At 44.7% G+C, this 246,419-nt stretch overlaps 9 protein-coding genes across 10 annotated transcripts; all 9 read left to right on the top strand.

The window, feature by feature from the left end:
- Positions 1-3,797: 3,797 nt before the first annotated feature.
- cavin1a (caveolae associated protein 1a) lies at positions 3,798-19,342 on the top strand. Its single transcript, XM_070847893.1, has 3 exons — positions 3,798-3,879; positions 4,036-4,563; positions 17,698-19,342. Exons 2-3 carry the CDS (start codon positions 4,069-4,071, stop codon positions 18,451-18,453), a joined length of 1,251 nt encoding a protein of 416 aa, XP_070703994.1. The 5' UTR covers positions 3,798-3,879; positions 4,036-4,068; the 3' UTR covers positions 18,454-19,342.
- A 6,118-nt stretch (positions 19,343-25,460) lies between these two features.
- Positions 25,461-37,411, top strand: stat3 (signal transducer and activator of transcription 3 (acute-phase response factor)). Of its 2 annotated transcripts, XM_070847330.1 has the most exons (23): positions 25,461-25,596; positions 26,332-26,575; positions 27,227-27,319; positions 27,448-27,529; positions 27,682-27,782; positions 28,546-28,697; positions 29,262-29,420; positions 29,916-30,008; positions 30,148-30,207; positions 30,329-30,358; positions 30,444-30,537; positions 30,626-30,673; positions 30,839-30,922; positions 32,276-32,374; positions 32,512-32,647; positions 32,734-32,786; positions 32,878-32,972; positions 33,135-33,274; positions 33,364-33,582; positions 33,692-33,734; positions 35,242-35,301; positions 36,130-36,227; positions 36,332-37,411. In XM_070847330.1, exons 1-23 carry the CDS (start codon positions 25,469-25,471, stop codon positions 36,370-36,372), a joined length of 2,352 nt encoding a protein of 783 aa, XP_070703431.1. In that variant the 5' UTR covers positions 25,461-25,468; the 3' UTR covers positions 36,373-37,411. The 2 variants fall into 2 exon arrangements, with proteins under 2 accessions (XP_070703431.1, XP_070703432.1); XM_070847331.1 differs by lacking the exon at positions 35,242-35,301.
- A 4,085-nt stretch (positions 37,412-41,496) lies between these two features.
- LOC139216244 (signal transducer and activator of transcription 5B-like) lies at positions 41,497-85,013 on the top strand. Its single transcript, XM_070847329.1, has 20 exons — positions 41,497-41,547; positions 67,421-67,484; positions 69,512-69,649; positions 69,897-70,053; positions 71,262-71,351; positions 72,319-72,493; positions 73,309-73,439; positions 73,544-73,695; positions 74,030-74,185; positions 76,522-76,701; positions 77,477-77,564; positions 78,139-78,261; positions 78,604-78,696; positions 79,474-79,680; positions 80,353-80,447; positions 80,743-80,885; positions 81,658-81,813; positions 81,924-81,975; positions 82,418-82,528; positions 82,668-85,013. Exons 3-20 carry the CDS (start codon positions 69,522-69,524, stop codon positions 82,789-82,791), a joined length of 2,361 nt encoding a protein of 786 aa, XP_070703430.1. The 5' UTR covers positions 41,497-41,547; positions 67,421-67,484; positions 69,512-69,521; the 3' UTR covers positions 82,792-85,013.
- A 6,070-nt stretch (positions 85,014-91,083) lies between these two features.
- LOC139216242 (inactive phospholipase C-like protein 2) lies at positions 91,084-148,237 on the top strand. Its single transcript, XM_070847328.1, has 6 exons — positions 91,084-91,374; positions 124,485-126,971; positions 132,114-132,317; positions 136,043-136,118; positions 143,483-143,592; positions 147,292-148,237. Exons 1-6 carry the CDS (start codon positions 91,084-91,086, stop codon positions 147,727-147,729), a joined length of 3,606 nt encoding a protein of 1,201 aa, XP_070703429.1. The 3' UTR covers positions 147,730-148,237.
- Positions 148,238-150,187: 1,950 nt separating this feature from the next.
- hcrt (hypocretin (orexin) neuropeptide precursor) lies at positions 150,188-151,654 on the top strand. The gene is made up of 2 exons (XM_070848234.1): positions 150,188-150,310; positions 151,227-151,654. The coding sequence occupies exons 1-2, from the start codon at positions 150,188-150,190 to the stop codon at positions 151,593-151,595; spliced, it is 492 nt and encodes a 163-aa protein (XP_070704335.1). The 3' UTR covers positions 151,596-151,654.
- A 3,095-nt stretch (positions 151,655-154,749) lies between these two features.
- kcnh4a (potassium voltage-gated channel, subfamily H (eag-related), member 4a) lies at positions 154,750-169,859 on the top strand. The gene is made up of 16 exons (XM_070848233.1): positions 154,750-154,825; positions 160,480-160,713; positions 161,038-161,169; positions 161,313-161,446; positions 162,099-162,348; positions 163,278-163,435; positions 163,938-164,145; positions 164,516-164,710; positions 164,796-164,995; positions 166,251-166,500; positions 166,585-166,799; positions 166,917-166,955; positions 167,886-168,253; positions 168,340-168,419; positions 168,588-168,664; positions 168,867-169,859. Exons 1-16 carry the CDS (start codon positions 154,750-154,752, stop codon positions 169,857-169,859), a joined length of 3,609 nt encoding a protein of 1,202 aa, XP_070704334.1.
- Positions 169,860-171,360: 1,501 nt separating this feature from the next.
- rab5c (RAB5C, member RAS oncogene family) lies at positions 171,361-182,268 on the top strand. The gene is made up of 6 exons (XM_070847543.1): positions 171,361-171,491; positions 176,506-176,816; positions 179,808-179,959; positions 180,139-180,261; positions 180,346-180,439; positions 180,854-182,268. The coding sequence occupies exons 2-6, from the start codon at positions 176,651-176,653 to the stop codon at positions 180,979-180,981; spliced, it is 663 nt and encodes a 220-aa protein (XP_070703644.1). The 5' UTR covers positions 171,361-171,491; positions 176,506-176,650; the 3' UTR covers positions 180,982-182,268.
- Positions 182,269-183,233: 965 nt separating this feature from the next.
- On the top strand, positions 183,234-190,707 carry kat2a (K(lysine) acetyltransferase 2A). The gene is made up of 18 exons (XM_070847541.1): positions 183,234-183,469; positions 183,786-183,909; positions 184,048-184,193; positions 184,286-184,375; positions 184,487-184,668; positions 184,750-184,941; positions 185,136-185,242; positions 186,026-186,130; positions 186,214-186,350; positions 186,433-186,641; positions 186,959-187,085; positions 187,672-187,782; positions 187,867-188,010; positions 188,088-188,202; positions 188,290-188,326; positions 189,036-189,099; positions 189,176-189,260; positions 189,348-190,707. The coding sequence occupies exons 1-18, from the start codon at positions 183,245-183,247 to the stop codon at positions 189,539-189,541; spliced, it is 2,394 nt and encodes a 797-aa protein (XP_070703642.1). The 5' UTR covers positions 183,234-183,244; the 3' UTR covers positions 189,542-190,707.
- A 3,620-nt stretch (positions 190,708-194,327) lies between these two features.
- Positions 194,328-198,701, top strand: dhx58 (DEXH (Asp-Glu-X-His) box polypeptide 58). The gene is made up of 12 exons (XM_070847542.1): positions 194,328-194,380; positions 194,533-194,715; positions 194,801-195,005; positions 195,085-195,275; positions 195,368-195,481; positions 195,637-195,769; positions 195,941-196,126; positions 196,214-196,464; positions 197,073-197,384; positions 197,467-197,657; positions 197,748-197,847; positions 197,940-198,701. Exons 2-12 carry the CDS (start codon positions 194,539-194,541, stop codon positions 198,123-198,125), a joined length of 2,046 nt encoding a protein of 681 aa, XP_070703643.1. The 5' UTR covers positions 194,328-194,380; positions 194,533-194,538; the 3' UTR covers positions 198,126-198,701.
- Positions 198,702-246,419: the final 47,718 nt, after the last annotated feature.

Below are 246,419 nucleotides of genomic sequence, written 5' to 3'. Positions count from 1 at the left end.
AGAGTTGATTTATGTATCATTAAAAACAGATTAAAGAGATGTTTATTGTCACTCTAGCTGTTACAGAAAGGTGTCATAAAAGATATAAAATAAAATATAGAAAATAAGAAAATATATATAATTCAATAATGATATATATAAGGCCTATAAATATAGAAATATTTCCTGACATCAGATATAAAAACACAATGAAAGTAATAAGAGGTGTTTATAAAGCAGGTGGTCAGATCTTACACAGCTGTTTAAATTAAGAATAAAAAAACTAAATTAAACTAATATATACATTTACATATTTACAGATAAGAATAATAATGTGGTTGACTGGCTTCTATTTGTCTTGTTTTCTGTAATTGTCTCTCTTCTGTATCTTTTCTGTATGATGTTAACAAAATATTATGTTAATACAATATTATGTTAATAAAAAATGATGTTAATAAAATATGATGTTAATAAAAAATGATGTTAACAAAATATGATGTTAATAAAATATTATGTTAATAAAATATGATGTTAATAAATAAATTGCTCCACTGTCTGTTTTTCACTGACCTGCAGGATGTTTTCCCTTAATGATGAGGGTCATTTTAAGGGTTCTGAGTCCTTCTTTTATTTCCAGGGACACCTGAAGGATGAAAGTGATTCTCTTGATGTTTGAAAGGGTGAAAAAGGTCCAAATATTCTCTGATTAAATCAGTTTCAGCCTTCAGAGATCCCTGACCCAAACATAACTCTTCAAACAGACTAATAAACATAACTCTCCATCAGACACCCTCACATCTCTGTGAATATCATCCCCTGTCCACACACACACACACACACACACTCTCGGAGGCCGAGTCTGCACCACATCGACTACTGTTTGATTGCAGCGACCCCCCCGTGTCCTTCATCACATTAACAAACACGTGGTGTATCAGAACAGAGAGGAAAGTGTTTGTGCTCCATCTTCTAAGACGTTTATTTGAGACCTCTGACTCTTTTAAACCGCCCACAGACTCCCGAGTGTCATTTGATCTCCCCACAACATGTCAGACACTTTTTCAACATCACAGACTTTCTCACTGTTATCTGTTGACTCCATCTTTTCTTATCTCATCCTCCAGACACCGTTCATCCTCATCCTCAGCGTCTCTTCCTCCTCTAAACCTCCTTTGGTACAAATCACCTCTTTTCTCCTGAGCTTCTCTTTTTCCAATCATATATCGAAAATTATGTTCTTTCCTCTAGTTTAAAAGCTTCATGTCTTTTTCTTACTGCTGCTTCAGGTTTACTTTATATTATTGTATCTGTTCTTACTTTATTAATAAATGTTGTTGATGTTCTGGCTCCTCGAGCTTTTTCCTTTTAGACTGGACTAAAATTACTGCACACACACTGAGCTCATCTCACACTTCATGTTCAAGTGGTGCTGATTTAACAATAATCTGGATCCTTTGAGTTTTAGATTTAATCTCATAATCTAATCAAGACCTTAAGGTGCTTTCCAGGAGCCACACTTTCTCACTACTATCTATCTATCTATCTATCTATCTATCTATCTATCTATCTATCTATCTATCTATCTATCTATCTATCTATCTATCTCTATATACACACATATATATATATATACTAAACATACAGCACCAAGCAAAATACAGAAATATACAATGAATTAGATAAATTACAATAAATTAAAGAAAATGGAAAAAGAAAAGATAAAAAGAAAACGTGTATACACTGTCCTCTAGTGGCCACATTGTGTAACTACAGATTTCTGTGTGACTTTTATTTTGAAACGTGTAACCGGAAATGCTTCTATACCATTACATCTGCCTTGACGGCCCAGTTTAGCTGTAATGACCGACTGTGACCACTAGAGGGCAACACCTCAACATCAGCGCTTGACTCTTTACTATGAGCTGAAATGTTGCTAATTAGCTTTTTAAGCTAGCGAGCTACTTAGCTTGTTATTGTTTCATGTTAAACGCTCGACTAGTGTCACTTATACTGTCGTAAAGTTATCGATCCGTGTCGTTGTCAAACTAGCTAGTCAGTTAGCTCCAGAGCGCCTCCTTGCTTCGGCCTCTACAACTTCCGTATCTCCCCATAGCGCCACTGAGGAAGAGGGAAGACACTGCCGTCTGGTGGCCACTGTGTGTAACTACAGTTTATTCTTATACCTTTTTATTTTGAAATTAGTAACCGGAAATGCCTCTATACTATTACATCTGGCTTGACGGCCCAGTTTAGCTGTAATGACCGACTGTGACCACTAGAGGGCAACACCTCAACATCAGAGCTTGATTGTAGCTGATTAGCTTTTTAAGCTAGCTCGCTAATTAGCTTGTTTTTTTTCATTTTAAACGACTTCTACGACATTTTCATCCCCACATGGAGCGACACAGATACCATCACCGCCCGGAAGTGTTTGGAGACGGACAGGACAGTTTTACAAAGGTACTAAACTGCTTTGAATGCATCACATGGCGGAGCGCTTCATACTGTTTGATACCAGTACGTTAAAAATGACTATCGTATTTAAAAAAATACCAATAATGGTTGTATTAATTAGTTAAAAAGTCATTGTTGTTTAGGCCGAAGATAATGTCGTAACCTTTTAGTTTCGGCGTAAGTTTGGTCGCTTTATTTTGAAGGAATTAGCCGGATGTTGCTATATGCTTCCCGCTCTTGATTGACGGCGCTTGACACATTTGTATTTATATATATATATGGCAGTTCCCCTTTTCGGCCACCGGAGGGCAGCAAACACTGATTATTATCACGGCGCTAACATTTATTATAATCAGAGTTCAGATATTAAACAGTTTATATTAAAATAAACATTTGTTCACCAACAGTTCTGAAGAATTAAATGTGTCGTGTGCTGCAGTTCCTCTTCGTGACCGCCAGAGGGCAGGTCAACTAATATCTATAACTAATATCTAACAGCTAATATCGACATTTACAGCTTTTTATTAATATGATTATTACCAATAACACTAATAACATAACTACCGAACTGTATTTAGAAAGAGTTTTAATAAAAGATTTCTAGTGAAGACACATTCAGATCACTAGCAAACTACTGTTTCCGGTGAGTATTTTCAAAATAAACTGACCAAACTTAATGATCCATGTTTATTGATCTCTTGTGGTCACTGTTACAAGACTGAAACTTCTTCCTCTTCAGTGGGAATAACACAGATATTGATACTAGTAGTTTTCCCACACTGATGATTTTTGTGTTGATGATCTGCGCAGCTCTTGATTCTTGTTCAAACACACCTGGAAATATAGAAATGTGTAGCTAGGAGATGGATTTGATCATAATTTTGTCACAGTCATTTTAATTTTATGCCATCAGTATTATTTTTGTTGTCATTGTTTGGTTTTTAATGCTTTCGTTGTCGTTTGATCAGTATGATGGGTTACGAGTCGTCGCTTTAGTCTAATTTAATGTCTAGTGAGTGAACAGTTAAACTCACAAACACATGTAAGACTGCTTCCTAATGCAGCCTCCTCCTCCTCCTGTAATTTGTGGCGTAACCAGACGGTGACAGTGAGGGTTAATCTGGGCTCAGCAGGTCTTTTCTGCTCTTGTTTCATCTTTAGTTGTAACTCTTCACTGGTCTGAACTGATGTTTTCTCCTCAGGACTGTGTCATGTCACCATGAGAGGTGGAGCCCGGAGCTATGCTGCCCTGTGGGGACAGCATGGGGTGGAGCCAGGGGCGGGGGCCGGGGCGTAGGAAGGGAGAAGTCTGAGTGGGTGGTTTCACAGGGAGCAGAGGCATTTGAGTCAGGGCACACATGCCTCAGCTGTGAGAGGCCCTTCTCCCCTTGGCTGGCTGGCATCCCAGAGCAGAGGCAGAGAGAGACGAAGTGCGTGAGCCTGAGGGTGAGGAGAAAGTAGAAGAGCAAAGTAGACGAGGGCGAGACGAAGAAGTGGTGGAGAAAGTTGTGTGGAAGAGAAGAGAGAGGGTCAGGCACTGAGCTGTGAGCAGCGTGTCTCCTGCAGGTTGTTTTTCACCGGTGTATTTTTATCTGTAGTCAGGGTGCAGGCGGTTTGTATTTGGAGCTGACAGCCATGGCGGATACAGGTGTCAAGAAGGAGCACGCAGCCTTAGCAGAGGTGCCGTACGACGATGAGGAGGTCGCTCTGGTGGGTGCCGCCACCGAGCCGGCCGTGGATGACGACGACCCCGCCGAGGAGGTGGACCTGCTGCTGGCCGCCGGGGGAAAGAGCGAGGCGCAGATGAACGGGGTCATGGTTCTGTCTCTGCTAGATAAGATCATCGGGGTGGTGGACCAGATCCAGCAGACCCAGAATGGGCTGGAGGCCCGGCAGGAGGCCATGGAGAAGTCAGTGTCGACCATCCAAGGGGAGCTGGCCAAGCTGTCCAAGAACCACGTCGGCACGGCCAACACCGTCAACAAAATGCTGGAAAAAGTTCGCAAGGTCAGCGTCAACGTCAAGACGGTCCGCAGCAACCTGGAGAAGCAGGCGGGTCAGATCAAGAAGCTGGAGAGCAACGAGAACGAGCTGCTCAAGAGGCGCAACTTCAAAGTCCTCATCTACCAGGTACGAGGGGGGGGCAGAGGGGCGCAGTCTGTGTCAGGGCTTGTAGCTTGTAGTGATTTACAGGTGGCTATTAACATGAATTTGCTAGATTTACACTCATAGTACATGTTCGTGCTGAAAAGGGGGGTGTGTTGCATTCCCCACATCACAAAGGAAAGTTGGGAGTGAGTGTGAAATGTACCTGATCAGCTATGAAACCATCACAGCCACCTTCTGACAGAGTGGAAACGCAAAGGGGCGTCGTGGTTCCTCAGGGTGGAGGATGCCGGCCGAGCCTCGGGCTCGCTGCTTAAATGTCTGAATCACTTTTTCCTGAAACTTAAAAGAGGCTGCAGTGTTGACGAAGAGTCAGAAGCTGCAGCTCATGATGTACAGTTGTGTTTACGCTCAGCGAGAGCGGCTGCCGTGGAAAACCGAGGGCAGATAGTGGACTTGATGATTACCCAGTGAAACTATATAAAGACGAGTGGGTGTAAATAAAAATATAAGGCCCATAAACACAGGCATGGGGGGGCCACTTGAGACAGAACCAACGCCCACCTCGGAGTGCTCACAGGACAGATGGCTGGCAGGCTGCTGCCGTCTGAGATGAAGATGTATTTTAATTATGGAGAACCCTCAGGAGCAGGACACACTGACGTTCGTGCAGTGACAACCACACAGTCGAATACCTGAGAAGACAAATGTGAGCGTTGGCGTTGGGTCACATTTATTTTAGGGAGCGCAGTAACGTCTCCTCAGAGAAACAGACAAAGCTCTTAGAGAGAGACGGAAAGTCTCAAATCTGGAGTGTGTCTTTCTTCCCGGTGCGAGCTGGAACAGGGAGAACATTTGATCTAAAAGCGTTGGTAACAGTGAGCGAGCAGAGCTTACTTCAGGATCTACATTGGCCGAGAAATGTTTTCACACCCCCCTGCTGAGATGTCCACTGTGGGAGCAGGTTACACTGCTGGCATCTACCATAGATACTGGGCCTTAATAAATTACTGTGTAAAGCAGGTGCCTCCCGCCGGCCGTGACACTGCCGGGTCGTCCAGCTGCACGTCTGGGTGCGACCGTGCAGGACGAGGTTTGCAGCTGACTGTTTCACTCTCACTCTGAAGTTTGACGGAGACGCAGAAGAAATGGCTTCCTGTCCTCGCTGTCTAAACCCGGTCACCGTCACGTTTGCAGAGCGGTTGTAGGAGCTGTAGCCTCCATGTTGCAGTAGCTGTTTCGGGCTCCCACCATCTATTTATTTCCAGAGGATGGCTGCACCGTGTCCAGTTTAATTGACCGGGCTGGTCGGGGATTGGCAGCAATGCAGATCAACACTGGCTCTCAGTCAGGTTTCTCCCCCTCCCCCCCCCGCTGCCCGTGTGTGTGCTAATGTGTTAGAGTGGGATGAGGATGAGATCAGGGTTAGAGGTAGGCATGCAGAGGTTATGGTTAACGTTACAGTCACCGTCTGTGGAATAAGGTGGGCTGGTGCAGCGTCCTCACAAGTACAGTAACACTGTGTGTGTGTGTGTGTGTGTGTGTGTGTGTGTGTGTGTGTGTGTGTGTGGTCATGCCTCAACAATATTGCCTTTCACCCACAGTGTGAATGTCAAGCTGAGCTAAAATTTGAGGACGAGGAGTTGAAACATCTTCACGGAGTTACCTTTGCCGTGCGCGCTGCTCGGTCCAGCTGGTGGCAGCTCTGACAGTGTTTCTCTCTGAGAATAGACGTACTGCAGAACTTCTAGCACGGAAAGACTTTGACAGTGATGCTTTATAATTAAACCTGCAGCGATGGTGCACGCAAGACCCCCCGGTAACAGCAGGGCGGGACGACGGAGACGTGTTTGCTAAATGTACATCACATATCAGCAGTGGCGGAGGAAGAAGTAAAAATAGCTCTGTTACAAGTAAAAGTCCTGCATCAGTAAAAGTACAGAAGTATCAGCACTCATTATGCAGAAGAGCCAGTTTTGAATCGATGTGTTTTGGATTATTGGACTATAATTATTGATGCATCCATTCGTAAGCATCACTAATGTTGCAGCTGGTAAAGGTGGCGCTAACATAACTTCTTCATACACTGCTTCATTAATAATAATAAATCAGAATTCATGAGTTAATTTAGATTTTGTATCAATAATCTGAATCTGCAAAGCAACAAGAAACTTATCAGGAAGTATCAAGCGTGGTGCAGTAAAAAGGATTCGCTCCTAAAATGAAGCGGTGTAGAAGTAAAAAATGAAAATATAAAAGTAAAGAAAAGTTGTATTCCACCATCACAGGAGTTTAACAGACTCAGTCTGTGCACAACGTCACTCTGAACCAAAGGAAGTCCTGAAAACACTTAAAAGCATAAGTTACTGCACTCATGTGTGAGGGACACTGCTGCAGATCTCCTCCTTCATCAGGTGGTTGAATAACAAACAGGTGACCTTTCAGTCGTCTTCCTGCTGCTCACAGGCAGCCTGTCAGCAGAGCAGTGAGTGTCCAGTGATCCAGGGGGGGGCCCTGCTCTCACTGCCCCCCCTGCATTTCTCTGCTCTGACTGTACTGCGTCTAATATTGCTGTCTTTCGTGGAGCGATTGTCCCTCCAGGAGAAACGTTATCACTCTAAATGAGTCCGAGTTTATTTCTGTATTTCCTGTTGGTCTCATATTGTGGGAGGTTTTAATATTTCCTTCCAGCGTTACAAGTCTGATTTCCTGTTTAGTGTTTTTTATAGCTGTTAGTTTTAAAGAGGTGTTTGAAAGAGTTATTTTGGATCCAGACTAACGTGTTAAAACACCAAAGTCACAGCAGCTAAACAAGTAACTCCTGTGTTCTGTCAGTGGAGTCTGGTGGTTTGTGGTTAAACTGAAGAACCGTACAGGTCTGTGAACACTTTTAGTGGACGTACTTTACGCTACAAGACATTGTTATCGGCTGCCGTGGCCCGACAGGTGAGCCTCCTACTCCTCCCCACAGCCGTCCAGACACATCTAGGCTCATTTCCAGCTTCCTCAGCCAGCTTAAGATGTCGCAGGCTAAAAACGTCAGTGTTCGGACTCTGTCGTAGCTCAGCTCAGCTCTCCACATGCTCCTTCGTCTGTGCAGGCAACAGTTGTAGACTGGTGTGGAAGAAGTGCCAGCACTCTCTACAAACACTACGACCAACAGCAGACACACACCCTCCAGCTCGCAGGCAGACGGACCACGCTGCATGCTGACTCTTATCATGCAAAGACAAGCTGTAGTCAGTTCTGTTAGCGTGAAACATGAACCTCCTGTTTGGTAAACGGGCCAGACTTTGTCTAACAAGTCCCGGCAGCACATCAGCGTTTATCAGTCACTGTTTGTGTTTTTCAAAACTCCATAAAACAATCAAATTAAATTAAAAAGCAGCGTTACAGACGTTACAGACAGCGTGGAATCTGTGCAGCTCCATCAGTTTGGTTGGAGATTCTGGTTTGTCGGGACGAGGAGCTCCAGAGGAGCTCCAGAGGTCTGTAGACCTGTAAGCAGGTTTTGATCCTGTATTGTGATTCCCCTTTAGATCATCACTCTGTGGGTTTGTATACTTTGGTTTCCATGCGATACAAGCACTGGTGTAAGTGCTTATTTTAGTCTACTAAGGGGAAATATGTGCTTTAAATAGATACTTTATTCATCCAATCAGAACTGGGTGTACGTGTGTGTCTCATAATGTGGATTATGTTTTTAATTGTGTGGATTAATTCAGTTTATGCAACGTGATAGTGTGTTCCCATCAGAGTGAGGACGTACTGCTGTGTGTCTGCGATCAGGGAGTGTCCGGCTGCGGTTCAAGGACAGCGATAGCCGTGTGGTCGACTCTATCAGGGAGATGTAAGACTTCTCAGTTACAGTCTACTTATTCCACACCAGCCTCACAGCCAACAAGCCTCGCCACCGGCCCCAGCCCTCTTTTCCAATAGCTTCTAACCTGCCCAGGCTATGTAATAACTCCCCTCGCTCCAGACACAGTGATCCAGGCTGTCGGCCTCTTCGTCTCACTGAACCTTTGTTCTCCAGCTTCATTACACAGAAGAAGCACTTAGTGAACTCCTTGCAGGCGACAACTGGACCAAAAAGCAGTGGACAGGCAGCACTAAGTTAGTGTTGTGATTCATCCCACTGGCATCCCTCTGCTTCTCCTGCCAACGTGCCCACTCGTTCTCCTCCCTTCTTCTCAGTTTCTCTCCTTTATCGCTCCCACCGTCGACCGAGCCAGCTCTACTCCTGCTCAGCCGTCGAAGCTCATTCAGTATTCTTTACAACACTGCGTTGTCCTCTTCCAGTCTCTCCTCCATGTCCTCTCCTGCTGCTGCTGCTGCGCTCCTCTTTCCCGGGCTGGTGGAAAGATATCTGGCAGGCTCCACATTTCACTGTTGCATGTCAGCTTCCATGTCGAGCCAGCTCTGAGTTCCAGTCCGCGGTGGCGTGTGAGCGTCTGGGTGTTTGTTGGCTGCTTAATAGCAAGATTGAGACGTACATGACAAAGAAGAACTCAGATGTAGAGTGTGTGCTATTAGAAGGAGAAGAAAAGGTGTTTTGGAAGTAAAGATAACCCATGATGAAGTGTTACTGCATGGAGACACTCACCCCACATCCTGAGAGAGCCTACTACATTTTGTTCAACAAGTAGTTTAATGTTGGAAATATACACATATACACGTATCCTCTTAACTCAGCTCAGTGTCTGCAGTGTGTTTTAAATGGTTGATAACATAAGTTCAGTCCAGAGCATCGTTTAGACCTCAGACTGGTGTATTAATAGAAGGGAACTCTCATGTACTCAGATAGTAAAACATGCATTTATACAGTAGTTTCACAATAAAACATTTATGCAAAGGAAACAACATCCAGGTGTTCTTTCTTAGAGAGTTAGACGAGATGACTCTCTCATGTCTGTACGCTGAATATGAAGCTACAGCCTGTTAGCTCATTAGCACAAAGACTGGAAACAGGGAAACCATAGACTGTATAAAATATATATATATATATATATATACAGTCTATGTGGGGAGCTGCTAGCCTGGCTCTGTCCAACAGTAACAAAGTCTTCCCGCCAGTACTTCTAAATTAACCTAATAAATTTTGTTATCCGCTGTTTAATCTGCACAAAAACATAGTTGACTCTTTGCTGGACTGCTGGATGATTTTCCACCCAGTCAAGAAATGGCAGGGCCGTGCTATTTGCCAGGCTGGCACATAGACACCCGTAAAATGGACAATTGTTGTTTCTGCACGGCTTGATTTAGAGGTGCTGCTCGTCTGATTGGTTGTTTGGACTGAGCCAAATTAGCTGTTTCTCCCTTTTTCCAGTCTCTGCGTTAATCTAAGCTCGCAGTGGCTTCATATTTTCCGAAATAACACGAGAGAGATTTTGATCTTCTCATCTAACTCAGCAAGAAAGCAGATAAGAGGAAGTGTGTAACTCTGCCCTTTAAAGTTCTACTTCGCCTGCTTGTGTCTTCCTCTCGTCGGCGTCTTGGAGCCAGAGATGTGTTTCTCTTGGCTTGTTTGGTCGTGTTGTGCGTCTCTCTCCCACTTTCTCTCTCTTTCTGACACACACTCGGTCACACACACACATTTTGTCCGCCACAAAGAACAAATGAATTCGACCCTGAACAAAACCAATCCTTATCATCTGTAATTCTTGTGTGTTTTGGAAACATCAAACACATTTCCCTTTAAAAACCCTTCTGTCTCTGTGCACCCGCCAGCATCCTCTGCTATTGTTCACTTTGTTTTTCTGTTTTCTTTGCTCCTGTAAAGCTAAGACTCATTGTCCAAGCTGATGTGCTCACATAAGGAATGTAAAAATCTACCATTTCAGCACCTAAAAGTCACTCTACTACTAACAGTTGGTGTGTCGTAATCGGACGTATGTACTCAAATACAGTTCATGTTTTCTGTGTGTGTGTCTGAGATACAGGAGGGGGATTTTCTGATAGTGTTACAGTAGCCTTTCCTGTGCTCCTGTCATTAGGATATCCAGTTTTACAGAGAGCTGCTGCTATTCCAACACATGGAAACACTGCACACGTCTGTATCTTATTATCATAATCACCTATAATTAGTGCTGGCTGTCCAATATGTTATTGTCTCTTGGTGGTTTAATGAGAGCACGACTGTATGTCAGCTATGTGCTGTGCGTTTAGGACACTTTGATATATGATGTGTTGTTGCCAGCATGTGCACGTGTGCATACATCTGCATGTGTGCAGCCCCTCACAGTATAACACAGTCCAGTTGTGTTGCCCCATAAGAGGACACCCCAAGTTGCTCCTGTTAAAATAACCATAATTTATGTGTCCTGATGCATGATCTCGGGCCCCAGCTGCCTTCTTGTCTCACCGAACATCCCCATCCCACAGCAGTAGACAGGATTTACCAGCTGGGAGACCGATCAGGTCACCCCTCGGTTTGAGTGGTTGTAGTTGTCATCCAGCATGTTGGCCGTCACACAGAAATGTGTCCTCATACCACATCACAACTCAGTGGAAGCTGCCGCTGCCCTTCGTGCTGTTTATTCCAAGATTTGTAGGCACACCCTTCATCTACGTGGCCACAGCCTAAATAAAAAGTTGGCAGAATTATCCGAGTATATTAAAGGATACCGCTATGTTGCTTTTGATTATAAATACACTCGCAGCAATGTAACGCAATGGAACGGTGCAGTGTCCTGTTTCATTGAGTGGGCCTGAATTTAGCAGCCTGCAGCACCGATTGATTGATTAATTGCATTTGTGTGTTTTTGTGGGCTTATTTCCAGAATGTGTGTGCGTGTTCCACATTGTAGGGCTGCCTGCTCTTAAATGCATGGATGTGCTGGTGGTGGAAATCTCAAAACATTCAAAGCACATAAAACTGAAACTACCTGTGAATCCATAAGAGATGTCCTGGGAAAGCATTTTTATGTATTTTAGTTACACAAAACATCGCTGTTTCAGCAGTATCCATATACGTTCACTATTAATATAAATGACTGTTATTACTGTAACTGAGCAGGTTGCGTGTGAAAGTAAAGTCTGGCATGTGCAAACTGTCAGTCAGGTTACCCCAGCAGTATATCTCCCACTGCTGCTGCTGCAGCTCGCTGTCACTGTACCGGGACACTCTGCGGGACTTGAGATTAGATATTGCATGCAAATGTGTGTTTTAGATCTATAAATAATGTCAATCATATCTGAATTATGTTATCAGCAAAAGAGGTAAACTTTAAGGGTGAAATGTGGTTTTGATTTTTCTTAGTTTCTCACACAAATGCACATTTTTATTGGGTATACACACACATTTTCTCAGGGAAGGAAACTATTCTTCAGATGTTTTATAATAGTTTATATTGTCATTTATTCAGTCAAATACAAATAAATACACACTTCCACAGTCCATTAAAAGAATAAGGAGTTTCCTTAGTGGCCCATGATAGGGTAGGAAAAGGTGAACACCTGAAAAAATAAAAGCACCACAGTCAGTTTTTCCATCTGTAACCTCCCAGTCACATTATTCACACCAACAATAGCTCAATTCAGAACAAAGGAAAGCAGTGTGGGTGATTGGCCTGCTGCCTTCCTTTTCGTACCCACAGATCTTATTTGGCAGCAGTTTTTAGACATTAATCATCATATTGGCCTAGTTTAATTCAGTAGTTATGGTTTCCTAAAGTTGGGCCCAGGACTCTAATATTCTTGTTGGCAGCGTGTTCATGACCTCACTTGATCCACACATCACATCACCCTGTAAAGTGGTCATTTGTGTTTCACCTAAAATATTTAAATAATAAAAGGTCTTCATGCTCATTGTAGCAGTTTGGTAAATCCATGTCTCAAACTGAGAGCTGCTTATTTAATTGGCTCTAATAAGCCTGTACTGTACTTACTGTACTGTAACCCTTCAGCACCAGTATGGATGGCACTATTAGAGAGAAGGGGGTAGTTATATAATCTATTCCAGCACTGTAGCTGCCAGGTCACACAGAGACGTAAATGGAAAAGTAAATTTTCTATCTTTGCATGGGACTAACTTTGGGATTCCAGTGGTTTCAGAGTTATGGATGTGGGAAGTCTGAGCTGTGGAAAAGGGCTTCCCCCCCTCAGGTTCCTGTGTGTGAAATCACAAATCACTGTGACAGAAAAACCGAGGAACTCCCTTCCTGTGGTGTGCACCGTAACATGACATTGCCTTGTTGGCTGCGTGGTGCACAGAGCCCCTCTCTTTGAATGAATCTGTGTGTAGACGTGGTGGGATACGATGTTGATGTTTCCATTACGAACAGGACACTTGAACGTGGGTTAGGGTTAGGGTTAGGCCCTGAGTCATTAGAGTCATCCCAAAATGCCCGAGGCGGTGGGCGGCTGGACGGCTTGTCTGTGAATTGTTTGAGCCTTATTTAGAGGAGTGTAGGAGGCATCAGTATTAATAACCAGAGCACAGTAGTGTCCTTAGTTTAGCCTGTGAGCGCTCTTTACAGATCAAAGAATCACAATTCAGGCCTCTGCAGGGCTTTTACACGCAAACCTCCACCTCTGCTTCATGTCAGTCTCCCATTTGGCCTTCTACCTCCCTGGAAGGGGGCACACGGGTCGGTGATATCACTCATTGTGAAAGCTAAGTGCACAGCTGCAAAGACTGGACAGGATCAGACAGCTGCTCCTGTGACTCACTGGAGAGGCCTTTCATCACACTGCCGTTAAAGGAATGGTGTGTGTGTGTGTGTGTGTGTGTGTGTGTGTGATGATCTACGTACACGCAAGCAAGTGGCTCAATGTTTGCATGCATGTAGGTGGATCAGGTGGAACAAAAGTCAACCCTGCTGCTATTCCTGAGCATATCTTTGTTTTATGTAGCATGCATTTTGATTCTAAGAGTATACAGGTAGCAGATCCTTATTTCAGTCCAGTTTTTAGAGGCAACTGCAAATCATACAAACTGAATTCCACCTTACAATTAATAGCACAAAGCAGTCAGTTTTTAACTGTGTAAAACTTTCACATGTGAACCAGACATTTGATTGTTTTACCAAAGCTGCTAATTACATTGTTGCTGGCACCATATTAAAATAACTAAGCAACAGTATCGTACCGTTGAAAGTCTCATAACGGCAGATAGAGAGGCTGAGGAGAGGAAGGGAAGACGCCAGTGGCATTAGTCAAAGCTGCTGTGGTCTCTGTATAGTGCTGATGGAGAAAACTGTTTGCCCTGTTGTCCATGGTAACAGTCAGAGATTAAATTAGCCCAGAGACCTTGTATGAGTCACACAGAAAACATTTTCCCTCTGATAATATTTAGACGACAAAGCATTGCTGTTATAAGAACACCTTGAGTGCAGTCTGAGCTGTTTACCGTAATCTTTCCCCTCATTCTGCTGGGACTTTTTAATTACATCTCCTGTGTTGTGCCTCCTTCTGAGAGACGGCTCAGACAGTTGTTGGCTTGTCCGAGCAAATCAAACACAAACTCACAGAGGGAAAGAGTTCCCACTTTTGCTAGCCAACTTTTCCATGAAGCATGATTCACGCCACTCTTTTGGGGGGGGGGACATTAGCAACAGACCTCCCTCTCACTGAGGGGAGCACACTCAGTCACCAATCCTCTGGCATCTGTCAGTAAACACACACACACACATAGTGCCGACATTTCCATTGCTGGTAAGTGGGAGGAGAAAGGAAGGTACACGGGAACGCTGATGGATTTACCATCTCCCTCCTCAAGCTCCCGGTCTCCTGCTTCATAATCAGGCAGGGGAACCCAAACAGGCTTTGCTGATTTTATCACGATTTCCACAGATACAGTTGGTTGAGCCAAATTTTAAGAATGTCAACAACAAATTGTTCCAGCAGGCAATGTCTCTGTTTTTCCATGCACGTTCCCATGAGCCTTGGAAATGTAATAAAAGTTTGAAACAGTTACAAAAATGTGACTAAACGACACCTAAATCCATCAATTTGTCTGTGCAATAGAGCTAGACTAATAAATCTAGACTGACTTATTTGCCAACAAGTTCATCAGATTTTTTTAACACTGCGTCTTCATCAAAAATCCAGTATGAGTCCGTCATCATCATCATATTACATCACAAGATGAAACGGCTGCTTTTGAAATAAATGATCGCTGGACAAGTTCATGAGTGAAAAGCCTGAAATAATGTTAAAATCTGACCAACATCATGTAGGACCGTAAAGCCAAACAGTCTTTGGAGGAAGCGCTGTATGGAGTTCCTTCACTACATGGAGTGTTTTAAAGGTTAAGTCAGAAGAGTTTGGCTTTTCCCAGTAAAAACATTAGTACGTGTGGTACAGTGTATTCCCCTGTTTTCTATGACCTCAGCTGTTTTTCCATTGGCTGCAGAAGCTTCTGTTCAGGAGTCTAATGAAAAGTCCTCACAGTTTGGCTTCATGGAAAAAAACTGTCTGCATTTCTGTATGGGAGCGTGGGCGTGCACATGTCGGTATGAATACTCATACTCATGCATGGTTATCCATTCGTATGTTTATATTATACACAAAGTTTGTCTTTCGTAAGTGCTGTTTTCTCTGGGAACACAAGAGATGCATTTATATATCTATATATTTTCCTGTATGTTCAGTTTAGTCCATCATTATTACATAATTCTGACAGATTCTATGGAAAACGGTCTCTGGTGGACGTTACTGCTGCAGCCTCACTTTTTCTCTGTGTGCATGTTTGCAAAGCAGGTGCAGTTTTTATTTTAGTTTAATTGTAATACGCTGAGAGACTCCTGCCGCTATATTGTTGTAGAAATGTCAGCTGTTTATCCGGCTAAAACTTCACCACCCACCAGAGACAACATGAGCAGGTGGTTGCCATGGTGACGGAGCGCTCTGTTTATCTGTTGCTGTGCGGGAGGAAAGGGTGGTGTGTGGTGGTGGTGGTGGTGGTGGTGGGGGGGGGTGTCGTTGGTGGGACTGAGCGCTGCGATGGCTGGTAGCCAGAGAACGGTAGATGGAATCCAGAGAGAGGGAAAGGCCAGCCCAAAATAAACCCATACAGAGTGGTCGGCCAGGCCCACACCATACACGGCACCAGGAGGCAATGTCCATTTTATGAAAGGATCGTATGGCAATGTTTAAACTGCCCTGGGAGACTTGGCAACCACATGATCTGATCTGATCTTGTCTGTCAGAAGTTTGATGTCAGTATTGAAAATCCAATTTTACTACAAAAGTTTCCAATGATGCAACAGTAGAAAACTGTTTGACAAACTGAGATATGTCTTGATCCTTGTTAAAGAAACTCTTATGCCAGGTAAAGGTTTTTATCGCCTACATCTTCCTTCTATAAGTCTTGTCATCGCTCACATGCACCTCCTCATGTGTCTGCTCTCTTTTTTTTCCTTATGCTCTCTTCCGTGAGTAACGTCTATCTAATCGACCTCCGATGTCCTAAATGTCAAGTTGCTGAAACATTTCTTTCTGAGGAGAGTAGCCACATTTTTTACCGAGCAGGTTTTCCATTAAAATGCGACACGTGTAGGCTAAAGGAGACGAGGTCCTTGTTGCTTGTGTCACATGAGATGGGAGATGAGGAGGAGCTGCAAAAAGCAGAGTCAGACCGGCAATGATTTAATCTGGAGTGACAGCTGGGGGGGGGGGGGGAAGAATCATTCCACTTTAAATGAGATTGAATGAAGATGCTCACTTTACAGTGGTGATTAATTTGACAAGTTAATGCTGTCTCATTAAATTGTTTGTTTCTGCACAAGGCCCAGTGAATAGGTGCTAAACCTTGTGCCAGAGGAAACAGGCAGGTGTCTGCTATCGGTCAGCAGAGTGTGATTATCTGCTCCAACCATCTCTGCATGGTTCAACACGCTGACAATAACTACATGTCTTGACCTCATCCCTCCGCGGTGTGAAACCACAAACAGTGATGATGATGATGATGATGATGATGATGGTGCAAGGATTAAATGTGAAGAGAAGCAGTGAGGTGTGGCACTGAGGTGGAGCAGGGTGGGATGTCTCATCCCTCTAGGGGCCACAGACATGCTGTTAGGGGGATAGCATTCTCAGCATAGTACTGTTTCTCCCTGCGAGGATATTTGGTATCATACTGACGGTGTCCCTCCACCCAGTAAGGAAATGTGGTTGCTGTGGTGCTGACTGATTGGCAGCTGTCAGCGTTACACCAGTTTAGTTTGTTGTTTGTACAAGTGATCTTACAACATAAAGACATGCTCATTCTTCATGGAGTCATTTGAAAACTCTGCATTTTGGAGTTGTAGATCTTTTATCCTAAATAGTAACGTAGCATACTGTAGCGTACTGTTTGTAGAACAGAAAGTAGTGCCCTACGTCTGGGTTCACACGTGTAGATATTTTTTAACCAGAGGTGCTGCACTGCTTGCATGATATGGTTAAATTGGAACTGTACCAACCAAAGACTTTCCAGTGAAATGAAAGCAGACTTATAGATAAAAGAGCATCCAGAATTTATAGATAATCTATGATTTTTATCTGTAAAATCACCTCAAGGTCTTTCTTGTTTAGTGCTTAGTTCTTGTTATGTGTCACTGAAAATTAAGACTTTAAGTCACAACAAAGAAAGTGTGTGAGTTGAGTGAGTTTTTATGGAGAAATGATATCGAAATGGCAGGAAATACACCTGTGGTTAGATCTAACAGCCTGTTGGCTTTAGTTTCACTGTGACTGTGAAGCTGCAGATGAAGTAGGTTTTCTTTTTCATGGTTTTATTACTATATGATTCAGTATACAATGTGACCGCAACAGCCTTTGTTCTTATATTTTTAAGAGGATAAAATATCTGGGTGTGACTGTGTTGGCACGTCATTGTTGCTATGTAACCAACACCACTAGATGGCACTCTGCACCAGCTACAGGGAGTGAATGTGTAGATGACAAATGCACCTGTGAAATATCATGCTCATGTTTTCGATTTCATTTCCTACCCAAAGGTCATTAACTCTACTTTTTCAGGCTGTTAATTTTCCCCATGACATATTAAATGAAATAACACCATTTACATTAATCATAGAGTACAATCAGTATAACACTGCTATATTGTGCTAAATGTCAAATTGAAAATGTTATTCAATTCACACGTAATATAATGCTCTTGTGGCTTAATATTCTTCTGCTTTTCTTATCTTTCCTATTTCGCCCCATCAGGACCAAGTGAAGCCACCGAAGGCGTCCAAAGCCAAGACAGGAGAGACCGTCGCTGTGGAGGGCCTTGAGCAGATACCTGAGGAAGAACAAGAGGGACTCCCCGAAAATCTCAACTCGGATGAAGAGGTGGAGATTGAGGAGATCATCGAGGAGTCTCGTACCAAGCGCCTTCAACGCACCACCAAGCAGCAAGTGGACAACATAAAGAAAGCCTTCTCCAAAGAGAAAATGGAGAAGACCAAGCTAAAGACCAAGGAGAACCTGGAGAAGACCAAGCAGAGAACCCGCGAGAACCTGGAGAAGACGAGACAGAGAACCCGTGACAACCTGGAGAAAACCAAACACAGCCTGGAGAAGAAGATTGGAAAGCTCGGGACCCGCATGACCCCCAACCAGGAGCGCAGGGTGAAGATGAAGAGCTCCAAAGACAAGGTGAAGAAGTCCCTCACTCCTGACCACACAGTTTACGCTCGCTCCAAGACCACTGTGTACCGCGTGCCCCCCTTCACCTTCCATGTCAAGAAGATCCGAGAAGGGGAGGAGGAAGTGGTGCAGAACACCGAGATGGTGGAGGTAACCACGGCTGAGGACCAGCCAGGGGGAGAGGAGAACGGGCTGGGTGTGCATGTGGAGGTGGAGGAAGGAGAGCTGGTGAGTGTAGACAGCCCAGAGATGGAGGCTCTGTTGGAGGTGACTGAGGACTCTCAGCTTGTCATGGTGGAGCCAGACCACCTAAAGAAGGCCCAAAGAGAATAGAGCATCAAAGCTCTGCAGAGCTATGAAGTAAATGGAGAAAGAGTCTTGATGAATGGGTCTAATCACAAGGACACAACATTAGTCGTCGGGACTTTCTAGACATGATCACAATCTATGACATCTCATTTCTTTTCTGTTCTCTTTTTATTGTACCCAACAGGGATGACTTTCATATTAGCTTCTCTTTAGCACACAAATAAAAAAAACAAAACAAAAACAAAGCTAACTTTTGAAACGTGCTGCAGGCTGACTGCTTATCCTAGATTTGTATGTTTAGGGTACTTGCTGTTTGTTGTTGGTTTGATAAATTTGAATGGCTATAAGAAAAAAAGAGCTATTAATAGTCTTTACTATTGAGATGTAATTATAATATTTGCCATGTATGATATGCACATTAAAAGGTATGGTAACAGAAAGTTGTTGGCAGGATTTATGCTTTGATGGATGGTTTTAGTGATGTAATGTGCAGGTGCGAAACAAAAGAATGATCAAGTGGGCGAGGTTTAGGCCTGCAGAAGAAGGAGACGAGTGGGAATGGAGTTTAAAGAATTCTTCACCTCGACTAAAGGGTTTACAAAATTAGCCAAGCGTGCAAAAAGCATTAGGGCAGAAAGCTTATTTAATGCCAGCCATTGTGCCAAAGGCCATAGTCTCTCAGTGTAAATTACAGCTGTAGAAAAATGAAAATGGAAGCGTAAATGTCTGATGAATATATTGGGAACATTTAAACAGTGACAAATTCTGAATAAACATTTGTGAACCAGCCACAATAATTTTAAGACGTAGTGGTTTAACTTTTTGAAAAGTCAACAGTCTGTTTGTACATTTTTGTGCTTTGAGAAAACAAAGAAAGGAACATAAGTTAATATACATTATATATAAGTTATACTATAATTATACTATAATCTTTGGGGAACTATCTGTCTTCTCTATTCTGGTCACTCGTTCAATATTTCAGTTATGATATAATTAAATGTGACTTTACAATGCATGTGTTTAAAACACAGTTTCATCATCATTTACTGTAATGTTTGAAAATGCAGTCACCATGCTATATTTATTGCATCAAGACATGTTGTACTCACCAGCTTCCACATAGCACATATTGAAGAACTATCTAAGAAACTTTCCAAGGGTAATTGCTGGCAGGAAAGTGTTATTCTAAAGAGCAAAATCACAGATAACTGAATACGTGACGTGGAGATGCAAATATCATCCTAAATGAGTGGAGGTGTGACAGGACACTGTCAATTTTTAGGAATGGCATGGCACTTTAATAAATGTCAGACCACCGGAAACAGCTTGATCCGCTTTTATAGAGACCAGATGCAATCTTGTGCAATTCCTCTGAGTTAGAAAAGTATTTTGCACACTGGTGTCTGAGCATAATTCATAAAATGAGCTTATCTTTGTAATTTAGAGGAGACCATAATGAAGGATTAGAGGAAGCTCTGATATCTTGGACTGTAATTATTTTGAGCTCTATGTAAACTGTTCAGTCCTTGACACTTTTGATCATGAAATGCGAGTGCACGTGGCTCCGGACAAGAGGAAAGTGAATGTACGGCTTCCATTTTCCTCCCTGGAGACTGTGTGTGTGATCTTGATGTGGTGCAGACATGCAGAAGCCCCTGTGTAGCATGGAGCACCATTAAGATAATCAATGGGCTGGGGAATGCAATTAAGGAGAGTGCTCCCCTTGAGCACTGAACAGGGTAGAGAGCAGTGACGAGGATCGAGAAAAGGCGTGTGTGTGTGTGTGTGTGTGTGTGTGTGTGTGTGTGTGAAGAGTAAGTATGTGTGTATATTCTCACATTGACATTTTAGTGAAACTCCACGTTTATGTCAGCATGAAGTGGAAAGTTCACAAAACAAAAACGAAATTGATTACAGGCCCGTGAAATCACATTGGCGTATACTTTATTTTTGATTTAACACATCAAACATTGAAACACTTGTAAGATATTGGTCCCTTTTTTCTTTTTTTTTTTTGTTTTTTAAAGATGTGTGTTTGTGCTACATGTATATTACACCTTGTTTTGAGTTACTGGTTATTAAAAGACTGAGGCAGCCTGCTGGTGTGGTAGGTCATGCACAACTCATATGGAGACACGATATGTCATTTTGAAATCAGTCACAATGCCGCCACACTGTGTAATGCATAATTGCTCTTGGTGTTATTGATTCATAATCAAATAATAAAGCTTGTCTTTTCTGTTGTGTTTATATTCGCCTTATAAATAAAAGCTTACTGAATAATTTACACAACCTATAAATTTATTTCACCTAATTTATGACCCTGTTATATGCCCACCGCGCTATACATGTGCCAGTTTATGAGTTTGATTGTATTTGCTCCCTCACTGTGAGACAATGCTGGGCTAAAGCCAGAATTGAGATGAGAGCAGGTCAATAATGAACTGCACTGGTGTTATTACACTCTTGATGACGTCGGCACTGCCAGTAACTCAGATGACTTCCAGCCTGGCTGTTCCGTCGAAGTGCTCCGCCTCCCTCCGCGGTAAGTAAGCGCCCAGGCCCACTCTGTAGGCCCCGCGCAGGGAGGGTGTTACGAAGGGAACAGCGCAGTTGCCACAGGAGTAAACACGACGTTCTCAACCAAACCACCGTGAAGTCCCGCCTTTCTTGTTTAGAAGCTGCATTCTGATTGGCTACAGTCGAGATGCGGACTACTATTGGTTGTTAGAGCTGTCAATAAAGGGTTTCTCCGGGTTTGTGTGGCTGGAAAGACTGCAGTATGGGGTATATGTTCGGTGAAAAGGTCCGTGCTTACCTCGAAGAACTGTTTCCCGTGTGGTCTAAGAAAGGTACACAGTCACGGCCTTTTTCTGCGTCTTCTCTCTCGCTTTTGTGTGCTCAGTTTTTTTTTTAACTTAAAGTTTTTCCTGGCAGTGACAGTTAGTTATTGCCAGTGTTTCTTTTAGGAGAAAGTTTACAGAGGAACTTTCCAAAGGAGTCACAACGAGCGAGGTAAGTCAATATCACCACTTCTGCTTTTGGCATTTATGGAGTATTTGTATTTGTCAGGACCCTAAATAAAGTGGGGTTTGTTTAAATTGCAGCTGATCTCTTTTGATGCATTAATAACGACACCATCCATAAAGCTGAGTTGCAGCATCGTGACTTATAAGTTATTCATGCTTGAGACGCCATTCTGCGTTTCCCTGTTACATAAGTTAGCAAAGTTACCACCTTTAATCCAAAGCTAAGCCTGATGATATCACAACCAAGAGTCTCTTTTATGTTTTCTGTGGTCGTCTAGTTTATCAGCTGTGTCTGTTAAACAGGGCTGGACAGTGAAGTTAGCTGTGGGATGCATGCTTGGACCCTCTGAAACCAGCTCATTGTTCTGTGTTTTCCCTCTGCTGTCACGCCCATCTCTGTCCTATCTCTGTCCCATCTGTCCTATCTCTGTCCCATCTCTGTCCTATCTCTGTCCCACATCTGTCCCATCTCTGTCCCACCTCTGTCCCATCTCTGTCCCATCTCTGTCCTATCTCTGTCCCACCTCTGTCCCATCTCTGTCCCACATCTGTCCCATCTCTGTCCCATCTCTGTCCTATCTCTGTCCTATCTCTGTCCCACCTCTGTCCCATCTCTGTCCCACCTCTGTCCCATCTCTGTCCCATCTCTGTCCTATCTCTGTCCCACCTCTGTCCCATCTCTGTCCCACCTCTGTCCCATCTCTGTCCCATCTCTGTCCTATCTCTGTCCCACCTCTGTCCCATCTCTGTCCCACCTCTGTCTCATCTCTGTCCCATCTCTGTCCCATCTGTCCCATCTCTGTCTCATCTCTGTCCCATCTGTCCCATCTGTCCCATCTCTGTCCCACCTCTGTCTCATCTCTGTCCCATCTGTCCCACCTCTGTCCCACCTCTGTCCCACCTCTGTCCCACCTCTGTCCCACCTCTGTCCCATCTCTGTCCCATCTGTCCCATCTGTCCCATCTGTCCCACATCTGTCCCACATCTGTCCCACATCTGTCCCACCTCTGTCCCACCTCTGTCCCATCTGTCCCACATCTGTCCCACATCTGTCCCACCTCTGTCCCACCTCTGTCCCACCTCTGTCCCATCTGTCCCACCTCTGTCCCACCTCTGTCTCATCTCTGTCCCACCTCTGTCCCACCTCTGTCTCATCTCTGTCCCACCTCTGTCCCACCTCTGTCTCATCTCTGTCTCATCTCTGTCCCACCTCTGTCTCATCTCTGTCCCACCTCTGTCCCACCTCTGTCCCACCTCTGTCCCACCTCTGTCCCACCTCTGTCCCATCTCTGTCCCATCTGTCCCACCTCTGTCCCACCTCTGTCCCACCTCTGTCCCATCTCTGTCCCATCATGTCTGACACTTTGCACTGTGATTCAGTCCCTTTTCTGTCCAGACCCTCACAGGGTCTCGGTCTGATCTTTCAAAATAACCTCTTCAGAGCAGAGTGATAGTGATAGTCATAGTGATACAGCACACTAATGACTGTAATCACTGTTTTCAGATTAATAAGCATGACTGTCCTTGAAATGCATAAATTATGCTGAATGACTTGCACAATAGCAGGATATTTGTAGTATCTGTGTTTACAGAAACCATAAAATTCATAGTTGGCATGGTTCCTGCTTTGTTTATCTATTCAAGGAAATACTTCCTGGAATATCAGCAACATGATTTAAGGAATCACATTGTATGTTACTGTTGGTACCACCTGACTGCAGAGCGTCGGAAACAGGACAAACAGCTTGCATCTGGCTGTCCACATTTCTGGCACAATTGAGTTTCAAAGCTCAGACAAAGGCAAATATGACGAAATGTGTTGGTTTGGACACAAGCTTACCTTGGCAGGTGGATCAGTATTTGGCTATAAACAGACAGACAGACAGACAGACAGTAGCTCACAGGACCTCGCAGTCAATTGATAAACAATAAAATGGACAGAAAATAAAAACAAAAGTCATACAAGTCAGTGAGACAGTTAAAGTCAGTGAGTGAAACCAGTAAAAATTGGCACAATTGCACATCTTTAAATGAAAAAGCTGAAGGAAAATATAAATAAACAACAGCCAATATGTTCAGGTTTGTGGACCTATAATCTTTGCCTCTTATCTTTGAATATAATCCTGCAGAGGTATCACAGAGGGGCTAAACTGTGTCAGAGTAGTCCAGCCACTTGATTTTAGGTGGTGAGTTTAAGTTAATGATGAAAAAATTAAATCCTCTCATCATTGTGTAATGACTCAACTGCTCTTTGAGGTGATCCTCTCACATTCCCTGAAAAAAACCACCATGCAGATGCACCTTCTTTCACGTTTCATGAGAAAGAGGAACGTGGGTCACATGAAAACTCATATCTTAAATCACCCCTCACCCATATGATGTCAGTGAACACCTTTGTTTTAACTGAATTCTTGTGGCTTCTTTGGGGAACTGACTTCACTCGTGTGAAACCAAACATACATGTCCCCTACAGTTTGCCAGATTGTCTTCTTGAGACTTTCTTTATTTGATCCCCCATAGGGGGAAATTTTCTTGTTACAGCAGCAACAATATAAACAGGGAGAGTGGAAAAAAAAAAACAAAGCAATAGAAAAGGCAAAAATAGCAAATATAAATATAAATATATGGTTGTGATGAAATGAAATAAATATTTACACCATAGGATATTTACACATTTTCTGAGGTGGAAGAAGACAGAAAAATGTCACTTTGCAGTAAATTGTATTTTTTGTGATGCTTATAATGCTCAGTCTGTGTTGGTACAGTGTGAGATGAAATTTGAATAATTATATAATAACTAATACTCTCAAGACACTTCTTCATAACACTTGTTATGAATTGGCACCATATAAATAAAGATTGATTGATTGGTTTCTGATGCTCCGTCCCCTGATGTATAAACAGACAAAACACCAGACTAATTATTGAAGCAGTTTATCTAGTACAGTGTTGGTGATGAAAATAAACAAACAGTTGTTGTGTCGTTGTTTGAACATTTTTCAAATCTTGACGGCGCTATCTGTGCTTTCTATCTGCAAGAGCAATATCTTAGGTCTTGGAAACAGAAACCAGCTTTCTTGTTAAGAACATGTCTGAGTCATTAGTTTCAAAGGACCAGAGCTATGCCAAACTTCAGGCTTGTGTCTATATTCTGCCTCGCACACTGCACCGTACTGTACCGTACTGTACTGTGCTACACAGTATTGTGCAGTGTCGCTGAAGAACTAACCACTGACCCTGATCATGCAACAGTATCTAAAAGTTATGCAAGAGGCTTAAACAAAGACTTCAGTTGGTCATTTAATATGGATGCTAGAGGAAACAGCTCTGCGCTGGCTCTATTGAGTGTCTGGTTATTGTTAGAGAACAGTCTCCCTCCCAGGAACACTGTTTCTCCAGGGAACAGTGTAGCCTGCTGTTGGTAAGAGGAGAATGCTCGCTCAACCTACCATGTGGATGGGGAATAGTTGGCTCTGCAAGCAGCTGAGGATTAATAAGAGCATATTGATCAGATTGCATTGTTCTCCTCAGAAATGTAATATGATGGAACCTATAAAAAGTTCTGACGAATAAAACCTACCTACAATAGCTTTATTCAACGGCAAAGATAATGAAGTGTGATTTTTCTATTGTTCCTTGTGAATGCAAGTGGGACAAAACCTCAGCCAAAGATCATTAATTCCTATCTATTTAGGGAGCTGACAGCTGTTCGTGTCGCCCTGTATTTCTCAGTGGAGGCGTCGTGTTTAGTTGAACAGGAAGTAACTGTGCTGAACAGGCGGCCTCTCGTGAGCCTGTCACCATTTTCAGAGAAAATCTGACATTTAGCTATTTCTCTGTGAGAGTTACTGCTTCAAGCCATGTGGCACAGTTTTTTTTGGTTTTTATTAAACAATTATTTTATTATTAACTATCAGTGTGTGTCTTACCGGAGACGTTTATGGGGCTTACTGCTTGACTTATGTTATCAACCCTGTCTCTGTCTGTGTAGGTTTTAGGTGTATGTCAGGATGGCTCAGTGGAACCAGTTACAGCAGCTGGAGACCAGGTATCTGGAGCAGCTCTACCACTTGTACAGTGACAGCTTCCCCATGGAGCTGCGGCAGTTCCTTGCCCCCTGGATTGAAAGTCAAGACTGGTGAGAAATAATGTCTGATCTCTTTTATGAAAACGCATTTTGTTCCTCCTGTTTGTGCCATTACATCCCTTTTATCCTCCACTCCCTCCACTCTGGCATTTGGCCACTCACCATGACTTGCTGATATTTTGTCACATGGACAGCTGTTGTATTTTACCAATCACTGCAACCTGCTTCCTTATCATACCTTTTTCTTCCCTTATGACACTTCTACAGGGATCTCAGGCCTACTATGTTTCACACTGCACCTGAACAATTCTGTTTAGAGTAACACGTTTTTCTCTCTTTTGAGAGCCAAATTAAAATAGCAGTTATACTTTTATACTTTCAGTCATATTTTTCTGTGGGATTGTTTAATGGCATATCTTAAAACCTGCTCTAAAGGTTTCGATTACAATTTTCGGAGGGTTAGGCCAAAGGCCAAGGAACAAGTGATTAGTTTTAGTGCAGATAGCCACACCATCTGGCATCCAGCATTTAGGCATTGTCCACAGAACGTGGCAACCATCAACCGATCAGCATGATTTTTTATTAATGTATTTTGATGTAGACCCAGATTCAGGTGCAGAATGGTCATAAGGAAGAAAAATTAAGATTTCCTTCATGTTGGATACAGGATGTTTTGATGAAATCCAAAAACCAGTTGTGAAGGCGGCATGAACAGTGGATATAGGGATGAGTTTGAATAACTTGAAACTGAAATAATTATATCCTGATAATCTTCTGCTTTATAAGGGCTTACGCTGCCAACAAGGAGTCACACGCCACACTGGTGTTTCACAACCTCTTGGGAGAAATAGACCAGCAGTACAGCCGTTTCCTGCAGGAGAATAATGTGCTCTACCAGCATAACCTGCGCAGGATTAAACAGCATCTGCAGAGCAAATACTTGGAGAAGCCAATGGATATTGCCCGCATTGTTGCCCGCTGCCTGTGGGAGGAGCAGCGGCTGCTGCAGACTGCCACCTCTGCTACACAGGTAGAGAAGATCTACACTAACCAAGCTGTAGCATTCATATTACATTAAAGAGCTCACTTCATGAATTTTTGGTGGTACAATAGTGAGGGGTCAATCAGTAAGAGATGCGTCTCTACAGGCACAGCTGCTTCAGAAATGCCATGGCAAAGCGCATCAAGCAACAGATAACTAGTTAGCTATCATATACTATCGTATCAGCATGGTAAACAGCATTATACTCACCAGTGAGAATCACTTGGTTGCTCACATAACTCTCTGCCTGCGTTGGTTGTTAAGTATTTGAATAATGAGATGAACCTGAATTGTATAGTTCATTCTAATTAAATCATGTTACTCACCCACATCTACTGGCTTCACAACAGGCTGTAATGTAAAGCCCGCCTCATACTTGATTTGATTGGCTGCCTGGACCAAGTGTGACATTAACAAGCGACTCTGTACCCTCTGCTGACAAGTTGACAACATTTTATGCACATCTAAAAAAAAAAAAACACTAGAAAATCGTGACACCTAATGCAAGAGAGAAGCAAACGCAAGGCGTGCAGCAACCTTTTTTCTTTTAAACCAAATCACACAGACATTTTAACCAGAAAGCAAGTAATTAGTGAGTCCAGGCAATGGTTCTACATAGTTTGTTTTGTTCTTTTGAAGGATGGACAGGCAGCTCATCCCACTGGGACAGTAGTGACAGAGAAGCAGCAGATCCTGGAGCACAACCTTCAAGACATCAGGAAGCGTGTGCAGGTTAGTTTCATTAAGAGAATCACTGATGAAGTATTTGAATATGCAGTACAAAGAACCCTGAACAGCACCAAACTTTGACAGCAGTTGTCTTGTCACAACTATATAATTCACAATATGTTTTTCTTTAGGATATGGAGCAGAAGATGAAAATGCTGGAGAACTTGCAGGATGACTTTGACTTCAATTACAAGACATTGAAAAGCCAAGGAGGTATATTCTAATGAATAATTTCTCAACTTCAGCAGTGGCATTGATTTGTTGGAAGCATTTTAACTCAGTCTACGATGAACATTTATTGTTTGATATAGATCAAATGAATCAGATGTGTTTTCTGACCCATCACATGTCCACCCCCTGTTCAGAGTTGTCCCAGGACCTAAATGGGAACACCCAAGCAGCTGCTACCAGACAGAAGATGGCTCAGCTGGAGCAGATGCTGAGCGCCCTGGACCAGCTCAGGAGGGTGGGTGTCTACTATTACTGTGTTGTGAGTTAAGCCAGAATGTGTGAGAAAGAAATGTGACAGTTAAGATTGTCTCGAGTGCCTGAAGTGAAACCAAGAAGGTACTTGTTAATAATATGTGAAAAAAGCATCATTATTAAGAGTAGTCTGCACACCTGTACATTTGAGATGTGCAAAAGTCTTTTGAGTGTCAAATATAAATTGGCTTTATTTAGTTACAACCGAATAGATCATCACCTCTAGTTTCATGGAGCTGTGCTACAGGGCCTCACCCAGCTTGGGGTTGTTGATTCGCACAAACAGCAAAAGACACTCCACCATTGTAGTTGTCTGCCAGTACCGCTGTGAAACCAGATGCTGTCCTCCATACTGCTTTTTTACATGCTGGGCTGTCAGTTTTGACTTTATGTGAAATTTTCTGGATTGATTAACGGCACAAAACTAGAGGAGGAATCTTTGTTTTTTGTTTTTTTTAAAAAAGAGTTGCATTGTCTTTGCAAAAGGAGAAAAGGAGAAGTGTGTTGTTTGAGAAAAAATGATGTACGTTAATAATAGCTGTACCAATTAATTTGACAATTATTAATAGATAGTAGAACAGTGTAGGACGTGTAACACCTTTTTAAAGTTACAGATTGTTCTGAATACTTGGGTCTTCCACCTGAATGTTAGCACAGCCATCGTTTGAATCCCGAACACGAGCTTTAGCCCTCAGAAAGGTGATCATTGACTATGTTTAACGCATGCTGTCCTTGTTATCTTTTAGCAAATTGTGACAGAGATGGGAGGCTTGCTGACCGCCATGGATTACGTCCAGAAGAACCTGACAGATGAAGAACTTGCAGATTGGAAGAGAAGACAGCAAATTGCCTGTATTGGAGGTCCACCTAACATCTGCCTGGATCGCCTCGAAACATGGTAACAAGGAATGCAAAAGTCAAGCAATATCTTAAATCAGTTGTCTACCACATTAATGACCAATGATTGATTAATATTAAATAACAAAAAGTGTTTTTTTTGTTGATACACTGGTGGTTTTTGTAGGTGCATCAGTTATTAGATTCATGCTCCCATTCTGCTTTAACCACATGAGAAAATCTTTTCCTTTCCTGCTGCATAGGTCTTTCTTTTTCCTGCATAAATAATTTTTCTTTTAATGTTTATTTTGATGAAAGCAGGCCTATAGGATAGGATATAATGAAACATAATCAAATGAAAAATATCTTGTGACCACCAATGGTCAAGATGCGGCTACAACCTGTAGCGCCGTAATGTTTCTTAATCCCTAAATCATCAAGAATCATGAGAAGAAGCATGATTATGATCACTGTATAAAGCGAGTATTCATAAGTTGACTCACTGGCTGACTTTGGTGTCGACATTGCTCTACTTATCATTTATCTATGCAAACATCAAGCTGTAACATGCTGACAACCAGGGAAATGATTCATCAAGCAGTTTAACCTCAACTTTTGCAACCAGGATAACATCATTGGCTGAGTCCCAGCTCCAGATTCGTCAGCAGATCAAGAAGCTGGAGGAGCTTCAGCAGAAGGTGTCCTACAAAGGAGACCCCATCATCCAGCACCGGCCTGCCCTGGAGGAGAAGATCGTGGACTTGTTCAGAAACCTAATGAAGAGGTACTGCATGTGACAGATCTTCACTGTGCAACTGAGCTCCTTTGTACCAAAGGTCTCATTTAGTTGTTTCGCTTCGATTGAAGCTCTGTTCAGATTATCTTCTTCCCCTTTTGTACAAAGGAGTTCAGTTGATCAATACCACAAATTTGCTTAAATGTGGTTGCCAATGATGTGCAGAATCTTAAATCTTCTTTGCTTTAAATGTTATAGCTTCTTATGTTCTTAAATGTTTCTGAATCCTCAAACTTTATCGTTATTTACAGTTTTTTTTTGTGAAAATATTAGAGATTCTCATGACTTTTGGACCCCACTGTGTGTTTGTAGTGTGTGTGTGATGACACCTGAGCCATCCCTGTTCTCTAATGGAAGACCGTGAGATGCGCTTAATAGCTGCAAACCATTAGTAACAAGACCTTTGATCTAATATTCTCTTCACCAGATGTTGATTGATTTACTAGAATTTCCTCTGAAACTCGATACACTCTTGTCTTCCAGTGCTTTTGTGGTTGAAAGACAGCCTTGTATGCCCATGCATCCAGACAGGCCTCTGGTCATAAAAACTGGAGTGCAGTTCACAAATAAAGTCAGGTAAGACGCTGGCTGTAACGCTGTATCAGAAACAACATATGCAGTTTTTTCATTCAACATTGTATGTCCCATATGAGAGAGAGAGACATCTTTTTATATGAACTTTGTGGACAACGTTTCGTTTTTCTTTGTGTTGCAGGTTACTGGTGAAGTTTCCTGAACTCAATTACCAGTTGAAAATAAAAGTTTGCATTGACAAGTGAGTTCTTGTTAATCTGAGCTTTAACATTTCTATGAAGTTTTGATCAGTAAGACACTGATTTGATTGAAGACATTAGCAGAGGTTACTACTTTACTGATTATTACTGTGTGTTTTTCAGGGAATCTGGAGATGTGGCTGCAATTCGAGGGTAAGACTTTAAGAACAGGAGAGTTCTCTAAAACAACGTACAATAAACTCAGTCTCACTTTCTGCTGCTCCTTTATTTATTTTAGGTCACGAAAGTTTAACATCCTCGGCACCAACACAAAAGTTATGAACATGGAGGAATCCAACAATGGCAGCCTGTCAGCAGAGTTTAAACACTTGGTGAGTTATAGAGGTAAAACTCTTACTGGTTGATGAAGTTCTCTGATAAAAGCCTTCAGTTCAGCACTTAACTTCCTGTTTGTTGCAGACCCTAAGAGAACAGAGATGTGGAAATGGTGGCCGGACCAACAGTGATGTGAGTACTGTTTCCAACACTTTGTGGGATAGTGCAATTTAATGCTCAAATTATAATTAAGATGCCTATATTCTGTGTGTAGGGATGATAAGTTCTGGTTTAACCTCCTTTGATACACATGGACAGTCCGTGCAGTTTATTTTTTGAATGATCTGCCTCCTCTAGGCCTCTTTGATTGTCACGGAGGAGCTCCATCTCATCACTTTTGAGACGGAAGTCTATCACCAAGGCCTGAAGATTGATCTGGAGGTCAGTATCGTGCATCTGTGTCACATGGTTGTTCGACACCCGATTACAGAGCGTGTCACCGGGCAAATGAATCATCTCCGACACCACAGCCGTGAAATGATAAAGACTAACATCCTCTATCTACACACTTACAGCCCACACCCAAGTTAAGGCAGCGCAACTGACACTGAATATTTCTGCTGAAGCAAAGTTTTAGTTTCATTGTAAAACAAAAGTCTCCCTCATCTATCTCGGATAATATTTGTTTGCATTATTAGTAGAGCTGCAACGATCAATTGATTAACCGATTAGTTGTCATGTCTTAATCTATAACTGTTTTAATAATCAACGGATGGTTTTGAGTCATTTTCCCAAGAAATAATCGCCTGACGTCAACTTTTCAAATGTCATAATTTTCTCTTTCAAAATAAGTCATTTGACGACACAAAACATTGGTCAACAATGATCAGCATTTTCTGAAATTTAGCGACTAAGCAACTAATCAATCAGTTAAATGATAATGAAAACAATTGTTAGTTTCAGCCCTGATTATTAGTCAGAAGATGCTGCTACTGCTTATTACTTGACATTTCCTAGTTCAGTGGTACCTTCAGCCGCACTATAGATTCATCCTCTGTGGCCTTCACACAACACATTTAATAGATTTAATAGATTTCCATTTGAATTTCATGTTTTTCATTATTGTACCATTTTTTCACACTCTCAGATCAAACCCTCATCACTGGGTTTGTATGAGTTGCTGGACAAAGGACAACCCTTTTTACACTAGAACATCCCAGAGGTGTGGACTCGAGTCACATGACTTGGACTCGAGTCAGACTCGAGTCATGAATTTGATGACTTTAGACTCGACTTGACAAAATGTAAAGAGACCTGCAACTCGACTTGGACTTTAACATCAGTAACTCGTGACTTCACTTGGACTTGACCCTTTTGACTTGAAAAGACTTGCTACTTTCCCCAAACCCAAAGATAAAAAAGGTTTGAATAAATACAGATGTTGTAGCATACATGATCTGTGTAAATATTATTTCTCTGTTGTTAAAAGGACTCGAAAGGACTTGAAACTCAAATGGTAGGACTTGGGTCTTGACTTGAGACTTGTCAGTCTTGACTTGGGACTCGAGGGCAAAGACTTGAGACTTACTTGTGACTTGCAAAACAATGACTTGGTCCCACCTCTGGAACATCCTGCACTAACATCAGCAGCATGCCCTCTAGGTGTCAGAGCAGTAATGATGATTAGACCTCTTTCGGAGACGGAGACATTTTCACATGATTGTACAAGAGTAAATGTCAGCAAGGAATAAAAAAGAGAAGATACTGACACACATTTTTCTTCCTCTTGTGCAGACTCATTCCCTGCCCGTGGTAGTGATTTCAAACATCTGCCAGATGCCCAATGCCTGGGCTTCCATCCTGTGGTACAACATGCTCACCAACCACCCAAAGGTAAGACAGCACCCTCTGGTGGAAAGGGGCTGAAAGCTTCCGGGGTGAGAGTGTTTACACAGTTTACAGTCGTGCATGTGTTTGTGGTGAATCAAATCATGTTTTTAATCTATCTGGGCCTATCTGTGTCTGTACAGAATGTGAACTTCTTCACCAAGCCTCCCGTGGGGACATGGGACCAGGTAGCTGAGGTTCTGAGCTGGCAGTTTTCCTCCACCACCAAGAGAGGCCTGACCATCGAGCAGCTCACCACACTGGCTGAGAAATTACTAGGTGAGCTGTCATGTCGAACGTCTCCAAAAACTATGTGGTAAATGTTGAACATATACTCATCTGTGATATTATTCTTCTTCATCCAGGGCCTTGTGTCAACTACTCCGGCTGTCAGATTACTTGGGCCAAGTTTTGTAAGGTACTTCACCTACCAGCCACATATGGCCATATGGTTCACTCCGTCATCTTGCCATTGTATTGTGAGTTATTTTTCTCCTTCCTCTTCGCAGGAAAACATGGCTGGTAAAGGTTTCTCCTTCTGGGTGTGGCTGGACAACATCATTGACCTGGTGAAGAAATATATCCTGGCACTGTGGAATGAAGGGTGAGAGGTCGTCCTTTGTTTACAGGTCCCCGAGCAGTCGCTGGAAGTACCTGTTAGCTGGGTTACATATCACAGAAATTGTTCTGACACGCAATAGTCAACAGTTTTAAAATAGACTTCAAAATAGACCTAGCCATATGACTTCCTGTTGTTTTTGCACAGGTATATCATGGGATTTATCAGTAAGGAGAGGGAGAGGGCCATTCTTAGTCCAAAACCTCCGGGCACCTTCCTGCTGCGCTTCAGTGAGAGCAGCAAGGAGGGGGGCATTACATTTACATGGGTAGAGAAAGACATCAGTGGTGAGTGGGGGTTTTGACTTTTTGTTACACATTTCCAGGATTTATTGTATTTTCTGTTGTGACACTTGATTGTTCTTGAATGTTTGTAGGAAAAACCCAGATCCAGTCGGTGGAGCCCTACACCAAGCAGCAGCTCAACAGCATGTCTTTCGCCGACATCATCATGGGCTACAAGATTATGGATGCCACCAACATCCTGGTTTCACCTCTGGTCTACCTCTACCCTGAAATCCCCAAAGAGGAAGCTTTTGGGAAGTACTGCAGGCCAGAAGCAGCTCCTGAACCAGAGATGGGAGACTCTACGAGCAGTACGTCGCAGCCTTCTTCTACACACTGTCAATGCAGTTTAACAGGAACAACACCTATTGTTACGTGTGCGTGTTATTTTATTCATTTAACATTTTGTTTTCTCAACAGCTACTCAGCCATATCTGAAGACAAAGTTCATCTGCGTTACCCCGTAAGTATCTGTCACTCCTCCCTCATCTTTAGTCTTTATTATCTACGGGCAGATCTCATGCCACCCTGTCACCTCCCCTTATTCTGGCCCTTATCACTAGCTGTTGGTGTCTGTTTTTATACATATGAGATGTATCTCAGAATAATCCTGCTGATGTCTGCATTTCCTTTTCTTAAACGTTTGGGTGGCAAGTGTTGCCAAATCTTCAAAGAAAAGAGAACAAGCTGTTTTTACTCTGAGTGTGAGTCATTCCTGTTAGTGGAGGGACCATCACCCTGTTCAAGTGTTGGGAACCAAGATATGTGCAGATCATGTGTAGATTCACTTCAGACAGATTGTAGTTCACATCTTGCATCAGGCGGTGTCTTCCCCTGGCGTTTCTGATGGGAATTCATTTCAATGCTCATTATGAAATAAACCATGTGAAACACTTTGTGTTAAGGTTTGCATTCAAAATCAAAACAGTAAAGACCATCGTCCATTCTGAGCTCTGAGCAAGCAAACTAACCCACTCAAGATGATATCTCTGGTCATTTTTAAACCTGAGCCCCTTACATATTTTGGCCAGTAGATCACCTCCATCAGAAGCTGAGAATGGGCAGCGAATGAGCGACAATGGTTGTAATGTAATCCTTTGGGGAAGATCACAGTAGGTCCACTAAAAGTGCTTGTTTGATCCACTGACAGGCTCAGAGTGTTATTCTAAGTGTGTGACAGCATTATGGAAAGGATCCCTACAGAGAGAGACCTGGAAGATCATTATTGTTTAACCACAAACAGCCGTTACATTACTTAGTTTAAAGCTGCCAGACTCCCTTAACAAAAACACTAATTTTACATGAGAGTTGTTGGTATACCGCTGTCTAAATAAGTTAGTTTGTTTGTGTTATTTTGTGACTTTGGTGTCTTAATGGCTTAGTTGGATCCAGTACAGTACTCTTGTGACACATATTAACACAGACAAACTAACCAATTGAGACCGCAGTAGATCAGTCACTCCTGTGTTATGCAAGGTAAAAATTATGATTTTGTCAATGGAATCTGGTGGCCTTGAATAGAACGCTATAACGGCTGTTTGTGGTTAAACCAAAAGGATCTTCCAGGTCTCTCTCTGTAGGGATCCTTTCCATGATGCTGTCACACACTTAGAATAACACTCTGAGCCTGTCAGTGGATCAAACAAGCTCTTTTAGTGGACCTACTGTTTGTTGCCCCTCCTCGACAATCCACTGGACCAATTTCAAAAGTTCTAGTCATTTAAAAGCCAAAATATGTAAAAATTGCCCCCAGGATTAAAAATACCAGTGTTATCATTTAAAACACTGTACTTGTAGTGGAGATAAACCATAAAATAAAAGAGAATGGGAGAGGAGCTGAAGGTGAGTGTGATAGTGAGGCAGACTGAGCCCACAGTGTGACAGGCCAGTCGGCCATTTGTGCTTTGGTTGCTAGTGGGTTTGATGGCTTTGTGAGGTGTGCTCAGTGAGATCCCGACCTGTCTCCGTAGGTGTCCCTCCGTGTTCATGGACTTGCCGGACAGTGAGCTGCTTGGGAACGGATTCCCAGGGTAGGCGCTCGGCGGGGGGGGGGGGGGGGAGGTGGCATGTAGGGCTGTGTGTGCATTTTGTCATCTTGTTTGTATGTTTGATGGGTGGGTTGCAGGGTCATCAGTGCAGTATCCCCACCTACACGATTCCTGTTTGTGTGTCCACCTCACTGCCTGTTCAGTACTAATACAAGAGCACCTCCCTGACAATCATCATGTTTTCACTCAGGAGAGGTCACACTCTGCCTCCTCAAACAAATCCATTTGTATGGATTAAACAGTCCAAAGTATTGTTGCTATGATTGTTTGAGCCAAATTGAAAAGAGATTTCAAATAACAGTCGTGTTATTGATGAAAATAATTCCAAATCACTGCGTAATTCTGCAAGAAAACAGACAAGATTTCAACAAAGAACCAAAAGAAAAGGAAATGGCCTGTTCGATCCACACTAACTAACAGCTGTTGTGATATTTATCATAGAGAAGGTGTCATTGACGTCAATTCAATGTAAAACACATTAACAAAAAACAGAGCATTTTTTTGTTAATGTGCTTTCCACTGTCGAAATAAATGCAGGAAACGTCATGCAACAGCCTCAACTCCTGCCCAGTCCTTTCCAGTGTAATTAATTCATCAGTGTTTTACCACAGATCCATCTACACTCTTTTAATGGGGTGACTTTTTCACTCGCTATCAACTCATGTGCATCAGCATCACAGCCCTTTTTACTAACGACGAAGTCTGACACACACAGCAATCCATGTTTAAGTGTGTTAGTGTGTGTTCATCAGTAGACACTTCATTTGTAATGTACAAGTATGCCGTCTTTTTTGTTTGCTTTGTTCACAGGACAAACTCTGGAAACACCAGCGACCTGTTCCCCATGTCACCTCGCACCCTCGACTCCCTGATGCACAACGAAGCTGAAGCTAACCCGGGACATTTGGGTCAGTTATACAAACACACGCGACAAATAAAGACATGTAGATACACGTAGAAGAAGACGCATGTACAGTCATATTAAAAGGTCTTCTTTGTATTTCCTCCTCAGATTCACTCACGTTGGACATGGACGTGGCATCGCCGATATGAAGAGATTCTTCTTCAGTCTTTTTTCTTTGTTGGGATGTGATTTTATGTTGTGATAGAGGATTTGATGATTCTTTCCCCCTCTGCACTCACAGCCTGGCTGTACAGTTTCTTGTTCATGTGTAAAAATGACTCACTTTCACACCATAGCGAATCAAATGACTTTGACGGGTGTTCATTTATAAAAATCGTTGCCATTTATTTAGACTTTGACTGTCCACCTGCAGCTCTGTGTGTGAAACCTGACTTGTATTTTAAGCAGCATCTTGCTCTCATTCAGCACTTCTTCCTTTCTTCGTAGATATCTCAGTTATCATGAATTATATTGTATTTTTGCGTTATTGACTTCTTAAAATGGCTATGAACGTGTTCTTCTCACTGACTGGGGAAATATGACAAGAATAATTGTTGTATAAGCTATGCCATTTTAAGAATTCTGCTTTGACTTGTTTTTATGCATTTAACGGTCTTTTTCACTATGTTTCGACGTGCTATTAACCCCTGCCAAATGTAATATCACAAGTGTTCCACAACAGCTTGGTTTTCATTTTAAATGGTTTCATTATGGTTTTTGAACACCTCATTTATTTCTGAGATCCATTTGAAGCATTAAAAACTATAGTGAGAGCTTTTTTCCCCCTTATAGTGTTGTGAGAAACGAAAAAACACGTAACCTGTAAAAGTGGTGCTTTGAAAACAGATTTTTGTCACTGCCACTCAAATGCTGTAATTTGTGATCATGTGAATTGCACTTGGGTTTTTGAAATTAGCGGTTTGAATATTTTTGTTGTGCCTGCGTTCACCTGATGTGATCAGATGTGTAATATAAATCATTTTATGAAAAATGTATTTTAGGACTAACTCACAAAATAACCATGGATGTTGGAAAGATATTTCACTCTAACAGAGTGTACACAGTAAGATGTGTAGCGGTTTACTTTTAACCTTTCATACAGTTGAGTCAGTTAGCAAGAAGGTTTCTGTAAAATATGCTGTAACTATTCATTTGACAGAAGGCAATAAAAACTAGTTAGCACTAAAAGTAGTGTTTGTTTCATTGGTGTGACTGCTTGAACTTAATTACACAAACATGTTAAATGTGCTCAAGAATCACAAACTCACAAATTGTTTAACAGCATCTGTCCAATATGCATCAGAGCAGGTTTGGTGCTTGAGGTGGAAAAGCTCCATCCACATGATAAACAACGATACATCACCATGTCACTGCTTTAACAGGACTCACACGAGCTGATGCTACAGCAGTCAGCCAACATCTGTAAAACATCTGTACAACAGCATGAACATGTTTATGCTAATAATGTTTGTTTGGTTTATTATTGTAATCAGGTTTTCAACATTTTGAGTAAAAACATATTTGCAGATTTATGTGGAAAAGAGCAAACCTGTGGTCCTGTGTTTGTTTACTGAGTGCATCTCAAGATTCACTCCAGGAGCAAACCACCACCTTTTTAACTTAAACTCCCACAGCAGGACAAGCACAGGTGTAAATAATGAATTTAATGATGCCTGAATCCCATTTAGCTGCTTCATTTTCGGGGCCCTAATATAGTGCATGCTGGCTCGCTGTCACACTATATAGAGTCATTGTTACTGTCATGAACACCTTTGCTTTTTCCAATGCAACCAAAATGTCTGCTGTGGATTTAAGGGACAGTCGGTCCCTTTAATAAGCAAACATTTCTGAATACTATGGCGCTGCACATTCAACATGCTGCCGACATATTACACCTGTGATTTTATTTGTGTATCATTTAGTGACCAACTGGTGCTATTAAAATATCCTGTTTATCATATTTGAATACACCAAACGGTGCTTCATGAGGAAGTCACTGCCTCTGGTTCAGTGTTTGGACCCCCCCCCCCCCCCCACACACACACACACACACACACACACACACACTCACACACACACACACACAGATGAACAGACAGACATTAGAGCACTTTTCTGACACAGGGAGTCTAAAACAGGTTTTATTGGAGTGGACTTCATTCTGAAGCTGTATAACATTCGGGGAACTGGCTGAGGACCAGCATCAGCAGAAAAAACATATGATTGGAAATGTGCTGATATCTACCAGTGCAGCTGGGAAATTCAGGCCATTAGCAGAGATTTACGACAAGCAATCTGTGATGATTAATATGCAAGCAGTAAACATTTTATCTCTATGAGGAGCTGTTGGTCCGGGAGGAAAATACCTGAGGTGTCTCAGAACAGAACAGAAAATAGTTTGTTGGTGTCTTTGGTTCATGTGTGTGTACAGAAGTCCTGCTATAAAAAGAGGAAAACATCATATTACTTCTGAACAGGACACTTTCTTATAAGAAGGAAACAGGTAGCAGCACCAGGTCTTCGATGGTGAACGAGCTTTGAAAGGCAGACATTCTTACTGATTAACATATTTCATAGCAACAGGGACAAATGTTTTTCTTTGCACAGGGGAGTCTGAACTGAAGAGCTGGAAGAGGATGGCTGTGGCCATCTTACATTTTGCTGCTTAAACGCTGAACTGCTTTGTCGTGATGAAATAACAGCCTGGTCTGTTCGCAGGCTGTAACTGTGCCGCCCAGTTTAACTACTTTGGAAATCTTGAACCAGGACACAGTATCAAACATCAATATGCTTTCAGTTGGGGATGAATACTTGTTTTAAAATGAAGCCCAAATGAACACTGTATTTGACGTACCCACTCTATTTGGTCTGTTTATGTGCAAAAAGGGAACATAATGAATCGGAACGCTCCCACTTCTAACATTTGTGGGTACAAATAAGAACTTAACTGCACAGGAAATCAATCCTGTGTTCTTTTTAACTGCCATTCTAACACAATAAAAATACATTTCCAGAGTTACGAGGAGTAAAAGTGTGACAAATATGGTGATACAGATTGGAAAAATGCAGTAAGTTAGGCCAACAAAACGGATATTCAGAATTGCATTCTTACTGGTAACAACATATCTGTGGATGTCTGCAGCTGCATTGTTTAGATATCTGAGATTTCCCTTTCTTTAGTCATAATGCCAACTGTGGGTCACAATGTGTTTAGGATACTAGAAATTGCATAATGGAGATCTGAAATTAAAACCATGACAAGTAATCTGAAGAAATCTGAAAGGTTCTTTTTTACTTGGATGTCTGTTATATATTTTCAGTCTAGCTCTGAGATGTGAAAACAGCGTGTGCAGCTCCACTACATCTTTGCCTACAACGCACGGCTGACGTGATGAGCCCGAGTGTGTGTCCTCTGGAGAGTGTGTGACAGCTGAGAAGGAGCAGCTAGACAAACAGGGACATTAAGGAAGCAGGCTGTGCATCGCTGGGCCTCTGTCTGGCCCTTCACTGCTCGCTGTGTCTGTGTGTCTTGTTTTTCTCTGTGATAGGAAGTGAACACAGGCTGGTTTGAGGAGATGGGGGGGTGTGGAAACACACAGCTATTACCGTCAGCAGCTGCTGACTCAGCTGTCTGAGGAAGCAACTGTCACCCTTCAGTCCTGGCCTGCAGCCAGTCAATCTGAAGAATTGATGAAGCTTCAGCGTGGTGACTGGATGAGTGTGTGTTTGGGGGAGAGAGCGCTAATAGAAATGATGACTTTCGAGTCATTTATTTCTGCAGCATCACAGCCGTTCTCTCACCGGTTACAGTCAGCAGCAGCATTCAGAACAAACTCTGGACTTTTTGTTTCTTGTGTGGTGCTGTACTACGGTACGAGTCTGAGTATACTTATACTTCATTTGAGGATTCCTTTTTGACTTGATCATCTTTTTTTTGCACGATAAGCTCATGTGACACTATGTTACGGTTAAAGCTGCCCAGATCATAAAATCAGCAACACCTGGATCAGTAATATATTAAAATAAATGTTATTTTGGTTTGATTTATCATTTATTTCACCCTCTGTGGATTAGAAGAGTCCATAGAAAGGATCAAACCTCCCAGTGGATACTTTTACTTTTCCTATTTCTTTAAATAAGATATTAATTGAAGTCTTTCTATGGGATCCCAAACAGCAGCATTCAACAAATACTCACATGGTGGCTGGTTCCATTTTGTGTGTGTTATGTGACTCCATGTGACTCTGCCCCAGGCCTATTGTCCTCTAATTAATTTTGGCAGGTTTATCTTTAGTCCCCCAGCAGCTCATCTGTCTGTGTGTGCATGCTGTGTGAAAGACGTGGATGTGCAGCCACAAATGGTGCCTGAGACTGTTCCGTTTTTGGGGCCTGATTGTGTGATTTTCAGACACTTGAATGCAACTAATCAAACTGTGAAGATGCCTCCTGTTTGGACCAGACGGCGTCGCTATTCTCCAGATTGAGGGCGACAGATTTGGGAGCGATTCACCGAGTTGGATGGAAGATTTACTGTACAGTAGATTAGACTTAATCTAATCAAGCGGTCTGCTTGTGACTGTGTGCAGCAGAGAACAGCTTTGATCACAGCGAGTCACAGAAAAGTGAGTCCGACCTTAATGACCTGCAGCAACGAGGGAGCAATTTAATCTCTCTCATTTCATTTATTCACTAATTAATTCATGCACCAATCATATTATTATTACTAGTAGTGGTAATATTACTGTAACTGTTATTCTGTTGTTGTTGATTCTTTAGTTTTATATATTTTTAGTCATTTTTAACGTGTGCACTGCTGCACAAACAAACATATGAGAAATAATGAATCCAACTTTCAGCAGATAGACACATGATGGTAAACCTGCTCTGCACGTGTCTCCTACTGCTCATTGACTATTTCCCTTCCTGTTTATTCTGTATAACTCTTCCACACATGTCCACTTCACTGTGCATTACACTGCTCTTAGCAGTTAGATGGTGAACTGCATGGCGTTTCCTTCCAGCATTATAGTCCAAATTCAATCAATACCAGCACCGATATAAACAGTGTGTGTTCACCCTCAGACACCCAAGACACGCCGGAAGTGGGCGGTTTGTCAGAGAGAGAGAGAGAGAGAGAAAGGGAGAGGGGGAGGGAGGGAGCAGTGAGGGAGGAGGGAGCAGTGAACTGTGCAGCGAACTGTTGGAAACTAGACAGACTAACTGAGAGCTCCGTGCCGTGGCTCTGTCCCTCTCTCTCTCTCTCTCTCTCTCCAGCCGCTGCAGCCTCTCCCCGCCTTGTATGAGAACAGCGCCGCTCCGCAGAGGTAAGTCCCGCACTTCACCGCCTCTCCGCTCCGTGCGGGGCTGGGGCCGAGCCCGAGCCTCGTCCCGCGGACGCTCCCCGTCGTGAGGAGCTCAGTGACAGCTCTTAGTAAACAAACTGCAGCGCTGCTGGCTGCGGCCGCTGCGCTCTCCTGCGCTCTCCTGCGCGTCCGAGCGCATGCAGGCGCGTTGGCGCAGGGTTTCACTTAGTTCCCCCTCTTCTTGGTGGGTTTACTGCTTCTGCTGAATCAACAGGCAGGTACCGAAGGAATCCTTCAAATATTCCCGTAATAATCTCCACGGATTGACAGTGTGTCTGTGCTGCCACCGACTTTACCGTCGCCGGGTCGCATGTGACTTGCATCTGACTTAGTGCATCGTCACGGCTGCTGTCCTCCTCTGGAGGACTGGCTCTGCCACGGAGGGGTCTCTAAAATGTTTACGTTGTCCTGCCACGCTTGCATGACTCCAGTGTAACCTACATGAGGCATTCAGTGTCAGCCGGAGTGAAATAGGACCATAAAGATAACCTCACACACACACACACACACACACACACACACACACAGCTTTACAGGCTATAATAAGAGTTCTACAGACCTCAGGGGTGTAATCATGTGTAATGGGTGCTTCAGAGGTTTGACAGGTAAAAGCATGACTGACAGTGTTTATGTCCTGAGCAGTTTTCAGCTGCTTTAATTCCATTTTGTGCAAATGCTTCACATGTCACTGAGAAATCTTGTACTTTGTACTCCGTTACATCCGTCTGTGACTGCTGTGCATGGAAAAACTTAGCATGCAGACGCACAAGTGCATTAAACTGATGCTTTGTGCTGTAGTTTAAACCCAACAGCTTATTAGTTCATCAGATGTCACAGAAAATACCGTACAGATACAAGTAGACATTGTTTAGAGTGGGTGCTCTCACTTTGTTTTAGTTTTACTCTCCTGAGAGCCACTTTTTGACACCACTGATGTGTACGTTACAGCTGGAGTCTCGAGGGGAATGTCACTATAATCTCAGGACTAGAGCTCCCCACAGACGCACAGTGAGGTGGATGGATGGATGGATGGTTTGAGAAGTGGAGGAAGTGTCTGTCTCTGGAGAAAGTTTGGTTTGTGGGCTGCTATAATTGCCAGCTGTGTCCATGCGCCCGTTGTCATGCTCTCACTAGTAAGTCTGGTTGTTCTGTCTGTGTCTTTCGGTTTTATCCGCCCTAGCTGTTCATTAGAGGTTTCTTTGTTTCTTTACGTTGACCTGTTGATGTGTGGTTTGAAAAGGCACAAAGGGATGATGATTCACGAGGCTGACTGATTAATCAATGCTGGATCAAAACCCTGGTGTTTGTGCTTACTAACAACTGAAATGTCACTGACGCTTTGATGCGTCTGTCATTTCCCAGAATACCGCGTGCTGTAGGTGTATGTATGTGTCCTTGTGTATTTGTATGCAAATGAGCCGGTGTTATCGCCGTCACGATATACATCCCTGGTCATTTGGCTGCTCGCTGAATGCCAAGATGCTCCAATAAGAATTTGTCTGTTTTTCTTTGGACAAACCTGCGAAATGTTATCTAGAGTCCAGCCGGTATTGACTTTGTCCCCTTTGGCTTCTAGTAATTGAGAATTACACGTTGTGGTAATTGGTTGCTCTGACACTTTCCTGTCAGACTTTGGGATGTTTTTGTTTTTTTTACTGGAGCTGAAATTAGTCAGTTCATGACAGTTGATTCATCGTTTTGTCTTTGTGTTTCTCTGTTTTGGTTTTGGATGAAGCAACAATCAAGACATCATTTTGATTTCTGGGATGTCGCAACAGAATGTTTTGTCCTTTTTTTTGACATTTTATAGCTTTTTTTTAGCTTCTTAGCGTGCAACTCTTCTTCCACGTCCGTTCTCTGTCTATCTTGTCTGCAGCTCGTCTGCTCTCTCAATCCATGAAACATTTCAGTCAAGCTGTAATCTACAGGAAATAATGGTCAGTGCCCTTTAGCATTTAAACCCTGTTGGCAAGCACCATGTCACCCTGCGTGCTCCCTCTGTCACTGCAGTGCATGGTGCAGGGGAAGGGAGGGTTTTCCCAGCTTTCTGTGAAAGCGAGGGTGTTTTGGGTTTGCGCAGGGACATGGCATGCTGGCCAGGCATGAATTGGCTGGCACACTGTGTCCCTGATAGAAAGACCCAGATGCAGGAGGAGTAGTGGCAGGGGAGACCACTGTTTTATCCCACAAGCCCACTGTGCCATGTGCTCACAGCATGGCATGTCCTTAAGCTCGCCTGTGCTTCTCACTTTTTCTCTCCCCAGTGCCAGACGAGTGTAGGGTTCAGTAAGTCTGCAAAGGCCGATGGGAAGATTTGAGTGCTTCAAGTAGGGGGGTCTTTCAGGGAAGGACAGCGCAGGAGATATGTTCTCAGCATTGACATCATGAGTAGCTGGAAGTGAGCCGATTACAGCAGTGGTTTTGATCTGACTGAGCCATTAGTCAAATGTGTCAGAATCACTTACGCACTAATGACTGTGCTCAGCACAGGGCTTCTGGTCGGTCTGCACACAGGAGGAGAGGATGGACTGATGAAAGATAAAGGGAAGGAGACCGAGAATTTTCTTCTGCTTGTGATCATAATTCTTGGGTGAAAATGATTGAAGTCAGTGGATAATGAAAGCTAAACTGTCACAGACGAACAGTGGGATGAGGAGTGAGAGAGAAAGGGAAACACGTTCAAAGGGAAGTGATAAGGAAGCATGTGGTGACATGCACCCTAACCTCCTCCCCCTTTCAGTTGGGTTAACGCTAATCCACTGGTCACGTGACAATGAGCTTTTAGCCTGGTGTAGGCCAGGAGTGCTCTGATCCATCTGTCGAATAGTGTTTCTGATTGTTGGCATCCACAGCGAGTACTCCTGTCCCATGATCACTGCCTACTCCACACAAGGCCCACATATGATTACCATCAGCTAGTTACTTCTGCAGGGTTTGAACAGCAGTTTCAGTCTCTCTCTCTGTTGTGATCTTTCCCTTTATCCTTTATTCTGCTTCTATCTCTCTCTTTGTCTAACTCCCCCTCTTCTCATGAGAGCAGTGGGTAAGTGGGAGGAGGATGACCGTCAACCCTTCCAGACACTGAGAACCATGATAAGGCCTTGGGTTATTATCTCAGTGACACAACATGAGTAGCAAGAACGCCTGAAGGCGAGTTTACAGCAGGTTTTATATGAAGGAAGTAACAAATCAGGAGAGGAAAGTATACGCTCGAGTGCCCATCAGCGTCCTTCAGGGTGCTTCCTTGATTGTTACTGTGATTTTAAATTGTGTAAAGAGACATCGGACAGAGTTCAGCCCAGAATAGACTTAGAGTGGATATACATGGTCTTGAGTAATAATTTTCTCATGTTTACACAATACCCCCCCCCCCTGCAAGCCTAAACACACAGGAGCAAAATGCTGTTGCAACTTGCTGCTGTGGGCCTGCAGGGCCCGGCCTGGACGGAGCTCTGCGTTAATCAGAAGCATATATGATTATGACCAAGGTTCAGTGATGTGAGTAATCGCCATATCACTATCTAAATGATAGTGCAGTCAGATGCTCAGTATGTAATTGAGGTAATGGCAAATTATGTTGCAAGTCATGGACAAAATCACACAGCCAGCTGAGGGTCAGCAGCTCGAAGGCTAGCAAACGCCAGCTTGCAACTAACTGTCGAGTTTCCTTTTTCTCTGGATTCCCCGGAGCAGTTTGGGAATCTGAGTGAGAAAAGGGAAGTGGTTCCTTCCCTCTCCAAAGCGAGCATCAGTGTGCTCTTTCAACATGAAACCCAAATCCTGAATTACTCTCAAGTCTCTCAGTAACCAGCAGCACACAACTGTGGCTGAGCCTCGAAGTTCTACAATATGAACATCATTAAAATGCAAAATCTCCTCAGGCTGTTGCTGGACATGTGCCTGAGTTAAATTTGTTTCACTAAATAGGAGTATAATAAAAAGAGGGTTTACTGTCGAGTCTTGGATTTGTCATCTGGTGAGTTATTGATCTCTGTATTTTTTCATAGTGGTGTTGGAAAGTTAAACTACACAACCTCTCCTGTGTTTTATTAATGCCTTGGGCCCTGAGTCATGCCTGATCTTTCATGCATGAATTATGTGAACAAATGGCTTCATCTATGCCCTGAAGGAAATTCTATCATGTGAAATTCAGAATCTTGAAAAGAGGGAGAGCTACTTCATCTACTAATCACAGGACATGTGCAGGACATGTTGTCGGTGATAAATACTGCATTGATCAAATTAGTTTATGAAATGTACCAATAACATGTTGTATCATGATAGCTGAAGTCGTTCTGCAGTGTTTTTTGGCAATAAGGCATCAAGATCCCTGAAGGCAAAACTGTTATAATAAAATAAGCATACTGATTGGAGAGAACACGTAGTGTAAAAAATGGGCCTGTAGACTCAGGATTCTTTTCATATTTCTAATTCAGATGTTGTGATGCCTCTTTGTGGCACCAAAGTGTTTACTAAATCTGTTTGCAGTGTGTTTTTCTTTTTATACTCCTACTATTTGAGCTGCTGTGGGTTATATGACCTTATATAGCCTGATCTGATGGCCTACTTCTGCAGGGAATGTAGTTTATCACTCGTGGACTGGCCAGAAAAACTGTATTAAACACGCTGCCATCTGACAGTATGTGTAACAGTGACAGAGGGGGAAAAAAAACACAATGAAGTTGTCCTTAAACGCTCCCTCTGACCCAGTAATCTCTTGAAATGAATTAAGGAGTGTGGTACCGTTACTGCCAACCCAACTTGGCCACTGCCAACTCCTTTACGATGCAAAATATAAAGCCGTCCACATAGACGTTAATGTCTATTATGAAGTTACATACATAATGTGTACAGTGCAAACTATAGTTTTGGTCATATGTTGCTATGATTTGACTGGAGCTTGCTAATAAGTGAATTACCTTACAGCTCTGTAGGTGATCAGTGTTTTCAATGGTTTGCAAACTTGTGCTCCAGATTTCCTGCTGTCATTTAAACTCGGTAAAAATATAGATTTCTTCAGCCACGTCCTGCCCCCCTCGGCCCTGACGTACGATGGAGGCAGAGGTAACTGCATTCGGTACCACAGGTGTGCAGGAAGCAGCCAGACAAGAAACCCAGGATGAAAAAATCCCCCTCTGAACATGTTGTTGAGTGTGAATCAATTATAAAAAGGCCAGTCGGGATGTAATTACTGTGTGTCTCTCAGATATCTATGGAAAAAGACTGGTTTTAGTGGGCGCGGGGGTTTACCCTGTATGAATTGGCTGTTACATTGTGTGTTGATGACTCAGATACAGAAGAATTAATCAGACAAGGGACCAAATGGTTTATTCTGTTTAATCTATGCTATGCTCATCATTTCAGGTTAGTTGTTCTCACTAAGTCTATTTTAAAGCTGCAGTGTGAAACTTTTCCCCTGGGCCTAGTTCATGTCTGTCTGATCACAAGTGGACAGCTCTCAGTACGTCACTTCTCACCTGCCATTAGAACGTCTCCCTGCACCACTCTGTGCAAATAAATACAAACATTGTTTGCACAAACAGTTTTAAAACAGTGTGAACACATTCTTTATAATGTTTATAGGTAAAAAAAAATAATCAGTGTCTCCTCTATTCAAACAACAGCAACCTTTTAAAAAAAAAAAAAACAGTATCAGCATCATGTTCCCTTTAATATTATTATCTGCTCCAAATCAGATCTACAATGTTAACTTCTCCCAAGAAATGCAGAGCAAAGCTTTGGTGTCAGATAGGTGGAAAACAGATCATTAAGGATTTGAAATTCACTAGTTCCTCGTGCTCCTCTGCTCCTCTGCAAACATCTCTAAATGCACAACAGCGCGCAGATTCTCCTGATTATCTTCTAACATATAGTTCTGATAGTAAGTTAGTTAAAACTGCCTCAGTATCCACTCAGGCAGAGGGCGTCAGGTGAGTAGGCGGTCCATCGTGTGGCCCAGGACACATACGGCGACACACTGCTAAAAGAAGGTGGTGATACGTGATCCAGACGAGCTTTGAAAAGACGTATGGTAACGCAGCAGTGTAGCCTGGTCCTCACCATCAGTCAGCCATCTTCACACCCCAACACTCGTCACTTTAATTAGGTGTTGACTGAGGTAACTGCTCCGTCACCACGGATATAGAAGCAGACAGGAAACCACAAAAATGCCACTTTGCATCTTTGAGCATGATTTTTCAATTCCTTCTGAACTTTATGTCTCACTTTTTTTTTTCTACCATCTTTCTTGCTTTGAACACCGCCAACTGGGAGCTACAGTTTCTATAGTAGCTTGCGAAAGGAAACGGACCCAAAATGATAGACTTGTACAACTCAGCAGGTAGGATCAAAGCAGTTCACTAGGTCAGTATTGAGACTTGGAATCAGCAACAGACAGGTAGAATTTATCAGATCAGGAGAGCAGGTAGCTGGCAGCCAACTGGGATGTCTCGAATGCCCTGGCAGCGTGAATAACACAAACAACCAGACGACTGAACTTGTCAGTCGTCTCTGGCTGACGGCGCTGATACTGTTGAAACATATCTTTGGCATTTCAGCATTTCAGCATTTCTTGCTGTTTATTGGCCGGCATATACACCAAGACAGACATATAGTGATAAGCTAAAATTGGCCAGTACATTTGGCTGTGCTGATGTATCGGTCAAGGTCTAATTTCCTTAAATCCATCCTCATTTTGCCTGAATTTGTCTGCAGCATTTGTCTGCAGAGGCTCAGGAGGAAGGAGGAGGTGATGCGTGCGACAGGGTCACATAAGGTCACAATCTATTCATGATTACTGTAATATCATTAATATAATGACTGTTATTTGAATCTAAGAGAGACATGCTGAAGCTTTAACATTCTGAATGTAGAAACAAGTGTAGTGATTTTTTTGTTATAGTAACACCAGTTCTGTTAGAGACACTGGTGTTTAAACCGAGCAGGAAGTAGCTGCTGCTGCCGCCACTGCTATGTTCAAGCCTATTACAGGCTTACAGCAAATGAGACTGATTGGAAAACCAATGGATAGGTCAGAGACAAATAAATACCTATTTGCAGGGTGAGAAAGTGGATAAAAACAGGCTGAGATTCTGCTGCTTCTACTCTGGAAACACACAAGTAGCTCATGGATGCACATGGGAGGAGCAGCATAAACAATTTAACTCCGTTGTTTGTTCTGCTATTATTCATGACCCTTGTTGGAATTAATGTGTGTGTGTGTGTTTGTGTGTTTGTGTGTGTGTGTGTTTGTGTGTGTGTATTTTGTTCAGCTAGATTTAGGTCATGGATGCTCCCTTGTGTCTGGGGAAAGAGCTAACATCTGTGTAAGATTACTGTAAGGAGCATTTGATTAAAAAATGATTAGGATGACATACAAAAGAAAAAAGATTTCTTGGTTATCTGTGCTTATGTCTCATTTATATTTGGTTGTACGTTGGATTAAAATATGCTGGATTGTAGTAGAAATGGGGCTAAATGATCACACAAATGCTGCCTTAAACAAACAATATATCGGTCTGTGTCGTTTGTTCAGACTCTTCTTGTGTTCACGTCCACGTCTTGGTCTTTTATAAACCTACACTTCAGAGCAGTGGATGCTCTCTATCCACTGGCACAATGTAATGCAAAGTCAGTGTTTGGATTTGTGGGGCTGTTATCCCGTATTGATCCTGTGAGCTCATCTGTGCCCACGGCAGCATCTGCCTAACAAGGCTCTCAGATGAGCTCTGCACGACATCTCCAGTGCCCCCGCCGCTCCACAGCAAAACAATAAAACTCTTTTTACCTGATTTCTGTTTAATGAAACAAGCACTTTTATTTCACCATTTTATTTAAACAGCCCACTTTTAGTGTGTCGTAGATGGTGTGAGGTCTCAATGAGGCCACTTGTTAATTTGACAAAGATGAGTATTCACTTCCCCTCTTTTGTGTTTTTGTGCACTTAAGCATGCAGTTTATGTATGTCTATGTGCAAATGTGTGCATTTGGTGTCTAGTTTCAGTCTCATTCCAGTTAACAAATAGGTCAAACAGACATCTACGATGAAGTCAAAGTGAAACCATTCATAAGATGTCTCAGTCATAACATTAGTGGAAGCTTGTTGCTCTGTATAAAGTCTTCACCCATACATTTAAATAAAATTCAGAGATTCCAATCTGCCTGACATCTTTGACTATTAGATCCTGTCTGTCCCCTGTTTCCCCTTTGAGGCATTTGGCCATGTGAGTCAATCACATGCACTGTTAAATATACACTGAGGGGGGGTTAGGACAAGACCTTGTGTGCATCCATCCATCCACCCAGTATCTGTACCGCTTATCCTTACAGGGTCATGTAAATACATTGTTTAGCATCAACATGACTTATGGTGTGTGGCATTACCATCAAACCTCATTAAACACATTTTCCTCTCTCACATGATCCACTATCCCTGGACACACAGTGAGCCAGCAGCCAGCAGGGCAGGCGTATAGAAGAATTGTGAATTATAAATAGCCTTGCACACGAGGGTTTGTATTGTTCTCTTCTATATTCCCCTTTAGTGTAAATTCCTGAAAAGGCTGGCTGCCTTGCTGTGGGACATGTATCATTAATAGAAGTCATATTTGTTTGGATGGAAACTAAAATGCCTGTGAAAGTCTTCTTACAAATTCGAAATGTTGGTATTATGATAGATAGCAAACCTGCTCCATGCACATTACCTGCAGAGTTAGTTTCAGGCTCATTATTGGTGACCATGCATGCTCACAGGGACGATGCAGTGAGGAGGAAGGCAAGTTTAGGAGCGTTTTCATTAGAGTTACCCCACTTATAACCTCAGTAACAATTTCACATAAATACCCTGTGAATTAGGAAATCATCTAATGCAGGGAAAGCGGGAATGAGGGTGAGGAGGGTGGCACTCTGTGTTACTTCAGAGTCCATGCTCAGCTTATCCAGATTATCTCTGTGCCACTACCATAATCACCCAGACGCTCCCATGCATACAGCACCATAAGGTTGATGCCTTTGTTTTCCTTGTTTAATGTGGCAGAGATGAGAGCTCTGTCCTATTTTTCTGTTTCCGAAGGATAGTCCTCCTGTCACAAGCATCTCCGCCAAGCACGAGCGATGCTACATAGCAACAGTATTGGATTATTGGTTGATCACTTCTCCATTTGTGGGGCCGCTGTGTGTGGGCAGTGCAATGTGTATTATATTTGTTTATGTATCTCGTCTGTGCGACCTGTCTTGTTCATGTTGTCTGACATATTTGACAAACTTAGAGGGCTGTGCATGTGCCCATGGAAAGAGCACCTCAGATCAGATTCAGCACTTCCTGGTCCCCATATTACATCTAAAAATCTGCTGTTAATCATCACCGAGGCGGCTGTCCCAAATTTTCCAGTCCATTAGTCCCAAAGCATTGCATGATGTGCAACTGCCTGGGATCTCTAGGGCTGCTCGATTGTGGCAAAATTCATAATCACAGTTATTGTGGTCGATACTGAGATCATAAATACAAAGTAATTATTACTCCTTAACTTTGGAAAACATGCGTTTATTCAACTATGAACTAAAAAAGATGAGAAACACCGAGAAAGGGAGGGGTGAAAGTGCACTGGATTTATAGCAGAACAAAACAACAGCATCTTTGTGATTGGAAAGCTGCACATTAATGGTTTTCTCTGTATAAGTTTTCATAATTGTTGGAGCAAAATTGTAATTGACAGTCCAGTTGATTGCCCAGCCCTAGGGATCCTGCACTTTCACTTGAGGAATGAGGCCCCTTAAACTGGAGGAGTGACTAAGCCGATGGCTGGTTCATGCCTGAGGATGCGCCTCAAAGGATGACTGATGGGTGCTTATGACTATCACCGAGGCAGCGGTGTTGAAATGTTTTTACACCAAGAGGCGATTTCAGGTCGGGCTGTGAACATTTTTCTTTGTGGCGCACAGGCCCACTACACAACCTCAAACCAAGCTCAGCCGAGGGTACGACTGCCGAGGGGCCTGGAGACGGCATGCATCCCTGACATGGTTCCCTTCGAGGTCCACATTGTGTTGGACTACTGTTCTCAAACAAGTGTTGCAGCCTCAAGCTCAATCCTCATACAGAACCATGTCAAACAGCTGTTAGTTTGCAAACACTGGTTTACAGCCCCGACATCCAGAAGCCTCTGTATTTCCAAAGATGTGAATGAAAATTCAATCATGTGGTAATAACCAGCTGCCTTGAGTGCAGTGTTTGGATCAAAGCAGAAGTCGCTGCTTCACTGAGGTGTGTGGGAGCTCATCACTCAGCTAAAAAAGGCCTTTTTGACTGATAAAGGAGTAGCAGGCGGCTCTTCAGGCCATTTTAGAATTACTTTTGCACTGAAGCAGCTGTTAATGATTCTGGTCATGATATATGTTTTAGCTAGTTGTCTGTCTCAAGGCTGAGAATTCAGTATGGGGATTGTCTGACGTGCCTGTGAGGGAGAAGGGAGCAATTTTCTTGTGGGACACCAGCTACTTGGGTGGTCTCATTTCAGCTGTTTAAGCCACCAGAATGTAGAAAATAATCAGATGAATGTAATATATCACTATAATCTGTTACAGGAAAAGAGGCTGATTTTATATTCCTAACTTTATGATGAGTTCCTTAAGTTTAAGTTAGTAATCCCCCTAATCTAACCAAATGAATTGGGCCCTGTTAATGCTTGAACTCACTCTGCCATGAAGCGGTGCTGGTGCTGTCGTCGCTATGCGGTAAAGGTGGGGTTGACCTTTACTGAAAGCACTGAGCTTGGCATGAAGGAAGGGGAGACGTGGTAAGGGGAGCAACACGGGGGGGAAGGGTTGAGCTCTGGTGACTGGGTTAGATACTGTGTGTGAGAAACTGCAGCTATCTGACCTCTGACACATGACACGCTGGGAAGATCAAAGGGCAGAGCTTTCAAAAGCTGCCTGCGTTGGTGTTTACAGGAGCGCTGATGGAGAACAGAGGAGAGGAGAGGGGATAACAGAGGCCAGCCGGTAAAACTTTATCGGTAGTGCATCTTTTTAACACAGGTTACAACGTGCTTTACATCAAATTAGCACATAAAATAATAACTGAGCTTATTTCGGAAACACAAATGCAACACTCACATGAGCACAAAAGTCATCCAGCAACCAGTCACCATCCAGAATGCATCCTGTTAAATTAAAGGAAAGCCAGCCTATCAAAGTGGGGTTTAAAATCAGATCAGCCGATCTAATGTGAGGGGAAGAGTTCTTTTTTCACGCGTTATAGTCAACTGTTTTTGGTTCAGTGAGCTAAGTGACCACTCGGTAGTGTCATTGGAAACGTAGACAGGAGCTAATCCAGGTAGTGCCTTAACATGATTGGAAGATCTTAAAATCAATAGTGAATTTAACTGGCAGCTAAAACAGGAGTGATGTGACATCTGCCAGAGGGGAAACAAAAAGAGTGAGGTATTATTAAGTGAAAAGTGCAGAACAAAACTTGACAGTTAAATTCTTTGCATTTTTTTAACAGTAAAACTCAATCCTGCCTGTCACTGATGCTGCTGGACCAGTTTGAAGATGTTGAAATAATACCTAACCCTTATTTGCCTTACCACACACACACACACACACACACACACAGATATACTTTAATTCTCACAGCATGATGTGCCTCTGAGCTAACATAGAGGTCACAAAGATTGAGTCTGCATGACTGAAAGAGGAAATGGACAAGAGCATGAGACCTTAAGATAAGGGCAAATAGAGTTAGGACATTCAAACACAAATGAATTAGGTGTAACTTTGACTAGAATTTCTCAAGGTAATTTAGTTAAAGTAAGGCTAACTTGCTTAATCACGTGTAAATGTCAAGTGATTTGCCTGGTAAACTAATTCAGCAGCACACCCTTTATTTCAGCTGATGAAAGGCATTGATTTGCCTGAATCTCCCTTATGGATGTGAGCTCACACAGTGCGTGGTCGTCTCCTCCCAACCCAGCAGGACGGCCGAGTCTGCACAAGCACGATCATCTTACTATACGTCTGCAGGGCAGCGACTGTCAGCTGCACACAGTCAGTCAGGCCGGGCTGAGAGTTCGAAAGGTTAAGACAGTCAGTCAGCTGACCCTCTGATAGGTGATGTGACAGTGGATATATACTATAGAGGAATCAGCAACACAACAGGGTAAACAAATGAGTCACAGCCCCCCCCCCCCCTCTCAGATGCACAGAAGTTAATCACAGAAGAAGACATGCTCGTCATTAGGTGTGGTTTCCATCGCACACCATTCAGCCACCCAAGTGATAGAAGCAGTGACATTTAGGGCAGCTGTGACAGCAAGGAGCCGACTCTGTGCTGCTGCTTTAAAGCCTCAGGAGCATCTTGTTTTGATGAGCAGACCGGGCTCAGCTTTTTAAGAATCATTTCCAAATCAGAAATGTTCATCTACTGCACATGCACGCTGTATGTAACCGTTTATGCTGGAAATCCCAAGTCCCACGGCTGTCTGCTCGCTTTCAAGCCTGGTCTAGAAATAATAAGATTCGGTTTTCTGAGATTTACCTCAAAGTTTCATTTCCTCCTGTGTTTATGATCAGACAGCAGCTTCTGAAAATCCAGTCTCAAACCCATGGGGGTTTACGCGTAGAGCCTCCTCATTTGCCCCACCACCGGAATATGTAAACAACACCCTCATCTGGGGCCTCATCACAACTCCTCATTGAACCCCCCCACCTCCATCCCCTCCTGTAGGTCCCGTCTGGGGCATCCCCAGCTCAGCGGACTCGGCCAGACGTGAAGGGCGCCTGTGATGTTTGTTCATTTTATCAGATGCAATTTAACTCGCTGTTTGGGAAGACGACAAGAGTGGTGTAAGAGGAAGGGTGAATATAAGAAATTGAATTAATCAATAGTCTGTTACTTTAAGCCGGCATTGGGGCCATAATTTATCATCTTATCATTTCAAACAGTACGTACGTGTTTACTTCAATCAAACTTTATTTATACAGCACCAATTCACAACAGCGTTATCTAAAGAGCAGGTCTAGACCAAACTCTTTAATTAAGTAGGATAGAATAAATCTCCGTACACTGAATCAGGAACATCATAGTCCTTTAATGTACATCTTGGTTCACACTAAATGTCAAGACAATGATTTTCTTTTGTTTCACTGTAAATATATTGTATTCTTAAATCAACAAGGGTCAACGTGGTCCAGAATCATGGTTACTTTAAAAAACATTATTTTAAAATGAAGTCAAAGCTGTAACAGCTGTAATTTTATAAAACTATTAATTTTCTACATTTTCTATTTTGGAAATCTGATTTTAGATTGTGTGCTGACTGACAGAACGTGCTGTAATGGATATGTAATGTATATAAAGGACTGTAGAAATGATCTGGATCTATATATTATACATACTGTTCATCTTGGTAAATTCAAGCTCAGGATAAACACAGACACAAAACCCATAGTCATCAGGTTGATTGACAGAATCGTAACTTAAACTCTAAACTTAAACTTTGGCTGCACTTTCTCCTCCATTCCTGTGCAGCCAGCTCGCTAACTAGACGGTCATGTGTGCAGGTGGGCGGACAGGCAGGTTGAACGAAATGATTGGATTATTACAGGCCAGTGACCGACACACAAAATGCATTGTTTTCTTTTTTTTTGTCAAACCATTTGATTGATTGATCGCCGTCAGCCTGTTATGAGAATTTCAACAAATACTTTAACGTTACCTACCGTGCATTTAAGGGAAAGTTGTGAAGGATTTTGAAGAGAGAGTTCAAGAGGGCATCAGTCAGGCAGAGAAGGCGCTCACATGTGACTATCTAGAGGAAGTAAAAGCTGTAACAAGGCGTCCGTGAAGGATGAACCTACAAATACACACTATGACTGTTATTGTAGTACGTTATTATCACATGCACTTTGATTTTACTTAAACAAGATAGTCACACAAACTATAAAAGCAATGAAGTGTGTCCCAGAAAATGATTCATACAAAGCCGCTATAATTTGTCAGTGAGACTATTTTCTTTTCTTTTTATATAGCAATATTCATATTTCTTCTTGAGCATCATCTCAGCCCTTTGAGGATACACGCTGTGAGCTGTAGGAGTGTGTGTGTGTGTGTGTGTGTGTGTGTGTGTGTGTGTGCCAGGTACTAATTTGGTCTAGTTGGTCTCCTCCACAGGGGCCCCTTTTAAAAAACGAGTGGCAGGGGCCCCAGTGGCGGGTCCTGCCTCTGAACAATAGCTTCAGTGCTAATGCTTCGCTCTGCTCCACTAGCTCCGGAAAATCATTTGTGTCTAATGAGAAACACACAACTAAGAATTTCTATTTTGTTCTTTGTGTTAATTGTGCATAAATTCAGCGACTGCCAAGCCAAAAATAACAAGTGCTTCCCACATTCTAAATTAATTTGCAGACTCAACCATTACACCGAGAGTTAAATACTGTCTCGTTGATCCGATGAATAAAAGGGTAATATCGGGCAAAGTGTCGGCACATTTCTAGATTGTCTAACGGCTGTTTTTACATGAGTTTGAGATAGAACTCAGCAGGAAACCTCCTGTCGTGCTGCATGCATGTGGAAATGACGCAGCAGTCCTGATGTTGCCAAAGGTCTGTGTTAGCAGATCAGAGTTCCCACCGCATGTGTTTGGTTAAGTAGAGAAGGGCATGGGACGTTATCACAATTACCCCAAATGCCCTCAGCTCACACATGAGCCAGTGAACGTATTTGTCTGGATCTGTTGCATGTTCTTTATTTCCAATTCATGCTGTATGTAGGTTAAGCTTCTTGTTGGCTGATTATTTTAGAGAGGGTTTTTCTTTCTTACCAGCCTAAAGCCTTCTGCTACGTGCATGTTGTCATTCCAGAGTTTGTTATTCAGATGGAAGAGCCCAACAGCAGGAGGCCAGATGAATCAGTGACACAGTATACTGGAAATGTTTGGACACGCTGATGTGATTGGTTTCTTCACAAGCACATTTTGAAATTGAATTTACGATGAGGAGTTTGGCATAACAGCTTGTTTGTTTGTCCCGTTTTCAGCGTTAGAAGAAAAGATCTATCTGTCTGTCTGTCTGTCTGTCTGTCTGTCTGTCTGTCTGTCTGTCTGTCTGTCTGTCTGTCTGTCTGTCCATCCATCTATCTGGAATGGACCGTTTGTTCACATGAAAAGTGACTGAAATAGTCATGAATGAACTAAGTGATGGGAGAGAAAAGTTAAAGCTCCTTTCTCACCTCTGCATGAGTGTGTAAGTGTGAGTTTCAGAGAAAAGTTACAGAAGTTATCAGACCACACACACACATAGACATAGTTGTGGAGGGAGGGGGGTTTCTGAAGGTATTCAGCCATGCGACCAGCACTTCTGATAATTCATACTGGCCGCTTAAAAGGTTGCAGGTCGGGCTTAGAACTAATGTGTGTTTTTACAAGTGGACTAACACGATCCTGTGCTAATGTCTCAGTAAAGCAGACTGCTGGACAGTGACAACTGGCTCGCTGCTCGTCCCTGGTGTCCGCCTCTGCTCAGTGGTTTGCTGAGTGCAGGGTTGTGCTCCAGAAGTGGCTCCTCTCCAACGTGCTGGCATTCCTGCGGCCACGGACTTGAGCTTCGGGCCATGTCCACATTTAACACTCCTTCTCGGCCTCACGTTATATAATGCCACCCCCTGGCTCTCTGTAGTTGACACCAACACACATGGATGCACACATATGTGTAAACACACAGGCCTCTGTGCTGTGCAAAATGACGAAATGTGACCTAGGCCAAATCCAGCAGAGAGAAGCGAGGTGGGTTGTCACAGTTGCAGACAAGGCCGGGACAGATAAGACAAATACAGAAGTAACTGCTTTATATGTTGAACATGATAAGTCAGTCTGCAGTGTGTATTATTCTGGTCTTGCAGTTTCTTGTTCTGAAATGCTTAGTGGACAACAGGATTCAAAGGTGTGCAAAGTGACTTTTCAGAGCGAACCCTCGGTTGGTAGCTGACGTTTCTTCATTCACGCCAATGCAAAACAAACATCAACATGCTGGAGATGATGTTGTTAATATTTACACATTTCAATCAGCTTTTTTACCTCATTAAAAAGTCTTAATTTTGTCATTTGTAATCAGGGGTTGTTCTTTTTTAAACGAAGTAATTATTTCAGACCAGCCCGATGACTCAACTTGTTGTTCTTCATATGATATCAGCTTCACCGGACTACGGTGGAGAGTCAAGACATGCTTGACATGGTCAGCAGTAATTCTAAGTAAATGCTCTTTATAGTTATTTGGGTAAAACATGGAATAAAACCACTGAGCGCCTTCATGCATGGAGGTGCATGACTCAGCTGCCATGTGTTGGTTGTAGCTCGGATGGTGACACATCAGCTGCTAGCTTCTGTCACCTGTTTGCAAGAAATCTGCAACTGTTGCTTCATGGTAAACAAATGCACACAAACAAACAGCGACTGGTTGCTCAGTGTTTATATCTCTACCTTTGCAGATCTCTATCTGCAGCGTACACACCATGCAAACGCACACACTAACGCACTTTATCAGTTTTAATGCCAGTTTTAATTCTGATCTTTAGATTTTCGATATTCTTTTTTCTTTATGGCAGATCACTTTGGTACAGTACAACTGCTCTCCTTTGCACCTACTGTACAGTATGTAAGTTGTGCTGCACTTGAACAAACAAGAGATTCAGTCTCACACTTGAAAGTATTTCAAAACTTCCTTTTTGCATATAGGCTGCAGCAGCTTCACCTCAAATAACCTGACTTGCACTTCTGTCCAGATGGTTGGAGAGTGTGAGCCGGGGGAACAAAGCAGATCATTGGCTGCTCGAGCTCTGGCTGGAAGAGGTTCAGGGCGGGGGGGTTCAAAGGCTAACAGGCCAGCTGAGCACAATGAGGTCACGCTGCTGGGGACTCATTGAGTACATATAATACAGAAATAGAGATCGACACCACATTGCGTGTGTGTGTGTGTGTGTCTAGCTGTGTGTTCATTTGTGAGTTTCAGTCTAAAGCACAATTCATTGAAAAGTACTCATACCGAGTATCGTGATTGTTTTATCCAGAGTGCAGCAGTGGTTAACATAGTGTACAACATTTCCTGAACGATTATAGTTCTGCATTATGTCAGTAGAAAAATAATAATCATTTGAGTTTCACTGTACTTTAAACTACCTGATTATCACAGTAGAACCAAAAGACATTGCAGCCTCTCTCTACCAGGCCAATGCCTTTAAATAGTCTGCAGCTCTCGTAAGGTTGCAAAAGGCCACCATTGTCATATGTCATCACTTGTGAAGCAAGGCGTCTCTGTTACCAAAACAAGGCGCGGCAAATGTGCTTGCGTGAAGTTGCACGAATAGACAGCCACATGCTAAAATACTTGACTTGCTATATGCAGTGGAGTCATATCCCGGGCAGGCGTGTGCTCATTGGTGTAAGGCAGACCAATGATATGCATTGTTATTTTCCGGGCTGGAGAGTGGAGTCTGACAGGGTGCTGTCACCTGCAGTATATTACGACTCCCCGATTGATCCCACTTCATTCTGACTGCTGCCCCATCACTCAGCCTGCAGGCTGCTTTGCTCAGTCACAGCTCGAGCTGGTGACACAAAAATAACAGATTGCCAAGGTCTGCCGTTTCATCAGGGAAGCAGAGGAGGTGGGAGTCGGTCCACTGTGACTGAGACAGCTGCTGAGTTCTGTATGTTTTCTTAATCTAACCTGAGTGTATTTACTTAAACTTTTGACTTTCCTGCCTCATCGCCTTATATGTTGAGTTTACATATTCTCCCCGTGGCTAAATTGTTCATACATAAATGTAATTCTGAGCCCAGGTAAAGACACAAACAAAGATACTAAGGAAACAAAGTGCAAAGGCCATAAATTGCAGCAAAAGACACAATGATAACTGATCAAGACTGTCATCACACATAAAGCAGCATTCAAATACAGGACTACTGGAAAGCATTTTCAAATCAGTGTTGTGCTAAACACTGAAAAAGATGATCCAGGAGTAATAAAAACATGCTGTAGTACCATGATATTTTCTTTTAATTATCATTTATTTGGTTACACTCAAGAGTCTTGGCTCTACATATTTATTTAATATGATTACCTGCATGATATGTACCTACATTACCGTTAGAATAATTACTTTATTCCTGCCATTGTCTTCTTCACAGTGGCATGCAGATGTGTATTTGTTTTTCCGTATGGTTTTCATTTATTACAGCATACAAGAAAACATATTGAACCAGGATTCCCTCACAGTTCACTGGTTTTCTCTTTGGCTTGTCTGATCTGCCCCCTCTGAGAGTTTTAGCAATTACACTATAATAATGTATGAGTCCTACAACCCGAGGGGAGCTACTGTTAGCTTGTGAATAATAATTCCATTTTCTCTTAGGAATAACCCCCCAGCTTTGTGGAGATTACTTTGGCAGTACTACAGTCAGTGAGAATCTGCTTACATGTGTGTCCACGTCTCAGAGTAACAAGGATGTCATTGTCTGCGATGTCCATTGAACATAAACTTAAATCCATAATAAATAATATATAATAAATCCACTTAAATGTCAAAGAACCAAGATGCTTCTCATAAATTACCTGATAAGTTTTTGTAATGATCGAAGTAATTCAGAGAAAGTACATGCATGGGTACACTGGAAACTGTTAACATCATTAAAGATGGGGGTCAGGGGGTGTTGGAGGGTGGCGGGGGGCGGGGGGCGGTGTCTGACTCTGAGGCTTTGGGGAGATGTTTGCTGATGTTCACCTCTGTCTTGAAACACTACTTGAGTGTGTTGAGACTCACAGATGTTCAGCTGATATCTGCCACAGTGTTGACAATATCTATGCAACCCCCCCACAGGTCATTGATCACCTGTGTGAAAGCGGCTGTATGATGCCTGTCAGAGGCCATCTTCTCCTTTTATTCGTAGTGGCTCATCATGGCAGCCTGCAGACAAAGACCATCGTCAGGCCTCCGTTTTAGCACTGTGGGTAACTGGCTACCCGGGGGCGTGTGTAGGCTTCTCTCTCCTCTTTACACAATTACATTTGGTCTGTCAGCCTGAGGTGTATCTGTGTGTGTTTGTGTGTCTAATCACACGATACAAAAGGCAGAAATTCAGCTCTCTAGTACAGAAGAGCTTGTATTTGAACATGAGAACAGCAGGGCGTTCTGCCGCCTGTCTTGTCAAACAGACTGATGTTCAGTTCTGTCCAGTCCGATCCGTGAATCTGTCGGTGATTATTTTTCTCTTAGTTCTTTAAAAAAAGACGTGTCTTTTCATTTAATTTGTTTTTGCAGACATTGAATACTATAGTTATAATATTTCATTGTGAGGCAAGTGACTAATTTCAGGCTGACAATGGTCGTAGCATGAAATGCTGTGGCTGAACCTTCCTTGGAGAATAATTTTTTCCTGCATCATATCGACCTTCACCACTCTGTCCATTTACTGCCTCAACCTTCTGACCCTGTGCCATGAATTTTTAATATACCTCTGTGCTGGAGAAAATATGTTCTAACAAATTATACTGTGGCTGCAGGCAGATGTTCTGTAGCTTTGAATTTGCCTTTTTTGTGATTAGCCACGCCGGAGGCAGTGGTCCAATTTGGCCTTCATGTCAGTGACAGCTCAAAAAGTGGCTCATCTTACTAATGTGAGAATGTGATGGTGACAACCATATTCCGCTCTGGTCCCTGTTTAGCCTGTTGCACGGAGATATAACAACAGGCGCTGACACTGTGGCTGATAGAAAAGGCCTGCAGGGCAGAGGTGTTCGGCTCCCAATGTGATTTACTCATCAAATGTGTTTCTTTTCTAGTGTTAATTTAGTCTTGTGAGACATATTCAATTAAAGTTATGCCACATTCAAATCTGAGACAGTACACAAGCCATTTGTCACCACCTGCACACTGACTGTATGTGCGTGCACACACACACACACACACTTACATGTTACAGAGCTAATGAGTGATCTTCCTCATGTTGACAGCGTGATGGGATGTGGGTTGGAGCATAGCAACAGGACCTCAGGCCAGGTTGGACAGCACAAAGACCCTCTTTTAGCCGTCTGTCCCTCCCTCTGAGCTCCTGGCACATTTGCTTGTCATGCGCTCCTCTGTGACAAAAAGTCTCCCACGTCTTCCTCTTCTATCATTCTTTGATTTCGTGTGTTCAACGTGAATCGACTGTCACATTTGTTTGACCCTCAGACAGTTATTGTTGACAGTTTTCCTTTTTTTTTTCTAAATAGCAAGGCAAAAACGGAGCGACAAAAGATGCACAGAACAAACATAACGGACAGACACACGCACATCACTGAACAGCTATGATGTATGCAATGATATGACAGGAGTCAGGGAGCAAAGATCAGATCACACTAAAGGTATTTATGTCCAATTCGCTTCGCCCTGTCGTCTGCACCTGCATGTTTTCCTTGTCCACAGATTAGGCTGAGGTGCAGATCAATACAGGCTCCAACCTTCACGTGCAGTCAGACACTTCAGATGCTCTCATTCTGAAGTGTGATTAGATTTCATTCAACTGGTGGAGCTGCTAATTTCAAATTAAAGTAGAATCTGCAGCTTGAACACGAGCCCTGAAATCTTAAAGCTTCTTTGTGGAAGTTGTAAATGTAGAAATTCAAATGGTCACATAATTCAGTCTGGATTTGCTTCACGACAATGGTTGTGTTTGCGCCGTCTGTCTGCTGAAAAAGTTGATGAGTTGACAAGATGTACTTTGGCCAGCCTGTCGTGTTTGCATGTAGGAGAGCAGCAGCCAGATCTGTCCTGGTGATGTAATGAGGATGTTTGTCCTGGCTGGGATAATGTGTTGTGTCCCGTGTGCTCTGCACTCAAGTGCATTTCAAGGTTTGGTTGTTTTCAGAGCCCATGTTTCTGCCCTGCCCACTGACCCGACCACCCTCCTCCATCAGTCCTCCTATTTGTTGTCCTTTTCACATTCTCACTGCTATTAAGGTGTGTGTGTGTTTTGTACCTGCAGATGACATGTTTATCCCTGAATGGGCCACAGTTGCTGTGGAAATAGATGCAACTGCGTGCACTGGAAATAACACAGGAAGTAAGTTATGGGTTTAATTTTATGCTGTGCATTTACTCTGAGTTGTTATTTATAAATGCTGGCTCAGTGTGGGTGTGATAATGCATAGCCTCTGTCATGGAGCAGCTGGACTGTGGGAGAGATGGAGGGAGGTGAGTAGGGGAGCATGAGCTATTGCATGGAGGCAGAGCAGAGGGCCGACAGCAGAGTCAGTTCTCCTTTATTTACCTCGACAAATAAAGGCTGTGTTTATGTGTTTGTTTTACGCTGCTGCTGTTCTCTGGTTCTCTTCAGACTGCAGCATCAAGACTGAAATATGTGTTCCTTTTGGTCTGTGTCTATGTTCCAGTCTGGGCCAGTTGCTGTTGACAGTCAGATAAAATTATAGTGCGTGATGTTTCATAATTTATCCACTGGTTCAGGAGCCTCGTCCAAAGACGGCATTCAGACGAAACAATATCATAATCGTACATCATGATCCAGCTTTCTCAGCTAAAGTTCACTCATCTACAGCTATTTTATTTTGCCTCTTCCATAAATTGCCTAATAGATGATCAGTAGGATTTAAGTTTATCATGGCTTAAACTGAGACAGCTGAAATTGGTTAGTGCAATCTTTTCTTGGAAGTACAAGAACAACTGCTTCAGTCCCAAAGGTTGTGGTGTGCTCTGGCAAACGGGCCTCAGTAATGTTAAGTATTCATGATTTTTGATAAAACACCCAAAAAAAAAAAAAAACACCAGTCTGGTCCTTTAAAAACACAACGAAACTAGCTCCAACATCACATGGCATGTTGTTTGTGTGTGTCCTTTGGTGTAAAGCAGAGCGGTAAGATTGCTTCGAATGGTGGGTGGCACTTCAGTTTCCTAACAGGAAGTGCTTATGTTGATGAATGGCAGTTTTTCCTCAGAGGAAAGAGTGGGTGACACAAGTACGTGTTTAATTTTGCTTTGTTCATGTCGGAGCCAGCGAATTGAACATGCCGGCATGTTCTGAGACCCAGTGGAATTTAAAAAAACCTCTCAGCTGGGCTTTCAAACCCATTCATCCCAGGCTGCTGATACCATGCTTTGATTGTTGGAAGCTAATTGAGGACAACTAAGATGTTAATGATGATTCAGGGCCAGTATGAGAGGGATTGTAGTGTTTTTCGTGCTGCCTGGATGGATTAACTTGTAATATATGATGCACACTTGCTCACAAGTGAAGATCATCGGAACATATCAGTCAGCAGAGGAGGATGTCTGCTGCTTAGAGTGTTTGGTCTCACCCAGAACCTCTCCCTGTACTGAGTACTCTGTGTCTTTGGCAGAACAAACCACTGAAGGCTTGGCTAAAAAAATACATTTCTTTTTGTTGCCTTCTCCTGATGTGGACGAACAGCTGAGAGCTGATTGACTCACAGATTTGTTGTTTGTACTCCATTTGCTGCAGGGTTGACATGAACACATGATCTATGTGCTGTTTTGACACATTCTGGAAATATGTTTCAGGCTACATAACAACTGGCACAACATGTGTTCATCATCATACTTTGCAGGATGGCTTGCCTTTGAGGCAACAAGTGTTGAAAGATGATTTTAAGACCTCTCCAGTTCTCAATGATTGTGAAACACACGTTTTTAAGAACAACAGCAGCAGCAGCAGCAAGTTGAGTTTCTTATTGTGGCTCCACATCCTAAGACAGACATCACATCAACCCCACCTGCACAAAAACTATCAAATGTTAGAGATACTCTGCAGTCCGGAGGCTGTTTGTCAGCCTTAAAGCAAGTGCGTTGCTTACTGTATGTAACATTTGTATAGCTCACACATTCATTTATCCCCTTTTTAGCTTGGTTTGGTTCAGTATGGTAAGCTTCTTACCTGCAGACTTAGCAGTAGATACTCCAGCCTGTTTGGACTAGTATGCTTGTTTTTAGCAGTTGTGAAATGTTAGCTGGCACCCACTCTCATCTAACCATTCTCAGCTCATAAATATGTCACGATTCTCCAAGAAGAAACTGTAGTTTTCCCTTCCAGTGTTGTGTGAAGGGACCGAGGGAGAAGAATGATTTTGCTGTGTGGTTTAATATCAATATCGGTAGAATCAAGCACTGGGAGACAACGTGGACTCATTCATTTAACTGGCAATTCATTGGTTACCATGGCGTTGAATTGGTTTAGCTGCAGCATTTAGAGTCTGTGTGTGTTTGAGAGAGAGGGAGACAAAAAGAGAGACAGACAGACGGGAGAATCTGTTGGCAGTGCAGTTTGCAGCAAATCCAAATTAAACGTGAAAAAGAAAGTGAAGCGCTTTGGAGATCGAGGTGTCATGGCCACGTTCGTGCCCCAGTGTCTTCCCGGTGTCTCTGTGTGTTTCCCTCCTCTTTCGTGCCTCCTGTTGGTGTCTGTGTTTCTGTGTGTCTACCTGTGCTGGCACTCACACGCCTGGATCCTGCACACCTGCACACCTGCCATCAACCAGCTCATCACCTCCTTCAGCCAATACACCTGCCATCAACCAGCTCAGCGCCTCTCCAGCACTATTAACCCGGCTTCATCAGATCGTTGTTTCGGCTTCGGTTGTGGTGCCGTGCTTAAGAACGTCACAGTGTAGTGATTAGGTCTTTGTGTTCGGTGCCAAGCTTGTAACAGTCTCTCCTCCGCCTGCCCACCTGCTAACCTGCTTACCTGCTTACCTGCTTACCTGCTTACCTATTTGGCTGCCAATCTGCCCGCCATTCCAGTCTTCCCACGCTGCTGAGCATCACCCTCCAATTCCCAGCATTCCTCCGCAAATAAACCTTCTTAACTTTATGTTAATGCTCGTCTCTGCTTCTCGTCTGTCACTTCGGTCCACACTACAGCACAAAGTCTCTCCTGCTCCTTGAAAAGAATGTCGCTGATGATAAAAGTAAACGGCTACTGACTTGAAAAGTTGTGTGTGTGTGTGTGTGTGTGTGTGTGTGTGGACAAAATCCAAAGAACTCCTCACACTTTACATGCTACAATCCAAATATAACACTGCAAATTAAGGTCTGAGAAATGACTGATGATGAAGAAAATAGATCTCTGACACAAAGTCCTATAAACGTCATATTGTAGTGTTAATTTGCCCACGCTTGTCCTCTGGGATAGACAGATGAGATAATAATCTCCTATGTAGAGGTGGAAGGCTTCTCCTCCTAAGTAACACCACTTGGTTTCCAGAAAACTGAGCCAAGAGTGCTTCATAGTTTCTGTTTGGAAAGAGGAACACATTAGTGAGCACTAATATGAGCTAGAATAAACATCTGTGTGATAACTGCCTCAGTAAACCTCTCCAGTCACTGTATAACTGCACTTCTGGCTCTCTCTTTTCCTATAATGAGCCTTCCATCTATTTGTTTAATTAGAACCATAACAGCATCAGGCATGCCAGGTTTTGGGTTAGTGTTTGACATGAAGCACGTGGGGATGCTGATCAGATCACACTGTGAGCAGAGCATGCAGGCCTGCCGGAGAGGCCGTAGGTCCATTCACATGTGGCCGACCTTTCCTCTGTGCAGTGACACACACACGACCTGGACGAGTAGTGAGAGCGTTACTTTGAACGCACAAACAGAAACAACGGAGAGGCTGAGACGGATCGAAGCAAAGGAGGCAAATCCAGACACTAAAATAAAGATAGTCGCATATTTGTCTGGAGACCTCTGCCAGCATGTGGGTTCCGGCTGTTCTTCAGGGCGCAGCCAGGAATGAGAACTGTCTCAATCATGATAAGCCTGACTTCAGAGCACACTGCCGTGGTTTTCTGTCAGACTGTAGTTCAAAGCTTAATGCAGCTGCCATGACACTTTCCAGCCTCTTGATCAGGCCAAACACTCTCGGCACACTGACTGTCTCCTGGAAACCAGCATGGATGCAGAACAAGAAGAGTTATAGCAATGAAAATTGTTCCTGATCATACAGTGCGTCTCTACACTATATATAGGGATCTCTGTTTTCAGCTGGACATTCCTTTTATTCCGTAGGTGGTCGTGCTAGTTTCTCTAAGATGAATTCTGAAAGAGACAAAAGCCAGACTTCAGCTTGTCTTCTTGTCTTTGCTTTTATATTTGTATATCTGGCCAGTGGTTCTCTGGGTTGTGACAACACTTTACACACCATAGTTGTTTTTTTCTGTCATCACATAATGGAACATGTATGAAAGGGTTGTTGAATCATGGTCATCTGTGAGTGTGAATTTGTTAACTAGCAGGTGTTTCCAAGCTGCTGTGTTCATAAGATCAGTATTTTATCATCAGGATCAACATAATCAACATAAATGCAGGTTAAAACAAGGTCTGTGCTGCATGATTGTTTGCACCCAGCTGCATTTTTCTTCAACAGAGATTCTGTTTACGCAGTTTCATTTAAAATGGCTTTCTGGCCACGTCTCCAACAGCTCTGTTGTTTGCCCACAAATGTCTTTTTAATTGCAGCAGCTTCAAAATGCAAAGCTTCATAGCATCACTGCAAGAGCTTTGCCTGCGTAATCCCCAGCCTTGGGAAGTTTCATAATTAATGTTATTATGTCATCGTGTCCAAGACAACTGGCCTGAAGTGAAATCTGTTCAGTGGACTTTCCCTTTCACCCTTTCAGCTCTCAAACAACCTCTCGTGCCTTTTCTTAATGCTCTGGTCCCTGTGAAAAAAGTTAGCTTCCTCAGAAGCACCCATGATTGACTCACTTCCTCCTTCTGCTTTCTCTCTCTCTCTCTCTGTCTTTCTCTCTGTCTCATACTGTCTGTCTGTCTCAGGTTTGTGGTGCTCCTCTTTAGAGTTTCCTGCTGTTACATGGTAACACGGAGCTGAAGGCAAGAGGTAAGGTGGATTTTCTTCTTTTTTTTTTAATCTGCGGTGAAGTTAGTGGTGAAATGTCAGCGTTTAGAGTTTCTTGTAAAGAGAGGGAAGTGACGAAGAATGAGACTTTTTAGTTTTCACGCTGTATCTCAGGTTCATGCCAGGGTATTTGAGTGTTGCGAACAGTCGGAGTGAAACAGCTCCTGGGAAGCATGTCGTTCTCCTGGTGGAGGTGGGAATGGAGCGCTGAAGGTGGACAGCTGGAGCCGTCACCCCAAAAGAGCTGTTAAAGAGACACACAGACTAATAAACACCAGCTTCCCGTGTCTTTATTGCAGAACAGCAAACAGGGCTTAAAGCTTTAGCTCCCAGCATGCCCTGTGCACCTATTTGTGTGTCTGTGTGATACTGGATGGTACAGAAAGACAGTGGGTGCCACAGAAAAGAGGTAAAAGGTTTCAATCTCTTCCTGTTCCGTTCCTCCTCCAATCAGCTGATAGTACGAGTGTTGACGCTTGCTGCTGATGCCCTCACAGATAAAACGTGCACATCACTCGTTGGAAAAGCGCTCGTATGCCGTTAACATGCTGTCTTGTGCATGCCTATGTGATTAAATAGCACATTACTGGTTTAAGAGCAAGAGGACAAAGGGCATGTTTGACCACTGTCACTATTTAACCATACAGATGACTGTAATTACCACATACTAATTAAATACATCGCACATTTCAGCTCTGAAGCTATTATTAAATAGCCTAACATTAATTATTCCTCATGACTGGTCTGGCTAACACGCTGACATTGTCTATTGTTCTTTTGAGATTTTGTTCTTCTTTGTTCTTTGTGTGTTTTGTTTATCAGTACAGACAAGTTACCTTTTAATAGTGACAGAAACAAGTCCCTTAAAATCAAGTGTGGTTGGTGTGATTTCGGCACAGTTCAGTGAAGCCATCTGTCAGGATTGATCGATCAAAGCTTGCTCCGTGTTGAGGTGAGCCGCTCATGGGACAGGATACTGTCACAGCTGCATGAGTGTGACTGCTTTCTGAAGTCTGTGCTCTGGTAGGAACACGCTGGGAGGTCAAAGTTTGAAGGTCGGGACAAGTTCAAAGCAATATTAGTGTAGGAGCATTAGCATACGCTGACAGGATTAGTGTCAACAGACCAAAATACCATGAGGGTGGATTTATCCTTCCAAGCTCATCTCACCTAGACGCACATGTAGTAGGTGACCATGCACACATGTGGGCACTGATTTGTGGGGTGGTTTGTGCCATGACGCGGTGATCAGAGGAGGCTTTTCATTAAATTGATTTATTATCCAGCTGGCTCATTAGACAGGCAAACTAAGGCCATTCATGCAAGACAGGGGATCCCCTTAAATGTGAAGCGGTTTCTCTTTGTTCAAGTGGCTTCCTGTTTTTTTTAATGCACAAAACCCACGACAATGTACATAGTCACAAATTTGAAATGGGAAAAGTAAAGGAGACCTCTCTCAAAGTTTAGCAGCAGCTGTGAACTAGAGATATGATTGATTAAGAAAAATGAGCCTCAATGAGATAAAGTAGACCAACTTTGTTTTTGCTTTGTTAAGCTGTTTTAATATGTTAAGATGCTATGATATATAAGTCTGTTACATGTATGTCAATACACAAAAGATGCTTGTAGGCAAGCAGATACAGTGCCACCACAAGGCGCACACACACACACACACACACACACACAAACCACAAACTTCCCGCATACTCATATCACTCAGTCTCTTACTGACAGTGACTGTGCCTCTTTTGAGAAAGGTGAGTGGGTGTGTTGACTGGAAACAAGTAGCAGTGACCCAACACAAAGTCCTCTCAACCAGGACACTGTAACACTGAGTGGAGGAGCCTGTTTGAACCCTCAACATGGAAGGGTAGCGTTATCTCAGGTATAACGTTGGCTGGGGACGCTGGAGCTGCTAATGTACCCTAAACTCTGGACTGGGGGAAGTGAGCGGTTCCATAATTACTTCACATGATGTGACCTTACTACATCTCCTTTTCCAAATCCAGGGTGTTGAAGATGGCAGTGTGGATCCAGGCCCAGCAGCTCCAGGGAGATGCCTTACACCAGATGCAGTCTCTGTACGGTCAGCACTTCCCCATTGAGGTGCGACATTATCTGTCCCAGTGGATAGAGGGTCAGCTCTGGTGAGTTCCTCTGCAGCACAAACAGAAAATGTGTGTGTGTGTGTGTGTACAGGTGCACAGGTGCCTACACAGATGTTAGTGTTTGTCCATGAGAGCACATTTGGACAGTTCCGTCTTTCTTGTCCCTTTTTTGTTTGCTATTTTCAACACCAAGTGTTCATTTGTTCGCTATGTGCATGTATTTATGCATGTCTGTGTTTTTGGTATGTGTGTGTGTGTGTGTGTGTGTGTGTGTGTGTGATGTTAGGGATGCCATAGACCTGGAGAACCCACAGGAGGAGTTCAAGGCCAAACGCCTGCTGGACAGTCTGATCCAGGAGCTGCAGAACAAGGCAGAGCACCAGGTGGGAGAGGATGGCTTCCTACTCAAAATCAAACTGGGACACTACGCCAGCCAGCTCAAGGTAAGTCTTCTGGAAAGAAGTGAGCTGAAAACCTTTTTGTGTTCATACAGCCTGTCTTTGGATTTGGTTCGGAGAGGGATAGGAACAGCATGGTGGTCAGTAGTAAAGCAGTAAGTGCTCCATATCAACTGTGGCTCTCACTTATTTGCCAGATTATCAGTAAGAGCCTTTTCTTTGATGTTCTGGTTTTCTTTTTCTATACTTTATGGCTAAAAGGTGTGAGGCACAAAAGATACCTGAGAATGAATGTGCCTAATGCCACTATATTACAGCTCTGGGGGAAAATAGAAATGTGCCCACCTGCGCAGACAGTAGCCATGTTTTCAGCAAACCCTCACATTTAAACTGTTCACCGTGTGAGAAGATGATGAGTGGTTGGAAGGTAAAACTATTCAACTCAAACGCCTCCCTGTTATAATTATTAGAAAGAACATGCAACGCACCATATCACCGTGTCCACCATGAGGAAAACAAGAGGACAGCCCAAGTGAGGGCCTTGGTAGCCAGCCAGCGCTGCTATTTATGATCCAGCTCCTTGTTCACAGATCCGTTCTGCTGTTTGTCGTCTCTCTTCCCTGAAACCAGTCGGAGAAACAGAAGGCGGCAAAATCAAAATGCAGTCCTGAGTTCCTACCACTGTGCGTGCATATGTTGGCGTAGTTGAATGTGAAATATAAAATGTGCCCTTTATGCCTTACATTACTTTTGCGTTACACCAGAGATAGAATTACATGGTTGAACCGATATGGTGGATGCCCTGTGCTCTTATTCTCACCGTAGTGCGATGTGTGTCCTCATCAACTCACCTTGATGAAACCAGGTCAACTTTTAATGCAACTTCATCCGCCATCTAAAGCAGGAAACAACAAGATTATCACCAACTGACTCACAAGAGTATTTTTTAAACTGAAAGCGAAACCGCAATTTCTTACACTGCTTTGGAAAAAAATATTACTGTAACACATAAACCACTGAACCATGGTGTGTGTGTATACTAATGAGTCATGTCTCTATATGAAGTGTGCCGTGCTTTAGAGATGGGTCTCATTAGGCTCGTCTAATGGGTTTTAGTGTGTCTGCGGTGTTGGCTCCAGAATGTAGCGAGCTTCCTTGATGCGACTAAATTGGTGAGTCCTGTGTGCAGAGGCCGCTCCGCTCATCAGGGCCTAACAAGCCTTAACACAGCACATGTCCTCCTTCTCTTTCAGAGCACGTATGACCGCTGTCCTCTGGAGTTGGTCCGATGCATCAAGCACATCCTCTACACAGAGCAGAGGCTCGTCAGAGAGGCCACCAATGTGAGTAGGACGCCTGCGTTTGCTGTAAAATACACGAGCTGACGCCTGCATGCACACCTCTGCTCATTTGTCTACACACAAACATTCACACGGAAATGTAAACTTGCACACAAACACCTGTGGCTTCTCCATGCATTATTCATCTCATTGCCTGTACAAAGCACAAACAGAAGCTCAACTGCACTGACTGCTTCAGAGATTGGATAACTGAGTAACTACTGTAGTTCATCCATTCTTCCCTGCGGGATCTGCACATCCCCTGGCATTATCATAAATGTGACACATGCAGACACTCGTACTTAATCAATCACACTGTAAAATGGCCTTGTAAGAGTAAACCTTTTGTGTTTCTCCACTGCAAAACTGCAGTATAGAGGGAAGTCAAATATTTCATGGTTTATTACAAGCACTGAGTTATAAAACCATAAAGCCAGCAGAGCGTAAAACATGTGACTCTCAGCAACTCCTGGGGTGAATTGATTTCCAGTCACAACAGGCCTTTTCTATTAGTGGAATGCATATTTGGACTGATTGAATTTCACCCTGTTTAGTCCGAACCTTTCGTTTCATAATGCTCTCGTTCAGACCTTCATCTGACCGTGCATTCTGCTGAGTATGATAAGGAAACGCATTTCTTCCTTCTCTAGTTGGGGGTCACTGGGGGTTTTACAGTTAAATGATGTAGTCCATCTGTCACATGTAGGGGTCAATGCATCAAATCCAGCTTGGTTTCATATCTCTGCTCCATCCCCCACGGATGCTCCTAGAGTCTCAGCTCTCAACCCGCCAGTGGCAAGCTTTTTCCTTAAACAACTATCATAAACTATCCAGTGACAGACCATACACAGGCTCCATCCAAGCACCAAGCACCACCCTGAGGAACCATCCGTACCAATTACTGCTCCCAAACCTGCCATTTCCTCCGTCTCTCTGTGCCTGTCTCTGAATCTGACTTTGTAATCGACAGTCGAGCTCCCCGGTGGGTGGGATGATGGACAGCATGTCTCAGAAATACCAACAGATCAACCAAGCTTTTGAGGAGCTCCGCCTGCTGACCCAGGACACTGAGAATGATTTGCGTAAGCTCCAGCACAACCAGGAGTACTTCATCATCCAGTACCAAGAGAGCCTCCGCATCCAGGGTGAGACCAGAGGACTGTGTTGTTACTGCTGCTCTAAAATAGTGCAAGAAGAAATGTTTCGACTGGTTGGACAGTGAGGAGACAGAAAATGAATGTTGATAATCAATTACTAAAGTTGCTTTCCTGTTTTATTTCATCCAAAACATTTAAATGTTGTACTGTAAGTATGGGCAGAAATATGCTTCACTAAATACACATTTCAAATGATGCTATTTACATTTATTATTTTAATGCAAATGTTGAAGTTGAACAATGAAAATTAGAATATAAATGATTCAAATTCAGTTTCTAGTGTCACATTTCTGCCCACATATAAGACAAAATCTATTCATTACTTCACTACTTTTAATTTTGTAAACTCGTTGATTAATTGATCAAGACTTTGCTGCTTAATGTTGAATCAAAGCGAACCTCAAAGGTCGTAAAGATTGGTTTGAATCTAGACTAGCCCGTAGCTTTGAAAAATCTAGGTGCTAAATTGTGTAACAAAAAAAAAAAAAAGATCACATACTCTGCATACATTTCACAGCTGTGTGAAATATGCTGGATCCAGGATCCAGCAAACACCTGCAGCCTCTATAACCCAGAAACCTTTGCGTACATGTTGCATCATTCAGAAAACAACACCTAGCTCGTATGACGTCTGCATTATGCTACAGCAGGCTCTCCTGAGTAAATCATTATTCCTCCCGGGGGATAATGTACACTGCATGTACGCAGGTCAGAGATGTTTACCCCATCTCTCTTTTCTTCCCCTGTTTTCTAACTCATCCTCACCTCTCCCCCATTTGGGTGGTAACAACCCCACCCCCCAGCTCAGCTCACCAGCCTGGCCACGCTTCCCCCTGCTGACCGACAGCTACGGGAGCCTGCGCTTGTCAGCAAGAGAGCCACTGTGGAGGCGTGGCTGACCAGAGAGGCCAACACACTACAGAAATACAGACTGGTAAGACACGCACACACTACATCTTGTTCATGCACACAATGTGATATTTGTTGGTCTCCTGAATGAACTGTATGTTCAGCCTCCACTTTTCTGTTAATGTGCAGGACCTGGCGGAGAAGCACCAGAAAACACTGCAGCTGTTGAGGAAGCAGCAGACCATAATTCTGGATGACGAGCTGATCCAGTGGAAGAGACGGCAACAGCTGGCAGGCAACGGGGGTCCGCCAGAGGGAGGCCTGGACATCCTGCAGTCCTGGTGAGTTTCTCTTCCACCTCCCACCAAGATCACAGTCACTCGACTACCTGACAAAGCAAAGGGTCACTGCTGTACAAGCTTTCAACTGACCACCGCTGGGCATACTTTGTCTCCTGATAAGAAAGACCAGATCAGTTTGATATGCCTTGCTTGGAGGCTTTTAGATAAAAGGACCATCCATGAGTCATTGACTTTATACTATCCTGTTTTAATTCCAGTTCATGTTGGTTTGCTGGAGTAAAACCACTGACCATGTTCATGCTGAGGCCTAATTCTTACTTGTGTGTGTGTGTGTGTGTGTGTGTGTGTGTGTGTGTTTTTGTGTGTGCATCAGGTGTGAGAAGCTGGCGGAAACTATCTGGCAAAACAGGCAGCAGATTCGGAGGGCAGAACACCTCAGACAACAGCTGCCCATCCCCGGCCCCATCGAAGAGCTCCTCAATGAACTCAACAGTACAATCACAGATATAATCTCGGCACTGGTCACCAGGTGTGTGTGTATTTATACTTCTGAAAGCTGAATCTGAACTAAAATAGCTGGGCATGAACATATAAATAAAGGTATATCAGCCACAGCATGTGTGCAAGTGGGTGGGTGTGTTATGTACACGGAGGCATTGCCCTTCCCTGCACTCAGTTTTGGCCTTTATGCAAGCAAGTCCTACTTACGTAACCTTATTTACTTTTGTGGTCAAGAGAGTGAGAGATATCATCGATTGCTAAAATTAAATTTCTCAGGCATTCAGTTTATTCACCTAATGATTAAATCCACATGAGTGAGATTACTGTTTGAATGCGGGGGCGTTTCTAGAGCATGTTTGTTTGTATTTTCTTGTTTCAGTACTGAACTGTACGAGCAACAAGGAGCATCCGCTAAAGAGAGGGCATTTCCCTTTAGATCAAGTCTCGTAAAAGTTCGGGTTAAAGTTGTTATCCTCATTTCAGTCTTTCAGATTGGGGCGCAGTCTGTGGTTACCGTGGTAACAGCAGTTTAATACTACTAACAAACAATCCTCCAGCAGCTGCATTGTCATAAATACAGCAATAGGATTGTTTCTGTTTCAAGTGCAGCCAAAGTTTCAACCTGCAGTTGGAGGTATGGAGCCTGTCGCCTGCAGCTCTTCGTCTAACAGCTCCTTCTTATTCCATCACTCTCCTCCATGTCTATAATTGATCAGCTGTCAAAATCTCATTTCCCGTGGCTGCTTCACAATTAACGTCACCGCCCCCCCCCCCCCCCCCCCCTCCCCCCCGGGGTTTTGCCAGTTGAATGATTTTTAAAGCAGGATCAGAAGGAAATGTTCGGTTTGCATTAGCAGGGACTAAATACAGCTCAGATCTGATGTAAAGTGAAAAACAGTGAGACTGATATTAATGAGATGAAATTACACTGGATTACATACTGCAACATATGCTGGGAACTCTTCCTGTGTGTAAAGGCAGTTTTTATCCTGACGCCGCCACTAACAACTAACAATGAATCACCATCTGTAAAGACATGATGAAATCTCAACAGTCATGTCTTTAAAGTTAGATTACATTCAGGGTTTGGATTTATCTCGGTTCAGGTCTGAATTAAGATCGTAGTGGTGATGGGGTCCATGGTTTGACGAGGAAATTATTCAAAAACATTCCAACAAGTTTAGTTATTTAAAGTTCAAGTCCTGTGTGCATCTGTAAAAGTCTGAAGCCTGCGGCCAGCAGAAGCAGAAGTCCCTCTGATGCCTCAGGTCAACTCGAGATCACATTTAATGCATTACATCATTCAGCCCTGTTAAAAACCCATCAGCACAGAGTGAGGCATTGACCTGAAGAGAGAGGAAGGCCTGACATGGTAGAGGAAAACCATGTTTACAGGAGGGATGAGACGGAGATGAGAGAGTGTGTAGACCGAAGACTGAATTCAAATGTGCCCAGAGGCAAAGGATGGAAGTTAGATGCGCCCAAAGAGATCTGCAGAGACAGAGCAACGTAAATACAACTTGTTTCAGTACATTATTTGGGGCCCAAAGGGACATCTGCCAGCGTCTTTTAACCCTCCAACATCTCTGAACAGGAAGTAATATAAAGTTTTTGACAGCACCCTCTCCCACTTTCTGAGAAGACGGCCCCTGCAGGGACCCATAACACATAAAGAACCGTGTCTCTGTCACAGCGATTTCTGATTGGCCACAGACGAGCCTGGCCCAGACAGCGCTGCACAGCTATCACACACAGTGCAAACACGGGTTATGTTTGATCAACAACATCTTCTCTATATTCCCCTTAAGCCTTATTGTTAATGTGAGAGCAGCAGGCAGCGAGAGAGAAAATCCGACCAACTTTGTTCGAAGGATGAGCAGAGATTACTTGATAACCTTTGATTAGGGTGCATGATCGCAATTAAGATTGTTATCAGAGGCTCAAATCTGCAGTAGATCTTAACGTTTTCTGTGCTTTCACTTTGAACGAGTGTGTGCTTTAAGTGGAATAGACATGTTGGAAGCAAGTGAACCTCATAAAACATGTGTGCAGTCTTTTGTATGTTTTAAACATACATTGTTTATGTTCAGTATCAGTTTGCAGGCTTGTGGAGTCCTGAGCGTCAGCCAGGAATGCATACAGATGGGCCCTAATGGCTGTTAACAAGTAAATGTGATGAGTGGCTCGCTGGTAGAATACACTCAAACAAAACTTGCTCGCCCTCAGGCCTGAAAACATTCCTGCTTTAAAAGAAAACTAGAGATCATGTGCAGTAAGGCTTATGTGCTGGGTTTTGACCACACGAGGTGCACTTAACCTAAATGTTCTGTAATTCAGCCTAACTAACTAATTTTGTCTCCGCAGCACCTTCATCATCGAGAAACAGCCTCCACAGGTGCTAAAAACCCAAACCAAGTTTGCAGCTACCGTGCGCCTTCTAGTGGGTGGGAAACTGAACGTGCACATGAACCCTCCGCAGGTCAAAGCCACCATCATTAGTGAGCAGCAAGCCAAGGCCCTGCTGAAGAATGAGAACACAAGGAAGTAAGTCCACAACCCTGTTCATGTCACGGTGGATTCCTTCTCCTCGGTGATGTTCGCAGTTTGATTCATTTGAGTTTTTAATCTGATGTTTCAAGAAGTTCCACACGAGTGCTTTAACATGTAGCAGAAGCTCCTTCCTCTCCTTTGTATACACCTTTTTTAGTATCCCTTCTTACTTTAGTGGGGACACTGCGATGAGCTCCCATGGCGCCATTAAGATAAGGAGTCTTATTTTTCTGCAGCGATTACTGGATCCCTGGGTGAACTCTGGCCTAGTGTGTTTCCAGACCTCACCACATAGACATGGCTGGAACTTGAACAATGCCTCAGAGGAATCTATGGTGTGGATGCAGAATCCACATTTAGCCTGTTCCACGGTCTCATTCCACATTCCTCCTGACTAATAGAAACCTTCCAACACTGTAGGTCAGCCAGGCAGCCAGTGGTTGAATGGGTGAGCAATTCAACAGCTTAGCCATCATTTTCTGTTTCTCATATAAACCGCTTGGTATAGTCCCTAAACCGCAGCCCAGAGACATCTGTCATGGTTTTCTTATGTCCTGAACACAGAGATGGTGGCGGTTAAACTTTGTAATTACACAGAAAATGAGTGTGAACGTGGTTCCTACACCCTGAGTGTTCCTCAGCTCCTGCTGTCCAAAGCATCATTTAGTTTTAATTTGTTCTTGGAAGAATGTAATTCTCAGCACTTGAGTGCGTCACAGCAGACATTACAGATAATTGACTCGACTCCTTGATTGCCTCTCTCCTTCAGTGACAGCAGTGGGGAAATTCTCAACAATAACTGTGTGATGGAGTACCACCAGACTACAGGCACTCTCAGCGCCCACTTCAGAAACATGGTGAGTGTTCCTGAGGTGAAGTAATTGCACTGAGTTAAATATCTCATAGCTCATAGGTCCGTATTGCAGAGCAGTTGTCATGCTAGACGTACAGTCGGCAGCTCTTAAGTGAGGCAGCTGTCAAGATGTGTGTGATCACTGTGTCCAGAAAGTGTCTATATATATATATATATATATATATATATATATATATATAGCTTTACTTGAACCAATAACCTCTAATATATCTGGTGAAATAGGTTCACTTGTTACTAATGCATTTCCAAAAGCTTTGGGATTTCTAAAATAAACTGACAGTCCTCTGGGATGGAGCAGGATTTAGAGGCAGTGTGAACATCCACTGCTGTCGCTGTTACAGTACAGTATGTGATGCTCACGGCGTCTCAGCAGTGATGTGCAGGATCAGTGTGCTTCAGAAGAGCCTTTTTCTACATCCTGTTCGCAGCAGTCCACAGAGGCCTCCATGGATTATTTACATGTCTGACTCAAAGAGTTTTATTATGCATGCATGTGCTGCTCGTGTGATGTGTGCATTGTCAGCCTAACTTTTTTTTCTTTTTTTTTTTTTACGCAGTCTTTGAAGAGGATCAAGCGATCGGACAGGCGAGGAGCAGAATCAGTCACAGAAGAGAAGTTCACCATTCTGTTTGAGTCCCAGTTTAGCGTTGGAGGCAATGAGCTCGTGTTTCAAGTGAAGGTAAGAGGCCGCAGACAGCCGAGGCAGAACGAGAGAATACATCGACCTTGACACACAAAGATGCTACAATAGTGTGTTCATTCTTCAGTCGACGGCACAAAACACTCAGCATCCACTCCTGCACACACTGACAAACAATGCACCACATCAGCTCAACAAATCCTACTCGTCGCCACTGCTCATCTGTTTTCCTCCCAGCGGTTGTATGATTACTGCTTAGAAAGTTCCTCTTTACCATTAAAACCATAGAAATACTATGAAGGTCACGTTGCTTTGCAGTGTGAGCAGCATGTATTGTCGCAGCATTCCTACGCTCATGGCCTCCCTTCTTTCTCTGAACAGACGTTGTCGCTTCCTGTAGTGGTGATAGTTCACGGTAGCCAAGACAATAACGCCACGGCCACTGTGCTGTGGGACAACGCTTTTGCAGAGCCGGTGAGTAAATGTTTGTGTGCCTGTGGTCAAAATTCTATTTAGAGACGATTTAACTTGTGAATTGTGTTTTGTAGACAGTTGTATGTATCCGATGTGCTTTTATTTATCACATTTCCAGTGTTTTCCAGTCAAACACACCTTCTGTTCCATAACCCTGGCTGACCTGTCCGTGACCACATAGGGGCTGTGTTCATCTATACAATTCTAAAAATCCACTGAGCAGTTGATTTAATTTATCCAACAGAAATGCCAAATATGTACAGGATGTAGTTTTTCCAGTTCTCAGATTTGCAGCCGTTTCTATTGAATACATTTTGACAATTTAAACAGTTGGAAGAAGATGCCGCTAGTTCAGGGACCCTTCGACTAGCATGTGTTTGTGTTTTCTGACACTGTATTGACTTATCTATTACTCAATATAATACAATACTGAAATAAATCAATAGTTTTTGCCCTTCATATAGATATGAATGCATATAAATCACCTTTTTTTTTATTTAGATAGAAAGTGAATTCACCAAGTAGATTAATTTCTGCTCACTATATGTTTTGTCTCGTCTTAATTTTGATATGGATCAATTTAGCAATGATCATTGCTTTAACAATGATGCAAACATATCTATCCCGAGCCCAAGGCCCCAACATATCTATAAATAATCATTATTTCAACAATGATGTGATCTCTGAATAATGCTGCTCTGGAAATAGCTGTGTGTGCTTGTTTATGTGCTCATGTTTGCTCATGTAAACCCTCTGCTGTGTCCTCTGCATCTGCAGGGACGGGTGCCTTTCCTCGTGCCTGATAAGGTGCTTTGGCCTCAGCTGTGCGATGCCATCAACATGAAGTACAAGGCTGAGGTGCAGAGTAACCGAGGCCTGTCTGAGGAGAACCTGGTCTTCCTGGCTCAAAAGGCCTTCAGCAGCTCGAGCAACAACCCAGATGACTACCGCAACATGACAATGACCTGGTCACAGTTTAACAGGGTCAGATTCTCTGCCTCTTTCTCTCTGAATATGAACACGCAGCTTGTATGAAGAGCATGCTATCCACCATCACCACTGTTAACATATGGATATATCTTTCTTGTATTTTTAAAATGCCCTCAGGCTAGTTTTAGGAAGCGATTTCAGCCGCATGCTTGCTCTCCATGGAGTCATTTACTACTGGTTATTCATACATAGAAATATTTCGTGCTCCATTTGCACCGTCCCTGCAGCTCTATTCTGTAGTCGACTTGAGTGAGAATGCCTCATTGGTAGCCAGGTCTTTATCTTAATGGGCCTGTTTGTCCACACAGTGAAAGGCTCATTTTCTGGCTCAAAGCAGCCAGTGATGGCAGAAAACACACTCACATTCACCACACACCATCAGCCTTATTAGATTACAGGAACATCAAGTTTCAGCCACTCCACAGACTGGTGTGTCCGCCGCACACACACACACACACACACACACATGTTTCACCTCCCTTATTTTTCTCTCATACAGCTGCACACTTGGGTGAATCATTAACAATTGAGATGAGGGAGGACATTTTGTTCACTGTAGCTAGGGACTGGATGAGGGAACCTGAAAAGCTTTTAAAAGATGCACATGTCCGCCTGAATCATTGGTGCTTTTAAAAAAAATTTTTCACCAAAACCTTGTGTTTGCAGGAAAGCTTGCCTGGGAGGAACTTCACATTCTGGCAGTGGTTTGATGGTGTGATGGAACTCACAAAAAAGCACCTCAAACCTCACTGGAATGATGGGTAAGGAAACTGCAGAGATGTTTGATTGAAAATGTGGCATAAACATAAAAGCACTTCCTCTCTTTCTTCAGTTTGTTAGCTGGACTGTCAAATTCTTTATTCTGTGAAAACTTCCTGTCCTCATTTGTCAGTCTGGACAACTCAGGCAATGGTTTGCTTTCATTATTTTCTATGGCAACCTGGGAAACCGGACCTGCTCTCAGCAGTAAAATAGGACTGAAGTGATGGAGAGAGCTGATGAGGGGATGCACATGACAGTTTCTTTTAATTTATGTGTCTCTCTCCTCCTTTTTAGAGCCATACTGGGCTTTGTGAACAAGCAGCAAGCTCAGGACATGCTGATGTCCAAACCTAACGGTACTTTCCTGCTGCGCTTTAGTGACTCTGAGATTGGAGGAATTACAATTGCCTGGGTGGCAGAAAATCCTAACAAAGCAGGTATGACGTGTAAATGCACTACAGTACATAGGTAGTGCTGGGAAAATGTTTTATGTTTTAGGTTTGGGGATTTAATTACCACAAATCAAACACTGAATGCTTTGATTGCCAACATCAAAAACAGATGCAGATCTTACCTGAACCCCCGAGAGCCCCGAACCCCCGGCCATGAATTATCGTCTATCATGCTCTCAACAAAAAAGCTGCTCTTTAGCTTCACCCGCAGCGCTCCACTCTCTCCTCTCCCAGGCTCAGACAGTTTTAACCCCAAATCTGAGAGGGCATCATTTTCCAACTTCCAAAAATCAGCACGAATCTCCTGCTCAGACCTCCGTTATCTCTTTACTACATTAAAGCTGCATTAAGCCATTTTTGACCAGGGGGCAGAAGGACAAACTAAAAATTCACAGCAGCAGAGGTTTGAAGCCATTTCATTTGTAAAATGCACTGACCTGAAGTAGAGCCTGATGGAGATAAAAGTAATAACTGCTCAACTGTAGTCCTGGTTTGGCCAAACATTTGGTCTTATTGGGTTCCTACATATTATTCTACCAGCCAATATTTTCACTCACCTCATTACATGAAGGGTTTGGTGAGAGATGTTCTACGTAAAGAAAAACATGACCGTAAAGTAGTTAGAGTCAATATTTTATTTTTAAATGTTAATATATATATATAAGTTCACTTTTTTAATTGCTTTGACACAAAATGCTTTCGATGTGAAAAGTTTAAATGACTAGTATAACTGTGACGCGGGTGCTTTTGTCTCCAGGGGAGAGAATGGTGTGGAACCTCATGCCCTACACAACCAAAGACTTCTCCATTCGCTCTCTGGCCGACCGCATCAGCGATCTCAATCACCTCCTGTTCCTGTACCCCGACAGACCCAAGGACGAGGTTTTCTCCAAATATTACACCCCACCACTCTGTAAGCTTCCTTTCATATGAATTTCATATCACAGCCACAGAACTTGAGCGTACGTTGATTGCTGTATGACACCGCACTGAGCTGTGTCTCTCCTTGTGCTTGTTTTAAAGCCAAAGCCGTCGATGGCTACGTGAAACCACAAATCAAGCAAGTGGTGCCCGAGTAAGTATCAAGCTCCCTGTTTGCCTTTCCTCGTGTTCTTCCACTCCTGGTCTGTCTCCCCTGTCTTTCTTTCCTGCAGTCTACCCACCAGTTTTTCCTCTATGGCAACATCTAGAGATAATCACTAAATATTGGAGCCTGAATTCAGATCAGCTATTAGCTAGCTGTTACAGTTGGAGGAGGCCAATTAAGGATGGCCATGGTTCCTGAGCGAGCTTGTCTTCCACTCATCATTAGAGTTAGGCTTGTTAGTTAGCAAGCACCGCTCCTTGCCTGTCTCCACAGTTGGTTCATCTGTGGTACGGAGAACGGCCATAATGATGCAGCGAGGCCTGGAAAACACGCTGAGGGTAGTTGCTTAGGCAACTGCTGAACATAGACTCATAGGCTTTTATCTTTGGTGTGTGTGTGTGTGTGTGTTTGTGTGTGTGTGGATGTACAGGTTTGCTACAGCCAATCCAGACCCAGCAAGTGGGAACCCGACCTATATGGATCACGGCGCCTCCCCAGCACCAGTCAATCACCCTCACACCTACGGCATATACCCACCTATGTGAGTCATAAAGGCCTTTGAACGTATGCGCTGCTCTGTGTGAGTGTGCATGTGCATTGTGTGTGAGTGCGGAGCGTCTAGCTGATGTGCTGCTGGCTCGCCTAAATGTGGTTTGGCTCCACTCTGTGTCCTGTGGCAGGAGTGACTCCATGTTGGATGCGGACGGAGACTTTGACCTAGACGACACCATGGACGTGGCGAGGCACGTAGAGGAGCTCCTGCGGCGGCCTGTAGAGAACCAGTGGGGCGGCCAGCAGTCCTGACCCCTGACTTTTTAACCTTTGATAACACCAGACAAACCTTTCATCCCAACTTGCCCCACACGCATTGACATTTCTCATGGTTTAATTCCATTAATTTCTCTTTTTTTTTCTCAGATAGCTCTAATGTGAAATGTTAATAATGGTTGTGATTTTTTTCTTTTCAGCATGAGAGCATGCATGTCAGTGACTTCTCTTAGTTTTATTTGTGTCCATAAGTGTTTGTAAAACAGACTAGGTATCATGCAAAACCTACATTGTTACAGTATTGTGGAGAAAAGAAAAGGTAATGTTCCTTCATGTTGTGCATGCATTTCCAATTGATTTTGAAGAATGTGCTACTGTATGAAGTGATTTTAACAGTTGAATGTTTTTATTTTGTTATATTTTCTTCTTTGTACATGGGTTATCAGCATTTTGATAGTGACATTGAGCTTTCCCTTTGACAAAAAAAGAAACTTAAATGAAGACTTTTGCTCCTAACAACATTATCTGATTCATTGCTCTGCAGAGTTACAGTCAGTTTTTAAAATTCATATACACTAACCTAAAAGCAGACTCTCTTTGCCCTCTGCTACTGACAGCACACACATCAGCACGCGGTACACAGGCGCGAGTGTACAATGTATTTGTTCTGATTTTTTCACCAGCTGAAATCCAGGAGGGGGGTTTATGCTCCTCCCTCGCTCTCATAGGGCTATTTGTCTTCTGTTTGTACACAGGAATGCAAGTCTAAACATTTACCCAGCGCTGCCTGCTTGTCCTCTCAGGTCCCTCCGTTCCCCTCATCAATGCTACCTCGCATTATTCTACTGACAGTCGTCGTTGCTGTCGGTTCTGTTGTTGTTGCTGCACCACATTCACAACAGTAGGCACAGTCATTCGGTTGTGTTCTTGCAGTTTTTGTTGATATATGTGAAGATCCCCCAGCAGCTAACTCTGATGCCTGTTTTATGCTTGAAATCTAGAGGCATGAAATGTCACGCGTCTGCTCGGCATGCCTGAACATCTGGGGCCGTTCTGCTCCCTTTTTGACTTTTCTGGCTATTCGTCCACATGTACCAGTAGCCAGTATCAGGCCCTCTGCGTGACAACGAGACCACATCAGCAGCTGAAGTTGCAAGACATAGATAGATGTGTAGAGGCTTCGAATGCTTGCACAGACTCACCAGCCAATGGGTCACATAGAGAACTCAAGGATGTGGGATGTGGTGTCAGTCTGGCTTTTGTTTTTGGTCGAGATTAGTTTCATTGTGTGTCCCCTTTTTGCTACACATTACTATACATTAGTCTGATAGAAAAAGGTTGAGAGTATTACCCCACTCCCTCCTGTGACACACACACACACACACACACACACACACACACACACGCTAAATACAAAACATGTCGTTGACAACAGCCTTGCACCTCAGGAATGAATTGCTTTGCTTAGCTGATGTATAAGCCAAATAGATAATGATCTATGTATACAGAGTATATGAATTTATTTTCTCTATCATAATTCTATTTTATTATTGTTTCTCTGGCACTCCCCTTTTGAATGTAACCCCTTTGCATGACCCTGTCGAGGATTTACATACAAAAACCTCCTCAGTCTGAGCAGAAGTTTGACGTCTCACGTCACCAAAAGTACTAGTTGAAAAAGGACACAAAGCAACTGGAAATCAGAGAAGAATTTAGGATGTGCTCTTGTGTTTGACAGACATTACAGTATTAAAGGTATTCCCTCGTCTGTCTTTTCATTTCTTCCTCAAGCATTTTTTGTATTTCACTTCTCTCCTGTTTTTGAAATCTCAAGCTACGACTGCAGTCTTGTGATATATCCTTCATCGCCATTACTCTCATCGTTTTTAAGCTTCGTTCCACTGTAGACTGTGTATTTTTTGATGATGTAGATGACGCTGTGTGCTGTTCGATGTATGTACCATGTTTGTGGTTTTTGTTTATTGCTTGGACACTTTCCAAGAGAAACAGCTGTTGAGTTGAAAAGAAGAAAATAAAGTTTTATAAATAATTTTAACTCAACCTGTAGAAGTACAGAAGATTTTAATGTCACTACAAAATAAATGCTATTTTCTTTAATGTGTGCAGTCAACACCGTGGATTTCATAGCCGAGCAGCAAAGTCAGAGAAGTGGCGCTGGATTCGACGGGAATGTGAAGAGTAAAAATATCGTGTGTAAGTGCATCATATACAGTCTATTGTATGAGGGAATCATGGCAATTAAACACAGCACTAATGTCCTACTGTCAAACAGCTCCTGTACACCGCTGCATTATTAACACACACATAGTTTCAGCATATATGGAAGTGTTGTGCTTACTAATATACTGTATGCAGCCTTCTGTACCATATAAAAAATGTATGGAAGGAAATGTCCTTTACAGATGAGACCCTTAATTCCCTCCCCTGGACATCAATTATACTTGACATGAAATAAATATGTTAGTAGGTTTTTCTTAAAGGAACATGCCACCATCACTGGAAACGGCTTTCTAAAGCATGAAGTTGTTGTTTAGGCCTTTACGTGTTGTCAGCTACTTATTTCCTCCCATTTTTGTACAATATTAACCCTTTCATGCATGAATTATGAATTATGATAACCTCAGTCAGTGTTTTTATTCATCTTTAGCCATGAAAAACAAGCCAAATGTTAGAGGTATTTTTAAATGTCCAGTAGTTGAAATATAGCCACTGATGCATGATGTACAATTCAGTGGATGTGATTAATCATAATTTCCTCCCAATATGAAATCAATACTTGGAAAATTTTGCAATTGCATGACTCCTTAGATGTTACTTGATGTCACCATATGTTTCTTACGGTAAAGTTAGATCTTTTATTGAAGTTACTTAATTATTTCTAGACATTACATTTGTAAAAAGATATTCTTTGTTCATGTGCAGTCTGTGACAGAGTTCAGAGAGAAGCACATGAATGCACACAAAGCCAATGTAACGTTCACAGCACAGAGGATTCGTTGATCTTCCTGCTGCACCAAACTGAATCACATGGCATGCCCAGTGTAATTAATTGGAAGCAATGTTAAACCTAATTTGTAGTGAATTAATCAACATTCAACATTTAATGTTCATTCAACTCACAAGTCTGATAAGTGTGACAGGACAGGAGGCCAACTGGGAAAATAATAATAGTACAGTTTGTGCGTTGTGCCTTTTTTCCTTTAGTTTAACCTCCTTATTGAACTGTGCTGCACTGTGGCAGCAATAGTTTCATAGTTTCTCACAACCCACAATAACAGCATTCATAAATGTTCTGAATAAGCTCTGTTCTGCCATCTGCTGGATGTAAGAGACAACAGATATATATATATGTGTGTGTGTGTGTGTGTGTGTGTGTATTTAACTGTAGTTTAAATGCCAATTGACTGCCCAGTTTCATGCCTGGAAGAGGTGATAAGAAAAACTAATTTGCATGGAATTCAATAAAATGTTTCCAGTTATTGCTCAAATGATTTTAATTATCAGGTCATACCTGAGGAAAGTCATTGGCTGCTCGCTAAACAGAAAAAGTAATTATTGTGTTTGATAAGAATGTGGTGCATGCCAGTAATTTCTTCATTATTTACACATTATCTGCAGCCTAGTGAGTCAAAGGCTGTAAAGGTGTGCAGGGCAGGGATGGTAATCCGGTGGAACGGGCTCCTAGAGGTCACTAGTGGGCTGTTGCTTGGATACTAAACCTGAACTCATTACAAGGGCTTTAAAGGTATAGGTGGGTATAGCATGAGCACAGTTTGCATCTATAGTGGTAACAGAAAGGTTTTCCTGCATGTTTCTGATGATTCTTGGTTTGTCAGAAGCAGCTTCTACTCATATGCCTTCACAGCTGATCGGGTCAAAATAAAATAGTCACATTTGGGGTTTTAAACATCCCAGTAATTTTATTACAGATATTACAGGAACGTCCAGCATTCAAAATAAGAGTGAAGGATGAAAAGATGATCTCTCCAGCAGGCTTCAAAAGAAGTGCTCATCCAGGCCGTGTGACCACCAGGTGTCAGTGAAGTTTAAAGGAAACCTGAGAGCAGAATGCAGGAAGGTGTGAAGCAAAACATATATATGTTCATAAACAACATTTTAGATTTCTGCTTAAAAAGTAAAAACTCTACATATCAGATGCAACTTTGCTACTGAACAAGTCCTATCATGCACCCCAGTAAACACAGGTGTATGTAGACACCTGACAGGAAGCAGAATGACCTGTTCTACTGTGTGTGTGTGTGTGTGTGTGTGTGTGTGTGTGTGTGTCATGTGCAACTGTCACCTGAAATCTGCATGTTTGGTCTCAGCCTTCATCTTTGCGAGGATTGTTCTTCTGAGTAAGTTGTGTTGTGCTGGTGAGTAAAGACCACTTTAACCATACGATAGATTAAAAGTGTCAGTTAAACAAGCTCACAGTCAGCAGAGTATTATGTGCTGTACATTGGGGCGTGTTCACACACACAGGTTTGAGTTATACATGTAAAATCAGGCCTCAGCCAGCGTGAGCAAATCTTCCACACATCATGAAACATTAATCATATCCTGTTTTTGCACATTGCTATTCCTTGCATGATGTAAAAAAGAAAAACCTGCCAATGTTCAAAGCAGGCTCCGATCTTGCGTGTTAATTTTCGGTGGCGGGGGTGTCCTTTTGTTTAGCTCACAGGTCGTGCCTTTAAAGAGAAAAAAACACCACCGCCACATAAAAAGCCTTTGTGGGAAGGATTTTAAATATGGTTTCTGTTCCTGTCGGACTGATGATCACATGGGCTGACACAGGAAGTGTGGTGGCAAAACACAGGAAGACACACCCTCTGCTCCCCAGCCGTGAGCAGCAGGAGTTTCCTCTGTAGGTATCATCACTCAAATGCACGATTCACACTCTGAGCGTGTATCTATGGAAAGTGGAGTCTTGATTTTCTGCTTTGGTCTTTATGGCAGGGTAACTCTAACCGGTGCTGTTGTGCTGTAAATGAGAAACAGGAGTGAGGGAGCATATCGACAAACACGTGGCTTTCTTCACAAGCTTGTGGTAATAAATCATGAACGTTTGACCTGGTGACCCTCTCTTCTATTCCCCCGTTGCCAGCAGGGATTAGGAGACTTGATCAATAGTTGGCTGTCGTCGATACGATGGCTGTTAGAGGCCTGTGGGAATGGCGATGGAGATCCATTGGTCTGAGCCTGACAGCAGCTGCAGCAGGAGGGAGGAGTGCCTTATTGTACACCGCCATGGCTGACATCCTGCCACAGGAAACTATAGCAAACCTCAATGGAAAACAACAAGGGGTTTTATTTTAGAAGAACATTTCAGTGACTTTCAGGGTTTGAGAGTTCTGATGCAGCCACTTTTCTCTCATTCGCTGTCTTATTTTAGCTCTTTAGCCTCAAACTAACAAAAAGCACATTTTTCTCTCTCTGTCGTGTCGGATCCAGACGTTCATCAGGCCCTGCTGTCTTCAGTGGACAACTTAGGCTGGTAGCTTTCCAGCGGACTGAACACACAGTATGTGTATTTGCCCCTTTAACAAGGCTGACTCACAACATGTGGACTCATGTGAACTGTGCTGATCTCCCTTCAACCAGCTCATCACCGTGGAGCCGATGTTTGAGTTTGGAGACTGGTCGTCAGAGGCCTTTTCACATTAAAGTGAGACAGCTGAGCCAGGCGGGGAGGCTTTTAAAAGCAGAACTTTTGCTAAATTATTTCTGAGAATGCATAATACATGATCCTGAGAGATCACGAGGGAAGGGGGGGGGGGGGGGGTGGTAAAAGTGAGTGAGGAAAAGAAAGGACTCTCTCGCCTCCTCTTCCTAGATATTTGCCGTCTCAGTCGACCAGCAAACCTTCCATTCCTTCATTCCCTTCACACCCGTGTGCTCTGTCACCTCGGAGTAGCTGGGCTCCAACACTGCTCACACATTTGTAAGCCTCTTCTCATTCATAGAACCAAATGTGATTAGTGAGGCTGTGTTTTGGCTGCAGATTATACCACTTATACCACCAAGGTCTGTGAAAATAACCAAGCAGAGACGCTTGAATAAGACTCTTAACTTCCACAGACCGTCCCGCCCTCTGACGAATCACATCTGATGATTACATGCTGTGTACAGTAATCCTCTGTGTGTCATGTGGGTGTTGCTATTCACCAGAAATAATTTGCCCATTGTTTGTAGTATTTACATGACGCATGCTGCATATAGAATAACGCCAGTCCATAATGTGAAGCTGTTGCTTTGGCTCTGATTAGTCTGACTGTATCTGACAGTTAGCAGACGCTGCGCTCGTGCCCCCTGCTGCACATGACTCCATCATAGAAATTAGCTGTGATTTGATTTGGTTATATGAGGGATGCATTGGTCATATCTCATCTGATGATGAAAGTCGGCCTGATGATGAACATTACACCCTCTGTCGTCGTGGTTTATTTTGGCCTGGCCTCAGAGGTGTCAGCAGATGCTCAGTTTGGTGGTTTGGTACCAAGTTTGACCTGCACGCAATCATGCTGCACGCCCTCCGTCTTCCCAGTTTACTCTGAATGTGATTCCAAAAGAACAGCACAATCAACAATCTGTTGTTTCCTCCAGCTGATTGTCTTCAAATCAATACCAAAGAAGAGGGGAGGAGGAGAGGAGGAAGAGCAGTCTTGCATCTTTGATGAAGAGTGATACTGATACATTACTATTCTCCTTAGCATGTATAAACACAAAGTTATCTCCAGCCTCACAGAGGACGGACGACACAAACACACAAGTGAAATCACACCGTTCACATAGAAGGGAAGAAGGGGGACAGAGACAAAGACAACATGCACAAGTGGGGAAGAAGAAGAGAAGAGGAGCAGCTGAATCTCCTGGAGGACGAAGACTGAGATCAAAAACATGTGGAGTGAAACACCGGCAGCACCGAGACGCCTGAGAAGGAGAGACTGAGAGGGACAAACATGGACCACAAGTATGAGGCTTAATCAAACCATGGGCTCAGCCAGTATCATCTGGTTCCAGAGGCTACAAACCTGTTCTGGTCTGACTTACACCGCTTATAGGCAAGAACAGTGACAGCTGCTGCAACGACTCTCATTTCTTCAGATTCAGTTCAAAGCACTGGACATGTGCTTCTGGATCTGTGACCTCTTCTCAAGACATTTAAACATGTGGATAGGAGGTCAAATTAATTCATACAGAAATATAAGAAGATTGTCTTTGATGTTTAGAGAGTGGCACAGGAGCTAAATGAATCCACACACGTTTAAAGAGCTGCTGCTCATGTAACACCACTGCCTGCAGGTGGTGCAGCAAAATTGCGGTGCAGTTGTTTTCCTGAAGAGGCTGCAGGTGTGAACCACTGTCGCTGTCAGATCCTTTTCTCTGCAGAAGCAGAGTTAGTAAAACTGATTTTTTATCAGAGTGTCTGTCTTTGCTTCCCCTCCAGGACACTGCACCTTCTTTTTACTACTTCATGTGATGACCATGGCCCAGTAAATGTCTCCAGTAAAATCAAAGTAGGTGATAAATCTGTTGAGGAACGAACACAGGTCTATAATGTCACCCATGTTTCAGCAGCGAGGCTCCGCAGCCCCCCCTTATGGAGAGCCTGCAGGGCTGGTGCCCGGTCACAAGCTCTGAGTGGGACTTCACGTCACATCTAAACTTTACAGAGTCTAATGTGAGTGAGGCGACATCAAATGAGTCGCTCTGAACTTCCAAACTGTTCATTTCGTCCCTTTTCTCTGCGTGTCGTGGAAGGAAAGCGCGCGCACGTCTGAGGAATCAAACCGTGCGTGCGTGCGCGAGAGGCTGGATTTAACAGGACACGCACGCGTCTTTTGAGGCTCTTTGCGATTGCGCCCTGGCAGTCTTGAATTTGTCCCGCGGATGCATGTGAGCAGCGGAGCTCTCCCCGCCGCCAGCAGAGCAGAAGTGTGCAGGACGCAGGGCGATGCGCGCAGAGGAGAGTCTGCAGACGAGGACGTGGTGAGCGAGACACGTCTGAGCGGACGAGGAGACGAGAGAGCGAGCTGTGAACAAGTCAGCCCCTCCGGTGTTTGGGGGACACACGCTTCCAGAGAGCGGATCGGAGGAAGTGGCGTGCGGGCTCCACCGTCAGTCTGCTCGGTGCCTCAGCAGGACGGCTCCGTGTGACCGTGCGCCCCGGTGATGGACCAGCGGTGGTGATCCGGTGAGCAGGACGAGCCGCCCCGGACGTCAACAAGTCCACATCGCTTAGAGAAAATGGGCTGTTTCTACACTGAGGAGGGGAGGGCTTTGCTGTAACACCGGCGGATCATGGCAGGGGTACACGCTTCAGATGCTGCGTCGGGACATTTTTTGGATCCAGCCTTCGGCGCCCCGCCGGCCCAGGGCGCGTCCAACACCGGCGATGCGGCCGCGTTGCCTCCGACCGGTACCCGGACCTACTTGGAGGTGTCAGCCGCTGCCCAGGGCTACGGGGCCGAGGGAGTTTACACCAATGGACGGTACAGGGACCACAGCAGTCCACGGATCGGGAGTGGCAGCCGTGAAAATTCCGCCGAGAGAAGTCAGGGAGCTGGAAACACACCTTGCGGCATCATGAAGGTTGGTTGATTGAAACACTTCTCCTTGCCAACGGTTCTCAAGGTGACACAAGGGGAATTTGCTAAGTGGCTGTGCCACGTTATAGCGTTACAAAGCAAGTCAGGGCCACACAAATGAGCGGTAATCCCTACTTCCACTGAGGTCCACATACTTCCAGGGGTCCTCAGAGTTCCACTGCAGACTCCCGAAAAACGAGAATTAAGCTGCATTTCTTTAGCAACTCGCAGAGGAAGTTTATCACAACCACAGAATGCAGTGGGAAGATCCACTCAGGCTCCACAGAACATCTGGAGTCTGGCTCCTTCACATGAGGATGGATCAAACCTCCACACACTTGAACAGAACATGCTATAATAATGATCAGGCTGCATCCCAGTGAACAGTAAGAGTTGTAGTGAAGGTCAGTGTGTGCAGTGTGAGGGTTCACACACTTCCTGCTGTCTCTGGGTTTACTGTAACACACCCAATAATCTGCTATGGCATCTGTGTTAACTAAGAAAAGACATCTTGTTGGAGAGGTTCAGTGACCCAGGCTTACGTTTCTGAACATGAGACAACGTAGAAGGAACTTTTGCCTAATATAAACCAGATTTGTCTTCCAGGAGCAGGCCACCTTTCTCCATGTAGCTCTTTCAGGAACTGATAGGGTGAGTTTAATGTTTTAATGGTTGCTCAGCCCTAATTAGTGCTCCCATTACTGGAGGTTAATTAACTGATCCTCCACACACCGACATGGGCAAGATGGCAGGTTTCCTCATCAGATTTACATAATGCCGTCTTATATCATGCTTTTACTGCACGGCGTCGCCTTGTTTTTACAGCACAGATCTGTTAGCATGACAGTCTTCATCATGGGGTCCTTGGTGGAGATAAAAGCGCTGCGTAGGTGGGACACATTGGAGAGTTGCATTCTGTCATATCAGACCTAGTTTGCTTAGCAACTGACACAAAACACTGGCAAGTCTTTGTTACCCCCATTATTGGATTTTGTGTGGATGAGGGCGAACCCCCTCCTGAACACAACATGTACGTCTGAACACAGACACTGGTTGAATCTTGACAACTCAATGGGATCAAATTAGAGGTAAAATTCTGCTGTTTTCATCCTGAGCTGTTTCCTCGGCAAAAACATTTGTTCTCCCGCTATATCAAAAAGTCCTGAAACATCGTATGAAAGCCCGACACCTCCCCTCTTCCTCCACCACCATCAGTCCACCTCAGTGAGGCTCATGAGTAAAGCCTCTCAGGAAAGCCGGAGGGGATTGTGCTGTGGAAATATGATTGATAACAAATCTTCAAAGGCTGATTCTGTGAATACTGCGTTCATATGATGTTAGAAAGTGATCCGGCTGTGTCTGGCTAGCATAGTGTGATGAAGTACAGAGAACTCTCCTGCAATAACCGGGGATAACTCCCCCTTTGGTAGCTGAGGCTGTGTCCATGTTTAGTTTTCCTAATTTATCCATGACCTCACTGCGCTGGAAGGAAGCGATCAGAGCGTCTTGAATGACATGTAATGTTGGTGGGCTCCTTGCTGCTGCATTGGGTGTCTGAGATGTGCACTGACATTTCAGAGGCTCTTCTTCTCTTAGATGACCATGTGCATCGGCCGCAGCCACAGATGTCCTTGGTGGAACAAAGCGAAAGTACAGTGATGTGAAAGATACAAATTTTAGACTGATGAACTACTTCAACCGATACAAGGAAGCCGTACTTGGTTAAATTGTGCACAGCTTGTGGAACTCCCCTTTATGTTTCAGCTCCACTCCAGCTAGTAAAAGTATTAATCTATAATTAAAGCACTGATGTTTGCAGTTTAAAGTCCTTCAGCGAGATCCTTTTAGCAAATGACACTGCAGGTGCTTTGTCTTATGCTCATGTTATGATGGCCTTTTAGCAGGTTTAAGTATTTATCTTTAAGGTGTTCAGAGGTGAACGGTTCCCGTCACAGAGCCACAGGAATATGTCTCGTACCGTTTGATGGCTCACGTGTCCAAGTGGGATTTCGTTTGTCTGAGCAGTTCTGGAAAGATGCCTCGTACGTTATAGTACTCACAAAATGGTACGCGCTGTTCAAGCAGAACATGGAGGGAAAGTGGGTCAGCCATTCTGTAGACTTGGTTCATGTATAGCTTCAGCAGCACTTTGCTGTGTGTGTGTGTGTGTTTGAGAGGAGGCTTACAAGGTGAGGGGGTTATGGGTCCATGGGAATAGGGAAGCAAATGAGCAATTACAGCACAGCGTTACCTCATTAACTTGGCCCTCAACGAGTACATCTTAGAAGAGTGGAGTTTGTGTGTCTGCCTCTTAAATGGGCATCCAACTCTGTCCTCTTGTCATTTCCTCAGCGGGGTGACAGTGTCATGGTGGAGAGGCTGCAGAGTGGCTGGAGGGGGTTTGTGATGCAGCCTTGTTATGTAATGCTGGACTGTGGACAGCTGCGAGGCCGGCTCCAGCCCGGCTGCTGGGAGAAGGCAACTGACAACCAGCACGACTGAGGAGGGGAAGGAGCTCACAGAGTTTTACTAAGAATTTAGGGATGGTGCTTTGCAGCTTAACAGAGTCTCCCAAGCATTTTTATTCTTTATTTTCTTCCTTGTTCACTCTTTCTACTTACTCCCTGCACGCTCTCCTTAACCTTAGCAGAAGGTAAAGGTCAAACATTGCTTTTCTGAGAGCTGCAGGAAAGAAAAAAAAAAAAAAAAAAAAGCGGTTCACGGTGGGGTTGAAAGTAATCCAAAATGAAGGAAAGACATCAGTGATGTAACACAGTTAATGTCCATTGAGAATGAGAATCAATAAAGATCACACGGTTATCAGTCTGCCTTGCGTAAGCTGCTCTCTTCCCAATCACCTCGGCACTCCGTCTCTGTGAGTGGCAGGATATCAATTCATCCTCTCATTCATGACCTCGCATAATAGATTTGAGCCAGTGTGACCCAGTGTGGCCCTCATCAGCTCAGGAGTGCACTGGGATGCTTAATAAGGGGCTGACACGTATGATTGGCTTATGGGTGGAGGGGGGGGTCAGTCCTGTCGACTAAGAGCGAAAGCTGCTCTGAATGAGTGAGAAAGAGAACATCCTGGAGGGGGAGGAGGAGATACTTTGATTTTCAAAAGGTCTAAAAGACGAGATTCAATTATATTTAGCTTAACTAAATCTGCTGTCGTTAGTTTAAAGGGGGAACTTGATTTTTAAAGGATAGAACATTCCTGGGTCAAGAGGAGGAAACATGAGATGTAATTTTGGTGCACTTGCATTTCCAGACCATCCTCTGGTGAGGTGCTGCGTTCTGCCACACAGATACAGGCACTGAAATGCTCCTTCCAATCTCAGAGTCATCCTCCTGACCACTCACCGCCCGGATACATAAGAAAAGCAGCCCGGCACTGTGTTTGACCACCTCTGGCTCTGATAACAGCTACCACACATCGTGCCAGTGACTCAACAGAGGAACTGTAGTGCAGCGTCCCAGCGTTACAAGTGCCCATGCAGAGATCAGAGCCTTTCATAACCGCCAAAGGTTGATGGGTTCTTTTTATGGTGCGTTGGAGGAGAGGATTCTTTCACTATCATATCTTAAGGAGAATAACCGTCTCCTCCGGGGCTCATAGTGGTTAAAAATGGTTGAAGTTGGTGCGATGCGAAGGTGTGTCCTGACATGAGCGCACTGATTCCACAGGTATTGATAGACCCTGTGAGGAGAATCGGCCAGTTTAGCCCACAAATATGGCAGGTAACCCAAAAAATGGAGGAACTGGAGCTGCTGTTGCATCCATTTGTTGTGTTGTGTTGAAGAATTATGCAAATAGAAAGGAAGGACCGCTTCTCCTGCACAGCATGTTGTCTTGAAATGTAGATTCCAACCTTCCTCCTCGTCCCCAATATCACCGTGTGTTTGCCTGCAAAGCTCTTGTAAACTGGGTATTTGTTATTTTCTTATGTTTCATCTCAGTTGAATAATAAATTATTTTGTCAGTAAAGAGCACATTTGTATGGCCATTCATTATTAGGTATACACAGGTATATATATATATGTGTGTTTTTGGTTTCAAAATTCTTAGTATATGTGAACTATCTTATGTCAGTAGTGTCGGCTGAAACAATGCACAATAGTAACAGACTTTTGTCTTTAGCTAGATTATATAAACAATCATGTGTCGTGTCTTTGTGACGTGTCAAAACTTAAAACCTGTCTGACATCGGGATGGAAGCGTAGCTGCAGGGGCTCCGTCAGGAGCGCTGAGTCTGAAAATCCTGCCCCCGATTGATCCCACCGTCGGGCCGCCTCTGCTCCTGGCTGCTGTTTAGCTAATGTGAGATTTGGCTGATCCTCCTGAGGACACCTCAGTGCAAGCCTGAACTAATAACACTGATTACATTTAGTGGGATGTGCTGAGATGATGATGATGATGATGATGATGATGATGAGAATTGGAATAAGAGTGTATCCACGCCTCACTGCTCATATCACAGGCTTTACGTAGATTAAGAGCTTCCTCCAAAAATTTAATTCAAAGTGATGGAGTGCAGACTATAGATAGAGATCCAGGAAGTTGTGGTAAAATTCCCGTCTCTTTTAAGGATTTTAAAGAGCACCAGTAATTCCCATGTCTCCTGCTGCAGCACCCTGCACCGAACACTTAGATATTTTTGGAAAACAGAGATCTGCAATGCGTTGAAACGGAGGCAGCAGAAGATGTGAAGTGGTGATTACAGACGTCTGGGGCTGCTGAATCATCGCTTGCTCTCTTGGCTGGTTCTCTCAAAGCAGCAATCTGCAAAATACAAACATCTCGAATGGGCCACTTTGTATTTGAATCCACATCTTGGCGTCAAACAGGGAGCAAATGCATCAACAGTTTTATAAAGGTCACTCACCCGCAGAGAAACACTGAGCCCCAGTGTGATTAACGTCTCAGTAAAGTGATTTTAAACGAGGAGGAGCTGTGATTTATGTGTTTTTATGCTGTTGTTTGCCTTAAAACCTAAACCTAATATATTTCTCTTTTCGGGCGTGGGAGAGTTGCAGGTGGGAGGCGGAGGGTGAGATGTGAGACACAGATACTGCATCAGAAGAAAGTTTGGCCTGCTCACCAACACAGTTCAGATGCAGTTAAGGTCCAGTTGCCCCATCAGTGATTACACATGACACACTTCTGGGAGAGTCACTTCACCAAGCGGTAAACAAACACAGGCTAAAACTGTGGGGGCTCTTTATGTTACCTGACCCTCTATTTACTGGTGCTAATGCTAATTAGCGAACACTAGACAGCTCTGACAAGCCTTTGGTGTATCTGACTGTCTTTTACATGTTGTTGAGAGACGACACCGACCGAATGAGTTCCTCTCGTCCTTGGGGCCCTCCGACTCTTGTTTCGTGGGGATAGGGTCGTCTAAAGTTTCCTCCTAATCTGTCCACCTCCTTTATTCCCTGAAAGGATAATGACTTAAGCTGAAACCTCAATTACCCATGTGTCAAATTGGGCCCCGGACAAAGACGGTTCATTCAGACAAGAACAATTGATTTGATTGGACACCACCGGGGTGTTTTCAGGGTGATGCCTTATCTCCAGGATCCTCGCAGGATGCGTGCAACAGTGATGACACCACAGTTTGTGTGGTCCTCATGACAGAGAAAAATCTCTGGGCAAAGTAGTCGGGGCAGGATGTTGGTTTGCTCAGGAAGTGATACCACACAGTATTCAGCAGAATGGTTGGGCTGTCTGAGTATAGCTGTTTTCATTTCAAAGACACAAGTAAGAATGAGCAATATTCAGATTTGTCAGGCTGGTTGTTTCCCAGGTTCATCTGGACACGATCAGGACAATATGTGTGTGAGTGCCGCTCCACCTGGCTTTGCTCTGACATGTTTTTACTGCTTGTGAAACATACTCGCATTTCTTGGTCTTCCTAATGTGCAGTGAGACAGGAGGGGAACGTAGCAGTGCACCCAGAAGAGTACGGTGTGACTGAGGATGACGAAACGGTTTGCAATCATGAAGACGGTTCGCCACAATAAAAAGTTTCATGTTCATTTTTCAACATTGCCATTTGAAATCACTGTCGGTGCATTTTATTAAGTGAGATCTGGAACAGTTTCAACATTCAGGGCTATTCAGGAGAGTAAAGTTAAATTCTGTGCTACTCTCTGTCTCCCACTTCTCCCGTCACGGTGTGTAGCACTCGTGCTTCACGTTTTACAAGCTGTTATATTACAGAGGTTGGTGTGAATCCGAGGCTTTCCCCAGGTAATCCCGGCGAAGGCAAGGAAACAGAGGAGATGGAGCCAGCGCTGTTTCTTCAGGTTTCTTTCATTACACAACTTAATTAAAAAGAGCAGAAAAGGATGGTAACAGGTAAGACCAGAGCCAAGTCCTCATCGGTCTCCCTTTATTTACTCAGACAGTCAATCTGTTAGGTTTGGCCTGCCGGAGGGAGTGCACTGTCTTCACGTCCACACCATTTCATTCCTCTGTTCCTCCTCCTCCTCCCCCTGCTGCCCAGGGTGGTCTGGTGCACTTATCACTATGCCTGAGATCAGAGTGGGGAGAGAATGATTAGTAGAGGGAACGTGGTCGTCTTGTGTGCACGCGTGTGGTCATTTTCAGTCCGATATCGGAGGAGACGGTGGTGAATGTTAATGTGAATTTTGCAGGGTTCTCGCAAAGTGCAAGTACAACAGCTTTTCTCACTGGAACAGAAGGAAATTCCTCACAGAATGTTAATCATGACGGGAGACTAAACCCATCAGAACCGCTTCCTGAGAGAATACAATAACATGCGGGGGAAACTAATAATGGGAGATAAGACCAGAGAATTCCAGGAGGAAGGAAATGATGTAACGCTCATCCATCTGACCTTGTGGGTGGATCTGAGCTGAGGCCTGCTAGAGCTGGTGGTCATAGATATTCTTAGGTGTTACAGTAGACTGTATCCGTGTGAAAACAGTCACTTACATAAAAGAAAATCAAAAATATTGATCAGTAAAGACAGCTCTACTTTAGCTGAGAGCACGTACTGCTCCTGCAGTCTTTGTTAGCTTTTCGCCACAGGTCGAATACACTGACCCGTTATGTAAGACCGTGTTTGGAAGTTTGAAGTCCATATATTTGAGTGGAGACTTCTCTCGTGGAGCTACTGCAAAAAAAACAAAAACCCTCTGGCTTTCTTATGTTGTCTGCTTTCTCTATTTCTTTCCTGCCTAGTCAGTATGGATGCCAGTGCTGTTCCTGGAGTCTGTCTGCTCCGCTTTGCTATATTTGCTCTCTTTTTTTTCATCGCAGTCTTCCACTCGTGGGTTCTGTCTAACCTCGCACCATGTCAGGACCCAGCCAACCACAGACCTCAGCTTATTTATAGATTTTATAATTGTGGGCTGGATTTTATATTCACCCTTTTCTGAAAGCTGAACAACACAAAGTGCTTTTTGTTATTCTGACGGACAACATGATGAAATTATCTCATGATCAGTCTCATAACTATCAGTGCCCTTTTTTCTACTGACTGAAATGTGTCTGTAGCACAGAGTGTGAAGACCTGGTGTTAAATGTGTGGTTCGATTTGTGCCTAACTTGTTATTTCAAATTTTTAAAAAAAGATATTTATTAATTATTCATTGTTTTAGCTTTGGCACAGAAATGCAGGTATCATATCAGCCTCTGTGCCTCGTGAGTCAAGTCAAAAGTATAAATGTATTTTTCCACTTTTTATGAGTAAATACTTGCTTTTTTTTTGCTTATTAGCAAAAGTTGGCATGCTAACATGCTAAGCTAAGATGGAGAACTTTGTAAACACTGTACCTGCAAAACATCAGCATGTTAACTTCAGCTTTTAGCTCAGCGTGCTTCAGCAGTGCAGCGGCTGTCATCTCATAGCCCTGTTTAAGTAAAGAAGTCGATGCATTACAGAACCTGGATGCAAAGTGCACAGTGTGTAAATGCATCAGACTGAAAACAACCCAACGACATCTGTCGGCTGCAGAAAACTCATCAGGTTGCCTTGTAACGAGAGTGCAGCTGTAGCACTGAGGGGACACCATTATGAAATAAACCTCTGTGATGAATGAAACGGCACGTCATCACACCACTTGTCTTCTGAGCTGTACTGTACGTCTTTTTACCACCGTGCTTTATGATACTCACTGATACACACAGCCTTTGCCAAGGATCCACAGATGGTGCCATTTTTCTTTTTGCCCTGCCACAGATGGCACAAGATGAGACAATTTTAAGCACAGGAGCTGAGTGTGTATGTGAGACTGGAATGGGACGTGACAATACAATTTAATTGTCTTTGTTTGATGCAAGATTGACCCTTTTTGACATTTTGTTATAAATCAGCTTCATGCTCTTCCATTCTTCCATGCATCTGTTTCTAGTTGATGTTGCAGTTTTTCAATTGTCTTTTTTTGTTGTTGTCACAATTAACTGGTAGTTGTGGTTGCTGCCCACACATTAAAAGAAAGACTTTAGTAATGAGCCATTCTTAAACTGCAACACCTACACAAGCCGAACATGAGATGGAACCAAATTTACTCAGCTCTCTCACATTAGACTTTCCTCCTCCACAGGAGATACTGCTTTTCATATCTGCAGTAATTACTGTTAATCCTAAATCATGCACTGCTGTCACTGAGGCCATCTGTCTGCTTTGTTCTTAAGATCTTGAAATGGCTGTTTTTTTTGTGCTGCCATATCCTCGTTCATGCCGCCTGTGACCTAGTGTTGTTTTGCCCTGCGGTGGCTTTCTGCAGGTTACGGTGCAAGCACAGGCATGTCACTCACACATTCCACTGATGCTCTCACACACACACACACACACACACACACAGCACTAGTGTTCCCGTTGCTGCATCAGTTTGTTTCTCTGCAGCTTAAACAGAATACATTATTGACAGTTTCGTCCTTCGGAGTTTCACAGATTCACTCTTACATTCTACAAGTGTGTTGTTGGCTTAGTGAGGAAAAGCTCTCCGTCTGTGTGTGTGTGTGTGTGTGTGTGTTCATCTGTTCTGCACAGTGCATGTGCCCATCGATATGTGTGCTTTCTATACTATGTGCACAGTTTTGCTTGCTGACAGAGAAAGGCCTCAGTCAGCCGAGAGAATATATGAGTTTGGGGATTGCAGGCTTAGGTGCAGGGGTCACATGTGATCCCAGCTTTCTGTCTGCTCAGGCCTTAGAGTGTTGTACGTGTCAGTTTGTTTATTTATGTTTTCTCTCCAAGTGTACAGTTTGTGTGTGAAGAGGGAGCAGGCCGGGCTTCGCTGTGACTCTGGAGTGGGGGTATTTGATGTGTGTTCCTTGGATTGCATGTGTAGGAGTCTTGAGAGAGAGATAGATCCGGACTTTACAGTGTGAAATGTGATACTGCGCTGCGAGCTCTCCCCCGAAGAGCGAGGGAAAAGGAGGCCTTGATGACAGAGAGGGAGTTCATTGATGTTGGGTGTCTTGATGAAACTGAGAGGCACAGTTAAGTCAACACTTTAGATCCATTCCAAGTCTGTGAAATAGCCAAGTTCTTCAAGGTAATCCCTCATATTCTGCTCATGTTTTTCATCTTAGTTTTGAAAAAACAATATGAAAATCATTAGTGTTTAACTAAATAGCAAGTAGAAATAGAAAGATACAAAGAGAAGCAAAGAAATTGTCCCACACTCGGTGATATAAGGATCGACTGCTGACTCAGGGTTGTTTATTATTAAGTGTGGGCACGCGTCACCATGAAAAAAGAAAGAAATGCAAGATATACAGCAAGATACTGAGCATGAAGTCAAAGGAAAAAATCCACCACGACCTGCCAGGGCCACTGCAACCATTATGTTTGAAGTGCAACACAGTGTGACGGTCATGCTGGCTAAATACTAAGCAGGAAGGAATATAATTTCCACCACCTCATGTTTCTCTCTGCTTCCATGGCTGCTGCAGCTCCAGCTGAGCCTCTTGGCGAGCAGCAAACACCTTTTTCCATCGCAGCAAGGAGAAAAATGAGTCAGGAAAGGGTCGATAAAAATCACAGAACAGTGGCTAAAAATGTGGTGAGACGCCTACATCCTTCCAGAACAGTAGAATCTGTATTCCCAAAAAACAACCAAGTCTGCCAACCGTCCTCCACGTACCATGTACGGTACCGTATGTTTGATAAGTGTATGCCATTAGCAGTGGTCACGCCACGGTATGTCACGTCAGCGTCAAGTGTGGAGATGAGCTCAGGCTGCAGTAGAAGAACGAGTGAGAGGCTGAGTGCTGCCTCAGTAGGAGGTCTCCCAGCTTCGGTTTGGAGCCCTGATCTGAAGAGTCACTTTAACTTAGCCTATTTTGTCTCTCTTGATATTATACACATGTAGTCAGGGTTACTAAATGGCAGCTTTACATACTTCACCTGCTGTTTTGTCCTTGGAAAGTACCCGAATGAAATAATTAGATTTGTTAACTTTTGATTTCTGTACTGGGGGATGTTGTGGAGGGGGGGCCGGGGTGTGAATTGAGCTCTACAGGTGCGTCACCAAGGTGTTGGATTAGATGATTAGATGACCAGTTTTACCCGTGGAAACACTGAATATACCTTCTTCATCGCAGGAAACATGTTGACTCCATATTTTTGTCATTGTCGTTTTACTTTCTTTATCTAGTTACATTTTTCTGTCAGTTGTCACACCGTCACTGGATGGTCTGCTCACATATACTCTAAAGAACCTCAAAATAAAAAGAATAATGAGCTTTGTTGTCTGAACGTCAATAGATAGGATCTACAAACGGATGCTGTGGATGGGATGATCAGGGTCTGTTTTTCCAGCTTACTTTTAAGCTTTGACACGTGGAATTTTCCCCATAAGTACTTAAATGCATCTGCAAGGAAGAGTTTTTGAAACCATCCGTGGGTGCAAATGCAGTCACAGACAAAATAACGTGACTGCTACATTTAGCTTATTCAGACTGTAGTGAAATGAAAGAAAAGTAATGGCTGCTTGGAAGCAGATTAGTCCGTCTAAAAACTGAAAAGTACATGCAATTTGTAGTAAATGGGCAAAAACCAAATTGGCCAAATTACCAGTATAATAAGTTCCTAGTGCCGAGGCGTCCTTTTTATGTGGGCACCTTATAATGCCATTGCATAATGTCAGACACCAATTAGCCTGAACGGTGCAGGTCAGTCAGAGTAAGTGGGTACAAACCGTCACACAGGGTGACCCAGTTGTCAGCAGCCTTGACGAGGTGTGTGACAGGAGCACTTTTTGTCATGAGCCTTTTTTAGATGGATGAATGCAGAGGAGGAGGAGATGGAGACTGTTCACCAGACTGCAATCCAATTTTATTTGTGTGTGTGTGTGTGTGTGTGTGTGTACATGATGGTATTGGCAGCGTGGATGTACCCACATGAGTGAGTGTAACTTTGAGTGCATGACTGTACGATTGTGTGAAAAGGTCAGACACTCATGCAGCAGGGAAGTTGGTTTGGTAATCAGGGAGAATTAAGGTCAGTGCGTAGCTCTGATTGTCAACGGGTTGGCGAGGGCTGAGAGGTGTTGGTGGCACAAAGCAGAGGCCAAAAATAAACAGAGGAATCTCAATTCCTAACAAAGCGTACAAATCAAGCTTCGTATCTGACACCTTTTTGTCGCTGTTTTAGCTGGATAGTGTTAAAATGAAAGTGGAGACTTTGAACGACAGTAATCAGCTCCCTGCTTGGCAGAAGGCTCATAATTCTGGTTATGAAAGATTTAAAGGTAGATATTTTTTAACAGATTCCAACCGAATTGGTAGGGGAAAAAAGTTAAGCACTGGTCATCCTTGCCGACATGGATGATTCCTTATATTTCACATCTCGGAGAGCTGAAAGGTGACCTGTTGGTTGTGTTGCCCCCACGGTGAACGCTGGGTGAGCTGCTCGCTCTGATTGGATGTACTTGTTACCGTGCACTTATTTGGCTCGGCCTGGACGTTAAATTCTTCATGCTGGACCGTCCGTGTGGTAATCACATACAAATCAAAGGGCAGACTGCTCTGTTGAATGCTGCTCACCAGTGGAGGAGGAGGAGAGGAGGAGAAGGAGAGAGGCAGCCAGAGATGGTGAGAAGTATTAAAAAAGGCAGAGGGATGGAGGTGGAGAAATGGAAGAACTGAGAGGGCACTGTCTGTTCTACAGCTATAAGCCATTAGCACCTCCAGTTGGCAGTAATCCTGAGCAGCGAGGACTGCAGTCTTCTCCCAACAGCCCAGTCACGAAGCAGGAGGATGCAGAGAGAGACGAGGAAGCGAGACACGGGTGAAGAGAGAGGAGGAAGATTGGAGGCCATACATTTTGCATGTGTGTGCTGCGGTGAAGCCACGAGGGCGCTCATCCCTTCCTTCTCCCTGCCCTTATTTAACCTGCGTCTGTCGTCGGCCTCGTCTCTTCGTCCACCAGCCGTTCCAAACAGAAAAACAGTACTTGGGTGAGGGCTGGGCGGACCACGCTGGCCTTGAGAGACTCACAAATGTTGGTGTTTGGCCGTTACAATGCGCCATCTTGAAGTGAAGTGTAATAATGAGCAGGTCAGACAAAACAAAACAGTGTAAATGTGTGTGTGTGTGTGTGTGTGTGTGTGTGTGTGTGTGTGTGTGTGTGTGTCACAAGGATCGTTTCAAACCGTGTGTGTGTGTGTGTGTGTGTGTGTGTGTGTGTGTGTGTGTGTGTGTGTGTGTGTAAACTAGTGCTGAAATAACATATATAATATAATATAATACATAATAATAGATTATTATTCCTCTGTCCTGAAAGAGATGACTCATTTTCTTGACTGGGTGACAACGACCACAACACACTTAATCTGATGAGTTCAGGGCTGCAGCTAATAATCACTTATTGTCTTAGTTGGCTCATTGCTTGTTTTGCCAAAGATATTTAATTTACTATAATATAAGTAAAACAAATCATCAATTAGTCAGAATTATTAAAAATGTTGTCTGATGGTTTGATGAAATGTTTCAGCTCTAATTGAGTTTGAATCAGCCAATTACCAATTAACTGTTTACAAATCCGCCAAAATATTTGTAGAAGTATAAAATATTTGACATCAAATCTGCCGTAAAATCATAGTTTTCATTTCCTTCTTTTATAATTGATCGACATGGTGCCGACTGTGCTTTTAGGAATCTTCTCTCTCTGTGCCAGACTTCACTTCTCCTTTTTCCTCATTTACTTTTCACAGTTTTAGTTGAGTCACACACTTTACTCTCCTTGTTTACCCAACATGCAGAGTAATTATTCACAACCGGTTTGAAACCAAATCAGCAAAAGTCCCCTTTTCTCATCTGACACGCATGAGTATAAATACACATGCAAACATAGCTGCAAGATTAGATGTTCATGAAAGGGGCAAGCAGAATTAGCAGAACTCCATATTATAATAGAATTATACAGTTTTATATAGAACTTTCTCTCGTATTTTCTCAGCGGAGGACAATCAAGGAGGACAGCAGATGTCATTTAACTGTGCAGTTAAGGAGACTCATTGAAGACATTATAAGCAGAGAACTGGACAAAGTGAAGTAGACCGTGACTGCCTACTGAAGATGAGCACCCTCATCTCTCCAAATCAGCCATTTCCAAGAATCCAATATTGATAGAAGGGATGCTCCACTTGATGTTCATTTGACATTTATTTACTCAGTTGTGTGTGTGTGTGTGTGTGTGTGTGTGTGTGTGTGTGTGTGTAGCGACTGGAGTTTGTGCTTCTGGAAATTTGAGAATAGTTCCAGGAAACCGAGCGGAGTGATTTAGTGATGTAGCCAGTCATTCCCGTCACCTCACGCAATTAGTATTCACACTGTATTCACAGACACCTCCTGCTGCGCCTGATAAAACTCCCTCTGGCCACGCATATGTGTGTGTGTTAACGTGTGAGAAACAGGTGTGCATTTCCCCATTTGCCCATCTTTGTTTACACTGTGTGTAGCTGTGAGGAGTGTGTGTGTGTGTGTTTGTGTATTATTGTTCACAGTGTGGAAGAAGTATTTTAGTGGAGGAAGTATTCGTGGTGCAGCCTCCGTCCTACCTGCCTCTTACAGACCGTCCTCCAGACACCCGTGGACCCATAATGTGAGTGTTTGTGTTTGCGTGGCACCACAATGCTATCAGGGCGGAGGCAGGGGAGGAAAGGAGTGGACACGAAAGGGTCTGAAAAGATGAGTGAGGGAGAAAAACAGCATTGTTTGGGAGGTGGGGTGTATTTTGATGTTCCAGGAATATGGGAAAGGAAAATAAATAGATGAAGGTGGAGCCTGGAGAGGTCAAGGTGAGAGAGGGGTGTTTACAAGACGGAGAGCGGTACAGCCGGATGGTAGAGGAAGAGAAATGGGAAGGAGGAGGAGGAGGAGGAGGAGGAGGAGGAGGAGGAGGAGGAGGAGGAGGAGGAGGAGGAGAACTTCGGGGCGGAGTGGGAGGGTCTACGTGATGGCCAGCTAAATCTTGAGGTTGGCCAGGCGCCGTTAGATTAGCAGATAACTGCATCTCAATCCGATTAGAGGCTAGTTTATCAAACAGTGATGCGAGGAGCAGTGGAGTGGAACACAGGTGAAGGCCAAACTGCACATCCCAGGGCGACTTGAGGCTACAAGTATAAATTCAGCCCCACACATGCACGTGCACTGTTTGCTAATGTTGTTAAATGCTTTCCCGTCCGTGCAGGAGTTTGTCCTTGTAAGAGGATGTGCTACTCCTCCCTCTCCTCCTGCGTTGCCCCTCCCCCCGTGTCCTAACTCTCTGCCAGATGAGAGAGAGAGAGAGAGAGAGAGCGAGAGAGCGAGCATGAGAGGAAAGAGGATCACATTTCCCAGAGTCAACGCTGTATAGGTGATATAGGAACCTGGCAGCCAGCTATCAGTCATAAGCATCTTCCAGCTCAGCCGAGCACCTCCACAATCACCTCCCCCACTTCAAGTATTGATTTCAGACTGACAAGAGTTGGGATCACCGGCGTGGATGTGGTGATGTGTTTGCCTGCCGTGCCTTGTGCGATACCTGTATGTTACGGCTGTCATGTATGTAGGGCCATTAGCGTGCTTGTGGTATCAGGTCAATTGTTACATCCCTTATTGATGGAGCTCCTGACTGGAAATAAATTGAAATAGAGGCTTGCACTGAGGAAATGTGTTATTGACTTAGCCCGGGCTATAAAGTAAAGTATATACCTACAGCCCCTGCGAGGTGGAGAGGCCATGAATGCCTACAGGACGCCGGCATTCAGCAATATAAAATCTGAGGGGCCGCGACCTTGTCAGACTTAGATTACACACAAATAGGGAACGCACTATGATATTCAAGATATTCCAAGTGGCAAATTTATGTGAAAAAAAACTAATTTAAAAGTCTTTTTTAGACATAGACATAACGTCAGAGCGACACGTCCTGTCTGAGGGTGTTTGCTGCAGGAGCGACATCATTTCACGCCTCTAGTCAAACATCCAATGTGTGTCAATGTCTCATCAATTCCCCCAAAATGTGATTTATTCCTTGAGGGGAGGACTGGCAGTGCCACATGACTGTTTTTTTTTTTTTTTTTTCACTGTAGTCATCCATCGAAATTCATTCTGCTGCTGATTAAAGCTCATCTGTATCACGCAGGCAGTGGTGGGTGTGCTGTTGTGTCATCGCTGACCGCTGTGGTGAGAAATAAGCACACAAAAGAAGTCAAGCCTCAGTCACTTCTGTGACCAGAGCAACTCCTACATGCTCTTTATGACTGGGAGCAGGCCGTTCAGCTACGAGTAGCACTGCGGCGTGAGCGACTATTGCAACTAGAGTTTTACCAAACTAAAGTTGTGGTGGTGATATATATCTTTTTTTTTGGACTCTTTGTTAGCTCTTTGTTTCGGCAAATTGGCTGCACGCAGCGTATTTGTGTCTGCTTACAGAATTACTGCTATTGTCTGGTTTACGAGCATGACAGAAAGTGAAAGAGGATGTGCAGCTGGAAATTGTTTTCTCTTCACTTTAAAAAAGCAGAAGCCGAAAGCTGAACAATCAGCCGGAAAAAGTGGCGAGTCGGCTGTATTTGTGTGTGCTTGTTTGTGAGTGTGTGAGAGACACACAGAGAAAGGGAAGACATCTGTGAGGTGATGCCTCATAAGGTTTTCTCTGCGTGTCTGGTTTTGTTTTTGAGGGATGCGGCTCGATGGGGGGGTGGTGGGGAGGGGGGGTTTCTTGGGACATGATAAACAGACAGCTGGACATGGGTTGAAAGGACAAACGGCGACCCAGAGGCAGAGAAGGTGAAAAATGTGCATGCTCTTGCTTTATTCTTTGCACGCTGTCTTCATGCTGACTCTGCACTCAGAGAAAGAAACGAGGCTCTACGAGTGCACTAATGGCAGCTCCGTGCTGAACTCCTCCAAAGACAGCTTTCCATCACTGCTTCCTCCCTGCGTCCTCACTGATGTAACATGATGTGATAGAGCTGCGCGTGTGCAGACTGAGATCAGTCCTGACACGCTGATGAGAACATCTAAGAGAGTGAGGGGGAAAAAAAAAGTGTTGGTTTATTCGTTTTCTTATCTGCATTTTATTATTTCACTCTGTTTTGTTTCCTAACTCCGTCTATGCCCCCTTAGCGTTTTCAGTAATTTGCCCTGTGACGCTGTCAGAAGGAGCCACTGTGCTGGAAAACACCCACAGCTTCACTTACCTGCCCTCACACTCCCATCAACCTGTGTATTGATTCCTCTCTGCATTTTCACACTGTTTGGACAGAGTTAAAACAGGATGACTCATTCCTCCGTGTCCTTTGTTTTCCTCGTGCACGGGCGCTGTACACTGACATTGGTGTCCTTCAGACCACCTCTGCACAGCTCAGGAACTGGATGTACCGGGCTCGCTGAGTGGTGTGCAGCAGCTTTTGGCTCCCCTCCTCGCTGTTAGAGCGCCGGGCTTCTGTCTCACCAACATCTTCTCTCTGGCTCATCGTCCGCTACAACTGTACTCCCCTGTTGAATCCATTTTGTTTCCTTGTCGCATCAGGTGACGCTTGTAGACATAATGCTCATAGAGAATGTGCCACAACAGGACTTAAACATTTCAACAGTAATGCAGTTGTAAGTTCAAGGTGATGAATTTGTCTTCTGAATATAAAATTACACTGAAAATCCCTTTTTGTTTTTTGCTCTCCTGTGTTCTGTGAATAACAGGTTTCATGATCTGCTTGTGGCGTAAATTCATCTCTCTAATGAGATTGTCATCCCACTGAGACCGGGTTAAATAAAGGTTGAATAAATCTAATTATTTAGACTTACATTCACATTATATACATTATTCAGGTCATATCAGGAGCGAATACTTTCAGGATCCGTCGTTCTCACTGGCTGCACTGTATTTTTCCATAGTTCCAGACTCTCTTTGTCCTTTTGTGTCAGATTGAAGTCTTTCCTTCCTTTTTTTTGGCCCTTGAGTCGCTGACCTTCTTTGAGTGTAAATTAACAAATGAAAGGCACCACTGAGTTGCTAGGCAACCACACCACTCTATTAACCTCTTTATACGTCTTCTCTCTGCATCCAAAATGAATGAATTACAGTAGGAATGCTGGATGGACACATAAACACAGTACTGTATTTATAGTATCCACAGTATATCTGAGTGCTTATATTAACATTCAGCTTCCAGTTTAGTATTTGGCTAAAATTAGGTCTTCTGCCTTCATTTATATTAGTGAGGGTAGAAAGAAATACGAGAAGCATCGAGCGCTACAACATCACTAGAAACTACAAACTAATGCCTCTAAAGTGGCCGTTAATGTGAATTAAGCTCACACCTGTAGCAGTGTGCTCCTTCACACTGGTCAGTCACAGATCTGAGACTCGTGTATGTAAAAGCTGCACCGACTGCTTCGGCCTGTTGCAGCTCTACATCAGCGTTACAGCCACATTGTGCTGGAGTGGGAAAGACTGGCGAACAAACCAATGCATGCAAATAGGGGAGCACTTACAAGCCTCAACTGATTTTCAGTGATTGTGTTCAAAGGTTTACGATCTACATGGATTAAAAAAAAACAAATCTAAACTTTTCTTTCTGCTCCACATACATCATAAACCCTTGAATATAAAAATGACTAATTGAAATCATTGTTATAGTGTTTTTTTTTTTAACAGTAAAATCACAGCTCCCCTCTTTACAAGCGTGTGTGTGTGTCCCAGTCCAATCTGGCGGTGAGTTTGGGGTCTGGCTCCGACTGTTTCCTCTTTAGCCCTCACATTTTTCATACTGTTGAAATATTAAATATGAAGATTATGAGCTCATACAACCAGCGTCACCTGGTGGCAAACACAGCTACTAAAAAGTGACAATTCTAGCCAGTTATCAGACCACTGGGGGGGGAGGGGGAAACAAGAAATATACACAAATCTATTATATAGTAATTTATTTTGGGGATGCTGCGCAGAATCATCTCGGCCAGCAGCAGCACAGCGTCTCTCCCTTTCCTCTCGCACGCAGCCAGGCAGCCGAGACTGAGTTACTATGGTTACAGCGATGCTCTGTCACTCTAAAAGGTTCCCACCCTCCTCTCACATCCACCACATCCTCTATGGGGGCTAGTCTTTGTAATGCCATTACAAAGGTGCTGAAACACTTTTTATCACAACGCTGGATGGGCCCAAACACACGGAGCAGAACAAGCAGGCTTGGGGGGGAAAAGGAAGGTGGCAGAGTGCTTATCAAGTTTAATGATAAACTTTGGATAGACAGACACAAAAGGCAGAATTAGATCCCAAATGGAGCCACAATTTCAACCAAATCTGATTGTGCTGGCGTGAAGTTACTCAGCCTCAGACAACATGTTCCTCTTCCATGCAATGTGATGTGATTGTTTTTATTGGATCTGTTTGTAATAGTTTCTGAGGGAGAGGCTGCTTCCCATGTTGCCTCTACGTTAGTGCTTAATCCATTTGTTATTTTTCCCATCAAACTGGACAATAAGTGTTTGTAATTAAAACCTTCTGCTTTTCTTTTTACATCATTTGTTCTTGTCACAGATTACAGCTGAGCCTGAATGTGACAGTAGCATCGTTATTGTTATCAGTTATCAATGTTATTAGTTACATCTGTATTTTACACGTTCTGTTCAGCCTCTTAGGGAATCATTGAATAGTTGTATGAATGTCAGTAGTTTAAGAAACAACAAAACGCTTTTATCTCAAACAGCTTCTCAGGACAGAGGAAAGCAGATCGGGCCTCTTTACTGCTCCACTCACCCCTTATTTAATCTGGAAAATGTATTTGTCTCCAGTTTCCTAAAGGTTCATGGCCAGTTAGCCTGTATTTTCCACCGGCCCTTGTGATGTCTGAATGTGGGCTTTGATGGGTTTAGCAAGACGCAGGGCTTCCCCAAATCGAAGTTCCCCGCTTGCATGACCTTGTAATCTGGAGAGGACGGGAACAGCGGCAGCCGAAGCCGGAGCAGAGACACCGTTCTAAAGCACGTTCGGTCAATTCGTCACAATTTTCCTTTCTAGCAAAACGTGGTTTAAAATGCTCTCCTCACTTTGAGTGAAAACTCATCATCCCAAAACGCTGCGTTATCATTTGTAACAAAGCGTTTTCATTCCTCACCTGATGAGTTCTGCTATCTGCTGTGAACTCCATTAGCCGGGCAAATCATGTCAGAATCTCCCTCTCTTTCTGACACTATCATTTAATTAATGTGTTGACAATATGCAAAAAGAGAGAGCAGCTTCTGTATTTGGTAGGTCTTGTTTCCTTTTCCTGCTCATAATTCCACTGTTATCTGTCACAGACAGGTTTGTGAATGAAATAAAATGCTGGATGGAGTTATGCCTAGCTTCCCTGAAGAAAGGTCACCGGTGATGAATTTCAATTACTGGTGCACCAGACATTGGCAGTCGATTGCGATCTGGGTTCAAACGTGGTCAACTGCATTTTGATTGACAACACTGCACGCTCATAAGTCATGAAAAAGAATCTGTGTATGAAGGCCGGGATGCAGATGGAGCTGGTTAGAGTGTGTGCACGACTCAGGGAGGCAAATCAATAGAATTCAGAGCTGTGATTTGCTTGTAGGTGCACGCTGCTGCTCCGGTGAAAGACTATATGAAATGTATGTATAATGCATGCTGGTTGCTTTCTCTCTCTCTCATATTTGATCAGATAAGCTACTGAGCATTTGCATTATGGTGTTTGTGCATGTGTTAAAAGTGTCTGTGTGTGTGTGAGAGAGAGTTCTTGTCCTTCAGGTGCCCTCACAGTGCAAAAAGAGATCTAAAGGGAAGAGGAAATTAGCAGAAATAAAAGCAGTGGACGAAGACTTTACAGTCGTCCATTGCAGCCATGTAGTAAAACTTTCAGTGGTATTATTATGAGAGTGCTGCAGTGTTACTGTACTGTTAAATCCTTCCTGCTCACTAAGCCTATACAGTGGAGCAGTGCAGCGCTGGCATTGCCGGTGTCCTTAATGAGTGTAGTAAATCAGCCAGGATGCTCACGGGTGCAGCATGTTAAATCACAATAAGCTCTTTGTACAGGAAGTGACAAAGGAGCTCCCACTTGCACGGCCCAGTGATTGAACAAAGTCTGGTGAACAGCAAAGGTGGAAGAGAATAACAAAACTAGCATAGAGATGATGGTCGTTTTTAGATTGGTTAGATGAGCCTGTTCAGACCTGGAAAAGAAATGCTAATAGGAAGAAAGGGAGGGAGGGAGGAAGGGAGGGAGGGAGGGAGGGGTTGTGGGGAACAGCAGATGGAGGAGGAGAGGAGTTCCCTGTAGGGTCCCCTCTGCATGTGACCCTCAAATGGACTGGCCTCAAAATGCTGCTGAGTTCACTAAGCTGGAGAAGATTTTTCATGTGGGCGAGAGACTGTCAACCCTGACCCCCCCCTGCACTGGAACAGTATTGATTTTTCAAGCTCACTTGGGAATTTAATTCACTACATGTGTTAGGGTACAGCACAGATACATTTTGTTCTCAGGCTAGAAGAACTACTTTGTCTGCCATTGTTAAATGTAGAAACTGAGTTTGACTGAGTTGAGCAGGATCTCTAACTGCCCTGACCCTGGCTCCCCCCTCCGTGCCCTTGTAACACCCACACACTCCTGCCTGGTTTGTCAAAGCAGCCACTCCACAGTGGGATTTTTATTTTTCCCTTCTGAAGGACATTAAGTACCACACTCTGTGCTTTTTCTCTCTCTCTCCATAATTAAGCAAATTCCCAACAAAAGCCTTGTTGTCCTTGGAGAGTTGTGAGTAATGCTGTGACTTTAGGCAGCTTCTACCTTTGAAATACGGCCTCCAACTATGTTTATATGCTATTCCATCTCTAAAGAGTGTAAACACATGTGTTGGGGGAGATGCAGGGAAGCTGGGAAGTGTTCCCTAAAGGGATGTTGGTTGGGGCCCTAAGTTGTCCTCCAGGCAGTCTGCAGGAACATGGCCTGATCGCTCCCCACAGAGAGTGATAATGACAGGGGCTGAGGGCCCAGCCTGGGCATGTCGTCCCTTAAATACTGATGTGGTTCTGCCCCCAGAACTACTGCTTCTGTAGCTGCTGGTTGAAGGCTTACAAGGTTTTTGTGCTCCACAGGGAGCTGTAAAGTCAACCACATGAAGAGATAACACAACAGAGGACCAAAATAGCCTAACGGTGCTTCACTTATCCAACTCATTATAGTGCTTCCTCCATTTGATACGGATTTCAGTTTCTCTTGACGCTGTGTGGGAGTGTGCACATGTGTGCAGTTGGGATCTATGTGTATCTACATAGGCTAGTGCAGTAGTGAGAGAAGATGATCTTCTTTTGAGGCTGCATTAAGTCAGAATTGATGCAAACACAAAGAGGTTACAAATAACCTCAAAGTAAATTTGACTCCCTTAGAGCCAACCAGAAGCATCTGAGAGTGAATGCTTCCTTTCTAAGAGACAGAAGAGGAGACGAGGCGATAAAGCGAAATAGTGCCTGAAGAGGAGTCTTTCCACTAGTTGTTCCTTTTTCCTGTAATGCAGCAGACTGAGATCCACATCCCCTTAAACAGCAGTCTTTATATCAAAGAGGATCGTGTTGCACACATTTCGTACAATGTGTCGATTGTTGTGGAGCCGCTGCGTCCCCTCTGTGCTCAGAGCAACAATCTTGCCTGGGAATAAGTGGCGGCTAGAGGAAATGACACTGCTCGTAGGTGACACATACACTCTGACGTGACCTTTAGCAACAAGAGCACGTCCTTGCTAGGAGAGATGAGTTCAGTTTAATGTGGTGGCCAGGGCGCTTTGGTGAAACTGGGTCAGCTTGTATCGAGGCCTGGATATCAGCGTGACTTTCTTATGCATCCCCATCAGATTCACCTCCCCTCCTGCTGTTCGGTTCTCTCCCAGGGAATCCTAACTCCCCCTCTTTTCTGTACAGGAGCGAGGCCAGACCTATAAATAGGAACCCTTGTTCTCCCTGTTCCTCCCTCGTAAGCCAACTGCCTTTTTTCTTCCAGAAGAGACCCCCAGTTTGGCACCCACGATTCGACCTGCTTCTCCTCGCCGCAGCACTGACAGTCAGGTTTTCAAGGCAAGCACAAAGGTCACCTTCACCCAGAGCTCTTCTGCAAAGTGGGCACATTGAACTGCTCTGCTCCCGTGTCCTCCACCCTCCCTCCACTGTGCATTTACACAAACACTCGCAGGCACACCCACTTCCTCCCATGTCCTACATTTGTCTCCACTACTGGGAGAAAAAGCTAATGAAACTGTTATTTATCTCAGCAGCAGCTCAGCCTATAGCTCCACTAACAGCTCGTACTAGTCGTCACCAGTAGTCTCTGACCAGTGGTGGAAGAAGAATCCTTTAGCTCAGCAAAATTAGCACGTGTACATTATCGTCATACATTATTAAAGTCCTGCATTCAAAGTCCTCATTGTGCAGAAAGTCCCTTGGCAGTGTAAATTCTATTACATAACTGGATTATCACCACTGATGTGTTAATTTGTAAGCAGCATTCTTGTAGACGATTTTCATGTTGCAGCTACCTTAAGCCTATATGTTATTGACAAATACAGTAAAAAGCATATTTCCCTCTGAAATGCAGTGGATTAGAAGTTTAAAGTTGTATTATATGAAAATACACAAGTAAAAAACATGTACTTCAGAACTGTACTAGGTGCAGAGTACTCTCTCCTTTCACTAACTGGCAACATGGTGTAAGTACGCTTAACTAATGAAGTGCCATGGAGGGTGATTATCCAGAGGGTGGAACAGGAGAGAGAAGGATCAGTGTAAGAAGGTTCACCATCCTGCAGATCAACCACACCAGAGATGGCTCTTTTTTTTTTTTTTTTTTCCACTGGAACAATCCGTGAGTTGGTTTGCCAGCCTCTTGACGAGACAGAAGGAGCCCAGCCAAGGATCAGGCTCATGGGGATTATTTATAGAGTTGAGTGGGCTTCACGGACGCAGGCGTGGAATGTGTCAGAGAGAAAATGCATCATTGATCAAAGCCTGCTCAGGGATGTAGTCTTATTTTTGCCAAACACTGAGCAGCGATGGGGGGTTTGGGAGAAACAATGGCTTTTATCAAAGGCTCCATGTGTACTGTGCTGCCGTAAGGTTGCCTGCTCTTCTACCCACACCGAGTCCTCTGCACCTACACAGGTGACTGGACTTCACTGAATACCTGCCAATTTTAGCCCCCTTCTCTTTCTCCACTCCAGCATCTAAATAGCCTCTCAGCTCTGGATGGTTAAAATACTCTCGTGGTGGGCGTTCTGACAGTGAGTGTGCAGCACATGGACGCAGGTGTGTGCATCCACGATACCGTGTGGGTTTTACGAGTGTAAGTAAGTGTGTGTTTGTGTGTAGGTGTGTAGAAGGAAAGCAGAACCTCTTTTAGGAGTGTGTCACAACAAGTGTCCACATCAATCGTGGCTCTTATGGTTTGTCCCCTTGTGAATTTGTCTCCAACACACACCTCCGATGGAGGGATGGACACGTGCAGGTGGTGTGTGTGTCTGTGTGTGTGTGTGTGTGTGTGTGTGTGGTGGTCCGTGAGCTCCACCTGGCACATCTGCAGGATGCTTCTCCCCCTTTACCTCCCCCACTCTCTCTGAGCTTGTTCAGGAAGGAGAGGAGAGAGGAAGAAAGCAAGGTGAGGGGGTAGAGAGGGTGGAGGAGGGCAGAGGAGTGTAGCAGAGGTGTCCTGTACTGCAGCAGCAGCAGCAGCAGCAGCTCTCTGGAGGCAGACTGGGGCACTTCTCTCTCCCACCATTCGCTGCAATGCAGACGGCAGTCAAGGTTATGCCCGTGTGTCCGCACTGACAGACTCTGGGTCCGAGAGACAACGATTATGCTTCGGGAAACTTGTGGCCTCGTTGTCCTGTAATGGTTTTATTTATAGCTGCAGAACCTTCATGCTCAGACTTGCAAATCCCATATCGACTTGCTTCAGTAGTACCTGATGTTTCGGGGGCTTTAAAGACCGTGTTTTGCCTCTCTTACCCCGCACAGATAACATCTCGCTCTTTTCTTCTTCGTTGCAGAGTTGCCTGTAATCGTTTGGCGGGCTGTCATTTCATACAAGCGTTGTGTCTGAGGGGGAAGGTAAATGCCACGGAGACGTGTAGCACGGGACTGACAGGGTGACATTTTTTGTTAATCAGCCTCCTGCTCATCTTCAGCTTCTTCTGCCCGGCTGTGATAAATAAGTGCGTCTCAGCCGCTGAGGGCTGCAGGCTGTATATGGTCAGTGCTTCACGAGGTCTTGTGCGAAGTTTCATTGGAAGTGGATCAGAGAAAGGCCACATCTGGTGCCTCACAGAGCCACTGCAACATTTTCACTTCCTGTTCAGAGCGAGCTGCAGTCTTACACAGACACACAGAGGCGAAACAAAGGAGGATGGCCACTGTGTGTGTGTGTAGCCAAAAGAATTCCTCTGGCATCCCCTTTTATTGCGCCCGAGGCTCAGGCAGACGATTCATTGTGAGCGGGTTCAAAACAGCTGCCTCTGTCAGATGTTATTGAGGATGTGATAGATCATTTCCCACAGGGTGGAAACATTCAGCACACCGCTAGTCTGACCTTAATTGTTTCCCGGTATCAATCTCATCTCTTTATTATTGCTGTATGTAGCGATACATGTAGAGAAATACACAGACGGAGGAAGACGGGAAAAAATCAATTAATTCAGGAACCAAGAGACACAAAGGTTAAATAAATAATAGAGGGAGAGCAAACAACAGTGAGAGAGTGAAAGACGGACAGAAAGAAGGGATGGATGATGAGACCCAGGTGTCAAAGGATCCGTGTCAGCTGTTATCCTTTTGAGTGGTCATCATCGGGAGGTAGGCACACACACTTTCATCTCACACTCCCCCGGACGCTCCATGTTTTTGGCAAACGCAGCCAAGATCTAGTGCCTGTGGCTGAAAACCATTTGGGGAAATGAGGAAACACTGTGGTAATGAATGTAATGAGAGGAATGCTTTGAGATCAGACAACACTGTTTAATTAAAGCACTGCAGACCACGGGGAAGTATTAAACATAGTTATATCTGAGTCAATGAGTGCCTCCAGTAGCGATAGCTGTGAGGGACTTGGCGCACTGCTATCAGTTGTTAGCATAAGGCTGTCAGATAAAAACCCTGCGACTCCAACTTCATTGACTTTCATTATCTTATTTGAATTGGAAGGCAGCGTATTCTATTAGTCTTTGGCTCATGGTGAAACCACCACAGCCTCGTGTATGACATTCAGGATGAGTGCAGGATGCTCAGGCTAACTGAACACTGGACCAGAATCAGCCAAAGAAGGGCTGCAGTCCTCTTCCTAACTGAGACAACATGGTTTCAGTGTGTTTGCTCAGATAAAAGTTGTTTAGAAGATGAAAAAGGAGCCTTTCACCTCTGTCTCCTCCCACAAATTTAAGCCTAGAAACAAAATGATCAACTATTTCCTACTCAGAAGCCAAGAAAACAATCACCTGACCTCTGTTGCTCCCCTTTGATTCCTACAGTAATAAAAAAAAAAAACTATTTTCAGTCATTGTCACTTGGAGATGAAAACATCCCCGAGCAAAGGTCCCGGGTGCAGCTTTAAAGGACCATTCTGCCAGTTTTTAACCTTATCTGTATTTATCCAAGTTGAAAAATAGCTGCAGTTGCTGGCGATACGTTCTCTGTGTCTCTGAGGCACAGCTGCAACATCTGTTGTTCTCCCATTTGATGTGTACGCTGTTGTAGTTGTGAGCAAGAAAGAACTACAGGTTATTTCAGCGCTGAGGTCTAGTGTCCACCTCTGGGTAGCCAGCTGTCACGCAAATACAGCAGCTCAACAACAAAACTTCCTCATTCTCTTTGCTTGTAGTGCAAACTAGCTGTTTCCCTCTAATGAAATGGCATCCCCCCCCAAACATGACCGTTCAGCCGTCAGACGTATTTATTTGACCCAGAGAACGTGGCTGAAGAAACGCAATAGAGAGCGGCAGGAATTTGGACCTTGGTCACCACAAGCTTACAATACATCCTGGTACATGCACTGCTGGCACCTTTCCATGAGCAGAAGAACATAGCACGTTGCTTCAGTCGACTACATTTACCATCAACACTGATTGGACATCCATATAAAATGTGGTGAAATTTCCCTTCAAGCAGTGAAAACCTTTTTTTAGATGTATGGGGGGGGCCCCGGTGTGAAGTGAACCCTTTATTCTTGTTCTGGCACACTCGGATACATTAGCTGAACGGGGGCACAGAGCGTGTCCAGAGTTGGCATAGTGAATGGAGGAGGGGTGAGATAGAAATCACAAATATGAGCCGCTGAAACAACCTTCAAACATCCTCCACTAAACGAGGAAAACAGCGGAGAGTACATTTGGCAGGAGATTGTGAGGGAATCCAGGGACAAACAGTGTCCCCCTCCTCCCATATAGAAGGATTAGTCTGTTATTATTTAACGCGGCTTCTACAGAATTACAGACATGACCCGACAGACCCACAATCACTCAGAGTGAGTAGGAGCGGAGATTGACAGCGGACACCTTGCCTACGGAAGACAGAAAATCTTGAGGAAATGTTGAACCCCCCTCATCTCTCTCTCTCTCTCTCTCTCTCTCTCTGTCTCTCTCTCGGTCTCTCTCTGTCTCTCTCCATCATGCTTAGCAACAAGCATGCACACACGCACACATGCGCGCACACAGACTCACCTGAGCTGAGCTCATGAAATAGGCTCTGCATGAAATAATTGGCCCCACTGGTGATGCGAGACGATAGTCAAGCAGCTGGGGAGAACCAGGGTGGTGTGATGGGGAAGCCACAGGAGAGCCTTAGTGCGTGTTGTGCATTAAAATGTGCGGTGAACCCAGAAAGGTGTGATGTGATTCCCGACCAAACCTGCACACGAGCCATACTGAATGCAGTGAGTGGTTTCATAAGTGAAACTGAATGGACTCTTGAACAGAAATGCTTTGCGGCTGAGTTATCTAAGCTGGATGGCAGCTTTTTGGTCCTTTTTTCTGTGGTTCCACAGCTCGATAGCATTGACCTCCACTCTCTCTGTGGGCCAGTAATTAGTGAGACTGTTCGGTGCTCTCTGGCTTGTTCAGAGTTCTCTGGGGAATTTCCACTTTTCATCTGAGCACAGAAAGAGAATTACCATCAGAACCTGGGCTTTGCATTTACTGCACAGTGAGCGCCGTGCACAATGGACCACCTGGGTGAAAATGTGAAAGCGTTCTTGCACAGAGACACAATTCAGGCACATTCCCCCTCAATTCTTTCACCTATTCACACATTATGTTGGTGTTCTGTGAAACTTGCACTAAGATGGTGTGATAAGTTGCATGATGTGCAGCTGAGAGTACCGCTGTGAGAATTAAAGCAGTCGCCCACACGAGAGATTACAGTGACAAACAGTGACAGGCCCAGCTTCTCTCTCCCCCTGACTCTCTTTTCCTCATCTGTCTTTCTTTATTCTCTCCATTCCTCCCTCGCCACTTCTATCTCCAAAATCTGTATTCAATTTGAAGATGCTTTATTAGCGTGACAGATAACAATGCAATGTTTCCAAGGCAAAATGTTACTGACATTGTATTTATCTTTCCTTCCCACTCCTCTCCCCCAATGAGAATTTAGTTTTTCAATTTGATTTAAGTAGCTTTATTGGCATTGAGGTTGCACAGCGTTGCCAAAACATCTGAACAAATTAAGTTAACTCTAAGCTCATTGAACTTGCAATGTTTCTCAGATTCTGTCAATCGCTCCTTAAATCTCTTTTGTGCAAATACTCAGTTTTAGCATACATCTGCTTTACCTCTCTTTCTCCCTCTCTCTCTATATATGGAGGCATCTCTCCATCCAGTTTTTGGGAGTAGAGTCTGTTGGAGGCTGAATGAATCTGCCCTAAACTCTCTGTGGCAGGATTCAGATGCCAGTTTGTGTAACCATCTTGTCCGTGGGAAGGGAGAGGCACTGCGGTGCCTTGGGGTAGTGGTGGGCAGCCGAGAGTCGAGGAGGGGGAGAGAGGGCTTGTGTTCTGACGATGACCTCCCATCTACCTCATCCAAATAGACTGGGGCTTACTGAGCTGTGAAATACTTCACGGCAAAAGCCAGAGCTCTCTGGGTCTTCACATCTAGTGCTCCTGCAGGGAACGGTGCCGGACTTTCTCCAAAAACAAAAAATGATCATTCACACAGTAATCAAATCACCTTCACTTGTTAATTTGGTTTGTGCAGTAATTTACTTCATTACTTCTTTTGCTGCATGTAAAGTTTGTTTGAGAAGATTCAAGGACGACAAACCACACAGACCTACAATTTATATTAAAAAAAGAAAGCATCTACAGAAATTGTACTTCTATAAAAACATTGGAATAGTGAAAATAATTCAACCTTGAGATGGTGAATTCTTTTTTATCCAGGCAGCAACTCTTAGAAGGCCGACAGCTTCTGTGATGGAAATCATTAATGTGATAATCGGAGGGGACTTACCTCACCTGGACTGTAATATTATCAATGTGACTGGAACCAGAATTAGTTACGCACATGAACAGTGGGCGCTCTGATGGTAACATGTTACACAGTGAACACATGTGTTTGCCGTGTTGAGTGATGCTCTGTGTGCATGCAGACATTCATTCTATGATCCTCCAGCACACATGCAGGTAAACACACCACACGTACTCTGACTCACATCTTGGACAGCACGTCATCAAGAGGGCTCTGCTCTGCTCTGTTCTGCCTTCGCTCCCCATTACCCACGCTCCCCTGTTGCCTTATTCACCGATTCATACTGCACACACACACACAAATGACACAGTAGCTCTGTGGGCGAGAGGAGCTCAGCAGCGCCTGACTACTTTCTGCAGACCCGTTTTAGAGTTGAGATATGTTAGGAGCAAGGAGTAGCGGTCGTGATGAGGAGGTGGAACGGTTTGAGCTTTGGTGGGACGGGGAGGAAGTGGGCCAAAGAAGTGAAAGAAGCAGTATGTCCAGAGTCCCACAGGAAGACCTTTAGGGGAGAGATTCGTCCTCCATGTGATCAAAAGCAGCTCAGCACTCCAGTCATACTAAACTGTCACCGTCCAGTAGCTTGGACGCTTAACTTTCACCTTCAAATGTTGCTCTACAGTATAATTGCATTCAGTCTGCGTCAAAGCAGTGAAGTTGTTTATGCATCTGCACAGGCGGTCGGAGTGAGAGGACTTTTTAGTTTCGCTTGTACTTTCTGACATAACAAGAGATGAGGCAGGAGAGGAAGCTCTTGGGGGTTTTGTTGGGGCGCCTGTGTTGCACCCACACAGACATCCACTATACTCTGCAGAGAAGAAGCAGACATTAGCCTGTCTGATAGGGCTGCATTGCAGGAAGGACGGCAGACTGAGGGAGTGCAGGAAAACCAACCAGATGTATATTTGTTTGAGAGATGATATAACATGTAATTGGAAATCTAATCGTTATGTAAGTATACAAAGATAGGAAGTCTGTGAGAATAGTTTGTCCTACAGTATGATTTTAAGGAGTCAGTGTTTTGGCGTACTCCACTCAGTGAGGCACTGCAGTGTAACAGCCAACCTGAGAGCTCATGTTGCATTAATTGCCTCCCTGGAGTTATGTTCCCCATGTCATACTGTACTGCTTGTGGTGCACAGCATCAGGGTGTGACAAGAGTGACGGGAGGGAGAGTGAGTGTGACATACCATCGCCCTTCAGAGGATGTTTGGGGACTCGTCTCACAGCCTGCCCCGTCCCCAGCAGCTTCACCCTTCCATCAGGGAGTGTTTGACCCAGCCCGGGGCAGCTAGCGTCACCACAGGAAAGGGGATGGGGGAGGTGTGGAGGATTACCAAAATACCCCCACGTCACTGTGGCAACAGCAGCAAACAGCAGCAACAGGCAGTCAAGTCAGAAGCACTCAAGCACGCAAACACACACACACATAAACAGAAATACTGACATCTCTTCCAGGAAAGACGCCAGGGGCTGTGAAAAATGGTGAGAGAGTGCAGCACAAGTGTGGTCAATCAAGGAAAGAAGAGGGACTCGTGGAGAAATACAGAACCAGAAATATGATGTATATTTAAAAAGGTTTTCATGACATTAAGATGTTTATCTTGTTGCTGCTCTGGCCTCTGTGTGCACATGCTGTATGTCAGACATGTCACTGATGAGGCAGGTGATTAGTCCTGCACCTCGACGTCTGCAGCTTCATGAATTTGCATTTCAAATCAGCAGGTAGAATTCACTTCCACTAATTTGTGAAATTATCCTTAACAGACACATTTTGCCTGCTTGGCTTTGACCGAGAGGCAGGAACTGAGGGTAACGGCATGTCGTCCTGCCCGGCCGTCCGGCTAATTGTAACAGCATGTTAATGAGACACAAAGATTACCCTCCCACTCTTTGACCCCCGGTGGCGACAGCACTTCCCTGAAGAAGGCCTGGAAACAATCAGACCTGAACAGATATCCTCCTCTTGCCATTTGCTCAGTCTGCTTTTTGTCTCTCAGAGCTTTCTTCAAATATTCCCAATTCCCCAGTCAATGCACAGGAGATGTCCATCTGGTTGATTTTGCAAATAGCAGAGGAGCATACCAGAGGAGACACCAACTGTCCTTTAGGGCTGCTTCATAGATGCGCCCTAGTTGTTCTCTGTTGTTTTCTGTCTTGTTGAGCAATAGGAGCAAGTTCGTGACATTAAAGAGCACAACATGTGACATGTGAAACGTGATCTCTTGAATATTTATATCCAACCACAAGCAAGTTTGGGGGCAGATGATTTTTATTGTTGATGCTACCGTCTGTCTGCCTCTCATGTGAAGTGTTTGACATGCCTTTATTTCACTCCGTGGTTGCCTCTGTGAAAGAGTTGGAATTGTATTATCCTCCAGCTGAACCAACAGCACCCTCGTTACCCTCACAGTCTTGGCAAGGTTACGTGCATTACCATGTGCCTGTGGGTCTTGGCACTAGCTCTCACAACAATTGCATGCAAGTATTTCTCAAGGCGGAGAAAATTAATGCTTGAATAACTCTATTTTAACACACAGTGAGCAGCCCGTTTGACCTGGGTCATCGTCAGGACAGAGCACACCATCTGGTGTAAGACCAGCAAAGGCCCAGACTTTCAAAAAGATATTCTCATCCACATTAACGAATGTTTTTTTTTTGCAGATTTTGTAATTATGATATTGAGTACTTATGTGTCGGGAAACGAGATAGAGGTCGTAAAACAAGGGCAAAACCAGAGAGTGATGATCATGTCATTTCTTCAGCTTTGCATCAAGTGGTGCTCATCAATCGTGATGAGGTGCTGGGCGTCATCTGCCTCTGGCCGTCAGGGGGAAGATGGATGGCCTTGGGGGGGTTCAGTGTGTCTAGAGTTGAACCATGCTCTGGGGAGATCCATCAGACCTGTTCAGGCAGTCACCGACTTGAGGGAAACGTCCTCGCTCCTCCATAGTCTTTCTGGCTTCTTTTAACTAAAAATGATCAACAGACATGGAACAGAGATCGATGATTAGGTGGCTTTAGATAATTGATGTTTCACAAAATTCATTTTGAGGATAATCTGTCCTGTGTCTGAGTTTCAACAATGACAGGCTCAATGCCTTTGTGTTTAAAGTCTCTTACATGTAACAGTGATTTGTGGATTGATTCAGTTTTGATTTTAGTGTACTGTTCTCTGTAGTATGCATTATTAAACAAGCCCATTTTCCAAGCCCTTAACCAGGCCATCTGCATTCAGCTATCTAGCTAACCACAGCCCTGTCTGAAAATAGGACAGCACTGTCTGCTTTCTGCCAGCAAGGCTCACAACCTAAAAGCTGGGAACGTTCAGCAATGTCATGGCAGGTGGTGTGTAGAGCCTGTTTTACTACTTTCACAAGTTTTGGCTTTTGCTTTGGTAGTGAGAGAGAGACAACAACCTCAGAGCTTCAACAAGCATTGTAATGTTATTGGAATGTATTTATGGGAGGTTGCCCACTGGATGAATATTTAACCACATCTCATTTTTAGTTATAAGGCAACGTGAAACAGATTTTAAAGCACTTACATTTGTTTAAGAGATGAAACCATTCCAGTCTTGTACCCTGTCATTAGAGCATTCGGCATGCATTGCCATATATTATGATTTGTCTCAAGGGAAAACCCCAGAGGTTCTTTGCCCTCACATGAGGATATGCTATTTCTAATATGAGCAGAATAATTATACAAGGAGATGTGCATTTTAAATAAGCATGTGATTATCTCAGAGGATCATAAACAGACTGATTGCATTTGCCATTTTAACAGTCAAATGTCCAAGAAGACCACACATGGCGCCCGTCAACCATTGTGTCCCGTCTCCACAAAGATGGGGCCCCAGCATGTTGGCTCACTGCTGGGGAGGAAAAAAGTTTGGGGCTAAGCAATTGATAATTAGCTGTCTGTCATATTTACACATTCAGCAGCTCAGCACAGTTTACTGATGGGAATAGTGTTTCATGTCCATCTTTATCTTTTAGCAGCGTAACAGCTTGTGCTTATATGTAAGGATTCAATGTGCATGTGTCTATTTAAAGTCACTGTTTCCTGAATTCATATACAAAGTGTAACCAAGAAATCCTTCTCTGCCCCGACCTCCCCCTACCCCATTCTGTTTGCAGGATGGCTCCAAACAGAGGCAGGTGAGGAAGAAAACGGTGTCCTTCAGCTCAATGCCAAGTGACCGCAAGATTAACAGCACAGCTGCTTGCATGGCCTTCATGATGGAGGGCTGTGAGATGAAGAAGGTGCGCTCCAACTCGCGCATGTACAACCGCTACTTCCTGCTGGATCCAGACATGCACTGGCTCCGTTGGGAGCCATCCAAGAAGGACTCAGAAAAGGCTAAACTGGAGATTAAGGGCATTAAGGAGGTCCGTTTGGGAAAGAAGACTCCAGTTCTTCGCAGTAATGGTCTCTCAGATCAGTTTCCTGATGAATGCGCCTTCTCAATCATCTACGGTGATAACTATGAGTCCTTGGATTTGGTAGCCAGCACAGCAGATGTTGTCAGCACCTGGGTGATGGGCCTTAGGTATCTGGTGTCTTATGGCCGGCACACCGTGGACATGGTGGAACCTAGCCAACCGAGTCTACGGACATCTTGGATTGGCTCAGTGTTTGAGCTAGCTGATATGGAGAAGGATGGACACATAGACCTGTTCAGGGCCACGCAGATAATCAAAGGGCTCAATCCTGGAATGAAAGAGTCTAGGATAGAGCTGAAGTTCAAGGAACTCCAGAAAGCTAAAGACCAATACGGGGAGGGAATTAACATGGACACCTTTGTGGAGGCTTACTGTGAGCTCTGCACACGGCCAGAGATTTTCTTCCTACTTGTGCAGTTCTCAAGTAACAAGGAGTATCTGGACAGTAAAGATCTGATGCTATTTGTAGAGGTGGAGCAGGGTGTGGAAGGTGTAACAGAAGACATGTGCAGGGATATTGTTCAGAAATTTGAGCCATCCGCTGAAGGCAGAGAGAGGGGCTACCTCTCCATCGATGGCTTTACGCACTACCTCCTCTCCTCCGAATGCCACATCTTCGACCCCCAGCACAAACGTGTGTGCCAGGACATGACCCAGCCTCTGTCCCACTATTACATCAACTCGTCACATAATGCCTCCCTTCTGGAAGACCATTTCTGGGGTTCGTCAGACATCAGCAGCTACATCCGAGCTCTAAGGATGGGCTGTCGCAGCATTGAGGTCATTGTGTGGGATGGCCCAGATAATGAACCAGTGGTGTATGTAGGTAGTTCTGTAGCCTCACATCTAGCTTTCTCGAAAGTCCTGGACATTATAAACCAATATGCTTTTGAGAGCTCAGAGTATCCCCTGATTCTCTGCTTAGTGACCCACTGCTGCATCCCACAGCAGAGAGTCATGGCACAGCACATGAAGAAAATTCTTGGGGACAAGCTGCATGTTGAACCTCCAAACAAGGAAGAAAACTACCTACCTTCCCCTGAAAAACTCAAAGGTAAAATCCTCCTCAAGGGAAAGAGGCTTCCACCACACTGCACTGATGCTGAGGGAGATGTGACGGATGAGGAGGAAGGTCTGGAAATGTCTCGAAGAGTCGGAGCCGATGAGAAGGACCACCTAAATGGATTAGGCTGCAAGAGACTCAGACTGTGCAGGGAGCTCTCTGATCTTGTGTCCCTCTGCAAGTCAGTCCAGTTTAGGGACTTTGAGATCTCTAAGAGGGACCAAAAATACTGGGAGATTTGCTCCTTCAATGAGGTAGATGCAAACAGGTTTGCCAATGAGTTCCCAGAGGAATTTGTCTGTTATAACAAGCGCTTTCTGTCCAGGGTATATCCCACACCTATGAGAATTGATGCCAGCAACATGAACCCCCAGGATTTCTGGAAGTGTGGCTGCCAGATTGTGGCCATGAACTACCAGACACCAGGTCTGATGATGGACCTCAACCTAGGCTGGTTTAGGCAAAATGGCAACTGCGGGTATGTTTTGAGGCCAGCCATCATGAGGGAGGAGGTGTCCTACTTCAGTGCCAATGCTCGGGACTCCCTGCCAGGGGTGTCTGCCCAGCTTCTTCACATCAAGGTCATCAGTGGTCAGAATCTGCCCAAGCCTCGCGGCTCTGCTGCTAAGGGTGATGTGGTGGAGCCCTACATATATGTGGAGATTCACGGCATCCCAGCTGACTGTGCTGAGCAAAGAACCAAGACAGTGTCCCAGAATGGAGACAACCCTATTTTTGATGAGAGTTTTGAATTCCAGATCAATTTACCAGAACTTGCAGTTCTGCGCTTTGTGGTGCTGGATGACGACTACATTGGAGACGAGTTCATTGGCCAGTACACCATCCCATTTGAGTGCCTACAGCCAGGCTATAGACATGTCCCCCTACAGTCTCTGACAGGAGAGTTCCTACCTAACACCACACTCTTTGTTCATGTAGCCATCACCAACAGGCGAGGTGGAGGAAAGGCTCATAAGAGGGGTCTGTCTGTTAGGAAGGGTAGGAAGGCCCGGGAGTACACCACCACCAAGACGACAGGGATCAAGGTAGTGGACGAGCTCTTCAGAGCCTCCACCCAGCCCCTCAGGGAGGCCACAGACCTCAGAGAAAACGTGCAGGTAAGGAACTGAAAATGTACTTGAAATTACTTATGAAACATAATTGCACACCCATTATTAATATTGGCTCTTGTACTGGCTTAAGTGGCCTGTTCCATTAAAGTGTTGAGGAGAGAAACCTTTTCCCCAAATTTGTGCTTTTTTACATTCTGTTATGATATCTCAAGACTCTTTCCATAATTAGCAGGTCTAGTAGACTAAACTCTTTAATTCAGAGACCCAACGATTCAGGAATTAGGAGAACATTAAGGATTCATGAATCCCCACACGAGCAGCAGCAGATATTATATCAGGTAACAGTGGCAGGAAGAACTCCTTAACGGGAAGGAATGCAGTGTGAGGGTAAAGAATCATAAAGGATAGTTCATGCTCATGCCCTGCAGACCCTGGATATGCTTTTAAGCAATTTACATAGTATTCTGAACTCTGTATATAATATTACAGTCAAATAATGACCGATCCCCTAAAGAACAGGAAAATATTCACCAACTTTTAATGGTTATCTGCATATTGAGTTGGAAGCTGAAATGTGAAAAGGCAAAAAAATAACCTAACTCAGGTCTAAACTAAGTGTTTCAGAGTGAACTCAGATTTCAGTTGCTGTTGTGGACAGAGGCTTGTCACTAATTGCGCTCTATTAATATTGTAGAGGAGAGAATGGTAGTTTAAGTTTCACTGCTGTGCAATTATGAGGTTTATGAATAGTGTAATCATTAATGAGGGACAGTCACTGTCCAGGAGAGAGGACTGGGTTGCTAGGCACTTAATGCACGACTTTAAAACTCTTCTACACGAGCAAATGAAGATTAGTAGCCACGATGTATGTTTGGCTGAGACCAATAGCAGAGGCATTTCAGTGCATTTGTCAATTTGTTTATGGTGAATGAGCGCTGTGATACGTAGCTGGTCTCATTAACACAGGGAGAGCCAGAGAGCCTTTAACTTGCCGTTGTGTTGTTTCACTGACAGTTTAGAGTAGCAGGCTCTTGTCTTTGCTAATAAAAAGAACTCTCGCTGAGCGTTGACATTACTCCATCAGCAAGGCCTAAAATCAAGAAAAAAGCCTTCTGTCTTCTCCATCGTGTATTAATAATGTACATGAACAGACCTGTCTCTCTTAAAAATGTGGTAATAGGTAGCTGAGAAACCTCATTAGTGCTGATCTTCTCTGATTTCCTGCTTTAAGATGATACCTCCAGTGGTGTCTAGTGCTGGGAGGAAGCAGACTATAATGTTGATGTCTTGTATAAGAAGACATAAAATTAGACAGACTTGTTCCTCCAGAAGCTTAATGCAGCGCACTCGTTATGTTAGTATGCAGCATATAATGTAAGTATCCAGGTCATAAATACCCGTCCGTCTGTCTTCAGTAAGCAGTAACCTCAGTCTAATGGCACAGCAAACAAAAGATCAGACCAAACTAAAGCAGCAGAGATGTGATTCGAGGTTCTGTGGCATGCTGTCATACATTTTTCAGTGGTGGGAATAAGCTTTTCCCTCCCAAAGACCCCAAAACAGAGAGAAATATGTTTGTGTTCAGGGGGGGAAATTGATCCTGCAATTTTAGGGGTTGTAACATTAGCAGATTACGGCCTGAATGGGATAAGCGGAAGGTAATTTCAGGAAAACCACTGGAGATAAAAGTGTGAAATAGAGCAGTTAATGAACAATCCTGGAAAAAAATGTTTCTTCATTAGTGCAAATATGTTTTCCAGCACAATCACAATATGGCATGTATGAATAATCAACAATATGTTTGAAGAATCTAAATTAGTGACAAATGGATGTGAGTTTGTGATGATTAGGTCCTAATCTTTGCTCAGGCTTGAGTCAACATGGGAACATTTCATGAATAAGGCATCAAATATGTCTCGCTGGGATGTTGGCCATGTGAATCAGACACATCAAACAAAACCAAACTTTTGTAAAACTTAAACGAAGTAACTTATCTAAATATGGAACTAATGGCGGGCATGCTGTGTGTCACAGCTCTAATCAGCTCTAGCTTCATTTCTCATAGAAAATAGCTCCAGAAACTGCTCTATACTCTCACATGTGAAGTAGCAGTATGCCACTGAATGTGAATTGGAGTCTTTTAACCTGATGAAACGGCACTGCCGCCACCGCTGCCCCCCCAAACCACAACACCCTCAGGTTTGAAATGTAAATGTTTCTTTTTGAAATGAAGAGATAAAAGTTGATGAAATAAATGGAAGAGATGAAGGTGAGTGGAAGGCTTTATTTCAAAAAGGGCCTTTGCCATTTAAATGTAAAAACATGGACAGTAGTGAAAGCTTTGTAGAGGCCAGCTGTGCGGAGCCCGGCGCCTCGGCTCTGGGGAGATCTGCGGGGCAGAAACGGGGCCTGCGGCCAGCAGCCCACAAGGCGGCAGCCAGACCAGCTCTGGAAGCCTGGCCACCCATGACTCAAAGCCAAGATTAGACGTTAACATGAGAGGAAATATCTGTTGTACGTAAACTCACTAAACTCCCAGATATCATGGCGGACGGCGTTTGAAAGCAGTGCACAGAGGCGCAGTCAAACGTTACTTCACCTCACTACGCTCTCTTTATCCTCAATCAGCAAAGCTTCCAGGTAGTCTGCTTTGAAAGATAAGATAAAGACGAGTATGTCTGTCAAAAAGACCACGAACACCGACCAGTGGGCAGATAAGACACTGTAGGTTGCCATGTATGTGAATCTAGGGACTAAATCACTTATTTCTGTGAGAGACTTCTGCTTCCCATGAGCATTAGAAGGTGTTGGAGCTGGAGGAGAGTTGGCATCCTGGAGTTTCTTTTCATTTGCTGAAAAGTGTGTGTGTGTGTGTGCCATCATAGACACTGTAGGCCAGAAAGAAGAGGAGAGAGATAATCGTCTAGCTGCAGACAGAGAGAGAGGAGCACACAGAAACAAAAGCAGTGTTGTAACCAGACACAGAGCTCTCATTTGGGGAATGTTGGAAGGGGAGGAAAGTGGGGGAGGGGAGTAATTAAAAACACAAGCCTCTCATTGGGGGTTTTTTTAACACCAAGGTTTGATAACGGTACGGTTTTTATTGCACGACAATTATCGAAAAACATTCACGCATGTGGTCCCACACACACACACACACACACACATGCAGGGAATTATACAAAGCTCAGACCACAGCGAGACACAAACACATGCAGTCACACACGCACACATAATCACACACTAGGTTTGAATCCAGAGCCCCAGAGCTGTCCCGCTTCCACCCGTGTGCTCCTCAGTGGCCCGAGAGGTGTTAACTGTGGCTGAGGCCTAGCATACAGATTCAGATGCAGATACCGACTCTGTCCCCCGGCCACCCTCTCCCTCTACGGGAAGGTCGGGGCCCCTCGGTGACAGTACATCCTCTGGGGTAGGGGGTGGTATGGTGCATTTTTCTGCAGGGCTGGAGGTCCAGCTCAGGGAGACAGATGGTTCCCACACTGTAGAGTGCAGAGTGTGTGCACAGATTCCCAAATACCAACTCTGGCCTGCTCTCCTTAAATAGTTTTTTCCCCCTCTCCTATTCTGCTCCTAGTTTTCCCAGCATCTCTTATTCTCTTACTCACTCTCTTACCTAACTTGTGTTTCCTCAGTGCTTCTCATCAACATCCTCACTCTTCTTTTCAGGCGTCAGACTCGACGTGCCTCGGCCAAGACTGCTCTTTTTCACTGTCCCTTTCTCTCTTCTCACCTCGCCCCTGTCGCGCTCGCTTTACTGGCTGTCTTTTAACCGTGCTAACTCGGGAGGTGCTGTGTGAAAAGTAGTGGGCTCGATGTATAAATTCCTGTGCTGGCAGAAAAATGAAACACTATGAGAGGCAGTTACTCAAGTTCTCAGGGCTGCAAAGCCTTTGAAAGCAGACATGCAGAAACTCTGGTTTCAGTGGACTGGAAAGCAGGCTGGCCTAGGATACATGAAGCGTGAGCGAAAAAAGAGGTAAAGTGAGGCTGGCAGCATATTCTAAATTCAATTTTATTGAGAGTGACAGCAAACTCACAACTTAAGGTGTGTTTGTCAAATGTTGATGGCAGGAAGAGGAGTTTGTTTGGAGGGAATTCATGCACAGATGTGATGGGCTGCATCTGCTCTGCTGTGAGAGGTGTGCAGTTAGAAGACATGATCAAACGGGGAAGACAACATTGTTAACCAGGTTCAGGTTGATATGAAGCTTCAGTTGTGGCTGTGCAGAGTGGACAGTGGATTAAAGTTTTTTTGGTCTTTCCCACCTAAACATGCCAAATTAGGGTTTTTGTTTGTTAAGGTTTGACTGAAAACAGGTGAAATTATCTCAGTGTTTGCACGTTTTGTCACTCTCTTTGATGAATTTGCATTAATTTGGAAGATAAGTAACACATGCATTGGGAGCAGTTTGGTGTTCGGTGTCTTGCTGAAGGACACTTTGACACGAGGAGAGGAGCTCGAGGTTTGAATCACTTGACTGATGACAGAACCGCTCCACTAACTCAGCCACAGCTGCCCTTGATTCAAAACAAGATTTGCCGTCACGACTAGATTAAATAAACAGAATATGTTGCGATTGAGATTTCTTTATTTATCTTGCAGCAGAGAGCTAAAGTGTTCAGTGGTCGTGTAGAAACTGGAACATAAGGAGAAGAATGCTTCAGTATTTACTCAGTATTTCAAGGGTTTTAGGCTGGATATCTGCAGCAGAAAGATAAATATTGGGAAGTGTGCAGAAAAAGCAAAAGAGAAACTGTGAGCAAAAAGAAGAGGAAATTAAGAAGAGGATGACTAACTGAATGGACTTCGCAGTTCAGGATGTGGTCAGAAGTTTGGTCAGCCTCTTGGCTGTTGAATGAGCAGACTGACTTTATGGGAAACTGATCATTTTACCGTCACCAAGGCAGAGACTTGCTGTTATCTTATCTTGTTTCTGGTCTCCACACTCAAAGTCATCTGCAAAAAAATAGTAGTAATAGTTGTCATTCCATCAGGACCACTGCATTTGCCAAACACAACAACTTAACAGGAATCTGCCTTAGTTTGATAAGAGGACACCAAACACAGAATAGTTATGCATGTATTTGTTTATACTGGAATATTTAACACTTCATTTTAATGAATGTTCTTAGATATTCACACCTAAATTGTTTTTTTCTTCCCAGAATGCCATGGTGTCCTTCAAAGAGCTCTGTGGCCTGACCCCGGCAGCCAACATGAAGCAGTGCATCCTGACGGTGTCCACCTGGCTGATGAACAGTGAGCGGTCACTCAGGGTGACAGTGGACCTGAGTGAGACATACCCCACCATGGAGGCTCAGGGGCCCGTGCCGGAGCTGCTGCGCAAAGTGCTCAATGCCTACGACATGGTAAATAACCTGCGCCCCAACACGCCTTTTTCACAGCAGACATGTTGACTCGTCCTAGTAGGAAAAGCACAGGGGATGATAATAACCAGCGAGCACGAGTCCAGCACCCTGAAAATAGAGCAGCCATCATTCACTTGGCTATTTACACCTGAGCTTTTCCTACTGTGACAAAGCAAAATGTCTTCTGTGAAAAAGGCCCATGAAAGAGTGAATGTTCCCGCTGCTGAGACTGAACTCACTATTACAGATCCGACCATCACGTCACATCTGTGTTCTGCAGAAAGAACAAATTCAGTGCACTCACACAGACACACGTATGCATTTTATGCTGTGTTCCTTAGAGCCAATAACGCGCCTATTATTGTGTGTAACAGCTCACATAAAATGTCAAAGCACTCAGACATTTAAGTATGATAACAGAGCGGCCCTGGGTGCTCCGTGCTGATCCTCATAGGCACCACGCTTACAAAAATAAAACAAATATCAAAGAGGAGGGTTACCTTGCTCCCTCCTTTAACGCTAGTTTGCTTATCATTTGATTCGACTGTTGATGACACTGCTGGATGTGTTTTGGAAGGTCTTTAAACACGGATAAAGTCACCTATCAGGTTGTCAAGCTGCAGCTACTCATTGTATGACTCCACATCCATCTCCATCTTGCCTCGTCTCTTTCAAGAACACTGCATTTTTCACCACTTGACATTGGCACGGCCCAAAAGGCGGCTGGAGGACTCCTGTCTGTAATTAGTTATCACTCGCTGTTTCCTCTCCGTTCCCCTCCTGTGAGACTTGATGGGAGCTGGCGAACTGGGTCATGAGTGAGGGACAAGGTTGTTGCGTCCACGCTGCTCAGATGATCGGTGCTCCTGCAGCTGGCACTTAGAGGAGTGCACTAACATCAGGAGCAGCACAGCGAGCAGATCCACATAGAATCTGCTTTGGCTTTTATGAGGCTTCGCACCAGGCAGGAGGTTTGGCACCGTCAGAGTGACTCCCACGCTCAGAGTGAGACTAAGAATCAGCTTTAATCACCAAGTATGTTGTGTACACACACACACACACACACACACACACACACGCTCTCATGTACTGACACAGCAAAAGATATACAGCAGAAACAAGGACAACAAAGCTGATTCAACTTAACTTGAGCACAAACATTTAACCGCTACGTACAGATCGAGGATGGAGGTCCTGGGAGTTCGTGGATCCCAGAAACCTGAAGGTCTCCACCTTCGAGTGTGGCGAAGGGATCAGTGCTCCACAGTTCAGAGTTTGTTCAGTCAACAAAGAAGTTCAAAGAATTCATGTTTTAGGAGATTAGCACATGTGTTAGCACATGTGATCCTGCAGAAGCGTGAAGGCACCCCTGCTCATATGCACTAAAAGCCTAACACCTTCATGGCACATGGCTTCAGACCAGTGTAAGACCTGTAGACCTGCAGTTCTTTTTACTATCTCTAATTCCACAGTGTTCTAAGTTTACAGGTTTCATGTGTTTCAATTGACAATTTCACAGAAAGTTAATTTTTACATGCTAAATATTTAGAATCATGAACAAAATGAACGGGTTAATTTTGACATCACTAGTATGTACATTAAGCTATGGTCTCGTCCCGAGGGTTGGTCCTGCGAAGTCTGTTTGCTTCCCAAAGATTGGCACAGTGCCAGCTCAAGAACAGAGGAGCCAGTGTGTGTGTGTGTGTAGATGTGTTTAAATGCATGTGTGCATGGCGGCCAACACCAGGACCTTCCCTGTAGGACACCAGTGAGCAGACTGTGTCCTCAGTCACCCTCATGTGGGCAGCAGCAGCCAGCCAGCGGTGCAACCAAACAACAGCAAAGCGTCGGCACACTGAAACGTTGCTAAAATGGCAGCGAAGTCAGCTGCCTCAACCGAAAGCTTACATCAGTTTAGTGAGATTCAGATCAAGGACGTCTCGACACCTTCCGCCACCAGTCAAACAGAAATCTCCTACATTAGAAGCAGAGGTGCTGCAGCAGGATGCACAGCTTCAAGACACAGACAAATATGAAGCTCACATTAGCGTCAGCATTTTCTCATCTGAGAAATGTTACCAAAGTAAACCCCTGAGTGCTCGTTGGTAAACTAAGTAGGACGCTGAGAAATTAAGTCAGGCTTTCACTGCTAAGCAGGCTGGACTATTGCAACGCCCTCTTTAGTGGCTCTGCCACCAGAGTTTTAAAAAAGAACACGTTACTCCTGTTAACTCTTGTGAACTGTTCCTGAAGTGACCTTCTTTGTATGAAAGGTGCTACACACATAAATGTCATTATTATTAAGGTTGTTATTCCAACACTTACATGCTTACAGCTATGATATTAGAATATGGGGACAGTGTAGGTGCATCAAACACTCAATGTATGAGACATCTTTTTTTTTTTTACTCATTAAACCATCTCCTAAATGAAGGCACTGTGCAAAATTAGCTCACTCACACAAACTTGTCTCCACTCAGAGCAGTTCCAATAAGAATAGCAAAGCAAGAAAAGGCATGCACATGCACGAGTCTGCTTCCTGTCTCACTGCTGACAGGAGTGTGAAACTTCATTAGCTCCCTCCTCGGTGCCTCAGGGTCGGTCCAGCTGCTCCTCCTCAGCCTGTGGGAAGATATTTGGGGTTCAAGCGACACGTCGATATGTTGGTCTGGTGCAGAAGTAGAGGAGACAACAGGAAGTTGCATCGCTGCCACTTTTTGGTTTCCCTGTGGGACCAATACACACGTGATTTAAACAGAATCAACCATATATACCAAGTATGTAGCATCAACTCTGGCTCTCGGTAGCTCTCATTTAAATTTACAGGAGGACTGTGGGACTATTTGCTCTATGAAGGGACCCCAGTAGCACTTGGATGGTAATCATAGGTGCATATAAAGCGCTCAGGCACTCTGGAGACATAGAGGGGTTTAGCATGATTCAGTGAGCAGAAGACAGACGTGTGTGTTCTGTGATTACATGTTAGTATTGTGGCAGCAATGCAGATGTGGAACAAGCTTGCATTAATTGAGAGTACACAACAGTAGAATAAGAGTTAATGTGACTTATTGGCTGATTGATTTGACAAGGGCAATGCTTTGTAGTCACTGGTAGCCTTGTGTGTGTGTGTGTGGACAGTGAGACTGTGTATGAGTGTGTGTTGTGATAATATAACAGGATGATTCATTTTATGCAGTTCTGTAGAAAAAAGAGATTTATTTTTTTGGCATGTAAAACTAATTGAGTAAACGATGTGATTCTCAGTCGACACACAGAAGGCTGATTTGTGTGCTCTGTGATTAGAGGGAAGACAGCGTGCACGCCTGATAACTTCCTTCATACATCCAAGCGTGTAACAGGATACCGACAAACAGTTGAGCTTTTCTCTTGTTCCTACATGGAAGGCAGGACTGTGTTGTTTTCACAGCCAGTTGATTGGCTGCTCGCTCTGATTGTGATCTTACCCCAATTAAAGTAATCAGATAAAGACGTTTACATGACGGCTATGTTGTCTTAATTGGGTTAAGGCGAAATTGCGCCTGTAAACACATCAAAACTGTTATGGCCTAGATGGACACCTGGCAGGAAGTGTTTCCCTTCTCGTATCTTATCTACAGTAGATATGCGGTAGATATTTTACCCCCCTGTGATTGGCTGGGCCACTGCTCAAGGTTTTTCAGGTATGACGCTGAGACGTGATCCCACACGTTTTCTTTGTCTTCTAGATGATCCAGACCAGCAGAATCCTGATCGAGTCCGCTGATGTCGTCTACTCCAAGCTCACACAAGCACAACGAGCAGGTATGATGCATTATGGGACGAGCTGAGAGTCCTGAGCTGCTCCATCCCCGTTCATCTACATTTTCCAAGCTGCAGAGCGTGATGTTTTGTTCCCTGAAATTATCTGGAGATGATTGCTGTTTTCTTTTCAAATGAGAATTCACTTCTTTCATGACATTTCAAGAAATTAAGCAGCAGCACCATTAACAAAGGCAGGATATGGTAGATCTCTCTACTACGGTGAGGAAATGACTCACAGTTCAAGGACCAGACTCATATCGGACACAAGTTAAATTACCTCACTGGCATATTTCTTTCATTTGTTTAAGAAAAATATAATCATAAGGTAGAGTGAATTCGACTTGTCGTGTGTCGTGTGTCGTGTCCTCCTGCCTAATACAATGAGTGCAGTGGATCTACTGCCACAGGAACTCCATCAGCATCAACAGCGGTGGTTGCTGTCAATAGTAAGTGATCATCCTCTGAGAGGTGGAGAGACAGAGTGAGGAGTGGGGAAAGGAGGGACTGCAAAAGGACGGGTTTAAAGAAGCATTGTGTCGGTGTAGTGTGTTAAATAGGGTGCTCGGTGTGAGAGATCCGGCCTTTTAGAGGAGAAGATAAAATTGACCATAATAAGATCATTAGGAGAGAAATGGCTTAAAATCAAGAAATTCTGTGCCTTGTCTTCTGCAGCCTCTTTTACATTCAGCACTAATTATTCCTCATTTGCCTGCTTCTCTACTGCGCAGCGGTGCCTCTGCTGAAGTGCTCCTCGAATTGGAGCTCATAGTTTGACATCTTCCCTTTTGTAAGTGGATGTTTAGACTTCACACTTTAATGCCAGGCAACGTAGACACAAACCGATAGATTCACACCTATTATGGACCTCATAATCGCTGGTGTTAACATGGAAAGTCATTTGTAGTCAGTGTGTTCTTGTGTGAATGATAAAGAGGAGGAAGAGGAAGGCACATGCCAACCCCATATCCTGAGGCCAATAAGCCAATGTAAGCCCGCTATGCCTAGCTTCACTCCCTGGTGTCACGCTGAGGCAGGCATATGCTTCCCTATCCCAACAACAAGCCAGGCTGATATTCATGCTGTGCCGTTACCCAGGGATGGAGGGGGAACGGAGGGGCTTCAATCAGAGAGCCTTCCCCCGGCTCAGAGGGTCCCCAGCCCGGAGCTGGAAGCATCTTCAAAGACGATGGCTGCAGAGTTAAGCAGAGCTTAAAGCCCAAACAGCCACAGCCGCAGTCACAGCGGTGTCAGTAGCTGGATACCGGAGGCTGATGCTTAGTGTACTGCCGCTGTCAAGTAAAAACTCTGCACTTCCAAAATGTCACATTTTCTGCGTCCACAGGGGAAAGAAATGTTGTTTTGTGCCTCACAAGCCGGCTTGTTTACAGTCATTTAATTAATTTTCAATAGGCCTCAAAAGCCTAGAGGAGGAAGCATTTTCTCAGGGAGCATGTAATCCTTACAGTCAGATGGAAATGAAATGAAAACATGGGAATTCCTAAATTTTCGAGTTACGAGGATTTCACATAAGTGCAGTATTATGTAAGAGTGGTACAATGAGGCGGGGGGGCTGCAGCGATAGCCCTGAGGGGCCTCAGCTGCATGCCAAACATAGCACTTTCCCTGTCACCCACTCCCCTGCCCCCAGCACTAACACACATGCCTCAATCCAAACCCCCACCGTTCTCCTCTGCACATAGCTGCCATGTCTGCTCACTCATGCTTCCAGACATTTGCTGTAGTTGTTGTAGTTTTGATAGCAGCATGTGAGGACGGGGGGAAAAAAAGGAAGGGAATAATATAATATACAGACACCAGCTTGTCGTGGCTCTCCAGTAGGCTGCCAGAGAAACAGATGCCCCAACGCTGTTTAGCCAAATCCAATTATTTAGCCTTGTGTATGTGTGAAAGAGCGATATAATGTATTCCTATTTCCTCAAATCCAAATTGTGAAATAGTGATTCTAAACTTAACATCAGATGTCACCTTGTTGGCCTTGGGGGATGTAAAGGAAGACTGGTTCATGCTCAGCTGTTATGATCTGGCCTTTCTTGTTGCTGATGTATTGCAGCTCCATCAACACATCCAAGTGTTTAATATTATCCTTTAGTATTGATTACAGGTGCAAATGTACACTTACAGTGCTGTGCTTGCAATGCTTGAATATCAGTTAAGGACATTTCAAGCTATGAATAATATGACGGGGGAGTTATGATGCTTGGTTCTGCCTCCGTAAGGCGACATTTTTAGATCTGCTGTAATAATCTCCCCCCGTGTTAAATAAACTGATTACTCTCCCATATTAAAGGATAACTCTTTTTAAAATTGAAATGATTGATAGTTACCAAAACTTTTGGAGTTAGTGCAGTAGCTACCATCAGAGAACGGGTGGCGAATGGGCTGTAATTACTGTAATGATCACAGTAGGTCCACTAAAAGAGCTCGTTTGATCCACTGACAGGCTCAGAGTGTTATTCTAAGTGTGTGACAGCATCATGGAAAGGATCCCTACAGAGAGAGACCTGGAAGATCCTTTTGGTTTAACCACAAACAGCACACACACCAGACTACATTCACTAAAACAGGGATTTTAGAGAACAAAAGGAGCAGCCATTGCAGCTCGTTCACCGTCCGTTCTCAGCTGCCAGCGGAGACGATCTGCTCGACTAATTCCAAAACTTTTTGTACCTATTAGTTATGTTGAACCTAGAATATGTAAAAATAGGGCCACGGTTTAAAAATACTTGAGTTGTCCTTTCATGCAGACACTTTTTGTCCCAGACCTCTGCTCAGGGCGCTCTGTCCTCTCCCTCTGCATCCTAACTCATCACTCTGTATATCTGCTGCTGCATAGATGTGTGTACTGTATATTCTTTTATAATGGTGCATCAAGTTTTAAGTGTAGTTTTAATGCAAATGAAAGAATAAATACACACAGAAAACCCACGGAGGACATTGGGATGAACTTTGACAAAATACTGCACCATCTGTGATGGATGGGAAAGCACCAATTCACCTCTTTTGACAAACTGACAAGCACTGAATGCACCATTCTGCAGCCATCTTACATGATGATGTGCAGACTGGCAATGGCCTCAACATGGAATCAGAGAGTGGAGGCATACGAGGAGCAAGATGGCGGATTTGCAGGGAATTGAAGGTTTTTGTCTCTATGATGGATCGGGAAGCCAAAGGTATAATTTTGGTGTAATGGCTGTGTGAGAAGCAGAAAAAAGGTGCTATTAGACGACGGCTGTCAGCGCTGGAGAGGGAATAGGAGTGGAATGTGTGTGTGTGTGTGTGTGGGTGTGTGTGTGTGTGTGCGCTGCATCTAATCTTAATTTAAGGCCTCTGATTGGACCTGACACTTTCGCCCCAGCCAGTAAAAGTGTGCTCTGCTCATCAGCTAAATGCTGTTGTGACAAAGCCGTAATCGCAGTGACGTGCAGGCTGCGATCTGAAATGTGGGAGTGGAAGTCACATCTTACCTCCCAACTTTCCATTTGTTTGTAAAGTCTAAGCGGCGTGGAATGAGTGGCACGTTGGCAGATTCATCACTTTACGCAGCAGGAGATGAGAAATGGCGATGAAGGACAGTTTTGGGTTGCTGTGGCTTTTCCTTCCCAGCAGCCCCTCCTCGCTTTCCCTCTCTCCTTCCTGTGTTCAGTTTATGCCCCGTCATTATTGCAGCTAATCAGTTTAATTTGGGCAGTGAAGCTGACGTGTTGATGAGGATGGAGAGGTGCTGGATGATCCCCCCTGGGCACTATTGATGGCTCGCCATCACACACACTGCTAATGGGGGACCAGACAGACAGCTGTGATGCACACTCTGGCACCTCCAGATGCTACCACTGTGTGTGTGTGAGTGTGTGTTAGTGTGTGTGTGTGTGTGTGTATTCTGTACTCTGGCTCATGTGTCTGCACGCATATCTAATCTGTTTGTGCATGGAGAGCACAACGCCCACTCCTTCTCCTAACTAGACTTTGCAAAAAGGGTTTTCTTAAGTAAGGATTTCTCTCTGCAGCCTTTCAGCTACATTCATATCTGCTCCTGTGGTGCCATTTTAACATGAAACCGTTTAAACAAAGATAAAACGATAATAATTTTATTCTGAATAATTTGCATTTAGTCATGTGCTGTACGGAGGCACGATATTTTATATTTCTATTTCATGCTACTTGAATTCAGAAGGAAAGATATGATGCATTTGTATTGATTAGGCCCTGCGTACCCACCACAGATGTTGCGGTTGATCACACCTGCTCAGGTTTGACTTCTACAAACAGTCCACCTTAACCTGCTACCTTAAAATGCTGCTTACAGCACATTTAATGCAATGCATCAATAGTAGGAATCCATTCATGATAATGATGACAATCCAGTAATATATTCAACACCTGGAGGACTTTTACTTGTAGCAGAGGATATTTTGCACTGTGGTGTTTCTTCTGTTCTTTATTCAGGTGCTCGCTTTAGATGCTGGTCGAACAGACTGAACAGAGCGTAATTGATTTGTTAATGTAACATGCATCACTGTGTATTCCACATCCAGGCAGTGAGGCGTTCAGGTGTCTGCAGCCTACCATGTTAGAGCAGGACCCAGAACAGGTGCAGGTTCACTGTATGAGTTTCTGGGCTGCTGCCTTCCTGGAAGCCTGGCTGTGCTTATTTATCAATGTGCTGCTCCATGCAAAGGCTCTCTCTCTGACCGACCGCTCCCACTGTGTTGCTATGGTCCGAGGCCACTCCATGTGGATTCCATTACCATGGAAATCCAGGGGATAAAGACATGTCTGCCCCTTTGTCTTTCTTGGCTTTGTACGGTCATTGTTTTCTCAGCTTATCAACAGCTGGAAAATCCCACTCTCTCTGTGCCCGGACTCTGCAGCGCGTGTGATACATTAATGAAACACTGCTCGGATTGTAAGAGGCTGCTTCTCATCTTTGTTTTCATCATTTCTTTTGATCAGATGCTGTTTTGAGATTCTGTTTGCTTTTATTATTTACTCTCTCTGTCTCTCTCTCTGTCTCTCTCTCTCTCTCTCTGTCTTTCTCTCTCTCTCTCTTTCTCTCTCTCTCTCTGGCTGTAGCTGTCTCTCATTCTGTGCATTTGGAGCAAAAGAGGTGCTGCTGCAGAACTCATTACGAAGGCAACCCTCTCTGCTCTATGCAGAGACTGTGAGCCTGTGCTGAGGTGTGTGTGTGTGTGTGTGTGTGTGTGTGTGTGTGTGTGTGTGTGTGTGTGTGTGTGTGTGATTCTACTCAGGAAAGATGTGCTGTTGTCCACTCAGTCCTCCTGTTCGTCTGAGCTCTCTCTCTCTCTCTCTCGGTCTCTGTTTTCCTCTGTTTCCACCAGAGAAGCGAAGCAGAAGGACCCTGTCGCATCAGAGTGCGCCATGGGGGCCACATTTTGTTTATTAACTCAAATTTCACAGAATTTATGTGACAGTGAGAAACAGTAACCATGGGACTGCTGGGGGAAGGAAATGCTTAATAATTGGGAAATTAAATGCTTGAAGAGGCTGCATTTTGACAAGTCGCCTCCAGCTAATTTCATCTCTTATTCAGCTCTCTCTCTCTCTCTGCCTCGCTCCCCAAGTCCTGGGATCACAAACCGCCTTGGCTCAGCTCTGCACCAACAGCAGCCCATTAACTAGACCAGATTACAAGATTAAATCAGCCCTAAACCGTGTTAACACAACTTTCAGGCTTAGAAACAGATATTCTGCATTGGCTGCACATCCTCAGCTCTATGGAGATGAAAGACAACAGGGCTCTGGCCACTTTTTTACTAGGTTGAGTCTGATGTGTACTGAAGGCCAGAGAGTGTATTTTCTGTATTGACTTCTTGACCTCTTGATCTGTTTTAGGTGCTGCAGGTTATGTGCTTGTATCGAGGGTCAAACAGAAATTTGCATAATATTATTATGCAATAAAACTGGGTTAAGACACGCTCTAAGAATAAGTTTTGTTCAGTGGGAGATGATTTAAAAACTCTGGTATCTTTAAACCTGGACCTTATTTTTCCATATTTTGGATTTCAAACTACTCCAGGAATCGGTCTGTTTGAACTGTCTGACTACATTACAGAAGGCATCTCTACAGAGACAGACATGTAAGATCCTTTTTTTGTTTACCCAGAAACACCAGACTCCATTGACAAAACGGTAATTTTACACAGGAGTTGCTGCTCCACCGCTATCATGATCATTTAGTTTTCTGTGTTATTTTTGGTGTTTTAAAGGGTTAGTCAGGATCCAACACAATATTTGTGTAGCCCGCAATAACACAAATAAATGAATCAATCAAAACAGCAGTAGAGCACTCTTGTACTCTGTGAGGTAAAATGATGATGTTTTTCTCTTTGGAGTCTGGTGGGTTTGAATAGCACGTTACAACAGCTAATCTTACAGGCAAAAAAGGATCTTCCAGGTCTCTCTCTGTAGGGATCCTTTCCATAATGCTGTCAGACACTTAGAATAACACTCTGAGCCTGTCAGTGGTAGAAAATTGCATGACTAGATGGGGAAAGCGTGGCATACTTTTATTGTGCAAATTGTAAATGGAGCATTGAATACCAAACCAAAGAATTTTATTTTTTCAATACCATAGCTCCATTTAGCTACATACATGCTATCTATGCCCTTTGAAAATATAATTCTGGATGGATTCTGGGTACTGGTACGCTGAGGCAATTCAGCTGCTTTCCAACGAAAATCAATTGAATTAAAGCCTTGACAACAGTGGAGGTGCTGTATCTGCTCTGTCTGCTAGTTACTGAGAGGAGCTGAGGGCTTCTGATGACAGTTGTTTTGTGATTTATAGCGTATTATGTTTCATCAATGTCTTTGCAGAGAGTCAAAGCATGAGTCCATTTGTCTGTGACAGACTGACAGACTGACAGGGAGGCTGAGACATACTGTACAGCTTTAGGAGGAGTTTGTTCCTAAAGCCCATAGGATTAGTAATGGGCTAAATGAGGCCGGACCCACTGATAGACCAATTAAAGGTTAGCCTGCATTGCACTACCTCAATTTTACCCCCATTAGCAGTGCAGCACGTTGTGTGTGGGGCTGCTGTTGTGGTCATTAAGGCGCTCATGAGGAGCTGCCTTGATGCCTTTTGTTCTGCAGACTTTCTGTTGCTCACTGCAAAGGTGAAAATGTGACGATAAGAGCAAGCAAATGACTGTAGTACCATCATCTGTGTAGAACTAAGAAACCTTCAAAGGAATGTTGTTTCTAAAAATGACACGTGCATTCCACGGTTATCTATCACTGTTTGTAATTTCATGTAAGGACATTAAATATTGTGTTATATTCATGATTCGTGTCGTGTGTGTGTGTGTGTGTGTGTCCAGGTCTAGACTTTCATGAGGACCTGCATCGCATCGGAGCAAAAGAGGGTCTGAAAGGCCGCAAACTTCAGAAGGCGATGGAGAGCTACGCTTGGAACATCACAGTCCTCAAGGTGAGATGAGCGGAAGCACACATGTAGTATTATGGAGACTATAATCAGCTGGAAAAATAATCCCTGTTTCTAAGATTAAACTACATGATGTCTTAAGAAAGCTCTCCGGGCTAATTGTGTTTGCCTCCTCCCTAATCCCTAAATCTCTTAATTAATTAGTGTTGATTCTGAGTACTGTTTCATTTATTTGCTCATGAAACTATCTTGACAAGACATGATAGGATTGTTCACACTTTGTTTGTAGATGCACACATGCTGCTTTATTAATCCTCATAAGGGCACGCCGGGTGCCCTGCACACGCTTCAAAGTGATGCTCAGCAAAATGCAGTCTAGTCTCTGCCTGCCCCGTGACGCGGGGAGATAAAGTTGCCCACTGCCCTCATCTCTTTGCCTCTGTGAGCACCGGCGGTAATACCAGCACTGATAAAACACCACATGCTGCTCAGGCTGCGCTCTGCACAGTGGGCCTGTTTTGCTAAATAAGGAGCAGAGCAGCCTGGATATTTTTATCTCATCTCATCACCCTGAAATCTTTCAGTATTGAGTGAAGAAGGTCCTTTGGCTGAGCTTTTTGCTTGAGCGTCAGGTTGGATAAATGTTTGATCACTTGACTCTTTCACTTGCCTTTTCAGGAAGAAAGCAAAGACAAGAGCTGTAAATAACACGTAACATTTTCATTAGCGGTAGATCTCTTAATCACTTTTCAGTTAAGTGATGTGACATCGTCATCCATGTATGAGTCCATGTAATTTACAGTGATAGAAGACTGTTCCTCAAATGTAGGAAGGTGGAAACAACAAGGTAGATAAATAATCCCAACAATTAAACCTCTGATTAACTGACTAAATTCAGTTCTTGCACTAAGAAAGCATCCGTATGTGCCACAGCCAGCTTTGTCTTAATTAAAGCTTTCTTGCACTCTCCAGAATTGGGGAACGTATGTAGTTAAGTAGCATAGCAGATGGCACCCAAACCTAATCCCCACCTCCATCTATAGCCATCTCCCCTAAACTCACCCGTCTCCTCCCATCCCCGCGTTGTCTCCACAAACAAACACACACTTCCCTCTCTCGTCCTTTCCAAGTTCCTCTGTGAGCCACATTCTCACCACGAAGGCATCTTGGCACATAACTCCTCCTCCCATTCTTCAGTTGTAATCTGTGTCCCAAACTGAACATTTGGTGGGAGCCTGGTGCCTGTTTGCCAAGGCTGGCAGCCCTGCACAGATATTTCACCTGTCAGCCTCTCCAGATCCTCGGCAGGCCTGGAAGCGCTCGCTGGCGGATGGTGGGGGAGCTGTGAAGAGGAGAGAGTCGTGTCTTTTCTCTGTCTCTCACTCTGTGTTTCCTAAACTCCCTCTCCAGCCTGACTTGGACAGTTACAGTCGGATCAGAGCTGTCTGGTTGTCGGCCATTTCTAGCAGTGGTACCACCCTGTCACTCACCGTGTCTTCCTGTGAGGGTTAGGGTTAGAAAGAGACAGAAAGAGAGACTTTGAAGCAGGTGTCGATGATACTGCAGTCCTTTTTACGAAGAATAACGGGCTCCAAATACTGGAAGTATCTTGTTTCTGTATCTTGTTTAGTAGCTCAGACTTTAGCTACAGGTGGCCAAACTCAGCACTTGTTTTACTTTAGAGCTCATAGAGTTGTTTAGTTCTATATAGATCCGAGGTTCTGTGTTTTAAAAAATGGCAAACCAATTCACAATAGTTCTTATTTAAAAAAAAAACAGTGAATTTGTGCATAATAGTTTTTCTTTTCTTCTCTTGAACGGTAAACCAGTTATTTCAAAGAAATATAAGCTTGATGAATCAGTGTTGAAAACATGAACACATGTTAAATACTTTAGAAAGCAGAGTTAACAGGCAGTCTCGTTATTTTTTCCATCTCACGGTGACAACATGCACATTTTAAAGGCTTTATAGATGAGACTGAATAATACCAGGCACTCATCTACAAAATGGTGGCTGCAGAAACCATGAGGTGCAACGTGGGTTAGTGGAAATACCAGCGAGCTTCCTCTCATGGCTCAAAAGTGCTCTGCAGAAAGAAATCTGAAATAAACGACTTTGGGAGAAAAAATTCTGTGTTGACGACCCAAATAAAATTTCATGCGACCCACGTGTGGGTGCCGACCGGATCTCTCTGGGAATGACTAACATAGATGATCGCTCAAGTGGGATCTACCATGAATGATCGTTTAAGCCCTGCTGGAGCTCCGCCGTCACGTCTCGCTCCGCCTACATCTACAACGTTAAAGTAGCACACAGGAAAGGCAGGTGACTGACAGCTGATATTTCTATCAAAGGATGGACTGATTTTAATAAGCAAGGAGGAGATTAGGGTAGAATTTATTAAGGATATAGTGGTGGGATTTGGCAGCTGCCCCTGCTTGGACTTAGTCCTGCTGTAGATAGCTTTAGGCCAGCTGTACGGGTGAATGTACCCAAATACAAGTGCCATTGAGATTTGGCTCTGACCGCACAGGACAGCCTCTCGCTGTCTTATTTTATGCCTGGTGAGTCATGACTTACATAATTTCTTTTTTTCAGACGTATGACTTATTCATGCTCGTGGTTTGCGTGCTGGAGAGGCTCAGGTAAAAGGCCACTTGCATCATATTAACATCGCCTGGGAGCAGAGCGTTGGGCGCTGTGTGCAGGGCGGCACCTTTACTCATTCTGCAATATGTCAGACTGCTGCTCCTGCCTTGTGGCACTGAGAACTTTATCACTTTCACCATTTACACTTCCATCTGGTGCAGAACGGGTTCTTCATGGGGATGTTAACTCTAACGGGCTGTCACAGCGGGTCAGGCTGAGTCAAGAGTGCAGTTCAGTGGGAGGGAAGGAAAATATGCAGATTCACAGAAGAGAAGACGACATACTTTCAACTTGCTTGTGAAGAGCTGTTGGAGGGACGGTGGTGTAAAGAAAGTGTTGGAGCGGACACGCTGAAAGAGTTGTGGCAAGACAGGGAAGCCTGAGGGGAAGAGCCAGAGACTGAAAGACTGTAGAAGTGGAGAGAATTTGTAAAATCATGTGGGCAGATTTCTTCTCTTTCTTTCCTTTGCCCAGATCTAATAATATAAGCACCTCTCACACACACAAATAACGGCCTGTGGAGAAGACTCCGCCACATTTCCACATGGCAGACGCAGCTAGCTTTAGGAGGCAGGCGGCCACGGCAGTGGCCCAGATTGACTTGACAGTGCTCTGAAGCAGGATGCCTGCCCTGACCACTTCCTCCACATATGGCAGGGACTCATGTCTGTGGGGCTCACAAATAAAGAGCAGAAACGTAGAATAGCATTATCACCATATGACGGCACTATTCACCAGCTGAGAGGAGCAGTATGGAGGGCTGGCGGGCGACCAAAGGCCTTCAGTCAGTGGCTTCATACTGCCCCCTTCTGCATCTCACTAGTTAATGCACTTTTACCTGGTTTCACTCCCTGTATTTTATCTTTATTTAACCAGGTAACGGCCCCTTTGAGATTGAAATCTCTCTTTCAAAAGGCAGCACAGATATAGATGCTATCTAACTCAAATAAACTGTAAGTTAAAGCAGCCCTGAGGGAATGGATATCAGTGATGTTCCTGCTATTTTTGTTTCCTTAAAATCTGATATGCTTGTGCACCGGTGACAAAGCGTTCTCTCTTTCTGTCTCCCTTTCCCGTCTTTATCTCAACCTCAGGGCCAGGCAGACCTGCTGAAGCACGCCAAGAGCGAGGCGCTGGACACTCTGCGTCAGATCCACTGTGCCGCTCAGTCCTGCGGTCTGAGCAAGAACGGAGCAGCTTCGCCACAGCTGCAGCACCATCCTCACCACCAGCCACAGCAGGTCCAGATACAGCAGCAGCCCCAGGCCAAAGCCTACCCACAGCCCCCGCCGCTGCCCCAGTCCCAAACTCAGTCCCAGCCCCAAACCGCACCTCAGGCTTATCTCCATCCCCTTCCCCAGCAACTTCCACAGCTACCGGCTCTCCCCCTGATTCAAACTCTTTCAAAACCACCGGCCTATCCTCAGCCCCCACCCATACCGCAGCTCCAGTTTCAGGTCCAGAGCCAGCAGCCTCTGGACGCCACCCCCGAGAAAGAGATGGTCAGTGACGATCCGGCGAGATCCTGCTGACCCGCAGCCTGTGCCCACAGAGAATCCTACCCACAGAGAGACGGAGAGCAGGAGGTAGAGAAGCAGAAGGGTGTAGAGGAAGAGCAGGCAGCCAGTAAGGAAAGAGAGATGGATGAAGTGGCTGAGAGAGTTAAAGAGATGATGATGATGGCGAGGAAGACTCGTCGTGTCAGGAGCGAGACTCAAGTCTGAGAGCAGGTTTGAGTTGGTCAGAGGGCTGAAGGAGAAAAGACAGAGAGGCCTCACACTTCAGTCACACATCTGTAAACAGGCTGGAAACCTGGAGGCTCAGTGTTCACTGTCCTCTGTCCTGGTCGGAACCAGGACGTTTAGGTCTCTCCTGTTTCCTCTCAGAAGGGTAACAGCTGGTAGACTTGTGGAATATGTTTCTGCGTAGAAGGATGAAGATGTCCCGTCTCTCTCTGGGCAGTGCTAGTTACATGCCCCTCCACTGTGTACTCTAGCTCTGTGGGTACAGGCTTTACCTCACGTCGCCATTTTCTGACACACATTTGCCTTTTCATTTCCAGAGACTGCTCGGCATGTCTTTGAGCTTTTATTTCGTCATGCTCGCACTCTTCCTCCTCCATCTTAGGTGTAAAGCTAAAAGTGCAAACCCCCCCCCCCCCCCCCCCCCCCCCCCCCCCCCCCCCACCCCTTTCAATGAAGAGGACGCCATTTTCGTATTAAGTGCACAAAGTAGAGCAGCTCGACTAGGCTGAGCTCTGTAGGAGTCACAGACGGCCATTTGAGCACAAAGCAGGGAGCTGTAGAGCTAAACTAGAGAAACAAAGTGAATCTAATGATGTGTCACATTGATGCTCTTCTTGCATCCCTCGCTGGTGTCGCCCTCCATCGATCCCCTCACATCTCCCGTGTCATTCCTTAGGGTTTAAGTTCTTCAGCATTCCTGGACTCTCCCCCACAGGCTCTCTGTGTCTCCTCCCCAGGGGGCTGTGTGTGTGATGTTACGTGAGTTGGTGTTTTGGTCCCCAGGGTGGAGCTTGTCCACGTCTGTAAGTGGCAGAGCTCACCAGCCAATCACAACTGGAATATCTGACCCTGCCTGTTAGAGGTCGAAGGTCAACAGGAACACGGTACTGCTGTCAATAAAAACACAAAATAACGTGAATATAGATGTAAACTGTATGTAAAATGTACGAAAGGAACATATATTGCTATAATAATTCTTGCAGGACATTAATGATTGATATTATAACTGTTGTTAGGTCTATTGATATTCTGATTCTTTTCTAACATAACTTCCACATATACAGTGATTTGACACCTTTTGTTCTGTGGTGCAGATCGGGCACGAGGGATTACGGGTAAGCGCCACAACACAATGGTCAACCAATAACCTGACATGTGTTTCACTGAGTGTGAATTCTGTAGGAGCTCCTTTAAGTGGCCCATTAAAACTGGCTTTATTGTTTATCCTGCCTCTTCTGGTTCATTTCTCCTCCAGCGACTCCCCAGTGAGGACTCATGCAAATGTGTTTTACAAGGATGTTAAATGTCCTCGTTTGTAATTTGACTCGAATGTCAGCAAAGTGTCTTGGACTGATATTTCGCTGGAAATGTTACAGTTCATGTAGCTGCTACTGACAGAGCAGCTTTCACAGTGAATCTAAACCAATCAATAGAGCCTTCCAAAAGCTTTATTGATCCCTTCTGGCGCACGGTGACGCACTGTTAATTCTCTCGATCTAAAATTCTTTTCTCATCGATAAACAAGAAGTAGGCCATTTGTTTTATCTAGAATGAGTTTGTCTCTTTGAAGCAATGCTCCCCGTCGTCCATGAGATGGCAACAAATATTAAAGTAAATGACAACGAGGATGAAAACGTGAGGAAAAACCTGAAAGTCAAAATTGCTTTCAAGTGATTTTCGTCATCCTGTCATGTTGATACTATGATCTCGTGGGTGCAGCGGTGCAGCTGAGAGTCACAGGATTCACTTAAAACAGCCCAACTTGGAGCTTTGGGGTCGTTTCCAGCTGCGAGCCCACAGACTCAGGTCAGACTCTGTCCACACCACTAGTGAACACTGTGTGCGAGCAAGAAAACAAATCTGCTCTTGTGTCACTTTGGCACCTTTTGTTGGAGAAAATAAAGCCCATAGAACCTCATTAGCATGACTTTTGAATAAGCTCGTAATTAGAACTGAGAAAGGGCATCTGTGCTTTTTCTATCTTTATATTTAAGAACACATGGGACACACTGGCTAATTGACTTCTGTCCCTCAACACTCATTATAATGGCATGTGTCCACAAACAGTTGGAATGTGGACACAAAGAAATGCCTGTAGTTCATCAAAGGTCCAGAGAAGTGCCTAGGAGATGATCTGCCACCGGAGACTCATTAATATCTGCGAGCTTAACATCAAACCTTCAAATGAGCTCGGAGCAGAAACAGGAGAATTTGTGGTTTTGTGTCATGTTTGCGGTCGGCCTGAATGACGTCCATCGCCGTGGACATCACCAAACAATATAAGAGGACCTCAGATCACACAAGCCAGAAGTTGACGTGGTCCCCTGCCGACCTCCAGAAAGCTGCTGGGATGGACACGTCCAACAAGGTGAGACTGCTGCCTCCTTTATTCCACATGTAGGGAATGATTTGTCTGATGGTGCATACAGGTGGTTACTCATTTATAACTTTTAGTTTGTGCTCATGTCTTCCTGCTTATGTAGGCGCCTGCAGAGTGGAGGCACCTCGAAAGTGTTTTGATAACTTGGTTATGTCTGAATGTTTTCTGCTCAGGTGTCACTGTGATCTCAGGTCGAAGTGAGTCTGAACTGTAGCGCATCCTTTCCTATAATACATGATTTGTTCTGTGTTCAGCGGATCAATATAGATCACAAGTGGGACATTTTAAAAAGCTGAAGCACTTTGTGAAGGGTGATCAGGCATGAACTGATGGGTAATCAATGTCTTTGGTTCACTGTGATCTGTCGGTCCTGCCGAAGCTTTGAATCATTGACTCTCGTGTCTTGACGGGCTGAACGTACCTCTCTGTTCTTATCTTATGTGTCTGTTGCTGTGATAATAAACAAAAAGAATAATTTGGCAAATAGCTCCGTCATGCCCACATAATCACTTACTATGGCACATTTTCAAGGATGTGAACTTTACAGAACAGAGTGAATTCTGTTTGGAGTGGGAGGATTTTGTTTATGTAATCTCACTCTGACTGGAGGTTATGGTTTTAGTGCAGATATATGTGGAATAAAAGATAGTTTTTATTTCATGCATGCATAAATCAGTTGGCCACGATGATGTGTCCATAATTAGAGTTTTATTATGTTTTTGTAGAATAAATGTCAGCATCATCTTATTGAAAATTCAGTTTAGAGTTTGTCTTTTGCATGAATCACCGAGCACCACACGTATAAAACATGCACTCAATAATATTTCCATTTCAAAGGATCACCTTCAGGCCGTGTTCTTGCATCAGTACCTGTATGCTTAAACTATTCTCTTCTGCCCAGCAGAAAGTCCTGGTCCTGGGTTTGATGCTGCTGCTGTCTCAGCTGGCCTGTGATGCTCACAGCATGTCCGAGTGCTGCAGCCAACCGTCTCGCTCCTGCCGCCTCTACGTGTTGCTGTGTCGCCCCGGCAGCAAGTACTTGGGGGGACCGCTCACAGGGGATGCCGCCGCTGGCATCCTCACTCTGGGTAAACGGACAGAAGATGGGGATCGTTTGCAGAGCAGACTCCACCAGCTCCTCCATGGCTCCAGGAACCAGGCGGCAGGGATCCTGACCATGGGGAAGAGGACTGAGGAGAGCGCCGGAGAGCAGTACATGGACTGGATGGCTCAGGCAGGAACTATCACAACACCCCTACCTGTTTTAAGCTAAACACCTCTTGGTATAAGCACACTGGGACTAAAAACTAGGTAGAGTGATCTACCTTTATTATTCGGTGAGTGTCGTTACACAGAAAGCATATTTTTTTGCTCATGTAGAAACAAGTTTGTGATTTTCCTTGAACAGTGTGACGTAGCACACGTACAGCACAGTGTGAGATGATGTGCTTTTGTAGATAGCATTAGTGTAATATTGTACATATATGGAAATGAAATTAAAAAGTATAGAGCTGACAAGTCGTCTCTTTTCTTCTTCGGTGGGTTTTTTAGACTTAGAATGAAATATTTCTTACATTTTCTCTTAACCGCTCAGTGACCAGATGCAGTAATCATTAACCAGAAGTTACTTTCTATAAATCCATCCTATATACAATCCATGCGATTCAGTCCTGTGATTCCAACAGCTCAGAGCGGCACGGTGTCTGTTCTCCAACCCAGAAGTAAAAGCTTTGTTGGTACACTGTTGGTACAAATGAGTCTCCTCACAGAAACTAATCTAAAACTGTGTTGTGTTGATTAATCAAACATTATGGAGTGTTTAAAAAGTACCGGGGCTGTTGATTTAAATTTTATTTCATTTATTATTGTGAGATTTACTGAAAAAAGACTGAATAGTTACAACAAAACAGACCCAGAGGACCAGAGGACAACTATCATGTCTCTATTCTCCACTTCAGCCCATTAACCATCAGCTATAATCACTTACTGTCCGTTCTAGTAGGGATGAAACATCATCTCTCTAAAGAAACAGTAGAGAATTCATGAACAAACAGAATCACTTGTTATGTTTCCTATAATTTTGCCAACTGCTAATGTTACATTTGGGCTGTTTCTTCCATTAGCACATTAAGCTTGAAGACTCAAGTTTGTTGTTTCAAAGAAAAGGTGATATTCAGCCCCCCCCCCCCCCCCCCCCCCCGCCCCAGTGTGGGAATAAGAAGAACCACAAGATGGTGCTGAAGTGATAGAAAGTGAGCGTGATGTCTGTCTGTCTGTCTGTCTGTCTGTCTGTCTAACACCATGCTCTGTTGGCTCTGACCTGCTGCACATGCGATTGACTGACAAAGAAGGATTTCTGATTAATCCTGCATGGACAACGATGGGGGATCAGGAACACTGCAAGAAAATGACCAGTCATACTGCTGCTATTTCTCTAAAAGGCTCGATTTTCACCACCAAACTGCACTTATTTTATCAACCGTTTCACTTTACTACCAAAGGAATAGTGTTTGTTATTTATTACCATTCAAAGTTCCTCTCAGACGTCAAACGTGACACCTCGGTATTTTAAATGTGTGTTTTAAATTGAAGATATTAGACATAAAAAGATTATTTTTCACTATTTACGTGCTCTTTGAGTAGACCCACAGTCCTGTAACTCTGCACACTGTTTTTATCATGCTGAATAATTCTTGAGTTTCAATCAAGGTCATTTATTTTCCAAAGGAAATGGATGAAACATTCAACGACGACACCTCATTTGACATAGATTATTATTCAGAACTGTAATTCCTGTTGCTGTTGGGTAAATGAACTGTGGTGACGGAGGTGATGTTGGCGTTACTTTATTCAGCTAAGATATGCTAACACACATCTGCCTCATGCTAAACACTTTTACACACGTTTATTTATTACACTTGGGGACATTTTGATGGTTTCCCTGCTCTGAATCTGGACCTAATCATCTTATTTTACACGTTTCATAACTGTGTTGAGTACAGATTAAGGGGAACCAGATCGTGTGTGAATAGGCGCTCAGGTCTGAAGCATCTGAAGCAAGTCCACTGATTTCATACAGTGCAGAGAGACCACCACGAAATGAAGGACACATTCAAGGACGGCTGCTCAGCAACATGTTACATCTGCACTTTAAATGGCTTGTCAGACTCAATATGCAGTACAACCAAAATATTTTTTATTATTTGAACTAAAATACCTCCAATATGAAAATAACTTTGATTTTAATAGGCTGCGTTTTGACCTTTTTATAATTAAGTGTGGATTTTTATAACCTTTGCATTAGTGAAATGTCAGGGCTCAGTGTGTGATTGTGCTCAGCCGCTTTTACTCTCCCATGTGGAACCTGACAGAAGTTGGCAAAAGAACCAGTGCGTGTTGTTATTGAGACATTAAATCAGCGGATTGGTGTGTGTGAATGTACATTCAGGCTTATAATCTGTGTTACAGCCGCTACGTGTGTGTGTGTGTGGGTGTTTGTTTATGTGCAGTATAGGTAGCAAAGGAAATGTGATATGCATATGTTGAAACAGACAGCAGGAGGATAGATCCTTCACGCTACTGACTACCAGCGAGCTCGGCAGCAGCTGTAGTGTAGTGTCAATGAATCAGGCTGTGAATCATCAGCCTGTGCTTCTCTTTATTCACACTGACCTCCATGTGTCCACAGCAGAGCAGAAAAAACACAGACACCAAAGATGTCCAGTTATCTTGTCATCTATGTTGCAGAATATCCATAGCAACCGACACATGGTGAGACTCTCTTGTCACGTTTCAAAGTATTTTATATATATATATATATGTGTGTGTGTGCACAGAATAACGATCAGCAAAGCGAGCTGCCTGAGCAACCTCCCAAAAAGGAGTTTCACAAAAGCCACAGAGGTAGAGAGAGAGAGAGAAAACAGATAGATGGAGAAAGTAATTTCTAATAACTTCTCTGGGGAAGCAGGTGCAGGTTTCTGTATGAGCAGTGAGAGAGAAGGTGAGAGAGATAACTGATAAGTGAAATCCAACAGTGTGTGTGGAAAGGGGGATGGTTCAGACGGAGGCAGAGAGAGAGAGAGAGAGAGAGAGAGAGAGGCAGGGGACACGGAGATGGCAGGAATCATGATGAGTGGAATTGTGATACTGGAGCCGTGCTGGGAAGAGCAGAGGGATGCACCACTAACCTGAAAGCTGCAGACTCAGCGCTGAGACTACAGCACCTCCGTCTGCCGTCTTCTGAAGGGGAAATGAGATTCATGTCTGGAGCAAATCTGTGGTTCTTTCTCAACAGCGTAGAATTGAAAGAAGTGACCCCAAGGGGAGGCACAGTGGGGCTTTTTCAGATCCTCTTTGGGGAATGGTGACAAACTACAGCAAACTGGTGTCTGAGAGTCCGCAGCCTTCTCCTGATCTAGTACAAGATGCCTGTGATGAAGGGCCTCCTCGCTCCACAAAACACCTTCCTGGACACCATTGCGAACCACTTCGATGGCACTCGTAAGTATTTTAGATGAGTTAACTTAATTAAAATAATTACTACGCTGCCTTCCCTGATGGACAGTAGTCTACATGTTCTGTGCAGCCTTTTCTGGTTGTGTACATTTATGCTTTTCTTACGGTTTTCCTGTATCATCACAATACTTCAGTGTATTTCAGACTTTCTTCTCCACAGATGAACATTATTAGATTCAAAATGTGATGCATGCAAATATATTCCTCACAGTTTTGAAGCTGGATCTCTTCCAGCTGTCATACTGGAGCTTTTAGGATTTTAGCCTTTGGCATCTTTGTAACCCAGTTTAGGATTGTGACTGGTGCTGAAAAACACTGCTGTCAACAACAGCAGCGAGAGGCAATTATAAGAGTGCAAGTTATGACAGTAAACCACCACTAGGAACGGACACGGACAGCGCAGTCGAGGGTATTTTTGTATTTAAAGTGGAGAGCCACAGCGCTGCTTATTAGGACGCGTCACTGTCGATATCTGTGTGTTTTTTCACCGAAGGTCGTTCTTTAAATAAAAAAACAAACAGACCTGTTGAATGAAATCCTTCGCCAGCTGTAGAGCTTTTCTCTGTCATCCTTCCTCCCATTTAAAATCACCCAGACAAACAATCTCCACAAACTCACCCAGGAACGTCTGCATGACTTCAGCAGCTTTTTCTCACATTTTCTTCTTCACCTTTGAAGTTCAAGGCTCTGTTTTTCATTATGGGATAAATTGACATTTTCCTGCTCTTGATACTTTCTTTGAGGCTTCCTTTGGTGTTTTTGTGCCAGACGCAGGGAGCGTGGTGTGAAGGTGGAGAGCCACAGCAAAAGCAGGAGATCAAATAAAGCAACAGAGGTGTTAATACTCTGGTGAAAATTGGCTATTTGATGCTGCTGAAAATAGAAAATAGTCTCATTCAGATCTGTTTCTGCACAGGGTCAGCCGCATTAAAAAATACTACTAAATGTTCAGCAATTACATAATTGTGCTACAACTGCAATACATCTTAGACCAGAATAAACATTGTTTTTCTTCCATTTTTGCTTTTTGGAGTTTTATATTATACAAATATTATGTAAAAATAAAAATACGCAAAAATGTGACATGACAAGACTCCCGATATCTCCACATTTGGAAATGTGTTGCCACTCTGAACCTCCCAAACAGCTTGTTTTTAGAAGCTGGTCACAGAAACTTTTTGTGCCAAGCTCACCTGAACACAACTAGAGGAAGGTTGTTTACTTTCATGCTTCGATGGAACTGATGTTCACCCACTGTTCATCCATTCTGAGCCTTGTTTTGTCCGTTTCTGTGCCTCAGAGTCTGTTCAAGGTTGAAAGTCTGCAAACTGGAGAGATGTTTTGCCAGAACATGATGAAAGGTGTGGCTCACAAGGTGTGAGGTTGTATGGATCAGACCGTCATGTCCTTTACAACTTACCAAATTCACAAATCCACTGTGATGACGATGCACCGCACACACACACACACACACACACACACACACACGTTCTATGTTTCTTGTTTTCTGTATGAGACACTCACATGTGCACATCAGCAGACCACCACCACGATACCTCTGTATCAGATGTGCAAGTAGGCGGATTGACCAAGCAGCTGAGTGGGCGGTGAAGGGGCCAGCTGACGGCTTCAGAGCAGAGCGCTGAACGTGTTCTAGCTGAACCGAAAGCCTTTCTGTGTGATGACACGTTGTCGTTTTGAAGAAAGGGGATTAACTGCGCAGCTGAAAGTCTATTTTGACTCAAAACGAAAAATGACAAATATCCACAGTGTGAATGTGAGTTGAGGCTGAGCTCGGAGGAGTGGACGTGGCCCTCACATGACCCTGATATGTGAGCAGGGACATTAATTAAAATGAATTATGCAGAGGCCGAGAGACGCTCGAGTATCATCTGATGTCTCCCTCAGACACCCACTTCGAAAGGAGAAAGAAATACTGTCATTGTTCATTTAATCAATTGCCATCTCCAAATATACGTAATCAATGCCAGCTTAAGACACAATCACATTTTGTTATGTCTAATATAATATTTGTATACTTTGTGAACCGCAGTATCATCAGTCTTGATTTTCCACTGCTTCACTGATATAATAGTTCTGTATCAGCCACAGGAAAGTGTCTGTTCATCCCTTGTGTCAACATTATCTACGTGTTGGAACTGCATCTTTCTCCCCCTCATACATTAAGGGCTGTCATGGATAATTACTGATGAGCATCGTTGCGTTTGAATGACTGCGGTTTAACTGAAAGGAAACTAATACATTCGGAGAATTGCCCAGTAGATCTGGAGATAGTGATGAAAGTGATTCACCGACTAAGAAGTAAAAAAATTATGTAATGATTCACGCCATGCATTGATTTGGATTTTTCTATCTGAGCTAAAACGTGACCATTTACTGACAGGACTCAGTGTGAGCTTCACACACACACACACACACACACACACACACACACACACACACACACACACACACACACATTTCTTTGGGGTTTGACGGCTGTCAGAATGAACCATATTGTTCTCCTGAATAACACGAAGCCATAGAAACAGACTGAAGGAGAGGATGGTGAAAGAGTTTAATTCCAGAGGCAGGACCTGATGAATGATGAAGATTACAGTTGAGACAGGAATCTGACTCATTTGCATCAATATTGATGACAATGATGAGCGTAGGTGATGTGGTAATTGAAGAAAATCTGGGCACGGGGCTCAGAGGGCTCAAAGGGCTCAGAGGGCTCCAGTTTTAGCTGCGGAGTGATTTTATCTTTACTAAGTTCTCCCTCATTCATGCTGTGAGTCAGAATCATCCTTTATTGACTACATCTGTGTTTCAGAGGGCGCAGTGTCTTGGTAATGCCGTGGATGCAAATTGCAGTATTGCCATATGTTTTATTTCTTCCCTGCACAAGTTGCTATGGCAACACAAGCGTGGAGAGATCTTCATTTAGTTAATTGTGGTATCAGGTAGAAAATATCCACACATCACTAATTGTATGTCTTCCCCCCCCCCCCCCCCCCCCCCCCCCCCCCCCCTTGGCTTGGTAATGATTTTTCTTTTTTGTCTTAATCATATAAATTGGATTAGGTGAATTAGCTGCCGGCATCTGAATACACCGCGGCATTGTCAGCCTGCGTTTACTTTCCAAGCGTTTACTTTCCCAAAACGAAGCATCACTCTCATTAAAACTGGCTGCAGCACAGGTGTTCAGTGTTGTCTTTGCAGCTATATCATCATGATACTGTGGTGCCGCAACATAGTCAAATAAAGATTTGAAATTCAATCTGCGTGCATTCAGAGAAAGAAAAGAAAGACGCCATTCAGTGTCCTCGGTCCATCTGCCTCCATGCTGCAGGGATATTTAAGGAAAAAAAATCTTTTGTGTAGTTTCCACTGACAGAAAACATGTTGGTTACGTGCATTGATAGTTCTCATAGTACGTTATAACTCTAGTGTCATGCTTGACCCCCTGATTCCTGAGCTAAACTCTTTCCATCCACTTGGCAGCTTCACAAACTCTTTGGCACATAATGTTAAACTCCCTGTGTTGACTAATGGCAGTTTCGTTATCATTCACCACCTACAGCTACTTCTGAAAATGGCTCCTCAATGTTCCAGCAGTTAGCAGCAGTGTTGAATGGTATATTATTTTCAAACAAGGCTTTTATTATCATCAGCAAAGATCTTCATCTCCACCGATACATGTCAGGAATAAAAGCACCCTTCAGACGCACACTGGCTTCATAAGAGTATGCACTGTTATGTAAGACCTGAATATTAAAGGTTGAGTGAAAAGATGCTTCTAAGCTCTGTTAGTATTAACATGGGTATTGGAGGAATAAGGAATATGTAGAAATAAATCAAATAAGAGGGTAAATTAACAGCTACGTAAAGTTTAAAGTACTTCAAAGTTTACAATTACAAGTTAGCATCAACAATCGATGCAACTTAATTTACTTTCTTAATTATTGTTAAAAACACATTTCAAGATGAGGCTGTCACAAAGAAATGTGAACATACTGGTAAAAATCTTAGAGGAAATTTAGAAATGAAAAAATTGCAGGAAATTCATACCGCGATGTGAAGCTAACGCTAGCTGGCTAACTTAGCTTAGCACAAAGACAGGAAACAGGAAATCAGTCTGACTGGCTCTGTCAAAGGTCACAAAATCCTCCTGCCAGCACATGTGAAGCTGATCATTTGTATTTTGTTGGTTTGATAATGATTTTATATGAAAGTCACCCTTCATGGGGACTGGTGTTATTTCTTGGTCAGGACCAGTAACTTCCTGTAGTCTCATCTAGTTGCCTGGCAACAGTGAGTTACAACTACATCAAAAACTATGCAGTCTAATGCGGTCCTGCAAAAACAGTCCTGAAAAAAGGGAAGATCCAGAGAACTCAGAGGTTCAAATGAGACAGAAACTTTTGTGGTTCTCTTGTCTTGTGTGTTTTCCCGCCTTTGTGCTTATCTGCACCTGTTCCCTGTTGACTTCACCTGTCCTCCCTCCCTCCCTCGTCAGCCTTCCCTTTATATGCTAGCCCTAATCCTTTGTTCTTTAATAGGTTGTGGTTGGTTTCTGTCTTTGAGGTGTTTCAACTTGTGTTTCAAGGATTTTATCTGCCTGCCTTAGTTTGTCAGTTTTTGTTCTACACATTAAATTCTCAGGATCAGCCTCTGTCTGCCTCTGCCTCCGGGTCCTTTGGCTCCGTTCTTCATTACCAGCTTCACTTTGAGACACCATGAGGGTTTGACGTGTTGCAGGACTGTGCAGTGCCCTGAAAACTAGACGTAAACTGGCCACTGAGCATAAATGGTTTTTAATTTCAAAATATGAATTAAATTTCCCAGACTCTGAGGGATGACTGGACTTAAAGTCTTAAACCTGAGAGACAGCAATATTATTTGTATGATGCCGATCTGTTGTGTTGTCATTAGTAGATTTAAATTAAAACTTTAAACACAGGAACATAAGAAACATCAGACACTGATGTCTAATGCAGATCTGAGCAGCAGAGACAGAGATTGCAGATGAATGGTGTTCCAATGTGTTTGTGCTCGAACACAGAAGTCTGAACATGTCATGAAGGGTTGGACCCCAGAACACACAGGAGAGCAACACTGGATCTTTTAAAAGATGTTTTCCACCCTCATTTAATGCAACATGAATGTGTGTGTGTGTGTGTGTGTGTGTGTGTGTGTCTCCATTGCACAAGCGGTGAAAACATGCTCCACATGTGAATTAAGGGCCAAAGTCTCAGTGAGGCGCTGATCCCCCACGGAGCCAGCTGGGCCCTGCACATATCCTCAGACTTCGTACACACCACCAGCTCACTTCAAAGCCCCCTCTGATGTACACTAGACTATTTTAGGGCTCTGAGCTGAAAGCAGATAGAGTGACTCAGACAAAGAAAAAAAAAAGTTATTTTCTGTCGGTGCATCAACAAATAAATGAAATCTGGAGTGCGGTATGTGGGGGAAGAACCTGGTCACCATGTCTGAATGTTATACTTTCCGAGCAGCAGCTACCTCAAGCTGTCCACTCAGAAAACCATGCACTATTGCCAATCAGCCTTTTCCATTTCTCAAGGTCACACATTAGCTTTACCTCCAACGCTCCTCTTTTATTTCCCTTGCAGACAGTAACTTCCTGCTAGGAAGTGCTCAGGGTCGTTATGGTTACCCCATCGTTTACTGCTCTGACGGCTTCTGTGAGCTGACCGGCTTCGTTCGGACTGAGGTGATGCAGAAAACCTGTACCTGCAGCTTCCTCCATGGAGTTGAGACCAGTGAGAGTGTCATCCAGCAGGTAGACAAAGCTCTGGAGGGCCAGCAGGAGTACCAGGGAGAAGTCTGCTTCTACAGGAAAAACGGTGAGGATCAAATTCACATGATCACCCAGATGTTAAGTTGCACTTTGAAACACTCACTTTTTGATCATTACAGCATTTAAATTGAGCCCAACAGGTATTTGTACATGTGATATTTGGTTTCCTGGCCTTTTTTCCATTGTGAGGACAGTTATTGTCAAGGAAAGCAGATCGACAGCACACACCGTAGGGAGGGAGGTGAAGGGAGGTTTGATTGTTATTTCAGTGTTAATAGAAATCCAATCCACATGTTAGAGGGGGGGGGGATCTGTCTGGCTATATTGTTGGGTAATCTCAGTGTAATATCTTTTTTTTTTATATTCTCAGGAAATCTATTTTGGTGCCTCCTGGATATTGTGCCAATTAAAAACGAGAAAGGTGAGGTGGTGCTGTTCCTGTTATCCTTCAAAGATGTCAGTGAATCGCACGGGAAAAGCCATCACTACAGCCGCGGAGATGGTGAGGCCTGGCTGCTTGTATTTCCCAGCTGTCAGTGGTCCCACTTCAATTTAGACTATTTCACTGTCAAAATGGCTCGCTGCCACATCCACTTATACAATTTAAACCCATTTATTCAGTGAGTGTTATGACTCTGCTCACAGGTATGTCAGAAGCTGCTCACCAGAGCAGGAAAAGTAATCGATTGCACTTTTCCCAAGCTCGAGAGAGCGGGAGGACGATTCTGCACCACCTGACCGACCTGTTCACTAAGAGGGGCAAGAAGAAGCTGACCAATGTGAGTGACTTAAACACAGTTAAGCCTGTGATATAGATTTATACAGCACCAGTCTCAACATGTCATTGTTCATTATTACTCAGTGATGTTTGTCTACTTAGAATAAAAGCTTTGCTCTCTTTGCAGTTAAACTTTTATGTCTTTTACCATTTAAACAAAGAGGATATTTGAATCAAACCTTGCTCCAGTCATGTCCAATGAGCTTCAGGTCTGCAAATTAGATCTTAATCATTGAATTACATCTTAATCATGATGACAAACCTGCTCAACAACCCCAGAAAATGTTCTGTGACCATCTTTAAACCACTGCTGTCCAATCAGCGAGCCTGTGGCCATGAATTGTTTATTCAAGTCTGTTCAAAATGTTATGACGATGAAGGTTTACTGGCTCGCCTCAGGATTTCATGCTGAGCTAATTACTGTATGTGAGCACTGTCTCTGCAGGCGCTGAGGAAAATGCACATTATTTTTCCTTTTTCATATTCAAATGTGGCTTCATTTATCCAAGGACTTCATCATAAGTCAGGGTTCAAGGTGGCCGCAAACATCATTCAAGCACTTCAGATTTGTATGGTTAGAAAATGAGCCTCCTCTCTCCAGCTGTGTCGATGGGAGACATTCTGGGGGGATTTATGTGCGTCTTGTCTTTCAGAGTGTGTTTCAGAAACCGTCTCTACCTGAGTACAAGGTGGCAGCTGTGAAGAAGTCACGTTTCATCCTGCTACACTACAGCGTCTCCAAAGCCCTGTGGGACTGGTTAATCCTCCTGGCAACCTTCTACGTTGCCGTCGCCGTGCCTTATGACATCTGCTTCGTCAGCCACGAGGGCAGTGACCCCCACACACCTGTCAGTCGCAGCACTATGGCCAGTGACATAGCAGTGGAGATGCTCTTCATCCTCGGTATGACGTGTTCCTATCTGACTCATCATTATATGTTTTTTTACTTTTCGGCCTTGAAAAGAAAAATTGGTTTCAGTAAGAAATAAAAGGGAATTTGAGCTTGTCGGCTAACAAAAGTCTCCCTCCAGATTGAAGACGGTTGTGTTCTTTGTTCTTTCAGCAGGATAACTGGTAGCTTTTACCACTATAATTATAAGTAACGTCTCCTACACTGATTGCATGCTGCACACCAGCTGACCTTTACGCTGAAGCATCTCGAGCAGCATTATGAGGAGACAACAATGAAATTAAAAACTATATTTCCCTGTTCAGCTGCAGTGGTTTTTCCCTGGCTACCTCCACCCTCCTACCTCCCAATAAATAAACCTCCTACCCTTTCTCACCCGCTCAGGGTGCCTGTTTGTTGCCCCAGGTTACGAATCATAATTAGATTTTTCTCACTTCGTCCCACTTTTGCTGCGAAGGAAGTGTGGTAGCACATCTGTCATGAGGCTCTCTGACTTCCTTTCACTCAACAAGTTCGTCAGGGGACAGACGGTGAATCATGCTCAAAATTAGCTCGCTGGTGTCACGTGCTGCTGCTCTGTCTGTACTTTTAGAAAGAGTAAATCACTTTTATGTCAAGTTTCAGTGAAGATATTTGGAGTGGGGTGCTACTAAACGCCAAATGATTGGTTATATTTCGATCAGTTTTTATTGGTTATTGGAATAAACAAAAGAAGGGCCTGTCATCTCAGTGTGGGAGCTGGTTAAACATTAAATACGCTGCCTGGGATAATTGTATAGTGTAGTACTAGTATATAGTAGTTGTATAGTATAATGGCAGACACACATCTTACACATTGTTGTAAGATGTGATGTGTGGATATTGTATTGTTTCTGTTTCGTGACAAATTTCCTTCGCTTCTGTTTTCACCTCTTCTTTCCAGATATCATCCTGAATTTCCGGACCACCTATGTGAGTCAGTCAGGTCAGGTAGTGTACGACACCCGATCCATTTACCTCCATTACTGCACCACTTGGTTCTTTGTGGATCTGATCGCGGCTTTGCCCTTTGACCTTCTCTACGCTTTCAACATCACAGTGGTAAGATTAATGTTTGTCTTGCAGTACAGTGTGCCCTCAGGGTTTATACTTTCCTGTCTCTTCTGGAGAATAAACTTAGAGACTAGAGACTAAAGTTTTAGGAGTGCTATTCCCTCGGAGCACTGGACTGGAGATAATTATCCCTCTACCTCAAACACTTCACTGAGCATTCTTGTTTGTCTGCCGCTTCAGTTTTATCCTCCAGTTAAACACTAGCACTTCTCATGGATTAGTTGTACTTTGCCGCGGGCCTCACTTGACACGCAAATACATCTCTGTAACTGCAGCCGTGGCTTTTTTTAAACTGACTCTGACCTGCTAAGAGTAACATTAACGTCTCAGTCAAGACTCCCGTTCTCGAGGAGAAAAAGAGGATGGGCCACAGGCTCCACCTATAAATCTAACAGAGGAAAGGAATAAAATGTATTGAGATTAAATAAAGAAGTGATACACAGAGCAGAGTAATCCAGTTGTACGCTCTGCTCTCCCTCTCCCTGTGCAGACATCACTGGTGCACCTGTTGAAGACGGTTCGTCTGCTCCGTCTGCTGCGCCTGTTGCAGAAACTGGATCGCTACTCGCAGTACAGTGCTGTGGTCCTGACCCTGCTCATGTCTGTGTTTGCTCTGCTGGCTCACTGGATGGCTTGTGTCTGGTACGTCATCGGGCGCAAGGAGATAGAAAGCAGTGACCCCGTTACCTGGGACATAGGTGAGCAAAGTGTGTGCGACAGCATCAAGGCCACTGAATCACGGTTTTAATGTTTCTCCTCGCTCATTAGCTGTGCTGAGACACTTTTAGTGGCAGCCACAATGGGCCCGTACTGCACATCTCATGCCTGAATGCCTGAATGCCTCAGCATCATTTCAGCCTCTAGCCTGTCTCGGCTCTGCTCAGGAGATGTGTAGGTCACACAGTAATTCCATTATATCACCAGTAATGCATTATATCATCCGCCATTATATCACCTCCCAAAGGATAGCAGGCCATCCATTGAAGCAGACTCAAAGCATTCTCTGGTTTAGTCACCTGAGATCCACATACGAGTCTTACACAGCGGCCCTCTGACCTCGTCCACCAGGCTGGCTTCAGGAGTTGGGGAAGCGCCTGGAGACTCCGTACATCAACAGCACCATGGGGGGGCCATCCATGCCGAGCGCCTACATCGCCTCGCTCTACTTCACCCTCAGCAGCCTCACCAGTGTCGGCTTTGGCAACGTGTGTGCCAACACAGACGCCGAGAAAATCTTCTCCATCTGCATCATGCTCATGGGTGGTGAGTTTACTGGTGAAATTAGGAGGAAAGAATTATGATGAAGGCTCTGAGGGTATCAAAGTGTTCCTCCCTCCTCTACCTGCAGCCCTGATGCACGCTGTGGTCTTTGGCAACGTAACCGCCATCATCCAGCGCATGTACTCACGGCGCTCTCTCTACCACACCCGGATGAAGGATCTCAAGGACTTCATCCGTGTGCATCGGCTGCCCCAACAGCTGAAGCAGAGGATGCTGGAGTACTTTCAGGCCACCTGGTCGGTCAACAATGGCATCAATGCCAATGAGGTGGGTGAAGAACCACAAATGGTTCGGTTTGCTCAGACAGCCACCTGCCTGCGACACCTGTGAATGTTTAAGGGCCTGTTTCTGATGTGATAAGCAGCTCTGCTGAATGTGTGGGCTACAGAGATGTATTTTTCAGGACTAAAAAAACACTTATTGTGTGGGTGCTAGATTCAACAGTAGATTCAGAAATGTCATCCTTAAAATGTGGGTCACCTCAAACTCTCTGGAGTCTTATTCCATTTCCTCAAGTAGACGGCACTTTGTTACAAATAGAACTTCAGTAACAATGCCAGAACTGATCTAGGAGAAGTACCCTGCAATTACACGGGTAGCAGTTGAAATGTAGAGAATACTCATTAACACCCTCGCCGCCACCATCTGTAGATAATTAATTCACTGTTGAAGGTAGCAGACACAGCCATGGCTTTGTGAGAACATGCTGGCTGTAACACCTCGTGCCTGTTTTTACTGAGCAGCTTCACATATGAGTGCACCAACCTTTAAAACCACAATCTGTGCAATCTTTTTTTTTTTTGCACTGTGTTTAGCGGTGTGGAAGGAGTATTCAAATCTATTCTTCTAAGTAGAGGTCTTGAATTAAAGGTTCAGGTGTGGGGTTTGAGGGATCTGTTAGCAAAAATGGAATATATTATTCACTACAATATATATTTAATGTATAATCACCTGAAATGAAGAGTGTTTGTTACCTTAGAATGAGCCCTTTACATCTACACTAAGTCCACCGTGTTGCACTGCCATGTTTCTACAGAACAAACAAGGTCCTTTCACGATTTTATGTTGAAATGACAGCTTGTATTTGGCGGCGCGAACACATCAGTACTGTAGATGTTAGTGTGTTTGACTCAACCAGTGATCCTTTCACTTTTAATGGGGTCATTTGATTCAGTGTTGAAATTTAGAAATTCCCTAATTAGGCTTGGAAGCAGACATAAAACATCACAGTGTATGAAATCACGACCAAATCAGTCTTTTGAACAAACTCATTCAAATAGACAGTATGCAGCCTGTTGGGTTTTTATTTTTTATTTTCCTGCTTTTTAATATTTTCCATGAAAATTTGCATGTGCCAGTTTGGTGCGAAGCCTGTTGCCAAAGCGCAGCAATGGAAGCACGTGTATTTGTGCTCATCAGTGAGAATAGATGTAGTGGTAGCTGAGTAGCAGCAGATGCACTTCACTGCCAAAAAAATTTCAATGGTAACGGCAGACTCATTCTTTCCTGTCCTCTTTCTTAGCTGTTGCATGACTTCCCAGATGAACTGCGAGCTGACATTGCCATGCATCTGAACAAAGACATCCTGCAGCTGCCTGTATTTGAGCGAGCTAGCAGAGGGTGTCTGCGCTCCCTCTCCCTGCACATCAAGACCTCCTTCTGCGCACCAGGGGAGTACCTTATACGCCACGGAGATGCCCTACAAGCCAACTACTTCGTCTGCTCGGGTTCCCTGGAGGTTCTGAAAGACGGCATGGTCCTGGCCATCTTGGGTCAGTGTGAAGCCTTTCCTCTCTCACTCATCCTGCATCTTTCAGCTTGTTGTCACACCTTGTTGTAACCGACCATCCCTACAGGAAAAGGCGACCTTATTGGGGCAGACCTCCCGGGACACGACCAGGTGATCAAGACCAATGCAGACGTGAAGGCGCTGACTTACTGTGACTTGCAGTACATCAGTGTGAAGGCTTTGAGGGAGGTCCTTGGGCTGTACCCAGAGTACGGCAGCCGGTTCAGCTCTGACATCCACCACAACCTCACCTACAACTTGAGAGAAGGCAGCGAGTTTGACGTAAGACATTTGCTGTCACATTTAGGGAGTTGAAAACACTGCAGAGACAACCTATCTACCTAATCTATACTCTACCACCAAATAATGCCTTGTTCATTTTGACTTCAACATCCCCAGGGAGTATCAAAGTGTCCGTGGTCTTCCAGGCTGTCTCAGGTATGTGTGCGTCACTCAGGTAATTATCTAAACCTTCTGCAGTTACAGCACCAGGGTTCAAGCTACGTGGAAGCCAGAGGCACAAAAGCAGTAAAATCATCCATTTATTACCAATATTTTAATCACAAATAATGTTTCTTTCATTATATAATCAGTATTATTTGCATGAACGACATAAATAGGCTAAAAACAATGTTTTCTAAAAGAAGTACGTGAAGCTGCACTTCACCATCAAGGATCCAACTGTTCCAAGTAGTGTGTGTGTGTGTGTGTGTGTGTGTGTGTGTGTGTGTGTGTGTGTGTGTGTGTGTGTGTGTGTGTGTGTGTGTGTGTGTGTGTGTGTGAAAGTGTGGCTCAGGTAACGAGCAGTCAAGACATTAGTTATCTAACATTAGTTATGTCAGACCCCCAAAAGGCTCAGATTATGACTCAAACCCTGTTCAGCACAATCTGAATCAGTCTGCTTTACTGAAAGCTTATGGGAAAAAGGAAAGGGACAAGTGAAGGAAACAGTTTATACTGTATCTGGACTTCACCAGCGAGACAAAGTAGGTGTGAGAAATCTTTCTGTTTGCCCCAAAAAGATTGTTTTCAGAAACGTAACCTTTGTGACTAGCTTGCATGCTGTAGAGGTAGAAATGACAATAACATCTAAAGTTCACCAGTGTAGGACGGAGGATGACTGCATCTGTTTGCTTTCCATTTTTGGTTTCTGGTCTGTTGCATAAAAGAAAGGTGTCTCATAACACATATTTGCATACGCAGAGACTGTTGCCTTCTTTCTTTCTTTGTTTGCCCAGATATGAAAGAAGACTCGCAGTATAATTTCTTAAATTAAATACGAAGCTCCTGTATTGCATGCTTAAGCCCTACCTGCACACTGATATGATGGCATCTAAACATCTGATTTTCCATCTATTGTCTCTTCAGCATCAGGCTTCGATGGGCCATAAGCTGCCCTATATTGTTGAAGCAGATGATGCGGACCACGGAGACGACATGAGACCCTCTCAGCAGAGGAGGGTGCCTCTGTTACATGGAAGAAGCAGCCCTGTTCGTCAGCCCTGTCTCAGCACCCTGTTAGGAGAGGAGCTCCGCCACATCAACGCCCTCCACCTCTGCCGGTCACCCCTTCAGGGCGACAGAGGCCGCAGCCCCTCTCCTCAGCCATTTGTCAATGATGAGCTCTCTCCGTCTCCTTTGCCCACCCTTACCAGCGACCCAGGCTTGAGCCACAGGCCTTCCAAGCTCCTCATGCCATCCTTGCCTTGTGCTAGTCCACTGGACCTCAGCCCGAGGTGACCTCTTCATCCTCTTTCACCCAAATATGCAAACAGGTCGCACCTATGAAAAGTGATGTAACTCTGATTTGTGTCTCTTCCAGGGTCGTGGATGGAATTGAGGACAATAGTCACGCTTTTCAATTTAACGTGGAGCAGACTGAGACGCAGACTAATGTCACAGGTAAATCTCTGCCAGCTGGCCAAAGGATGATAAATATATCAGATTAGTGGCAGCAAAAATCTTGATTAAAAACACCTCCAGGAACAAAATTTCATATTTTAACCTGTTGTATTTGGGATTGAATGTTGTAGAAGAGCGGTTTCTCAGCTGCATGTCTTTATTTTTCAGACCAGTTCCAGATGAGTGCTAACCTGCTTCTGGAGACAGAGGAAGTGAGACAGAACATCAGTGTACTGAACAAAGAGGTATGGTTAACGCTACCCAAATCAGTGATGTAAAAATAGCAAATACAGATTATCTGTCTGTACAGCATGTCCATGTTTGCGTGGCAGTGTTAAATGTTCTGTGAGAGGTGAACATACTCTTTGATGCAACAAGACTTTTATCATTTTCTTGCTGATTCTTGCCACTGAAAGACCCTCAGCTGACTTTTCTTTTTCTTGTCAGGTGAGCAGCTTGAAACAGGAAGTATCCAACCTAGCCAAGGAGCTCCACGACATGATGCATCTCCTGCAGTCTCACATGGCCATGCTCCACACCTCCCGATTCTCCTCATATTCCTATGGCATACAGATGGCTCCCAGTCCGAGTACGACTTCTTCCAGCAACTGGCAGCCCAGTGTCCCTCTGAGCATTGCCACTGGGCTGCACCTCCATCATGAAGCAATCAGCCATCCTGCTAGAAACGTATGGGGCTGCGGTGGGATGTCCTCCCAGGGCAGAAGTCCCTCTCTGTTGCACTCTTCAAGCCCCATGTCGTCCTGCTTACACCTGTGCTGCTCTGACAGAGACGGGGCCACAGCCCACAGGCTACAGAGCCAGTGTGGCCCCTGCCAAACCTCTAGAACAACTCCAAACTCTCCATACATGAGCCGCCCGCATGCACAGGGAGGTCCGTCCCTCCTGGGCATCAGTCCTGCCTACAGTAGCTTCCCAGTGATTTGTCAGGCCCCACATGTGGCCTACAATGCTTCTGTTCCCACAATGAGTAACTCCCACCCTCTATGTTCCCCAGTCAATTCTAGCTACTCCTACCCACCTCTGAGTGTTCAGACCAACTCTGACCCCACACATAATCAGACCAACGCCCAGACACCCATCCATTCCTCCGTCACCCCCACTGGCCAGCCGCAGTATCACACCACCTTCAGCTCCCTCACCCCCTCAGGAGTCCACCCTGTAATATGCACAGGGTACAACCAGGGCTCCGTCGGCGGCCCGAGGCAAATCGACCCAGTGGGATCGAGTCCCGTCCACCACGCACAGGACCTTTCGTGTTCTCTGCTGCTGCAGGTGACAGACAGAGACTGTAGAGCCTCAGTGCGTCAGGAGAGGACAGACAGTGGTGAGCTCCAGGGTACGAGTGGCAGCACCCCAGCTGCTGAAGTTCAGCCACTTTTCTTGGACATGGAGGACATGAAAACCAACACTGACCACTGATGACCTTAATATCATGTGACTCTATTGTACCCTTAAAGTTTGGTGTTCCCATCTAATAAAATGCTGCCTGCTCAAATGCATGAAGGACTGCTGTAAGCTTACCACAATCAAAAAGACATTGTGTTGTGGATTTTATTGTTTTTTTAATTTGTTTTGATAATGGCATTATTTGTGAAATTGCTAGAGAATGCTTACTGGTCTGCAGAGACTGTTAAAGTCTATTTCTATTATCAGTCATAGTCCATTATTGGTCATGTTTATTCATTATGAGTCATATTCCTGTTATCATTACTACAGTTTGTTATTACTGTTGTTTCTGTGCATCTCCCTCCGTCTCTCTCTCTCTCTGGGTTCTGTTTGACGTTTCTCCTGCTTATGAGGGAATTCTTGAATCACTGGGCCTCTAAATTAAAGAGTTTTGAACTTCTCTGTATGAAAAGTGTCTTGCGATAACATTTTTTATGAACTGGTGATGGATAGATAAAACTTTACTGATTGATTATGGGGCCGCAGTTTCACCAGTTCAGGGTCAAGTCATGAGCTAAAGTTGTGCGGCGCCTCTCGGTGGTGAGAGCTGGTCACAACAACAAAAAGCTGACATTTTATCACATTCAGCCCAAAAGGAACAAACCTCCTAAAGTCCACAAGCTTTAGGAGAAATAAGGAGAGAAAGACTAAATCAATCAAAGACAAATGATGATGTGCAGTTTGAGAATAACAGAAGAAACTCAAGAGAAGTGGAGCTCTGCTGTACGATAGAGGTGAGACAACTCTGAGAACACTATCTTATAAAAATATCTACTTTTCTCACCGTTATCTAAAGAGCTGATTATCTCAGATAAATATAGATCAGGGCAGTGAGAGAGAAAAAGGAGCATTTCAGGACCTTAAATTCATGCTGAGACCAGAGGAAGGTTGTTTCTCAGGAGCTGAATTTAAGACGAATAAGAAAAGGCTAAATTATAATCATGAGCTGTGTGCATGTATGCAGTAGGCTATATAGAATAGAATAAGATGCCTTTATTATCATTGCACACAGGATACAACCAAATTTGGGCTTTCACTTTAAGGTGCAAACATACAATATACATTACATACAACAGAAACAGACGTCGAGCTACTTTGCAAATGTAAATTGAAGTAGTATCTACATGTTAAATTTAAATTTAAAGATATATAAAACATTTAGAACATGTATCTCACAATGATTATATATTAAAAATAAATAAAGCTGCAAAAATAAATATGTAGAGTGGATGTTTGGTGTGACAGGGTGATTGCACAGAGGTTTTTTCTGACACTGTCAGTAGGAGTTCATCAGTGTGATGGTGTTTCTGCAGCGTGCTGTCAGTATCTTTACTGTAGTAAAACATCTGGAAAGCGCAGATCGGCTGTTTGTACATTTTAACAAGAAGACAGAGACTAAAAGGACCAGGCTGGTGTCATTGGTCACACAAAAAGTGGGACGTTCCCGGAAAAAATCTCTAACCGGAAGGGAAGGCCGGAGCCCACGAAGAAGAAGCAGCAGCTGAGCAGAAGAAGAGAACGAAGAAGAGAACGAAGAAGAAGAAGAGGAGGCGGAGGAGGAGGACAGCCGCCGCCGATGAGACCAGCGAAACAAGAAAAAGTGCAGTAAGTCAAACAACTTGAAATGATCGAAGATGGCAGAGCAGAGAAACCCTGAACGCCTGTCGGACTTCCCCACGCCGAGCTGTGAACCGCAAACACCCGCAGACAAACATTTTCAGCTCGACCGATCAGCCGAAAGTCCGAAATGTCCATCAGACCGAAGCTACGAGCCTGTAGCCCCGTGAGAGCACGGAAAAAACATGAATAACAGCCTCAGCAGGAGCATTTGTGAGAGGAATAAGACAGATTAGTGGCAGCAGCAGACACAATAACAAGCCTGAGTTGGTCTAATGTGAAACAGCTGACGACGAGGGGCCGAGAAAAGGAAAGTTGTCTCTTGACGTTTGCGACACTTGGCTGGAAGTTAGCAGCTAGCCGAGCTAATGCTAACACAGTCCAAGTTTTCCTCTCCAGAGCCCAGCATCACTTTCTTATCGACAGTTCATGCTAGCAAGCTAGTGCTAATGCTAGGTTAGTGGTAATGACAACTGCTGACGTTAGCTAATCGACGCTGGTTGGTTAGTTAGTTGGTAAACTGGTTAGCACCACTAACGTTAAGTACTAGTGAAGTGTTCTGTCTAAGTTACTAATGGCGGTCGTTTTATCTTTACTGGCTGTCACAGCTAATGCTAACTAGTTATATCTAATTAGCCACCTTAGCTAGTACACGGTTTGGTTTATGAATCATCTTCATCCTATCCAACCTGTTTAGTGTGTTAACTTTAGGTTTAGGAGCTAACTAACCCTCATGTAGCTAATAACTGTTAACTTAAAGTCACAGGTGATGTGAAACTCAGCTACCTTGTTGCTAAAGGTAGTTTTATCCCTCTTTTGTAGTGTTCCTGTGGTTGTAAAGTCAGATCCATCAGATTAAATGTTTGCCCTGAAGCTTTAACACTGATCTGAGGTGTTAAATAAGGTTCACAGTTTCTCTCTCTCGGGCCTGTAAATGCCACCAGGCTTGTACTTTCAGCAGCCATAAAGGTGTCATTACTGCTGACAGCGTTTGTGTTGTAATTCAGCCCAGTTTGCATTGTGGAGCTTGTGTGTGTGTGTGTGTGTGTGTGTGTGTGTGTGTGTCTCCTTGCATTTAACAGTGAATATGTTCCCATGTGTGTGTATGATCACAGCTCCTGTTTATGGTTTAATAAGGGGAACAGAGTCTGGACCTGAGAAGGGAGTTTCTTGCTTGAGCTCTCGTCATGTTTATGGTGTGTGGACCTTGTCCTTCCGAAGTGGTGACACATCTTATACAATACGATGCTTGGGAATTTTCCCCCCGTCTGTATACACAGCCTAATGATTGTGTTTATTAGGGACATCCTTCTCTTTTGTTTACTCAGACCATGTTTCAGCGTCTAAAGTGGCAGCTCAGACATGATATTTTCATTCCACTGGCTCAAAGACTTTGGAAAAGCATCTTATTAATCTTGCATGGTGAGCATTTATGTAACTCGATGCCTTGAGAACAGCTGATTTACATTTTTTTAGTTGGTAAAAGTTCTTTGGTGATTTGGTTCAGATGAATTCGGCGTTGAGTACTGAACCTTGCACACAGAAGTCACGAGAAAAGGAAGTCCCCGTGGTTTCCTACTGGCCCTCTTAACTTCTAGTGATGAGTATCCTGTTTGCTTTTCCTGAGTTATGGCACCGGTTTCCCTGTCACAGTTCCCGTAACTTTTCCTGTTTCACTAGAAATCTCAAGGATTGTTCTGCTTACATATCTTTTAGTTGTCAGGATTCCCACAAGTCTTAAAAGTTTGGAAAAAACTCAGTTTTAACTGTTATTACTGACTGACCTCACTGTCTAACTGGCTTTTATTATTTACTAGTTGTCCATTTTATTGTCCTGTCAGTTAACTGTGTGAGCTGTTAGACACCTGAAACAATTAGAAATTGGTAGAGGTCATCAAAAACAACAACTTTTACACCCAAAGCGAACATTGTCCTCATATTTGAAGTAGGAACGGTATGGATGTAATTTATGGATTGTGTTGGAAGCATTTCTGGAATGGTCAAATTGTAATTTTCTGGGAGAAAAGTTTAATCTAGAGGGTTTATACCACTAAAAACAGCATATGAATAGAAACCATTGTATTTGTCATATATCCTGGGCCTGCAATGTAAAGTAATGATTTTATTTTTAAAAAAAACAAGCAAAACAAAGAGAACCTTTCCGGTTTAACCTTTGTTGTGTTACATTTAGGAGCTCTTTGCCAATAACATGTGGCTTTACTGCACATGGTGACTGAAGCAGGCTGGTGATGCAGCCGTTCGTATCAGACGGCACCAGTTCAGGACCCCGCCCTTTTAAATGAAGTGAGCAGCACATGTCCCTGCCTGTTTTCTAAACTGGAATAGTGACGCCAGCCGCAACGATTGTTGGACCACTAGTTCAGTGGAACTGTGACTGAGTTCAGGCGTTCGTGCAGCAATTAAACACAGCAGGAAACTGTTCACATCTACAGTGAACGTGAACATCTGTCACAGAAGTATTAGATTACTGTCATTAATGAGTAATACCACAGTTGGTATTTCATTTCTTTTTATCTAGGAGCTGTTCAGGCAACAACACACTCATTGTCTGACCGTGGGAGGGGGAACAGCAGCCACTTATAGGAATACTATCTGTCATGTCTTTCAGTTTTTACTCTTAAATTTGATAAACGGTCCCATAAATAAGTTCTGTGTGTCTATACAGGTGTTTAGATTGTACACATTCTCATATGCAGGCTTTCAATGCACTGCAATCCCTGCTAAGTGCCTGGATATCATGCTGGCAGCAGAGCATACAGGAGGCCATGATGAATATTTCACAGGCTCTCCCTCTAGTTTGCTCCCTCTTCCTGCCTCCCCCTCCCTTCTCTTACTCTGACCCATGTCCCACTGTCTCTCTCTCTCTGACCCACTTCCCCGTGGAGGTCCTCAGAGCCCATTAGGGATGCCATCAAAGCCTCCGTCGCAGGCTGCTGAAGATGTGAGCAGGTCTGTCTCAGTGCAACAAAGAGCCTCTGATTGCAGGCAGCCTCTTCTGCCTCCTGTTCAGACGCTCAGCAGCTACCACATCATCAGTCAGTAGGTAGCAGATTGTCTGTTTCTGTGTAGAATTTGATACCTAATAGTTTATTGTACTCTTAATAGCTGGATCGTACAGTATGTGTTGGTACACTTCTTTCTATTTTTAAAACTGGCTAAAGAGTTTTTATATTTCATCTGTAATTGAATTGTTCCCAAAATCTAATTCTTCTGCACATCAGGATTGTCTGCGTACGGTCGGTAACTAGGTGAGGATTGAGGTGTTGTTGTAGGTTTTGTCCAGCCCCCCCTCTGTGCTCCCTACAGTGAGGAATGTGAACAGGTGAGAGCTCGGCTCTGCTGCAGTCAGATGAGAGCAGACGGACTGTTTGGCCCAGCGAACAGAGTGCCTTTATTCCTTCTCCCACTGTGCTGCTGCTGTGAAGGCTTTCCTCTGCTCTCTCAGGCCTCGTGATGATGTGCGTGTCCGCTTAGTTTAACAGTCCACTCAGACCTGTGGTGCACTGCTGCTGATACAGGTGTCCTTCTATGCACCTTCCTTATAATCTATAACAAAAGTAAACAGATCTGGTAGCATGCAGAAGTTTTCTTTAATTCTAACAATGTCAATATCTTATTTTTGTAAAAGGGGAAAACAATAAAGGAACTGGTATGTTTTTTTCACCCCATGATGCTTTGCGATTTCTAAAATTAAACATAATGGTAGACCTGTGCAGCAGAATGTAGTTCACATAATGGAGCTATGCAGCTGTCAAATCAAACATGCCTGTTGTGAATATTTTATGGACAGAGCTGTGATCTCCTGTCACATGCTGAAGCTTAAAACCTGGCTCGGCAGCCAGCTGAGAAAAAAAGCCAAGTACAAACTCTATCAGCAGACTTTCCTCCAGCTTCCCTCATTCTTGACATTTCTCCTCTCACTGTGCAGAAGTCTAACCTTCCTCAGTTAACACGGTGTTCCCGCTGTAAAGTTGTCCCAGCAACGACGCCAAGGCTATCCCAAGTTTTAATGTGCTCAGCAGTAAAATGTGTTCTGCAATCTTCACTTCCTGCTTTGAGCTGAGTTGTGTTTCCTGTGCTTTGGCCAAGCAGAAGCTGGCTGACCTCATGTGTATCAGCCAACTGAAAAAAGATTAAGCAAGGTTTCAGATACGCAAAGCAGGCCTGAGTGAAGAGAATAAACCGTTGGCTTATTTTGGCATCTCGGTGTGTCGTTGTCAAGGACAGTTACTCAAGTTTTGGCTTCTTAGTGCTGATTGTAAACTGTCTGAACAAGATATAATCTACACTTTTATTAGCACCTCTTGGTCCTTGAAAGCAAAATGCAGTCACAGGAAGTTGCAGTGTTAACAACTCTGTATTGTAGAATTTCCAATTAATGTCAGTTTCATTTTGAGCCCATTGTCTGCCACATGGAAACGACCGTGAAGATCTTATCACCACATAGTGATGGTGTAAAACTGTGGCCAGACATCTGTGAAGAGATGACTCACAGGAACAAATGTGTTTGAGCTTATGCTCGTGTCCACATCATTTTAACTGTATGTATTTTCATATGTGTTGCAGTCTGTGTTTTCTTTTGAGCAGTTATGCTGAGTGAGAATGTAGTTTGTGTGTTGTACACCACACACTGTTAGGACAACATGTTGGAGCAGGACGGAGGACACAATAAGTGCTCTCCTCCATCACCTGTTTATACTAAACATGGTTAGATAATGAAGCTTGTATCTGGAGGCCCGCCTCGACTGTGCTGCAGGTTTCTGTCAACAACTTAAGTCTTTAGCTTTGTGCTGATCCATTTTCCAGTGAAACTACATTTCACTTGATTCATGATTCTTATTGGCAGCAGCCAGCAGAACCAAAGGAATTGTTTATTTAATTAAACCCCTTCAGGTGTAACTGAATGTAGTTTTAGGCTGATGAAGTGGTGTTTTCTGTTTTGGATTAAAGCCTAACGGAGTGAATATGTGGTGTTTCACAGCTCCCACCGGTGAGGTCTTCTCTTCACGTGGCTCATCTACCTGCCTGAACTGAACTCGCCTCCCGTCTAGCTCAGCCTCACCCAGCGCCTGCGCCCAGCCTCACGTCAGCCAGACTTTCTCTCTCCCACGCTTCAACACAGCGCCATGGCAGGCCGAGGTGGACCAGCACGGACCAACGGCGCCGCAGCAAGCAACAAGATCTGCCAGTTTAAGCTCGTGCTGTTGGGGGAATCAGCGGTGGGAAAGTCCAGTCTGGTGCTGCGCTTCGTCAAAGGCCAGTTCCACGAGTACCAGGAGAGCACCATCGGAGGTGAGAGTTCGCGCCGTGTCTCTGTTGTTGTGTTTCAGTGGCGTCGTAGGAGGGCCAAACTGATCGTCACAGTTATTTAGATCAATACTGAGCTCATAAACATTCAGTGATTGTTCAGCAGTGCCTTCTCTTCCCTGTAGTGCTGCATTCCTACTAATGGACAAATATTCACATCCAGATAAGACTGGTCTTTATCCACAGTGCATCTGTTACAGGCCAAATATGAATCAAGTTGTACCGGAATGTTTTACCCCAAATAAAGTGAACGCAGTGTCCAGTTGTTCTGGACGTCTGCGTTAATGCTGGAGGGTGACGGGTGTTCAGAGGGGGTTCAGTTATTCTTCTTATCCTTCTGCATTCATCACAGTGCAGGATGTGCTGTTTTCTCAGGTGGTTGAACAAGTTTGTTGTGTTGTGGTGTTTTGTTTTGCGGCGCAGACACAAGTCTCATGTCCTCTTTGCTTATGATTCCTTCCTGCTCAACATCACGTGTCCTAAATCTGAAATACTTGAATCCAGTGGATGATGATTAGTTTTGAGGGATCGGCTCTTCGCCCTCTGCTCCACTCATGTGATTTTCGTTTTTCCCGTCTGCTCTCTGATGTATATTCCTCTTCTCTACTCTGGACCGCAGGAACAACCAGGAAGAATGTGCTGCAGGCTGCACGCAGCAGCTTAACTGCTCCCTAAAAGTAAACCCAAACGTATTGATCGCCCCTGGCCGGCTGTTAGTGTAGGAAGCATTTGATTTGATGTAGGCTGGAGTTTTCTGCGAGCGGAGCGCACATTTTAAACATCAATATCACAGTCAGTCAGGCCCTTTTAATTATGGGAAGCCAAAATAGTGATCAAGATTAATATTTGATTATGCCGCCCCAACTCTCTCCTCTGCTGTGATTTACAGCTCTGACTTCATACACTTCATATATCTATGTATCTACGTCCATAAGAGAAATATCACACATCCACGATCATCTTCATCCCATCTTTGTTGTTATCTTGTTCTGACTCAAACTTTGTCAGCATCTCAGTGGATGTAACAAGAATACTGAGGCAGAAAAAACCTCGTCCTTGGCAGCGTGGAGGAGGAGGAGGAGGAGCAGGAGCAGAACCAGTTCTGTTTCAGCTGATCACCTGACTCTCCCATGAGCCACCGGGCTCCTCCCACGCGGCAGACATTGTGTGTTATGGCAGTAAAGAGCTGAAAATGACTTGGGGTTGTCTTCTGTGAACGCCTGTTGTTCTGGAGCAGAGGAGGAAGGTGATCTGGAACAGGAAGGAGACCACAGTGGAGGTTTCCTGGACCTCCTTTAGACCAGTGAGGCTGATCAAAGAGCTGGTGAATCTGATAATACGTCTGATATTTTGCAAAGTGGTGGGGTTAACAGTGTGACTACAGCCTGAGGGGCACAGAAGTAAACCTTTAACTGATCAAGTCCAGCTGGAAAAACAGCAGTGACAGGAGCTGCTGACTGAATGTGCTTCTCTCAGTTACTAATCAGGAAGCTAGTTATTGATTAATCGCTGATAAGACCGCAGTTTATCATAATATTTGCGTTTTCATCGGTGCTGATGCTCTTCAGCAGCCACATGATTGAGCCCAGGGTTTTTTTTTTGGGGGGGGGGCAGTAAAGGTCCCCAGCCAGACTCGAGTCAGGGGTGCTGTAGTCCACGTCTCATCTGAGTCCCCAGGTGACTGTGACAGCCCACTGGGCAGCAGTGTGTAGTATAACATGTTCAGTCAAAGTGAGAAAAGCTTCTCATCTAACTAGTGGATTCGTCCTCTGCTGCTGCTGTAAATGTAAAACCGATCTGCCAGACTTGTATTGATAAGGAGTTACTGCAAAAAGAAAAAGAACTGCACTTTGACCGTGTACTCGTATTCAAAACAGTGAGTTCACTGCCAGCAGGTCCCAGCAGCCGTTTTCTATCCACCTTCTGACTATTTCATTTTGAAATTATTAATTTCTTGTGAAATAACATTTCTCCTACAAGTTTCCTACATCTTCTGAGTAATGAGGCTACAGGATGCTCGGTGCTCACTCTCCCCAAAGACTCGATGCGAGTCAGCATGTTTTCTGTTCCGCTGAACTTGTGGTCAGCTGCGCGCCTGGACAAAGATTACAAAGCTTTAAAGTATGTGCTGTGCAAGTGAGCGCTCGGCTTCCTCTGTCATGTGACAGTCGGCTGAGTAAGCCAGTTGTATGCAGTTGTGCCCGCTTGTTATGTGCTGCAGTGTGTTCTTACTGTACACCTGACTTTTCTAGCTGCACTGGTGCCGGGCGCATTTGATCACTTGGTCAAATTAGCACCACACGTCCCCTGAATAAATTTGAAATAGTCATTGCTCACTAAAAGAGCTTGTTTGATCCACTGACAGGCTCAGAGTGTTATTCTAAGTGTGTGACAGCATCATGGAAAGGATCCCTACAGAGAGAGACCTGGAAGATCCTTTTGGTTTAACCACAAACAGCACACACACCAGACTCCATTCACTAAAACAGGGATTTTAGCTCACAGAACACAGGAGCTGCTGGTCTGCTGCTGCTCTATCGTGTAGTTTGATTGAGCTGTTGTGTGTTACACAAATATGCATTGAATCCGAACAACCCGTTTAAAACACCAAAGTCACACAGTAGCACAAACTAATTAACTAATGGAGACCGCTGTAGACAGATAACTCCTGTGTAAAATTACTGTTTTTGTGAATGGAGTCTGGTGAGTTTTAACCAAGTGACATAACGGCTGTTACTGGTTGGACAAAAAGGATCTTCCAGGTCTCTCTCTGTAGGGATCCTTTCCATAATGCTGTCACACACTTAGAATAACACTCTGAGCCTGTCAGTGGCCAAAACTTTTTGTACCCACAAATCATTTTGAACCCAAAATAAGTAAAAATATCCTTTCAATCACTGACTTCCCTCTGTTTTTATCTTTTTATATACCTTTTATAGTCTCCTCTCACTGTAACGTGTCTTATTGTCTTTCCAGCTGCCTTCCTCACACAGACGGTATGTTTGGATGACACAACAGTCAAGTTTGAGATCTGGGACACTGCAGGACAGGAACGGTATCACAGCTTGGCGCCCATGTACTACAGGGGAGCCCAGGCCGCCATCGTGGTCTACGATATCACCAACACAGTAAGTTACAGGGACTGTGACAAGACATGAGCCAAGACACAAGTCTTCAAGCTTGGGTTGATGATGAGCTATTTGAGGAGACGGCCACACGGCTCTTTTAACTCCTCCAGTCATATGGAGCATATGCAAAGTTTAAAAGCACTGCATCACTGATTATGCATGTTGTACTTTTCTTACAGGATACATTCACGCGTGCAAAGAACTGGGTGAAGGAGCTCCAGCGACAAGCCAGCCCCAATATTGTTATTGCTCTGGCAGGAAACAAAGCAGATCTGGCCAACAAGAGAGCCGTAGATTTCCAGGTAAAGAGGAGCTTCCACAGTCTGAATCAGTCTCCAATAAAAGCTGACAGTCTTCCCATTGCTGAGCTGTTTGTCCCTCTTTAGGAAGCACAAGCATACGCAGATGACAACAGTTTGCTCTTCATGGAGACTTCAGCCAAGACTGCTATGAATGTCAATGAGATTTTTATGGCTATAGGTGAGTTATAGGACACATGTTACTGATGTACTTAATCAATTAGTCCTAATAACTTAAATCTGCTGCCTCTTTGACACTCACAAATGACTTATAATAATAATAATAATGGATCATTAATAGATTATTGAAATGTTACAGATTAATTTTCTTTCAGTCGACTGAAGTCATTTCTCAAGTAAAAATGACAAATGTTTAAAGGCCCCACACTCTTTTCCTTGTCTTATATTCCAGTAAACTGAGTATCTTTGGACATTAAACTTAATAAAATAGGATATTTGATGAAGTCACCTGATGATTTCAGTTTGGATAAAACTGAATTTTAGAAATATGCTTGAATTGAAACATAAAACTCATAAAAATACTTGATTTTCAACATAATCCATAATTCTCTGTCCTCCCTGTCGTCCCAAACAGCCAAGAAGCTTCCCAAGAACGAGCCTCAGGGCGGAGCGGGAGCCGGCGGCCGAGCCAGAGGCGGCGTCGACCTGCAGGAAGCCGCACCGCAGGGCAGAAGTAGCCAGTGCTGCGGGGGCGGGAACTAGCCGGCGCAGCCCCCAGTCAGCCGATCCAACCGATCTACAGCTCCGACCAACCAGACCAGATATCAGCCAGCTGTCAAACAACGTCCCATCGGTCAGACCGAACACCCCCCCCAACACGGCACCAACAAACTGTTCACTGGCCAGTAGAAGTGCCAGACCCCCGGCGACGGCTCCACCGACGAGCCAATCAAAAGAGCAAGAATCATGTTTTAACCCCAGGACCTGCCGATCCATGACCTCCCTGCTGATGATGGACACTTGACGTCACCTTAGAGGGGGGGGGGCCCACTCATGGACGAAGGGAAAAAAAAAAAAAAAGATCATTATTACTGATGGCACTTAATAGAGCCGACTGTTTCTGTATTTGTGTAGAGAGAAAAAAAGAAAACGCACCAGGAAGGAATATAAAGAGGCTCCCAGGGCCTGTCCTCTCTCCTCTGTCCCACCCACCATAACTTCATCTGGGTTTATCCATCGTGGTCTCGTGACGCGGTTCAGTCCGGGCGCGTCCGTCGCTCCTCTGTCTTGCTCCTGGTCAGCGGCAGAGACGGTAACAGGAGAACGGGAACAGACGGATATCTCCTTCTTGACAGGGCGGTGTAGATCGTTATTGTTATCACTATTATTATTATTATTACTTCGACCTCTATCGACACACCGGCTGTTCAGTGTGATTTTTAAAGCCTCGAGGTTTCACAATCATCCATCGACATCAGTTCAGTAACTTGTACTTTAATAACATCGGCACCCATAAGGAGTTTTAGCATTAATGTTTTTGAATCCGTGTACAATGACAAATCCATAAAGCGAGATTTCTTTTCTTGACCAAAATCACAACTGTGTATTGACGACATTGCTGTATTTGTATCAGACTTTTCAAGTTTATAATCAATCAGTAGTTATTGTCTGAACTATCTTCCCAGCCTCTACATCATGTTTGTCAACCTTGATTATTTTGTGATGGATTTTTTTTTTTTTTTATGTCTTAATTCTTTTTCTGAAGATCTGCGGTATTAAATGCACTGGTTCTGTCTCATCATCGTTGTGAATTCAGATCTTCTCGTCAGCTTCCTTTTCTTTTCTTTTCTTTTCTGCCTCTTTGTTTTTACTCTTCATAGCAGGGAGGGGTCGCTTTCAGCAGGGGTGTCGTCCTGTTATGGCATCAACAACCAGCACAACAGAACCTGCACAGCAGCCACTGCTGCAAGGTGTGGGGGGGTAAGGGGCAGGATGGGGTCACAGGTAGAGGAAAAAAATGTAATTTTACCAATAAACAAGGGGAAGGTATCTTTTCTGTATGCCTGTTTAATCATTTCACCTTAGCCAAGTATGTAGTATAATAGTTTAACTTTATGTTTGGAAGTGCAAAAACAGTGAGCAAGATACCTGGTTTAGAATCCTTGTTTTCACAAACTACATTACCCATAAGCCTCACTACAGGCGGGGCATGTTGCTTTCAGTGCACTTGTTTGGCCTGCACCATGGAGGTTTATGTGATTGAGTTATATAGTGCTGAATTATTATTAAATATTATAATGATTTATGATAATGATAATAAAATCATACATTAATAAAACCCCTAAACATATAAATAAGAATTTAAATTTATATCATTATCACATAGAACTATAGAGTTGAAGTCTCCAACACTAACCACTAAAAATTATGATTTTATAATTTTAAGATTGTTTTCCGGGTTTTCAAGTGGTTGCTTTATTTTGAAAATGTACAACCGGAAGTAACAGTATGGTGGTTTGGCTGCATTGCCGCCGCCTTGATGGATCTAATGTGTTGCAGTTCCTGACGGTGACCACTGGGGGGCGCTACAACTCTTACTGAGTTTACCACTGAATATCCGTCACACAGAGGTGAAGTTACAACCTGTGGCCACCGGAGGGCGCAAGGTAGACACGACAGGATGCTACAACTTCCGGTTTGGACATTCAAAATAAAACGATCAAATTAAGCAGATGCGTACAGCGATGACGGAATATGGATGGCTTCACGGTGATCACGTTATTTCTGGATGCTAGAGCGAGAAATCGAAAATAAAAGAATGAAAGAAAACGAATTCGTGTAAAATCGCGTGCAGGTGGTATTTGCAACCTTTATTCGTGATTTTAAATTAAGCACCTCCGTTTTAATGGATACAATCTGAAATGTCATCTTTAGTGGCAAACATTGCCGCAGCCCTCTGAGTGTCATATTTCCGACAGCGCCTGAAGGCAGCCAGTGAGCGGAGGAAGAGCGGAGCAGCGTGGACATGTCGGACCCGGCGGCTCAGGCCCTTCAACCGCGGCTCCTCCAAGCCCAGCCTGCCGGCCCGGCTGGGTCCAGTGCCGCCGCGACAGGCTCCGGGTCGGGGAGCAGTGATCCTGCCAGGCCGGGACTGAGCCAGCAGCAGCGTGCGAGCCAGAAGAAAGCCCAAGTCCGAGCTTTCCCACGGGCGAAAAAGCTCGAGAAACTTGGCGTATTCTCCGCATGCAAGGTAGCTAGCTAGCTAGCATGCTAGCCAAAGTTCACCACAACAAAGCGCTGAGGGCGGTGTTAGCACCAGTGTGTGTGAGGCAGCTCAGCCTGGACCCCCCCAACTAAAACACCCACTAACTGCGTCTGAACGTTGATGTTAGTGTGAAGTTTAGCAGTTAGCTAGCTAGCCGGACTCCTGTGTTATTCCCCTCTGTGGAGAGCAGCTAGCTTAACTAAACTATGTGTTCATTCACTGACGTTCAAAAGCAGCAGCTGACTTTCTGTTCTCAGTCGCTTTATGTGGTTTTCACCGTGTCCCCCCCCCCCCCCCCCAGGCTAGTGACACATGCAAGTGCAACGGATGGAAAAACCCAAATCCACCTTCAGCCACACGGATGGACCTGCAGCAGCAGGCGGCCAGCCTGAGCGAGCCGTGCCGCAGCTGTGGACATGCTCTGGGTACTAACACACCCTCCACACCCGGCCTGCCCCCCCGGCACCGCACACAGCCACATCCAGGGCCGCCCTGCCTGACTCCTGACATGTCTGCACTGTGTCTGTACTGTGTGTGATTCTTATTCGGTGCCTCTCCTCCAGCTGACCACGTATCCCACCTGGAGAACGTGTCTGCGGATGAGATCAACAGGCTGCTGGGGATGGTGGTGGATGTGGAGAACCTGTTCATGTCTGTGCACAAAGAGGAGGACACTGACACCAAACAGGTCTACTTCTACCTTTTCAAGGTAAGCAGACCTACCAACACGTGCGAGTCCACATGCATGATATTTGTTGTGATATGTACGTGTACGCTCCTCTTCTGCTGCTTCTCCTCCAGCTGCTGAGGAAGTGCATCCTGCAGATGAGCCAGCCGGTCGTGGAGGGGTCGCTTGGAAGTCCACCGTTTGAGAAGCCCAACATCGAGCAGGTGAGCGTGGAAATAAAAGCAGCAACAGGTCACGTCCTCACGTCTGCCTCGTGGCGTCACCACATGATACTTTAACTTTAATCTCTCGGTCTTCTTGTTTTTCCTCCGAAGGGTGTTTTGAATTTTGTTCAGTATAAGTTCAGCCACCTGGCACCGAAGGAGAGGCAGACCATGTTTGAGCTGTCGAAGATGTTCCTCCTCTGCCTGAATTACTGGAAGTTGGAGACGCCGACGCAATACCGCCAGCGCACGCAGAAAGACGACGGGACGGCTTACAAAGTGGACTACACCAGGTGAGTGGCCGAGGAGAGCGGGAACGTGGCTCCTGTGCTGGATGCTGTTGCTCTAGCGGCGTTTCCCCCTCTGACCCTCAGGTGGCTGTGCTACTGCCACGTCCCCCAGAGCAACGACAGCCTGCCGCGCTACGAAACCACGCAGGTGTTCGGCCGCAGCCTCCTCAAGTCCATCTTCACAGTGACCCGACGGCAGCTGCTGGAGAAGTTCAGGGTGGAGAAGGACAAACTGCTGCCAGAGAAACGCACCCTCATCCTCACACACTTTCCCAAGTAAGAGAGAGAGAGTGTGTTTACTTTTAGAGGAAAATACTCTAAATATCCTGATCTTCATGAGTCTGTGCATCTGCATTTGTTAAGTTAATTCATGACCACAGCTCCCCCTAAAGTCAGGGTGTGTTTGTCCTGCCCCCCCCTGTGGTATCAGCTCCTGCTAATATTGAGCATTTTACGCTGAATGTTATCAGGTTCTTGTCTATGTTGGAGGAGGAAATCTACGGCGAGAATTCTCCCATCTGGGAGGCCGACTTCACCATGCCCGCCTCCGACGGCACGCAGCTGGGACATCAGACGGGTGAGGAGGGGGTAGATCTGGGTGGTTATTACAGGATTACTGTGGTATTTCCAAACCTGGGCCCCGTTTTTACAGATTTTGGGTTCAGATTTACTTGTGGGTACCAAAACTGGAATTGGTCCAGCAGATCGACTCCAGCAGCATCATGGAAAGGATCCCTACAGAGAGAGACCTGGAAGATCCTTTTGGTTTAACCACAAACAGCACACACACCAGACTACATTCACTAAAACAGTCATTTTCCATGGAAGCTGCTGGCCTCCTGCTGTCTTGATCAGTCAGTTTATTTTTGTTATTGTGTGACTTTGGAGACTTAAAGGGTTAGTTCGGCACCAACACAGTTTGTATAAGACGGAATAGCACAAACAAACCAACTGATTGAGGCAGCAGTGGAGCAGCAACTCTTGTATTCTGCTAAGTAAAGTTACTGTTTTAGTGAATGGAGTCTGGTGTGTGTGCTGTTTGTGGTTAAACCAAAAGGATCTTCCAGGTCTCTCTCTGTAGGGATCCTTTCCATGATGCTGTCACACACTTAGAATAACACTCTGAGCCTGTCAGTGGATCAAACAAGCTCTCTTAGTGGACCTACTGTGATCAGGTATTAGTATGACACTTCAGTCATACAGAAGTATAGCTTCGTATGTATTCATAATGCTCATAATATAAATCTACAGGAATAATGGTAAATACATTATACATGAGAGTAAATTGAAAGTCAGAGCAGGATTTGCTGTTGCCCTCCCTGTTATCACTGAGCTGTACCCTGGTGTGTCTCCTCTGCAGTGATCAGTCCTGCTGCAGTGTCCGGCTCCCCCGCTCTGCCCAAGGGCCTGAGCAGCATCTCCTCTCTGGGCAGCATGGACGCCGGCGGAGCAGAACCCATCACAGGTCTGTCACCCTGCACCCTCGGTAGCTAACAGACCGTGTGGAGTGCTGTGTAGTACTGAAGGCTACTGTCCCTGTCTGCTCAGGAGAGAAACGTAAACTTCCAGAGGCGCTGACCCTGGAGGACGCCAAGCGGATCCGCGTGATGGGAGACATTCCTATGGAGCTGGTCAACGAGGTCATGATGACGATCACTGACCCTGCTGCTATGCTTGGACCAGAAGTAAGTCCTGTCGTCTCACTGTTCCTCCCTTTGCTGCACGTCCAGACTGTGGTGCTCACAGCTTGTGTGTTTTTGCTGTTAGACGAATCTGCTGACGCCGAACGCTGCCCGCGATGAGACCGCCAGGCTGGAGGAGAGGCGGGGGATCATAGAGTTCCACGTCATTGGAAACTCGCTCTCCCAGAAGTCCAACAAGAAGATCCTGATGTGGCTGGTCGGCCTGCAGAACGTCTTCTCTCACCAGTTACCTCGCATGCCCAAAGAGTACATCACTCGGCTGGTGTTTGACCCGTGAGTAGACGCTCGCTCTCTAAAGTCTCATTTTAAAAGCTCATATTTGTGTTTGGAGGTCCCACTAGGAAATATGAACTTGATTTAATGTTCAAAAAACACAATTTTCTTGTACCAGTCTGCAGAAGCTTCTGTCTGAAAGTGTTGTATTAACAACTAAACCCCTGAGAGGAGTTTTTGTCTCGACTATTTTAGAAGCCTCTATCCACATCTTATTACTGCACGCTCTGTATTTATCAGGATTAGTTTGCTTTGGACATTTCATCCTCATAAGACTGGTGCCTCTGGACAATAAAACGTTTATACCACCACCACAGGAAGCACAAGACCCTCGCCCTCATCAAAGATGGCCGCGTCATCGGTGGCATCTGTTTTAGGATGTTTCCCACTCAGGGCTTCACGGAGATCGTTTTCTGCGCCGTCACATCCAACGAGCAAGTTAAGGTACGCAATAACCCTTTAGTGTCTTCAGGTTTGGTGGCTGATATGACTAACCACTGTTAATGTTCAGTAGCTGCTTTAGCACAGTTCTGCTTTAAAAACAGCCCAAAGTAGCAGGATGAGTTTGGAGAAAGTGGTTCGGAAACAAAATATAACAAGTCAGTGATTAATTTTGTCATATTTTTGTACTTCATCTTGTTTAAAGTGTACATATGTTTAAATCTATATATCTCTGTCCACTAGTTCTAAATTGATCTATTTACTTTTGCTTATTTGCTGCTGTAACGCTGAATGTTCCCACCATGAGACTAATAAAGGAATATCTTATCTTGTCTTAAAAATAATATCAAAAGAAGCCATGGTGCACAGCACTGACCCTTTTTATTATTCTAACAAGCATCATTTCCAAGCTTCAGTCGTTTATTAGATTTCAGTTTTAATAAACCCAGTTCACCACCACTGTCTGGCTCAGGAATAAGACCATATCAGCTTTTCTTAACATTTTACCACATCAAATGCAGATTGGACTTGAAGCGAACCCACCGAATCACAAACCCCACTGTCTTGTCTGTGGTCTTTTATTGTGAAGGGCTACGGCACCCACCTGATGAACCACCTGAAGGAGTATCACATCAAACACAACATCCTCTATTTCCTCACCTACGCCGACGAGTACGCCATCGGCTACTTCAAGAAGCAGGTACCGCAGCGTGACCCTGCACATTAGCCCCGCCCGTCTGCCCCCTCCGTCCCGTCCTCTCGGTAATCCCTTCTTCCCTCGCAGGGCTTTTCCAAAGACATCAAAGTGCCGAAGAGTCGATACCTGGGATACATCAAAGACTACGAGGGAGCGACCCTCATGGAGTGCGAGCTGAACCCCAGGATCCCCTACACCGAGCTGTCTCACATCATCAAGAGGCAGAAGGAGGTAAGCGAGCCGCTCAGATGTTCTCATTCAGGCACAAAGGTGTTTTTATTTCTCATCAATCTTCGGTGTCATAACAGATTATTAAGAAGCTGATTGAGAGGAAGCAGAGTCAGATCAGGAAGGTTTACCCCGGGCTCACCTGCTTCAAAGAGGGCGTTCGACAGATCCCAGTGGAGAGCATTCCAGGCATAAGTGAGTGTTTGGTGTGTGTGTGTGTAATAAAGTATTTCAGAATCAGTTTTGTTATTTTACTCACGAGTCTGTTTTCTTTTCTCCCAGGAGAGACCGGCTGGAAGCCCAGCAACAAGGACAAAGGGTAACGTTCAGCATTTACTATTCAGATCACTGTCGGAGTGTCGGCATGCTCGAGCTTGTGCAGAAGCAGGAAGATGAACAGGTTAAAGTTTTATCTTGAGTTTGAAGGATAGAGCCGGGATTCAAAAGATCAAAAAGCTAAAACCTGGACACACGACAGTAAAGTTACAGGGAACATTGGGGACTTTGTTCATGTGTCAGCTGTACTGGAGGCTGTTAACTAATAAGGTAAAATATTCCTTTATTAGCATTTATAACGTGGGACTGATCATAAGTCAGTTATTCAAACAAACAAGAGCTGTGGAGGCGGTAAATGTTCTCTGGATGACAAGCAGGAAGCTCTAAAGTTGGTCATTGTTCATTTAAATAAACCTCCCACATGTTAATGAGACAGTCGGCTGGAAATGGTCAAAGTTTCCCTTTAAGGAGCCGCAGCTCTTTATTCACCGTCACTGTCATTAAAAACAGAAGCAGCACGTCTCTACAGTCAGTCAGTAACAAAAAGCAGCCTGACTGACTGAACAGCCCACAAACAGTTAATATAACGGACCCGTCTGGCACAGAAACTTCAAAATAACGGCTCTTAATGTGAAGACAACAAAGTGCCTCTAACATGTGGGTGTAGACAAAGTGCAGGACCACATGGGGGTAAGTCAGATCTGATGACCGCTCACTGTGGTTAATATGTTCCACACACGTATGTCTGGCAGGAAAGAGGTGAAGGATCCTGACGTGTTGTACAACATGTTGAAAAACCTGCTGGCTCAGATAAAAGTAAGTACTCTCACACACACACACACACACACCAGGAGCAACAAGCAGACTAACCAGGACTTGATCCTCCCCACAGACTCATCCTGACGCCTGGCCCTTCATGGAACCAGTGAAAAAGTCGGAGGCTCCAGATTACTACGAGATCATCCGCTTCCCCATCGGTCAGCGACCCCACAGCAGCTTTTCCTCCTTCCTGGTTCCTGCTCACGTCACACTAACTATTCATGACATCATTTCTGTGCCCGCAGACCTGAAGACCATGACGGAGAGGCTGAAGAACAGATACTACGTGACCAAGAAGCTTTTCATTGCCGACCTGCAGCGGATCATCACTAACTGTCGCGAGTACAACCCCCCCGACAGCGAGTACTGCAAGTGTGCCAACACGCTGGAGAAGTTCTTCTACTTCAAATTAAAAGACGGAGGCCTGATCGAGAAATGACCTCGGCCACAGAATTATTTAGCGACTCTCTCATGGACGACTTTCACAGCCGCCTCACGCCAACGCGGAGCACAACGGGAGGAAAAGAGCGCCAGCTGTTGTCACGTCGGAGTTCATAAAAGGGTATTTACATGACTGACACACTTAACAAGGGCAGTGTTGGAGGGTGTGGAAGCATCGGAGCCAGCGGAGCATAGCAAAGTGACAAAATGGCATTAGCACCATCTTCTCTCATCTTCTCGGCTCCAGTAGTGGCTTCATAATCTGCATTTACATGTTTCATGAAGTGTACCAAAGTTATAGGTCCAAGTTATAACCAAGCCACATGTCCCACCATGATTTAAAGTGTGAAAGGTTCTGTCACGTTAACATTCGTTCATTCCAGTTTGCTTCACTCGACCTCATGTGAATGTGGTGCAGAGTTCTGCACCTCGGGACCTAAAGCCACGTTGCCTTCTGTTACTGACAGACACTTGAACATCCCGCCGTCTTCACGGGTTTCAACGCAAACGCTCTTTGAGGGGTGAAGTCCTTAAAACATTTGGCGCCGGAGAGACGAGCAGAACGTCGACTCTTGAGGTCTTCAAACGAGTTAATCAGTCTGTCGGTGAAGCGCTAGTTAAATACAAACGCTTAAGTGAGTGAAGATTTGTCGCTTTCTACTGAATATCTTTGGTTGTTGGACTCAGAAAAAAGGCAGTTATTTATTCTTTGGGCTTCAGCAGCAGTGTTCAACGTTGATCTTTATTGGAAACAAATGATTGATTCTGAAAACGTGGCAGATTAACTGGTGATACGAAGCGTTGGTTTGAGTCGTCCAAAATATGTCCAGCGCTTGTGTGCAAAACAAAATAATGTCCCCCGTCGTCTCCTTCAGGAAAACCCTGTTTCCACGTCGACGACAACATGACACACACTTCCTGTACAGTAGATGTGAAGCTCACCGTTTCTCCACCGTTTTCCCGGATCGGCAGGATCATCTTCAGCTCGATAGGAGGAGCTCACGTTAGTTTAGCTTTCCCCACGCTTGTAGTTGTTGGCGTTGACTTGTTCTGTTAGTACTTCACTTCCACACTCACATGTGAGCCACATGTTTGAGGTGTTCACAGGTTTACTGGGTAGTTTTCTATTCATCAGACTTAAACATGGAGGAGGAGGAGGAGGAGGAGGAGGGGGGGGGGGGGGGGGGGTTGCTGAGAAGATGACTCCGGTTTATTTATCCCATCACACACGAGCTGCAGTGGGACAGTCCAGACTCCATAAGAGTCACTGTTTACAGCGTGACCAGCACTGCAGTGAGATGTCTGTCGAGCGAAGAGCTTCCTGAGCCTCTTCTACGGGGGGTGGGGGGGTCGCTGTCCAGCTGGTCGAGCCTGCTTGTCCCACCAACTCGTGGACGTGTGTGAGTGTGTGTTTATTTTGTACTTGAATCATGACGAGCTTTGAATTACTGAGGTGATGTCGGTGTTGCATTATTCAGGGTCGTCAGCTGCGTACTTCTCCCTCAATCTCTCTATGCTGCATTTCAGATTTTCTTCAAGGTCAGTCTGAGTGAACTTTCCACCTGTTTGAGGATGGCTACTGTGTCCTGTGATGGTAGAAATGCCATTTACTGTAACTGTAATACTGTTCATGACAATAAAGGGTTTTTTTTATAAACACTTCTCAAGTGTTCACGTTGTTTTTCACACTTTTCACTTGTAACTTAACGTGAAACCAGCAAAAGAAAACTCAAACATGTTTAAGTTGTACGTCTCCTTCGCTTGTTCCTGCTGCTTTAACTCCCAGACTCTCCTCTGAGGTCTTTACCATGAGGACAGCAGGCAGCACCCCATAATAACAACAGGAAGATAAACTTTAGTGTGAGGAACAGAGCTGGCAGGAGGAGACGCATTGATTTAAAATAAAAAAACACAAACTTCTGGGCCCATAAGAGGCAAACTAAACCGATCTAAAGTCAGGTTTCCAACTCAATGTAAACTAAAACTATTATTTTTTAATATTTTGTTGTATTTCAGTTCATATTACTTGCATGCAAATGTACCGATTGTCAGCTGAAGGTGTACATTTTGTATTTCTGTATTACAAACCAACTTCATGCATCCGACTATTGGACTCACAACACAACAGCCAAACAGTTCAAACTGAGCTCTAAAACAGAACAAAACTAAACTAAGTCCACAGAAATCCACTGGTAACTCAAAGAAACAAGATGGATTTGAACTAATTATGGCAAAGTTAGCTGCACAGAACAGAACTAAACGTGTGCACAACAACTAGGAAGTAGAAAAGCTGTGTGTCTTCATTCATCTGTTTATCTGAGCATCAGGTCGAATCAGGAAAAGTAAAGATTCAAACCCAACTTGGAATAAAGAGCTGAAGGTTACTGACGTTCACATCAGCTGTGCAGCAGCAGGTGCAGCCGTCAGGTTCAGGCAGAACCTTTTCAGACAGTCCAGATCAGATCAGAACCTAAAAACACACACAGAAATAAGAAACAACCTAAAAACAAAAAGTCAAACACCAGAGAAAACAACCCTTTGGTGCAGTTGTGTGTGTGATTGTGCAGCTCTTTAACTTGTTGCGTACCAAAGTGTGTGTTCACCATGTCCTTCAAGTTGCTGCATTTTGTTTTGAAATGACACAAAAAAGAGAAAAGCAGGGTGACGTGTTGAGGACTGGAGTAAACTGGTAGAAATTTTTGGGCCCTTTGTGGCCTAATAGGAGCCGTTCTGGTGATGAAGGCTGGTAAAGGAGGCCTGTCGGTTCCTGTCGGCTCCTGTCGGTTCCTGTCGGCTCTTGTCGGCTCTTGTCGGCTCCTGTCGGCTCTTGTCGGCTCCTGCAGGCTTTAGGTTTCACTTTCCTGACGTAACGAAAAGCAGCGGCTCAGTTTGTCTCCTGTTTCAGCTTCAACACACCCCTCCGCGGTGACCCTCACACAGCTTCAGGTGAGCAGACCATCGTAGAGGGTTTGTCACACACTGACTCCCCCTCAGTGAAGCTGAGGTGCCCCCCCGTCGCTGCACAGTGAGGAGCAGCAGTCGTTCCTCCGCAGCCTCCCTCGGTGGGCCCTCTCAGCTCAGAGGTTTCAGTTTAGTTTCTTAGTTTCTGTCAGAAGATTTAAACCCTTGTGTGTGTGTGTGTGTGTGTGTGTGTGTGTGTGTGTGTGTGTGTGTGTGTGTGTGTGTGTGTGTGTGTGTGTGTGTGTGTGACTCACATAGTCACACTGACTCACATAATCAGTAATCAGTAAATTACCGTTAATACTCCACAGGGTGTGTACCTGACTACCTGGGAATGTGCTCTCGGTAATATATTGATCTTCTAGCAGTCATGAGTTACATATTGTTCATACTGTCCTGTATTCTCTTCCTACTGCTGAAGTTTATTTCTACTTTACTTCCTCAGAGAGTCAAGCTTCACCGAGTCAAATTCCTTGTTTGCCTATTCAAACTTGGCCAATAAAGTTGATTTGATTGATAGATAGATAGATGGATAGATAGATAGATAGATAGATAGATAGATAGATAGATAGATAGATAGATAGATAGATAGATATTTATTTATTGATCCCTCAGTGGGGAAACTTTGCTGTTACAGCAGCTCAAAGGGACAGATAGAAAAATAAAAGCACACAGTTAAGAATTAGAAAAATTAAATAGCAGAATATAATATAATATATACAGTGGTAAAAACCTCTGTACACAAAGAAATGTAATTACAGAGACAAACAACAACAACAGGGTGAAGTGAAGTGGGGTGAGAATTATTGTCCAGTTTATGTTATAGTAAAGTGCACAGGTGGTGGTGGTGGTTGGTGCAGCAGACTATAATGCAGCATTATACAGTCTGACTGCAGTCGGGATGAAGGAGCTGCTCCTTCTTACATTTAGGGTGAATCAGTCTGTGACTGAAGGAGCTGCTGAAGGCCCCCACAGTCTGATGCAGAGGGTGGGAGGTGTTGTCCAAGATGGAGGACAGTTTGGACAAGGTCCTCCTCTCTCCCACCACCTCTATTAATATTAATTAGTCTGTTGAGCCTGTTTTTGTCCCGCTCAGAGCACCCCCCTCCCCAACACACCACTGCATATGAGACCACAGATGCGTGCAGATGATGCAGATGATGTGTTTTCTGCTTGTATCCTGCTCATAGGGGGTAAAATGTTGCATTCACTGTCATGTAAATGTGTAAACCTGCTTTGTTTTTCTTCAGGTTATTGACCTTGTTCATGTCCCACTGGATCATTTTGTTTATCTAGTTTGCTAAATGTTTGCATCACTCAGCACTCAGTCTGACGTTTTAATGCTTCTTACGTCTTTTATTGTGTAGAATTAATATTCTCAGTACGGCTTCAGGGAAACTCTAATGTTGTTGTCCTCAAGTCCTGCAAAAACTTGAAAGTGAAACCTTACAGTTGTCGGATAACCGGAGGGCAGAAACCATCAATGCAGCAACAGTTACAGGGATTTCATGTGACCACACAAACAGCAGCTGTAGGTTTTGCTTTCCTGACGAAATGAAGAGCAACAGACAGAACAACAGACAGAACAACAGACAGAGCAACAGACAGAACAACAGACTAAAACCTCTACAGAGCACCTCGGCTGGAGGCCATAAACCAGACTGAATATATAGATAAGACAGGAATAGAAGAGCAGACTGTTTACTGTCAGTGTGCTTCAGGTCACTGCATGATGGAGGCTGGCTGTTGCCCCTCCAGAGCCTCCCTCAGTGGGGCCTCTGTTTTACTTTCGTTTCCTGCTCTCAGCCTCAGTCAGCTGATCTCAGAGCAGTTTAAAAGGGGCAGAGGACAGCTGGAAACAGCTCACAGCTCACTGGTGAGTTCATCGAGTCCTTTCCAGCAGCTTCCATGTAAACTGAGAGCCTGTTTGTTGTTTCTCAGCAAAGTCACTCTGATCTGATCACTTCCTGGTGTCAGTGATCCATTTCTCCTCTCCTCTCCTCTCCTCTCCTCCTCCGTGTCAAACAGGAGACGATGGCAGACTTTGGACTGTATGCATACCAGGAGGAAGTGGTTGAAAGGGCTCTTCGAAGGGAGAACATCATTATTTGGCTGCCAACCGGAGGAGGGAAGACCCGAGCCGCTGTGTATGTGGCCAAAAGGCACCTGGAGACCACACCGAGGGCTAAAGTGGTGCTGCTGGTCAACAAGGTAGAGACACACAGTCATTTTCACATGTAGTAATGAAAAAAAAACAACCACTGTGGCTGAAAAACCGATGTCCTCCGCACTCTAGGTTCACCTGGTAGACCAGCATTACACCAAGGAGTTCAAGCCTCATCTGGGCCGTGACTACACCCTGGTGCCGGTCAGCGGGGAGAGCGAGGAGAAGGACTTCTTCGGGAAGGTGGTGAAGGCGTCGGACGTGGTCATCTGCACGGCGCAGATCTTGTTTAACGCTCTGACCAACACGGAGGAGCACAAACACGTTGAGCTCTCAGGTCAGTGAACAGAAGCTTGGTTATGATGAGGTGGGGGGGGGCAGGGCTGCTGACTAAACACACTGGTGGCTCCTTACAGACATTACCCTTCTGATAATCGACGAGTGTCACCACACCAATAAGGACTCCGTCTACAACAAGGTGATGGGGTGCTATGTGGAGAAAAAGCTGAAAGGAGAAAGACCACTGCCGCAGGTCCTGGGTCTCACTGCATCTCCGGGGACGGGGAGCGCAAAGATCCTGGACAAGGCTGTGGAGCATGTGCTGCAGGTCAGGGTTTACCCATTCCTCCGCTAATACGAGCTGCTCTGAGCGACCCTCTGTCTCCTCCTCTTCATCATTATCTCCCCCCACCCTGTCAGATCTGTGCCAACCTGGACTCGACCATAGTGTCAACGAAAAACTGCACCCTTGAACTGAAGAGCAAAGTCCCCAGACCCATCAAGACGTATGACATCGTGGAGAAAAGGCTGGAGGTGAGCTCGTGTTTCTTTCCTCTGTTAAAACCCAGAAGACACAGATGGTGTGGTGGAGGGTGAAGCACCCAGTAATTACCCTGCACCCCCCATTTCCATCTGGACTGTCTCATATTCTAACAAACACAAACATCAGCGCCTTTTTTGTCTCGTAGGATCCGTTTGGGGATCATCTGAAGTGGATGATGCAGCAGATCCATGACTTCATGGTCCTGCCCGCAGACTTCAGACTGAGACAGAGCGGCACGCAGGAGTACGAGGCAGACGTGGTGATTCTGGAGCAGCGAGGTATCGTTGCTTTATAAGCCATTTACAGAAACTTTGAACTTACTGGTCACATGAAGCAGAAGAAAACGTTGTGTTTTGGTTTTAGTAGTAAACCAATATACCAATATTTGGCACTTTCCACTTAAAACACATGTTGATGCTTGTGCATAACTTGTGTATTTGTTGGATCAGGCGTCCAAGAGAAGAACCGGCTGCTGGCACAATGTGCTCTGCACCTCAGGGAGTACAACGACGCGCTGCTCATCCACGACACCCTGCGGATGATGGACGCTTATCGCTCCCTGGAGGACTTCTACAGCATCAAGTCCGTCAGAGCCATTGATGGAATCGACTTCTTCCTGCTGGGACTTTTCCAAGGTTAGAAATATTACTTACTCGTCTATCTGCAAGATCTGTATTCACTTCTCCACCACATCAGCAGTAATCTTTGTCACTGTCACACAGAGAATCAGGTGGAGCTGAAGAACCTGGCTGGAGATCCTCGCTATGAGAACCCCAAGATGTCCAAACTTGAGAGCACTCTGCTGAAACAGTTTGGTCCGGAGGTGCAGTCCAGGGCCATCCTCTTCAGCAAGACCCGCAAAAGCATCCACTGCCTGAACGAGTGGGTCCTCACCAACGAGGCCTTACAGGAGGCTGGCATCAAGGCAGCCGTCCTCACCGGGGCCGGCAACGGCGTCACCTACATGACGCAGGTGTGTTGAGCTCTGAGTCCTTCTAGTCCAACATGTCTGCTTCCCCAGTCTGCACACGCGTGTTCAGGGCCGTCCCACCATCATATCTAGAGCGCTTCACACACACTCTCTGTAAGTCTGCAGAGGGATTTACCCACAGTTCATAGCGTTAGAATAAAGGGTAAACAAACGATGAACTCTTTAAAACTTTAAGTAAAAAGGTCCCCAAACACAAGACAGCTGTCAGGAGTCATCTCTATGCTCTTATATGGATTCAGCGAACATGACAGAAAACTGTCCACAGTTCTGTCTGATTAGTTTGCATGTTATTAGGATTGATATTGATATTGATGACACACACACACACACACACACCTTCTACATCTGAATGTACAAACAAAAACACTAAGAATAGAACCTCTGACTTTAGTCCCCTTAGCGGGTTTATAATTTTATCCTATTTAATCCTATTTAAACCTGCAGCCTCTCTCACTTGAGCTCTTTCCAGGAGACGTCCCTGAGGGTTCAGGGTTCAGGGTTCAGGCTTCAGGGTTCAGGGTTCAGTAGATGTGTTTCTGTTTCATGTGACTTGGTCCTTAAATGATTTCGTGCTCGTACTTTTCTTGCAGAACGAGCAGGCAGACACGATCCGCAGGTTCCGCCAGGGTTCCCTCAACCTGCTGATCTCCACCAGCGTGGCTGAAGAAGGCCTCGACATCCCCGAATGCAACCTGGTGGTGCGTTACGGGCTGCTGACCAATGAGATCGCCCAGCAGCAGGCCAGCGGGCGCGCCCGGGCCAGAGACAGCCAGTACTCAGTGGTCGCCCAGAAAGGGGGTCGGGAAGTGTCCCGGGAGCTCACCAACGAATATCTGGAGGAGCTGACGGGAGAAGCCATCGCTAAGGTCCAGAACATGAGCCCCCAGGTGTTCGACAGGAAGGTGAGGGTGCGGCTCCCCGTCTGTCTTCATCCCTCGCTCTCACCGCTTCCTGTCTCAGCCTCTTATTCTGCTTGGCCTCCAGATAAATGAGCTCCAAACGCAGGCGGTTATCCGCAGAAAGGTTGAGGAGAAACAAAAAGCCGAGAAGAGGAGACGCAACACTCCTGCCAGTATCCAGCTGCTGTGCCGAAACTGTTTCAAGGTTGTGGCCTCCGGCAGCGACATCAAACTGGTTGACAACGTGCACTATGTCAACGTCAGTCCTGACTTCAAGTGAGTTGAGCTCTTTGTGGTGTAAGAGTTCATGCAAACGTGAGTTTTTGTTTGTTGAGAAAAACGTCTTTTCTGCCTCTTTCCCCCCAGGGAACACTACAAAGTCGGGGGGCAGGTGGTGCTGGAGAAGACTTTTGAGGACTGGGAGCCGGGGCGCACCATCAGTTGCAACAACGGCAGCTGCAACAAGGTACGGTTCAGTTTCTATTTAATACTCAGAGCCTGTCCTGCTGCGGGCAGTCAGCATGTGGGGGTGTGACTGACTCTGGTTTAACTTCACAGGAATGGGGGTTTGAGATGAAATACAAGCAGATCGCCCTGCTGCCCAATATAGCCATTAAGCACTTTGCACTGGAGACCCCTAACGGCAGGGTGACCGTGAAGAAGTGGAAGGACATCACGTTCACTGTGGAGGACTTCAGCTTTGAAGAGTACTGCGAGGACAACTTCCCTGACATCTTTGACTGAGACGCCAACAACAGAGAGACCGAGCGTCTTCTTCTCCTCCTCCTTCACACGTTTTCATCTGTTTCTTTCTTCTTTTCAGTCTATTGGTGTCAGGTTGTCTGAGCTTGTTTACAGAAACCATCGCCGTGCTCGCACATGAACACAATCTTTTTCAGAGATTCCCTCCAAACATGTTTGCCTGTGTGCGTGCTGGCGGCCCGCTGAGGCAGCAGAGCGCTAAAACCCATTACGCATCGATCATGCTTGAAATTAGCATGACAGCTTTGTTTATGCTCGAGGTCCTCACACCCCTTCGCATGTTTTTGTGGGAATTTCTTCTGCTTCATGTCCAGAAACGAAGCACAAGATGAACTCGGCTGTAACATGAACACGAAGGCATCATGAACACATGAACACACCACGATGAACTCTCTTTTAGCTTTTTTAAAAATGCTTCTAACAACTACTGTTGTGTTTTTTACACTTTGCAGGAGGTCAACTGTGTATCTGTGTGTGTAGTGAGAAGATGATTACTATCATGTGTGCTATTAGATAACTAATTATGGCCAATGTGAATAAAGTTAAATTAGATGCCTGCTTTGCCTTTATTGTCCACTGGGTGTCAGTGTTGGTTAGAGAATCACCTTCTTCTTCTTCTGTTACCTCAAACAAACAATGTGAGTTCAACCAGATTTTAAAACAAACATATTTTAACTGTGGTGTTTGTCAGACTGATGGTGTCTCTGAGATTCAGTCTGAGTAAATGAGTTAAAGATAAAGTTCTCACACTCACCAAGCTTGAGCTGGTTGGCTGCAGCCTCCAGATGTGTGCAGTTACATCTGGAGACTGAGGAAATGTTGATAGAAGAGGGAGCAAAGTATTTTCACACATTAGTTGTGGTATAAACAGTGTCTATGAAACTGTGTCCTTATGTGTCAGAGCTTCATGAGTTTCAGCTTGTCTCATGTATGTCATGTAGAGGAGCAGACTGATCTGGGAACGTTCGTTTAGGCAGAATAACTTGTTTCTGTTTGATCCGTCCCCCCCCGAAGACACATCTAGACAGCTAATCACAGAAAACATTTGCTCTGCTGAAAACATTTACAGTTTAATTTTGCTGCTGTGTTTACATACATGAATCATGCGGCGCAGCTTCAGCTCTAATGAGCAGCTTCCAAAACAAACCCAGATTATGAAGCTGCAGCAGCCGGAGAGGAAACCATTCATTTCAGGCTGGCAGCTGGACTGGGTGTATTCACTTCTGACCGGCGACACGTCTTTGTGTGTATCTCTGGGTGAGACACGATTAGGTCGGCCTCGCTGCGCCACATGTGCCGTAATCCTTTCAAATCTGGCAGGGCCGGAGTCAGCGGTGCTGCGTGGACGTAATCACAGTAAAAACAGGCTCTGTTCCGGTGTCATGGCTGACTCAGATTCAGGCTGGCGGAGAGAAGCCGTGCAGCATATGATTTACTCTGATCAGACTCAGGCTCCATAATCAACACTGATTGCTTCCTTTTATTTCCCAGCTCAACGCCCCATGCATCTTAATTGCAATTAGCTCTCTTCTGAAATTAAAGCAGCTTGGAGAAGCTGGGCAGAGATAACATGGTGTGTGTGTGTGTGTGTGTGTGTGTGTGTTTAAAGCAGGCCTCTTGTTGTTGGTGTCGAGGTCACACACATCTGTCCCATCTAACGTTATGTATGGCTTCGACAGCACGGGGGTGTGCTGCATGTGTTAACAGAAGAAAACTGTTAATTAAAGCTGAAATGATCCGTCAGTTAATCAGCTGACTGACAAGAGAAGAAGAAGAACTGTTTGTCAATTAAGAGGAAAGATGCTAAAATCTTGCTGGTGCCTCTCAAATGGGAATATTGGCGGTTTATTTTGGTCGTATATGATAGTAATTGATTATCTTTGTGTTTCTGGGCTGTTGGTTGGAAACAAGCTACCTGTGTGTGTCACCTCTGGGAAAATCACCCAAACCAGGTGAGCTCAATCAGCTGACGCCCCTCCCTCAGCCTCCAGCACTGTGGGAGGGGCGTCAGCTGATTGAGCTCACCTGGTTTTTCCAGCTGTAAAAGCTGGTGTGTGTGAACACTTGGTCCCCCCCCCCCCCCCCCCCCCGGGTCATCTATGGCTGGAAAAACAATCAGCAGATTCACTGATGGTGAAAATAATCAAATACTTGATAGAAATCTGCTCCTGCTCTCGCCTGCTGTCTTTAATGTGTGCCTGGCAGGTCGTTAGCCTAATTAGCTACCAGCAGTGGACGACAGGTGACCTGAGAGCTGAACTATCACAGCAGAAACACGTCCTGTTGGCTGATCTGTCGCAGGAAAACATCCAGACTGAACCAGGAGATATTCTGTGTTCCTCCTCATCTATCTTCCTCACACACACCAAGAGAAGAGGAACGCTGGCCTGGTTCCTCCTGGTGAGTCTGATGGAGCAGCTCTGACACATAAAGTTCACTTTGTGGATCTTTCTCCGACACACGGATCACGTTTTGCAACAGCGACTTTGGCCAAGTGGTTTTGTCGCCTCAAACTCATGTTGTGCTCTCCAGTGGTGACACGTTTGACCTCAGTGCGAGCCGTGAGGAACAAAAGAAAGACTTTTCAATGACAATATCCTGGATTGTACAACAAAAAGAATCCGATAAAAAGGTTCAGGCATGTTAGCAGCTCTGTGAGGCTGCACTTAGTGTTCACAGCGACTGCAGAGTGGAGCAGGAAGCAGGAACGAGTCCTCGAAATGAAACATGACATGTGCTCTACACCATCCCATGAGATCAGGCTGGCTGTCACCAGGGGACAAGGCAGAGGACGCTGTAGTCACCAGGATTCATCCTCTGGTAACCACGACTGTCTGCACCAAATACCATCTCGTAGGTCAGATTTTAAAATATTCCACAGGATAAGAAAGCGAAAAGCTTTTAACTTTCTGATGGTGCAGGAGGAAAGGTCACGTGATCACTAAGTCTGGGAGCCACAAATGTCAAACTTCAATATTTCTTTTCTTATAATCATCTTTGACCTCTAAAATTCATCTTGGGGTCCAAATAAATATAGTTTTTATGCTTTGGAACCCCCCCATGTGTTTAACCTCCTTTGTCTTTGAAACGAGGACCTCCTGTCCTGAAATAAGAGTGTTAAGACAACACTTCCAGGACAGGGCTGGACTGCAAAGCCTGTGAGCAGATCAGTCCTGGCTGAAGACAGTCACACCTGTTGGGCCGCTGTGTCGCACACGGAGCGACACTGTCAACGGTTTTCCTGCTGTGGTGTGGCCGTCACACACACACACACACACACACACACACACACACACACACACACACACACACACACACACACACAGACACTAATATCTGGTGCAGTGCAGTCGGTCAGCAGGACGAACGTGTCCTCTGGGATGGCTCTGCCTGTCTGAGAGCTCTCTGTGTGGCCTCCTTGTCCAAGTGATACGACTGCACAGTCTCTATTCTCATGGCAACCGCAGTGGATCAGGTTACTTTCAGTGACGACATGATGACACTTGCGCCGCCTGGGCCTTATTTGTGGCTCAAAGTGGTCCTCAGGCCGCCGCCCGGCCCGTGTGGACGTACAGTCATGCTGGAGTCATGTGGTTTGGAGGGAGCGTGGGAGCCTTTGACATCTCGGGGCCGTCGTGTCTTGGCCGCCATCACGACGGAGAGTATTTAAAATGTTCTACAGGGCATTCCTTTCTGCATTTTAATTTCACGCCACATTCCCGTTTTAACACCCAGATGCTTGAAAACATGTTTGTGTGTATTCTCGTGGCAACATGAAAGCAATTAGCAGGCAAAGGGTGCATCTTTGCTGCCGCACGTCTCCTTTGATTGCACATGTCGCTCTCTGAAGTGGACTGGAGCTCTGGTGTCGCTGCCAGCGCGGAGAGTCACCCAGCCTATTTCATGCTTTATTATAGAGCAGATAAAAGAGCCGCTTGTCTTTGCTGCGTGCCACTTTGTGCCTGGGCTTTTGTCAGCTCCTCACTGTCTTGTCTCTTTCCTCTGCCTTCCTTTGACAGAACTGCTGCCACGTTATTAGTGTCTAGAAACTCAAAAATGAACTCCCAATGAGTTCTTCATCAGGATGTCTGACGTCCCCCCCCCCCCCACCCCCCCTGCAGATCCCCCGGCTGTTTCACCAGCAAAAGAATTCAGTCTGAAAATGTGCAGCTGTCTGTGTTTGAGTCCATAAAACATTATGACAAATCAGCAGAATAAATATCGGAGAAGAGACTGTGGACAGAGTCTCTCTTCAGTAATTGTAGTGCTTCAGATGTTCAGTGTGTGTGTGTGTGTGTGTGTGTGTGTGTGTGTGTTTGGACTGAAATGAATGTGTTTCTGTCCTCCTTCCTCTGTCTCTGCCATTGACTGCAGTGTGTGCCTCTAATCCCTGTTATTAATCCGTGTTGAGTCGCTTTGAGTCATTCAGGCTGGTGGGGATTATTGTGCACTCGTGTGACAGCCCCCAGTTTTTTATTTACTCCTCTGAACGCTGATCGCTGGAGGATGTTTGAGTGTCGCCTTGTTTGCATGCAAGTGTGTGTGTGTGTGTGTGTGATGGATGTGATGGTTAACTGGATAAATTCAGTTAAACACAATTCAAATGTCTTTCACTTCGACAGTCGTGGTGAAACAATAAATACAATAAATGAATTAGTTTATTCACCAGAAAATCAACAACTTTGACCAAAACTAATGAACAAATATTCTAAATATTCAAGTATTTATCTGTTTAATTCTGTTTGCAGCTTTTCAGACTGAAATGTTTGCCTGCTTGTGAACCTCTGCGTCATGTGACGAATATTTCACTGTGTTTTTTACATTTTATAGACCAAGAAAATGATCTGTATCTAAAAGAAGTGTTAGTAGCTCCATGAAGAACCATGGCAGCATGTTTACAACATCATAACAGTTTTACATTGAATGAACTTTCACAGCTAAATGGTTTATTAGAGAATTAGTCTGCTCCCAAACCAAAACCAGTGGTTCCCATGTTAATAGATGATGCCAGTAATTGTCAGTTTCAGCCTGCAGCGAGTTAAATAATCGATTACACCATGAATTTATTTATAAAATAAAAGACAACATTTCTGCCTCTCCAATATCAATATTATTGTACATTTTGGGGATTTAGTCTGATGGTTGGACAAATAAACACATAAACTATTTGAAGATGTAACTTTGGCCTCTAGAAACATGATGGTTTTCTTTTCACTACTTTTTATAGATCAGATAAAACACATTAATGTAGAGTGGAAATGAAAGCTGGCTGCAGACAGACAGACAGACAGACAGACAGACAGACAGACAGACAGACAGACAGACAGACAGACAGACAGACAGACAGACAGACAGACAGACAGACAGACAGACAGACAGACAGACAGACAGACAGACAGACAGACAGACAGACAGACAGACAGACAGACAGACAGACAGACAGACAGACAGACAGACAGACAGACAGACAGACAGACAGACAGACAGACAGACAGACAGACAGACAGACAGACAGACAGACAGACAGACAGACAGACAGACAGACAGACAGACAGACAGACAGACAGACAGACAGACAGACAGACAGACAGACAGACAGACAGACAGACAGACAGACAGACAGACAGACAGACAGACAGACAGACAGACAGACAGACAGACAGACAGACAGACAGACAGACAGACAGACAGACAGACAGACAGACAGACAGACAGACAGACAGACAGACAGACAGACAGACAGACAGACAGACAGACAGACAGACAGACAGACCCAACCAACATGGTCGCGTGCTGTAAATGTGTACTTTGGCTGTTCGTGTGTGAGACAGCTGGGAGCATCTTTGTTCTCAAGGCAAGTCCAGGGGAGCTTTTCATGGGCTGAAACACACACACACACACACACAGGAAGAAGCCGAAAGCATTGGACTAAGACTACGACAGGCCCCCCCCCCCCCCGAGGTCGGTGCCGAGGGGATCGATTGTGCCGTGACGGCCTGACTGGTATGAAGCAGTCGAGGCTTCACATGCGACGGCTGTGACTTGAAACACCAACTGTAAAGATGAGAAAAGTGAAATAAAATGACTGAGAATGAGTCAGAGAATGTCTGCATGTGACAGATGGAGAGAAATGATGAAAACAGAACAAGAAGAAGCACAAAAAGAAAGAAATTGTGATCATCCGAGGGAGAACGAGGAACAAGGAGGCCTGTGAATACCTCGGCCGTCTGTGGAAATGTGGGAGGTTGAACTAGAGAGGAGAACAGCAGCATATGTCCTGGAGGAGGAACGCTGCCGTACCAAAGCAAAGTCCTTCATCATCTGTAACCTTGCCAGGACGCAGGACGGACTCTCAGAAATCTGATGTAAACAGAAAGGGAGCAGCCCTGCAACAAGCCAGCAGTCTCACAGGGCCGCTTCCTAAACACTGTTCAACCCCCCCCCTCCATCAGAAAGCCTTGTTTCTGTGAGGCTACCGCTTGGAGCCACAGATAAGTAGAGGGCTCATATAGCATAAAAAGATTTCCACAGATTTATGAGGCTCTGGCGCAGCAAGGTATTGATCCTCTTCCCCATCTGAGCCGGTCAAAGGAGAGCAAACATCACCGCCTTACCTCCATTCCATATTTTGGGTACGTTGTGTTGTGCTCATTTCCAGAGTGGCTTACTGTAACTGGAGGATGACAGATTACTAGAATTACTGCTAAAAGAAAAAGGGCAGCAGTAGAAGGTGAAATCAGCGAGGTCACGAGTAGGAAAGGTGGGAACGTGCTGGAGGTGTTTGTCTGGAGATTATCCAGAATAACAGGATATTATATCGGGAAAGATTTATTGCTGTTCCACTCATCTTACCAACAGATCTCAGAGGGAGGAGATGTGAAGTGATTGTTTTAACCATGCTAGAGCCCTCCCCCTGAGAGCAGGTGTCCAATCACAGCAGGCCTGTCAGACACGTCTGGGGGGGTGTGTGGGGCTCAAACACCTTCCAAAAGCCAAAACACAAGAGTAAGAGTGTAAGGAGCTACAGAGGAGTGAATAACATCCTGGTGTCTCTGCGTTAAATGAAGCCTCACAGCTGATGAGTAAGTGAGTAAGTCCCCGAAACACCGATGAGAAGTTCTTATTTCAGACCACCTCACTTGAGCCTCAGAGATCGTTGGGAAGATGTTGCCTGTGTGGACGCTGAGAAATGTGGTAAAAGTATTGATCACTGATTACTGGTTGTGTTAAAGCAGCTCAGTGTGATGCTCCCTGCTGTGTGGCACAGTTTGGGCTGAGGTCTCCAGAGGTTAGAGGTTAGAAATCAGAGGAAGGTTGCACCTTAAGTTTGATTTGCACCTGTAAAAGTTGCCCTTAGTTAAAGCAAAACATGAAGAGATTTACTGCACTGAAAGAGAGTTTACAGCAGTAAAGCTCTGCAGTTTCCATGGAGACTGTTTGTTTGCCTGCACTTGATAACGATCATCACCTGACAGAGCAGAGAGTGGTGAATAAGATGGGAAAAAAGGTCAGAGGAGGAAAAGATGAAACTTCTGGAGGAAGATTGGAAAAGAAAACAGTAAGACTCTGTCGTGTCTGTGATCTCTCACCTCTCTCTTGTTCTAACGGGACCTTTTGTATACAGTTAAGGGTGTTTGAATCTCTGTGGGTGACATGAAACAGCTCCTGTTACCGACTGGACAGATCCTGTAGCATCAAACGAGCATCATCATCTTCTTTAAGTGTATTTTAACCATATTTTCTTCATTTATCACCATAATCTCTGTGTTTTGGGTAAGATGGAGTCAGAGGGGCCTCAAGTTTTCTTCTTTGCTTCACTTTGTTTTTGTGCAGCCGTTTAAGGGACTCTTTGAGCTTCACTTACAACGTTAAGGATAGTTCTGTGCAGCTTGTTTTTGTCTGCCACTGGACCAGTTAGTCAAAATGTGTGTATTGTTATCGCCATCTTCATCGTCGTCGTCATCACCAACAACCAAAACAGCAGCAGCGACAGCGGCAAAATAGCAAATAGAGCCATCGATCACGGCTGCAGGGCTGCAGGTCATGGGCTGCAGCTCTGCCTAATAGAGGCACTACATTAACTGGTGGCGAGTTTTGACAGATCCAATTAGAATGAGCTCCACACCTCTGCCTCTGCCTCTGCCCTCCAAGCAACCCTCACACCAGCAACTGTGTGATAGTGGGGCATCCGCACGGCTCCGGCCCCCCCTGTGGTCCTCTGCTGCATCGTAAGCAGGTGCATTAGCAATTAGCAACATTGCTCAAACCATCGTCTTTGTTTCTGGTGTTCTTCTTGGCACGGGATGTTGTTGTGAAACTAATCATGCACTAGTATATTACTAGAAAACACATGTTTCCACGCTGAAATGCTTTTTCATGCTGTCACCACACACCCTTTTTCCACATCCCTCAAAATGGCTATTCCTGTCTTTGGTAAAGCTGCTTTTCTCTCGTCTTTCCACAAATGTCCAAATGATAGGTTTTGTGTCTGAGGAGAAAGGGGAGTCATGCTTCACAAGATGGAGCACAGCAGAACATCTGACTCCTGCCAAGGAGAGGAAACAAAGGAGGCTCATTTTTGCAAAATCTATTCTTTTGTCCTCATCTGAGGCCTGTTTTCTTTGTGTAGCCTTCACTCTCCCTCCAGCCGCAGTCCTCCCTTTCAATTATTCCTGAGAAACAACGTGCTTGTCAATCTTTTCCTTTTCAATAGCTAATAGTCTATCTATCCCCCTCTGCCCAACAGTCAATCCAATTAATTCGATCAAGCTGTTGAAAGTCATTTTCAGACGCAGCGGGAGGGCAGTGCCAGACTGACAGCGTTGACTCACTATATCCATTGTTAAGAGAGGAACAACAGTGAGTAAACCAAGGTAAATTTGCCCGAATGGATCCAGAAGTAATTTCATATCTGGACCATTCAATTATGTTTTTGTGTGCATCATTTCCCTGTTACTTCTGCTCCATCACACAATGTCTGTGTGTGTGTGTGTGTGTGTGTGTGTGTGCACTTTTCAGTCACACTCAGTGTAAAACGTGCGGTCAGGCTGCAGCCACAATCGATTTTTTCCTTGTCAGAGTAGAAACGAGAAGGAAAACAACTGTGAGGAATCATATTTTCAGTGTGGAGGGAGGCCTCGGCACTAGTGATGTGATATGCGTAAAGGACGGTGGGTCTATTTTCTCGTACTGTACCTGTATTACCTACATTTTGTTGTCTGCAGAAACGGACCGATCCCTCTCGAGCACCTGCTGTCAGAACGGCTTCTCTTTGACTTCCTCAAAAGGAAGCATCAGAGAAAATATAACCTCTGTCGCAAGTGCATTGAAAGATGATGAGTTGTCCAAATACTGTTGAACGAGAATTGTGCATGAATGGTTCTTTTTTCCTTTTTCTTTTTTATTTTTTTGCTGATGTGAGCTATCAAACCTCTCATGCAGGCCTTTGATGTAGCTCTCCATTGTCTTGTGGAGCTGCAGGAAATTGAAAGGGAAGATCAGGGGAGTGTTAGCGAAAGGGAGAAGAGGTGGAGGACGGGAGAGACGCGCAGCACGTCGGGGTTTTCTGGGACATGGCACACGGAAATGAACTAGCCTGGCATGACCTGCGGGAGCTCGCTCTCAAAGTTTAAGGATGTACACAGCAGAGAAGCGAGGACAGTTGTTTTAGAAAGCACCAGAGATCTAATAAGTGATTTTTTTTTTTTTAATATTTGCTAAAAAAGACTCCGGGCACAAATCCAGGTTTAATATTTCTGCAGCATCCTTCCGAGCCCACGCCGCCTCTCACCACAGCATCCAAAGCTGTATTGTAATTCAGAGAAAACACTAAACCTTTTGGAGAATTACACAAAACACACTCGCTCAGCCTTAAAAGAGCATTTGTCCCTCGAGTCTTAAGAGTAAAGTTTTAATGGAAGCGGTGACTTGTAGAAGGGTGAGAGGCGTCTTTCCTCCGACTGTCATTCTCCTCAACGCTGTAAGTGCTTTTGGCATCTCTGTCAATGAACACACACTTTCCCACATTTCTCTGCGTGCTGATAAATTATAACGGCGGCTCGAACAGGCTGTTCCAGGTTGGGGAGTACAAAGTGGTTTTAGGTGAGGTTAATAAGTCCATTTCTGCTCTTCTGTGAGGAAGCGGAATTATCATTTTTGTTTCATCTCGTCTGTTGCATGTTTTTGCAAAATACATTTGAATATTTCAAGACCTGATTGATATAAGTTCATTAGAGGCTGTAAATACTGGAAATTAAAAGTCACACAATGTTCCTGGTGTTGTTGTAGGGGGTCTATTTCATTAGCCTCCTCTTTAACTGGATGATATGTGCTTTTTATCCTGATAAATATAACCGCCTCTCCTGAAAACAAGCTTTTAATCACAACACATTTGGGTATTTATAGTGAGAAGTCTAATCCCTACAGGAACGGGAGCAGTTTCATTTGAAATTATGCTGCTAAGCGTTTCCCCTGTGAGTCTGGGTTGTTAAAATGGAGAACAAGAGGGAGATGAATACAGAGGACAATGGCAGCAGTCGTTTATATCAAAATGACAGATAAGCAATGAAGGAGCGCTGTTCATTTTCCCCCTCTATTGTGCTCAGGTAGTGCAGAGAGAAAGAGGTGGGAAGTGTGATGTGCACCGTGGCAGGTCAGCCTGGGAAAGTGGGTTTGCTCTGGCGGGAAATGGCTATTTACGTAGCTGAAAATGGAGTGGGCCTTTCTGACATTTTCATAGCCCTGCAGGCAAGAGTAACCTTCAGCAGAAAACAGAACGATTAAAGAAACGGGAGGGAGGCATGGAAGGGGAGAGGCACGGCGAGAGGAGGGAGCAGAAAGCAGGGGAAGTGATTGCATGGTAGAGTTAAAAATGATTGGATGCTGAGTTCAGGAGGGGGAAATAAAGATGGACAGAAATAGACAAAAATGATTTTGGAGGTCATGCGGAGGTGTGAGAGGAGAATCACTGCCTCACACAGACTGACAGCTGGAACACAAAGGGAATAATGGAGGGCAGTGCAGGACAACAAGCACATACCTACGTCTAATCCACAAGAATAAAGTTCAGTAAACGGCCTCTTTCAGCCTTTTCCTCACAGCTTTACACCTTGTTGCACCTCTTAAGCGCTGCTATCAAACCGTGCAAGTCGCTCAGCCATGAAACCTCCGTGCTGATGTGACATGACAGAGAAATTATGCATGTAGAAATCGGGACGGCCACGCAGCAGCTCCAGTTAATATTTCCAATAAACGGGACATGATAATATGCCGTAAAGTGTCCTCTTCCCTATTATTTTCTTCAGAGGCAACAACTGAAAACAACCAGGTATCTCCATCAATTACGAGTGTCACGCTGCGTTACTGCCGTTTTCAATCACAGGTGCAGGTCTGCATGTTTCTGTGGCACAAACTGGAAATACAAATAAATAAACAGATAAAAGTGACCTGTTATATTTATGTACAGCCACATTACATTAAATGACTAAAGTATTTTTAATTAATTTGTTGTACATGATTGTTCCTCGGGGTCATGAGGGCTAAGAGTGTCTTTCCCAGCATGCATTGGTTAACATGACTGCTCACAATGACAATGAGTCCAAAAAAGACAACATGCCTGCTACGCTGCACACCTCCATGAACATCTTAACTGAGTGAAAATATGGAAAAGTGGGACAGATTTTGGTTGTTCTTACAAATACTTCAGTCTGGACGGATGCTGACGTCTCTGGAGCTGCTAGTGGGGCCAGAAAAGGTTGCTTGTCCGTCACAGGACCCCCACACGGACACACAAACTCACACTCACACCTCCGGGCCGCTCAGAGTTTCCACTTCATTGGGCCTGCGTGTCTTCAGACCGCGGGAGGAAACACAAACACAAACCCGTCCAAAGCAAAACACAGAAATGGGTCATCAGAACAAAAACATCCCAGTTATGTGAAATCGTTGTGGACTGCAGGTAGAGTCGGCCTGCGGGGGCTATTCACATGTTGTCTTATGGTTTATTTTATCTCCCACATCTTTCTCCTCTTGATTTAATTGTGCACATCTCCTTGTTTCCTGATGAAACTGTCGCTGTGTTGACTTATCAGGTGGCGATCAGATGGAATTCAGGAGAAACTATGCGAGGAAATAAATGATTTCTATGTGGCGTGCAGAAAGGGAGGACTGATTGTATCAGCAGATGCAGCTAATAGAGCCTGATTATGAGCAGCCTCATTTCATACAAATGACTCCTCGAGGAGGGCCAGAGTACATTATTATTATTATTATTATTCCTGCGTCTTTCTATCGTAGCAGAACAATGTCACCATAATAAGAAAGAAGACCAAAGTGTGGTCAACTTATCTGAGTATTTCCTCTCCTGTTCGTCTGTGTGGTGTAATTAAGCGAAGCTGTGGCTTCATCAGCTCCGTCCGTCCGTCTCGCTCCTCTTTGAACAGGCCGAGATGTGCTGATACGGCTGAGAATGAGATATCAATACATCCGCTATTCCTCCAGTCTTTATTGATTTTATTCTACCGTTCTCTGACAGTGTCCTCGTTCAAGTCTCAAAACAAACTTTTACCAGAAAGTATTTCCTGATTCCACCTGAGCCTGCTTTATTTATTAATCTTAATTTCTATCTTCTTATTTTAATCCTTTTAACCTCACCTTTTGCTCCCTTGTGATTTATTTAGCTGGCTTTATTTGTGTTTGTTTGTAACAGTACTTTGAAAGGAGCTGTATAAATAAAGTGTGTGTTTGTATTATTCAGCATGCTCCTCAGGCTTTACAGGGATAGAAAACACTTTTACACGATGATCATCTGGTGATTCACTCACTTCTGTGGAGCCTAAGCGTCGGTTTATTTATAGCCCTATAACCAGGAGCCCGTGGTTAGACTGGCAGAATGTGAAATATCAAGAATGATCATTTCCTGTTTCATTGAAATAAATATTCCAGTTGAAATCAGTGTGCATGTATCTAATTATGGACATGCAGATGGAGCATCGGATGGTTTATTGTTCACCAGGAAAGGCTAAAAGCTTTACATCTCCCTTCCCCACTAGTGCTGCAGAGAAGAGGCGTGAAGATGGCTGCAGAGCGTCTCTTTGACGATTAATCCTGTTGAGACCCGGCAGCAATCATCTATAATGTAGCTTCAAGAGTAAAAAAGCCTCTACAGAGTGAAGAGCTCCTCTGGACCGACGTGCAGGGTCACTGCCAGGAGACCCACAAGATGCTTTTAAACTGTTATCCTGTGCAGACTTTGTACAGTAGACTATTTTAGAGGTCACAGAGAAACATCTCACATGAACTATACACCAGAGAGAGGATGGGGGGGGGGCTGGTAAACTGACAGGGCTCCTCTCAGCAGCAGACTCCACTGTATGAAAGGTGTAGGAAAAGGCATTTCTACTTATTAATATGTATAACCGTTGCTTCCTCGTGCTCCCAGTGGAATAAAAATCTGATGGCGCGTGGTGGTGGTGGTGGTGTGAGCGTCGGGGGGGGGGGGGCTCTGCTCCTCTGCTCGTGCTGCGTCTCCCTCGCTGGAGGAAATGCTGTGAAAGTCACCGGCAGCTCTGAGAGGTTAATTGCCAAGTTATAAATCACACGAGCCAGTTAGGCTGCGGACGCTGACAGCATATGGCCGCAGTTACTCAGGTTATGACAACAGGCCATCTCATACCATAATATTGATATCCTCGTCAGTCACCTTAAAGTCTGCATGTTCATCCAATCAGTCTGATTAGCGTCTTAATCCAGCGGCTCTCAGTGGAGATGAAGACACTCTCTCACAGTGTCTATAGTCACTGAAGTTCTTTTAAAGATCTTTTACCCACAAAATATGTTTAATGAAGTCTTGATTTATCAAAAAAGAAACTCTGAACATCTGATAAATGAAATATGAACATAGAACTGCCACTGTCTGAACAATATTGGATGTTTAATATATATTGGATGTATCTTCCATCATTATAGCCAACAAAATGTGAATTCTCCAATCGTATCAGAGCAGCTGCTTCGCCCTCCCCACTCCCGTCTCCATCTTTAGCAGCGATTCTTCATTTGGTGGCTGTCAGTCACATATGAATCTGTCCCACTGCAGGCATCTGGAGAATTGATTGAGCCTCGATGGACAAACGAAGTCTGACTGACAGTGTCTGTGGTGCAGATTATCAAGCAATTTCTCTTCTAGGAAGTCGATAAACGTCTGAGGAAACGGTCACACGGCGTCTCCTCCACTGAAACGTGTTCGTTTCGATGCCTTTTATCTTCTGTGCTGCTCTCTCATTTCTACTGGCCTTTGTTGCCATCAGTGCCTCCTGTTTAGCCCCCTGGTGATCCCACTGGACCCTCTGATTCACACCAACGCCGAAGGGAGTCACCATGACGGGTGCTGCTCTGGTGAACCTGAACTCATGTTGCAGCAGGTTGTGGCATTTTAAGGCTTCTCCCATTTGCACAGGACCACAGAGACTCCATGACGTTTACAGCAGTATGGACAAACCCACTGCTGAGAAATAAGAATTCTAATAAAGGATGCAGATGCAGTCTGTGAAAGGAAGAACGTTTGGTCACGAAGACGAGACATCCACCTGCAGACGCCGTCTAAAGAGAGTTCATGAGACCGAGAGAGAGCTGATCTCAGAGTGGACTCTGCTTCACCATGCATGTGTGAATAAAATGGGCTCTGCAGTGCACATCCACACCTTTTATCTACATTCTGTATTTTATATAATCACATAAATTTGCAGCCTTTTTATAGCCGCTGTGTTAGAGAGCGACACACTCACACACACATCAGCCCCCCCTTTTTTTTTTTTTTAAACGAAACATTTCCATATTCCATTTTTTCCCTTCATCCGTGCCACTTTTGCTGCACTCATGCTGAAGTTAATCAGCTGCCTGAAGTGCCATCGTTCCTTCACACGCCCCCCTTTTGTTTTGCTCGCTCTGCTCCATCAAAGGCTCCATTTAAAGATGGGTTTTAAAGTTCACGTCGGATGGACACAGCTTGCCACTTGGGTTGCTGTGGAAACCAGGTTGACGCATGGACAGGTTGTTGAGAACAGTGTGAGTGGGAGTTTGAGAGGCTATGGAGGCCTGTCAAGATTTATGGATGCACTGTGCAGTTTTACAGCCCCAGTGGCCATTTCTCCACCAGGAGGGGAGAGACTGAACGTCATTTACCTATTTTCTCTTTACAGAACAGGTTTATTTACCTCTTTATTCTGATATGAAGGATTTTAGGATCACATGATTTAAGTTATCATTTCTTTTTATTCTGAGAGTTGGATGAAAACTTTGATTCCACTCTTCTGGCTGTTTTTGTGAAAATGAAGTTAACGTAGCTTAGCACAAAGACTGGAAACGAATGGCAACAGCTAGCCTGGCTCAGCCTCTGTCGTTCACTAATTAACACGTCCAATCTTGTAAAAAAGAAAACAGGTGATAAAGCAACAATGTGCTGCAGCAGTCAGTTAGTCTGGTTCATGAAGGGGAACGTGGCTGTTTTACACCTCACACAGAACATAATGTGTTAATTAGTGAAGCTAGGTGTTTCCCCTTATTTCCAGTCTTTGTGCTAAGCTAAGTTAGCAGTTTGCCGCCTGTAGCTTCAATATTTACCGTACAGACATTAGAGAGGAATCAATCTGCTCGACTAACTCTGGGAGATAAAGTGAATAAACATATTGTGAACCCATAATGTGAAACATTTCCTTCTAAGGGAAACAGACATCACTTAATGCTTCTCTTTTCCAGACTCATTGCCTTGTGAAGACAACTGGACAAAGGTCACAGATTACCCACCTCCTTATTTACCACCATAAGCAGTCTATAATCAGCTCTGTCAGCGCTGAAAGGGCAAGCTGGACCAGCAGCGTGGTCTGGATCCTAATGTGAGGCAGGTGCGTGCTGGCTTGATGGGGTGCAGGGTTTGGACGGTGACCAGTCAGATACCTCGTAGGGCTCCAGATCTGGCTTACATCCTGCCCTTTAGCCATTACCGAGGGCTCTGTGAGCAGGCAAGGAGGCTGGCGCTGGAAAACGACATAGTGAAGTCAGAATTGGGAGAGAAAGGAGCCGAGCTTTGTCGTGGAAATGATCTACATTCACGGATGGAAGGTTTTTACAGCATCTTAGACAGAAGTGCTAATCGCCGGCATCAGTGAGGAGAGACGACGGTGTTGGGTTTCATTTACTGTGGTTCCCATGTTCTTGACTGAGGGTTATTTTTATGTTCGCTGCTTGTTTGAGCGCCAGCACATTTGCATGAAGAAGGACGTATCTGGTGCTCATAAATAGGAGAGCCAAGAGTATCCATCACCTCCCTGGTGACAACCTGTTCTTTACGTTTCCATCAGTTGGGCCCAACACGCTGCGACCAGCAGGTACTTCTGTTAATCACGTCAGATTAAAATCAGCATATGAGCCAACGGGCGGGCAGAATTTATGGGAGCAAATTAACCATAAAAAAAGGTCCTAAAACAGGCGAGTATTTAAATCACATCATCAGCAAACTCAGCACACTCAATGTTTTTCTTGGAGGACAAGAACAAGGCTGGCACTGAGGGATGTTTATTGTTCCTGCAGGAACCATTTTGGAGTCTGGGACACTGTTCAAATCTGCAGGCATAAACACCTCAGTGAGTACACACACACACACACACACACACACACACACACACACACACACACACACACTGTCACATTACACTTAAGCAGTGACGTTCACCGTCAGGGTCGGTCAACATGCCACAGCAGGACGGGGGCGAATGTTCTGCTGCCAAGGATTATTAACAGTCTGTGAATGAATGAGTGTCCATTAGGAAACAATTCACCAGATTAGGACTGATTTATATTCTTAAAGAACAATCACTGAAACCTCTGAGTGTAGAGACGTTAGTGAGGCCATGACACTTGAAAAATGACATAAAGTTTGGGAAGAGATGGAGATGTGGAACAAAAAGAAATTAATGGAAGAAGACATCTGACCTGGTTTTTCAAAATAAAACTCTATCTGATTTATGGCTCTTGGGCTATACATCAAATCCAAAACTGAAAATAAAAAAGGAGCCTGAGCATCAATCAGCCTAATGTGAAACACACACTGACATTAAAGTGAACACGGATCCACACAGAAGCATGTTTGGGAATAAACAAGATATTTTACATCCTTTTAGTTTAGAGAAGGTTCTCAAGGCTGTACTGTTAATAAAGGAACTATTTAGATGTGTGCTGACTGCTGCTGGACCTGAGAGTGAAGCATCACTTAGAAAAAGGACGAAGACACGTGGTATTTCAAAATAAAACTCCATTTGATTTGTGGCTCTTGAACTGAATCTAAAAATCTAATTAAAAAAGGCCTGTAAATCACGTGCCTGTGAAACATGCACTAGTACATAACAGAGGAACTCAGACCAAGCAGTTTAAATCCTCAGCTGTGGCACCAGAGCAGCTGCAGACACATTCGTGCTTTTATTTCTAAGGAGCTCTTCCGGCCTGAGCTGCGTGGCCGTGTGTGACTTGACCAAACCGCTGCACTGGACAGCTCTGCTGCTCCTGCGTTGGCAGCCAGTCTGTTCCAATCTGGATCCACTGTTGCTGGGCACGGACGCGCACCGGGAAAGTCGGAAACGGAACGGGGCCGGTAAGAAGCGCCGTCTGCCAAAGTTCTCACCGGGATCCAGCTGGTCACGGGTTCAGGTGGAGGTGTGGTGCCAGTGGGTGAAACATGTGGAGGGGGAAGTTTTATGTCGGTTTGGTGGATCAAACCCCGGGTTTTAGAGAGTGTGTGTGTGTGTGTGTGTGTGTGTGTGTGTGTGTGTGTGTGTGTGTGTGTGTGTGTGTGTGTGTGTGTGTGTGTGTGTGTGTGTGTGTGTGTGTGTGTGTGAGAGCCGCGTGGTCTGCTCACCTGGCGTCCTCAGGAAGATGGAGGCTCTGAACTGATGCAACAAATCAATGAAAACTAGATTAAAATCAAACAACTGACGCGACAGCAGCAGAAACCTAAAGCTTTTTGTTGGAGCTCCTTTTATTTTTTGGACAAACTGCGGCGGGACATCCTGAAAGAGCTGCTGAAGTTACTGATGTTCAGCTGCAGGTCGATGTTTGCTTCCCTCGTGTCCTCCACATTACCCCCCCCCCCCCCCCTCATCCAGCTGTAGTTATTGACTAAGAAGTTTCTATTGATGTTACATTTAGTGGAACTAAACTCTGAGGAGGAATCACTGCTGCACACACTGATGAAGCTGCTCATCATCATGTTCGTGTCCTGCTGACGGCACAAAGCTTCATATTCTGACTGACTGGACACTCAGGGTTTGCTGCCTTTTGAAGTGGGGGAGTGAGTGAGTGTGTGTGTGTGTGGGGGGGGTAGAAATCACTTTGCATGCAAGATCCAGAGACATGAAGGATGTGTTTTCATGATGCATTAATTCTAGACACACACACACACGCGTGCCGGATCAGATATGGTCTACTGGGACCAATAATGACTTGGTTTAACGTTCTTCTGGTCAGGGAGGAATTCTTGAAGTTTGACGTCTATTTCAGCTCTGATGTAGAATAACCACTGAGGTCCATTTTCTGATCCCAGCTGTGCAGGGCAGAGGAGAGCATGTCCACCTCCCACTTCATTCTACTGTGTTTCCTACTAACTGTCCTGGTGCTCAGCGGTTGTTGTAACAAGTAAGAGGTCTGATAAATCAAGTAAAATATCACAGAGAAATTGACGGAGTGCGGCCGCTCTGCACAGACTTTATTTATGGCCTGCTGCTGTCAGAGCCGCTGAATGGCCCGGCCTGATAAACGCTGCCATCCGTCTTTGCTGTGGTGATAAAATGTGCAATGCGTTTTTCAAAGTCAATTGTGTTTTATTATGGGTTTTTTTAAAGTCTTTTGCCAGGGGGGAGTTTGGCATCTGAGGGTTGTTCCCCAGCCGAGAGGCGGTGCAGGAGGTGGTGTTAGCTGCAGGACTTCTGCTCTCAGATAGATCACAGTCCACCAACAACAGTTTCTGCCTGGACATGAAAATTTAAAAGGGCGAATTCCTCTTGGAGAAACTTTGGCATTGTCTCAGCTTTTTTGGCTGCTACATAAAACTGTGTTCGTTAGGTGAAGCTAGAAATGTGGTCATGGTGAACACAAATGAGAGGCTTCATATCCAGCCCTTGTTCGGGAGTGTTGTGGTTTCTCAGTAACAGCAGATGAAAACACCACTTTAACACACAGGATGCTCGCTGTGACGTGACCTCACTTACTGAGACTGTAACACTGAGCATGTTTTTCCTTTTCTTACTGACCATATGCTGATGTTCTAATTTTAGGTGCAAACAACTGGCTCACAGAATCATCTCTAGCATCACAAGGGGGGGGGGGGGACTCTTATTGTGGCGGTCAGGTATTCATCAGGACCGGCTGCACACTAATTGGATTTATTTACTTACTTTACATGTGAACACTTCACTAAAGTGTCTGCAGCATCTGTCTCACACTTCATCAAAGCCCCACATGTTCAAACTGTGCTTCAAAATTTGTACTGGAAGTGGTTCAATAGTTTCATTATGCACATGCATGCTTTCATTCGTGTGTGTGTGTGTGTGTGTGTGTGTGTGTGGGGGGGGGGGGTTCAGTGCTGGCTGCTGTGGTGTCAGAATGGAGAGGAGGAGAAAGGGATCATTATGGAAACAGGAATATTTAACAAATATTTGCAGCCGAATCACAACCAGCAGCCAGAGCCCAGTGTCCCCCCCCCCCACACACACACACACACACACACACACACACACACACACACACGCTCCTCCAAATGATCACATTGGAATTTAGCAGAATCAATAACTTCTATCAATAACTTAATGTCAGGTTTACTCATTTCAGCTAAATGTATTTAGCTCAGAGGCTTTTCAGGAACTCTAAGCTCGACACGATGAGGTGAATTAACGTTTCCTAAACTCATTACATGAAGTTTGTACAGAAACAACCAGCACGGTTGAGTTAAAAGAGGGTCTGTGTGTGATGAGTCACGGTTGTTTCTTCTTCTTCTTCTTCTTCTACTAAAAACTAATTTCTCATTGATTTCAGCCCCACACTCATAATTTATCTAGAACTTGTTCAGAAGTTAATTTCTGTAAGCTGGAAGTGACCTGGTGTGACGTCTGAACCAGTTTATAATGATGAACAGTGGTGCGTTGGATTCGTGACACAGTGCATCCCATGAGGTGGTGTTTGTGAGTGTGTTAGTGTGTGTTAGTGTGTGTTTGTGTGTGTGTGTTTTGGCCGTACTTCTTGGTTTTTAATTGTTTCGTGTCGGCAGCACTGATACAGAGTGGCAAGAGACAAGCAGCCTGTCGCTCTCTACACGTTGTTAGAGGTGGATACTCGTGTTAACTTCCACTTCAGGGGGGTGAAACACGCCCCAGCAGCGAGCATTAAAGTGGCTCCGTGCTCCTCGTAGCGCTCCGTGCTGCAGACACACATTGGTCTCTCAGGGTCGTTTGACAGAAAGCATTAATGTTGGATGCGAGCGGGGTCGCTGAGGGGCTCCTCTCCGCCTTCGGTCCAGGGCTGGTTCTCTTCTGGAGGTGGTGAGCTGAGGTTGTTGGCTTTGTGTGGAAGATGGTACTAATGATAATATTATATTCTAAATATTAACTCCAGCCTCGACGTTCTGTGAGAAAGGAGAGAGAGAGGATTTAATTTGGGTAGTTGTAAAAAAGAAGCGTCCACATCCCAGCCCACATATGCTGATGGAGGTGAGAGGAAAGTGTTTCCGACAGGCTGAGTGCTTCACGGTGACGTCTTCATTATGACCACGATGCAGAGTGAAGCCTTGACAGGAGCTTCTCCTCGTCTGCGGCGGGTCGCTCGGGCACCAGGCCGCCCCGAGGCGTCCAAACATCATGTGTGCACACAGACGAGTCTGTATCTGCGTCCTCGGTGAGCCGCCGAGCTTCTGCTGCTGTTGGTGAATACATGCACGTGCAGGACGTCTGGCTTTAACACATTTAAATGCTGCTTGTGTTTGCTAAATCTTTCTCCCTGTCAGCCACTTCCTCTTATCTCGCCGCTCTCGCTTCATCATTTTCTCTCTGGTTTTGCTGCTCAAGTGGCCTCTCGCTATGTTGCTTTGACCTTCTTTTGATCCTCGTCCTTGCTGCTGTTATCTGAGGTATCATCCCCTGCTGGGCCAAGGTGACCAGCCGCTCACACTGAGCTGCACACACAGCTGGAGCCCACCAGGCCCTGAACACTGACTTCCTGCACCTTCGGAGGCTTGTCGACCTTCTTGTTCTCTTACCCGTGACTTCATCCTGCGCTGAAAACCATCAGAGTCGCACAGTGACCTTCAGCGGGATTCTGTGAAAAGTTTTGTGTTCAAACTGTGATGAACATGCTGCTCCCTTTTCCCCATCGCCAGTGCAAACACACAGTTCATTCCCAATTAGCTGGGGGAGGCTGGGCACCGGAGGACACCACTGTCCTGATGTGGCCACGCAGAGCAGCCCTGTCGCACTCAGCTGTCAGAGCGGATGGCTGTTAATGTGAAGCAACATATGACTTATTCTGTTCTCATGTGTTTAACTTTTGGGCTTTTTGAAATCACAGTTTCAGTAAAAGCTCCTTTCTAAAGTTACGTCTTCAGCTTTAAGTGATCGATGCAGCGTTCTGTTAAACATTTCCTTCGGGGGATTTAATTCCCACATTTCATTTTTATTCAGATGTGGAGTCACATGATGACTTTAACATGCAGGCTTGATAAATTCTAAATTCCCCTGCCACACTCCTGAGGGGGGGTAAGGAGTGACAGGGCGGTTACAAGCCGTGCAGGGCTTTGCATGGCAGGTAAAAACTATAAAAAGCCATGAACACTGCCCCCCCCCAGCCATGCCTCCTCTCTTGCTGACAGAGTGGTGGTACCCTGCCACCCCCGGGCTGCTGGCCTGGGTTGGTGACCTGTGTAAAGGCCTGAGGTGGCAGAGACAGGGTGGGGGTCAGGGACTCTGACAGCTGCATGGAGCCTGCCTCAGGGCATGCAGGCTGCCCTTTTCCCATTCCCAGCCCCCTCCCTCCCCCGGCCCCCTGCCTAGCAGACTGCCGTGCCCGCTCGGAGGCGCACATCCCAGGGATCGACTCGGCGGAGGCTGCCTGCTCCTCAGTGTGGAGCTGGGGAAGTGACACCGCCGACCCTGGGGAGTACAGGGCCGAGTTTAGGTTTCACCCCCCCCCCCCCCTATGTGTAATCCCTCATCTGCTCCTCTCATGACGCCTTTTACACCTCAACCTCCCGCCAAGCCGAGCTCCCAAACACACGAGGCACAAGGTGATCTGGCAGCGAGAAGTTAGAGCAGAGGAGGAAATGGTAGTTTGAAGGGGGGGGGGGTGGTGGTACTGTAGCAGCAGAGGGCAGCCCCCTCCCTCGGTGGCACATTCAGTGTCAGCGTTGAGCTTCATTTGATCTCAGTTTGATTGGCTGTTATGAAGTCATTATCGTCGTCAGGAGAAAGCAGCAGAAGTGTGTGTTCACACTGACAGTGGTCCAGTGTTCACACACACACACACACACACAGTGGTGCACTTATGCTGCTGGTGAATGACGGCGCTCTGGAGCTGAACACTGGCTCAGTGTGTTTGGCCAGGTAACCCCCCCACCGCCCCACCCCCGGCCTCGCCGCACAACAACAACAAACACTAAATAGGCGGCTTGTTGGGGAGCAGGAAGGGCGGCGGCTCAAAGCATTTGATCAGAAACGTGCTGCTGTGGACGGCGGTCATGAATATGCATGTATGTGCTCTGTGTGCAGGTTCTTTTACCTTTATTTACGTAGTTCTGGTTTATTACGTGACTTTTTTCCACAACGCTTCACACACAGTCATTCATGCAGTCACACACACACACACACACACACCTGGGAGCCGTCCAGCACAGCCCCAGTCTGTCACAGCCGCTGTGGGTTAATTGCCTTGCTCAAGGGCATAATAGTCATCAATACTGACAGAAGGGAGAGTGTTGCTCATTTGGTTTCTCTGTGTCAAGAGTACATTTAGCTGAGAAGACTGGTTTCTCTGTGTGTGTGTGTGTGTGTGTGTGTGTGTGTGGAGAAGAGAAAGTTTCTGAACACGTTTTGAGCTCCAGTGAAACACGATGTACTCACTCATCTGTCGGTGAATCTGAGTGAATGAAACGCATTAGTTTTAGTTAAATATATTTAGCCAGCAGGGATTATATGCTGAGGCTAAATTTCAGAATCACTCGGCACTCTAAAAGCTTTTGAATGATATTGTGTGTTTCAGCCTCACTCCGCTTTAGCTGTGGCAGCACTGAACTGTAGACCTGCAGCAGTAAAGTCATCTAAATCTGCTGCTACTGTCTCCTACTGTCCATTACCACCCTGTTAAACAGCACTGGAAGTAAACAGCTAAAGTTTGGAGTAGAAATGATCATCCTGGCCTTCTGTAGCTTAAATGTGTGAGCGGGGGGGAGGAGGAGGAGGAGGAGGAGGAGGAGGAGGAGGAGGGGGAGGCAGACTGAGAATGTTTTGCTGTCACCAAAATGTGAAATAGTAGCACATGATGAATATGTAACACGAGCATCCATCAGGTAAGACAGGCGCCCCGCAGATATAATGTGTCATCTGTTTTACATTCAGGTATCGGGGGGGGGGCGGGGGGGCTGAGGTAGACGTGTTGCTGTCTGTACCTGTGAGTCTCATCCCTCCATCACAGCACCGCTCTCACTTCCTCTCTGTATTATTTATGAAACGTTATTGAGAGAAAAGAACCCACAGTCTTTTTATTTTTTCTTCTCTCCAAGTGTGAAATATTAACAGCTCATATTCTCCAGTATTTGCTCCAAAACAACATAATTAACAGGTTAGAGGTGTTTTGCAGGAACGCTCCCCCGTGTCAGAGAAGCCCACGTGTGACTTCACCCTACAGTCACATCTGTCTTGTGTTCGGCCTCAGTATTCTTCAGGTGAGCTCAGGAGGAGGCGATGCCTGTCTGTTACACCGCTGCACACTTTATTAAGCTAGATGAATTCAGAAATCATATTTCTACCTCAAGCATGACAACTTCATCTTTTCACATCATGCTTCCATTAAATCTACACACTGGCGGCGCTCCTGCGTTTCTTTCTGTCTGTGATTTCCAGCTTGTATTCATGCGGCCGTCCTTCGGGAGCAGCATCTGTTTTATCTCCTGCACAGCAAACGGCCCCCTTGCCTCCTCCCACAGCTCCAGATATCGGCTATCGGAGTCATTACAGCCCGCAGGAGGTGGTACCAAAGCTTCCTCCACCCCACCGAGCCTCCGGCCCCCACCTCCATCTCTCATTGATCAGGCCGGAAAGACATCTAATCCATGCTGATCACAGTAACCTCCGCCGTCTGGAGGGCTGGATCTGAGGCACACGCTCTTGTTTTACTGCGTCTCGTATTGAACCGTGCGGGCTGCCAGGAGAGGAGGCTGGATATTGATGGGTGGGGCTCAGGTCACCCCAGATAGCCCGGTAGCGTCGCTGATGCCGCTGTTGACGTAGTGGCTGAGTCAGAACGTGTGATATCATTCAGGTCCTCCACCCCCTCTCGATGAACTGGGGCTTAGCAAACCTGTGACTGGGGGGGGGGGGGGGCTTTGATTAGAAGTCAGATTATCACCATCTTACCATATGGTGGCTAAGCAGCTCCAGGAAACTGACCCTGTTTGTTCTTTGCTTTCTGTCTCGTCCGTCTGTGTGTGCAGTATCTTCCTCCGTGTTCCTCCTCTCATTTCCAGCTGAGGTGTTTCTCACTTCTGCGTTGCATGAGTGTGTGTGTGTGTGTGTGTGTGTGTGTGTGTGGGAGATGTGCCTTTGCACTCTGCTTGGGGCCTCTTATCATCGGTGTCAAACTGGTGGGCTGAGACTGGCTGAAGAAAGCAAGGCCAGCTCTGTGCTCTTCAAGATCCCACGTTAACTTCACTTCCTCCATTTTAAAACCCCTCTCAGCCCAGACATCAGCTCTTAACGCACACATCGACTCACTGATCCACTAAATCACTTCTGCTAACTGCATTGATTCCTTGTGTCTCTCTTCATTTCTTACCTGTTTGGTGAGTCAGTGCTTCTGCGGTACGTTCATCATGTCCTGAGTTGACTGGCGGAGTTGAATAAGTCGACTTCTGCCAGAGAGTCAGATTTGAGCTTTGTTCATTTCGCTGGTCGGAGTTTTAAACAAAACGAAGAACTCCCCTGCACTATATTAGCCGACTGTGTCTCCCTCCAGTTCACGCCATCACAGGCTCAGACCCTATAATTGAACTATATATTTTTTTTCCTCTCAGTGAAGGAGGAAGCGGCATCTTTCAGCGCTCCTGGGAACGTTTTTGCTGACAAAACAGGGGCTGCTGGGGTTCGGTTAACAATTATAACGACATCGCTGTCAAAGAAGGGGGCACAGCAAAGATGGAGAGAGGGTGGGGGAGGAGGGGGATGCACCTGCTCCCTGGAAGAGCCGCACATGCAGCCACACTTGGTTTGTTCAGCAGAAAGAGAGCGAGAGAGAGGAAGGATGGAGAGGAAAGTACAGATAGGGACTTTAAAAGGTTCCCTGAAACAACAATATTGTATTAGAAATGCTTTCAGATAGCCCTCCTCTGATTTCACTAATAATTGTGTGGCGCACTGTTGGACAGAGCTTAATACAGCCACTCTGTTTAAAAGGATGTATTTCTCCCTGATAATGGACATAAAACCCTGAACCACACCGGCTCTGAACATACACTTCTCATGCTGGGCTTCGTAGTGTTGCTGCACTGGAGATGTTCCACTCAGTTCTTTGCACATTTTAATTATGTTTTAGCAGAAATATGTTGCACCTGTAATATTTTCACAGAAACCTTTTTACTCACAGTGCCAGTTTGTTTTTTTCCTCGTTTTCACTGTTGCGTTTGACAGACTCCTGAAAAAGAGTGGAGAGGAACCTGAAGGGAGCTTACTGTGTCTTAACTCTCTCCCAGTGGTGCGAGCAGGGTGGCACTGGATCTGCAGCCCAGTGACGCCTCAGTGACTCCGTTCTAAAAAACAAGGCAAGAATCAAAACAAGGCCTTCTTCTTCTTCTTCAAAGCTGCTCTAGTGAAAGAGAACACACTCGCTCTGGGCTCTGCTAATGTTTTTAGATGGCAAACTTGGAGAGAAAATACAGGAGGGAACATCCGAACACCCTTCGTGCTCTTACTTTCTCTTTCTCCCTCCATATGTGCAGTAAATACACGTAATGATGTAACACACACACTGTGTGGTGCGTGGACACAGCCGGGGTTTCATCCACGCGGCACACGTACGTCGATGTAATGAATTAAAGTCGAATTTCTTTGTCCACCTTCATCGATGTGGTAAAAATGTCCATGTCAGTCTCTCATACATAGATTTCCTGTGCGAAATATACAATGATAACAAAATATTACGTGCCATTTATAGAAATAGAATTATTCCAATACTTGGAGGCTCAAGAACAAGTGTATTCAACACACACAAGTATTAGTTTCACATATTTCCTTAATGGTGCAGAGTTGAATGAGAATCAGGCTACAGCAGGCAGCCAGTTAGCTTAGCTTAGCATAAAGACTGGGAACAGGGGGAAACAGCTAGCCTCTCTCTTCCCTCCTGGACTCTCTAATTGTCCAACAGAAAGGAAGTAAAAACATTTCCCAAAATCTCAAACCTTTGCTTTAATAAGCTGGAGTTGTTAGTTCCTGTAGTTTTTTATGCGTAATGATGATGTTTTGGTTATGTTATAGTATGTTGCATCAGTAACACCAGCCAATGTGAACAATATGAATCCAGCTGACGCCTTCGTTGCATCATTCTCCCTCTGTAGAGCGGCAGAAAAAAGAAATGGTGTGTGTGTGTGTGTGTGTGTGTGGTGAGGAAAACACTTATTTATTAAAATGAAATCCACTAAATGCCATCTGAGGTGGGAAGCAGCATTGAAATGCCATGTTGTAGCCGAGTTACAGATGCTCATTTAATCAAGTAATGTTGTTACATCCTCTTGAGTGCATTTGCATAACTCCAGCTGATGTAAGCACACTGTAGTTCAAATTTATTTCGACAGCTTTTTAGAAATACATTTGGATGGAAGCCTGTGATTTGGCTGGAGTCATTTGGCTGCAGACTTTAACCCTACGGTATATTGCCGAGCACTTTTCATTAACTTTCTCCAGACAGAATGAAAAATGTCGGTACCATTAAAGAGCGACATCAGCTCCTCTGATGCCGCTCTACTCTGTACTCGCATTTTGAGCACACGGGAAGGCAATTTGTTGCAGAATTTCATACGTTTGCTTAAAATCCTCTTGACATCAGGATGGAAACATGTAACGAGTGCAAAGAATCTGTGTAATTTCCCCAACACTGCGCTCAGTCTTTGCCTCTGCTGGATCTCCACAGGCTGCCCACTTCACAGCCCAAATCAAGGCACTGCTCCTTCACTGTAAACTTTTCTGTGGCACACGAACACACGGGCCTCCTCGGGCCTGGGCTCACATCTAACCCCAAAAGCACACAGTGAAAGCTGCCTGCAGGGAAACTGACCCCTCACAAGCTGGGGGAAGCACAGAGGGCAGCCCTGTTCCCCCTCTGGCCCGGCGCACAGCGGCACACTGGAGCCTTCAGACGGACGAAGGCAGAAGGACGGGATGGGAGGGAAGGACACACATTGGAGCTCTGTGTTTCTCTATTTAACTTCCTCCTGGCTCAGCCCCCTTGTGTGCGCCGTCCAGTTTCCCTCCTGTCCACACACACTCCTTTGACACACCTAGCCCCAGAGTTGTGCCTGGTTTCGGCGGGGGCTCTGCCTCCTGCTTTCTTGCCTGTTTTCCTTGTCCGCTCTGTGATCTCCCAAGACCAAAAGCTCCTGCCAGGTCGATCCAAGTTCCTCGTTCAGCGGTGAGCCCGAATCTTCCCAACAGCACAGACACGCAGAGCTTTACAGGCGCAGAGAGCGAGAGGACGGGCGTCTTTCAAAGAGAGGAGTAATGGGCCCTGAGGGCACCTCTCTGCTGCATGTAAGCCTGCTAGCGGTTGCTTTTCTACATGCCTAGAGAGGCGTTACATAAATGGCAGAATATCCTCGATGGCCACTTCTTGTATGCTAAAAGCCTTCTCCCAGGTTGATGTTTATGTTAATGACTTCAGTCAGGGGTTTGAAGTGCCTGGATGATGAGCAGCTAGCCTAGAAATGAAGAAGTGGCTCTGACCTTGGCCCACTTCAGGGAAATGCTCTGGTTTCTGACTAATAGAGTATGCTCTATTCTGTCTCCCACAACATGCACTCAAAATAGCTCTGGCATGCCCCATTAAGCAGCATTTTAATTGTTAACACGGCATACCCTGTCCTTGGCACACATTAACTACTTCATTTAAATGTCACTCCCAATTAAAGGAGGGCTGAGAAGACGGTCGTTTTAAGCGGGAACGAGCGTGGTGCTGCTGTTAGGGGAGTTACACTGCAACCTCAAACATGACCAGCGTTTTGGTTGTCACCTGATGACTCCTGGGGAGCCAGCTGTGATGCAGAGTAATAAAGGGGAAGTCCTCTGCTTTCACACTTCATACAGTTTGTATGAGATGATGTGAGCTCTGGAGGAGCTGTGTCATTATGTTGAGCTGTGTAAAGCGAAGGTCGAAGGACGGGGTTGTGCTCGTTACGCTGGTTGTACGATGTGTTAGACAAACATGACGGAAGGTGCTAAAAGCTGCTGAGGTGAAAAGACGGTATATCCGGCTGTAAGACATTCATAATGCTGCAAAACGTCATCACAGTGAAAGTAGAAGTAGTCGTGTGCGTCGTCACTCCTGCACTCTGGCCTCTGAGAGGAGTTTGTGAATGTTGGGTTGTCAGTTTTGGAAAGTTACAGAACTGTTTGTATGCAGCCCCCCAGTGCCGCTGTCAGGAAACACTAGAGGTTTCTGACACCCAGACTCCTGGGAAGAATGACCTTTTTTTCATAACAGCCACTCTGGTGGTCATGTTTCTAGATCAGGTCCGGGTGTGATGTTTTATATCGTGACCTCAGTCTGAACAGTCCGATCTCGATTCATGAGACGTTCATGTCGCTCTCGTTCCTCGTTCCCTCCTGACGGCGTTCTCAGGGAGACGATGGGTCGCCTGAAGGAGCGTTATCTTCCTCTGCACGTCGACTCGTAAATTAAACCGTAAGCGGTGACTTCTGTGGTCTCCATGGTTACTTCCACATGACGGCGTGTGTGTGACATTTTCGGTCAGTCCACACTGGATTCTGATATCGGCCGCGTTAACAAAATGATAAAACAGCCAACGAGGAGAAAAAAGATGTGAATTGGTCTTTACTGTATTTGACAAAGCAGGAGACGGATGTTTGTTTCCTGGTGTGTGTATAGTTCCTCCCTTCCTTCCTCTGTTGCCACAGGCCTTACCCTCAGTGACCCCCCCACCCCCAGCCTGTACCCTGCTCAGCTGTGCTAGGACACAAACCCCATTTCCCCTGGAGAGCAATAATGCTAGCATTAGGTTCTGCACAGAGCGGTGCCAGCCCAGGGGCCTGGCATGCAATCATCCACTGCTGCAAACAGAAGCACACACACACACTGAATCCATTCCCAGCTCTGCAGCACCAGATGGATGGCAAACAGGGACGCTCCCAGGTCCAAATCACCTCCTGCAGCTGGGCGATAGAGTCCTACAGCGGTAAAAGGGGGCAAGCAGGGATTGGGACCTATTGTGTGTGTGTTTTGCTGTTCCCTTCAGCTGCAGAGCAGATCTTTGAGTCATCACCACACTCGTGTTTGTCTCAGGATGCGCTTGTATTGCTTTGTTGTTTTTAGGGCATATTTGTCTGTCAGGGTCGAGCTGCTTGTTATGCACCATCTGATAATGGGTAATGCATCGGTGGCTGCCTGCCTAATGACTTAGATAGGTGGAGGTGCTCATATTGGCAAGACAGCATCGTGTTGTCATGGGGATGATGTGTGGGCCTGTCCTCCTCCACCGGAGTGAACCAGTGAGCAGTGCTTGACTGCCCACCACTAAGAGGCGTAAAAATACTACAGCACACATGCTTGCACACACAAGTACACATGTAGAAGTACCAACAGTGATGTGGCAGCAGAGTGGATTAATCAGTGAGCTCTTTAGCATCTCAAAGAGGAGGAGGAAGAGGAGGAGGAGGAGGAGGAGGAGGACGTGGAGGAGGGGTTGTCTAGGTTGATCAAGTCACATAACGCCATGAATCACAGTGTTACCTCGGTTTTAATCAACACACTTAGGCTACAAATGACTCACTCGTGGAGACGGGCATCATTTGCATTGCTGGTTGTTTGCTATTTTAATGCTAATGTGTTCTCCAGTGCCCACCAGCCTACTTGAACACGCTTCATCATTCAGCCTTTCTTTTTATAGCATCTCTCTCTCTCTCTCTCTCTCTCCCCGTCTATCTCTCGCTCTGTCAACCACTCCACCTACCCACCTATTCCTCCCCTGTCCCACAGCTCCCATTTCTGTCTGCTGCCACGCTCCCATGTCTCCCATTAGGAAAGGAAATGAGGCGAGGTGCCGATGCAAATATCTTGGACCCCTCGCTGCTCCCTGACTCATCACCCAGAGACAGAAACAAGGATGGAGTGAGGGGAAGGGAGGGAGCAGGAGGTGGGGGAGCCACAGCGATTAGACAGAAAAACAGACGTGCACAAAGCACACAGTCGATTGGTACACAATAAGAAAATCAGGGAAAAGCGGGTGCTGCTACGAGTTTATTATCATGCAGAAAGCTTTCTCCAGCAAAGAACAACACAGAGCATATTTCTCTTTCGCTCTGCTTCCTTTTTTCGTGGGGTGGCTGTCCTATCATTCAGCCTGCAGTGCGATCTCAGCACTTCTGAGGGGTCATTCCTTTTCTCTGCCTCCTGCCTCGTCCGTCTCCAGCTCGCCTGATTGTCTTGTAGATTATATTGTAGAGTGCTCAGCAATGCTAGCGTGCTTGTTGAAAGCAGTTTGCTATTCATTAGTATCTTACTCTGCTGGATCGCTGTGAGCTGTCATGACCAGAGAGGGGCTGTAAAGAAATGAACTGAGTGTGTTGTGTGTGTGTGTGTGTGTGTGTGTTGTTCCTTTTCTTCACCATTCCTACATTACAGACCGCCACGGTGACAAAGAGGAAAAGAGCTTAATGAATTAGGCAAACTAGTGCTAAACATTGAAATGTATTAAATGCCATAATTGCCACACAGCAGCCTGCACGTTGTCAGTAAACTGCTGTCAGCCTCAGTGCTGCAGCACATCCACTGTGTGACTATCAGAAGCTGCAGCTACAAACTTTAATGTCACCTCCTCCCTTATCGGCAGGATTAAGGAAATGATGAGTGAATGAAATGTTGCTGTGTCACATTCAGAAACGTAATGTAAAGAAAATATACACTGCTCACACAAAGTTAGGGATATTCGGCTTTCAGGTGAAATTTCAGGATGAACCACCACCAATACATTTCCTGCTTCAGTTAGAATTGGTATTTAAACAGTCCTCCTCATCCTGCTGTTCACATTCTGACATCATGAGACCAAAACGACACCTAACAGTTGATCAGCAGCACCTCAACACTGGAGGCTTCAAACAGGAAGTCCTCAGACGGAGGTGTTCACTGAGCTTAGAGGGTCACAGAGTGTCATCAGGAGGTTGGAACAGTGATACAGAGACTGGAAGAGTCACAGAAAGGAGAGGAGTGGACGTCCTTTGGCCACGTCCCAATTTTACCTTTACCCTCGTTTACCCACCACTGTTAGATTTTCTTTCAATAAATTGTTTAAGATGAAGAAACTACCATTACATGCTGATACTTAAATGTCCTACTTTCATGATATAATATCACTGTAGCATTCACTTTTTACATTTTCCATAAATTTCACCTGAAACTTTTAGTGAACCCTGTAATTATTATTCCAGTCAGCACAAATACACGTCTGCATGAATGTTAGTGAACTAAAAAGTCTAGAAATCAGAAGCGACATCCACATTTTTGTTTAATCTCAGCACTTTAAAACATTTTCAACCAATCAAGCTAAAGTTTACAGAGGTCTACTCAAAGATTACCGATGTGTGCTGAGTCTGAAGGTGTCTGATCACCGTGCTTAAGTTATGCTGCAAACTGATCCAGACCAGGTGATGTTCAGAGTTTTGGTTTAAATCGGCTGAAGCCGTGCGCTCACAGCAGCACAAACTGTAGCATCACGTTGCCATGGAGACGAACAGCGCTCAGTTGGTGATGCAGAAAATCTGTAATATTGAGAAAGAAACGCTAACAGATGTTCCTGCAGGTCGTCCTCACGCTGACAGGACGACGAAGGCTCAGCAGCTACAGACTGACGTGGCAGCTGCACATTCAGAGTCTGTGCCGCAGTGATGAAGACGAGGGAATCACTTCAGTTTCTGGTCAAATCAAAGTGAAATGAATCTAATTGATTGAATATCATCTGTGATCTGGTAGCAGTGTAAAACATCTGAGCCTTGAATGAAGCAGATGTTTCTATATTTCATGAAATAAGTGGAAACGTTGACCTGTTGGAGGCTCTTCGTGTCGTTAGGCTTCATCCATGAGCTCCAACCCACCACTAGTTCAGTAGTAGGAGTAGTTCCTTCACGTTTTGTTGTTCTGTCAATAAAAACACAAAGCGCCGCCATGCAAAGACGTTTGTCCCAGCTGGCGGGGGGGGCGGGGGGGGCAGCCCTCAAAGCTTGACCATGCCTCCAGCATGACGGTTTTACTTTAATGGCGTGGGGCGTGCGATGATTTGAAGAGAGCACAGTGGAGTCCTAATGAGTGTAATGATTATCTCTGCGGCCCACTGAGCCATTTGCACAGCTGGAGTCTGGATCTCCTGCTCCGTCCGTGCTGTTTGACAGGCTGCATATGAACCGAGAGGGCAGCGAGTGTGTTTGTCCTTAAAGGGAAAATATGGATCCAGCACCTACAGTAGTAAAGGGACTGTGGGGGGGGGGGTACCTGTGCCGTGCAGGCTGCAGTCCCCCCCTCCATCATGTGTGAGCACCGGCCATGTTGCTGCCCAGTCATACATTTCCTGTCAATTCTCTCTCACGCTGTCTCGCTCCCCCTGTTTAGCACTTCTAATCTTAGTCAGGTCTAATGGCTGCGATGAGTGCTAGCTAAAAAGCTAATTAGGCCTGTGATTTCTGGTTAAAGGGGGGGGGGAGTGATGAGTTTCTATTACAGTAACAGAGCCCCCACCCTCTGTACACTCGCCTGACTATCAAAATATAAACCTTTTTTTCTTGCAACAAGCTGTTTTATCGGTTGTTTGATTTATTTTTGTGCAGCTGTGGATTCAGGAATGGATGAATTCTGTCCTCAGCACTTCATCCAGAGAGACCTGAGAGAGTTTTTGTTCCTTCACAACATATAAATATATAAAACCGTGGCCCCGGACCTGCAGGGACGTGTGCCAACATGTACAGTGTGTATATGACGATGGCTGACGTCTTCACACTCAGTGAAAAAGCATTTTCACACCAATCCACCGGTTCTGTGAAGGAATCTTGTTAAAATCCTTTCTGCCGAGAGGTTTTCCACTTTCGCTCTCTGTTTTTTTGGAGTGCTTCCTTCCTCTGCCCTTTGTTAAATGAAGACCGAGCTTATTAAACAAGTGAGCCTTTAAATTACAACAGACTGGCCTTGCATGCATGGGTGGCTGCCAGAGCCCTCTCCCCTCCACCTCCAGCGAAAACAAACCGAGCGGGGAGGGGCCGCGCCTCGCTGTCAGTGTCCCTTATGTCCGTTCTCAGAGTGACCTGATGTAACACCGATGTGTTTTAGGGTGCTGGAAGGGTGATATAACAGTAGTGTGTGTGTGTGTGTGTGTGTGTGTGTGTGTGCTTGTTGTCTTCACGTGTCATTAGGTTCAGAGTAATGAGCCTTCCTTCACGCAGGGGGAAGGAGTTTTTGTTTGGCTTGATTGCGTTTGAATCCACAAATGCAGAAGCTTAGTTGTGTCTGTCCGAGGTGGCTGATTGCTGCTGCTGCTCCTGTGTGTGGAGAGAAGACTGTGCCGCCCGATAGAAGCCGTTTTATCTCCAACAGCAGACTCAGAGGATGTTTGTTCTGACTACTGGGCGGTTTATGTAACTGTTGTTACTGCTGCATTTCTATCTGAGTCTATATGTTGTCTCATTGAGCCGTCACGTGTTCACTCACACTCCCAGTGTTTGTTTGTGTGAATGTGGCGATGCACGGTGTTAAAGCAGTGAAACCAATTAAGCTACAGTTAAAAGTAATGCAGAGCTTGATTTGGAGACGGAGGGCTGTTAAATCTGGTGTTGTTAGTTAGAACAGGACTTTATATTTACTCATTATCAGGAATGGGTTTATTTCCAGCTAAGTTTTCTCATTAAAAGGAACTGGCCTCAGTATAGTGACGCATAATCAAGACAGATTAATATAAAATCGAGATAAAATTATATTAAATATTTACAATACAACAGTGTGATATTTTACAGGAAACTGAAATCCTGCATGGATCCAACTCAAATGTGTGATTTCCTTTTCTAGTGGCTTAAAATATATCCCTTAGCGTTACTTAAAACTGCAGTATTATATAAGCTTTAAACCATCCAAGGACAGAATTTGCCAGAGTGTATTATGGGAACAAATTCAGGGAGTAAACAAGCTGCACCAACCCTGACATGATGAACTTAAAAGTATGATAACATATCAACAACAGTTTTCTTTACAGAAAAGAGGCCCTGACTCTTCCTCCGTCACTGCCTCTCCAGGGTTTATGCTTCTCTTTCACGGGTGTGAAGGCCTCGCTGTCCTTTCACTCAGCACAGAGTGAAGCTGACGACTCCTGCCTCCACCTCTTTAAGCTGCTGCTGCTGCTGATCAGGAGAATAGTGCTCAGGATCTTGTGCAGGTTGGTTTTGTGGCCGCTCTCCCAACACGCGCGTCAAATCTCAGACCTGCAGTATTTTCTGCTGAGCAGAAAAGGCTTTCCCAAAAGTCTCCGGGGGAAATTTTCAAGATTTGTGAAAGCGATCCAGCTCCCTTGGGGTGGGTAAAAACTTTAGTACTGTAGGTGGGTATTTTAGCACTTTCTTTTGGCAGCTGAGCGTGGGTTGATCCGGTGGAGTGTTTCTGTCTAATTTGAAAAGGAGCCGGGGGCTCAGGAGGAGAATTAGTGTGGGAGGAGTAGAACAAGCTCTCAGGTCTGCCCTTAACCCCCCCAGAGGTTGAGACTGTGTGGGCATCTGTCTATCGACACTGTATGTTCTGCCCTCCACAAAAGACTGGGGCAAAGACGGCTCTACACACTGAAATAAAGTTTAAAAGTGCAAAACCATGCACTCCAGTAAATGACAGTAATTCCCGCTCTCTTCTGGGCACAATAGAAACTGATTATCGGGTCATTTCTGCAACGTTTTGACATTTTATGTCTGCCGACAACCTCCACGTGGAGACTCTGGGTGTGAAAAAGCTCTGAGGTGGAAGGTTTGGTCTGTTTCTGTACAGCCACAGTTTAGCTTGTGCAGAGTTTCGATGGCGTTCCAATTTCAGGCAGCGTCACTGAACTCATGCAGCTTAAATGTTCAAAACACCTTCACATGTCCAGCAAATGTAGCCCAGGTTTAACCTACAAACCCCCTCCTGTAGAGTAAAAACACGTCTCTGCCTGCCTTCAGGTCAGATGGATCCATACTGCTTTCATAATATCCCAAACCGCTCCCCTGTACTTACACTTTATAGCCGCGTGACCCTGGAACATTAGAGCGATTCCTTCGGACGTGACATCGCTGATACTTGTTTAGTTGAGGACAACAAATGTCAAACTCCCCGCCCACTTCCTGTTCTGCTCGAGGCCAGTCCTCAGTGTGTGCGTGTCACTCTTAAGGAGTAAAGCTATGACGTGATGCTCTGGACGTCCACAATGAGGCCGTGTGTCACGTTACGTCTGTGACTCACATGTTTTCTCAGCCTACATACAGGCTGTCATTCTAAATGTTTTAGTCCGGATTCTGTTCACATGAAGTACTTGGTGTGTCGGTCAGTCGGCTTTCTGGCAGCAGAGGAAACTCTCTCGTGGACCAAGGATTGATTTCAGGAAAGTGTCGGTGATTGTAACTTGAACAGACGGCTGTGTCACTGTCCAGCTGAGGGGCCGTCTGACTTCAGCTCCCACGCTGGTTTCATGGCTTTTTAATGGCTTAAAAGGTTGATGCTCCTCCTGCTGATGCAACACAGTTTAGACAGAACACACTTTTAAAGGGTAAACTGAGCACTGATGCTGCTAATGAACCAGAAAACATAACGATAATCCAGACATTTGTTTTTATTGATATTCATGTCGTTAAGTCCTTTTCCACACGTCGTGTCTCTCAGGACTCCTGCTGCAGAACAACCAGTTCCCTTTTGACTGTAATGTTACTGAAAAGTAAGCAGAACCCATGGAGACACATTGGAGGAGCTCCGTCTGGGAAGCTGTGACAAATTTCCCAGAAAGTCTTTCCTATCTTGTATGAAAGATAATCACCGGCTGGAGTGTGTGTGTGTGTGTGTCTATATGGAGACCATTCATTCAATAAAAACAGCTTCCAAAAATAGAGCCAGGCTCATCCAGGAATGCCAACAGGCTCACGGAGTCAGACGCTGGACTTCGATTTCTGATTCTGCCAAACTCTGACTGTAATAACTGCGACAACGATTGGAGCGACGTGCTCGTTACTTAATCCCTCGTGTGAGCGTGTGAGTGTTTCTAGTGCGTGTATGAGTTTGAACTAAAAGCAGAATAATCCACCAGAGAACGCTTGGCTGCAGGGCTGTGGTTTGACAGTGTGGAGGAGTTGAACATCCCGGAGACACAGATGTTGGTGGGGATGTAGGTGGGACCGAAGAAAGTGTCTTAAATAAACCCGCAGTATTTTATCTCTCACGAGTGTATAATTTAGACCTGCTGGTGCGTCACATGGCATCTTTATGAGGACAGTGGACACCAGGAAGAGAGGCTGTTGCCAGGGCAGCACTGAAATGTGGATCCCAGTGGACACACTCTGTTTGGTAAAACCTGACTGTAATGTGCAGCTCCTTTCAGGACTAAAATCCTAAACGGGTATTAATGCAACCAAATGATGACACAAGATAATCCACTTTGATTTAAACCTGTGTGTGTGTGTGTGTGTGTGTCTGATCAGCATCCCTCCACACTGATGCCCCAGTCAGTGCAGCAGGTGCCCTCCCCATTGACTGGCATGTTAATCAGCTGGGATTAGGCCTCAAGTGAGTACAAATGTGATGGAAAATGGTTTGAATTACATGTTAAGCCCCCACTGGCCTGTAATCCACTGCCCTTCACTGGGAAGAGTCATCCACGGGCTAAAGTGTGTGTGTGTGTGTGTGTGTGTGTGTGTTTTCGTCCACGTGCGAGCCACACACACTCCCCCCCACACACACACACAAGCTTAATTCTAATCGCTTACACGCCTCCGCAAACACAAACATTGTCATCAAAGTTTCTGCCCTGGGAGTGACTTCATCAGCCGCATCAGTTAACAAGAAGAGTGGCGTCACTAACGCACGGCGGAGCGAGTGAGGAAAGAAAGGAAAGACGGAGACGGTGGGGGGGTCCGGCGGGCACAAAGCTCTCCTTGGTGATTTTTGACTGACGTCTCATGTCCCCTGAGCCACAGACGGCCTGGATGGAGATAATCTTGCCAGCAAAGCAATAGATCAGTATCTCAAGGACAGTTTAGCCCCACACTCATCACACATGAAACGCTGGCTGTGCTTTTACCCTTTTTCCTGTCACTCACTCCTCACAGCACCTCTTAACCTTCTCTAACACTGTTTAAAATCCCTCTCACCCTCCCCACGTTGCTTCCTCCCCGCCAGGTGGTAGAGGTAACGTTATCATCTTGATTAACAGATGGGAAATAATCTGCCAGAGATGGTTGAAATCCCTTCAGAGCGTGAGGGGAAAGGTGAAATGTTTGTAGCCTGAGAAACTGGCTTTGTGCCTGCGGGGTGTGAGGAACTGTTTCCCACCTGAACAACCGTTTCTGAGCAAAGCACCGACTCCCCGGCTGCTCGCGTGAAGCTGCACCTGACGGCAGAAGACTTTTATGGATTATACTTGATTTACAGGTCGCTTCACCCAAGTTTCACCTGTTATTAGTACAGCTGTTAGCGACGTGTCGTCAGAGCAGAACACTGTCGGAGAAACAAATGGTTTGACATGAAAGCAGATGATGACATGAAAAGTGGCCCATAGCTTTGATGGGAGTGGATGGTAGAGACGGTCACATGAAACAATAAGAGAAGACTGAAGTAGGAGATGTTTGGGTGCAGAGGAGGGTGATCTTAGACAGCGACCTGCGTGTGTGTGTGTGTGTGTAAAGAAAGGGATGACAGGCCATGGGCTGGCTGAGACAAAAGACTACAAAGATGGTGAAATCAAAGACTACAGGCAAGATGGCCACTGCTCAGTTGACCTGACGTGCAGGTGAAAGGGAGATAAAGGCACAATAGTGGGGCTCAGGCCGGCTTAGATACTAGTATGTGTGTGTGTGTGTGTGTGTGTGTGTGATGCTGTGCCAGGTTAGAGAGGAGTAATGTTAGTTTGCCTGACTATGAAAACACATCACAACAATCTGAATGTGTAACATTAGAATAAAAACTGCATGAATGAAGCAGGTTAAGCAGAGCGGCCCTTTGGTTGGCCGGCGTCACTATTCCAGTTTCAGGTCGGAGGAAACCAAAGCTAGTTAGCGCTGAGCTGCTAACTTCATGTCACCACCGTGAAGATGGCGGCCGCACTGAGGCAGGGAGCCGGTATAAGAGCAACCGTGCACAGCTGACTTTCTGGATAAATAAAGGTCTAAAAGATTTATTTTCACAAGACCAGATACTGATCTCACTGCAGTGTGTGTGTGTGTGTGCTGTTCACCACAGAGATGAATCAAGGCAGGTATGAGCACAAAGAGCCCTGAACACACACACACACACACACAGATGCCTCATGAATAGATAGTAGGGTCATTTGAAGTAAGTGTTGTCCGTGCGACAAGCAGAGTGACTGTCCTCTGTGGAGGAGAGGGGTAATTCTCTTTCACGCGTCATTAGCCCCCCTCATCTCCTCCTGTGTGTGTGTGTGTGTGTGTGTGAGAGAGTGTGTGTGTGTGTGTGTGTGTGTGTGTGTGTTCGGCATCTGGCACAACCAATCAGAGCTGCTCATTAGTCCTGGTCCACTCCAGCTCCACATCACAGTACGATGGCATCTCATTTCTGTCTCATCTCTGTGCTGCGACCAGCCTTCATTCCTTCATTTTTCTCCCCCTCTTTTATGTCGTTTTCTGTTCTTCCGTCTCTCTCCGCTCTCTCGCCACCTCTTTCTCACGGTGACACAATCAGAGCCACTCTTGTTTTTAGCCGACAGTCCATTTGGTGTTGGAAAAGTGATTTCTTTTCTCTCCTCTTATTCAGCAGCATCCACCGCTGTTATCATTTGTAGTGCAAAATAGGCTGTAATGGCCGCGCGCTGCCTTTTCCCAACCTGGGATAATAACTGAATGAGTAATGGAGTGATAATGGCATAATTAGTTGGAGGATTATAGTGCGCTGGCTGCCTGTTGGTTGTGAGCCAGATAGTTGTGGTGAACATGTGGAAATCTTCTCACGTCCATTTGGCTGTGGAGGTTCTGCGTGTACCTTTTCCACTGCTCGTCATCGCCATGATGCTTTGACAGCCTCAGTCATCATAATCACTACTGTACATTTCCCACATTTGCACACGAGTGGATCATCATCATCATCATCATCATCAGGGGGCGACTCTGTGATCTATGAGCTGTTTTTCCCTCTGTTGTAACCAGGGATGTTAATATTTACTCCTTTAACCATTAATCAATTAATACTATCAGTGAAACAGCTAAAAAAAAGATCTATATTGTAGCTGATAGTCTACGTGTTTAACATAAAGTCTGGTATTTTTAAACCTGAGTGACAGGTAGTTAGAAAAGGTCTGGAACTGATTCAGTAGATCGTCTCAGCCCTCGGGGCAACTGCACCCAATGAAAGTACAGCTTGTTTGATCCACTGACCGGCTCAGAGTGTTATTCTAAGTGTGTGACAGCATCATGGAAAGGATCCCTACAGAGAGAGACCTGGAAGATCCTTTTGGTTTAACCACAAACAGCACACACACCAGACTACATTCACTAAAACAGGGATTTTAGAGAACAGGACACAGGAGCTGCTGGTCTTCTGCTGCCTGATATGTTAGCTTGTTTGTGTTATATATGTTATATTGGATCTGAACTACCCCTTTAAGACACAGAAGTCACACAGGAAGAAAAACTAACTAACTAATCGAGGCAGCGGCAGACCAGAAAACCCTGTGTAAAATAACTGTTTTTGTCAATGGAGTCTGGAGGCTTTGAGCCAAACAACATTTAGAGACCAGAGGCTGCACAGTCTGGTGACCGGCCTCTGCAGTAAGAGCTCTCAGCAGTGAAACACATGGAGGAGAGCAGGGGGGGTCATCACTGAGCTCTAATACCAACTACTACAAAGAGATATCAGAACATAAAACTCAGTTTCTGTATAACATTTTATTTTCTGCGAGCTGTAAATCTCCACATGGGAGTGTTTCTTGTTTTTGTGACATAAAGGAGAAGCTTCATTCATCAAGGTTGTGATCAGGAAACAGTAAAATCTTCACTGCATGCTGACAGACAGAGATACTCAGCTTTAATTCAACTTTTAAACCATGTGAACCTGTTGGAGTAGGACCTCCAAAGACGGCCAGTGTTGAGTCAGTCAGTCAACACAAAGGGTCACATTAGTCGTTATTAAAGCTGCCGTGTGTTAACTTTAACCATTAACCATGGTTCAAAGGAAAAACATGAGCCGTCAGTAAATAAAGTTCTTGCCAGAGTCTTATAAACCGTGAGATCCCCGTTCCTCTGCTGTTTCTGTGTCAACCAAGATGTGTGGAGAACCTTCCAGCTGATAAGAAGTCAGCGGCAGCAATGTGTTCCTCTGCAGCGTAGCTCACCGCCGTGCTTCCATGTTGTCACTGTGCCTAAACGCAGATCAGGAAATGGGCCGTGGCCAAACAGAATCCATCCGTGACGTCAAATGGCTGTTAGCACAACATCTTTGCCGATGAAGCCGATGGAGGAGCTCATTAAAGAGCAGGCTCCACAGCAGGTGGAGAACTTGTCGGTGAGGTGAGGAGGATGTGCTCACATCTGGAGGGCCAAAAGACTCGAGCCAGAATTAATTTTGTTGACTTTTTTTATTGGCTTTCAAGACTACTTGCCCACACGTTCTGGCTGATAAGATGCTGTCGTATTTCCCTGGAGACAGACATCTTATGTGTGGATGACTTCTATACACTTTGTGACTGAGGGCTGTGTTTGAGTTCCTCAGTCTTTGCTCCCTTCGTCCTTACAAACTTTGACTGAGAGACAAACATTTACCGTATCAGACCTGCAGGGTTTAAGCTCCGGGGTTTGCTGTTGTCACAAGGATTGAGATTGAACTCTGTGGCAGCGAGGAAAGACTAAAGCCTCCCTGCCTCCCTCTCGTCTGTGCGTCTTTTCCTCCGTGTAACCTCATGCAGTCTGAATCAGATCAGACTAGAGATCATCTGCTTTCCACGGCGGCGGGGACGTACGGAGCAGTGGATCACATGACATGAGAGTGAGTCTGGTGAAGCAGGTGAACATTAGACCAGGCGTCGTTTCCAAAAATCACGATCACTAATTTTGGCCTCCAGAGACAGAATAACACTAAAACTCCTGCTAACTGACTTTTACCACAGAAACCACCTCCTGATTAACCACTCTGACTACAACATCAGACACCCCCTCACTTCTCTCTCTCTCTCTGTGTCTGCTCGTCTCTCTCGCTCTCTGTTTAGACCCAACTGACAAATATGTGGAATACGTACGAACATTAAAAATTGATGGTTGGGCAGCTCTGTGCTGCTGAGTGGAAGCAGCAAGATGTATCCTGTTATTAGTTGTCTTCATAATGAATGGAGGCTGAATGATATCTAGCGATCCGCCACTTAAAACGAATGTTGGCCAGTGGTTCCTCCCAGACTTCCTGCCCCCTTAAGTCCGGTGCTCTGGCTCGCACCGTGGCGTGACCACAGCTGCTGACTATTGAATTTCGGCCCCAAACATCGATCAGAACGATCAGGGAGCACGAGTGACTGTCTGCTAGCACGAGGCCAGGAGTTAATCAGAGTTTAGCTGGTGGCTGCTGCCGGCTTTCACGTCGCTCTCATTGGCGATCCAAACAACAGCCCCAAGACGAGGCCAACTCAGACAGAGACCGTGTCGCCGTAAATCACACAACACCTAAGTATAGTGCTGCCGTGACACCCAGTGACATTCTCACTTGTCACCACTGTGTGCACTGATCCATCACACTATTCTAAGAGCGTGTCCTGGAGAACAGCAGCAGCTCTTCGGTGTGTCATACTGACCCATTTACAGCATGCGGTAAACCTCTGGTGGAGAAGAACAGATGATTGTTTCTGTCTCACTGATGTCCGAGTAGCACCTGTCAATCAAAGCGAGCGTTCAAACCCTATAGCTGCATCAGTTGTTTGTTTTTATTAACAGCATCAGGACATAAACTGGAGTTTATTTTGAGTATTAAAAACATTTTTCTCATCATTGTCTACTAAATATCTTCTGAAGTGTGGATGATGCACAAGGACTGTGGTTGTAAATGATAGTGATCAGTATTCTCCTCCATCATGAAGCTTCACTTCTGCTATTTTTAACTTTATTATTATTATTGTGGTCATGCTTCTTGCACACGCTACACTGTAGAAATCTGGGAAACCGGCCACCTCCAAGGGCCTGTTGTTTAACCCCCCCCTCTCTAAACCATACGTAGTACAGTATGTCCTGTGTATTTGTGCCCTGACCATAAAGCTGCTCATCAACACCTCCTGGGCTTTTCTCAGCTACTGGAAGATGATCCTGTGCTTCTAAATAGCTGTTAGTATGTTTATTCCTCTGGAGTGGTTTATCGCTTGATCGATGAGCAGCAGTTGGCTCTGTCACTACCGCTAAGACAGTGATGGAGAGGGCCCTTGATCCTAGCTGTTATCCCAAAATACATTAGGAAGCAGAAACATAACCAGCGCTGAATTGTCTGCGCAGCCATAAAGAGCATGCAAATTCTGTTAACTGCCAAGTGCTGAATAATTGATATGGTGATAAAACTATTTTCCTGCTGGAGCCGTTTCGGCAGTTGTGGCTGTTGTGGAGGCAACAGCGGAGTGTTTTGTTATTAATAGCCCGGTAATTGTGACTGTCAACCTGATTGATTCACTTCACTTCCTGTTAGAGCAGTGAAAGACGCACTATCACACACACACACACACTGTCGCATCTCATACACAGTCATGCAAATGCTTTCTCACACACCCTCGTTTCATGCACACACACTTTTTCAGTGTTAAAAGTATCTGCTGCATAATTAACCTAGTTTAACAGTGTTAATAGGTTCCTCGGGGTCTAATGTGTGCTGATAGAAAAAGAGGAAGATGTGCCAGCGATGGGGGAGAGAGAAGGGGGAGGGTGCTGCTGTGTAGAAATACAGCTGGTACTTTTAGCGCTACATCACTTCATTACACTCACGCACTCGCTGCAAAGTTCTTCCTCGCTCTGACTCGGCCTTAACGGGTCCACGACCCTCTCACATCAGACAGGAAACTGGCAACACGCTCTGAGGCGCAAACAGGTCCCAGCGAGGTTAGCGGGTGCTGCGCTGAGTGTGAGGGGTCAGACGTGATGTTTAGCTGCTCAGAGACGGAGCTGCTCACTGCACAAGGAGGAATGTTAAAGGACAACTTAATTGGCCTTCAGAGGTCAGAGGTCAGGCTAGTTTGTCTTTCACTGCGTTGCTGTCGTCATCCAGTAGGACTTCACGGTCTGGTGTCTGGAAGTCTGTAATTGCACTTTATCAACCACGACAACCGCCGCTTCTCCCAGACTGCCATGTTTCTCTGCTCTGAAAGGGGCCCAGATCCCACACAGAGGTTACCGGCCGCTGATTTATGATTCTGAATGTGTGAATGTGTGTTTATTTCTCTGCTCGCTGTAGCTCGTCAGCTCTAGCTGTACTTATGGCCCTTTTTGGAAAGCGTCCAAACGCAGAAGGAGTCTGTAGCGTCTGTCAGAGCGTCGGAGCAGATACACTTCCTCCTCAAAGACTTGCCGTGGATGGTGCTCAGATTACAGGAGCGTGCCCAGCGCCGCTCACACTCCACCCGCACTCCCACTGCTCTTCACCTCCGCCTTTACTGACGGAGTCCCTGCAGCGGCAGCCAAAGTGCAGCCTCGCTCTGATTGCACCGACGATCACAGTAAGGGTGCCACATCAGGACCGCAGGATCAACCACCGTGGGCCTGATGAGTCTCCACACATATGCAGCGGATTCACACGGTAGCATATGTACTTCCTGCTCTTCATGGCACAGAAACAAGACACATGTTATGTTAAGAAACATTTCTACCAAATGGATCAGCTGTGTTGAACAATGACCTTTAAAGTTGGAGTGCAGGACTTTTACATATAGATGAACACTTTGCTGTCCTCATCACACATGGGCAAGTAAATGTGACGTTCCTGGACCGGCTCACCGATGGTAGCGTGGTAATAATAAATGATCCAGAGCAGCTGCGGGGGCAGGAACAGTCTAGATAATGTAGTCAAAGTTTGCTCCAACATTACTGAAGTTTAGCAGAAGGACTTTGGCTCCATTTGGAGCTGAGAAAGCAAAAACATGACCAGCCAATCAGATCAAACTCCTACTGTCCCTTGATATGCTTTCCTTGATTTAATTCTTTGTCTGTTGTACGTACCGATGTAAGTAGTGGGGGAGCTAAGAAGTGATTTCCCCTGAAGGATGAATAAAGTAACTAGAGCTGCAGTTCTGGAGCAGTTTGGTCGTCCTAAATAATAAAAATAACCTAAAGAATTGATGAATAATGGATTATTGTCTTGGGGCTGCACGTCACCATCACGTGCCGACTGTTATTACCGTCACTGCCAGAGGGGGGTGACAGACGTCATGCACTGCAGGTTTGAAGTGGGGGGGGGGTCCGGAGTATTTCTTTGCTAAGAACAAATGACTGGAATCTGCAAAAGCCTTCTCCAGATTTGTAGCTGCCAGCAGCTCATTCGTCACATGTGAACTCCAGTACATCCCCTCGCTAAGGACTTGTTGACAAAAAGATCTGGATTGGGTAAACCTCGATTAGATTAAATTAGATTATTGGATTAGATGAAATTAGAGACGCAGACGTGGTAAAGCCTCACGATCAAAGAGCCTTAAAGATGAAGATTATTGTGAGCGAGTAACAGCTGCGGCCGAGCAGCGGCGGGATGGTCCGAGAGCCGTCTCTGTGGTGGGAGAGGTGCTCGGGGACGTGTGGTGGTGCTGTGGGGGCTCTCAGGCAGTGGGCAGTGCTAATGTGTTTATAGGTCCACCTGAAATGACCTCGGCGGGGACCGTCATTGTTCTCCTTTCAGCTGGTTTTCTTCTCTCCTGGTCACAAAGGTGATTCCAGAAACTCATAATGTTGCATTTTAACATGTTAAAGCTTTGAATTACTTAATTTAACCTGTTTCAGGTTCAAAACTGTGCCAGGAAATAATAGTACTGGGTTTTTTCTTTTGTAGAACTTGTTAGTTTTGAAAAACTGCACATCTAAGTAAAGCTGTATAATATTATTGTCAGAGATCAGATCGAGTTGACTTGAGGCAGATTTTAAAACACGAGGAGTGAGTCAGCTCTATTTTACTGTTAGATACAGTTGTGTCAGAGAGAGAAAACACAATTTGAGGTACATGGAGGGAGGTGTGTGTGTGTGTGTGTGTGTGTGTGGGGGGTGTTAGTGTGAATCCACACCTGTGTCTCAGCCTCCTCACCATAAGGTCTGGAAAAGCAGGAAAACTAAGATTTTATTTTAAAGTCTCTACATGTTGTTTTGTTGTTGTGCTTTAAGATGTGAAGATATGAATCTAGTTTTGAGAACTGTTTTAATAGTTTTAAGGTTGGTCTAGTTTTTATGTTAATTTCAGGACTCTTGGTGTCCTTTTAGTGTCTTTCAGCTCTGATTGATCAGCATGACGGGACGTTTAGCCGCTAAAGAGCCTTTTTTTTGAAGGAATATTGGACTTCCATTGATCAGGTGGCCAGAAAAGTTACTGTAAATGCTGAAGTCGCTCTGTGGATGCTGGCTGCAGCTCTCTGAGATGATGTAAATGTCTCCAGCTTGTCCCACTGGTTAGATACTAGCAGTAGTTGTGGATTACTCAATGCTTTGCTTGCATGTGGAGGAGATTTTTAACAGTGTACATGTGAAGCCCACTCTCTTTTCTGTCCTTCTCGTGCCACGCTCAGTCGCTGTACTCGTCTTCACACCATCTATATATAAACATCACCCCCCCCTAATAATTTTTTTCTTTGTGTGTCCCTGTGAGTAGCATGGCAACTAAATAAATAACGAGTACTGGAGGTTCTGGGTGGGTAATCCCTCCTCTTGTCGGAGCTGGCAGTGGGAGTGCGTCAGGGACTGATGGATGCAGAGGCAGCTTATTGGCAAGGACAGCTTGCATGCCAGCATCAACACCATAGCTGATCCCCGGATAATACGGTTGGATACTCACTCTTAGATACCACAACACACATGCACAGGCAGACAGACGTGTGCAGCTGAAGCACACTCGCTCACCAACATGCTGAAACAGCACTTCAGCAGCAGCAGCAGCAGCAGTGATGCTCTATATCTGCCTTTCTTGGGACAGCCCTGCCTTTGGGTTCTCCTCTTCCTGTGTCAATGTGTGTAGTTTTATGTAACGCCTCTCGTTTGAAATCACAGCCCCTCCGTGTTGAAGCAGCCATTTTGCTTCCTTTTCCTGTAAAACTGCAGCACTGGGTGCCAGATGCTTTGAGTCGAAGTTGTTCGGGAGTTTGTGTGCTTGTTGCATAAATAGCCTTTTCACTAAATCCCATTTGTTTACAATGAAGCAGGCAGTTTGTCAGTGTGTCTAACCGCGGCGACTCGGCCGACTCAGCTATCTGTGTCTAATGAATTTCCACCTACAGAACTAATGTCATTAAAGACAGGTAGGGATGACGCTAATGCAATCAAACCCTCACAGTAATTACAACTCTCCCCAGTCGCTCTCAGATACGCCGCACCGATGAGCAGAAGCAGCTCATTAGGAGTGCTTGTGGGCAGCACACCACCGGCATCGACGACGGCGGCGGCGCCTCCTCTTTGGAGGTGTCATCAGGTAGATCCAGTGAGTGGAAAATAGGAACGTGAGTTGGATCTGGTAGCGCAAAATGATTTGCTTTTTAATGAGGTGGGATGTGCGAGGGTCAGTGTGTTTGCACACTGAGTGTCGGAGTGAGAGGGGGAGGAGGGGGGAGAGAGGAGGCCGCTGCTCTCAGACCTGCAGGGGAAACAGTTTGGCAGGTTGGAGAGGTGCAGCCACTAAAGGGTCATGGATGATAACATAAGAAATATCTCTTCAGTTATCACGTAGGATGATGCTGAATGTGTCTTACAGCACAGCAGAAGTCCAGGAGCGTGTAAACCTGCTTCAGTTTAACGCTCACATAATGTTTTAAACAGTGTTTTCTACATGTTTCCGTTGTTTTCACTCGGTGATACAACAGAAAGTAAAACTATGGCTGTAAAGGGATAATTAACATGACATTTGAATGCTAGATTCTAACAGTTTGCACAGATAACAGTGCCTCCTCTGTTGTCTTCATAAGGATCTTTTAATGGGATTACAATGGGAGTGAAGAATATATTCGTATGGATGATTCTTCATTTCATAGAAATGTATTAAACGTCCATGTGTTGAAGGAGTCCGTCATGACGGAGCTACAGAGGATTGTTGGCTGATTGTGCAGATGTTTGTAAAAAACCCAGCACACATTACCTGCAGACAGTCAGTGGAGCATTTAGCAGCTGCACAGACACACATTCCTCCACCAGTTGGTCTCAGAGACTCTCTGATAGCAAAAGATGACACATTACAAGCTGTAACAATGGTTCCTGTCTCACAAAGGTAAAAAGCACAATGGTTCTTTGTGCTGTTAGTGACTGTCGCTGTAGCGTTACTGCAGCAGCCTGCCGGTCAGACGGGACGTCGCCGAGGAGGAGGAAGGTGGGATTGTTCAGTGGGCGTGTGTCCTGTGAAAAATGGGCCCGATATTTA

This window comes from Pempheris klunzingeri, chromosome 17 (assembly GCF_042242105.1).
Source record: "Pempheris klunzingeri isolate RE-2024b chromosome 17, fPemKlu1.hap1, whole genome shotgun sequence".
Taxonomy (NCBI): domain Eukaryota; kingdom Metazoa; phylum Chordata; class Actinopteri; order Acropomatiformes; family Pempheridae; genus Pempheris; species Pempheris klunzingeri.
Note: the sequence above shows the minus strand (reverse complement) of the source record. Positions and strands in the feature narration are given on the sequence as shown.

Excerpts from the sequence above, each read along its gene's own strand:
- cavin1a (XM_070847893.1), top strand. The coding sequence starts at position 4,069 with ATGGCGGATACAGGTGTCAAGAAGGAGCACGCAGCCTTAGCAGAGGTG. Across the intron at positions 4,564-17,697 it reads TCAAAGTCCTCATCTACCAG|GACCAAGTGAAGCCACCGAA; the intron begins GTACGAGGGGGG and ends TCGCCCCATCAG.
- stat3 (XM_070847330.1), top strand. The coding sequence starts at position 25,469 with ATGGCTCAGTGGAACCAGTTACAGCAGCTGGAGACCAGGTATCTGGAG. Across the intron at positions 27,530-27,681 it reads GACATTGAAAAGCCAAGGAG|AGTTGTCCCAGGACCTAAAT; the intron begins GTATATTCTAAT and ends CCCCCTGTTCAG. Across the intron at positions 33,735-35,241 it reads AAGTTCATCTGCGTTACCCC|GTGTCCCTCCGTGTTCATGG; the intron begins GTAAGTATCTGT and ends CTGTCTCCGTAG.
- LOC139216244 (XM_070847329.1), top strand. The coding sequence starts at position 69,522 with ATGGCAGTGTGGATCCAGGCCCAGCAGCTCCAGGGAGATGCCTTACAC. Across the intron at positions 69,650-69,896 it reads TGGATAGAGGGTCAGCTCTG|GGATGCCATAGACCTGGAGA; the intron begins GTGAGTTCCTCT and ends GTGTGATGTTAG. Across the intron at positions 78,262-78,603 it reads AGCTCGTGTTTCAAGTGAAG|ACGTTGTCGCTTCCTGTAGT; the intron begins GTAAGAGGCCGC and ends TTCTCTGAACAG.
- LOC139216242 (XM_070847328.1), top strand. The coding sequence starts at position 91,084 with ATGGCAGGGGTACACGCTTCAGATGCTGCGTCGGGACATTTTTTGGAT. Across the intron at positions 126,972-132,113 it reads ACCTCAGAGAAAACGTGCAG|AATGCCATGGTGTCCTTCAA; the intron begins GTAAGGAACTGA and ends TTTTCTTCCCAG. Across the intron at positions 143,593-147,291 it reads GGAACATCACAGTCCTCAAG|GGCCAGGCAGACCTGCTGAA; the intron begins GTGAGATGAGCG and ends TCTCAACCTCAG.
- hcrt (XM_070848234.1), top strand. The coding sequence starts at position 150,188 with ATGACGTCCATCGCCGTGGACATCACCAAACAATATAAGAGGACCTCA. Across the intron at positions 150,311-151,226 it reads GGATGGACACGTCCAACAAG|AAAGTCCTGGTCCTGGGTTT; the intron begins GTGAGACTGCTG and ends TCTGCCCAGCAG.
- kcnh4a (XM_070848233.1), top strand. The coding sequence starts at position 154,750 with ATGCCTGTGATGAAGGGCCTCCTCGCTCCACAAAACACCTTCCTGGAC. Across the intron at positions 160,714-161,037 it reads CTGCTTCTACAGGAAAAACG|GAAATCTATTTTGGTGCCTC; the intron begins GTGAGGATCAAA and ends TTATATTCTCAG. Across the intron at positions 164,146-164,515 it reads CCCCGTTACCTGGGACATAG|GCTGGCTTCAGGAGTTGGGG; the intron begins GTGAGCAAAGTG and ends CTCGTCCACCAG.
- rab5c (XM_070847543.1), top strand. The coding sequence starts at position 176,651 with ATGGCAGGCCGAGGTGGACCAGCACGGACCAACGGCGCCGCAGCAAGC. Across the intron at positions 179,960-180,138 it reads TCTACGATATCACCAACACA|GATACATTCACGCGTGCAAA; the intron begins GTAAGTTACAGG and ends CTTTTCTTACAG. Across the intron at positions 180,440-180,853 it reads TGAGATTTTTATGGCTATAG|CCAAGAAGCTTCCCAAGAAC; the intron begins GTGAGTTATAGG and ends CGTCCCAAACAG.
- kat2a (XM_070847541.1), top strand. The coding sequence starts at position 183,245 with ATGTCGGACCCGGCGGCTCAGGCCCTTCAACCGCGGCTCCTCCAAGCC. Across the intron at positions 184,376-184,486 it reads AGAAGCCCAACATCGAGCAG|GGTGTTTTGAATTTTGTTCA; the intron begins GTGAGCGTGGAA and ends TTTCCTCCGAAG. Across the intron at positions 187,783-187,866 it reads TCGGCTACTTCAAGAAGCAG|GGCTTTTCCAAAGACATCAA; the intron begins GTACCGCAGCGT and ends CTTCCCTCGCAG.
- dhx58 (XM_070847542.1), top strand. The coding sequence starts at position 194,539 with ATGGCAGACTTTGGACTGTATGCATACCAGGAGGAAGTGGTTGAAAGG. Across the intron at positions 195,276-195,367 it reads CTGTGGAGCATGTGCTGCAG|ATCTGTGCCAACCTGGACTC; the intron begins GTCAGGGTTTAC and ends CCACCCTGTCAG. Across the intron at positions 195,482-195,636 it reads TCGTGGAGAAAAGGCTGGAG|GATCCGTTTGGGGATCATCT; the intron begins GTGAGCTCGTGT and ends TTTGTCTCGTAG.